The sequence below is a fragment of the Rhea americana genome, unplaced genomic scaffold (assembly GCF_003343005.1).
Source record: "Rhea americana isolate MKP2758 unplaced genomic scaffold, rheAme1 scaffold_57, whole genome shotgun sequence".
NCBI classification, from domain to species: Eukaryota; Metazoa; Chordata; class Aves; order Rheiformes; family Rheidae; genus Rhea; species Rhea americana.
In genome coordinates, this window is record NW_028186723.1 from 2,311,821 (window position 1) to 2,544,228 (window position 232,408).

Consider the following 232,408-nt stretch of genomic DNA (forward strand, 5'->3'; position numbering starts at 1 on the left):
GGTGCCTCCTCTCTGGCTGCTGGTCCCCAGGGAGAACGTCGGGCCTAGGGCCGGTGACACAGGCGGGAGGAGGAGGAGAGCGGGTGTGCGGAGCCCTGGGCTGAGGCCATGGGGTGGCTTTTGAGGCCCTGCCCAGGGAGGGCAGGGTGTGGGCATGGGCTCCCTGCTGCTCCCTGGAGCCGCAGCCGTTGTGGAGGCACCTTGTCTGCTTCCCGTCTTTAGGGTGGAGTGAAGGTGGTTGTTCTGGTTGCAGTGGGCCTTGGGGATCCTGAGAGAAAGGCCTTGGTTATCCCAGGAGAGCTTTATGTGTGGTGTCAGTGGCCCCCTGTGCTAGGACTGCAGACAGGAGCCAGCCAGGGACCCACTGCCTGCACTGCTAGCGGCTGGCAGTCAGGAAAGTTGGGTTCTCCTCCCATCTTCCCTGGGGATTTTCCAGTTGTAACCCTGAGCTCATCAGTTTGCCCTCTCCCTTTGCAGTAGCTTGCTAAGTGCTTCCTGGTAGGAGCTGCTTCTTGGACAGAGCTGATCTCACAGGAAGCTGTCCCTGTCTTTGGATCCCAACAACATTTTTCTTACTTGACTTTCACTGCAGCAGATACAGCTAGCATGGCCAAAGTGTGTCAAATAATAACAAGTGGAGAGGTGGGCACCTGGTCTGCCTGCAGTATAAGGCCCAGGGCAAAATCTATACCTGAGGTCAATGTTTTGGAGATATTACAGGAGGAATTTAATATTTATATCAGTAATAGGAATGTCTAAAGTTGCAATAGTTTATGCAAAGAAAAATTATAGAGGAGAAGAAAACTTAAAACAGATTTTAAAGAAGGTTCTTAGGAATTAACGTTAAGCCTGTGAGGACAGGGAAGCCATACGTACATATGTCCATACAGGATCTTTGTAGCAAGAGGATGCGCTAGGAATCCGATCTAGAAGGGCAGTTTCACTGTTCCTGCGAGAAGAAATACAACTGTTACATCCCCAAGAGCTGAAAAACAAGGAATCAGAAATCAACTCTGCATCATGCACTAGAGCATATTCGCCATCTTCTCTAGCCACTGGCTCTCCCTGGGAGGCTCTAATCCTCCTTCCACTGAAGGATGAGGTTCCACTGAGGTCACGTTGTTTTGAGGTTCTTCCTCATCCCACTGCCTTAATCCTCAAGGGACTAGTAGACTTTGAAGTCTGGGTAAAAGGGAGCTTGGGCCTGGCTTGGGGTTTTAAGAGAGGAGAGGAAGAAGGTAAAGGCTGGGTGGTGTGGCCTGGGTGCGATGGAAATGAGCCTCTTCTTGCAGACAGCTTCTCACACTGTGAGGCAGATGAGTGGATTTTCCAAACTACACAATCCCTTGCACATTGACTTTGCTCTGCAAGTCAAGCTCTTGGCCATCCGCCCACATCTACAGGGCCTGAAGTACTCACAAATGCTAATTTCCACATATCCAGCTGAGTGAGACGGGGGGGGGGAGTATCATCATTTTTGTGCAATAGCTTGGTCATGGAGTCGGGAAGATGAGGAGAGTTAGCTAGACAAAGCCAAACAAGAGCTCCACAGAATCCATATATCCTAATTTCTGGACCTGTCAACACACAGACTGTTCACACCTGTGGTCTAAGGCAGCCATGGGAAATACAAGTGTGTGTAGAAGGAATCAAGCTTGCATCATATGGCCCTCTTCACATTTTCCAAAAATTGCAATAAGCAGGCTCCCTCAGCACAGAGGGGAAGAAAGTGGCATGTTTGTTCAGCTGCAGAGAGCAGCCCAGCTGGAATGGCATTGCTCTGCCGCCCACCAGGTCCCCATGTGCCCCTTCTGCTCACCATCCTCTGAGGCTGTGCTTGACAGGGGGTGACACCTCAGAGAGAATCTGTGTACCAGCTGGAACCAGAAAGTGACTTCCACCTAATGGAAATTTTTGGTATGAGAAGAAGTTTTGATAAAGAGTTGTGCAACTCGTAGCAGCTGAAGTTGGCGCTCACCTAGCCAGTGGTCAATTCATAACTACCACATAAGACAGGCAATCCACATTTCTGAACTATCAGATCCAGCGAGCAGATGTCAGTCTTCAGTGACTAGAGAAGAAACAGGTAAAATAAAATTAGATTTGTCATGTAGCAATACTTTTCTTACAGCCCGAGCTAGTTCTTGGGTCTAGTTTTCAAAATTTAGCAGTGAAGGCCCTGATCTCGCAAACTTTGTCAGTGTGCATGTATCTTGAAGTGGGTAGTCACTCTGAACTCAGAAATGCTAACTAAGGATAATAGCCATTAAACAAACTAGTTAAAGATGATCTGAAAGATCAAGAACTTAGATACCTGAGATTCCTGTCTTCAGACTCCAGAGCCCTTACCTCACCTGCTATGTCCCTTTCCTTCCCTCCTGCTACAATAAGGACTCTCCGGAATCCAGAGACTGTTGGCCAGGCCCATGGCAATTGCTGAGTTAGTGACAATGGGACAAATACTAATGCCAGGGGAATTCAAATTCTCCCTGTTTGTCCTCTTCATTTTACAGAAGGAATTACCTACCCTAAAATACTTTGGAACTTGCTTTTTCAAACAGACTGTTGTTCTCTGGCTTTGATCAAACTAGGAAATATACAGACACTTCTTAGTGCAAGAAGCTAAAATTCCCAATGTTAGTGCTGAAATCTGGAAGCTTACCATTATGCTGAACTAGAATAAATATTTGCTTATTGGTTTTCCTATCTGAGCTTCTCAGGGGCCAATAAATTAACAGGCAACCACATATTTCAATATGTATGTCCACATACTCCATGCTATTTTCTTGCATATGAGTGATGACTCATGATAAACCTTGAGGACCAATCTCATTCTGTTTGAGTCCTTCCTTTTTTTTTGTGACTGACATCATGTCCTTCAGTGCACAGGATCCGAGTGCACAGATTATAATTTTAATGTTTCTTTCATTGCTATATGTTAATGTTGCATTAATAAACAGTCTGATTGCTAATAAGATTATCACCATTTGGCTAACGATCTCAAATATCCTGCTGCAGGTTTCAAACCCCTGTGGTAGGTTGCTTTTGTCTCAAGTTAATCAGATGCCTTAATGAGCCACCTCTTCAGCTCCTCTGGCCTTGGATGCTATCATTTTTGCACTTATGCTTGCTGTGGAGCAGAAAAGGGATCAAATACAATTTTAAAAACCTAAACCAACTTTTTCAACAGTTTACGTGATTTGCTAAATACCTGGTGCAGAAACATGATCCTGGTCCCCTCTTTTGTTCACAGAATGATGCTAAATATCTTTTTTTTCTAAATATTAACCAGGCAGGTGCACACTGCTTCATTAATATTTTTGCCATTACACTTACCTTTGGCACCTGCAAGCTGCCACTTCCTCATAGAAAATATTCCAAATGGAATAATATTCCAAATTTGGAATAATGGAACAAAAGGGAGACATTTCCACCGCACTTCAAGGAAATCTGTTCTTTCACAAGGCTTTCCTTTCCCTCTTCCCCAAGTCCTTATCAAAGCTGTTCAGGAATTTCTTCAGCAAGACCAAGTTCAGCCAGTTGTGAAATTAATTTGTCCTCGTTAAGTTTCTGAAAGATGCAGAGCCATACCAAAATACTGTGGCTGTGTGTGCAGGCACCTGGAGGAGAGATGGAGGAAGACGGTGGTTTGTGATTCTGCGGACGAGGGCTGCCGGTGAGAAGTGCTCGGATCAACAGTGTCTGCACCCCAGTGTTCTTTGAAATGCCAGCTCTGGTACTTATTTAGATAAGAGTGTAACATCCCTGTGGATAGTAGTGTTCAAGCAAGCATAAAACTATTTCAGACCAATTAATGTGAGAGGTATGAGTGGAGGTAGGTTTTGTAGCAGTTCTGAGTGGAGATTTGAGCTGAGGTGTGTTCTGTGAAACACTAAGAAACAGAGAAGCTAACAGCAATGCCCTGATCGTCGCTTTGGCCTCCCTGGCTGCAGTGCCAGGCTGAAATGCTGGCATAATCTGAGCAGGGGGACAATTCCCTTCTAGTACAGGGGCTCTACRCAGGACTTCTGCCAAACAGAGAGATGTTGTACTGTTACTTTCGTCTATATTCAGATCCTTCTGAACAGCAACCAAAACTCTGGATCTACGGAGAGCTGAGCGAACATAACAACGTTGCTATATCTGAAAGGCAGAGATCTCCTTTCCTCTCCTCCCCCCGCTTATGGCTACATGATTCCTTCCTTGTATCATTTTCAAAATTCTTGGATCAGCTTTCATGCTGAAGTGCTGGAAAACTAAAATGGCAGATTCTTCTCTCAGGCTAGAAAACCGAGTTGCCTCACAAACCTGGCGCTAGTACCAGGTAAATGGTAAGCATCTACACCTGAAAGGAAGAAAGAGACTATATGAGCATCACAGCAGGTCCAAGCAAGCAGATGGGACCACACAACCATGACTAAGTAAGAGGGACTGCTGCTTTCAGCAACTGCAAGCTCAGTTGTCTTGTTGATGGTCCTCCTTGATCCCCCATCTAGTCAGGAGCGAAGAGCTGACACAGACAAGACATTCAGTACATTTATGGAGCTCCCATCAATGTCTTTGACCCTGATCCACTGAATCCCGCCTGTGTTCTGGAATTTCTTTTTGGCAGGTTGAGGGGATAGTTGGTGCTGGGGAATTGAACTGAGGCTTCCACTTACTCCTCGGGGAGTTCTGAATAGCTCTGCTGGACTCTGCTAACTTTGTCTTGATTCACACGATTAGAGACTCTACACCTCATTACAAAACCCTTAGCCACCCAGACTCCCGGAACACAGTTTTATGAAACAAGCTGTAACAAATTACATTGCCATGTGACTTACTGCAGAACAGTTCTAAGAATCCCAGGCTACCCATTCAGGAGCATGAACGGTAATGAAACTTTTTCCCCAGAGATAACTAGTGCTTTATAGCAGACCAAACTATTCTCTGATTCCAGGAAGGAACTGGGAGCCTGCCAGGGCTAAGTCAACGAAGAAAGGGTTAGAAGAAGCAAAGAAGCAGATGGGTCACTGTCTATGGTAGCATGGTTGTTGCAGGGAAAGGTAGCCAGCTCTCAGTAGAAGAGGGATGAGAACTTTGTTGGAAAACAGGACATGCATTCTTCATTTCAGAAGATTAGCAAGCATCCTATGCTGTTCTTTTTGAAGTCTTATTGCTTCCTTGTGAAGTGCTTCATGTAAAAGAGAGGGACACATTCTTTTACAGCTTAAACTGGCCTTGTGCTGGTATTGTTCCACTGACTGCTGTCCAGCTACTTCTGACTTTCACCAATGAMAGGCAAGATAATCAGCCCTAACGCAAACAAAACCAGAGCTGTTTAACTGCTCAGCTATACAAAAGCTTCATTGCTGATACATTCCAGCAATATTTTGGATTCTCTCAGACATTAACTAACTGTTTCAAAAGATTGTGGCTGGGAAGAGGGTGGCTAGAGGAAGGGGGGAATTTCCTATTGAGGACAGCAGGACCAGATGTCTTTTTGATGAGCTTCTCTTGGCATCCCATTCTTTGACATTTCTTTTTCAGTTGTCAAATGGAACTGCTTCCAGGACAAATTACTGGGAGCTCTAATAGCATGAATTATTTTCTCTCCCCTGTTGGATAGGGTAGCTATTTCTGGCCAAAGTGTGATACATGCTGGCACAACCGTGCGCTCAACAACCTGAGCATTTGTTCGTCCTGGAGTTGTTCTTTCCTTACACTTGTTTTCAACTTCAGACCTTCTTCCCCCAGCTCCAAGAAGCTCCTTAGCCTTCCCTTGAYAGTGTTCAATGCTAGTTAAAGAAGTAGAAAGCATTTGTTGTTCCACTCCCTTTGAAGCTCAGTGTTGGGGACCCTCAAACCAGAAGAACTCCTTTGGTACCAATACACTATATTTCATCATATAACACCCACAGTAGCCACAGCAGATGGCCATCAGCCTCCTAAAAGTTTTTGATGAAGGTGCATAAATAGCCATGGTCCTAYTTTTTGAGGGGATGGGATAGAAAATCATGGCTGTCAGCTGAGTGTATAATGAAAACTTCATCCACACGGATTCTTCAAGAGAAACAATGTTGAGTAATATTGTTCCTAGGTTGGCACAAAAAAAATCTGTGTGGGCTGTCAAGCTCTCAGTGGAGGACTTGCCTCGGTAGAGCTGAACTCTTGCATCTTTCAGCACCACTAAAACTTACTAGGCAAGAGGAAAAGTTAGTTGTTCCAAAATATGGGAAAACATCAATTTATACATCTTGGGGTTTTTTTAAGCCTGCCTCATCATCACCACAAACTGTGGTTTGATGTCAGCTGTGAGCTCACAGAAGGCTGTTTATTCTGGCTTTTTCCCAAAGAGGAGATTTTTTTAGTCCTCCGTTTTTCTTTAGGCCTAAACTACTTCTACCCAGCCAAAGTCAATAAGCAGAGCACACTTCTGAGGTCAGTACTGCAGAAGTGGAAAAGCAATAATAAAAAAAAAGAACCTGTGGCCCATACAGGAGAGCACCAGTAAAATGGAATTTGTTTCAGTGGAGACTAACTACTGGTTTCTTTCCCAGCCCCCCTGTCTGCTATTAATATTAACTCTCAGGATATTTCAAACTACCTGCCAAAGTAGAAGTAACTCCTGGGTAACAGATCTCATCTGTGTCTGTTGCATCTTTATTTTWTTTTTTTTTTTATTTTCTTGTGAGAGTTCAAGAGTCAAGAAGTCATCTTTGGTAAATACCAAAAGCACAGTTTCCCTTTTCCCTCATAGACCAGTGGAATTCAATTTCTCCTGCCTTCCTGACTGTCATTAAGTATTCTACTTAAATAGGCCAGCTTCATGCCATCTATAATGAAGTTATAGTGTATTGCCCTGTTATGAAGGATGAAGCTGTTGTGTCCTACAGGGAGAAAAATCGCTGTAATCCAACTTTCCTTTTGAAAAGGCCTAATGTATCCACATGAGATCTTCTGGCAGAGACAACTGAGAGAATATAAATAGAAGCTTAAAAGAAGAGGAGGGGAAGGGGAAAATAACTCCAACTGGGCTGAGTAGCTGAAATTCACAAGTTTAATAGGAAGATGGATGACTGGAGAGCCTGTTCTGTCGCACAATTAGGACTTTATGTAGGCCTTTTTCAATTATTTGTAGCTGACAAAATATCACACAAAGGCTGTTTCACTCTGCAGACCAGGTGCCCAGAAATGGGTTTTTCAGGGGGGAGCAACTGGGACAGTGGCCCAGGGGCACAGGCCAGTAGGGTCACCACAGGCTAAATTAGGCAAGGGTGGACATCACCTCAAGCGTAGGTGGCAGGAGTAAAGACTGCCCTGCTCTGCCTGAGGCCCCCATACATCCAAGCCTCGATCTGCCCTTCCCTAGGGAGCACAGGGCTACAGCCAATATGCATAGACCAAAACTGTGACATCCAGCAACAGGCTATCTGTGAGAGGTGACCTTAAGGGTGCATATGTTCATCTTACAGCATAAGTCTCTTATCTTCCCCCAGGATAGCTACAGTAAGGGGACATGTGGATTTGTGCTATAGGAAGAGGGCAGTTCTCAGTACTGAAGTTACACTGAGAGCTCTTATCTAGTAGCCTCTTCTGGGCAGCAGCCTCCTCCCCAGTTTTCACTGTCCACCGTCCAGACACTGTTGTTGTTATGGTACTTCTTTCTCAGTGCAAAGTTAGCTACCTCAGGTCAACCATCAAGGAAGACCACTTGATCTAACCACAGCATTCACACCTTCATTTGCTCCAGCACTGCAACTTAAGCTGGTAACATACAGCTGACAAATGGTGGCAAGCAATGATGCCTTCAGTACCTCCCATGAAACCCACAGAAGGTTTTACCAGACCTTCAGATTTTAAGTAACTTTAATTTCCCTTAGTTTACTTAATCCCACAGTGAGATAATCTGACTAAGACTTTATTTCAAGCTGAAAGTGCCCAGAGGGGAATGGGATTAGTAAATTTAGTTATTTTTTTATGAAGTTTCCTGAGTGTTCCCATGGGGAGAAGGCTAAGTTGAATGCCAGGATCCATACAGGAGTTAATTATATTTTGGTGGAATGGTGGTGGGATAAGGTCAAGCCTGTGAGAGCAGGCACAGACTGCTAGGAGTCTGCCAGGCAGAGACAAAGCAGGGTTATGCTCATGTTCATAGTCCATACATTGTGACTGAAGAGAGACAGAAGACATCAGAGGAGCAGAGTTTGTGGAGACAGGGAAGTCACGGGAATCTCCTTCCTCAGAAGTGATTCCAGCTGCAAGAACAAGATGAGGGCAGGAAAAGGCAGGGATCCTTCAGGCAGCTTTAGCTCTTACCAGGGCAACTTGTCTTCAGGGAAATGTTGTCCTGAAGGCTTATTCTTGACTCCAGTCTTCTATGAATGGTTTACAATTTCCTTTGAAGACCAAGATGGCTCAGTAGTACAGTCACTGGGGGAACGTGGCACAGGGCAGGGCCCTCCCACTGCCTGCAGTCACAGCAACTCAGAGCACTCTCCCACCCCAGTATCCACAGCAGGACCCAGGAACGGCCCAGACCTCCTGGCAGAAGGAAGGGGAGGGCAGGACTGTGACAGCCATGACTTTAGCTTGCATTTCTGTGGACCTGCACCACTAGAGTTGTTTTCAAGTTACTTAAAAACATGTTGCCACTGAAAGGTCTTCCCTCACCTCTATCTTTGTATCAACATGAGTAAAAGGATGGCTGTAGGTGAGTTTGATCAGCTTGCTGATACAGCTGAAAAGTACTCACTTTTATCTTATGGTGTCACTTTTTCAGCTAGATTTTCAGTCAGATCTCAGGGTGGTTCCCTTGGGGTCACTTCATTGTCACTCAAACTGGCAGAACACAGGAAAATTCACTTCCTAAGGGACCTCTGCTGGGATTGCTCCAAAGACAGAAAGAGCACAAATGTACTTCTCTGCAAGCTAAAGAAGTAGTTAGCTGTGGAAAATTCAATCCCTGATGCCAAACTCTCTTGAAGTGGCAGACTCAGGGTTGTCTGAGCACAATGGCAGGTATTCAGATGGTCCAATGTCTATTGGCTTCAGCATAACTTTATTTTCAATTACCCATTATTTTTTAATAACCCTGGGCAGTAAGAGGATTAAATCCAATTCAGTGTGTGTCTTTTCAGGGGAGTGGCAGAGGACAGCAGGGGGGAAACCAGCAAAACCCAAAACATCAAAGCTAGAACATGTGCTCTTAAATGATTCAAAATCTCAAATGCTGACTTTTCTCCTCCCATGGTATCTGTGCTCTTAAATGCATCATTACTAGGGGAATTATTCATGTAGTCACATAAATAATCTTACTTAAGTCCTTTATATTGCAGTCCTCATTTATCCAGCTTGGATTCCTCTGTAAATGATAATTAGGGCTAAGAGCTAACTGAGATACCACAGAGTTTGCTACTGGCAGTCATTTAACATCCAGCACAGCATCAAGGTCATAAAGTAGGCATTTCTCAGCAGTGGTTCATTCACTGTAAAACCTGTTTCAATTATTAGCTTGTCTCCCATTTCACAGCAAACACTTAAGTTTACATAAAGACCTCAAAGCATGTGTCACGCAATGAATTCCTTGAATGGGATCAGCTGCGTTTTGTTTTCTCTGCAGTGGCTAGCCTAAATCCAGAAGAGTCAGCCAAAAGGGAGCACTGTTTTCTTCTGGAAGCTGTACTAGGCTAAAACTGAAAAAGAGCTGGTTCTACATCAACTCTTCTCTCCAATATCTAGTGCTGTGGGGTCTGGGATATCACAAACTTTGGAAAATGGATAATGGATCTACTCCCAAGCACGATGTGGAGACCTCCAACAGCAGAGAGTCAGCCTCCAAGTAAGTCTGCTCCTGCCAGACCTAGCCTTGCTCTTAAATGTTCATTGGGCTGCTCAGGGATGTATTATTAACTGACACCTGCCCCCTTACTCTTGCCAACCACGAAGACTTGGAATCTTGTTGAGAGGGGCTCCACACTGTGGAGATTCCTTCTCCAGATTTATGTCCAAACAATATGGCCCCAGTTTTAGCAAAAATCACATAACTCCAAGAGTGTCTAGCAGAGCCTTCTCATTTTCTTCCCTGAATTCTAACCTACCACAGACTGAGTGGGTTTCAGTCCCCACCTAATATCGTCTTTGTTCCCTGAGCCTGACAGGGTTGGAAACTCCCTGGCTTAACAAAGCTACTTGYAGGAACATTAATGAAAGGATAACGCACAAATTTCAGAGCCTGTACACTTAACTATCCTACCTGAGCCCTAGCCCTCAGGCCTGTGGAGCTTGCCTGCCTTTGACCAAAGAGTCTATCAGGGTAAGCAGCAGAAAGACATGGAAGCTTCCAGCCACCCTTGCTGATGGGTTGTCCAACCAAAACCCTTAGCAGTGATTAAATTGCCTTGCAGACTCGATTGAGCCCACAGGCTGCATGTTGACTATCTCTGGCCAAAATAGACTATAAAAAGTATAAGTGAAACCTGAAGCCTAAAAAATTTAGTGACTTGCCCAAGTTTGGATGCTAAGAGCATTGAACTCAGGGCTCCTGACTTGCAGTCCAGTCATAGGACAGGAGGGAATACCAAAAAGGTAGGGGGAAAGTCATAGAATCATAAAATGGGTAAGGTTGGAAGGGACCTCTGGAGATCATCTAGTCCAACCTCCCTGAGCATGTCACACCTGTCCACCATGTCCTCATGTCCACCTAGAGCATGTCACACAGGGTTGTATCCAGGCAGGCCTTGAATATCTCCAGAGAAGGAGACTCCACAACTTCTCCGGGCAACCTGTTCCAGTGCTTTGTCACCCTCACAGGGAAGAAATTCCTCCTCATGTTCAGGCGGAACTTCCTGTGCTTCAATTTCTGCCCATTGCCTCTTGTCCTGTCACACGGGACAACTGAAAAGAGTTTGTCCCTGTCCCCCTGACGCCCTCCCTTCAGGTACTTGTACACATTGATCAGATCCCCCCTCAGTCTTCTCTTCCCCAGGCTGAAGAGGCCCAGCTCTCGCAGCCATTCCTCATAGGGCAGATGCCCCAGCCCTCTGATCGTCTTCGTAGCCCTACGCTGGGCTCTCTTCAGTAGCTCCATGCCTCTCTTGTACTGGGGAACCCAGAAATGGACACAGTACTCACTGGAGGAGGCCTCACCAGGGCTGAGTAGAGGGGCAGGATCACCTCCCTCGACCTGCTGGCAACAGTCTTCCTGATGCAGCCCAGGACACCATTGGCCTTTTTGGCCACAAGGGCACATTGCTGGCTCATGGTCAGTCTGTCATCCACCAGCACTCCCAGGTCCTTCTCTGCAGACCTGCTCTCCAGAAGGTCAGCCCCTGGCTTGTACTGGTGCCTAGGGTTATTTTTCCCTAGGTGCAGGACTTTGCACTTGCCCTTGTTGAACCTCATGAGGTTTCTCTCCACCCAGCTCTCCAGCCTGCCCAGGTCTCYCTGAATGGCAGCACAGCCCTCTGGTGTGTCAGCCACTCCTCCCAGCTTGGTATCATCAGCAAACTTGGACAGAGGAGGCACTCTGTCCCCTCAACCAGGTCATTGATGAAGAAGTTGAACAGGATGGGACCCACTACTGAGCCCTGGGGGATGCCACTGGCCACAGGCCTCCAACTAGACTCTGCCCCACTGATGACGACCCTCTGAGCTCTGCCTTTCAGCCTCTTCTCGATCCACCTCATTGTCCCCTCGTCTAACCCACACTTGCTGATCTTATCTAGGAGGATGTTATGGGAGACAGTGTCAAAAGGCTTGCTGAAGTCAAGGTACACAATGCCCACTGCTCTGCCCTCATCTACCCAGCCAGTCTTTCCATCCAAAAGGCTATCAGATTGGTTAAGCAGGATTTCCCCTTGGTGAATCCATGCTGGCTACTCCTGATCACCTCCTTTTCCTCCATATGCCTGGGGATGACATCCAGAATGAGCTGTTCCATCACTTTTCCAGGGATGGAGGTGAGGCTGACCAGCCTATAGTTGCCTGGGTCCTCCTTGCCATTTTTGAAGACTGGAGTGACATTGGCTTTCTTCCATCAGAATTAAATCCCTTCAGAATTAAATCCCAGGGGGTTGGAACAAAATTCTGGAGCGGGTGGAATAATCAGGACAAAGGAAAACCTGCCAGTACAATGGCTCTTCAAGCAGCACCAGTCTGCACCTGGCTTATTCTCACAGTAGAACAGACATTTTCTCTTTTGGAGCATTCAAGTTGGAAGGGGTTTTAGTCTAACACTTTTTCCCCCTCATTCAGTCTGAGATGACAACTGAAATGCTCCTGGCTTTGCAAAAGCATCTGACCTCAGCAGTGTGGACCTCAAAGATCTTGGAAACAATTATACTCTTCTTAATTAATTACTTTATGATAGAAGGTGTGAGCATATTGCTGGAACTGAAAGAACTAGAGGAGGCTACCACTTGCCCTCTCTGCCCTGGAATTGAAACTGAAATTTACTGAATTGAAAATGGAATGACACAAAGTATGAACTATTACTGGATTGAAAATGGAATGACACAAAGTATGAACTATTACTGGATTGAAAATGGAATGGCACAAAGTATGAACTATCTATAGCAGTTTAAAGTATTTCTGCTCCACCTTTCTCTTCATACCCCTTTGTGCCACTTGAGCCTTCCCCATTTTTTATGCCAGCACAAATGTTTGTGAGGCTACTGCATAAGTCAAAGCAATCAAATGGACAAAGTCAAATGGAACTGACTCCATTTATACAAAGAAATAAAAAGTAAAAAGTAAAAAATGTGTTTTTTTAAAAGTAGAATCTGTTCCCCAATGCCATTGAGAATGACCCCACAGTCATGCTGATATATCTGATGGCAGGAAAAAGCTGCAGGGAGCGTGGGAATATCTTAAGCTCACTGAACAGCCTAATACTTTGTACTATGAAATCACAGCCTGAGGAGAGGCTGTACTGTGCTGCTTTCCTGTTCCTCCTCTCTTGCTTTCCTTGTCAACTGTTAGGCCCCCATCACTACCATGACTACTTCTACTTACACATTTTATTCTGGAGCGTGTATACAAAGAAGAACTGGACACAGTGGCTGTCTGAGACCCACCTGACCTTTGGACATACAGTAAGCTTCCTGTTTCAATGCTGCTTGTTGTTTAATCTCCAAGTCCTTAAAAAAAAAAAAAAAAAAAAAAAAAAAAAAAGAGTGAGTCTATGTGAAAAAAAGGCTCTGTAACTGGAACTCCCAGAACAATTTCTCTTTCTCGCCCTCCAACTGAGCCATAGAAAGCAGTAAATATCTCTCCCAAGAGTCTTTTTTTACAATAGAAAAATGGCAGGCAAGATTGAATTTTTGTTTCCCAGACTCAATCCCAGCAGCAGACAGGCACAAAAGCTATGGAAAAATAAAACACCAAGGGGAAAAAAACAGTCGTTCATTCAGAGTTCAGGGAGATTTTTGATGAGGAACAAGTTTCCTGTGACAGTGGARCAAATCATACTTGGGAACTGGGTTTCTCTTTTTGCAGGAGGAAGTGGTCTTGGGCTGTATATTTGACAGCAAATTAGCACTGACATTTGACTTGTTTTGATCTAATCTATTTACAGTGGTATTATCTGTGTATTTTTGATATGCTGTGAAGATTCCCATTGCCAAATGCTTGGCTATGCTGTAGGATGTAGTGCATTCCACAATCATTACTCAGGGGTCATAAACCTCACATTATTTATGGGGAGGAGGGGAACAGGGAAAATGGTCTAACAATAAAAAGAAAAGGAAAGGAAACGCAGGACTTAGAATTTACTGGGCTTCTGTATTTAACTTGAGAAAAATTAAAAATGCACTTAGGCTGACTGGCACTGTCACACTATGGAGGTGACAATGAGAACAGATCCTTACATTATCTGCTCTACAGATCAGGAGTACATTCATGGAGATAATATTCCCAACATCTATGGACTGAGGAAGAATCTGCAGGGCAACTGCCCTGTCACTCTTCTAGTGAAGGGGCTCCAGCTGGGGGCCCAGATTGCTCCTTAGGACCATAGAACAGGACATGTCCTAGGCCTCGCACTGGATGGTAACTGTTGCTGCAAGGAGGGGACTGAGAGCCAAGAAGAGGATTCTCAAGAGCAAGTGAGACTGATTCAAAACGGAGATTAAAAAAAATCTTTTCTATGGTTGGTAAATCTTTTCTGTGGTTAAAAAAAAAAAAAAAAAAAAAAAAGGCCAAATCGCAGGCCTGTGCTTTTTGTGTAAGCAGATGCAACATGCAGAAACTTTCATTTCTCCCTCAATGTGTGGAGATGCTGAGAGGCTATCTCCTTCCCTAGTACGTAGCTCTGAACTGTCTGGGGGCTGCAGAGTGGCAGGCAGGGGAATGAGGTGCTGCCCTGCAGAGTAGCAGGGGGAAACCTCTCTGATGCTTGGTTGTCCAAGGAAATGGGAAGTATGCAGTGCAAATCTTCCTGAAGAGAAGCCTCTCTTATATGTGTCTTTACCTTCCAGAGGAACATGCATCCATTTACAAATGTCCCTGTGTCTTCCTAACTCTTCTCTGGCTCAGGTTTGCCCAGCACGTTCAGAGATCTGCACAGCACGATGTGCTACAGGCTGAGGTTTGCCCACAAGAGAGTATAGTTTCCTAATAATCCTGAAGCTTGTGCTTTTCAGTGCTGGCACTAAGAAGGAGAGCAGAGAAAATGAGTTATTAAGTCATAGTTCATTTTTAATGGTCTGACATATTTCTGAGGGTTGTGAAGTGGCCGGAAATGAAATGACTATAAACATGCAGGAGACAGAGAAACAAGGCATACTGGAACATACGCACAAACCTACTGAAAACCGTGGGCCTACATGCCTGCTTAAAGGTAGCTTGTTAAGTGTTTGGGACAGGTCTCATCCTGGGCTCGTGCTTATAAATGGCCCAGTTCTGAATTAGGGCTCTTTCAGCTGGGTACTGCAGCTACATAGATAACAACAACAATCTAGATTTGAATACATTGCTGAAGTGGTGCTTCTGCCTCTCATTGCATCATATTTCCAGCACTTGCAATAAATTAACCTTTTTTTTTGTTGACCCACTTACAACAACAAAAAAAATCTGTGGAATAAGCCATTCAAAAAAGATAGCATTTAACTGCTATCTGGTATCTTCGGTGGATTCATCCATAGAAAAGCTTCTCTTCTGTAAGTTCTAGCACAAATACACTAAAACGTAAGTCTCAGCATTGCCTAAGTTGTGAATGGAATGTTCAACTCTCCCCTTGTTGCTCTCCAAGCGGGAATCTGCATGCTCATCTCATCTGAGACTGACTCCTTAGATATATATGCAGCGTAGCTCATTGAAATAAACCCGAGGGAAGCTCTGCCTTCATTGTGAGAGAGAACCCATGCAGGCAAGAGTATTGATGTGGGGTGAGGGCAAGGATGAGACTCAGAGGGTTGAAGAATGGAAAAGAAGATGAGGAACACATCACCTGCAGAGCGCAGATCTCAGTTCTGCAGGGGGTCTCTGTAGGCTCAAGAACACTTAGCAGAATCTGTGCTCTATCTCTCCTCCTGCCCCTGCATAGAGGGCTGCAATGCCCTGATCAATGGCCTGAATTAGGATTCTTCCCCATCCCTTTGCATGTTTCTAGGACTGATCCCCTGTTTTGGGACTTTACTTCAACTAGTAATCTCCACCCTGTCCCTTGACAAACAAACTCCAAGACCAATCCTAATGAAGCTCCAGTTCTGCTTGCTCTGGGTCCTGAAATTGTAGGAGGCTCAAATCAAGTCAGTGAAGATGTTCAGCAGGTCATCTGCAGAGCTGCATACATGTGTGGCTACTCTTCCAGGGGATATCTGCATGGAAAAATGAGCAACTTCCCTTAACATTTCTGTCTTCTGATGCAGTATCAGGAATTGCTACGGATTCCTCTGATGTGCAGTATGCTTAACCCTGCTGTTACTAAGGTCTGCTGGAATCACAGGTATTCAGCACATTCACAGGTGTTTTATGGCCCTCTCTCCTCGAACGACATCTTCCCCACTATTTTCTATGTGGAGATCAAGGCTGGACAGGTTTAAAGCAACTAAGCAAACACCTAACTTTAAATATTAAGACACACAAATATCTTTTCAAGTCAGGAATGAACTTAAGCTAAACTCAYAGGGATAAAGAAAGGAAGCCATTCAGATGGTGAAGCGGATAGAACTGTGTGACCCAGCTGACATCCGTGACATCTCAGGTGCTTTTTAAACCCACAAAGTAACCCCACAAAATTATCATCACTCCTATATGATTTGTATGAATATATATTTCTGGTGACTTTTATAGGAAACCATGTGCTCTCACTCACACCATTGGTCAGAATTTTACTGAAGGCACATAATTCTGTTAGTCTGTCTTGACCTGGTCACTTGTCTCTCTCTCGCTCTCTCCCTCCCTCTCTCCCCTCTCTTGAGAGCACATCCTGCTTTGTAAGAAGACTTCCATATAAATCTGCAAGATGAAAAACAAATAAATGAGGCAGCATGCATCCAGTCATTAAGAATAAAGCTCCAAACTTTATTCACTGACTTGAGTACAACAGTGATGCAGATTACAGTGGCACAGGAGTGCAATATGTGCTGTTTGCAATATGAGAGTGGAAACACTAATTGTACAGAACTGCAACCCAGGTCAACTTTTCATTTTGCATACAAGAAGACTTACTGTATAGACAAGACATTAATTTACTTTTACAGAGAGACCCAGAAAGAGACCGTCTCACAGAAAAATGAAAAAACAGGGACACCTCCCCAAAATGCCAGTGTCTAACACATGGGGAGAGAGGAGAAAGCAAAAATAAAATAAAAAAATTCTATTGCCAAAATTTACCGATTTAAAAGAAAATGTACCTTTGAAAAATCAGTTTCAATCTCCAAAACTTAAAAAAAGCCCCGAGCTGTAATGCCCCATTATGGGAAAAGTTGTCATCAACTCCTACAAAGTCACACTGCTTGGCTAGGACAGATCCATCAGTGACATGCAGAGCTTGCTGCTGTGGATATATACTGCAGTCAGAGACTTCCCTGGTCCAGCCAGCCAGAAAGAGCCTAGTCCAAAGCATGTGGATGTCAATGACAGGCTCCACTGGTTCCAGCAATTTTACACCTGGCCTAGGGGATGCACTTTCTGAAAGGAGGTCAGTGAAAAAAAGCCCAAACAGGCGTCCACGGGGATCTGTCAAAGTGCCTAAATGAGTTAGAAAGCCAGCCTGTAAAGGCACCACTGGAATCCTTGCAGCTGCTTCTGCATCTTTATGTCTTTAAATATTTCATTTGCTAACACCTAGGAGCAAGGTTCTGTGGGCCTTAGATTCTCAAGCCCTAGGAGCACCACTGTTACTAACTGCAGTGATTCTAACAAAATGGATTGTTGTTTGCCTTCAGAGTTGTCTCTTTTCACCTTGCAAGAGAAAGATCATAATGCATATGGAAGTACTACCTCTTCACATGGACAAGCATTATTTTGGGAAGTAATTAGCAGAAATCCATTTCCCTGTTAACAGCCCTTTGGGCAACAAATAATTTATTTTGCGTACAGGCAAACTAATGGCCAATTACAATCACACTTCCTGCACTGATGCTTACATTAAAATTAATAATACTTATTCCCTTCATGCCAATGTGAGCATCAAATAGCTCCTGCCAGCAGAGTTGTCTAAGAACTCTGTATCTTTGCACTGAGCTAAACTTTTTGTTCCTTATTTTTATTAAGCACAAAGCCTAAGGTGTGTGGGAGAAATCAGCAGGCAAAACTCACCACAGCCTCAGCAGTCCTGCAACCCACAGTGATAAGGGTGTTTCCAAACTTAAAGGAAAAGGCATATTGCTCTACCATCACAGTGTGCAGTAGCTTTGTCTAGCTCTTCATTACATAGCAATGAGGTAAAACATACCATACATTGTCAAAACCACTTCTTACTATGTGTCTACCCTGAAGGCTCTGCTGCAAATGTGCACTTCACTAGGGGTGCTGACAGGACCAAAACGTTTGACAGGGCACAAAGAACCAAACCATGACCTGGAACTAACTGAAGGAGGAAAGAGGCTGTGGGATCAAGCCCTAAGTGTCTCTCTGCCATGGAAAGATGAGTGTCAGCTCAGGACAGGTCAGTTAATTTTCTTGCTTCTTGTATGTTTTTTTATTGCATCATCATCACCATCATCTTTGACTGTTTTGGTGGACATCTTCCTCCACAAATAAACACTGAAGGAAAGTAATGAATCCTGGAGTGGGAGAAAGACTTTACCAGCACTGTATGAGGCTAAGACTCATATGTGCCAAGATATCCTAGACTTTACTAAAGTCAGAAGGAGCCAAGATAAAACACCCCATGCTGGGCTTAGAGGATGTTCATATTCTTACTGTTTGGGGGATTATTTTTTCTGTCACTTCTTCTAACCTCTCCATATTATTTTCAGCACAGACGCTCATGATTTACAGGTACTCCAAACTTGACTTTCCCAGGGTTTGAAACATGGAGCACAGGTTCAGATTGGCATGCTTTTTTCCCCCCCAAGTCAACTAAACTTGACCCTGGGAAATTCAGGTTTTCAACTGGGAAATCAACCCCTCCTCCAGCCCTCCTCTTTCCCATGGGACAGACTTGCCATCTTTCTACCAGAACTTAACATTTCTCCATTCATGAGTATAACCTGCCATGGCATAAATGTATCAGGAAAAGAAGTGGCTTACAGAAAAGGATTTCAGTTCAAAATACATCAGTGTAACAGATTTTTACAAAAGAGACTTCTAGTGACCTTCCTTGAACAGTGGAACTTCGTGTATGTCTGAAAAAGGATTTCCAAATTGCAATAGAGAAAGAACAGTTAGGACTTCAGCACTTCACACAGACTTCACAGAATCACAGAATGGGTAAGGTTGGAAGGGACCTCTGGAGATCATCTAGTCCAACCTCCCTGCTCAAACAGTGTCACCTAGAGCATGTCACACAGGGTTGCATCCAGGCGGGCCTTGAATATCTCCAGAGAAGGAAACTCCATAGCCTCTCCGGGCAACCTGTTCCAGTGCTCTGTCACCCTCACTGGGAAGAAATTCCCCCTCATGTTCAGGCGGAACTTCCTGTGCTTCAATTTTTGCCCATTGCCTCTTGTCCTGTCACACGGGACAACTGAAAAGAGTTTGTCCCTGTCCCCTTGACACCCTCCCTTCAGGTACTTATAGACATTGATAAGATCCTCCCTCAGTCTTCTGTTTTCCAGGCTAAACAGACTTAAGACCATGCAGCCTCACAGGGAGAGATGAAATCTGTCTTGATAGAAGTAAAAACATTATTTGAACAATAGAGCTGTCTTTCCCCACATATGGCCATTAAAAAACTTACTGCTTTCCTAGTCCAACCTTTCACAGCACACTGCAGCTAGCTGGAGTCTACAACTCATCACAAGTTGTATTTAATGAAAGGCTACTAGCTAAACTGAAAACAAGTATGTTTTTGGACACAAGCCACTAAAAACTGTCTTAATGACATCAGCATGAAATGATAACAAACAAAAAAATCACAAAATTCCTTGAGCAAGCTTCAAAAGAACTTASTCTTCCAGTTGTAGGGAAAGTTTAGCAAGTCTGGGATAGGACACTGGCAGACTTGAGATGCTACATTCAGCTTACTTACTTGATTGAGGCCACAATTGTTTCATTGGGAAATAATGGACAGTTAAGTAATTTCCAAATCTACTCTTCAAGTTGACTTAATTCTATTATCGTCAACTAAAATGAAAAGCATACTTATTTCAACACTATTAAAACTTTCAACTTCTGACTCCCAGTATGGTGCAGCCCACACTAAGTGAAAGCAAGGATATGGGGTGTGGCCAGTTGTTCCCACTGTAAGGCAAAACTGTTTTCCAATAGTTCACATGGGAATTTTCATACCAGTATCTGAAGAGGGGACAAAAACTAGTAGTAAAATTACTGGATTCCTCAGTAACATGAAGACTATTGCACAGGATATTGTCCTTTCATCTAAGCAGGGTCAGGAATGGGTGCTGCACCTTTTCACATATGCCAGAAAAGGTCTTGTAAATAATATTGCCTATGGCCAACTTGGCATTTGACAATGTGGGAAACTGACCCTGTCTTTGGTACACTCAATATAGAGTGCACAGAACCAGGTATCCACATGCCCAGTAGACACATGCACACATACAAATGACAGCTATCATCATCTAATGATTCCTATCTATTGAATACCTTGCACTATTTGGAAATTCCAGGCTAAATACTCACATGGTATCTCAACTCCAAACGGGGAATGTGTACTATGTGTATATTTGTCTTTGAAAACCTGCATGTGTACATAATCCAATTTTGTGCACATGCATGTTTATTTTACAGTTCCATCCTGGATGCCTGCTTTGACACCGTATCTTTGCTCTTATATGGCTCTTAAAGCAGAAAGGGGGAAAAAGAGCAAAAGCAATTGGTTTTCAGAGCTTATGGCAGTGACTCTCTGTCAACATCAAGTTCAACGGGCGTTTATCAGAAGCTCAAATGCTTTGTAGGAGACAGGAAATTAAGCGTATACTTAAGGCACTTCTTTACAGGCTTAAGTATTTACTGAATCAGAGCTTACTACCAAGCTCTAAACAAAATCTGCTTCTGTGCCGTATTGCAATAATCAATTCAACTATCAGCAACGTGTCTCAAGGGAATTACAAAGAACTGCCCAAGAGGATAGAGCTGCCCAACAAGCAAAATGCTACTGGATTGCTACTGGTAAAAAGCTTTACTGCTTAGGAAGAAAATTCTCCCTGGGCTTTCATCTCTGTGTTTATTAGGTGGGGCAAGCTGATGAAAGAACAGAAAATGTTGCAGTGAAAATTGCTAATAGCCCACTGCAGAAAACAAACATGCATTCTGTGGCTGGCAGCAGGATGGGTTTCACGGACATGAAATCTCTTGGGCGTATCTACATGCAGATGGTTGAGACAGCTAAGAGGAATCAACTACAGGCATGAAGTTAAAGCTCAGAAAACTCTTTGATTCTCAATTGGAAGCAAAGCAATATTAAGGCTAGTGCACAGAGCTGTGAGCTGCTTGGACTCACCCATTCCCTTACCTAGAGGAACATGGTGGTGCTGATCACTTGTATCAACCTCTCATGTACTGAATCTTTAACCCAGATTTTATCAAAGGAACCACACTGATATGTTGCAACAGGGCTTCCTAAACCAGCAAAGAAAAGGCAGAATTTGGGCTGTCCTGTACATTCATTTTAGTTAGGCTGCCATTGGAAGTGAAATGCCATTTGGTGATGTACAGAAGTCAACACAGCCATACTCACAACTGTGTAAGATCATTCCCCTTCCTGACTTCCGGATTTTAACACCAATGTCTCCCATAACAGAAAATACAAGGGTTCTGATGTCTCCTGTGCCAACAGTTCTGCATTAAAAATGAAAATTTGATATTCTTAGACAGACACAGAACCTAAATGATCCTCTCCCATATCAGGAGATACACTAATTAGTGCATTATGCATTGGCAGTTAAGCACCAAGGTAGAGAAAAAGCTGACTTTGCAGCCACAAAGCATTCACTCAATTGCTTCAATGCTCACCCTCCTTTGTATAGGACCTCCCTATAGGCAGTTAAAGTATGTACAGGCAGTTCTTAAAGCTGCAGCATAGTGGAAGAAGACCAAAAGCAATATAGATGTCAATGCAGCTCAGAAACTATCTTGCATGATTTCTCTCTCTTCACAAACTATGTCAGGCACGAAGGCAAATAAAGATAACCAAGGCTGGAGCTTTGAAACTTCAAGAGAGAAGAAAAAATGTTCATGCCCCTTTTCCAAGCACAATTGGAACTATATTGATTAAAAAGAGGGTGCTTGGCTCCATGCACTATGCCATATTGACATCAGCAACTGCAATTTAATCAAAGAGCCTTTATTGGCAGAATATGGCACCTTGATGGTACCTTTTAACTCATACACATCCCTCCCCAAGAGGGATGAAATTCGGTGTTGGTTTTCAGAGAACCAACTTCCCTGCTGATATAAAATACTGCAATTTCACTGCAGTTTGAAGAGTTGTACTAGTAATTACTAGCAGGGAGTCTGTCCCAAAATCTCTGGGTGGGAACCAGGGCACACTTAGACATGTATTTTCTTACTCTGTCACTCCCAYCCCATCTCCTGGACTAAATAACAAGAAAACTGACTCTTCTCCATCATTCCTATTACTTAAGTGATCTTAAACTACTTAAATGACTGGTTAAGCTCCAGCCTTATTAATTCAAGCAGAAAGTATGGGAGAGGGAAGACTGACAACAGACACTATAATTCACTACCTATATCTTAGCAAATATGTACAAGTATAAGCAAGGAGTCTATTTTCCAACAATTCAATTGGTATGCAGTGTAAGTAAGCAGAGAATCCTGCTTTACAGATTTTTATCAACAAAGAAGATGCCATTTCAAAAGAGTGCCAATTAAGAAACAGCTGTGCAAAAGGATTAATGTAACCATATGGATAAGTTTCAAAGGGCTTCTTCTTAACTACAGAATATCTATCTTTCTTTCCATATATATACACATATATACACATACATACACACACAGATATATATAGATAGTTAGATGGATAGATATAAATACAAACACGCATACACACAAACTCGCATACATATATACATACACATGTTTTTTATATATATATATATATATATATATATGTATGTATGTATGTATGTATGTTTGGGGGGGAGGGGTGTTCTTGGAGTGGTGACAACTACTTTAGTCTACAAGGCATCCTAAGGGCACTTCCTGGCTCTAGCAATTAAGTCCATCATATTATGGAGAAAAGTAAGGGGAACATCATTGAAGAACAGAACAGTTTCCTATCTTGTATAATATGATGTAAAAGGTTGACACTGTGAAAACTATCATCATTGCTTCTGAGCATAGATATTTTCTCCCTATGCTCTAGGAGGGCAAATATTCATCTTGTTTAATTGCTGTGCATAGAGGTGCCACTATGTGATTTTCCCTTTTTGGTGGTTAAGTAGTTGTTTCCAAATAATTTGGACTGTATGATACAACATCCTATGCATCATTCTTTGTTGGTTTGTTTAAAGGGAGTTTAAAAGAGTTTTGCTTTTTTCTTCATGTCGTTGCGTCGCCAGAGAGGTAACTTGTCAAACTCCTGTATTGTCATGCCAAATATTTCTTGAAAAACTTCAGGTGCTAAGTGACGCTGGGAAAAAGGGAGAAAAGGCAAGGGTCAGTCAAAGCCATATAGAAACAACATAAGATAGGAATGCCTTAGGGATTTAATTTCACTGTGTGAGAGTCATTGCAGGACCTATTGATAGGAGCTTGACAAAACAGTAACGCTTTGGTGACACAGCGATCCACATTCTCATTGGCCATTAATGAACCAGTAACATTTTGGTCCCCTCTAGCAATTTGATTAAGTCAGAAAAGTTTACAAAGGAGATCAGGACCACTATTTCAGTTTCAGGATACGTGAAAGACAAGAAAATTTTTGCCTGGAGTCACCAAGCAAGCATTGGGAGAACAGAGCAAAAATAGCTCTTCTTTGTCCCATCCCAGGCTTTAGTTAGTCATCTCCTTTGACATACGGAATTTCAAACAGACACTGGGTTCCAGGAGAGCTCTTCAGAAGGGCTGCAGGTTGGACATACTACAGCCTAAGTTCTGAGACAGAAAATGTCTAGTTAGTTGAACTAAGCAGCACACTGCACTACTGGGGATGAAATATATGTTTGTACTGTTTGGTGCACTGGTTATGTGTCTTGTTCAGCTGCTTTAGAGTGCATTGGATAGAGAAGGTCTCTGCCTGTCGCACTAATTTAACACAAAGTTGAATCCTGCTTAGCGATCATATGCTTGCCTAAAAACATGCATAAATGGTACTTACATGAATTCTTGTGGCCCCTTTCATTCTTCTCAAGATTAATTAACTACAAGTGATTTAAACATCCTTGGCCAAGTACTTCCGCTAGACTGATTAGATCTCTCTAATCCACAAAATTGTAAACATTTTTTATTTGTTGGCAGAGATTTAAATCCTCATTTGGATATCAGCCAGCTTAATGAACTCACAGGACTTATGGATGAGTTAGGGGAAGGCAGACTTCAGCTCCTCAAGAATAACTGGTACTGACTTGACTCCTAGAAATTGCTTGACACATAAGGGACTTCTGAGCAGCTCTGTCCAGGAGCAGGGAGGCATACATACTCCTAGTCTTAAACATGGAGCTCCTGGCCTGGAATTGTTTGTGGGGATGCTGCCCTTTCTTCCTGCTGTCCAACTTCTGCTTCTCTGTCTAATGCTGAGAAATCTTCCCAGTGTAACAAGGACCCACACTTCAATGTTTGAGCTTTCACGTGTACAAAAACAAAAAACTTCAGTAGGAAAGAGCATTTAGGAACTTGCTTTTCTTACCTCAAGCCTGGTTCTGTCTACATCTTTTAGAATTTTATTTCGCCCTCTGTTGGTCACCATGAGCATTTCATATGGAAAAATCTGTTAACAATGTATAAAAGGGGGAAAAAGAGATGTATTTACATTCTAAAGCAGAAAGAGCATATTGTCTTATTTTCATAACCACACAAACATTTGCTTTCTTTTTTTTCAAAGGAAATCAGAACTTTGTTTTCTTTTATGTTGCATGAAAGAGAAGCCAATCTGGATAGCCTAAGAACTTCTTGTTTAATACCAATCCCAAACCACCTTTTTTTGTAGAGCCACTGTGTACTTGCCCATATCACTGGTTATTATAGAGTGTATAATGCATAGGCTGGCTTTGATCAGACAGAGTTCCTCTCTAGTCAATAAACTTTATAAACTTTCTCACCCACTGATGGGTGAATTTAGAGTTTAATAAGGCAAATATAGTGGGTACTCACTGTGGGTCTGACTGATGGTTGTCAAAACATGGAGAACTCTAAGGAAGCATATGCTTAGAGGATTTTTAAAAAGGTACATGAAAGTACCACATCAAAGTACATCAGAAAAAGCAGCAACTCTGAACAAGAAAGATATTCATCAGTGGGGGCCACTGCATTCAATGGAATTAATCAGATTATTTTCCTTGCCATTTTTGATTGTTACGGAACTTGAAAAAGCCCCCACTGTGCTTGCTGGCTGTGACATACACAGACAGATTAAAGGAGAAGCTTTTGTAGACATATTTATCTTACATGTCTTCATCTGCTTCTGCATCCATCCAGCACATCAGCCAGTATTTCCTTTGATTTTCCTTTACATTGCAAAGAATGCCCAGAACTTATACAAAATCAGTTACTGGCTAATAAATAATTTGTGAATGCAAAAAAGAGTCATGTTTCATTTACTCATACAGACAGGTTCTCTGTTTGAAGTAAAATGTTTACTGTCTGCTGGCCTCGGAACAGGCTACCCCAACAGAAACAATACCACCTAGAAAGAAATTCAGAAAATAAAGTGCCTAAAATCAGTTTCCTGGAATCATGATTGGTAAATAAAATTCTCTGTTTTAGCCTTTTACCTCAGGCCCAAACTTCAGTGAATGCCTGGAAAGACTTAGAGAGCTCACATCCCATCTGACAGAACCTCCCTACAGTTCTTCTCATTTCATTTCTCCCTGCAGAGCAGGACAATGGCATTTTCAGTGAGGTTCTCATTTAACCCTCACTGAAGTCAATGAAAGTCTTTCCACAGACTTCAGTGGGAACTGGCTTAGCTTTTACTGGTATTTACAGTCTTTTTTTTACTGATTCAGATACCTGGCCACTGGGAACAACAGCAAGACCACCAAAACTTCTCTGGAGAGGCATCTAAGTGATCATCAAATGCTATTAATTCCACTGTCATTCTAACAGAAGAAATCCCATCTAATTAACTCCTAGGGTGGTACTGGGCAATTAAGTTCATTCCATTGTCACCAATTAACCCAATGATCTTTCCAGAAATACAACAAATAAGATTCAGGCATCAATGAACACACCAATGAGTTTATTGTAAGTAATAATAATTTAAATAATGTGTGTTTACATACCAATTGTAAGATAGGACTCTTAGATTCTGACATTCTCACAGTTGTACAATGGAGTCTATATTTTTAATTACATTGTTAACGTTCTATATTGAAAATGGCTACCATACACAGCATCATAGTAAACTAAAAAGTAACCTTTCATAATATTTAAACAGGCAGAGTTTAAGTCAAGGTCTGAGAGCATAAGTACATTTTATACTTATGTATTCAGAGCAAAACATTTTTCAGTCTGGGCTGTCAGGATGCACAAATTCTGTCCTTTCTGGAATACCATTTTGTAAGCTTTGATCATGTTACGGTTTACTTATTTTCACTTCCCAGGTTTTTCGTACTGACTTTGAGTTGGCCTTTTTCATCTTAGCAGGTTGAAGTTGGTCTTGCACCACTGAAATGAACAAAACTACTGCCAATTCATACAACATAACCTTTTAAGGCATAACCTTTGAAATATGAATGGAAAAGTGACCTATTGTCTCACAAAAAATCCCATAAATTTTACCACTAGTAATAAGACAGAATTTGTCACCCAAAATAACATTCCAAATCACTGGGTGCATCAATAGCAGTGGTGGCTGTAAGAATTTCTATTGCACTGAGAGAGGAATTATTTGAAATAAAAAACAGTATCTCAGGAGCTGGGGATATCCCCAAGGTTATATGTACATAATATATATATGAACACTCATTAATATACATTGCATTGGGGTCTCAAATTATAAAGCTATGATTATTGCCTTGTACAGTTTGTCTGGAGGTGACTTGGAAGCACAAGTAGTAATCTGGTTTGCAAAAAGAGCTGCTCACTTTACTGGCAGAAATATTGATCCTTATAATTTTGGTAAAAATCATGATTTCTCAGACGTTTCACCAGCAGTAGAGAGAGTTACAAGATTTAAAACACAGCCCTAGTTGAATCTCTCTATATATTACTGTTCATTTTTGATTCAGACATCTCTAAAGATAGCTGTGAAAGCATATTAGTTTATATCCTAACTCATATTCAGCTGATATTGCTTCTTTTTTCAACAAATCTCCTAAAGAACTTCTTATATAGGGAATTTGACATTGCTGAAAGATGAGATGAATACCAGATCCAGAAAGATATCTAGATGCCTATCTGGGATAAAGATACGCATTTTTCATTAACTGTTAAAACAAGATAGCCTCAGCAGCATGTTGTGAGCCACAATATCCTGCATTGCTTTTCAAACTTAATGGAATTGACACTCTCCCATTAAGTTTGCCCTGCAATTTTGGTTATCGAAAGTTTAACAGAAGGAGTAGCTATTGAGCATGTTCAGTATCTTCATTTTCTCTATGGGAAGGCCTCCTCTGCACATTTTGGCTACCCTCAGCCTGGCTAAACACTAATACCCACAACAGGAAAGTCCAGAGCAAAGGGAGAGGTTTGGCACATAAGGAGCAGGGACTGGGGTGAGGTAAAGTAAAACGAGGGAATTAGGACTTTTCTCATGTTTCACCTACTTTTCACAGTAAAATCTTCACTGTCTTGAAGTAAAGTGAATAACATCTGCACTTGCCTTTGGCTCCAACATGTTAGGCATAGATACTCCTCTGTCCATTCTCATTCCAGGGACATGACCATCCGGGAGGGACTGCATCAGATACAGGTATACATCAGACATGTGGGTCACACACACAGAGGGTAAAGGCACTCAAACAGTGGTAAAAACAAAGGTGAATTTACACTAAGAGTTCTTTCAGATCTTAAGGTTTAGTCTTATATAGGTCTGCTTATTGCTTCTGAGGCATGCTGTGAAATTCTTTCACCCCCTCCTTTGCCACCACAGTCTTCTGCTCACTGCTAGGGCTGGTTACAGCTCTCTACAGAACCTACCAACAGGATTTCCCAAATGAACCAGAAGATCCCCAGGGAGTGGCAGGTCCCTTCCCACTCCAATGACTAAGTAGAGTTCTTCTCTGGACAAATATGCAGAAGCACTAGTTCAGACCCCACCCAACAGCATATACAAGGCACTCTTATGCCTCTGGTTGTCCTTCCTGTCACTTAGAATTGCCAGGGCCCTCTCTGCCAACCTTCTTTTTGTCTCTAGAATGGGAAATTTTGACTATGAATCCAAACAGGGATAGCTGTCTGGTTAAAAGTTGCTATTTTGACACAGTACTGTTCCAAACAAAATAATATTTTGACCATAACACGTGGACAACCCCCCCCCACACACACACAACCTTATCATTCTCTTCTCAACCATCACTGTTTTGATAGCAAATAAGAAATATGTCCAAGTGTTTAAACCCTTACTTATATTGTCATTTCATACTGTGACTGTTGAGGGACCACCCAGACTCATGACTACTCTAGAAAAAAATCCTGAAACCAGGATTTGGGTGAAAAGAGTTGGAATTTGCAAGGATATCTCTTACTAGCTCATCTGTGATGGCAGCACTACAGAAAGCTACTGATCAGCCTTCTTTTGCTAGAAAGCAAATTCCAAGGCAAAAACAAGGAGTTCAGAGCTCCTGATATGTAAGAAAATTTCCTCTAGRGGAGTGTTTCTATACAACTCAGGGGTTAGTACTAGGGAGGCTAAAAAAAATCCACCCTTAACTGTCCAGATAGAACTATTACGGGTAACTCATATTTCAACAGACAGTGGATTTTACAGAGGAAGTCACAGAACTGGAGTATGAGCCTTTGTACTGCAGCTCTGGGGAGGTACAAGGAGGTATCTGAGGCTATGTTTGTTTTTTTGTTAGTAAGAGTCTACATCATTGCTTATGCTTAAACATGCAGATAAATCAAAACTAGTATCTTAAGAAACCCTTCCCTGTAGCAGAAATTCAGACTTCAGTAAGAAAGTAGATGCTTTTAGTTCTGTTGTCAGTTGATTGATGAAAATCTGTACTCTACCTGGAAATCTGAAAAGCAAAAGAGAAATCTCATCAGGTTTAGTGTGTGGAATGTCAGGAATTGGTCACTGTCAACCAGAAGATAATCCTTGTTTTCTCGTTTATCATTTCAAAATCTCACCTGATTCTCTAAGGTCACTGAGCCTTCCTACTTTTAGTCTTAGTTTGTAAATAGTGAAACACTCCCAACACTGTAGTTCTTTGCCTTTAAAGAAGGCTTCTCATCTAAGAAAATCAAGTCACTTTGGAGATATTAAGACACACAAAACTACCATCAGGTAAATAAATAGCAAATTAATATTTTAATGAGTAGAAGGGATTCACCTCATCTAGCCTATGCAATCAGGCAGTTATCTAGGCTTCCTTCACAGTGTATAAATTGACAGAAGCATGAATAAAAGATGTTTGATCATAGGGTATCTAAGATAGAAGTGTTCAGTCTCATTTTTTAGGTAATTGGTCTCTTTTGTCTCTATAAGCTTGAACAATTTCAAAACACTAACAAAGTTTTATAACTTTGATAAATATTATTTGTCACTTTATTATAGATGGGGAAAATGAGGCAAGGACTGGTATCAAATCAGCTCAAAGTCACAAAGCAAATCATCAGCAGTGCTGGGATTACTATGCATTATGCTCTGTTCTTCACTGTAGCTCATTCTTTCAGATCATGCAGTGGTTCATAATTTTCAGAGAAAGAATACAGCATAACAGAACTTAAAACATATTCTTAATTATCTGCAGGTTACCTGCTCTCCATTTGCACCAGTGCTAAGTAGTCTCTTGGCACAAAAAAGGATCAGCAATACACAGCAGATTTACCAAAATAAACCCAAGCTTTTTAATAAGTATTTTCAGAGTTCAAGTTAACTGTCAAGTTTACCAGATGAAATTCAAATGTACTGAGCAAATATAAAGCAATCATATCCATCACTTTAAAAAGAACAGTTGAAATGATCAGATGTCTTAACATGTTCTATAATAAAGTGACATGTAAAAAAAGCTTCTCAGCCTTACCTCTAACTCCGCCACTCACATCCCCGTAACTGTTGTACTGACCAAAATCTGTAGACACTGGCTGTAATAGGAAAAGGGGACACGCATATAAATTCACAGTTGCTGGCTTCACAAATGGGTTGGTATTTTGGGGAAAACAAATTACTTTAAGCTTTTTTTCCTCCATTTTCATAGGCTTTCTTGCATTTTTAATAAATCTGGTTTGTGGGAAGGTAAACTAGATTTTGTCTGACTTAGACAATTTTATAAGTGAGCTTGATCAAGAAATTCAATACACTTAGCAGGGAAATAAATACTACACATGATTAAAGACAACTTCTTCTTAAAATTGCTATCTTCTTACCCGATGAAGCCCATTTCTTCCATAGCCAGGGAGAGAAGAAGTTTTGGAAGCTGAAGCATGTGCTGTTGAATGAGGAAGAGAAAAATCTTTTATTGGAAAAAATTCCATGGAAACTCAAACCCAAGAACATCTGAGGAATCAACTAGCACTAAAAACAATTTAAAAAGCACTAACCATATACATACATAACCAACTGAGACACATTGACTTTAGGAAACTAACATCTCAGCCCCAAATTCATCACATCCTTCCACACAGTCTGTAAGTTACATGCAGTATTCTCATGTTGTGGTGGCAGGTCATCAAGAAAGGACACTTGTGATTTTGCTGTGATCAAAATCAAAGGTGGTCTTCACTGTGTTGAAAGTAATGCTTAAAGATTAGAGAACAAAGCAGAATAACTTTTTAATCCTCATGAAGATAAAGTATTACAAATGTGTTGTTTAGGTTCACTGTGTAATTTCTTATGATGGGATCAAGGAAAAGGACAAGGGAAATCTAACAAGATTAGCACTGTTTGACTGGATAGATTCCCCGCTAGTGTCCCAGGTTGGTACTGCCCTCTCTTAAGTGGTCTACAAGGTTTATAATACCTCACTGTACCCTCTGAACCTTTTATGAGTTTCCTTCTACCCCACCTACTCCAAGTAGTATAAAATGTAATACTTTATAGCAATTATACTCCCAGCTGCTGCATAACTCAAGTAACCAGAGAGAGATCAGCATTTGCTGTTGTGGTTAGCACACTCCATTCTCTCTGTATTCACATGCTTTGTCACCCATGGCCTGGGAGGAGAGGCTAAGCAGTGATAGGAATCACCAGTTTAAGAAAATATGTTACTGTAGTTTAATAATGCAATCTACTAAAATATGCATGATGTAATAGTTACTGCTATATTTGACTTCCCTCCTTATCTATATTAGAAAATCTCTCTTCCAGAAACTGCCTCAAAATCTTGAGCCTCATATTTCTTCTAATTAAAAAAAGAATTCTAATTAAAAAAAAGAAAAGCATCACCCTCTTCCCCTTCCCCAAACCAGCTAATGAGTTAGGTCACACTTTTCAGGGGAAAACAACACATACACACATTTCAAGTGGTTTCCTAGAACCAGTCATAGTTCATTATTAGGTCTATTGCCTGTATAAATTACCTGGAGAGTCGTAACGACTGGCAGAAAGGGATGACCTATCACGAAGCTCTTTTTCCATCTCTTCTTTCAGTATCAATTGTCCCAGACCAGAGTTGAGCTACAAGTAGCAATTGAAAATATTGCAATAAAATAAAGCTGATCAGGTATTACTTATGGAAAAAAAAGGCACTTTTTGGTTGGTGTTCAGAAACAACCATGTAAGACAAGGTTACAATAACCTTCAAAAGCTGTTCCTCCTGCAGCTGCCGGCGTCTCTGTAGTTCTTCATCTTCCTCCTCTCTTCCACTTGATCTGCGTCTCATGTCAGCTCCTGTTTCCATAAAACCACAACACGGAAAGAACTTTTTACATCAGTTCTACCACATCTTGAAGTCCTCAGTATTAGTTCAAAGTACTAGTCAGTTTGATTTACTGAATAAAGAAAGCAGTATTTTCTTGCAGACTCAAAAGCCTTTTTCAAAACTTACCCTTAATAGAAGCCACTCAGTCTGCCCTATGGCTGGGAGCCTTCTACTAATATTAGCACAAAGTTAAACAGTACATGGGTTCCCACCACGCAACAGTCTGAGATACAAAAGCTCCCCATCAACTTAATAGAGAAAAGGAGGTTAGCTAGTCATGGAAATATGGGGTTTAAGGGCACTGGTGCCTGTTCCAATGATTGAAAACAGGGGGTCTGATTTACATTTATACTTCTACCTAGGCTCACAAAATCTGAATTAACATTTCAAATGAAAATTACATTACTTTCCTAAATACTCATATTTGGAATGAACATGGCCTTATTTCTAGTCTAAAATAGAGTAAGTTGATTTAATGGATCCTTTAGATAAAGCTAAAATGAATTAAGACCACTTAACTTTTGAACAAGTGTTCTAAATTTTGGRTTCTCACTTTTTATTGATTAATCTTTATTTTCTTGAATATTTATGAGAAATGGCCTGATTAAGACACCAAGACATTTCAATGAATACATAGAATATGATATTGCCGAAGGYAGGCAGGCACTATATACATTCTTTCTTCACAGGCTATACCCTAAGGCAGTTATGCAACAATCCTAGAGGAAACAAACTTCCATTTGAACGAAGACTAAATTTTGGAACTAAATTATCAGAAGGTTTGCTAGTAAGGGGAAAGACAAAAAGTTACAAAGAAATTAAGTCTTTGTAGTTAAATTATATATTATTTTGTTTGGTATTTCAGGCTTTTGCAAAACCTTCCAGTGCAATAGTAGGAATACTCCTTTTTTGATAGCTGAGTTGAGTTCAGCTCTGTATGAAAAGTATCAGATTCAGACAACTGGTAACAAACACAAAAACCTGGTGCTCGAAGGTTTGTTTTTTAGTGATTAATAGTGTACAGTGTCTTTCTATTTCCGAATGCAAAATGGCCATGAGCACATTTTCACACATACAGTTTCCAAACAGTCTTGTTTAGTTTCTCAGGTGTAACAAAATCACCTGAAAGCCAATTTACAAAAAAGTTTTACTTGAAACAATCAGAAGTCGTCATCCATTGCCTGGAGACTGAGCTGACAGCCAACACTTTTAACAAACCTTCCACCACGGACAGATGGCATGATAATGCTGCAGTTACCACAATAATGCTGCAGTTACCACTCTCTGTCAGGAGAGTTTTAAGTACCTAAATGTTATCCATGTTATAGTAAGGTTTCTGAGGTTCCAGTGCTACTTAAATGACACTCCCCGAAAGTCCTGGATGTGCCCACTACATGTCAAACCATTGAGCTCTGCCACCCCAGACCTCCTCTCCCAGCCTCTCCATGAAAAACCTGCTCCAAGGAAAGCCATAAAGTCCTACACAGAAATCTAAAATGGGCAAGACCTTCAGTGTTTCTGAGGTGACTTTGTGAGTGACCTAGGGTAGGTAGTTTACTTTATACTATGTTTTACTTGGGGTCAACAAAATCAACAGAGAAGACAAATACAGTATAAAAAATGTTAAGAAATGATCATGTATGCGATTTAAAGAAAATAAAATAAGATACATGTAGTGCAACAACACAGAAGAAAAATATATAGCCTGTAGAAACAGTGATTCTGAAAAACATGAATTTTTTAGCCTACTTACTATTCCACTGCAGTCATTGCTTTTTGCCACAGAAATAGCTATGTGGCCAGAAGTAGTGACATTTTCCATTAAATGTTTACTACTAGTTTAGGATTAAAGGACTATACAAACAATAACTGAAAGAAGTCAAGCTTGCATGACATATCCTGTTTGTAAACTACTTAATGGGAGTTCACTATCTGTCTGTGGGTTATTATCTTCGTGAACAATTCCAATGTACTTCTGCAAAACATCTTCTCCTCAGCCCTATTCAACAGTTATAAATACACGGACACCCAGACGTTTCACCAGAAGGACTACACTTTGCAGTGAAGATAAGGGGTGGACACAGTCCTCGCTGCTGGGTTTTACAGAGTCAATATTAATCTACTTTGGTTACGAGTACCTTTTAATCCGCATCACTTGTACCATCTTTCTTTTGCATACCTATGGCCGCAAGGGAGGGAGGACCTGGCCAGTGGTCCGTCTCAATCTTTGGTATCTCGTTGGGTGCTGGTGCATGGGCTGCTGGGAACTTGGAGGACTTGATGATATCCTCAGAAGACTTGCTCTGTGCTGCCAAAGCAGCTGCATCTAGATGGCAATCAGGGAACTTAGCTATGCAATAATCTGTATCAATGTAAAGGTTTTCCTTATTTTGGCAAAATTTTATGCTTTACAGGAAGTTCATTTTCAAAAGTGAACATGTTCATGTCTTGCCTTTTTAACTGCAATTTGAAGCAAAGAAATGTCTTCCTCCTGCTAGTATCTTGTGACCAAACCCTCCTCCCTTCCCTCATCCCACCCTCAAAATAACCCCAAATCAGCCTTGGATTTTACTATGGTTTTACATTGTTAGAAAGATTAAGCAAGAGTGAGAAAATTCAAGCTAACGGTGTGCCAATATCTCCTGAGAAGATCTGACTATTAATGAAATGCTCTAATATGCTGGCTCGTCTTCCCTCTAGGGCAAGAAAACTGAAACAGTTCAGAGGGACAGCACTAGCTTCGCTAAAGCTTATTATTTACAGCTTCTGTGAAAAGCTGTAAAACAAAAACAAAAAAGAAAAACCTGAAGCAAACAGATACATTTATTTAGCCACTGGATTTTTTCTGCTTATGTATCTTGTAATTAACATGCAGTAATAAAAGTAAATGTGAATTTATTAATAAATACTAAACTCCATTCAGATGACCTCAGCAGGGAAAGGGATTTCCAGTGAAACGAACCTCACCAATAACCCAGCTCAGTAGTGTGACACACATTTAAGATTCTAGTCTGAGCTATCATCTCTTAAAATCATATGGGGATGTGCATTGTGGCTTTCACTTCTTGACATAAAAAAAATCCAACCAAGTTCAGTTTGTAATAAAAATAGCCCTAACTATGTCTTTTCTGCAAACTATTTGACCAAATCACCTTAACTTATACGAGGACATGGTTCTCAATAAAAGATTCATTTTTAACATGTAAAATGTTCACTAGTCAAAGTTGAGATTTCTAAGCAACACAAGGGATTGAGATATCCTTACTGCCATTAATCTATGGGCATTGCTCATCCAATCCATTCAAGGTAGTCTAAAAACAACAGTATTAGATGTCATTGGGAAGTCTGTGAATTTTATGATAGAGAAACTCTTAAGTATAATTACAAGCATGTAAGAATGGTCAGTTTACAAAAGCATGACTTCAAACAGTACTTACATATTAGAATTGGTGATGTCAGTGGTTAAACATTCACATGTTAATGGGATGTGAGGAGACACATTAAAACCATAAAAATAAACAAAAATAATGTTAAGACTTTCTAAAATGAGCATATGGTTTCAAAACTTAAAAAGGAAAAAGGAAAAGAAAACTGATGTAAAACCACAATTTTGTTGTTCTTTGGATGCTCGCTCTTGTCTAGAGAGAGGATTTCCCTGTATTTCTTAATCATTTTAATCAAATGGCTCTCAGCCAATTGTTTATCTAAAATGTATAGTACTACTCATTCACTACTTGATCCTAAATAAATTTCACTTGATAAAGAGTCTGCAAAGGGAGGCAAACTCAAAGCGTTTAAGAAGTAGACATATCTGTCTTTTAGAAAATTACATAAAAATCTCCTATTTAGTTTTCTTTTCACAACAGAAGGGTAAAAGTGGACACATTTACTTATATTTATAATACTTGCTCAGCAGTATTAAAGGCAGTTGGCCTCTACCTTTGTTATTTCAGGCTTGCTAAAACCACGACTAATGTAAGCTTTCCAGACTATAAACGCTAATGTCCAATTCTAATCTAAACACTGGAAAAAAAAATAGAGTATACTACCTGAGCCTTTTTACAGGGTTTGACAGTCAAATTAGCCCTGTCAGTGGTAAGTAACCTATTATCTTCAATAAACTGAAGATTCTTAGTTAAAGCACAGGTACATTTGGAATTCCAGTCTGATGATAAAATGTCCACCTTTGCTGATGAGATAACGAATTGTACTTTTTTTGTCTAAAACAAATATTTTCTGTGAAGTTCCTGTCAGAGAATGGACTGTTGCTAATCCATTTTACCACGACGAATACCTGTACTCTGAAAATATAAACTTAAAGAAGTGAAATGCAGAAAGGCATTACAATGCTAAAGAGACAGTAAAATCCCAGTTAGTGGCAACTTTGCTATTAACATCAACATGGCCAATATTTAAACCATATGATACAAATCAAACAACATGCTTTAAAACATAGTCAATCAGCAGGACATGCAATAAAAGTGGTTTAAAATTTGGATTTCTCATTTTTAATGCTCATACATTAAATTTTATTTGTTTTGCACTAGTCTGTGTATCTTAGTTTAGTTGACACTGATTTTGAAATAAAAATAGATCATTTACCGTGTTGTTTGTAGATTGGTGGTTTTCTGTAAATGTTGATGCCTTGATCTGTGAAATTAAGTAGTAAAAAAAAGTGAATAGGGAAACTACTTTGGCTATAGGAAAAGATAACTCCAACACTGAAACAATAAACAGACCAAATCAAGGATGTAGCACAAGAAAAAGCAGAAAACTAATCCTAGTTTTACACAGAACCAGTTTATTTGACAAAAAGAAAATAAAAGAACAAGTGAAAAGTCAAAGATGTAACATGAAGTCCTTTGGAGCTTATTCTGTAACACATGGATGCATCTAAGTCATGAACAACCCATTTTAAATATTCAGAAGACTGTTACTGGTATAAAAGTTAGAGTGGAAATGCAAACAAACAAGGAATTTCAATGTTGAAGATGCAAGCAATTTGGGGAAAACTACCCCAAGTAATTTCCAGCTGACTAGCTGGACTGAGTTGAGGAGAATGCAACGAGCCTACAGTTCACTTTAAACCCAGAGAACAAAATAGCTGCCTGATACGCTATTTCAATCAGTCAGCAACAGGTAGACTTCACTGAATCAAAGGGATGCTTTACATGATGTTAACTGATACAATGCTAATTCTCAAACCACAAGGAGAGATCTTTTGTATTTTTTTTTTTTTATGTAGAGACCACTATGTTGCCCGCTATCAATGTAAATTAGAATAAAAGCACTTCCCAGAACTCTAATGCAGTAAATCTACTGCTTGTCTAAAAGATCTAATATTTTCCAAAACAATGATGTCTAACAGAGGAAGTTGTTTGTTCAGAAAACTCACAACACTTCATGTATTCTGTACAGCTAAAAATACATAAGTTAATCCAAACTAATGCTGCAGTGCAAAATCAAACTCAGACTCCTATTACAATTTGTGAGTTACCAGAAAGTAGAAAATTCATGTCAGAGAAGAATTTTGCTATTTCCTATTCCCTTAAAATTTTTCAATTACAGTGGCAAAAAGATCAAAAAAAATTTTAGAAAGACGTACTATATATCACAGAGCCAATTAAAGTACAAGAGACAACTTTGCCTTTGGCTTTAAGGCAATGTAAACCTAGAAATCTATGGAAATAGAGGCAAATCTTACTCTACAGAAACCTACATCCTTGACTAAATAGGCAAATTCATTGCATACAAAGATACCACAGTATTTCTTTCTCATCTCTGTTGTGCCTACTTGAATAGCAAATAGGTATAAACACTACAAGGGTAGTCATGCAGTACTTTTGTGCAGGCCTGCATCAGAAAGCTAGAACATAGCTCCTTCTGCAGTTGCACTGTGCCAGCTGAACAGGATCTCTCTCCCACCAACCAATCACTCCCACCAAGACAGAGATTACTACTCAACAGAGCTATTCATGCAAGTGCACCTTCATTTACACAAGTCAACATGAGCCACGTTAGCATAAGCAGCTCAAATAGCCTGCTTTAGCCAAGCCAGCTCGTACTGACTTAACGGGAGAGTTCACACAAACAGTTTATCTGCCAGATTTGAGGGAAGGAGAAGGAAGAATAATCTTGGCAGTGTGAAGAGTACTGACTGAAGATGACTTGAGGAATAACTGGATAGAGTAAAGCTTTCAGCTAGCACTGCTGCAGTCAGAAGATGTATGTCCACAACCCAAGGGACACATACCCTCTTCCCATCAAAATAAAAAACAGAGGATCTTCTCACAGGCTGGAAGAATTGTGCAGCTGACTTCAAGAGACTGCCCTTTGTAGACAGGACGTTTTGATTCACACATATCCTTGCAGATCTGTAGGTCTCTATGGGGCACCAATTTATGAAACAAGTACAGAAAAGTCTTCACTCAGTTAAAAAGAAAACTACATTAAGCTAGAACTGTTTGCTTCAAGACTGAAGCAAGTCATGACAGGACAGACAATGAACTGCATATGTAATTGTTCACTGGTCAGCTCTTTCCTGCATGCCACTGTAAATCAAAACCAATTCCTCCAAAGTTAGCAGAGTTACACTGGTGCTGAGCTAGTGCAGCTGGGAGAAGAATCGGGCCCTATGTAACTCATGTCCACTCATGGCCTGTTAACAGACCCTGAAAAACAAGGCATTCTAACAGTTAAATACCTGATTGACAAAACAAGGCATAAACCATGATGCATCCCAAGAATTTCTTAACACAATACTCCTCTCAGCAAGCTCAGGAGCAGGCAGTCCCCAACATTGTGTGTGCATCCCACGGTAAACAGTGTGAAACAATGGAGACAAGACAAAAGTTACAAAGGCTACATTCTACACTGTGACAGGACACCGAGACACACACTGTGCCAGCTCCTACCTGGAACATGGAAATGTTTAGGGGCCTGAGCGTAAGTTGGAGTGAGAGGGCGGCTGTCTGGCCGATAGGGGACAGGGGAGTTCCGACCGCTGGACGGCTCATTGCCTCCAATGAAAGAATGGAGAAAACAAAATGAGAAGAGGGAGAGCAATAAAATAAACAAATAAAGAAAATAAAAAAGCCCAATCAAACCCAACCAAAAATCAGTGGAATCGAAACTTCCAGGGAGGAAAGCAGTTTGAACCAAAAATATAAATGCAAACAATAACAACATCTGGCAGCCCTGCTGACATTGCTTTCTGATATTCCTGCAGAGACAAAGCTTCATGTTTAGACCGGAGTTGAGTTTTAGCAGCTCCCACTCATTCTGATGGCATGCAGGTAGGAGCTCTGTGCTGGTAGCTGATGGTTAGATGAGCAAGGTGGAAAAGAATAACGGAAGGTCATTTGACAATGATTTAGTATGTAGGCTGACATTTGGGGTTAAAAGTCACAGGCATGGAGCATAGTAGTTTACATGCAAAGTCAAAATAAAACCACCTTCCAAGCAGGTAAAAGCAGGTGTTGGCAGCTACTACAATACCCTAAATCAAAAGATCACAGAAGCTAGAGATAGAAAATAGCTGTTGGGCACCTGGCCCATATCACAAGGCATAACTGTTCCTTACATACTCTTTCACTGGTTTAGCCCTTTGATAGTAAATTTTTGATACCTTAAGGCAAAATAATTTGTAAAGGAAAGCAGCCCACCTGATTGTGGCACCACAATCACTGGTGTCACCCTAATCTCTGTCAATGCCAAATTTTGTTCTAATAACAATACTTCGTGACTGCTGATTCAGTAAACCTAAACCTAATGTCTAAAAAATTAAGCTTTATTTATAAGATTATTCTTATCAGAACCATTTATTTGCCTGCTAACAACCCACCATATTAATCCAACAGTCCTGAAAGATCCTCTGGCTGTCAGGACCAGAAGGCTGCTACACAACTATGCAAATTGATCCCTAAGGATCAAGACTTAAGAGCCAGATTTCTAAAGACTGTGTATATACCATAAAAGAATGATGTTGCCTTTTACTTCATGCATTTCTTCAAACTAGTGCAAACTGTCACAAGCAGAAATAGTCTGCCTGAGTTCTCATTTTGCATGGGTGTGAGTGACCACAAATATGAAGGGTTGGGCAGCATCAACCCCTTCAATTTCTTCCTGCAAAAAGGAATAAAAAATCCAGCAGAACTTATCAACAAACCAAGAAAAAAGTAGGAGACAAGTGTAAAAGAGCTATAAAACACAACAGAAAAGAAATTGCAGGTCTCCTTTCAGCTGCAATTTCCTTGTCGCATTAGAGCATCTGAAACCTCTGACTCAGCACACTTCTTATTTACATATTGTTTGGTGGAAGAGGAGAAATTTTTTTTTTTACACTCCTCTTTTACTAGAGGGGTCACCTGTTAATCTAAACTGCACTAGAAGGGCAACAGAATGTTCTTTACGTATCTTGCTGTGCCACGTATCCTCTGTCAGCGTATGAGTTACATTATCAACACGCATATGCTTTAAAAACTACACACACACACAGTTTGGGGGACCTGACTGTACAATTTGTCCAGATGAATGCATGTGCACAATTCGGTATTTACCAATTTGATACTTTGGCCCTGAATGACTTATTGTACATTATATCTCCCAATATGCTGTTCTGTCACCCGCAGAACATTTTGGGTCCCATGATGTTGAGTTTCTGGTCAGATAACAATCAACACTAGACTTACTAGCTTTGAATAGCAGAATGAATAATTATTTCAAGTAACGTTGTCGTATCTCAATCTATTGTCCTTTAATTGGAAATTACAACTTTGTCTTCTACTAGTCCATCCTTAGATATTTTACTGTCAAGGCATTTCAAACTTGGTTAAACTTATTTTACTCGTCTTTTATTTCTAAGAAGAGATTATGAGTTATTTTTCAGAAAAAACATTATTTAATACWGAAAAACTCCAATATTGAGAAGGTTTGAAGATACAGCTCATTCCAAAATTTATAACCTTTATGCACACAGGTCATTCTGCCTTCCAGATTCTGTTAGCAATGAATAAATTCAATGAAAGAGAAGAATCAAGACAGATTTATTGAACTGTAGACTGTCACAGGAGAGAAGCCACAAGTATGTTTCACCTGCTGGGAGATGATAGTCAAAATGCTTGCTTGTTTTTTTCCTTTTCTTAGAATGTGGACATGTTAATTTTACAAGGCTTCTATCACCAGCACTGCAAATACAGGGAAGAGAGACTTCTTATATCTCCTCTTTATTTCAGCTAGACACAACCAAGTCCATAAAAGTATGACGGCTAATCTTACATCTGGTACTCTGATAATTTGTTTAGAGAGAACTTCTAACATTATATAGTTCATACAGCCACAATAAGACTGGTATGATCCTGCACATGYCGCTTTACGGATGTTTTTGTTGCATCATATTTCCTTGGGTTCCTGTACAGTGTCAGTCTTTCTAATGACTCTAGTACAGAAAAAACTTTCTAGGCTTGACACTTCCTCACACTTTCTGAGATGGTAGGCTCATTAACTGTAACCACTGCAGGAGAGAATGGTACATCTGTTTAGACTCTCATTATATCATCCATGACGATCACCCTCATAACGAGGCTTAGAGTACTCCAGAAGCAGCTGTAAAAACAACCACTGCTTATGAAAGAAGAATTTTGTGTTAAAGTTTATGTTCAGGAACGTGCTTCTGCATAAAATCATGAATATAATTGTTTCAGTTTGCTGTAGTCCTCAAAAATCACTGAGTTACGTAGAAAACCAAAATGTTTTGGTCTTAAACTACCAAATATTTTTCTGAATCTTTTTTTTTCTTTTTGTGTTTATTTTACTGAAACAAATCTGTAAAATCTATGTAGAACTGCTATATTTCAGCTGGAAAAAAACACTAAGTCTCAATTTTGCTAAGAGCAGTTGTACAGCTTTATTTTGAACAGCTTTAAGGTTCCAGTTAAAATAGTTCTAATGAGCATAAAAGTTTAGGAGTATCATTCTGGAGTTTTCTTGGGAATTTTTTGGATTTTGTTGGAAAATGGCAACACCTTGAGCTGAAAATAATCTCTAATAAGCAATGCAGATCTAACAGGCATTTGTTGAACTGTAGGCAGTGCGTAAAGATCCAGAAAAGGCTAGCAGCTGTGAGTCCTTCACCTTAGCACAGTAATACAGTCAAAAAAGATAGTTCAAGGTGTCTCGCACAGGCAGATTGAACTTAGATATATCTCAGATGATATGGGGCTGGTACAACTGAAGACTGGAGGAATTGATAGGCCAGAAGTTGAAGAGTCCTAAACAGTTAGGCCAACTACTGCTGTGATTATTATAGGAATGGAAAAAGTGTGTACAATGACAGCTGCTCCTGAAATTCTAGCAATATTTCCTATCCTATACACTGGATCTCACAGATGACAACATCTAGCTTTCTAGGTTTGACACAAGCAAAGTACATAAATTAGATATGACTGGTTTGCTCCAGCAATCTACTGTCTATGAAAATGTCTAGACTGTCCAGGTTTAGATCTGATCCTGTCTTTCCTCAGGATGAAGGACCCTGGTACAGAACCAATCTGGAATCAAACCCAACATAATGACCTGGAGAGCATCCCCCCTCCTGGGGGTTTTGCTGCTTGAACTCAGGTCTAAGTAAGAGACTGTGCAGCTGAGAGCAACGATCTGCCCTCTGGTGACCTTGGAAGGAGCTCTGCCTGACAATTCTGCTGGGAGGCCTCAACAAGGCTGCCTTGCTCCCGTTCCCCTTTCCCTTTGGAGTTGCTTTTAAGCTAAGGCCATATTGCTGGGCTTTGCCCAAGCTCCAATTTTGTCACAGCCATGCCTCAGACCTCACTGACCTGGACCCTGATCTGTGGATTGACTTCCTGGCTTGACCTCAGACCTGCTTCATCAATATGGACCTGCATGGTGATCACTGGCCTGTGTCTGCCCTGGTTAACATCACTGGACCTGATCCTAACCCTAATTTGCTGATACCTTTCCAGCTTAACCTCAGACCTGCCTTGTTACCAGAGATTTGTCTGGGGATGTGGACTCTTGAGTGAACCTGGCTACTATCCCTGGACCTGCCTTGGTCAGCTTCCTCAAGACTATGGGATGGGCCCTAGCTGGCAAGACTCCTGCCCTGACAGCCATGCCATTACATTTGGCTGCTGGCTCTGTTCCCTCAGGGAGCAGCTGTTAGCTGCATGACACAGAAATTTAAGTGAATGAAATTTGCAACAAACTTCCCATTTTCTTCCACTTCTACTGAAGTCTCTTACAAAGAACAGCTCCAGTAAATACTACAACATACATCACTATAGAGCTAAACCATATATATAAATATACACATATATATTATGATGAAGGAGGGGAAAGGACACAAAAACCTGGAATTTTTCTGGCAAAGAGAAGCACATTGTGGCCAATGTTTTTTATAAGCTGTTTTGAAGAGCAGCCAAAAATGGCATAGCATCTAACAACCATCTTGGTAGTCATACATTCACTCTTCCAGCACTTAAGACACAAGAAAACTCTCAAGAAACTATGCAGTGAAGACAGTGAAAATGAATGCACTGCCTTCTCTTGCTCCTCCTCAGTCATGCACAGATAACACAGTGATGTAGAATGAAGCTGCAAAAAAAGTAAAAGAAGGAAAACATAAAAAGGAAAGGTAAAAAGGAGAAGGAAGAGGTAAAACAGAACTTAGTAACTTAGTGGAGAATGAAAGAATGCTACTACAGGTTATTTTAATTTTTGCAGGATATCACAGGAGATGCACAAAAGAAAGGATTTTGAAGTGAATAAAAATGATTGATCACACTCTGGTCAGTCTTTCAGGAAAATGGCACTGTTTTTCTTTTGACTCCAGGATATAAAACATCTTGTTAGATTTCTTGCTGAAGGGAATAAATACTTTCAAGTTCAAAGAAAAATTGCATTCAACTGAAAACGATGCAGCACATCATGACCTGCAGTGGTCAGGGATATAATTGCTTCACTAACATACAGCACAACATAATGCAGGTTCCTGCTGCTTTCAAGAGTTCACCACTAGGCCAACCTGTGATTCACAAGCTGAATTTAAGGAATCAGGCCAAAAAACCTAGTACACAACCAAAACTGAGCCTTCTGTCAACTTGTGATTTAGTTGCTGTACTTCTGAACCAACCCAGGAAAGTGAGCTCTACAGCACTTGAAAGCCTAAGTCCCTTTTAGATTTTGTCAGACCACCATTCATCAGCTTGCCTAGATGTATAGCCCATATTTTCCACACAGAACAGAAAGTCCTAAAACAGCTAAAGCRTGGCTATGTTCCAGAGCAGAACTCTCAGCTGCTTCTGCAAAACCTTGGAAATAGCTATCACACACAGAGAGTASTGGATTTCAGAGACTGCCTGAGGGAAGATTATATAACCAAAGCAGGAATTCGTGAAAACCAAGCCCAAATTCATTATGAAAGTGGGCAGATTCATTATGGGAAGGTCTGCGCGACTTACGAAGGACTATGGGAAGGGCCTCTCAACTCAGAGCAGTTTTTACTCAGACATCTTACAGAAGCTTTGCARTATTTTGGAGTGCCTCTGAAAAATTTTAGGCACATGACATGAAATCCTGGCTCCAAATGAGAGTTTTGTCTCTGAGTTCATTAGAGTCAGGGTTTCTTTCATTTATAGACTTGTTTTCACTCTTTCATAGCAGAGACAGAGCACTATCAAGACATGCCCAAATTCAATGGAGAGCCCACGCCAATTTTCCTGGCTTGATGAAATAAAATAATATACACTGGTGCAACACGTCATATACTACTTTCTTTATCATTACAATTTTTGGAAATCATGTGTCTCTACCAAAGCAGCTATGGCATGATCCGCACTCTGTGATTCCTAAAGAAATAAAAGATAAAGTTTTCAGAAATATTTACCTTACAAGGTTACACACAATTCACCTCCCTGCTAAAGGCTCAAGTGGCTTTGAAAGAAGATGACCAAGTACAAAGGAGATCACATGATGCCTCTTCTTTGAATCAGCACAAGTGTGTCGCATCAAATTAACCCCAGACAGGGCTATAGTCCTCTTTTTAGAGGTATCCACAAGGGTCTAATTCTCTGGTAGGCATAAAAATGCCACTTCCAAGAGTAAAGACAGTTCTTTAAACTTTGGAAAAGGATAACCAGAATACCCAAGGCATCCCCTTATGGATAAGGAGATCAAGAAGTCATTAGATGCAACCAAATCAATCTTTCTTCTCTGCTGCACAGATGTAAAAAGGAAGTACTTGAATACATGTAGCATACAAGGAAGACAAATAAAGAGCCATGTGGGACACTCAGATCAACCCCATCACTGGATAACAGAATATCTAGTTATAAACATGGAATAGTGAAAGGTACAGTGCAACTGAACTTCACCCAACACTACTTGAATGTCAAAAAGCACCAAACAAAACTGTGAAATCATACGCTGGGCAAGCTATATTATCTCTTCCTATGAAAACATTTATACTTACATGTTGTAAGAATAATACAGTTTATTTAACAAAAATATTACCTCTCCCTATAATCTTGTCTTCCTTTAATTGCATATGCACTGGTGGTGCATAAAYGTGTACACATACTACGTGTGCTTTCTGACTACATTTGATTAAGAACTATCTTCCATCATAATCTTTTTATAGGAAAAGCCAGAGCTTCAGGAACATTATGAATTTTTGTCTCAGGTTTGGGTTTTGTGAGCACTTAGCCGATCATTTACATACTGGCCAAATTACATAGGACTTCAGGCCATTTTATCCTAAGACAATAACCTGCATGCAGAGATCGCTTTACATTTGTATCATACATCATTGCATGTTGGATAATTTATTCTAGCTATACTGCCTTTGTACCAGTGAAACAATTTATACAACTGTCTGAAATGCACTAGTTCAACTACAAACCCTTCCACCCAACATTTTGCCTTTTGTGTGGTATTATAGGTTTTAAGACAGTAGGAACCACTATAATCCTCAAGTTCAGGCAAAAGGACTAGTATCTACTGAGAGTAGGTTAAACATGCATATTTTTAAGAAAAGATTTGATTGATTAAACATTTTTAAGGGATGTGAAGAAACCTTTTCAAAGCAGTTTCAAAAGCTACCTATCTCTACCTTAAACAAGTCAGAGAAATGAGGATGATTTTGCCTAATTCCAATGTCCAATTATAGGACCTTATTACATCTGTCTGTTACAGTGGAAAGCCTTCTGCTACCATGTATTTCTTTTACACAGGTACATAGATGCTGAACAAATCACCACTGAATCTTTTCATTTGATAGTGTTATCAGATTAACAGTCATAATCTTTTCACTAGGAGGACTGGAATTATTTGATGGTTCTTCTATGAAGCTTTAGCAATTTTTCTTATATCACCCATCCTGCTGGGACTGTGTAAYTAGCATTCCACTGTAGGGATGATTCAAGTATCTAACACCTCTACTTGCACCTGCTGTTCTATTATTTATCCATCCAAAAACTACAACAGTTCTTTCAGCTGGAGCATCTCTTTCTGCTCTCCTGATTACCATCCACCAGAACCTTTAAGTCATTTTTAGAGCTACTGTTTTCCATCAGCTTGTATAGATGAACAACATCCTTTAGAAATATACCTTACATCTGGTTACAATGAAAATGGCTGTTATTTTCCTGCACATTGTTCAGTGAGAAAAACAATGTTCTTTGTTGACTGCTATTCTCACAGTCTTTATGTCATCAGGAAACTCTGCAATATTATTGCATGTTTTCTTCCARATCATTAATAAAAATACTCAAAACRTCACTTTATCTATGTACTTTTTTTATATAAATGTCTGCATTTGGCTCAATGCTTTAGGGGAACTCAACTTGCAGCGATGTTGAACGAAGCCAGACTGAAACACAGTCAGCAGTGTATTTTTGTTGAGTAATCTCTTTTCTCCTCAGACAGAAAAAACAGAATGGAATGAAAAYTATGGGTATATTCCCACCACATTAACTTAGGTGCTCCAGGTCACCTAGAGGAGGTGCTGCTTCTTCTCATTCTAATATTAGGAGACCACTCTCCCAATTCAGACGTGTAAATTACAAGATGTGAATACCTGCCACTTGCCCCCACTCCAGTGTACCACATCCTCAGATGGTGAACACGGTCACAGGGACGTGAAACTGAGCTTTGGAGAGGTTTGTTAAGACAAAAACAGCTGAAACTAGATCAAAGAATCCTGTCCAGGCATATGACCTTTATGTAAAATTTTCATGAAGTGGTTGATTCTTATAATGTTTTGTATGCATCTACCCGAAAAGAAACATACCTGTCCCTTTCACTATAGTGGCTGTAATCCTATTTGGCCATTTGTACTGATAACTGAGCCACAAACATAATCTTCACAATAGGTGCTCTTCTGAAATCTGAAAACAATACGCATGGATTTCAAGTTCTTCTGATACATCTGTTGAAGAAGCTATTTTCTCAACAGAAAAAGGATGAAAATGCCACTTGAAAGAATGTGAGCATTAATTTAAATTTACAGCAAAGAAATATTGAAATTGCAAAGTTTATGGATTAATTGCATGCTGAAATGAGCATTGTATCTATTTTTAAGGGTCCCAATCTTTTAAGTTTGAAGGAAGATTTTTTTTTTATAGCAACATAATAGGAAAGTTAAAARTGCATATTAATGAAAATAATCAGGTAAAATACAAGACTAAAATCAGTAATGGTGATTTCAGTGTTTGAAGAGATAAAATGTTGAAATCTATTAGCATTTCTTGAAAGTCCATGACAACAAGCTCTTTACATCTCTTTTTAATGATGTCATCATCTGCATTAATCAATGATGCCAGAATAGAAATTATGCTCAGCTTACTCAATTGKTTTTTTTGAGCTCTTACAGGTAACATAGGCTATGACCTTCTCCCCCAACAGAAGAGAAGACAAAGCCAGAGAGTGCTCCAATAGAAGCAAAGGCAAAACCACCTTCATAGAAAGCATGAAAGAGAATTAAAAGCTTAATGAGCTGAATGAGCTCTTTGAAGAGACACAGCATGAGAACAATAAACCTCTCACCAAAAACCAAACCATGAAAAATAAAAGATTAAAAAAAAAAACAGAAAGGATGAGATCCTCAGCTAGTATAAATCTGTGCAACTCCACTGCCTTCAGCAGTTTGCTGATTCTCACTAGTTGAGGAGAGGYCTACTGATTATCTTTTGTGGGGCGCTAATTATTGCCAATACAACTAATAATGATGAATATTCTTGTTGCCATTGATCTTTGTACAACATGAATTTTTTGTGTGTGTTTTTATCACCTTGATTTCAGGCAATATTTGAAGTCACTTCATGCTTTAAGAATGTGGAAATTTTAATTAAATCTGATATGCCACTTGTTGTATGGATTGTCATRTGCTGTTCTAGAAAGAAGCTAAATTAAGCACATATGGGTTCTAAACAGTAAATGAAAATGCTTTCCTGTGTATTTCTAATACGTAATCGCTTAATGACTCTTCAACTAGGGCCCTTAGAAATGACATATTTCCTCTGAGAAAGGACATTATGTCTACTCTAATATAGCTGTAAGTGTAATGGCACATTTCGAGGCATGCTCAGCTACACAGCCAATGACGACCTTACAGAGATGCACCTTATTAGCTTTGACAGAGTGGTAATAGATCTCCACTCTGAATGGTACTCCCTGGAGAGGCCTGTCTCCTTACCTTTGACATGGGGGATGAAGTGGTGTCGAAAGGGGGAGTTGGGGCGGGAGTCATGGTGAGTGGAGCTGATACTGCTAGTGCGCAGGTATGACAACTGCTGCACACCAGTAGAGAGCAGCTCTGCAGCAGCAGGGAATCAGGGGGCAGGACAAAATGAAAACAAAGAAAAACAATAAGAGAAAAGCAGGGAAGGAGGCTTCAAAGAAAGAAAAAAAAAGCATTGAACAATTAGGATTCTGAAAAGTAGGAAGAAGAAAAGGTTAAAAGATGTACCAAAGGGTTCATAAAAGTTAGACAGTTACAGGAAGTATTTGAAGAGAGGCTCAAACTTGTAATCTTTTGCTACTTTAGCATAACATTCATTGGCTTAATAAGCTTCTCATCTATGCCTTGTTATTAAAAAGTAGCCTGTTACCATCATGCAAACATCACAAACATTGATGCTCAATTAGTTCAGAATGCAGCTGTTTTGAAAAGAGCCTGACCAAAAAACGTCAGCCAAGAGGCACGCAAGTTGCCTTCTATTGTTTTAAGACATTCCAAAAATGCTGCCAACACCAACTAGGGCACCATGGGAGGAAAAAGCTGCAAACTTTTTCAAAACTTGTAACACTCAAATTGTTTAAAGAGCTTTATGCTGACAGCATCAATATAGTGTTTCACTTCTCGCTCAAGGGCTAGGTGGAAGCCAAAGAGAAGTTATCTGGGGCCACTAAGTTTATTCAGAGAGAAACTGTTCTTCCAAATAGCATGACGATAAGAAGTGGTATTAAGAGAAAAATGGTAAATATATATGTCTTATTATTCAACATGAATAACATCATAGGAAAATTACAGAGTAACATTAACAACTACCCCAAGGCAGGGTGGCAAAGATCAAAATAATGAATTCTACAGAATTACTTCTGCGTTCTATATAAGAAACAAAAACAGGTAAGCCAACGCTGAGATCACCTGAAGCGATAAGCTTGAACGAAAGTCTTCCCAGAATATCCCACAGGTTGCAAACTTTGGAATATTTCAGATCTGGATCCGAACTCTGTGGCTTGGATCCATCTGTCCATTACAAGAATTATATAAACTGAGACTGCTTCTGAGGAAGGTCCTTAACTGAACAGAGACAGTAAAGTAATAATCACTGAAGTTTGGAACAAGGTCTGGTTTTGTTCATATCCCTGATATAACTGATATAAATGGAAAAATCCCCACAGAATTGCCAGAATCAAGAGAAAGAAGTTTGCAGCTTTTTCTTACTTTGTCAGTCTCCTTTGGTTTTAGCTGTAGTGTCATCTCAAAACACAACCATGTTGTCAGCACTATGTATCAGACACAATTCACTTCTGTCCTACCTCCCGTGAGTCCTTTATATAAACCATTCACTGACAGACAAGATTAGCTGCTTTCAGCCCACCCCCACGGGAAATCGCTATAGCATTCAAGTTTCACAGTGGTAGCTCTACAATAAATCTTTAATTTTAAAAATGCCGCTCTGATTGTATATGGGTTTTTGGCATCCCAACCATTCATCTGTAATCACCAAGTAAGATGGAACTGCATGGTTGTATTACTTAATTTAAAAACAGATAACAAAGATTTAGTTCATTAATATAAAGAATAAGATCAGTCTTGAACAGTATTCAACGAAGAGTGTTGATACATTTTTAATACAGTTTGTATATGGACAAACAGTCCAAGTTCATGTATTGCTTTCATATATACAGCCAGGAATTCTGAATGCACTAGGAATCTGAACACCTTGTACATTTTCAATATTGTACATGCAACTTTAATACTACTACATAAGTAACTGAAGTCTGTGTTTTTTAAAACTTACTTAGCTATTGCCTATGGTTCTAGTTAAAAAAAAAAAAAAAAAAAAGTAAGTAAAACTATCTTGGCAACCACAAGTCCATGTTTTTAAAAATGATGAGCAATTTGGAATATCTGGGGTTTTGCCTGCTTGAGATTCCATGGCTGCACCAAGCTTTAAAAGGTAGGTATCCAGCATTTTCTGAAAAGATGGCCYATCAAAAGGATTTTTAAGGAGGGAGGAATCCTACAGTAGTTACTTCTGTATAGTCAAGCTACAACTTTTTTTTTCTTCAAGATGTGATACTTTCCCCAAATGCCAGAATGAAGCTTATGATTCACCACTAAAAATTGTTGTTTACTTTCAGAAATATGCAAATGTTTAAAAAAATAATTAAAAACAAACCTAGAAGATCACTATTTATGATATAAGGCACACTCATTAATCTAGTGCACAAGATTGCCTTAATAAAAAGAAAATAGAGCAGGTAAAAAAAAAGAACATTAAAACATGCAACAATTTTTCAATTCTAAATTTTCACTACTAAGAGAAACAACTGCTTTATGCCATTCAATGACATAATAAAGAAACAATACTTTTATGTATACTTCTAATGCAGTTGGTCCTTACCAGGTCTGTGGAAATGCTGAGGGGAACGTGACATGGTGGGTGTGTAGCTGTGGCGACTGTACACTGGAGAATTAATAGAGCCCTGACTAGTAGATCTGTGAATCATGCGATCTCGAACATCCGGATAACCCTGAAGGATAGAAGCATTTCAAAAGAATTCACTAATACATGTAAATGCACCTTATGCAGTTTTTAGCAGCGCTTAACTTTCATGGATCTGAAGACATCAAGAGAAGCTACTGAAATAAAAACATCCCTTAAACTTTCAAGCTACTCCAGTATTACTGTTTTATTTTCTTTTTTTTTTCCTTGTTTTTTCTTTTAATCATCTGTACCAAAGATTCCAATCCACTTTTTACAGTCATTATCAGGGTTCTGTCTTGGAAAGTCCAAATTGCACCTGTTCTTCACAGCAACTTCTATTAAATTCTATGTTATCCTAGATCCCCCCATGCTTGTGATTCCTTAAGGGATGCTGTGTTCATAGTACATCTATCCTGTAGCTTACTGTACAGACGAATGAGCTAGCCTTCAACTAGCTAACTTGGAGGCCAGCAAAAATTCAATAGYTGCAACACAAAGTTCTCTGTAGCTTAATTTACCAGTTTTTAATTTACTAGTTTCTCACCTAGCTATAGCAAAGGGTCTATCCAAATTAGATTCCCCTTGCATCTGAAAACAAGACATCTGCTTGCAGAGTGAAACACAGTTTACTTAGTCTCTTGTAAAAAACAAAATAAAGCAAAGCAAGTAGAACAAATGGGACAGGAGTGATTTGAATGCATGAAAACATAGGACAAATTTTATAATAGCATGTAGCAATCACCAACTTTAAGTCAAACAAAAAAGCAACAGGTCCCACTCCCAAAACAGTAACGCTTATGCAATGGCACTTACACGATTTTGACAAATGACTTTACAAATATTTAATGTTACTATGATGTTCATAAAAGCCTGGGGGGAGGAGGGGAAGGTAAAGAAAAAACGAGGCCACAGTTATGTTCTCTTCAAAACAAAATTGCCGAAGTTTCAGTAGCAACCATGGCATATTATTCAGATGCTTTGAGCAGCATTTTAGGTCATGTAGATCAACTGAATCTTGAGATCTGAGTCCCTGTCTGTGCCACAAGAAAGACGAATACACAAGAAGTGACCGTTTCTGGACAAATGACTCTGCTTTGTAGAAAACAAAACAGTTAAAGCAGTATTTTCATTTTCTTGTACATAATCTGTCAATGAGCACTTAATGCTTTCTTTTTAGATTTAATTTTCCTTAAGTTTTAATTATCAGAAGACATGCCTACATGGCAGAGATRGATTAGACTAGTAACAAAATCAATATCTGTACTTCATCCCTGAAATGAGTAACTAATCATAGCAACAAACTGCGCCCAAAGGTTCCAMAAAACTTACTTCTGCAGAAGGGGTAGGAGATAATGTCCTTGGAGACTGCAAAGACATAAAAAATAAAGTTAAAGAAACATCTTTGCATGTACTGGACAAGAAAACGGCAATCTAAACATTGCTGCAGATACACAGATACATGGCAGTATAAAATGGCAGTGTAGACATAACGTAKGCCATTATAACACTGAAAACTTATTTTTCTATAATGCTCAGGAACTGTTCCTTAAGTCATTGAAGCAACTGGGGGTTTCTGGGAGAAATATAACCGTAAGTGAGATTAATTCAGTCAAATATTATGCAACAACATTTCTGAGTCATCTAATCATTATGGTAATTAAAACATAGCTGTAAAGATCAAAATCCAGAAGTTATTAATTTAATAACCATGCCTGTTATGAAGAAACTTTTAAAGTGCAAATCAAAAGTAAATAGTCTTAACTCAGGGCTTTGCATGGCATCAGGAATATAGAAAAACTTTCAAAATGAAGTGTATTTTTCCTCCAACACACATACTCTGGTAAAAGTCTGCTTCTCCCCAAGGCTTTACATTTCATACACTATCCTTACAAAGCAGTAAGCTGTTGTCATCAACATTTCTTTGATATGATCTCTCTTTAAATTAGCTACAGGCTCTTCCATGGTTACGCAAGGAGAACAGCTGGGAATTACAGCATCTAAATTGGAGGAACTATCCAAAAGGAAATGGACATAATATTTATGAATAGCTTCTACTACAGAGCCAGGCAAACTGAGGCATGAAATACCTTTTAAAAATGAAGCATAAAATCATGCATTAGTTGAATACAAGAAAACAAGAATAAAGGCTATGTATGATTCCCAGTTACGTACTTTTAATTACAAGCCATTTTGAGGTTGGGAGATCAGAATTTAAAATATTTCATTTATGCAGTAAACTTCAATATTAGTATGCTAATAATGCARTTGATTCTGCTCTATTATAAAAAGTACAAGAGTAGATGTGTAAAATGAATGGAGAATTTCTAGTAATAAATGTCCACGTATACACTTAGTAGTGAGAGACCATAAAAGGGGTTGGTAACATTGGGAATGCAYAATATCCAAACAAAGGAGTGACATTTTTAGTCTGGGTACAGAACACCTCCTTTTCAGCAATAAAGCTTTTAAAAGCTTGTCTATCAAAGCCTCCTTCTACATTCTCGTTTTCCTAATCCTTATAATTGCACAAGTTCTCTACAGAAAACCRTCATTTTATTACAGGTTCAATAGCAGCAGCCATAAAAACTTTCCTATTCTCATGCAATATATCATAGACAGGGCTCTGTAGTATCATTCTCCACAAAAGCAATAAATGAAAACCTAAATCTTGCAATATAAATGAACAAAGCACAGTTTATGATGTGCTTTCCCTTGTTTTTCTACAAGTAATTTATATATTTACCATAAATAAACCAATTTCCATAATCTGCCRTGGTTGCTTAGATGCTATGCTAAAGTAATTAACTATTGTAAATGGTAGTCACAGGACTGTAAGACCGAGAAGACATCCCAGACAGCRATTTAATGCCATGACTAACCTTCCATATACTTCTACTTCACCACTGTCTGATATCACCTCTGTGCTTTTTGGAAAAGGGAACCTATGCCGCAGCCAACTTACTGTTTTATTGGGCAYAGGTGAACTACCTTATCTCTAGATGTGCCAGGGAAAGTTGTCAGAGAATGTTCTTTGCTGTTTGTAAGGTCTTTAAAAATTTGTCCTATTACAGAAGTTTTTACACTAGTCAGTTTGAAACACACTGTGCAACTAAAGTGACAAGGGTAAGTTACTTCCAGAATAGCAAGCCAGTAAAAATACAAAGCGATGACTCTTAAAAAAAAAAAAAAAATCTATATGGAAATCCTGCTCTGACCAAATTTATGGTGAAACTCACTGCAACAGGCTCAATGTTCTATTACTTTTAAGACCTAAGGGACTGTTCAGATACTTGAAGTCATATAGATCCTTTCATGTTCTGGGAAATTTTGGCAAATGCTATTTTGGCCACCTTTACAGGTATCATTTTGTAACAGAAGTTCCAGCACTTTCCATTTATTTCATTTTAATATTCTTTTTATTGTAGTATGAGTTGCTTGCTCTATTTTGAAATACCTATCATGTCAGAAGAAATACTTTACAACAGCTTGTTTTCAGGAGGCTGTTACAGACATTCAGTGCTTTCAACTGACAGAATACAAGATGCAGGTAAAATATTGCTTCTCTAAACATGTATGCAGCAAAAGTCAGAGCTGAAAAAATTCCTGTGCTGCTCAGGCTGCTAGCAGGGCAGAAGTAATGGGACCTGCCATTCTGTGACCTAAGTGACAGTTTTTGGAAAATCTATCAGTAAATTAAGTGTCTGCCTCAGTAGGAGAAAGTTTATTTAGTGATCTCAAGAGAGCAGATCTTCTAAAACAACCCTAATGTACTAGAGGACTCCTCACGACCTTCCTTCCACTCCCCTCTCATAACTGCTGGGGTGTCTTCACAGTATCTAGCATGTCAGCTCCCACTAGATGGTGCTGTATGAAAATATTTTTCATCACAGACTTTCAGAAAAACAACATTATGATTTAATTGAACACGAGAGACTGTCAGTGAGAAACTCCTCAAAGCTATTTTTTTTCATTACAATAAAGAAAAACGTCTATTGCTGTCCTTTCTGACTTTAAATGGCTAAAGCRTCCCTGCAATTTGGGTATGTCCTCACCACTGGGTTAACTTTGGCAGCTCTTGCACATTTCCCTTGTATACTTAGGAATTACCTGAATACAGCGATGTTTTTAGTCAAGATGAAGGCATTTCTCAAGGTGTGCAATTCCCTGCCATGCCTAAACATGTCTTCTCCTTTGCTTTTTATGGATGATGGTGACTGATATAAGCTGTACCAACATTAAGGTGTCACTGGGTTTACCACAGTACAAACACAAACTAAGAGATGGGTCTGCCCCAGAAGGGATGGGAGGAGAAACAGGTACAAAGAGGTGAAGTGACTTGCCAAGGACACAGATATCAGTGGTAGCATTTGGTAGAAAATTCAGACCTCCTGAACTGAAGGTGAGAGCCCTTTCATTCCAGATAGTGCTGTCACAGAAGATTAATTGAATGTAATGCTGGTGAAAATATGGGGTAGGAAAACCCCAGAGCCTTTTTGCTTATTTYCCCTAAAAGTGTAACTCCAGGCAGCTTCCAACATACTGATTTATCAGAAAGTGGCATTCCCGTTAGAATTAACAAATTTTCTCTGAGTGAGATTAGTTCCTCCTCTGTGACCAGCCACAGAATTATGTCTGTAGATGGTTTTATGAAATGGCTTAGACCTGTTGGGGCTGGTCAGAGATCACCAAGGTATCTCACAATGGTTTCCAATCAGATGTCAGCTGGGTTGACTACTGGCCTGAATTTGAGGGAGAAAATTCTTTAACATAATGACCCGTTAATGTCTTATCTTTTTCCTGAGCTGAACAGTCTACTGAATTTCCAACTCATAATTTAAAAGACTAATCCTATAAAATACTGAAAAACAAAACATAAAGACTGAGATAACCCTGATTCACAAGCACAAGCTATTGCTCTGTTGGTGGGCAGGACACCAGACTAAGAGAAGAGATTAACAGTCACCAATCTGGGCATCTTTAGACCAGTGGTATCTGAATAATTTATTGTACTTTCCTCTTCCCCAGTTCATCCTCATACTCAATTCTGTTGCTCTTAATAAAATCACAGAGACTACAAGGAAGTAAGTCCATTTCCACATTCATTTATATTTTCATTCTAAAAGTCTGATTTACTGTCAGATGGAATAACATGTCAGCACTTTCAAACCTACTTCAATGTCTGCATTGGAACCATATTAGAAGTCCACTGCAAGTACAGAAGTTCCCTTGAGAAAACTGGAGGAGCCCTACAACCTGAAAGATATCTTTAAATAAAAATTTAAGAAAATATATCAGATGATTTTTTCTATTGTTGCAAGATAAAAGATGATAGTAGTTTATACCAGGAGGTAACTATTTCCATATTGCAAGTAACCAGCTTTTCCAGGTGGAAAAGCAGCTGATGCAGACTTATTGCGTATTTTACCCAGTGTGTCTGACAAAGTGCTCTGGAAATRTATTTCCATATGATATTTGTGAGAGAGCACACCCAGCTCTTGACACATCCTTTTCTTGACACAGAACATCATGATATTCTTCATGTTCAGTTGTGAGTATCAGTGCTTTAAAGCAAGSTGCCTAGTGCACAACACTAGACTGTTTTTTGCCTCATGTTCTGGACTTGGCTGTACCCAAATACCATAATATTTATGTGAGTTACGAGTACACACACAAACAGCCTGCATCCACCATTCCTCTACTAGTGCCTGATGTTAAGGTAGGTAAGAAACGGAGTTGTGTGCTTAATTCTGCTGTTTCCCATATAAGGCATCATCATGGTTTTTCCCTTTAAATCCCCATCAAATAGCCAAAAAGCACTTTGAACACCAGCAGCAGCAGCAACAGGAGTGTCTATTAGAAACTGTTTCAAAAGAGAATAGAAGCATAGCAGGCTTTGCACAAAGCTTATAGCAGAGTGGCTTGCTTGTCATTTCATTACCTCTCCAAGACTCTGTCTCTCCTGTCTGTCCTCGTAGGCAGAAGTGTAGAATGGCTCATAAGTAATTAGGTCTGGACGTTCAATGTCATATATGGCCTTGACTTTGGGAATAGCTGCTAAATCCTTGTAATCAAGGATCTCATTGTCTACTTTTGCCTAAAGGTCAAAGACAGAACATAAATTAACTTACATAAAAGCACTAGTAGTTTCTATTTTATATAATTTATGTTTTTTGGTGTATTTGTTGTAAACCCCTTTATGGCATTTTTTGTTTACATACAAAGGAACTGTTTCTTGTTCTTTACCAGTAGGCCTCCTGTTCAAGAGCATACAGTGTCTTCTGAGTTCAGGAAAGAAAAATCATTGCATTTATAGATCAAACATAAGAATTTATAATCCCCAGTACTGAGCTGGAAATTACAGCTTTGCAAATGACTTATTTTGTGGCCTCAGGCAAGTTTTTTCACCTCTCTGCTTTTGTTTGCCCATCTGCAAAATATGTGATAACATCATCTTGGTTTGCAGATCACAGAGATTATGACAGGACTCCATGCAGAAGTCTACAGACATAAAGCGAACTTACAACTTCGCACATGAGAGGATATACAACTTAATAAAAGGAAACAAAAGGCAAATAGGACCAATTGCCAGGAGGTGTAAAACTCCCAACTAAAATTATTATATTGCCCTCATCACTCAACCTATACCTGGCTTAGTCTCCCAGCAAAAGCACGTAGCTGATTAACAGGATACTATATAGGACTAAAATTTACTAGTTTTTCCACTAAAACTGCAAAGTCTTGACTAATTCAGAACTTGAAGCTCAAAGTAGTAGAAAATTAATTCTAGAAAGAGCTGCATCCATCAGAAGGAGCTGAAAAAAGGTTTTTACATATATTTTATATAGTTAATCCTTACTTTTGTTTATAAGAACATTTGCTTAAAAATCATTATACATTCTTACCTGCATTATAGAAACACCTCTGATTATTAAAAATAAAAGCATTTTATATTATCTTCCACTTCTGCTTTGAATTTTGTGCAGTTATCTGTGAACGTGACTTAGAGGAGGACACAGGTTATATGGACTTTCAAGGAAAAGTGCTTTTAAAGGGATGTGAATTTTTGGTGCTGTAGGTTATATGCACAAAAACACACCAAATCTGAGCTGTTTTGTTATTCACCCAAGTACATTTGATTTAATATTCTTCCTGTTTCAAACTGAGTAATGCAGCCAAAAAGATGACTTCTTTTGTCCACAAGGACTTCTCCGCCAAGAAAAAAAGAAGGCATGGACATTTATAATACGGAAATTCCTGAAGAATATACACAATAAATGGAAAACCTCCCCTAATACTCCTTTAAAAATTCTGGGCCAACCTTATGCTAATGTATTTCCATCTTTAATTTCCAAGATCTCATGGGCTCAAAAAGCACTAATAACAAGGCCAAGAAGTTAAAGAGATCATCTAAACTACTGAAATAGGAAGTTGGTTACTACAGGAATCATACTATCCTTTAAATCTCAAATAGCTACAAATAAAGTAGTATAACAATAGCTTTGTATTTTCAGCACCATTTCCTGCGGTGTTTATGTTAATAACAGAAGGATCCTTGCAATCCTATTTCTTCAAACCAAGCAACCAACCCTCCCCACCACCAAATACCTTTCCTTCCACAGCCAAAACATTTGATCTTTGAAAACGAAGGTGTTTTATCAGCCAAGATTCCTTCAGTGTGGCTGACACTCCTCCTCAAATTATGCAATTGCGGACAGCAGACCTTTCAAGACCTGCGTATTGAGGTGCAAGTATTTCCTCACATAAATTCAAATTCTGTGCAAAGTAAAATGACCTCTTTGAAACTCTTTACAACATCAAAAGTGACTTAAGAAAAATCTACCAAATCTTTCTAAAGACAATGTGGACTGTCCTGCTCTTGAAATGTTGCAGTGATAAAAAGTATATCTGTCAAGGCAATGAAAATTTTGTCAATTTAACCACTAGAATGAAGGCATTAGCATCAGTATAAAAGTGATTTACTTCAGTATGGAGTATTTCATGCCTACAACCAAGGTATCACTTTATTCATCAGAAGGAGTACTTACATAGATAGTATGGCCTGGTGAGCCAGGTATACTGGAACCTGGTCTGGAATAAATACTTTCTGATGATGTTCTTGTAGGCTGAAAAACAAACAGTGTAACTTCTCAGAGATACCTGAAACCATTAATACTGGTGATTTGGATTTTAAAATGAAGAAATCTTAAAGCATTTTGGAATTAATTGTATTTAGGAAAAAATATCAACACAAACGCACATGCTCTGGCAAATTTCATAATCTTGTGAGGCTGGCAGGCTTTTTTTGCAGGGGAAGGAGTATTGTGAGAGGGAAATGAGATTCTTTTAAAGCACACGGTGTAAAATACTAACAACAATAATGAACAAAAGAACACCTGTTAGATACACTGCAGGGAGCCATACAAACTACATTTCAGATACTCCTGCTGGTGATTTTACCAAAATGTTAGTTCACAAACAGTAAGTGATATCAGCCGTAGCCCAGACAAAACTGTCGAGAAGAACACAGTGCACACATTATCACTTTCCAGAAATTCAATCTTAGTGACTGGATTTCTGTTACAAATACAGACCTAAGTTCAGCCCCTCTAACCACAAATCCTGGGCTCAGAACTGTTCCCTATGTCTGTAGCACAATTTAGGTGCAAGACCAACGCTAAAATGTTGGTGGCAATTTCATGATTCCCCACACTTCCCCAAAGTTCTGATGTTTAATAACACTGTCCTGCAAACTGAAATTCCTGAGAACACTCAGTCTCTTAAAGAGTGGCTGCTCTCACACATTTAGCAGATTTTCCAACACATCATCCATAGGTACTAAACAAACAGTACTTCTCTGGGGAAAATTTTGGGAGAGGAAACAAAGTAACATCACTGAGACTGAGACGTGGACATCCTTAAAATTCAATAAACCCGAAAACCTTTAATTCAATCAAAATTATATACTCAGCCTATCAGGGTAATTACTCTTAAATCTAGCATACAAGAGACACAGGTAAACAAAAATGGTAAAGCACGCAATTTTGACTTAAAGATTATCGCCTTAGGAACACGACTCAAGGTAATTGAAAGAAGCTAATCACCAGATCCAGGGGTTTGGGTTCCCAGCTCTTACTGGCAGTTAGATATCTAAATAGGTATTTGAAACTAGCTATTACAGACTTTAAAAGAGGCAATCAGAGATACCACACTTCCACTGGAGAAAAGAAAAGAGTTCTTGCTCCCTAACTGGCTGCAAAGATACAGCTCCTATCATGAAGCAATGTACAGGAGATGACTCTGATGACACAAGTGCAGTGGGATATTTTAATGCCACTGAAAGTTAAATTTTGGTAAATAGTCCTTGCCTCTTGTCAGCCTGAACTAAGGGACCTTTAGTAACAAACTGAAAGGAAAAAAAGCTTTAAAGCCTGAGTCAAAAATTTTGCTTAGAAAATATCTAGAATGGACACAACAAGGCTACTGGGGCTTTCTTAATCTCTCGGTATGTATTTGCAGAAAGGATCCTTCAACAACTGCCAGGGTCTTTCTACTCTTTATTTCAGAGCCAGAAAAGCTACTAGAACTATCCTTATATCCCTTTGCTGGGCCTGTTTAATCCAGAGAAACTAGCCCGGAGGCTGAGAGGGAATCTTATCAACATCTACAAATACCTTCAGGGAGGTGTCAAGAGGGTGGGGCCAGTCTCTTCAGTGGTGCCAAGAGATAGGACAAGAGGCAATGGGCAAAAACTGAAACACAAGAAGTTCTGCCTGAATATAAGGAAAAAATTCTTCACTGTGAGAGTGACAGAGCACTGGAACAGGTTGCCCAGAGAGGCTGTGGAGTCTCCTTCTCTGGAGATATTCAAAACCCACCTGGACACAATCCTGTCTAACATGCTCTAGGTGACCCTGCTTGAACAGGGGGGAGGACTAGGTGATCTACAGAGGTCCCTTCCAAAAATAGTGAAGACTGAATACTGAAGTGTAGTTTGTGGATTACATGTAAAGTTTTCCCTCACTCTATTTGTGGAAAAAGAAAACTACCACACTGTCAGAGGGTCAGGGGAATAAAGGCCTTTGAACATGTCCCACCAAAAATTGAAGATTCAGATCAAACAGAGAACAGATGTGGCCATGGAATGACAGAGTCACAAATCCCCTCCAGGGCACATCTGAGAACATTTCACAGCTGGACTTTTACAAGTTTCTTGTGTTTTCTCTCTGTAGCAGCAAAATCCTACATCCCAAAAGAGAACACAGGAATTTCTCAGCTGCGCTAGCTGCCCTTTAGCTCCTCCTATAATGCAGTTGAAGACAAAACTCCTTGTTTTAGGGAAATGTTAAAAGACTTAGGCCAAGGAAAATCTGGCTATTGTTAATAAACTTCGTTATTCTCTYCTTTATTCTGCTGTTTCACACCACCACTGCTTTGAGTGGAGACATATGTAACGTTGTTGCAGTTGCTATGGAAAAGAACTGTTTTCAGTTGTTTTCATTACAACATCAAGAACAAGGTTAAGTACTTGAGATACTGTTAGGGGTGTGTCAGTTATTTTCTGCTTTTAGCAAACATTCTTCAAGAGTTCTGTCTATCTAATTTTCTCTCTAGTGGGGAAAAAAAGTTTTAGAGGCACTTCTGTCTTCTTCTTAGCTGGCATACTCTCCGAGATGCTCTTCTCTCTGTCCTTTCGTAATAGCTTCAGAAAATCAGAAATTCTCAGCTCTTGGTCCAACTCTTAATCTTAGCTTCACTTACAAGAATTTGTTCAGCAAAGGAAAATTCACTCGTACTAACCATTTCAGTGAATTTATTCAATGAAGTCTTTTACCCTAAGAAGATAACCATATCCTGCTAACTTTCTTGTGTGTTCTTAATCCTGCACTATAGGAATAGTTGCATGGAATTCAGTGGCTGTTGGCAGATGGATAGACAAGTCATAGCGCCTCTTCCCTATTTCCTCAACGTACTCTTTTTCCTGTTTCAAAGTTTCTTATCACCCTCCCATTACTGTGCCCATAAACCAGATATAATCCTCCTTAAATCTAATTTCCTATTTTCTGAAATTCTTCCTGTGTGCATCAATTTTACCTTTGAATTATGGCAAAGCTCCACATTACCTGAGCAAGATGCTATTCTGCTAGCTACTGCCTGAATACACATTGTTTGTGTCCTGAGAAGCTTAATCCATGCAGAGCTGGAGTTCTGTGGCTCCTCTATTCGCTCCCAGCCCCGTTTCTTGCTTAGTTTAACAACTTGCCTCTGAAGACAGAGCGCGTGCGCATGCGCGCGCACACACACACACACACACACACACAAGAAGACTTCTACATGTATTCTCACCCTTCCTGCCTTCCTTTGACCTATTTTTTGTTTAGAATTACACAGGCTGTTTCCATTGCAGATGGTTATTTCCCACTCTGTCACAGAATGTTTCCCATATGGTCTGGAATCCTTCAGAGTTTTGCACCTTCCCCTAAAGACAATTGCTGTACACTTAAAAACATCCGTGCTGTTTGCCATATCAAATCTGCACTGAATATACTTTGATATAAACTGTTCTTCTGGCATACTTTCAGCTCCCATAATTGGCTCATATTAAGATATGATATCTTAGGAGCCMGTAATAGCTCCTGACTGAAAATTTCTGACTGGGGATGGCTTTTACTACATCACACATCACATTTCCATTATCAGTCAAGAATCCTTGAGGCTATGTACCACTGTTGTGACTTCATATGCTAAGCAAGTGGCAAGAGACATACTGGAGGTCAAATTCTCTACTGATATAATTGCAGTGTGATGAATATTACGTACTAGGGGATAGCTAATTAGAGCACAGGTGAAACTGGAAAAATAATAATGGCTCTCCCCAATTTAATCTTTAACATTCAGCAGAGCTATCAAATGAGCATCTCTTGCACACATTGCTGGAAGCAGATGTRTAAAAATTAAAGGAAACTTCCTTTTATATGCATGCATTTATTTAATAGTATTTACTTTTCTGTCAAAATAAGTATATGACACTTGTTCTACCTTCAAGCGACTGAGCAAGTTAAGCTCTCTTACATCTTGTATGGATTTCTCAGATAAGACAAATCTGTAACCTCCTTCAGATGACCATGCTTGTTCTTGAAGGATTTGACCAGAGCCTTTCATTATATCACCTTTGTTCACAGAAATCTAAAGCAAATTTCTTTTTAGTACTACAGTTAATCTGTGTGTGCGTATGCATGCATGCATGCGCCTTGCATCGTCTTTCTCCACATTTTCTCAGAGCACAAGAGTCATCTCTTCTTTCTTTCTGCTTCCACCCAAATGGATGTAACAGTAGTAAGTACATTAATATGGGATGTCTATTAGGTACTGGAACTCTATGAATGTATATGAAGAATCAACAGAAATTCAATCAACAGAAATTCATGCATGTCATTAAAAGAGCCTCCCCCCMAAAAAGAATCAGACGCAAAGTATCTAAAATATCTACAAAATTTCTCAGTATTTTCCAATTTATTACACATCTCTTACTTTTTTGTTCTTCATTTCATGCATGTCCTCAACGCAAAAGTCCTTCATCAACTTCATTTGCAGACTGGAGGATCAACTCCCATGCTCTTGATGGCCATCTTATTGGGATCATTGTGAATTTCARTGCCCAATTGTCATATCACCCATGCATATGCCCCAAATTGACTGTTATTTTAGTATTAGTTTGCAAAGCTCAGGATGTTCATCTGGATTTACCTCAGCTTGTTATTTCATCATGCATGGCACATCTTCTAWACAAGTAACTTCTTTGAAAAATAAAATCCACACTAGAGCCATCCACATCATTCAGATGTTGCTGCAATGTGGTGGCTATGGCTTTTTAAAGTACAGATGTTCAGAATCATGCTCTATAAAAGCTTATAAGGGCAGGCAACCAAACCAAAAGTGATCCTAGGAACATCTGGCCAGTTGGATGCACTACTGTTTAATAAAGGCATCACCAACGTTGTTTACAGTACCTGCCTTAGTTTTTTGATAGAGTTCATTATGCAAGGCGGTGATAACAGCTGCAGAAAAACGAGTATGTTTTCACTTAAAAACATGTAACATTACAATTCAAACAAATCTTCTAAGCCTTACTAGCTACTTTAAGTACATTATATTTATAAATAAGCTACTAAAAAAATTGTGTTTTCTTCCATAATTTATTCTACTTGGCAGAAGCAATTCTGCAACAGCAAGGACTCTGGCTTCCACAGGACAACACATGCTACTCTGACTACCTGCCTAATCAACTGCCAAATTTTACAGAGGGGATAAGTTACTTAGGAATTGGAACAATGGTTCATTAAAGACAGGATCCGCATGAATTTCAGTATTCTTACAGATTTCGGTAATTTTCAGTAGCAGTGACCCACAAAGCACCTTAATTCTACAGCATTCATTGTTCCTGTTACTTAAATAACTGTGCCTTCCTCTTACAAGCATGTTTCCTTCAAATGCATGCAGCCTTTCGTTATTTCTCTTCCTAAAAAATCTACAGTATGTACTTATCAAGACAAAATCAGTGTTCAGGTTTAGTTCAAGCTCACACAGACACCAACAGGTCACAACACATTTTTCTTCCTTTTCTAGGAGGAAACGAAGCCAAGAAGAATCAATTTGCAGCACATAATGATTAAAAGCCAATCACTAAAAGCATAAGCTCTTCTACAAGACTGCTTATGCAAATGTATCCTTCATCCAAGAGTAAGTCAAGATGAAGGCAGAAAAATAAAGTTGTAAGTCCAGAACCTACTGTATTCAATGGCAAAATTCTCACAGAATTCAATTATTCTTGGCTTCCTTTCTCAAATTTTTTCTAAAGAGCACGATTTTCTCAATATATATTGCAAATATATAAAAAGAGAAAAAAGATTTTTAAAAAGATTACAGTGCATCTTTAGACACACTTTCCCTCTAAACTAGTTAGGCCAATTTGCTGGGTTCCTTCTTACATTTAACAAGCAATTGATACCTTTAAATGTAAGTCTCAAAACCCCGGATAGCCACCTATAGCGAAAAAGTAGCAATTATAATGCATCAAGTGTATAGTTCTCTTATGTTATTTTGTTTTCTTTCTTCCATAGCCTTTGCCATCTAACTCGTAGTGAAATGCCTAACTTCCACTGATTTCAGTGGAAGCTGAGTACTCCAGTTTGGTACCTCAGCACTTTGTGGTGCTGATCTTAAATGCTTAGGATGGATCAAACTTATGTTTAAAGTGCCTGAAGTAAAGTTCTACTTGAATCATAAACAGTGAGAATTCACTCTGATACACCATCCAAATAGAATGAGTCTGTTTGCTTTCAGTGGGACTATTCATAGGAGGAAGGGCTGCAGAATAAGCATACGTCCTTTCTGTCTTGCAAGAACAATCTGCCACCATATCAGCAACAAAAAATACATATTCAATAGTGCTCACTGATGGCAGGTGCTACCAAGGTTTGTTCATAGATCTAACAATGTCATGTCTTTCAGTTGCTGGCTAAGATTCTGTGACTTATTTGCCATTAGCAAATTAGTTATTTGACACTCAGTTGAGTCACAAATTAGTCTCAAACCTCTGAATCCAAGATCTAGGCACCAATGGAATTTCTGAACAATACCCTTTTCTAATGTTCCAACAATCTCCAAGGCAGAAATGTGTCCCACGCTGCTGAAAAACAGTTTAGTTCGAAATCAACAAGACTAAACCTCTAAGGTTTGGAGAAAGCTGCAGATAATATTTACAAAGTAAGCTTTATAATCTTGCTTACTATGTGCAAATGGGTTTTGCATCAAGCAGGCTCTGGAAAAAAATAACAACAACAATTTTCCTGTAGATTCAAGACTTTGGCCCATTTTTACACTGCAACAGCAATGATGGTATCTTTCTGTCTACTCAATAGAAGAACTCTTCAAACCAAAGTCTGCTTCGAATTACAGTTTGTGTAATAAGCATGGAAATCCAGACAGAACTGCACACTGATTAAGCTTTCACGAGAAGATACTACCTGACCCTGAACTACCTGTATCCTACACAGTCTACAAAGTAAGAAAGAGAACATGCYTTTATTTTGACAAGGTGCACTCCTGTTTTTCCTTGCATATTTTTCTAATGTATTGGATAGGATTTTTTTTTTATTATTATTATTTAATCCCAAGGCTCTTGTATTTCAACACTGAAAGCTCACAAATTCGGCACCCTAACCTGAAGGACTTTTTGTGTAGCACTTCAAAAGTCATTAAGCTGGCCTAACAGATAAGTGAAAAGGCTTTACGTGTTGCTACTATCTGCCTCCAATATCTGATTCCATAAGGCCTAAGACAGCAGAGACATTTCCCTCCTTAGAAATGGTGAAAATGCTTCTTCATAGCTGTAGTCACTTTATACATAGTTCTGTAGCTAAAAGAGACACTGACATCTAGGAGAGGTTGATGCATTGCAACTTCCAAAGTTAATTTTGAGCAAAATACTGTGCAGGACAAAGGAGACAGGACATGCATTAACTGCCATTGAATCACAGTGTTGGATTCAACCATGTAACACTATCCTGCAGATTGCATCTGTCCTAACTGGTGATATGGCCACGCCTACGCTGCAATTGGAGATTTGAAGGTAGCATGAGCAGGCATAATGAAAATCCAGTGGCATGGGCACTATCAGCCTGTCTGCCTACTGCTAGTCTGCACTGAAGTCCATCCCAGTGTATTTTTGCTTCATTATCAGGTGAAAGCTGCCTCAGGTATGCCTACATGCACTGCAGTCATACATCCCCCCACACAGCAGATATAATCAACAAATAAGCACTGCTGTTAAAGGGGAAGAAAGGGAAGGAGGTGTTGTAGTAGTTGGACACAAAACAGATTTGAGGAAGTAAACAGAGAGATAGTCTAGAGAGAAGCAGATAGGGAGGAGCTCCATACTTTGAAATAGATATATCCTTGACCATAGGGGACAAATGCTTTTGGACAGTACACAGAACATGTCAAAATTCAAAATTCTGCACATATTTCCTCAGCTATAACATTGACTTGTAGTCAATGTTGACTTGGTCAAAATTTTTTTTAAAAAATGATATTTTAAGGGCACAATTTTCTGAAAAACATCAACCACTGTTGATGAAAAACACTTTGTTTTAACCATCTCTTCAAATCCAGGTGCTTTTACCATATTCATTTGCTTCACACTTGCACCTTTTTTTTTGTTGTTGTTTCAGAAGAAAAACTTTCTGTAACACCAGAAGACCAACACTGCAGCCCCAAAAAGCTCATGTAAATAAATAAATAAAAAATCCCAGCATTTCATTAAATAAAATCAAATTGTGAGAGTTAACAAACRACACTGCACTACACAATGTAAAACACAGTGCTTGTGCCCACAGTAGCATGTGGTTGCAGGAAAGCTGTGTGGCAGAAGTAGTAGCAAGAGCAGCAGGTGACAATAATGGAGAATAATATCTTCTCAGGAAAGAAGACTATTAGCAATGCTATGAAAACACAGCAGCAAACCTCTGCAGAGCGTGGCCTGCGCAGAACCAGACTCTTTGGATAAAAGAATTCAGATGAGGAATGCTGTCATGAAATATAAAAGGAAAAAAGAAGAGTGAAAAGGAAAGCAGTTCCCCCAACCCAGAGTTTAAGCTCTTTTTCAACAACTTACTAATACGTACTTGCTAGAAAATAAATTGTGCATTATAATATATATTGTGCATTATAATATGTATGTATATAAAAATATATATAAATATACAAAAAAGGCAAGCAATGTATATTCTCATTACATATTTAGGGTTGCTTAATTTTATGCTCATTTTGGCTTCGCAATACTCCACCAAAATATTCAGTGGGAGAAAGGTCTTAAGCAATCACTGTTTCTATAACTCCACTTCAGATCTTGACCAGCTAGAGTGCTGATTAGTTTATATCACAATGCAGTTACTGTGAGAACACACAGTTTGCTGAAAACTTCTGAAGAAGTTTTAATGATAAAAGGGGGTTTTGTTTTGTTCTGTTCCACAGGGAAAGGAAATCCAGCAAAGAGGCCATATCACTGGCTTTTTACAGAACCACCAGAAAATATAATGGTTCTACATATACCTTCCATGTATCTTCTAACTACTGAGCACTGGTATCTGCCCTTTCCTTGGGTCATGCAATATCCTTGCAGCCATTTTGAAAGCAATTCTGTCTCTCATATAGTAAAGTTAAAGCAGGCTGACACAGTGGTAAGCTGGTCATTGAGAACACTATTTATTCAGATGACACAAAGCTACATGCTGGAAATCAAAGGCCAAGAGATGGACTTCAGAATCCTTGGACCAGTGTACTGAAAGATATGTAAAGGTGATGAGCCGAATAAGCACAGCAATACCTCTGAAGTAGTGCTATTTTTTATTCTGCCAGAGTGGTCACAGGTATGTAATAAAAACCATGATAAATTATTCTCTTAAAAAGTGTTCTGTTACTGCATGTGCAAAAATGTCTAGTGTGTCTTTGCCACAAATTCAGCTTACCCGTAGCTTATCTTCAGTCTTAGTGGATTGCTTACAGTCGGGATGCCACACAGTGGAACCTGGAGGAGGAAAAAAAAAATTATTCAGAGTAAAAAGAGATGACCTCTGGTCATGAAAAGTCAGGGCTTAAAGAGAACCCCTTCATTGCATCAGATGGTGGTCTGTATGAACTTGAGTATTCACATTCCATTCCAGCTCATGAGAAATACAGGTGAAACACAAAAATCCAAATCTTTGACCCACCTAAAACAGCCTTTGTCTGAGACTCTCAAAGCACATATTCTTAATTAAAACTCAAACAGCCTCAAGCAGCATGGAAGCAAGACAGAACCAGCTGCTGGAGCTGAAAGAGGGAAGGTTCTTCTGGCCAGGGTGGAAGGCTAGAGCAAAAGAATTGGGCCACAGTTATTTCATCTATTCTCCCCTCATGCACCTCACCAAAAACGGAAGATATAAAGTTCTGATTTTAAATCCTTTGATTCTGGGAAAGTCCTATAATTTCCTAGCCATATTCAGGTAGTGCATATGACCTCTTCCCTGCAACAATCAAAAATGCAATGAGCTCAATAGGAGAGAAATAGGAAAACTCATAACACAGCAGAGACAGGGCTAAATTTCACCCACTACACTAAGCTAGAGAGGTCAGTATGACATAGGCAGTACAAAAGGGTATATGAAGAATCCCCTCTCCAGACCAGTGTGCCATACTTGCCATTGGTACACGCACCATTTCTAGCCCTTGCTTTGTAAGATCAGTGGCATATGTTGCACTAGGGTTTCTTCATGGCAGCTTGCAGCCATGTACCTGGCTGCAAAAGGCAAGGGGCTCTGCTGTTTGTCTCCTAAAACATGGAATTCTCTCTTACACTGTAAAAAATGTTAACACTCAACTACCCTTGAGAGCAATGTCAGGGGCAAGGGGTATTTCTATCCCACTTCAGTTATCTTTTGGAATAGAGTGCAAATTGCAGTCACCGCTGGCAGATACTAGCCAAACTGAAACTGAGCAGCAGTTAATACTGATTTTTAATACTGACTGCTGCTGCGGTCAAACTCAAACCTCATTCCAACTACCATAAAACCAATACTGAGTCTCGCCTGTCTGCAGGGGGGAACTTCACCACTTCGTTCTGTCTTCAAAGAAATAAATGAAAGTCCAGATCTCCTACTGGGGAATATTAGCTCAAGGACGGCCAGAGGAAACCCCTCCCTCAGACACAGTTGAAAAGCAAGGGTCAGGGGCCCTGGAGATTTTATTCCAATGAGCCCTAGTGTGACTCAGTGCAGAAGGAAAAACCAGCAGGAATGATTTCACTTCCCAGCAGCACATGATATAATCATCATCATGAGGAGACTGGAGAGAATACTGACTCTGGATCAGGGTCTTAGATGTCTGGCTTTCAGTCTAAGCTGAGAAAGAAGAAACTGYGCACTTGGCAGGGGGAAATAACCAGACAACAACCAACAGCCTTCACTGTAAACAAATAGCAGTGTCAGAGCCAAGACCCTACAGAGTCTGCAAAGGTCAGGAGAGAAGCATGCCCTGTGCATCTGATCAGGAGGTCAGACAAATTAAGCTCTCAGGAAGAAGTGAGTTCAGAATGAATTAGGACTCAGGAATTGGAATTGGAATTAGGAATTCCAATGAATTAGGACTCAGAAGGTTTAGGCTCAGTTCTCAAATCCAGTTGCAGACTTTTGCGTTACCCTGATAAAAATTCTCTCAGTTTATCTGTACCTTGGTTTCTTTTCTATCAAAACATCCCCATCATCAAAGCAAAGGCTACCATTTTGGTTTTTGGGCAGCATTTTGTACAAATTGGCCTTATTTTAGAAACACCYCAGGAGAATTCTGGAGCTGTTGAAAGTGAACATGAAATGCAAGAAGGCCTGGATGCCATTTTCATGGTGAAACTGAGCTAACAGTTGTGTGGGGTTTTTTTTTTTGTTTGTTTGTTTTTTTTTTTCCAGAAAATGGCAAGAGGTTTGAAATATGTGAAAACTGAAAACCCAAATAAGACAGAGTGGGCTTCAGAAGTTAAATGTAAATATTTCGTATGAGCCTCAACTCTGAGCCAACCACTACTTGCAGATTTCATCCACCCAAGTTTGTCAGTCTATTCTGAAACACTCAAGGTGTGTCACCTCTCTTTTTCCTATTGGAAATAGTTTAGAAAATTGTGCTTAAACCCATTCTTAATACATGTTTGTTTGCTCACTTAGCAGACCCCAGCCAATATATTAATTTATGTAACTTTTCATTCTGCATTTATCATTGATCCAACACACAGCTCTCTAAAACACAGTAACTCAGTCTATTACTTACACAACAAATAAAGGTGTAAGAAAATCAAATGAAGCATCCCTTTAAAAGCTAAGTAACATCCCAGTGTAGCAACAGTCCTCTGGGGCAGTCCATATTATAATGCACTACTAGKAAGTCCATGGGAAAAAAGAAAATAATGCTGCTTCCTTGTCATTTTCCTGGGATGGAAGGTAGGGGGAACGGGTTGGGGTGATGAGACCAGAGTGCTTGTGCTAGCATTATCCAAACCAATCTTAAAACAGAAAGTTCCAGGACAGAGGTCTTGTTTTTGCATGCCTTTTCCTTTTGCAGGCTGGCTACACATTTCTGATAGAAGTAGCTACCGCAAAAACATGCAGGCTTTCATTCCTCTATTATACAAAGTAATACTAACACAGTGCTTTCATGCCCAGCGAAGACGACAATTGCAACTGAGAAGGAAGATGTCTGTTTTCCTTTATTTTATCAATAATGTGATTTTGGCTCTAGCTCTAGTGTTGTGGTACTGCATTTTTACTTCAGCAAAACACTTGGAAGGCTGTTAACTACTCCTTAGAGGAAACAACTTACATAGAATCAGGATAACTATTTCAGCTGAAGCTGAGTGCTTTGCATGGAGAAGTCCTTTAGGTCTTTTACACTTGTGAATGTGCTAAATTCAGCAGGAAAAGCTCTGGCTGGATAGTCTGGGGTACACTCAACGATAACATTATTTGGTCAGAAAACAGCTAGATATAATACAGTAATATAACTTGTGCTCTTCTGAGACTAAGTGAGCCTGAAGAACACTGCTTTGTGGCCACAGGAAAAGATACAGAAGTAGACGCAGTCAGGAAGAGCAGGATGGCAGACCAAGGAGTCACATCTCTCTCCTTTCTTGTATCACTCTCACAAGTGTATTCTTGGTTAAGTAGGAGCTAATACCTTCTGTCTTATTGAGATCTGCAGACATTTACACCACAGCCTGCCCAATCAACATGAACTTCTATTCTCTACTAGGCTTGTTCAAATTGTACCAGTTCATCCCTTGTTGTTATTAATACTGAATTAATTTGTGCACCTTGAACTTTACCTGCACTTTCTCTTACTATGATGTGAAGAAACTAAGATTATTAATTATCAGATGCTGTCCCCGTTGCTTTCAAATTAGTCTTTTCTAATTTACCAATAGAAAGCAGTATTTCCTTCCTAGACCTCTTTCAGCTTCTATTTGCTCTTGCAAGGAAGTACTGTTAACAAGTCTATATCCAATTCTGTGCACAGCTGGAATGAGATGATGAAAATACAACTCTTTATAAGTAAAGGAGGAGAAAGACGAAGTGCGGAGGACAAACTATAAAATAATACAAGTTATCTTCAAAGGAATTCCTCTTCTTAACAATATTATCTTATTCTGGGATTCCTCCAGAAGGAATCTCTCTTCAGTATTTCACTGCCTCCATACTTTCATCATTTCCTTCCTGTTCTTTTAGGGTCTTTTCAGGTACATCAAGCAAGTTTTCTAGCACAAGTACAACATGCAAAATCATGATAAGTAGCTGAATCTTCTCTTTGATTTTTTGGTTTGCGTAAAAGCATATTAGATGTCTTTCTACCTATATTCATTACAATTACAGCAAGTCAGAGAAATAACTGTAGCCTAACAGTTAAAGTGCTATCTTCCAGGATACAGGTAGAGAATTTTTCAATCAAAGAAGAGAGCACATTCTTTGGGAAATGAAATGGTTGTGAAAAAAACGTGCTTGACAATACCTAGAAGTGAGTGTGAGAACATTACTAAGAAAGTGGAGCTGAAAATGGAGACTGTGGAATGAGATAAAAATAATGTAAACTAAAGATAAATAATAATCAATAAAAATAATGTAAATGGTAATGAAAAGGAAGATGTGACCAAATAAGAGAGAAACAGGCTACGCAACAGATATGAGTAAGAAGCAGAGGAGACAATCTAATAATGTGCATGGGGAATGAAATCTACATCATTCAAAAAGCTCACTACAATCTCTGTCTTCCACTGCCTTTTACTATTTGGAGGCTGGTCCATAAGAGGAAAGAAAGTGATCAAAATAATTAAGGGGAAAATGACACGAAACATGCTGACTAAAAAAGCCACTGATAATGGGCTCTCTCCACACCAGCTGTCTGAACAGCTGCATGCCTAGGCCTACCATTTCTGACACAGCTGGGACCTAGAGACATCCTTACCTTGCAGATACATTTCTTCTCCTTCTGTGAACATCTGGTTGCACCTGCTGCATCGTGCACAACTTGGATGATAATGCTTGTCACCTGCCTAAACAAAAAATAAAAAAGGGTAACGAGGAATCAATACATTGCACTGTTTTGTGAACACTTGTTACTGCTGATAGACCATTATTCTTTTTCCTCATCTGTAATGATAGAATATTGCCCTTAACATGACAGTAGGTATGAAAATGTAAGATCTGACATACTCCTTCAGTCCAAAGATCTGCCTAATCCAGTATCCTGTCCTCAACAGCAGAGACCAGCAGCTAGTTGGGGAAAAAGGTTATAAGCAATAAGACAAGTATAGAACAGCCTTTCCTCTTTCTAATTTCCTAGGCTCAAGTGACCTGTATTCTAAAGATCTCCTGGATCAGAGGTCATGTCTGACTGTATCCATCCTCCGTGATTTTGCTTATCACCTTTCTGAATCTTCATCTATTTAAGAATACAGAGTAATGAAGTTCACAATGCAATCAGGCATTGTTGTAAACTTGTTGTGTCCTCATTTTGTCAGGTGCCTTGTGAAGAGAGCACACCAGAACATGCACTTTCTGCTGTCCCTTTGCTATGGATGAATCCAGATGACGAATAATCTGCCATTTTGTTCCTTGGCCTTCTTCCTGACACTGCTGATACGCGCATTAATGAAGAGAGGGCTGTCTAGCGCAACTTCTGGGACCACTGGCTTAATTCATATATGTCTGACTTCAGAAGGTACACTGGCACAGACAGCTCGAACTGAATTTGAACTATTGACCTAAAGATGCTAAATACTCCAGATCCCATTACCAAATCCAAATCCCCTGAGTCATTCAGTCTCTTAAATACATTGATACTCATAATCAACCAGGCTGATCAGATTTTCGGGCTATAATGAGGATAAGAAAATCAAGGATATAGATATTAATGTGATTTCTTCTCCTTAGAAGAGCAAAGCAATCAATATATTAATGCTCTTGCATCAGAAACTAAACATGCAACGCCCACATCAGGCTTTTGTTAATACAAAAAAATTAACCTTAAGAAAAACCCTAAATAGTAACAAGCACTAAATTCTAAAAGGTTTTAAAAATTGTGGTTTCTTCACAAGTTAACCTCAAATCCTTTTTCAAAAAATATTTCATATCAACTGAAATGTTAAATGCACAAAATATGTTTGTTCTGTAGCTGACTTGTAAAATGTCATCAAATAATCTCCTAATTCTGCCATATTTTTAATTTATTATGAAATTCAATCTTTACTTACGTCAACTGAGGCAAATAAAAATATATTTGTGAGGAAAGGTAAACTATTCACAGAGACTCTGGCGTTTGCAGATACTATTTGTCTGTCATGAGCTCTTTAAAGACAATTCCTTTCTAGGACTTTCTGTCACAAGAGGACTGAAGAGAGGAGTCAGTTTGCTGTCAGTTTAGCTATACAGCTAAATGAATTCTTCATTTGCAAGTAAGCTTGCACTTTTCTTAAACAGATACTATCTTTGCTATTGATTTGGCTCCTTAGAGGGTAGCATTTGCTAAACAGGAAGATTAATTGCCCTTAGTATTTTGYGCACCGCAGATTTTTACCATTACCAGGTCAAAAGGGGTCTGGTAAAAGGGAGAATATGAGAGGCCAATACAAGATACGCCAATTAAAGAGAGATTAGATAAGGAGAGAGAAGACAGTATTATGCCTGATGTGCAGCAACAAAAACAATATTGAACTGAGATGGAAAAACATACTCRTTGTTAATTCCCTTTCTACCATTTTCAGTATTGGCTGTCCCCTCTGGCTCTGATTCCCCGTAGCAATGATTTAACCACTGAGATTTCCCACTGGTTCCATTCAAGACTAGGATTTAGGAAAAGAAAATGAAGAAACTCTGTATGCATCTGAAACAATGCTGGAATCAGGCCACAGCGATTCTGATCTTGAACGGAGACATGCAGAGAAGCACAGTTACTTGTATATTTATGGAACATAGGGCTATGAATACTGAATGGAGTTCAAAGATACATCTCCAATTTGGACAGCTCAACACTCAGCAGAAGCTGAAAATCCTACTTTTCACTTTTTGCTTTTCTTTAAGACATACCACAGAAACAATATTGTATATATTCTGAGGAACAGGAAGTCCTTTGGTATCTGTTAAAAAAACAAAAACATCAAAAAAAGCCTTTGGAGCATTCCTAAGGTTCTTCAACAAAGTGGGGCCCACAGAGCTGGTTTTCACAAGTGATTCCAGGCATATTTGACTTAGAGATGATGCCAAATCTTGTGTCCTGGGAACTGTTCACAGTTAATGAGATACAAAAATTTCTAAGACGACTGAATCACTGCCTGAAAGGATCTTCTCCAAACAGGAAGACAATAACTTAAGAAGTACATTAGAATTAATAAAACAGGAATCTGTCTTGGACTCTGCCTGTCTCATCCAACTAAAGAATAGCTCTGCTACACAACTGTGCTGCTGCTTACCAAAGTTCAAATTTCCAGGAAGCATACGGAGTTTTCTGAAACAAAATTTGTAACTTATAAAAAGACATTCTGTAGGGTAGGTAAGAAGTAGCTAATAGTCTGGACTTGAAAGAATACAGGGCCTGTTATGTGTTGAACGTTATCCAAACTCTCAGGTTGTTCTGAAACAACCCTGTGGTAAAAAGCTTTCTTAATTTCAGTTAATTTCCAAAAATTCTGTACATCAATATTATCTGATGAAACAGGTTTTACAAAAAAAGTAATTCTTACTGAAGATTCTGATGCTAAACTAAGAGAAGTTTTAAGAAGGGTAGTTAGGATCCAGTAGAGAGATTTACATTGTGAGAGCATGACAACATATGATGACGTGTGGATAACGAAAATCACACATTCACACTTGTACAGTTCTAACTGTTGTCCTTCTTCCAGTCTGGCCCTTGAGGTGTGTTTTTTGGAAACAAGAAGGAGGTATTACCCCAAAGCTTTAAACAAAGGTCACATTTCATTGTCACAAGCAAAGGTGTTAATTCTTTGGGTGTTGTGCAGCTGCCCTGTCAGTCCTAACCCAGGCTTCTGACATTCCTGTTCTTTGTTTTGCAGTTTATTTACAACAACTTTCTTCAGATATTTCTACTAGCTTGAACCATCCTTTGTGCTAAAACAATCTCTATCTGGTCTATCTAGTGCTAATATCAATGAGTTTTTCACTTGCTGTGATCATTAGATAAATATTCCACTTAGCTTTCTCCAAATCACAAGGCCATTAAAGCTTCATGCTGCTTTAGAAGCAGGCACATGGATTCAAGTGCTTATCTGCTAATTGCTATAAGCAGTTTACATCATGTAAAAAGTAAGGCTATTTTTAGGAGAAACAAATCCAGGATTCATCACAAGATTGTGTGTAAACCTCTGGCCTCTTCAAGAACTTTTTCTGGAAAAACTTCCAACATGCTACTGTCAAGAGAATACAGTTTAAAAGATGCACCCGTCTCTCTTCAAAACAGCCAAAGTGACCCATTTCAAGAACATTTATACAAACATTTATCCCCAAGGCTGAAATAACTGGCCAAATTTTAATGTAGCATGAGTGATGACGAACAAACATGACACTCCAGAAAATAAGAGCTTGCTAAATGGCAGTGCTGACAGACCCTGCACCAGAGAAGTCCTGAGCTGCAGCTGAAGTTGAATCCTTCAGAATCAGTTTCATGAGTTTTCTACCTCTAGAAYATTGCTAAGGCTCAGTAGTGGAGCCAATGGATATCCACGGGAAAACAACTGGTATCTGAGCCAAATCGGGGCTAATCCTGATAGGCCTAATTTGCTGTCATCATCTGAGAAAACTAGTTGCTAAAAATCAGTCAACTACAATGTATTATGAAAGCTTTTTGGATCTACAAGAGGACCAAATACTCACACTTCTTGGATATCTGGTCTTGCCCCAATTTTGAGGTTACTGAATCCTCACGCAGTATGGTCAAAGTACAGCTTTGTGTAACATGCTATTATACCAGGGACTATAAGGCTATTATCTCAATGCTGTTGGCAGTATGAAGTAGCATTGCTTCTGTGCATATTTGCCCTGAAGATTTTTCAGCCAATGTACATTAGGTTTAAAGTCACTTGCCTTCCCACTATGCTTGCCTCTCCTTACCCCTTCTCTAGTACACATCCAGAAAACCTTTACATTTAGCTTTACTACACAAGGATTTCTCAAGTTGCATCCTGCATCCTGGCAAAAGCAACAAATCACTTTCTTGCTCAAAATACAACTATTCAGTAGCTAGGTTTTGAGCTATCATGTTAAGCTGGTCCCTTCTGAATTATTTCAGCTTTGGCTGAGGTCAGCTCACTGTTGAGGTCTTCAGGACAATTCAAATCATCAAGTGCAAACTATGACTGGAAGACTGTCCTGGCTTTGCTTARCTAGAAGTGGTAAAAATAACTAAAATAATATAGGATGTTATCACTACTATTTTACACATAAATTCTTAAATAGAACTGAAAAATTTGATAAAGAAATTTTCTTGCCAGATGAAACCTATATGCTACTGCTTATAAATCCTGTTTAATCAACAGGCACTTGTATTTACAATAGCAGTAAGGAACGTCAGTTGTCAATCTGTAGCAATATACAATCTCTTCTGATTTTTATTTTCTGACTTTATCTACCTTCTATCCATACTGACAAATCTAAAATAGGTTCTCAGATTAAATCTCATTTCTACACAGTGGACAAAAAAATTTACACACACAAAAAAGTAAGTATTCTTTACTCATTCACCAAATACTTCCAGAGCCTTAGAACTGCAGAATGAAGGAAAAACAGCCAAATGCATATGATTATACGATGCCATTATAAATACAGATATAAACATATACATTAAGTTCAAGTACTTTACCATGGTTCTACAATTCTCCCTGAATCATGGCTGACCAATGATACATGCCTGCTATGTATCTACTATATACTACTATATATATCCACTATACATACTAAATGCTTTTTCTGTATATATATATATGTATATTAAAAGATTTTAATATTATTTTACACAGTATTAAAGTTTTATTTGTTTTGATAATTTCAAGACTTATAGAGGAATCAAATCTTTAGCAACACTGAGCTTCAGTTTTCCTATCTATAGAATGTTAATAACATTTAATGTCCTCTATAAAATGCTTAGAAGAAACACTACCAAGAAAATCTGTTAAAGAAATGCATTCTTAATGACCAGTCATGAGGGGAAAAAAARAGAGAGAGAGAGAAGGAAAAAAAGAAAGAAAAAAAAGGACTTCACAATCATTTCTCCTCCTCTAAGCGTCATGAATGACAGCTGGATTGTTAGCAGTGAAGATTCATGGATTATATGCTAGATAGGGGAGCCAAATGAGTCTGTTCTGCAGAAAGGAGGACATGTCCAGTTACCAAGACAGGAAACATTAATGAAAGTGCAAGCTGTATTATGTATTACAATAATACTAAGACATAAAATAACAGTTAATAACGATAGCCACATTTTCCATAGCTCACCCTTTCAGACTTGGCAGCTATCAATTGTCAGTCTTTTTGCAGCACCTTAGTCTCTTAAGTAACCTCAACACAGACATAAAAATCCTCCTTAGCTGATTAGGTCAGTCTTCAATGCCACTTTAAAAGCTACTCTGTGCTGCTTTCAGAGGGCTTTGAAGGCTCCCTCTAATGAAGAGGTAATAATCATTAACAATCGTCTGGAACAGGGAAGGTCACAGAACAGGCTTCATGTTACACCTGTGTGCATCAAGCTTACAAGACCCGCTGCAGTTTAACAGGCAAACTGCAAGACTAAGATGTAGGGAGTTGTTTGAAACACCAGCTACATGCAAGGCACAGCGTTCCCAACAACCTCTTCTTACACTGCTGGCAGTTAAATCCCTTCACAGTGTACAAAACACTGATTTGTGTTCGCTTTCTTAAGATACTTTTGGGGACCTCCTGAAGCTTAAAGTGCACTGCTACTCACAGGGGTCAAGGAAGGCAATGGTGGATACCATAGGAAACTTTAAACAAGATTGATTCCAACGCAAAAGACACAAGYACAGCTGCATGCAAGCTGATGTAATGTGACTCAGAAACCCAGCATAAGAAGTATCCACTTTGTAAGCACACATACAGTTTTAACTCCACGATCATGGTACTTTAAAAGCCAACAACTGCATTTTCAGACTCCATCCCCTTACTTTGTCCCCATTTCCTTATATGCTGAAGGGAGGGTGTCAAGGGGGTGGGGCCAAATTCTTTTCAGTTGTCCCTTGCAAAAGGACAAGAGGCAACGGGCAAAAACTGAACCACAGGAAGTTCTGCCTGAAGGTGAGGAGGAATTTCTTTACTGTGAGAGTGACAGAGCACTGGAAGAGGTTGCCCAGAGAGGTTGTGGAGTCTCCTTCTCTGGAGATATTCAAAGCCCACCTGGATGCAACCTTCTCTAACATGCTCTAGGTGACCCTGCTTGAGCAGGGGGGTTGAATTAGATGATCTCCAGAGGCCCCTTCCAACCTTTCCCATTCTGTCATTCTGTGATTCTGTGAGTGCTTGCAGAACTCTGATCTGGTTATATAAGTGTTTTTCTCTTCTGTGAATGTAAGAGTTTAAGATTTATTACTCACACTTTCACTTTTGCCCTTCTTTCCAGAGCAACAGTGAATGAGAGCCAGAAAGGACAATAACAAGAATCCCACTAGGAGAGCTATCATGCCAGTAGGTCTGGTAGAAGAACTAATTACCAACAGACATTTTCTGTTGGCCAAGAGACACAGTTAAGTGCATTTTTGTTGCATTACATTTGCACAGCTGCACTCATTCCCAATATTCAAAGATATCTAAGCAATCACCTGAAAAACATCTATTAAGCATGTAGAAAGCTTTACTTTCAAAGCTGTGTTTAAATACAACAAAAACAGCTATGAAGTTTTAAGAACACATAAAAGCCCTTCTTTCTATATAAACATGTATAATGAAGGAGCAGCCCAAAGAATAATTCCAACCTGTATTTTAAGTCCCTTAAGGGAATGTCATGAATTGTAAACATGAACTGTAATAGAAGCCTACATTTTGCAGTGAAGCTTTGTTTTAATTACTTGCAAAGGTCATAGAACTTTTAACCCTTTTGATGTTTCGTACAGTATCAAATTGTTCTCTTCTCTGTAGGCTTCACTGATCTCACACGGGGGTGGAACAGCACAAACTCTGTGAACTGAAATTTGCCTTTAGCAACATCCTAGCTCAAACTGTCACTCATTTTTCCTAGACTCCTATCTGCTTAGCAAGTCACTACAAATGTGTGTGCTCACATACAAAAATAAAAGAGCAGATCCTCACAAAGGACTCTAGAATCAACTTTAGCTTTCTCGTTCCATACCAAAGGAAGGAAAGTGTAACATGATTTAAGCCTTAAAATAATTCTAGTAGGATAAATCCTTGTTCAATACATATACCTTTAAAACTAAGACTTTCTCGTTCTGGTGTTAATACTATCATCATATTAACAGAAACATCTCTTAGCACAGTCTCTCCGACCGTCCAACAGGAGATGGGACTGAACAGGGGGAAGTATAGCTCCTTTTCTGCTCTCTCTGCCTGCTGCTCCATATTGATTTACTCTAGATTCATACAGTATGGTTTCTCCTCCATTCTAATGAATTCTGATAATCAACCTCTAGGGTCAATGGACCCAGGATCCTAAATCAGGAGTCCAGTTTCCCTAACTTTCCTTCCTATTCAAGGGACAAAGCTAAACTCTTTCAGAGGAAAGCCAAGGCAGCAGCCTAACTTGTGTACTGAATCACTTGCTAGTGGAGCTCCCTCTCTGTCCAGTAATAGACACACCRAGTATAGAGACATGAGTGCCATCCCTCAGGGTGGATGATTTGAAGTGACGTCAATATTCTATCACCCAGAATTTTTAGCCCTTTTTTTTTTGCACAGGTAAGGATATCTCATGTGAACTTTAAACAAGAAAGAAATATCAATAAAATTTCAAGTACAAACCCAAACCTACTTGGTGTGATTCCTTCATTACAAATTAGAAAGAAAGGCCAGTGCTTGCACGCTGCTCAAGCTTCATGGCCAAGTTTGCACAAGCCATTTGACAGTTTCAGAAGGGGAAATTCTCTTTTGCAGATTGCTCACCTGCTACTGAAAATGTTCCCTGGGAATCTGGATTTGAGTTTCAAGCACACACTGTCAGTTCCCAGGCTAACAGTGCTCCAAGACACCACACTAGAGGTAAAGTGGAAAACGGAGTATCCAGCCAGGAATCTAAACCTGAATGACAACACRCAAGAGACATGGAAAACCCTCAAAACTTTCCACTGACTGCTGCACTGTCTCAGTAAGCCAGAACTGCAGCTCTCCTGCTGTTATGAACACTTGTACTGTTAATTCATGCATGGTTTCTCACTATTATACAAAAATACTTCCAGCATCTCAACAGTGGCTGCCAAAGTCCTGTTAATGTATTCCTTAACAGATGGGCTATACCGTATTTTGCAACTTACTACTGTTAATTAGGTCAACATACTGTTATAATCCTTAGTTGCTCTCCTAGCAATGCAATTATTAGATGCTTGGAATATCATTTTTCCTTATAGCAAGGACATATTTGAGGCTAAATCCTCGGCTGTATAATTGGTCTGCTGGCATCAAGAATCAGTGCTCACATTAGCTGAAGATACAGCCATCAATTCAACTCACTTTTCAGTAAGGTCCTAGAGGCCACTTGTGTCTGATCAGCTCAAGTCTTGAGTTCTAACTCTCCTGCAACATCCAATTGCAACATCCAAGCAAGTTATACACACAGGTGAAATATGCTTAGCTACAAATTATGTCCTTTATGAGAGGCATCCACCTTGTCTTCATGGGGCAAACCCACCTATTGATATACACAGGACCGAAACTAGGAACTTGTATTATCTACACAGCTAATAAAAAGAGGTTGGCACTACAAGCAAGGTAATTCTGCCCACCCAAGTAAGTGCCCACATCAGCCCAAAGTGGCCAGTTAGAATATTCTGGTCTGTACAGAGGAAAAGAGCAATAGTAGCCATAGCTTTAATGCCTATGGCCAGGATTTCAACATTACCTCTATTAGCATCTGGGGTTACCTTTATGAACAAATAAACCTAATCTCTGAACATCAAGYTTATCAGAGAATTCTGAGGAAATATACGCACTATATTTAAGATTTGTGTATATTCTGCAAAGTGGGAAGACTAGTTGTTGAATACATGCAGTGCTTATTTTAGATGTATATGTTTTGATTTGATGTAGATAGGTAAACACATAGACAGGATTTTCTATCTAGTCTCACTCACCTCACTACTTTATCTTGTTTACACATCAGTATTCTCCCTTTGTCTGCTAATCCTCTGCTCTACTTAAGACTGACTGGACCTAGGATCTAGTGAGACAGAATATTTAGGAAGCCTATTTCCATCAGAGATGTAAGAGCTAAGACAATGATTACAGTCACTATAGCTGATGAAGCTAATTCAGATACATGTTTTCAGGTCAGAAGTAAGAGGCCAGAAATTCAGGAAAAGCCCTAGTTTGTAAACAGAAATTTTCTCCTGTTGATTTGCTGAGAAACAGCCATCAGTGAACCAAGTAATGCCATTCCTGTACTCATTTCTCAGTGCAGAGGTATGCTTTAATAAATAGTTGGAAAGTAATGCACCAGCTCCTTCCCATTCAGCTTCCATCAGCAGGTAAGTAATATTTTGGAAAAGTTTTGCAAGACTCAAAAAAGTTTTTTATACACTTTAAGCTCCTGGAATTATATCCTACCAGCTGTTTGAAGGCTAAAGCAACAAATAAAACATATTCTAATCTAATTACAATACAAATGTGYAAATTCATTGCCTTCATTACAGTTACATTAGGTGCAGATGAGGGCAAAATTCAGCATCTCTAACATCACCATTCAATTCCAATTTATAGTGTGTTTCTTGCACAGATGCTTTTATTTTGAACTTCTCAATAAGAAGTATTGGACAAGGTCTAATACAAATCTCTCCTTTATTTATTAACACTGTTGGAGCAGTTCCAGTTAATAAGTACAGATGGAGACTTTTTCTGTCTTCTGTAACCTTCTGTGTTAGGTTTTACAAAACCTGACACACCTAAATATTCCTTCATCTTGTACACTTTTTGTCCAGCACAGACCTTTAATGTAAAAAGCTAACTCACATAAAGAATCTGACTACAGCCACATTCATATTGCTAAATTGGTTTGGAAGCAATCAAAATCAAAACTACTTAACAGTAACTTCAGCCTAGTGCTAAGACTCTTTTCAAAGCAGCTTGCCTAATTCTGGTATAACTGATTGTTTTCTTCAACCAGCCAGCAAAATACTACTAAGGACTAATAGGGCTGTTGTGTAGGATAGCTGAGCTGTACAGTTCTGCGATCAGTCTCTCTGCAGCAGGGTGAAGGAAATACTTCCAGTAACAGTTTCTATCTTGTTGAAAGCTAAATAAAACCTTTAGTTTGTTTGTTGCTCAGTGCTAGTTATATGGCACAAGTTAAGGCACAGCATGAAATCTTGCAAACAGATTATTTAACAGATGTGTAATGTCCCAGATCTACAATCTTCCGTAACACCAGAAATCTCATACTTTCCAAGCCACCTTCATGTTTTGTTAGGTGATAACAGGACTGCTGAGATACTAAAAATATATGAGTTCAAAAGTAAAACAAAAACACAGTTTTCCTTTTAACAGAATCACAGAATGGATAAGGTTGGAAGGGACCTCTGGAGATCATCTAGTCCAACCCCCCTGCTCAAGCAGGGTCACCTAGAGCATGTTAATCAGGATCCCCTCCAGGTGGGTTTGGAATATCTCCAGAGAAGGAGACTCCACAACCTCTCTGGGCAACCTGTTCCAGTGCTCTGTCACTCTCACWGTAAAGAAATTCCTCCCCATATTCAGGAGGAATATATTAACCCTCTGCACAAGGCAACTGTTACTCCCTCGGCCTCTCCTTTTGGCTGAACTTCTAATAACAAAGCTTGACATGTACGTGTTAAGTGAATGGCTTTAACTGGAGTTCAGGTACAGTATGTGGTGCTCCAAGAATGCCTCCAAAACACTGAGAAATATTCTGGAGCCAGAGATAGTATCTAGTATATTCAATAGAAACACCTTTCTCAGTTAATAGAACTAGAGCTGACTTCAACCTTCTGAAATCTTGCTGGAAAAAGTCAGTAAGAAACCTCCTTTTTATCTAAAAATTCCTAGGTATTTGATAAATCAGATAGCCCCACACCTGACAGCAGGTAAATAAGTATTAGACCTCATTCTAACAAAAAAAGGGTATTTGCTATTCTACAAATTAGCAGTTACCTCCAATCATGATCTGATTGCATTTACAAATAGATAGAAATGGATTGCAGTATGTGCATACATGGGCTACATGTCTGGACTGACCATGGAATGGACATATCTGGAGTGTCCATGTATGGACAGTACATCCATATACAGACATTTGTAAGGAACATATTCTTAGACCTTAAAGTTACCATAAAAGGAGAAATCTAGGAATTTTTAAGACAGTCTAGTATCTCCAAAATCAGTATTCTAAAATACAAACAAAACAGTTATACCAATCCATATATTTATACACAGAAAAAGCATAAAAATTGAGTTGTTATTAACAAGAAAAAAAGAAAAAAATGAATGGCAATTATTATATCAACAAGTCAGGAAGGAAGGTAACTGATAATAAAGCTAAAGTCCTGAAGAAATAACTAAAGACAATGTTTAAGGACAGTAAGAGCCTTTATTAAAGAATAGCAAGGAAAAAAATAAAGAAAAAGAGTTATYGATCAGGCAACTGTGAACTGTATGCAGTAAAATCATGAAAGATGTTATAGAAAAGGCAGAACTATTCAGTAGGTGTACTGTTCTAACATGTATTTAACAAAGCCAAAAGAGGTATTCCTCCTGTTTTGATGCTGTGAATTATATAAGACTTTTAAAAATAGTGTTTGTTATGTGTCAACATTTACAGATTAAGAGACTTSAATAATATGTATTCAAGACTCCAAAGAAAATGACAGATAGGCAGTTCTCTGACAGGTGGACATGTTAGCAGKGGGGACACTAATGAGTCAGGGATCATTTCCTTCTATCAACAGCATGAGGTATCTTTGCTACTAGTAAAGTCTGCCAATGAGACAACGTGTGCTAAAGATGTCAAAAAACAATTATGCTTCAAAAGTCTAATGTAATACACAAGAAGTTTGCAAACCAAGAAAACAGGGCCCTGTAAAATTGAAGGCCATGATGTGGATGACAGCAACTGATAGAAGCAGTCTGAGAGCATCATTAATACTCTCCCAGAAAAATTGTCATACTACCCGAAACGGCTGTCTCTTCGATCATATGATGTATAAGAAGAATATAAAGGAAAAGTGAAAAAAAGGTTTTGCTTCTTACTGTAGATATGACAAAATCACTATTCTAATACCGACCAGTGGATACATGTGGATTTACAACGGAGAGTTCAGTAGGGAGCCATAAAAACAACGTGAGCCTTAGGCTGTGAACCTAGAAGTCCTCAGCCGAATCATTTATTGAGAGAGAGGTTTCAAAGATGAATACATCACAACAGACTGGTAATTAAAGGCAAAGAAAGGAAATAATGGTAGGAAGGAGTGGAGTTCTACTCCACTAAAACTCAAAACAAGATCAGAAAGCTGAGCAAGATAAATATAACCTCAAATAAGATGAACTTTCTAAGTCTAGGTAATTTAAACACAAGCAAGGAAAGCCTTACAATCACTCTGCAGTCTTCATGAAAGAGCTGGATAATTTCCCAAATGATGTGATTTTATTTGGTTTCCAGGGAAAAGCCCTATGGCTTTGAAAAGAGAAGGTCAAGTAAAATGACTTTAGCAGTCCCTCTGACTTTAAAATCCATTCCAATGGGTATTATGGAAAGAGAAGCTTTTACATATGCAACAGGCTGCTCCTATACAGCTCAGTTCTGGATTAAAACAGCAGAAAAATTAGGGCAATTTTCTGGTACAGTTAAATCAGCTCAGAGCGTGAAAGATTAACTCCTAGTTCTGCAACGGTTAAGTAGCAAAATTCATGGTACAGCAGCAGCCTGGCTGCCAGAAATGAGCTTTTGTTGATATGACTTGTGGTACAGTGAGTCAGTTTAACTGTAACACCAGGAGAAATTCTGGGGTTAGCGCATGCTGCATCAGCACTGTAATTTCTAATGACACAGTATAGCAACTGCTACAGCAACAGGGGCTATGTAGCATAGGTAAGGTGCGAGAAAACAGCTCATTGTAGCACTAGGGCAAAACTCTTGTTAACCTGCTCAGTGGGCAAGAACTTTCTATCGATGAAGTAACCAAAAGAATGGGATATTAAGCTGCTCGCCTTGGATCTGTGTTAGTGTTTGCAGCAAAGTCAAGTACAGAACTCTAATCCTCTGACTCCCAGCCCCGCAGGACCTCTGAGTAGTGCACCGTTACATATCAATAACTGTAGCCCAATTTTCTTGTCAATCTGACATAAAATTCTTTCCACTTTTCTGTCAGAAGGCTATTTCAGGAACTGTGCAACCTCCAGCACGCAAACCATGGTCTCTATTCCGATGTCTGCATTCAGTTCAGAGGGAATGTCCCAACAACAACAACAACAAAAAATAAAAGTTGCAAAGGACAAAGGATGCAGGAAAAGAAATTAGGCCTGAAGTCACATGAAGTACATTTCAGTATAAAAGAACAAGAGGACATAAAACAAAGATAGAACACAGTAGAAATAAAGCATTCGGTATATGCTAGTGAATACCTGGTACATCGTAAGACTGCTTGGAGCAGATAGGAAAACATGCTAAAAGTAAATTGAGTAGAGAATGCTTTTTCTTTTGGTGACTACAGTCTGCTCTTGTAGCAAACTAATCCTAAAAGTCATTGTTATTCAAACTATCCTGATCCTATAATGCTTTAAAAAGTATAAAGATTAGGTTTTGTCCTTGATTAATCACAGTGCTACCCGGTACGTCTGGAAATCTCTTCCAGCAGGAGGTCACAATTAGCCACAAGTGACAATCTAAGGAAAGGACAGATTCTTCAGCTGATTTTCTTCCCAAATATATCACTCAACTCCAGAGTCATTGATACATAATTACAAGCCTGGATTTGACTACATCCAATCATTTGTCAGGAATCTCTGGTTTGTAATTCTAGCCAAAGTGTTTATATTACACTAAATTCAAAATGGAAATATCAAAGGACATCAGTTAACCCAGTGAATGGTTAACGCAGAGAAACAGCCAACTCTTTCAGATAGAATAACTTAGAATAATTATCAGACCACCATTATGTACTCGGTTAAAAGCAGGGCCTTATTTTTTGTAGTAATCCTTTTTCTTTTATTTGTCAGTTTTCCCACTGCTAATATGTAGAATTTTCAATTACAGAGGCAAAACTATGCAGGCATACTTTTAAATTTTAGCTGGCTTACTTTCTCACTTGAGATTATTTTTTTCAGATTCTCCACTTTTTTTTCCTACTGTATAAAAATCAAGATTATTCCAACAAAATAACCATKACGCAACAACATACTATTACGGCGATAAACAGAAAAGAGATGATGGCCATGAAGTCGAAAGGATACTTAATATCATTTACTGCCATTCAATTTTCAGTTGACTACAGTCTCTCCACAACTGATGCCTCAGTAGTGGCAGCTGAAGGGTGTTGCTGAAATAAGTCAGCTTAAAATTCTTACTGCCTCAGATATTGCTAGGAAACATTTCCCAGCCAAGATGCATCTACTTCACAGAGTTCAAAGCAACAACAGATCCATCTGTATGCATAACAAATCTGTCCAAATCCTAYGTATAAAAGTCAAATTCTTAACATTTTAGGTCATACACATGACTTATGATACTCATTTCAAAGATTTCTGCAAACCACAAAACATCCCAGACTCAAGAAAACAATTTATACAGATAAGCTGTATTTCTATAAGCACCTGCAAGATTTCACACCCCCCTTTGTGGCAATAATGACACTTTAACTGGCTATTTTTCAATTTACTTGTTTCAGCCTGCTTTTCTTATTTATCATTCCCTTTATCCTCTAAACATTCCTCCTTTACTACTGATGTGCAAACAGAGTGAAGGATGATTTCCAAACCAGTTCTGAGAAGTTAATGCCTTGTTGTGATCATGCTACCATAGCAACAGAACTTCTGTTAGGGCTCTGCTAACTTCAGATATTCTCTTTTGTCATCCTTATAGATCAGGCCTTTCCCAATTAGAGACATCCTTCTTGTCAAGCTCAATCTTTTGAGTTGAGGCAGAAGGAGTCACCAAGAGATCATGTTAGAAAGATTTTTTTTTACATCAAACAAATTCGGTTATTTTTCTGAAAGCATATTTATTCTCGAGTTTTGATCGTGCGGATGTGTGGTGTTCTATGAATTATTCTAGCACATTTTTCATCAGGAAAGGAGAGTTCAAATTAAAATGAAATCTATACTTCTACTCTGCTACATAAACAACAGAACCATTTAGCCATGTCTTTGAGTTATTATTAAACTTTTTATTTCCCTGTTTTTATGCAAAGAAACCTCACTTTCAAGAAAATCAGTCCTCTTTAACTTGTAAAACAAGTTTCTGAGCTCAAAGGCAGGAAAACTGGAAATTAACTCAAACTTAATCGCTATGTAACAAATCTCCAGAAGTAATCAGAGCCAACATACTATACTAAGAATTACTTAAGAGRAGGAGTGCATCGTTTCTCACGTATCAGTGATCAACAGCAAGCAGAAACAGCCCAAACTCTGCCCCATTATCATCTCTTCCTGGCAGCTTCACATAATATGTTGACCTAAAAATTTRCTAGCAACATTATCTGAAGAACAGAATTACCCTCAGCCTTTTTAAAAGTCCTTTTTGTGCTCAAGAACAAAAGTACCACTATCCTACTCTGATATCACTTGCAAGCTACTTAGCCATAACACAGTTTCAGCCTCTCCCTCACAAGAAAGCCACGACCTGCTCCCTGTTCAGATCTGGATTCAGCAGAAAAGGTTTACCTTCTGATAAGAACTCTTCGGGCTAAGTCCGGTCCCTCCTCAGTCTGGTGAGCAGAGTCCCTCCATCTCTTTCAAATGAGGAACTTTACAAGAAGGGATGTGCAGACAGTTTGTGTTCTCACTGAACCTGCTCTCACAGTGAAGTGTCTCTGACTGCACGTAGCCTTTAGCCTCAGTCCTCCTCTGCTCTTACTGATTCTCCAGCATCCACCCACCAAAACAAGCAAATAGTGCTCCCTGTGCATGCAACACAAACCAGCAGTAACCGGGCCAACCCAGTCTGAAAAAAGGAAAGGGGGAAGAACACTGACCGAGGCAAGAACAGGATCATGTCTCAGCACTTGTGTGTCGTAACATGATGATGACATAACTTGGAAGGTATTTTCCTCAGGAAGAGGTGTTTGCTGAATCTGAAATCAGCACTCTGTCCCTGGAAGTCATTAAATATTACTTCTACAGCTTCTGAAGAATTTATGGGTGTTAGTCTAGTTTTGTCAGAAACATTTACTTACACTGAGATTGCATTCTCCTCCAATTCTGGTTAATGCAGGAAGGGTGCTGAAGCTACTTCTCAGGCTGGTCCAATAAATTCCTTTATATTGTCAGTACATTCTGGCTAAGATCATGCCTCAGACAAAGTCTAGGAATATCTGATGAATTTACAGTAGGCCCTGTAAACTGACTCTATTTAATCTCTCTACAGGGATAATGACAAGAGGTACCATAATCAGAAAAAAAGTCTATAATATTTGTAACAGGGTAAACACAGAGCAAATAATCACAGCAACATGCTTCTGCTGTTTTCTTATCTCTCACCTGTATCATTTAGGCTGCCTGTTTATGTTTTCCATTTATTAAAACAGCAGTAAAATTAAATATAAACACAGCAAATCACAGAGTTCACAAGGCAGGCACTAAACTCCACTGCTTCTAATCACTGTGCTATGTAGCAGTTTCCTCCTGCACRTTTACGTTGTGTGATGATATTGCTGACTAGGAGATGCTAGCTGAAAGCAAAGTCTGCTCCCATGCCTGTAAGACATCCAAACTAGYAGATCTCTGCTGCCATGAAAACAGAATGGTAATATATACTTAAAGTTGTTATAAATGAAAACTCTGAACATACCACCAAAAATTAACCCTTTTCGATCCATAGTATCATCTACCTTTCCTCTGATTTTATCAATTTCTACATTTATAAAAGTGTTAATTATTTTAAACCACTGCGATCYGTATTACTAGTAGAGGTTGTATTATGAACATTCAGTAAAGGAGATGCTCTGTGATATCTTCTGGATAACCAGTATGCAAATAGCAAGGATATTAAATATTAAATATTTTTATTATTTTATTAAAAATATCTTTATTAAATATCAATATTAAGATTATTAAGATTAAGAATATTAAGAGAATAAATGTCAGTCTTTCATTTAGCACTTCTGAAAGGAACTAAAATAAATCTGCATTTAAAAGGATTCTCTCCATGGTTCCTCAATCTAGAGRACACATACGGACACAGGACCAGAGGCATGAAAGTATGGAAGTACCTCAGTATCCATATGCATCTCTGCAGAGATGGATGATGTGAGCTATGAGCCTAAGCCTTTTAAAAGAAAGATTTAAATTTCAAATAAAATTATATATATATTTTTATTCTAAAATAAATGACTTATGCACATAGGCTATCGAATATCGCTGAAAATCAATGTACTGATACATCTGAATACCAATATCCACATCAGCAATGTTGCTTGCATGATCAAATTTTGACAGAAGCACACCCTTGGACAACATATCTTAAGTAGGCATTATTCTTTTATATCATTTACATTTGTATGAGAAACAGCAATGTTGTTAGTGCTATTTATTTGTCTCCTTGTTTCCTGATACAACCATAGCAGCCATCTTTGAGGGATTTTAATTATTTTTGTATTTACTTCTAATTTCTGAAGTCTAAGTGTTTCAAAATTGGAGTCTCTCTGACTTAGGTGCAGACTAACTCAAGTCAGTCAGCAGACTGACTCAAGACGAGACATCTTGAAATTCTGTAACATTATAATAACAGTATATTTAATACTTAAACTTCCTCCTCATTAAAGATAACTTCTTAACTATAGTCCTCTTTAAAATGAGGGGAAGCTCAGCATAAATAATACTCTCAAAACCAGCTAAACTTGATCTTACAGGCTGAAGTCAAAGGAGCCATCTGATTCCCTCACCCTCACATCTCTCTTTTCAGGTCCATCTGTTAAAATGGCATTATGCCACTACTCACAAGGTTGTGTGAATATTTCAACAGTGCTCAGGAAACAAATACACAGTAGCCAGCAACCCATCAAAACAGGAACTGGAGCTATACATGGTCAAGGTAAATTACATGATGGTTTTTTATTTGCCAATCAAGCAAACAGTATTTGAGAAGCCAAGTGACTGAGGGATTTGTTAGTAGATATATACATCTTGATCTTTAGATCACTGGATCAACTCACGATCAGACCAGTAGCAGCCAAAAAGCCAGCCTAGCAATGAAGTGAAAACTGTAAGACCTGCAGGGTATTTCCATGACTTTCTGTATTGTTTTATTCAAATGATCCACCTGTTTGTGCCTTGGTGTTTTCCTTCTGCCAAACTGAAAGACTTCTACTTAGGACTTCTGTAAAACACTTTACATAGGCAGGGATGAAATGCATGCATATTCCATTCTCCGAAGTCACTGGAAAGCTTCTCACTGATTGAGCACATTTTAAACTAAGTCCTGGAAGAATAATTATTATTTCATATGATATCCATTTTAGATAAGCATGACTTAGGCCATCACTTTTCAAAAAGCTAAATATACGTTGAACTTTATACATATATGTAGAGGTACCGAGAGCTACAAAGAAATTGCATGGGCATCTTTCAAAAGGCAAGTCTTAAAGCTATGAAAGCAACAGCTTAGGGGAAAGTCTGTTTGTCAGTTCACATTCCCATTGTACCATTATTGTCTGATAAGAAAATGTTTTCACTGGAGTTAACAGGAAATGACTAATTTTTCATAAATAATAGTTCCTTTCTGCTAGAGAAACCCAAGAAAGAACACTGCCCTCTGTTGCCTTGACAACAGTCTGCTGAAATACTCAAGTACTGAAGTATCCTGAACACTCAAGAAAGTTGCAAGATTTATTTCCCACTGGATATTTATCACATTTATTATGTTGTCTTGCAGGCTTATCTATCATCTGTGACCGCTTGTCACAGAAAGCTGTGTATAAAATAATACATGAGAAATATCAAAGCTGACTTAAATGCATGTGGTATTTCTCTTTCATACATTTATGGCTACTGAAAGTTGTCACATCTATAGCCAAGGAAAAAAAATTCTTTAAGTGATTCTATGGTATGAAGATATTAGTAACGTAAGTGCTGTTTGTTCTAGTGAACTATTTCAAAACTAACCAACAGGATCATTTTTACAGGATGTTTGGAGAAATTCCATCTCCTCAAGGTCTGAACCCCAAGGTTTCTCAATTTTTTTCCTCAACTTAAYTTCAGCCTTTCTGCAAAGCTTGCTGGGGATGCTTATTAGGGGCACAGAGTAGCTACCTTCAGAGATGAGAATGGTCAGGCCCAAATGAAACTTCTTCGCAATACTAAAATATACTGGAGTTCAGTTAAGCCAAGCTGGATGTGTTTGTCACCAGCTGCTCAATGTACAGCACTGAAAACCTGACTTTTCATTTGCCAAGCAATACCAATAGACTAAAATCAACAGGAACTGCAAGCCTGTAATATTTCAAAATATTTCAAATTTCCTTTAAAAAATTAATTCCTCAATGAAATAAGAAATACTACCAGCCTCCATGAGCAAAACTAATCTTCATCTTTTCCTTCTCTTTGACTTCCCTGTTTTTTCATGAACTGTCCTAGATATAATAAGAATTAGCAGAAAATCAAGCAACACTACAAAGGCATGCTCCCTATTATTTCTGATCCATTAGAAGGAAATGTTTGTATACTATGAATTACATACTTTCCTCCAATCTCTTGTAATCTATCCAATCTCTTCAGATGTGATGAAATACCGAATGATGTCCTGACATAACAAATTCTTTTATTGACAAACAAAATGAAAGCTATGGATCAGTGAATTTACTAATATTATTTCTATTTAAAAAGACAAAATACAACATGTACTTTTTCACCRGATATTAGGTAGAGCTCTGGCTGGTCAGTGATGACATAACCTCTGCTTAGACTATTCCTGTAATTGTGCTACTTCACACCAAGAATGCAGTTTGTTTTCCCAAGAGAGACAGTGAGACAAGGGACAACTCACATACGAACTGCCAAAAAATATCCAGCTTTCCCAATCAAAAACTGCTTAAGAAAACAAAGGGGGCAAACAGTWACCCTCCTGTGAGAGTCTCAAGATTCACTTAAATTGATACTTCAGTAGTACTGAAAGGTTGTGCATGATTTCCTGTACAGGCTAAAAAAACTGTTAACCGTTCTGCCCCAAAGGGTCTGCAGCATTACATGGACTGCGGCATTTTATTCTGTTAACTCTCTTCTAGGGCTCTGTGGCCACTTCTGATCTCTCATCTCCTCTCTTACCAAAAGATTCATGTCATGCTCTAACTCCATACATTTTTCTGTTCCAAAGGGACAGACATGCTGACACATGGTTTTGTCAATCTAGGTTTCCATTTACTAGCTACTTTATTCTAATACAGAAGCATTAACATTGCCCTTTTGAACTCTGCAACTCTGACAGTGTAAAAGGTTTCTAGGGGAAGCCCAAGGTTCTGATAGCCCTCTAATTATTGAATGTTAGTTGCTCACTTTTATCATTTAAGCATCTTTTCCAAGTGCTACTTAATGACAAACAGTGCTCGAATACCTCTCCTGCATCTGCATTCTGAGACGGTATCGGGAGAATTGATGGACTATTCATTATGCTAAAATATACTGGAATTCAGTTAAACCAAGCTCTGAATGGCCTCCTTGACAACACAATACTAATTTGTAGTGAAGGTCTCTAAGGACTTGACCAGGCAGACAGCATTCTGCCTTCAAATATGATTTAAACAGATCAAGAAAGAGACGCAGTATAGGAGGAATTCAACTCCTACAGGCTTTATAGCTTTCTTAGTTGCATAGGGAGATCTAGTGCTGCCCTCTACTGTATTTTTGTGTATTGTACCTCTGATATTCAGTGAGTATATATTCACAAATATTATTCACAGAATTACAGAATGGTTAAGGTTGGAAGGGACTTCTAGAGACTGTTTAGACCAACCCCTCTGCTCAAACAAGGTCATCTAGAGCAGGCTGCCCAGGACCAAGTCCAGATGGCTTTTGAATGTCTAAATCAATATATTTAAACAAATCAAAATAGAAATAAATTTCAAGGAACAATTTCTACAGTCTTGCCTAGAAATTAGTATGATTAATATTTCCATGTATTTATAAGACCATTCAAAGTGTCTCTTTCTAATTCATTGATATATTCTGATTCTGTAGGAGGTAGGCTAAATGGAAAAATCTTTACCTATTTTCTCTGACTTTTACACTTACAAGATGTATATCCTTGCAAGATGATGTACATGAAGCACCTGTTTCATTTGTATGTTTTAGCAAAATGTTGTCTTTTCTTTTGAAACTAAATACCCATCAGAAGAGGAAAAAAAACATGGAATAAGAAACCAGCCTCAAAGGCCAAAACAACTGTGCATCAAAGTTTTGTCTTGGTCACAAAGACAGACTCTGACAACCTGAACTTTAGTGTAGGTTATGATGGACAGCTGAGCCCTACTTCAATTGAACTAACTTCTTAGTCTCAGATTATGCAGTTATGAAAGGATACAGCTCAAGATAATTCCAAATTAACAAGAGTACAGCCTTTCTCTACTCATGGCTACTACCCCAAAGGCTCCACTTTGAATAGAAATAGCTCATTTCTTATCAGATCTCCATAGTCTCCAGTAACTCTCTTTTTTATTTTCATCTCTATGACTCTGAACAGACTGTATTGCTTGTAAGCTATAGCACCTATCATGTGCATTTAATACAATACAGCACCAGCAGGAATAGCATCTAAAGTCATTTTACTATTATTTTTTGTTTCCTGGTCTCAAAAATCCAATTATTTCTCTCCTGTAGTGCTTCCCATCCCTACTGTGCTTTCACCCACACATGGTACTAAACTGAAAAACTCATCAATAATTGGGAGTAGAGAAGGAGATGGAGCAGACCACTAGATAATAAATAGCCAGGCACGTAGTCTTCCTACTTTAAGGAAAATCCAGACTTTTCTCACCCATTATCTCTGTAGCTCTCTAAAAGAATTACATATACTCCCAAAGGAGGGAGACTAAGAGCATGGCTCATTGAAAATAGTACCTCCTTTCAGTAGAAGTACTTATCAGTAGCTTCCTTTCAGTAGAAGTGCTCTTGGCATCCAAATGTGCATTAGTCACTCATTTGGTGGCTACTATCTTGGCTAATATCCTGGATACTGAACCAGAGGAGCCTCCAGAGCTGAAAAACACAAGCTGTTACCACTTGTCATCAAATATAAAATTTCTCAAGGGGACGGTCTTGTATTTGTATGCGATGGTGCACAGAGAAGAGAACCTGTAATACACATTCTGCAGTGGATTCCAGATGCTTTTACTTCTGTAACACTCTAAGGTCTATTTTCTGTTATTCACTATAATAGGACATCCTGTTTCTTCAAAATATACAACCATAACTGAAGTTCTTCCTGCTTCTCCATTTCTGTCACAAGCTTCATTGGGTAATTTTTTTTGCCAAGCAAGGCGGAATATTAAACACTACTAACGCTGGAGCAAAGCCACACAGTCTGGCTCCAGATCTGAGCCCAAAGCTCACGTTCTTTCCATGGAACTCAATTTTGTATGTGGAAAGGAGACAAACAATTTTGCTTCTCATATCTCAATGACAATAGGACAAGGAGGTCCTCTGCATTTTTGTCCTTCATACATTTCTATGATGGATGATGATCCATGCACAGTTCTATGATGATACCAGCACAAAGATGAACTAGTCACAACCATGGGAGATGGAGATCAGTACTGACAACAAAGATATGCACCTTTAAAAAGATTTGTTTAGCCTTAATAAGAAGGATGATCCAAACTAAGAATCAACAGGACAGTTTAGACATTTTCTGTTTGTGCCTTCTCGTTTCTAAACGCATTATTTCCCTGTCAAGCACGTTTCTCCCTGTCACTTTCTCAGCATCACTCATATCATCTGGCCTTACATGAGAAGAGAAATCTAGAATTACTAACTCCTCTTTATGGCTATATGTCTAAAAGTATTCCAGAGGTGATTCTGACACTCAAATTACTTCTATAATCTGGCACAAAGTCAGAAACGCAACCAACTCCGCATGTCAACATTAAAAGGAAAAATAATAGAAACCACAAATCCATGGAAACTAGTGCAACTGATTCCCTACCACAAACTTTTACCCATCACTCGAGCTAAAACACTGAAAATATTTCTGAAAATTAGCAATTTTGCTCTAAAAGCAACAGCAAAACTCTCCTGTGAGAACTTTTGAATTCTCCCACAATTGCATGAGGACATAATAGGAAACAGCCCAATTCCTAAGCTCCAGTTCACAAAATACCTACCTCTAGGACTTTCCCAGTGATGAATTGGTGACATGCTTCACATTTGACACCAAAAAGAACCTGATAGTCCTTTTCACAATAAGGAGCACCATCTCTGAAAAATAAAATCCACAAAATACAAATCACCTTYTAATAAGCAACAAGACTTGTACTCTTCCTTTGTCTTCTGTCTGGAACCCTACCAACAGCAAGCAGCAAATGAGGAATTCTAGGGAATTTTTGTGTAGAAGAAGAAAGGAAAATGAAAAACAAAACAAAACAAAACATATTCTTATCAGTGCTTCCCAGAATTATTCTTTAAAATACCATCAAGAAAAGGGATCCAGCACAAACCACTGCAGTAAATCTCATTCATTAGAACTGACTCTCTATAGTGAAATACGGTGAAATTCCAGGGAAATCAGTGGAATTATGTCCATGGAATGAGTAGAGATCAGGGTCTTTATAACAGGTATATACTTTCTGTTCACTTCAGTAAAGAAATTTTTTGGTGCTCTTCAAGGAGCAAAACCACTCACTTTTAACTCTAAGGTTATGGAGTTTTTTGGTATGAATGAGAAACATGTAGGCAGAAATACTGCAGCGGGTGAGCTTAGAGAATTTCTCAGGCACCAACACAGAGAGGTTCTTCTGAGAAAATATGGATGCTTAAGTTTTTTGTTTGTATTGTATCTACTACTACACTTAATGATAGGTTTACGACACAGACTCTGTTTCCATAGATCATCTCATTCTTACACATTTGAAATTGAAATTGTAGCTTCATTCCCCCTGTTTTATTGTTAGAACACTCTTCCCCATTCTCTTCCTCCACACCTCCTTAAGCTCAAAACTCTCTTCTCTAGTTTCTCATCTAGAGATGAGAAACAGGTCAGTTACATTGTTATGTTTACTCCATTTCTAGCAGAGGCAAGCAACAAACACATTGCTATTTTTTTCTCAACATCACAACCTGGAAAGCAAAATAATTAGAGAAAATGGCACAAACCTGTATGTGACCAACATGGGAAACATATGCAAGAATTCACCCAACTCTTCGTAGGATCATGGAAATGTACTTGTTTCATACTAGTATCAAATATGGCCTCCTATCGTTAAACTCCACTTTTCATTTAGTCTTTCCATTCACCTCCATTTTCCAACTCAGAGCACAGATGTTGGTGTATAAATAAAGATGGTGAAAACAGGATTTCGAAAGGGGAACTTTGCTGCAAACTCTTCCTCCTTGGCAACTATGCATTCCAGGCCAAGATGGYGGAAGAGATACAGAGGCTACTTACTTGCTGATGTATTCCCCTGTAAGGACCTTCCCACAGGCCTTGCACTTAAAGCATCCCAGGTGCCACTGTCTATCCAGAGCTAGCAATGCTTGTCCGTTTTTTATATCTCTTCCACAGCCAGCACAATCTGCAAAGAACAGACAAACGTATTTGTTGTCAGTTACTTGCTTCATTAATCTTCATTAATCATCTACCAATTAATAACCAGAAGGGAGAATTACACAGCAATATGAAGATATGTCTTGCTTTCCTCAGATGTGTCACTGGTCCTGCAGGAAGATTCAGTCTTCACAACTGCAGAAAAATTCAGCATAGGAGATAAAGTAGTTCTTCTGTTTTTATACTGTTTATGATTGAAAGATTGCCTGGCACTCTGTAGAAACTTCAGATTGTAGCAGGAACAAGCTACATAGGTTCGCTTTTGAGTGATGGTTTAAGTTCAAAAGAAATCAGTGTTTTCCTCTTTCTGCTCTCAGCAAGATCTTAATTGCTTAAGGGAAGTTACACAAGTAGGCCCGGAGGAGCATCATCAGGAGCACCCTGGCTGCCATCCTCTTCAGGCACTGCATTTCCCCATTGGGTGGCAGCAGAGCCCTACCTGTTCACCTAGTTCACGGGCGCTGGCCCATCCCAACCCTGCATTAGGGTTGGGATGAGACTATTTTCCACAGCTAGAACCCAAAGCAAAGGTGGCAGTAGTAAGACAGTAGTAAATGCTGTAGTAGTAGTAGTAAATGACAGGCTATATTCTCTTCCACCTGCCGGTGCGGAAAACAGCAGTTCTCATGGTTTCTAACTGGCACAAAGACTCTCACTCCATTGAGAATAATCAATGCTCACTTTTCCCTCTGATACTGAAAGATCCTTTGATGGCAGAAATCAAACCTAAAGCCAGGAACATTGAATGTCCTCTGTCTCAGAGGATGTCACAGTGTCTTATGTCACATCAGAAACCTCTGGCTCAGCCCCAAGTTCCTGCTCCTCTCCATTCAAACACAAAATACTCAGAGATTTCCTGGTAAAGGGCAATTCAATACAGCACAAGATCTTAAGAGACTGAATTTGGGGCCAGCACTGAACTGCAGGCCTTCTGCTACAACTTTTGTGTCCAGCCTCTGGGGACGGAAGGACTGTGCGAAGCAAAGTCCTGGAAAGCTAGTGAGGCAGAAAGGGCACTCTCACAAACTGAGGAAGGCAGGAAAGCCACAGATCAGACAGCCTGAAACAGTGTTAAATTCTTCCCTATCTTACTATCCCCCAAATCAATGTTCCTTTGGTGAACGTAACATCCTCTGCACATGCCTCCAGCATCAACCAAAGACCAGCAGGAACAGCGCAATCAAATCAGTTCAAGTCTAGGCACCARGAAAAGGAACATCATGGCTTCACTGCTGAAGTTCACTCAACAGGTTCAGCCTGAAATCTCTCTCCCTTCCTCATGGTTTTCTACCCCAGGTAACATCACAGCTTGCAAAAATCTAGTTCAAGTTTATTATCACAAGGACAATGACAGGAGAGTCAAGCCCTCTGATGCAAAGGTAAGCTTTTCATTTTCTTGCTTACAGGCCCAAACAAGCCCCAAGTACATACTGTGCACTCCTGCTACCCAGGTCACCACTTGCAGCATGTGTATCTTCTGGTCAGCACTCTTTTTTCTCTCTAATCCCTTAAAAGGGGGCCCAAAAGTCTGTTTATGTGCTCTGTAGTAAAATGCATGTCACAGCCTGATGATGTGACTTGGAGTTGCAAAGCAACCCTGAGATGTCTTAATACTAGGATGACTTTGTTCTAGAGGACAAATATTACAAATCAAAATCATGAAATGACAAGGACTGATAGCACGTAATGAATCCCCCTGCTCTTCTGTTTCCACTCAAGGCTTCATGCCACCCTCCAAGGACAGCAAACACTGGAACCGATCACCAAAGGAGGCTCTGGAATTTCCAGCATGGGTTTGAGGCAAACATCTGTCAGGATGGCTTGGGTACACTGATCTTGCCTTTGGTTTTGGGAGGATGCTATACCATCTCCTGAGCTCACCTTCCAGCCTGAGCTTTTTAAAGCTCATTTTGAAATCATGTAATTTATCTACTGTGACAACAAATGGAATCTTTCCTCCAATCGCAGTGGGAGTAGCTTTAAACTGCACTCATTTCTCAGCTTCTTAACCATAATGCTTCTCTCTAGTGCCAACTTCCACATTTCCTGACCTGGGTCCTGCTAAACTGTGCCACACTCACTATTACAACAATCACTCCAATGTTCCTACAGTATTTTCCATGTTCCTTTTAGCTTTATCCAGGAAATTTTTGTAAAGCTGAAATTTCTCAGATGTAGAATCATAAAAGAGATTTTTAAAGCATTTTGGTTTCTAATTGAATTTTTGAAGAAAAGAAGGAATAGAAGATTGTCCTTACACCAAGGTCCATCTAGTCCAGTATCTTTGTTTTTGACTGATCTCAAAAGCAGAGGACTCGATGAAGTTTCTCTCTGTTTACTTGTTTCTTAAAAGCCAAAGGTGGTGGTTCTGGACTGACCACTCTTGTATTTGTGTGCTATAGAAGGAGTTGATAACATGCATGGAATTCCTCAATAGCAACAATGACTTTTACTTATTCTTTCTGTGTTTCCTGAAGTGTTTTGCAAGAGTAAACATCATCATTTCCATGCTGTTAATGTAACAGATATGGTAAATGTCTAAAATCAAAGTAAGTTAATAGTCCAGTATTGTCTTATTAGACGAAGAAAGCTTTTAACTAAATCTGACTTTTCCTCTGGCAAAACTGTCAGGTACACACATAAAAAGCCAGTAATTATCATTATATTCCTCCTAAAATAGAAAGCAGAAAAGGCTGGGCTAAGAAAAGAAGATCATTTGTTCACCCAAAATCCACAAATAAAAGCCTTTTATGTTCTCAGGCTTACATGACAAGATATTAAAGCCTTTGACTGAATTTCATCAGCGCACACCATATGCAGGAAGGATCTTAATATCACACTAAACACGATCTGCACCAACCCAGGCTGTAAATAGAACAATAGAACAGCACATGTTGGAAATACAAGAGCTGCAAGGTAAGATTAGCAGTTCACAACCATATGCAAGGGCAAATTTGTGTACTCAAAAATCTTTAGATCCTCCCCCAAAATCTGATGTAATGGTTCCTACCATTCCTACCTCTGGCTACACAGCTGGGTCTAACGCTCTGCACTGCTAGTCACTGGAGCTCTCCTTTACTGTCTTTCTTTCTGTCATATAAACCATTCTTCCCTTCTCCTGTTCTTGCATGGCTATACATTCAGCTGTGCCAGCATAATGGAGAGAAGTGCAGTGCAATGGTACTAGTCAAAGTGCATGACTGGCCAGTGCAGTTCCTATATGCACATATCTTGTGAAGAAATGCATATTACAAAAACATTGACTATGTAGAATTATTTTTGAGCTAAAGGAAGGCTGGAAACCTTAGACTAGACAGGAAGTAATTCTTGTAAGAAATGTAAAGTAATGCCTCTTAACGCGTACTGTGGCCATGCCCCAAATATCAGCTGTATGGCAGCCATTTCTCACGGAAAGCACTGGAGTATAACTTCAGCAAGGACCTAGTCAGAAGTTAATATGTATCTAGATATACCAGGAAAATAACATGCTCCACCAAAATCCATCCTAAGTGGAAAAAATACAAGATAGTATCTGGGAAAACTGGCATATAGTAATCTTACCCAACCCATAGCCCCCCTAGGCAGCTTGTGACACCAGTAGCTGCAGTCCCCTCTCTCAAAGCCTCCACAAACAATGCCCAGTTGCTCAGATGTTTTGCAGAGAAATTGAATTCACCCTCTCTCTGAACTGCATTAGCTGACAGCATCATTTCTAAGCTCAGTAAAAGCTTCTTGCATAGTTCTCTGCCTGATACACTTAATGTATTTGTCGTGTCTTCCATGTACAAAAAGCCTGACTAGGCCTGCTCAATCTGCAGATACGTCCTAACATACGTAAGCTACTGCTCTGGAATAAAATAGTCCAAAAGGCTGTCATCTTGAAGCGTCCAGATAACAAAGGCAAATGCCAATAAAGACAAAAGGCTGTGACCGAATGTGGAGTCAGCCAGCCCAAAAGCTGGAAGGAGTGTGTAACAGGGGGGAAGGGTAGGACAACAGAAAGTAGTTTTATGTATGATTAAGTTCTCCAGTCTCCAAGCACCTCAGGCAGCCTCACTAGAAGATGAAGGCCAGGATGAGCTGCCTCCACAAGACCTGACTCGTAAAGATGCCAAGAGAAAATTCATTTCCATTTTTAGTGCCTGTATCACCCCAGACATCAGGAGTGAAACATCCTGCACAGCAACTCATTCGTCACTGCCTAAATGAAGCGATGGATTTTCCTCCTTTGCCTCCCCCCCCCCTTTTAACCAATAGCAGAGAGCTCTCCCATTGCCTGATCACAGGCRGTGGGCTCTGAGCTGATACAGCTGTATTAACCCTAAGCATGCTGCATATGACTTTACCCTCTCGCATTTGGGTTACTTTTAAAATTTACTAGCAAGTTTGTCTTTATCCTCACATTCTCTACTCACCCCACATAACTATGAGAGAGAAATCATCCCCACCTGCTTTTGTCCTAATGAATACAATTACACAAACCTTTGCAGGGAGTTTTTACATAAATATACCAAACATGTTCTGTGCAAGGGTCTGAACTGAGATAACAACAATCTGGCTTTATGATGCATAATTCAGTCACCAAAAAGTTGCTTTTAATCCTGATGGCCATTGGTAGCACACATCTAGACAGAATCTGAAGCTGCCACAACCCCTGTGCATCACAGTAGTATTTTTTTGTACTCTTTTTGTTATTGTTCCCTTTCTGTACAAATACAAGTATACTAGTTGTATGAAGACACAGTGTAAGCACACTTCTACCCTGAAACAGGTAAAAGAGGGCAAAACATTTTTTATTTTTATTTTTTTTAGAAAATGAAACAAGCAAGTTTTAATTGGACTCGCACGTAAATATATTATCAAAGATATTCAGACCTAAAGAGCAGATTCAGATCTGGTTCAGAAAAATACTCAAGTGTACTTATGACGTCCAGCACATAAATGGCACTAACAAGGCCATGAGGTCAGTCAGGTATAAAATTGCACGTACGTTTTAAAAATTTTGCTGGACTGCAGCTATGATGAACAGGGATTTTGTGGTGAAGACAGGGTCAAACAATACCACTGAATTCAAGGTCAGCAAATCTCTAATTGTAAATGACTCCTAGCACCTGGAAAAAACATTTATAACCCAACAATGCTTCTGTGGCAATTTGAAGKTTGAGCAATTATCCTCTCTCCTAAAGCTAGGAAGATCACAGCTAAATTTTTCTCGATCACCCTTTAACCACAGGACAAAGTCACTTAAAACCTTGTTTTAAAATTAAAAGTTTTGATGTTATCATGCAGGCTTTTCCAGCTCATCAAGGTATTTTTTTCAAAAGCTAAAAATAAAAGCTCATTTAATCTGTTTACAGTACATAAAATGCTTTCAAGGTTTAAACCATAATCATTTGGTTGTTATGGCAGCAATAAGTTCCAGAAGATCAGAGTATATCATACAATATTGGGATTGTTAGATGCAGGATTTAGAACCAAGTACATTTCTCAATTTTACAACCAAATCTGCTGCCACAGACACTTCCTCTTGGCCAATGCAAGGGTAGGCAACACTTGTCAGAACTAAATACACTATTGTCTTTTTGCTAAAGGCAAAACAAACCCATGGTGGCTGCCCTGTACCCCGAATAATTTAACAGTAAGAGGCTGGGCACACACAACAGAGGAAACTAGATTTCTGAAGAAAAGTGGGGTGTAGCTTTGGAAGCTTATTATAAACGGCAATTTGAGAAAAATGATAATTTCAAAATAAGTATTAAAAGACCTCAATAGAATTATTTTAGTTGATTAAATATGGAATAAAATTACAAACAGTACAAACTGGCCTTATTTGTGTGTAACAGAAGTCCACATTAACAAGCATCTCTGAGTGCCCAGCAATGGCTTAACTTTTAAAGAGATTGGTTAATATACATGGAAATATAAAGCAAAGCCGTTGATTTGAAGGAATCAATTTGTAGGAATATCTTGGATGTATCATTGCTGTAAACATCTCTTTACTCATTTGATGTTGTAATTTAACTTGGAAGGATGAATGCTTTTCATTCAAAAAAGGCTTCTCCCCCCAATTTTAGCATCCACGTGTGCTTTCTTTTCTTTTTTTCTTTTTCTAATCAGCGTCGTTTAAGCAATTTCTTAATAATCAGTGCTACAAGTTACTAAGCCAAACCTGCAAGGTCTTATTATAAGAGCAACCTGTGAAATCAGTGGAACACATCCGATTTCACGCAAGATCCCTGTGGCCAGGACCCAGCTACTCTATCACGGAATATCTAGTTCTCCTTGGCCACTGACAAGCAATGTTATAGCCAACAGGCATGGATGAGGTAAGGACACCACAGCACTGCTACAACACATGCACACAATATCATAACGATTAGAAGCTCAATCTATTGTGGCATGTAAAATGCTAATCATGGCTCACTCCGTCCCTCACTGCAGGACCCAGCCAAGCCCCTTTGTGCCTTTGGGCCATCCCCTCATATCCGTTCCCAACCATCTTCTTAAGGGTGGTACTACTAGCAAGGTCTGAGAGCAGGCCACAGCCAGTATCCTTATCTCTTGCTATCCRCACTCATTTCTTAGTCTAGCCAAAATGCCAAAGAAAAGCTACTCTGCATGTAAGGGTTAATGCACTCTGGGAAAGGAGTAGATGAGGACTGGGGCTGTGCTGTGGTAAGGGGTTTCACAACCCTGAGGAATGAGGAAGATAAGGGATCTCCGTGAACCAACATCACCTTTGCAGCTGTTTTCACCAGTGACAAGCTTCAGCCTCCCATAAAGACCAAATTCACTGGAGACAGAGAGGTTACTGTGAGTGAAACAGTATAAAGAATCCACAGCCTACCCACAGCTACCTCAGACTGCACCAAGCCTTGTCTGAAAGGCTCATCAATGTCACAAAAATATCAAAATAGTAGCACCAATTACTACTAACTGAGGCTAGTCTTTATCCTGTTCTCTTTTTTACCACACTTCAGCACTCACATAACTTCAGCTGAATTTAAATTCACAGTTCCAACTCACTGTACCAAAGTGAGCTGCACAGTTTGCAGATGAGCTTCACTGCCTAATGCCCAGCTCATGGATTGCACGTTCTGTGTCTCTTCACTTGCAGGCTAATTTAGGTCATTTTCCATTGTTRCTCTTGGAGAACAAGTAATCCAAACAGCATATAATCTCTAACAATAGGAATGAAACATACAGTAATTTTTAGGAAGGTTTTTATGCCCTGATAATTCAGAGCAAACCAAGGTCTGCCCAAAAACTAATTCACTTTTCACATTCTTCTTAAGTGATCTGTGGTTGCTGACTTATTACATGACAGGTTTCTGAACACAATTCCCCAATCCTCCTGTTTTCTAGGGAGCTCTTCCTAAAACTGCATGTACAACATTGGTGATTTCTCTTAATGCAATACCCCTTTATGGAGTGAATGCTTGCACTTTCCCCAGAACGTTCTTTGGGATGATCTTCTGTTTAGTCCTTCACTGGTAAAATCAAAGGAGATGGAAAATTTTTGATTCAGAGTTTAAGATGGGGTTATGCCTACACAAATAACAGCAGATGTTTACTACATTTACTCAATTCACAATTGTTTCTGCCCTGTTTACATACATCATAAAAGCATACAAAACAGATGGGTAAACTGGACTGAAAACACCCTCCTGCAAAACTGTTGTTTTAATGAAGGAATGTTTTCTGATGAAAAACTGTGAAGTCGGTACTTCCTGCCCTGCTACATCCGTATAGACTTATTCTCAACACAGTTGCCCTCTGCCTTCTGTCACCCAAAGTCAGCCCGTAACACTGCTTTATACACCTCAATAGAAGAACCTAAGACAATTTATAAAGCRGCAGTGAAAACACCAATCCCTATGGAATAAGAAATAGCTGAGTAAAGGGAGAGTACTCAAGCCATTTAGTTATAGTTATGAAGCATAAGTGAAGACTAAAATTAATTCAAGAAAGCTGCTCAAATGACGCAAATGCCTCCAAACTTTCAAAGATTCTTGAAAAAGAATAGATCTTCCTGCATTAATCATAAAAATTGGACATCAAAGTCACTGGAAGAATTTACCAAGGGAAGAGCTGAGTATTCTTTAGCCATAATCAATGCAGCAGATYATACTGGCTCTTGCCAGAAAGCAACTATGCTTAAAATTTGCCTCATTTATCTAAATTTAGTACTGTTTTTGTGCACTTATTTTTAAAAGGGGAGGTGAGTGAGCAGAATTTTAGACCCATTGTATTTTCAATACATGAAGTCATAAATGTGGTTGCACTGCAAGGTTAYAATCAAATTTAAATTAAAATAAGGAGTATTAAATATTGATATTTTAAAACCAAAGATTTAAATTAAAATTTTAAATTTTAATTAAAGTTAAGCATCCAAGTGTAAAAATACAGAAGGTAAACTTGCTCTCTCCTTTTCCAATCTGTGAACAAATCAGSTATAAGAACTACCAGTTCTAACATCCTTAAGGATGTGGTAATCCAAAGTAAGTAGTTTTATAAGCTACAAATCCTTGACAAATAACAAGTTCCAAAATTAAAATACACTTTAATGCATTCACTTTCTTCACAGCAGATCTCAGGTAGCTTCTGAAAAAAAATATTTTAAACCCACAATGCCATTTTTATGCATTTTAATTGAATTTCAATTGCCATTCAAATGGAGCTTGACATAAATCATGAGCAAATCCATTACATAAAAATACAGATGTTATATAGAGCTATATTAGTTTAAGTATGTACTGATACAGAGGACTCTCATACTTATTAAAAACATAGTGCCAAATTATATTATACCAATTAACTAGCCTTTTCTGTAGTAAAATAATGAAAAATATATATGTAAGGCAGGTTACAATTAATTATTTTAATCAATGTTTTCTGGCTTCCTAGTTAAAGCGTAATTAAAACCATTGATTTAAATCACAGGTTTTGAAACCAGTCCACAACAATGTCTGTGAAATGTCTCAACTATAAAAATTAAAATAAATATCTATAGGACTACGTGACTCTGTTCTGTGAAGTCCCAAAGATCCCCAGCTGAATCTCCAGTACCTAAACACAGATATGAAGACCTGGATGCTACAGTAAGATTTGTGAATTTCTGTAACTTTCGCATATAAGCCAGGAATTAAAAAACAAAGAAGTGTGTTATGACATACACACAGAAAAAGATTAATCCCTTAAGTTCCAAAGTTATATACAGAATTTTAAAAATTGATATAATGATTTAAAAAATCATGTTTATAAACAAAGTTTCTGAGCCTTTCTAAGTTTCCCAGTAAATTCACTGAAGTTTCTGAAGTTTCCCAGTACATTCACTGATAATTCTGAGTGCATGTCCCTGGAAGCAGAATTAGGCTCTGTGATTTATACTAAGACCTAATTCACATCTACGCCAAGTATTTGTACAGTACCTATATATATTATTTATCTCTGATACACAGTAAGAAATTGTACGATATTTCCTAACAGTGAGCTCAAAATCTTGTGTTGGATGTTGCTTAATATCTCTTTAAGCCAAAAATCAGTGTGCATAGCTTTCTTACAARTAGTCACACCACTTTTCCCCTCTGTTTCTGTGTTTTCCCTACAGACTTCAGAGAGTTTTCAGACTACTCAGAAAAAGAGGTTAAAGAAGAAAATAATGGAAATTGAATCCAATGTGACTAAATAGTAACAAATCTTGGCTGCAGAATTTTTACAAGAATATTGATGAAAAGGATTTTTTCATCCACTTTATTCACACTGCTAACTTCTTATGAATACGTCTGTCATGCCTATAAATCAACTCAGACATTTTTCTGAATACCAGAGACAATCACCTACATATCTAATGAACGAACAATTACTTCTTGGATATAAAATCGCATTAACAGTTAGAGAGCCTTTAAGAGAAGGCTATGAAACAAATTTGCTTTTTCTTGATTCTGCTGCTTTGTTGATTCAAAAGCAACTCCCTCAAATCTTCTCCCTCCCTCAAAAACAAACAAAACAAAACAAAAACAAAAATAAAAATAAAAACAACACAGCAGTTTTCTGGGCAGTGAGAGAGATACTGATTCTAATTTTTTCCTGCTCACCTTTTTCTTCAACTGATAGTTAGTTCAGCTCTTCTTCAGTTTTACCACAAGCTTCGCTGGAAGTTTCAGATATTTACTGGAAGCTTTACTGTATCTTATTTGAAGAGATAAGGATACTGAGTAATTAACAAAGATATCTTTCTCCCACAAGTTCATTAAGCTTTAAGCTTATTATTTATATCACAATAGAGCTAGGATCCCCAGTTGTGAGCCAGAATGCCATTCTGTTAGACTCTGTACAGATAGGCATGAAAGAAGAAAGCATTTGTCCCAGAGAACTTGCATTCTTTGAAGCAGAACATAATGTACAAGGCAGACAAGGGCAAACATACAAAATAGTATTGTGAAATCTCCACATGGAAGCCGGCTGCTCGGGGAACAGCTGCATCAAAGATTATTTACGCATATGTAGCACTGGGCATTTGGGAAATTCTGGTCCRCGTCTTGTCTGTGCTGTAACCTTCTTAACTCACAGCAGAGACCATCACAAAGGAAGGGACTGAGGTGTCTTTGTTATTCTTTCTGAACAGTTTCACTGGATATTTCAGCATATGCAGGACACAAGTACCTATTTCACTGAAACAGAGGACACTGCAAAGTCTCCATCCTCATGTTAAAAAATGATGTATTTTCCAAAAGAAAACACTTGCTATGTATTTGTAATGCTTCAGTTTCTTCCGGATAGGGATTTCTTTCTTATCCACCTAGAAAATCTGCTTTTCATTTGAAATGCAATTTCTCAGTTCAGGCACTTCACTAAAATGACCCAACCTTTCAGAAGAAAAGGTGATCTGTAGTAATTAAAGCTTCCTTACAAGTAACCACACAACGAATGAAGAGAGAAAGTGGAATCTCAGGTAGAGAAATAACATAACATTTTTCTTACTGAAGTGTTTTATAGTGGAGGCACTGAAGTGGAATACCAAAGAGGAATTTTTTTTGAGAAAAAGAGAAATCTAAAACTGTGTTCAAAAACACACAGTCTCTCCAGGCTTTCAGTGAAGATCTCTGAGCCAGAAGACTGCAGGTTCAAGTTCCATCAGTGCAGACTGATGGCACCACCTCCCATACCTGCCTTCAGGGTGGGAAACCTCTCTACAGCTGCGTTGTTGTCAGACAGATTTTTCACCGAATCTTTTGTGCATTCAAATAGATATTGAAGCAGGCACAGTACTTTTTAAAAATCAAGGTCTAACTAAACTAGGCTTTTTATTTTCGAATATCCACACCAGTTCACTTTTCAGCAGCCCTAGTGAGAATTCACTGACAAGATGTCCCAATGGAGAACCAACAAAGAGGGTAAATGCCTGTCACTGTGGCCCATTTACTTGCCTCTGCTTCACACACTAATACTAATAGAAATGCAAGGACAGTGCCTACCCTCAGTCTCCATCCAACTYGGTCATTTTGTAAATGAAGCAATTTGAGCTGCTGGAGGCTGCAGAGATGTATTATAAAGCCAAATACTACCTTTTTAGATGTACCTATCCCTCTCAGCAGTGACAAATAAGGATCAGGTAGAAATTCAGGTGCTTGAATTTCTCATTACACAAGTTAAAGTCATTCAAATTTTCTAGTTTTTATAACAACTTTATTATCAGTAGGTAAGACTCAGGTAGTAATACAGTGCTCAGGACTGCATTATCTATGCGTGTACCATCTTCAATTTGCTTATAACCACAAATTACTGGTAATCTAGGGCAGTATTACTATTTTAGTTTACTGGTAAAGAACAGATACTTGAGACTGAAGTACCTACACCAATACACAAAACACAAAACAAGAAGCCATACTCAGATTTCCCAGGTCTAAGGGAGAGCAGTAATCACTAAATAATCACTCCTCTGACAGTTTGGAAACAATAAATCATGAGTATCCAAAATGACAGAAAATAATGAAAAATAAAGTTTAAGGCACTCTTTCTGACTCTAAATTATAGCATGCTTTTAGGAAAAAATAGGTACAATTTGCAGATTTTGAAAGATACCTCTTCAAGAAGAGTCCACTGGATATATGCTCAAAAATACTGGGGGAGGGCAAAATGGGGCTGTCATATACCAAACAGAGACGTGATACATGGGATCTTAGTTTAAAAAATGAAACAAAAATCAAGCTACCTGGCTACCAAACAGCCAAGCACACAGTTACAAGCTTGTCTAAAATTTACAAATAATAAATGTCTACACAACTGTTTGTCTGAAAAGACAATATGAACCATAATAAACACAGATGTGTTAGCACCTAGCAAGCGCACAAACAAAGCAAAGACAGCTTAAGAGTCAAAGCAGGCAATCAGGATAATAAACCTGACACTCTTTAAAACTCACACTAATGAATCAAATACATTATTCACMTCACTCTTTTACTCTGACCCGAGAAAAATAACACTTTCCTATCTTTGACAGGATCTTAAAAACTGTGAACAATCCAAGACATTGACATCAGACTTGTCATCTTCCAAAACTATTACTTTTCTCTGATTTGACTTTTAAATACCTCCCACTTGTCCCCTGCACTGGGGCTGCTCTATATCCATCCTGGTTRTTTTGCCTCATAGATCACATCTCATTTATCAAGCTGCCATATGAAACAAAATAAAAACAAGAACATCACCCATTTCACGTCTACAAAGCTATTTACAGGCATTTTAGCCTTAGATTTCCCACTGACTTCAATGAAAATCCTAAAGCTAATGCACTGTGCTCATCTAGCAGTGTCTAAGGCATAGGGATAACTGAATTATGAATTACTACTCTGTAGCCTCTGCATATTGAAAAAGGCTGTCTTAYGAAATTAGAAAAAAAAGGTACTGACGGAAATGTTTGTTTAAAAAATAATCTGTAAACCTATTCCAGGTCATGTATGTGGAGTGAAAGAAATATTTTAATAACATAAATAAGATAAAGGAGTATCATGGATCCAACTAATATTAAATAAAAAAAGGAAATAAATTATTCAGTATTTTTTTCTTCTGAATTTCATGGCCTTGCACAAGGAAAGATTGCAACAATATTCAGGCTCAGGTTATGCAATGTGTGTAACCCCTGTACTAAGAGGCACTTGATTTTCCTTTAAATCATCCAAGAAAAGTTGTCAACAACTATCTTATTTATTTAAAGTAACAGAGATGAGAATACTGTATGTTAATATTAAGGCAGACAACTCTAGCTGGTACAACGTTCATTTTCACACTACATAAATCAACCAAACCTCATACACTTTGGTCTAGCAAACTTCCTCATCTCGAACTTTCCTTGTTTTAAGGACAGCTTTCACCAGTAATCTACCTGAAAGTAATCATGGCAAACTGACAGCAATATATGACATAAAATAGATGCATAGTACGAATGAGATTCCCTCCTAAATGAACTTGCATTAAAAACACCTTTCCAAAGAAGGCCAAAGCCATTAGAAAAGATTGATGCGTCTGATTCAGTCAGCAGAAGAGAAGCAAAACCAATATGGAACAGCTTACATTAATTAAAATGTACTTTTCAGTGACAGCAAGGAAGATTTTGCAGTATTTAAATCAACTTTTGCACAAAGCAAAAGCAGCAGCAGCTTTTTAGCTTTGAAGACTCTATTAAATAGGATGTTTCATTAGCTTCATTTGTCTGAACTTATAAACACATGCTGGTCCCACCTTCATTTTTTTGTTTTGGGGAGTTTTGTTTCAAAATGAGCRGAAACTCCATACTGCATCTACCTAGAAGTAGCTGTCCACAAAAGAACACTATACACAGTGACAATACTTGTAGATTTCTAACTAGTGCACAGTAAACTGTTACGAGCAGGAGCTTTCTTGTTCTGTACATTGGTAAGGTGATTTGCTCAGCAGAACTCAATTCTAATCAAAACATCTTGGTACAAGTAGCAGATTAAATTATGCATAAAAGCCTACATTATCCATGGCTTCAGTCTGGAACCTAAGAGCAATTCTAGCACTGATTACRGCTGATAGGCTAAGGTCGCATGTTAGTCATCAAGCAAAAATGCAACCTTAGCCTATCATTTTCCAGGGGATAATATGCAACCTTGAATCACATATCAGGGAAGAGGCCACGGTGCTGGATGCGCATACCACTCTGAGAACCAGGTCTGCTGTGATCCAGACACTTCCATCATGGAACACCACTATTTCAGGAACAAGCGCTGTCACATGCTTAATAAACAGTATCAATGACCAAGATCAATCTATTGCCCAAGGTCCATATGCCTTGCAGTTCCTCACTGACTATGCCCCCAAAATATTAGTAATTCAAAATAACTGGATTTCTACATCATTCTCTTGTCTCAAAACGATCCTCTGCATGCCTGAAGTACCTCACAGATCTCTCTATTAGTAAGTCTTCAAAGACTTTTTAGAGATCTCAGGTTCTTCCTTAACTGATCTGGCCTGTGCATTTTCAGCTCCAGGTCCACAGTTACAGTAGAATAGTATCATCTAGCAGACATGAAGGCATGATATTAAAAAAAAATGTTTTTCCTTTCCCACTTTGTTATATGTCTGATTACATTTCTCAGCCAATTCAGATAACATGAGCTTCACTTGACTCATCCACAGAGCACAAATGTTAGCCGACTTTGCCTTTATACCGTACTCTTTAATCCTAGTTCTCAAAGCTAAGCATGAGGAGAAACACAAAATTTCTTCTTGAAGAAAACCAACATGTGTGGAAAACTACTTAATGTCACAATCAAATCTGGAGTCATTTTGAGTTTTCAAACTATCCTGGGTATGTCATTATAGATTAGAAGAAGCACAAACTGAAACTGGAGAAGTTTCATCTGAATCTAAGACGAAACACACATGGACAGGGTCCTGGGTAGCCTTCAAAGGTAATCCTGCTTCAGCAGGAGGGTGAGTCCCTTCCAACCTCAACTGTTCTGTAATTCTGTAAGATCAGAGTGCTAAGGATAACCCAGAAAAGTCAGAGAATGATCAGCATTTTCCAAAGATTTTAAAAGAGAAATGAGTACCACTGTGAATCAGTTACCTTTTACGTTACCTTTTAAAAGCACTAAAACTCAACAGCAAAACAAGTTCATTCCCCTCCCTGCTTTTCCTCTTTCTTTCTCTTCCACTTCCATTCTTTTTCTATTTTTTTTTTATAATGTTCTTGTGATCACAGTATCATTGTCGTATCAATCTACTGGAGACATAAGCCTGGTGGTACTCCTTTTAAAAGATAATGTTATTAAATTAAAATGTTAGAGAGCAGCAGAAAGAATTAATTTCCTCTGACATTGATCTCTTTTGAATACTTAAACCTGTGCAATTATAAATGGACAAAATGGTATCTACTAACTCAAATCTCAGATTTTCTCAAGTAGACACTTTTCGAGTGCCTATAAAGGAAAAATCAGCCCTTTTAAAAATGCTGTATTTAGGGAAAAGTCATTCATTCATATTCAAATGTGTAAATGTCTCTTCCCATTTGCAGTACCAGTCACAGACACACACGCACAAAAAAAAAACAAGGATGGTTCACAGAGATTATCCACAGTTTTAAAAGGTACAATTGATTTTAGTTAGTTTCAACCAATTACTCACAAGCCTCGACAAGTGACAGGTTTCAGAAAGAAGACGGCATACTTACTGCTTGAGGCAGACATTTCTTTTGGACTGGAGGACATTGGCTGAGCACACATCTGACAGAGACAATCCCTTCCATTAAAGGTTACCCGGTCACCTGGTGGAAATGGGCGTCTGAAGAGTTAAAGAGAAAAATGTATTTTAGCCAAAGTATGCCAGAAACCTTCTGTTCCCTGTGCCTCGAGTTTGCTGCCTTCCCCTAGTACAATCAATATTTTACAGAAACTCAGGCCAAATAATTTCTGCAATGTGGCCTCGGCAAAGGCAGGCACTGGAAAAAAAAAAAAAAAATCAATCCACAGATTCAAGCAGAGCAGAGGTTAGACTGGCCTACTATTTTGGTTTCAAAAAGTTATCACACATACTTTATCTGAAGAGGAGAAGACAGTGAAATCCACTTAGACACAACAGCTACATTTATCATAGTCTCAACATTGTAGGTAGCAAACAGTAAAATATTCGAAGGAACAGTGCGAATTGGTCTTGGGGCCAGTGAAGGATTGTGGAACTATTCACTGATAAATACACTAACCTCATCTGTATCAAGCAATGAAAGCTATGATCATATTGCAGTAGTTCACATAAAATGAAATGTTATCTATATTCTTTCTCCTCAAGCTTTAAAATAGGTATCTACATTACAGAACCATCTCTGTAATTGCTACCTGTGCAAACRGGGTCAGCAGAAAGGTAAAGGCTGCACAGACTATGGAACGTGAGTTTATCTGCTGAACCCCACAAAATCTTAAGAATGTGTGCCAGGCAGAAGTTGACATTGCTTTTAACTCTTACTTGGTGTATAAAACTGAAGATGAACAACGTTTTGTATGAGCATTTCACTAAAATGAGAAAATTCTCTAACTACAAGTTTTTTGAGTGGTAAGAAGCTTTAGCTTCTAAAAACCTACCTCCTAGATCACACCTCATTCCAAAATTGTGCTTAGCAAATGAACATCCATTTCTTTTCAAAAAATAAAACATTTTAGKCATAATTCTAGCTTCCTTTCCACTGAAATTCCTAAGTGTGTCATGAACAAATCAACAGCAATATTGCCTTACATGAATCTATCCAGATGACTCATCTTTTGTTCATTCAACATAAAAAGGTTGGTGAAAGACAATATACAGAAAATTGATGCCATATTTTGCAACTGTATCATCTATTTTCAAATTGTATTTCAGAATTAAACCTGTAAAATACATAGGATACGAATCCCCAATATATAGTCAATTCACACATAGTATTTAAAAACAAATAGAAAAATGATCAAAAAGCTTTATATCAGTCTTGAAAAATGTACCAGACTTAAGGCCAAAGTACTTAAACTACTGGTCAGAGCCATCTGTGAAAGACTAGAGTAGCACCTGGCAAGTACACCACACTAATACCTGGGAGTATGATATGATGGTCTCCAGCAAGGTGCTACCTCAGAATGTGGATTCTTGCCTTTCTTGTTCAGGTCATCCCTCCTGCATCAGGTTTCAGATAACTCAATTGCTCTTAACTAGCAGGAGAGAGAAGCTCCTTCTAGTCTAAACATTTTGACCTCTGGAGAACTCCACTGTCCTATTCTTCCGCAAGAATACAAAACAACAGGCTCTTGGGTCTTTTGGGTCCTCTCTCTCTATGAAATCTATCTACATCTCTCTTTCTCATGCTTCTTATACACCCTTCATGCAAAACACAAACTTATTTAAAAGATCAGTTTTACTTGAAGGGTTCAAAACTGCAGAAATGAACATCCTGATAGCCTTAATAATTTCAGCTTAGTAAACTGTAAGTACAAATAATACAGCTGGCTTTCTGTAGAATAATGATGGCACCATACTATCACTTTGCTTTCCCTTGATGTTTAGATTATTTTCACTACTATAAAAAAATATGTGCCCCTACTACAAAAATCTACAGAAGCTTTACTACTTCACTAGCATCCAAAATACTATACTGGTCTCCATAGCAATAAGGCACATACTAAGACAGATTCAATTCTATCCTAGCATYTGTGTCCAGAGTCAGCTAATAGAGAACACCATACATAGGGGCTTCAGGCAGAGTTTAGGCTGTAAAGCTCAGCTAAAATTTTCAAGTATGGAACTGCCCAAATGAACAAGCTATGAGATCATGTGGAATATCTGCCCTAGAGTCTCCTAAATTCTGAAATAATATCTTAGTAAGAGTTAAATCAAAAAAAAAAAGTTAAAAATACCTCCTTTTGGCCCATCCATACAGCTAACTTCTTCATATACATTGTAGAACTGAAGATTGATTCTCGTACTGGGAACAGGAAATAGTACTTGGGAGGAGAGGGAAAATGCAGTTGCTTTCAAACCGTGTGTTCTGATGAGTCTTAGTGTGCTTTCAGTTGTTTAACTGTTCTTACAGCCCAACCAACTTCTGAATTGTACTGAACTGTTCAGGATTGTCCTTTGCCTCGTTTTCYCCATCATACGAGAGTGACCACCTCAGTTCAACTCAACACATCCATTATCTCAACAAGTAAGCTCAATATTCAATTTTCTCATATATGAGAGCTACTTTCTGAGAATGGTGAGCTATATTTAACAGAAAAGCTTTGTGTCCTAAATAAATCTGTGGTGTTTTGAAGATTTGTGGCAGAATGTTTCTAACTAAACACATCCTAAAGGGAAATATGCCTTCAGTCTTGTGTCTCTAGGTGATACCATTCTCCTTGTGTTTCTTGTACTGGGTTAATGCAATGCTAGTTGAAAGAGATCACTTACTTGCAAATAGTACAGGCAAAGCAGTTCGGGTGGTAAGTCTTTCCCAGAGCTGTCACCACTTCTCCTTCAACAAACTCCCCACAACCGTTGCAGCGGGTACCATACATGCGCTGGTAATCGAGGGTACAAAGATATTCCCCGTTCTTAATGAAAAAGCCTCCTTGTGCCAAGTCACAGCCACACACTGGAAAAAAAAAATAGATAGATTGGAAAAATATACCTACTAAGGATGTCAGCAATAGTCTATGCTGCCAACAAATGAGATGAACCTGGTGGTCTTGGTCCTTCCATCAGATTTTTGCTTTCTCATCCTGCTACTATGTGCCTTGACAACCCAGTAATTCTCTGGCCACAAGAAAACTTGTAACAAAGAGTTTCTTGGAGAAATCTTCATAACCATAACTTCATGTACTTAGTCACAAACAGTATGGACCTAACTACTCTCTGGTCTAGGCTGCAATATCACAGTACAGCCAACAGGGCAGAATCTAACTTTTTACTTAGCTTCCTGGCTCAAATATTTTAAATACTAGTATCAACTTGAACTGCTAAAGCTTATATTGGATTAAATTATCAAAAAGAAAAACAAGAGTATTATGAATTATTACAAAATATTTCCTCCTCTATCCCATTTTCATGTTGCTGTGAATCTCCAGTGTAAGTTGCCTTATACCTGAAACGCAATAGGTGTACATGTAAGTCAACCAGCGCAGGACAAACTTAGAACCTTTTCGTTTTGAAATTATCCCACTGGTCTTCAATAGAGTGGTGTGTCTGGTTTAGTTTCCTCAAAGGCAAAATATAGTAGCTTGCCTACAGGAGGTTATAAAATAAACATATACATAGCACAGGGGACCCTGCCTCTTTCCCTACCACTTGTCCGTGGAAGAACTAGTTTGTACCAGAGCAATCTTGCTTTCACTTCAAGGACTGGAAATGAGCAGAGGAAAAAAAAATAATTCTATAAATAGAACAGGTATTACAATTTCATACACTTCCCTCATTCTTCCTGCAACTGCATGCTTTCTTTTAAGAAGTTTCATGCTGGTGCTTCACTTTGAAGCAAAGAATATTTGTACGGTTTAGATTAACTCTTCCATTTCCACTCCTTCAGAGAAAGTTGAGCTGCTCCACCACTACTGCATCAATACTTTTCCCATTGCTTTAGAAAGTACATGCTTTCAAAATATTCAGGGTAATTTTACCGTATTAATTTAGACATAAACACTGGGAGAAGGCTCTGGTGAAGAATCAATCATTAAAAATTCATTGAGTTCAGATGACTGTAGTACTGCAGACATGTCCCAACCTTATATACTTTATGATATAGACAACCAAATTACATAACAGCATACTAGATGTTGAATAAGGTAGATGGGAATGAAGAGAAACGTCTGTATTCTGGTTGAGCTAACGTCCCAAGAACTGCTAATGCCTTTCAGTGGATGATCTGCATTTACATTAGTTGTCTGCATTAGTTACTGGGCATATTATACGCACTATACTGCATAAATTAGATAAAATTAGATAAATTAGATAAAAAAAATATATTTGGATATAGGCTTGTGGTCATATACAATGCTAGCCATGTGCAACTTTACTGAGAAAAACAATTGTGCTGTTAAAAGAATGAACAACTGAAAAGAATTTGTTTGGCTAAGTAGTTTTTCACTGTTAAAGCTTTTTCACCCACCAAAACACATCACATCCAAGTGCCTGTTTTGCTTTAAGAAAATGTTCATAGTGCTACACTGGCACTTCTGGTCAACACAAAAGATAGAGCAATCCATCCCAGAGCAGACAGTCCCTATGGAGGGAAAATGCCATGGGAGATGCAAGACTGAATTTCACCTTTCTGCTTTAACTTGGGTTGAACAAAGGACTTGAACCTACCTGTTGAACATCCCACAGTAACATCAAAAATATCGGACTACTTGCTTCATCAACGGCTTTTAAAAAAATCTCTTTGTTCACTTCTCTGAGAAAGCATAAATAACAGTGATTGGATGACTTAAAATATATATATGTGTGTGTGTGTGTGTGTTTGTGTATATATATGCATGCACACACACATACACAAATATATATATACACACACGCATATATAAATACACACACACATATATGGCAGTTCCCAGACTTTCTGGTTTCAGTCACTATATATTGCTGAATCTCTGCAATTCAGTATGAAAAACTACTCTTCACAATGGTGCTAGCTTAAGCTTTACTCCATAAAATACTTCGTCACCTCCTTCCTCATAACATTTGAGTATCTTCAGATCAAATATCAGAAATTCTGATTATTAAGGGATATATAAATAAGCAGCATTTTAGTTCCCTGCAGTTATAAAGTCATTGAAAAATTAAAATAAGAAATAGAGATAAAATTATCAGAGGAACTGGGATCAATTCCCATCACTGCTACAAATTCCAAGCATAATCTTGAGCACAACAATCATTCTCTCCTCTGTTATATTGGGCTAGTAACCTACTAGTTACCTGTGTTGAAAACTAAAATTACAAACTCTTTGGAGCAGAGATTGCAAATTCTCTCTGTTTGCTTAAGGTCATGCCCCAAAGGTCTAATGAGTGTTATTGTAACAATAATTAACAGAATACTAATAAATAGAATGCACTAAAATGCAAGTTAGAAAGTTAGAATTTAACTAGTACTGTGCCACCAATCCTCAGGTTTCACATTTATCCATAAAACAGAGTTTACATTTCATGTGCAAACAAATTACATTTCATGGTCACATTAAATCCTCAAGCAGCCAAAACTCAATCATCAGTGACTTAGGAGAATTACAGAGAACTGTTGTTAATGCTCTGTTATAATGCCACAAAATGCTCTAAGCTGGTTTTCAGCTATACTTTCAGGAAATTAACTCTCTTTCACGCTTCCGTATTTTTCTACACATCYCCTTCTTGTTTAAGATACTCTTTACAAATTAACAGCACAATATTATGTAACTTTTAGGCAGAAAATAATGTGGCTTCTACTCCACATCACCATTTTGCCTTAGACCTTTCCTGAGTCGGGGACCACCTGAATAATTTCCACTGAAGGTCCACATGCAAAGCCTAAGCCTACTGACCACTGACTTGCTTTTCCAGGTTACCTTTGGTGGATCCTTACAATTCAGTCACTGAGAAATCTAGAATAATTACTTTAATGCCTAAAAGCTACTAGCTTAGCATTCAGATTGTCAGAAAGTGTGGTTATAGTGAATGAACTGAAGTATTATTATTGCCTACAGAGCAAACAATATTAGATGTTTCTGAAGGTGCCACATTTCTTAAAGAGCTACAAAGTACTAATGTATCTACAAGAAAGTTTCTTCTTAATCTCCTTTAGTTTGTATTTTAGCTTGTAGCTAATGTTAAAATCCATACATATTTCACCTTCAAGCTGAAGGCACTCAGCATGCTACTACATCTGTCTCATAAACTGTATATATGATCCCTCTGGCTCTTTGCTATGGTTCCCAGTTCTACCATTGAGTTCTGAGTTTTGAAAAACTCACTTAGTCAGCATGGCTCACTCTAGCTGCCTAGCCAATTGCTCTCATAAGGTAGGATGATCCAAAGTGACTTTCAATGGAACCTCTGTTCTAGCTTCTTCTGAAAATTTAGCTTCAGTGTACTATACAGAGGTCTGGGGCAGATAAATTAGTGCTTGCAAAAAAAACACCATAAACATGAAATGAAAGGGCTTACACACTCACAGTTATTAAGCTCTTTTACTTGGCCATAGAGATTCAAGGTCTGGTGAATAAAATGAGAGATAAAATTATTTGGAAAGTCTTTTAAAGGCAATCATCACAGTTACTGAAAATATGTTCCCTCTTTTACCCCTTTCTTTATGAAGGCTCCTTTCAACTTAATCTCTTTTTGTTTAAACAATTGAGAATGAGCTAAATCCTCTCACACTGTTAAGTCATGAATTCAAGCACAAGTAGAACTGCTTATGATGTGAACCACCATCTTACTCATCACTTTTGACATACTCACAAAAGGAAGCAACATCAAACTGCAGGAATTGAGGACAAGTCCTAGCAACCCTATACAACAGATTTGATTAGACAATTTAGCACTAATCTCATTTTTGGGCTACATGGGCCAAATAAGGGTCACTCAGATCATTAACATCCATGGTCAAAAAGGTACTGCTACAGTAGGCTTGCCTTCACTTTCAGTCATAGACAGATGGATCAAAAACAACAAACATGACTGTATCCACAACTGCTGTAAAATTTGCTGTAGAAACAAGGACAGGATTTAAGCAACATTTGGGTTTTTTTTTTTTTTTTTNGGTCTGACCAAGCTTAAAAATAATGTCTTAGCATACTTATTTATGACCATTGTAGAAATACTACAGAGAAGATGGACTGCTTATGATTGTTTTTATTTAAAAGAAAGACCATCTATCCAGTATCATTCATGCCACCAACATCAGCAGAGGTAAGGAAGAGAAAACAGCTATGATCAATACATATGCACAACAAATCCCAACAGCGTGAGCTATATAATTACTGTAATACAAATATCATGCCATCAACAAAAAAAAGAATCCAAAATTAAGGCAGTTAATAGGAATCATCAAGTTATGTTCCTCCCCCTTTTTTTTAATGCTGATGGTAAAAACATCAAAAGAATTAATTAGTGTAACCAATAACGATGCGCAATTCATTCTTGAGAAGGCAAAAAGCAACAGGTATTCCATAGGCATCCATCATTTGGAAATAGTTCTGTGATGAGGAATTTTGTCAGCCAAGTAGTTCTACAGGAGAATAGGTAACACTTCCCTAAGAACCCCTCCTGCTTGATAACATAGAAGAAATTTGATTTTACATGATCAGAACCTGCTTTCTGAAAGAGACGACACTAAGAAGCATTTCTACTAAAATCTATTCCCTGAACATATAGTGACAAAAATAGTATAGCGACAAAAAAATTAGCTAAAAAAAGGCTTCTGGAAGAAAACAGCCTTTGCCTCAGAATTTGTATCTCAAAGGATTACACATTCCAAACACAGGATCCCGCCTCTCTTGTGAATGCAATGAGCTGAAATACAGTCCTGCTTCTCACTGTATGGAGAGCAACGACCTACAACCTTTTTCTCTCTTGAGCTACAATGGAGCTGTTCTTATACATACTTGGAGCACAAAAGGATTGGAAATATTATCAGTCAGTGCTGCTGCCTGCTTTCAAAGTCACAAGGTCTGTATATGCAAGCCTGAACTATTAAGACAAAATGTAGCTGCTCAAGAGCAATCCAATTGTCTGCAGTCTCCAAGAGACCACAATCGTTTTTAAATTGAGTTCAGTGAGTAGCTGAGTTGCTTCCAGGCTTTAACAGAGATGGGGAAAATAAGATCAGAATTTTTAAAAGCGAACMGAAATATAGTTTGATCCTAACTCATCATGATGTGGGATTTCCAAAGGGTTATTATCAGTGAGATTTGAAAAAGTAGGCCCTTAGTGAAATAACTCTGTATTCATGGTAAGTAAAAGTTGCTTAAAAACTAAAGAAACAAAACCACACAAGCAGACTGTATGCACATGAGCTCTCAATCTATAGAAATGAATGCTATTCATTAAGAACTCTAATGATCCTTTGTCATCATGCATTAAACAAAGTGCAAATGCAATTTCCATTTGGGAATTTGTTCCCTTCTTAAATTTCTATGCTTCATAAAATAACATTGCTGTTCTCAGGCAGGGAAAAGTTTATACATGTTTTAATTCTTATGACATAATGGATTTGTTGTTTGAATGCAAAAAGGAACTTGGCATTGTATCAGTTTATCATTTATATCTATACAAATGCACAGAAAAATGTATTTATTTTCCCCTAAGAGAGTGCTTAACAAATTCTGTACTAATGAAATTTTTATTAAAGTTTAAAGTTTCTACTATTTCAGATATTAGTTCAAATGAACTAATTTTTTCCCTGTCTTTCACTCCTCTTATCAGCATTTTTCTTGATGGCGTAACCTCCTCTTCCTTGAGTTATTGAAGGAATGAATGTATATCAAAGTAAGAAGCAACAGGAGACCAGAGGAAGATGGTGAATCTTAAAAGACATGCTGCAGTATTGCAATTATTAGAAGATTGCCAGGCACTATTAAGAAATTGCAAACCACTTTTTAGGAAAAAAAAAAAAAAGAAAAAGAAAAAAAAACAGTATTTCAGAAAAAAAGACTCTCTGTAACAGAGATCACGATTGCTCTGTTTCTCACATTCCTGCATCTGTACATTTTCCTTCATCATATAGAGATGATAGATGGATTTTGATCCAAGCTATTTGAAACCGTGACCAGCATTCCCAATAGTTCTGGAATCTCAGTGTCCCGTACACTGTATGCTCTATGATGCTGTGAAATTTCTCTAATTTTTGTTTATTTTCTTTATAGCTTTCACATTATCTCCTTCCCAGTACTTATTTGTGATTTCTTATAAATTATAACTTCTATTGAACTGAACTGTGCCTTCTTTTGGTTTTCTATTTTGTATATTCTATTTGACATACCATTAATTTCTAACTTACATACTTGCAGTTACTTAAAAATGATTAAAAACTGTAAACAATGAGATCAAGGCCAGAGATGTTTTCCTGCCCGAGTATAACTCAGATATTTGAAAACTTTGACCAGTCTCTTATTTCATTCCATAGCTTATTCTCATTCATTTCTTTTGTGCCAAAAATACAGTCATCTGCTCTTGCAGTACAGCTCAGTTTCTTGTATTTTGTTCTACAAGATATTGTGATTGAGGTCATTGGTTATGCTTTTTTCCCAAAATTAACCCCAACAAGGTGTGTGATAGAATCTAGAACTCGTGACAGTTTCTTCCATCCTTTCCTTCCTTAAAGGACAAACTGAAGGCCCAGAGGTTTGTTTGCTGGAATAGCTTCTTCACACTTCTTGACAGCTGCCGAATGCAGTATACATCATTAATAACCAGAGTTCTTCACACCAGAGATCCAGGTGAGGGTTCAGACAAAAGAGTCAGTTTAGAGGTTTGGGAGTAAAGCAGCAGAGAGATTGCAGCTCCAGTGAGGTAGCTGAGTACTGTCTGAAGAGCCTGGCCACAGATACCTTTCCTTTTCCAAAAAGGGAGGCACAACACGCTGACCTCCCCACACGGCCTAGGAATATCCTCAAGCATGACATAATGTTGTGTAAAGGATAGGGAAGTCTAGTCTCCAGAAACCTTAGTTCTGGGTGATCCCTGCAGAGACTAGCAGTCTCAGGATCAATTAGTACTAAAGACAGTTGCCAGGGGAGTAAGATGAAAGATTCATTATCTAAGATACCTCCTGAGCAAAAGATGAGATTGCATTTCCCTCTTCCCCCCTAACTTGGTCTATGATCCGCTAGACCAGCATCCCTCAGCTTCGATCCAGGCCCTTCTCCTCTTCCCTTGAAAAATCTTGACCCTTCCTTCCAGACATCCTGCCTACACAACTAGTTTGAGCCAACTGCTATTATGACAGAAATAATTCTCTGCTCAGTTACTTACATGAAACCCCCAAACATTTAATGCAAATATTCACTCAACTGAAACCATTAGTGATGACTGAGTTTCAGATGAGCTCCAATTTTTAATTTCATCAGCTGCCCAATCAAAACTGTGATGCTGTCTTTGTTCCTACTCAGGGAGTTTTCTTTGGTTTTCTCCTTAACGCTGAAGATACAGTATTTCAAATGACATAATACACACAGAGGAAACTTTTCTGTCCGAGTCTGACATGCATGTATTTCAGGCTTTCTGGTAATCTAACAGAGAATAGCTGGTACGTGAGCTCAACAGCAAGCGAACAACAGCCATGTATAATATAACAATGTGACACTTTCTCAGATAATGAAATATTAATGTTTTGTGCACTAGGATGGGAACAATGGCGAGAATCACTCAACCATTTAAAACACCTTTCACATTAAACTAAGCACTGGCTGGAGATCAAAGTCATTTATGGGTCTGTGGGAAATGAACCTTGAAGAGAATGCAGTCAGTGGAAAAATGTCAAAGTTTAGCCTGGGATAGCTTGGCTGTAATTATCTAGATGAGAGGTCTCTCTAAACAAGATTATAAATAAGGAAGCCAMGGATGCAAGAAGAATAGAACAAGAAGAAATCTACCTCATTCCTAAACTTATGAAACAAGCCATGAAAATGAAGGAGACACTGACAGAGGCCCTTCAGGCTTGACAAGCAAGTATACTGTTCCATGTACTCAGCATCGTTAGCAGTGATCTGGCATGTTAAAYACAGACACACAAATTAAGAGTACTGAAGTCAATGACATTTAAAATACTCACAGTAGGTGCATGAAGAAAATGGAAAGATTAGATTCATGTCATTTCATGACTCATTACTCTTAAGACCCTAAAGATTTAAGAACCCAAAGATACAGGTAGAGTCAGAAAATCTATTATTTTCTGAAGAAACAACTAACTTTCATTTCAACTAATAATGTAAGTTTAGAAACCTACATAAAATGGCTGGAAAATGCTGTAATTTTCAGTATTTTTCAATTAAAAAAAATAAGGGAAACTTTTAAGACAATACAATGAACTCTATGGCAGAAAGCACTAAAAGGAAAAGATCATTACAGAGAATTTTGGACTTCCACGTTAGACAGACCTAATCTTACTAAATTATACCTGCTTGTGATCAAATGATTACTTAAATCAAGCTGAATGCAAAGCCAAACCTAACTGCAATCCTTTAAAACACAAAGCAAAACATTTTGTTATTTCTTGCCATAAGAAAAGGTGAAATATCTTGGATAAATTCTGCAGTATTTGATTCATAACACAATCTAACATGTCCAATAATACAGACATTTTGCTTACAAGTACAACCTTTTCTTCTTGGAGGGCACACATACTAAATCTAAAGTCACAAGAAAAAAGAAATACCACTGAGTAGCTATCAGAAAACTGAATTTGGATGAGACCCTAATGTCAGAATATGCTTCTTAGTTACTGTGATGCTAAATGCAGATTTATTCACACTGTGTTAACTTTCTAGATAAGTCCCTCTTTAAAAACAGCACATAATGTGCACATGCAGAGTATTTTTTAAATGAAGAAATACGGGGATAAGGTTTAGCTCAGTTGGTTAAGACCATGGTGCTGCTAATGCCAAGGTTGCGGGTTCAGTCCCCATACGGGCTACGCTGAGGGTTGGACTAGATGATCTCCAGAGGTCCCTTTCAACCTCACCATTCTATGATTCTATGAGGTTGTATTTTGCATTTCATTCTGCACAGACTCAGATCTATCCTATTGATATAACATATTCCTATACTTACAATTGCAATTATTTCTAGAGATAATAAATGTGTTTCTATCAAATTCACAAAGACAAAATTCATTACAGAAGTTCATGTTATCACATATAATTATCAATTGGTTTTGCACATTTTACTAGAAAGTAAACTTGGGACAGATAATTTAGAGACCAGTACTACATTTATTTTCTTTTCAATACAGACAAAGGCATGGACAACTGTAGCGATCTCTGTACTGGGTTTCTGCAGTGCACTCTAATAGGAATGCATCTGAAGATCCCAAATGCATTATGCACTTATAGACGTTAACATTCCACGTTCTCAATGTTTTCAAATAGTTTTTTTTACACAGATGTCCCCTAATCTGTTTGAACTTACACACTGATTTATTACTTCAGAGACTGACTCTCTCCCAAACATTTCTTTTCTCACTGCAAGACTGCTGCTCCTTCTCACAGATTTCTACATAACTCATTTAGAGGACTCAAGACACCTGTGGGTAGGGCTGCTAGAAAGTGAGATGAAGTACTTGGCAACAGAAGACAAATATTTTGCCTGTTCTGACCTGTCAAGAATTCTAAAATACATCAAGTAATATTTCTTGCAAAAACCACTGAAAGCCAGGGCAATTTAAACATTGTTCTTTTCCATCTTTTTCATTCTTTGGCACACCCTGAAAGTAAGAAATTTTTAGTTAATATATAATATAAAATWCACAACCTAGAAAAATCTACTCCACTATAAGGATTCTTAACACTTTGTCATTGCTATGGAAGATTCTGTCTCATCAAAAAGCGCTGTCTAAATGACATACTCTGCACACTGTGTTTTTAATAAGAATCTGAACAAAATTGATTGAGAAAACAAACCCAAGTAAATTTCTGTATTCTCATAAGGATACTGTGCCTCACTCATCAAGCACCTGTAGAGCATCCTGTTGGCCTTCTGCTTTCAAAGGGATCAGTAGTTTACTAAAATCTGATATGGCATCTATCAACATTCATTAATATCAGCCACGCAGTGCAATTAATTCCATTTCCTGTCAAATGTTGGTCACTGAAAGAAACATCAGGCCCACCCTAACCAAGATCAGTATCAACCAATTACCATCAACAGCTTTAAATCCCAAAGAGCAACACAAGGATTCCCTTCAGAATGGGATGAAACTCCATGGGATTTTTCTCATGTCTACATCTAAAGAGAGTAAAATTAACAATTTGGTGTTTTCTCCAGAAATATACTGGAAAGAATCACTTGGGAAAAAGGGAAAGGGAAATAACACAACCCAAACAAAATAGACATCACTGTTGAAAACAGCTCAGAGAAGGGCAGGAGATGACAGGAGCTGGAGGACAGGAGAATAATGCGAGGCAGAACTGTGGGTCTGGTTTCAGCTTATGGATCTGGTTTTCAGTCTAATTTCACTGCCAATGTGTTGGATCCTATTTAAGATCTGCTGAACCCCTGAAACAGCCCACTGCCACCCAGAAGCTGCAGCCACTAAGGAGAAAGAGCCCTCCCTTCTATTTCTGGGTTATGATCACAGAATCACAGGTTTGCTAAGCTTGGAAGAGGTTTTGCAGATCATCAGGTCTAACCCTCTGCCCAAGCAGGGTCAGGCTTCCCAGGACTGTGTCCAGTTGGGTTTTGAATATTTCTGAGGATGGAGACTCCATAACCTTTCTGAGCAACCTATTCCAGTCTTCAAATCCCTCTCCCCTCTCTCCAGTGAAGAAGTGTTTTCTTATGTTTAAGTGGAATTTCCTGTGTTTCAGTTGGTACCTATTCTCTCCTGTTCTGTCACTGGGCACCACTGAAAAGAGCCTGGCTCTGTCTTGTATACTCCCTCCCATCAGATATTTATAGACATGGGTAAGAGCCCCAGCAAATCTTCTCTTCTATGGCTGAAGAGAAGTCAGTGCTCTCAGCTTCTCCTCACAGGGGAGATGCTCCAGTCACTTAATTATCTTTGTGACCCTTTGCTGGACTCGCTTCACATCTTTCTTGTATTGTGGAGCCCAAAATTGGACCAAGTGCTCCAGATATGGTCTCACAAGTACTGAGTAAAGGAGAAGGATCACCTCCCTCGACCTGCTGGCAACTCTCCTAAAGCAATCCAGGATGCCACTGGCATTCTATGCTGTAAGGCTACAGTGCTGGTTCATATTCAAAGGACCTTTTCCCCAAAGCTGACTTCCAGATGGTCAACCCCCAACACACACTGGTGCATGGGTTTATTCCTCACTAGCTGCAGGACTTGGCCCTTCCCTTTGCTGCACTTCACAACATTCCTCTCTGACCACTTCTCCAGCCTGCTGAGGTCCCTCTGAATGGTGGTGCAACCATCTGGTGTATCAGCTATTTGTCCTGGTTTTATATCATCTGCAAATTTGCTGAGGGTGTACTCAGTCCCATCATTCAGGTTATTAATGAAGTGGTTCAACAGTATTGGACTCCACATCAACCCTAGGAGTACGCCACTAATGGCTGGCCTCTGACTGGAGGCAAAGAAGGCCTTTTCTTCAGCCTTTTCAGTGTCCTTTGTCACCAGGGCTCCTGCCCTATTCAGCAGTAGGCCCACATTTTCCCAGTCTTTYTTTCACTGCTTACGTACTTGTAAAAGTCTTTCTTGCTGCCCTTCACGTCCGTCACCAGACTGAGCTCGAGATGGTCTTTGGCCCTAGCCCCATCCCTGCATGCTCAGGCAGTGTCTCTGCATTCCTCCTGGATCACCTGTGCCTGCTTTCACCTCTTGTATACTTTCTTCTCATACTTGTATTCTGTCAGGACCAATTCGTTCATCCTTCCAGGTTGCCTGCTGCCTTTGCTGGAATTCCTGCTTGTTGGAATGGACCCTCCCTGAGCTTGGAGGAAACAATACTTGAATATCAACCACATCTCTCGGACTCCTCCCCAGGGCTGTATCCCATGGGATTCTTCAGAACAAATTCTTGAAGACAAAGTCTGCTCTCCTGACATCCAGGGTTACGATCCTGCTTTTTGCCCTGCTTCCTCCTTGTAGAATCTGAAACTCCACCACCTGATGGTCACTGCAGMCAATGCTGCCCCCAACCTTCACATGCTCTGTCAGTCCTTCCTTGTTGGTAAGTATGAGGTCCAGCAGAGCATCTTGTTGGTTCCTTAATCACCTGTTAGAAAGTTGTCATCAATGCACTCCAGAAACCTCCCAATTGCTTGTGCTGCGCAGTCTAGATCCTCCAGTAAATCATCAGTTGAAGACTCCCATGAGGACAGCCTATTAGGGTGGTAAAGCTTCTCCATGAATATTTTGCAAGAAACCAGGCTACCTTAAAGCAAAATTCCCATGCCCTTCCCCGAACCTGAAGTGAAATACCATCAAGAATCACTTCAAGAAAATAAACAGGCTTCAAGAATAGCTGCTAAGATACAAAACATGGAAAGAGCAGCTACTCTTACAGCTGCAACTGAGATTTTCGTATCATGCTACTTGAATACTTGAATTCACATGTGAATGACATTTCCTGCCACAGGAGAACTCTTCACCTCCAATTTACATTGGCTTCCTAGGAATAGCAAAAATATCATTTCTTCACAGATTTTCCCTACTCTTCCCAAAACTGATTTCTTGTCCTTAAACTCGTTTTCTCTGTCCCTCGTTAGTCTCCTAGTGTGTACAGATAGTGCGTACCTTTCACTTCTTCAGATCTTGCTGCTTTATGCACTAATGTTCTCAGCAACAAGTACTTCTCCTCTTTAAACTTCATGCTAAAAGCTTTAAGTTTCTCTTCCTTATTCTCTCCTGTGGGACTTTCTACGCTTGATGAAGGATGTAGAGTTGTCATCCTTCATGATCACAAGTTAGATTCCAAAAGTCATAATCRTCCACACCAGGATATTATAACATTTCTGCCCTTTTAATTTGTATTCTGGTGTTAAAGCATTTCAGGCTTATATCTTCCCATGTTTTGTATTTCAAGGACTAGAAATACACTTTTGTATACAAAAACACAAAAACTTAAGAAAAATCAAGTAACTTAATAATGCTAAAGGTAGGTTTAATAACCTAACTGAAAAGCTGGCAAATGCAACCACCTTATTTTTAAGATAATTACAAACCCGGAGAATTTTTATATACAGAAGATACTTTAATTCAGTCATTCAGGTCATCAGGAGGCCCTATAGGATTTCCTGGCATTCGGGAAGCGACACACTAGATACATTACCTTGTTCACAGGCAAAGTTTCAGAAATATTACTTGAAAAGCAATAATTTTTAAATAGTGCACTGGAAACCTGCTACAAGAGTGTCCTCATATTTAAACTTTTGATCCGATGATACTGAGCTATTAATAACACAAAATACCCAGTAGCTGGTTTGCAGCCTTCCCCTGTYACCACTGAAGGAATCTGAGCAGATCAAAGGTCAAAGAACTAATGATTTAAAACACATTCCAGTCAGCTGATACAGTGTCTGCTTACATGACCTTAACTTCTTCCCAATCCTTGAAGGGAGGAAGATTCATTTCAAAGTCAAAGATTACAATGCATCCCAAGATCTAAATTTAGGAATTCTTCTTCCCACTCAGTCAAGCCCTTTGAAGTACAGATGATGTAGCATTACAAAAGTAATAATATAATTGAAACAGGCATGTGCCTGGAACCTAAACATACCATAAAGGATGTCCACTATTTTAAACGCTGTTATCACACATATTACCTTACCTTGCTAAGATAATGCAGCATATCTCTACAGATACTAGAAACAAGCTATGTAAACTTTTACCTTGTTATGAGCAAAGCTTAAAGCTTGTTCAGTTAAGCAATACTCCATGTACTGAAACCAGCATTCCCCTCTAATCCAACAGGTGAATCACAGGCTGCTTTATTGCTAAGTCTTACTATAGTAATTTACTAGCATCAAAGTTTCCTCTCCTACCACCTGCAATAGGGTAAAATGAATTGTAATCAACTAACAATGATAGAAGATTACCATTGATAACAGATCACTATTAGATCATCATCTAAACTGAGATACTAAAATCTCTGCTACAGCATATCATAATTAAGGGCCTGATCCCACACACATTTACATATGTAACAGACCCAGTGTTAGCCCTTCCAGAAAAGTTATTCACATGCATGAATGTTTACAAGAACAAATCTTTACTTCTTTATAAACCGTTCATTCATTCTTGTTATTGTTAGTGATTATTAAAGACAAAAAGTAAAACAAAGATGTCTCCAGCTCAGTGTCTTCTCCTTCCAGCCACCTCATCTAACCCTCCTTTCACTCAGCCTGCTTCTTCCCTTACCAGGTGACCACCAATAATTTGGTACAGTAAGATCTGCATACTTTTAGTGTAATAGAAACAAAAATCTAAAATCAATTTATTGAAAATGGAGATTAATGAATAATGAGACAAAGCAAAATCCATTTAAACTTGTATATGTAACCCAAGATGGTGTAATGCCTTAGCAAGGCAAGTGATTTTTGTTATAGAACAGAACAAAACAACTGCTTTAAAGAGTGCTACCGGCATTGCACTCCTAAAGGTTTTTAGCTCCCCCTCTTCCACCCTGCTCCCCATCCATCTACCATTCTCTCCTTAACTGCAGCTTGCAATCAGCTGCTGACTGCCTGAGATTCTTTGCCTATCAAGGGAAAGAGCTCACCTTCTGCAGGATAAGCACCACCATTTTCAGCTCTTTGCTCCTTTATTAGTTCTTATCTTGAGCCACAAATAGAACTAGCCAGCCTTGCTAGGCAGATAGGAAAAAAGAGCTGTACAGATTTGGTTCTCAATGGGCATGAAATAACCATTGGCTGGAATATTATCCTGAGGGCATGGGAACACATCAATTGCTAGAGATTTTACTTGTCATCTTTGCCAGGAAGCAGTTACTCTGTTCCAAGATAAATTCCAGAGACAGATGCAACACCAAACTACAGGGAAAGAAAGTTGTCTGATCACAGCATGTGACACAATCATGTACTGAGATGGCTTATGCAGCATGGAGCCCTAAGTCCCTTGTTCCCGCAGTGCAACAACCACCATTTGCATGCATGCCAGACAATCAAAAGAGTGCCTATACATCTCATCAAATATAATCCACAGTATGATGTAAACAAAGTTGACAGCACGCATGACAATCAAAGCAAGGAATCCCACATACAGCAAAATTTCGGAAAACAGATTAATCTCACTGAAACCCTGCTATTACACCACTAGTGTGACAGCTGTATGAGGAAACAGATTTTTCTCACATCTCCACTAGACTATCAAAGTCTCTAAGTAAAAGCTTAAATGTTTTTAGCAGGTATGACAGCCATCAGACAAGTATGAGTTTGTACAGGTCTTTCACACTGTAAATGTATGAGCTAAAGCATCAAAAGCATACTTCAGTATATGGAAAAGATGACGACAACCAAACCTCCTGTAGATGTAGGAGGTTTGATTCCCAATGAAATCTGTTCTCAATATCAGCAGTCTTTTCCCCGGCTAAAAACATACTGCTTAAGCTAAGCGCACCTAACTCCATCTCCTGTTGAGTAGCAGTCACGTCAAATTAAAAATTCATTAGACTACGAGAAAAAAAATGCTTACTTGAACAGCTGTGTCCTTGGACTTCTACGGTCAATATGGTAAATAAAAAAAATGTACAATATTAGTAAATAACTATATGGTATAATAAAAACTGCATTCACTTAAACATGAGGTAAACAACAAACAAGTTCTGCAGCTCTACCTGAAATGAGTTAGAAGTTGCAACCCAGGACTTGGAGCAAACCACAYGCATTCTTCCTTCCTCTCAAAGTCAAATGAATATATACAAGAAGACACTCACTTGCTGGCAAATTCAGTTACTAAGGCATAGACTGAATGAGTAGCAAAGAGAAAAGTCTCCTTAAGATCCAGCAGCGGCCCTTACTTCAAATTGTGGTACACACATTCTACAAACAGGAGGAAGCTGCACTCYGTCACCCTCCTCCCAACCAGCAAGCAAATGACACGCAGTTACCTTCCACAAACTCAACATCTCTGTAACAAGCTAATGCTAAACTCCAGACTAATGTACATCAAGTACATCAAGAGAGACGTATTTTTATAGCTCTCCCTTCTCTGGTGATCTTCATCGAATCAATCATGAGATCAACCATATTACAGAATACTAAACTGTCAGCAGTTTGGAAGTATCTCCATAAACACAAGCCACAATGAGTTTAGATTCTGCCCCCCAAAAATCTGCAACATATTAAAACCAGTCTTGCAACAGAATAGTCAAAGCACAAGGGCAGTTCAGAATTAAATAACCAAAAAAATAAAATAAAATAAAAKAAAAGAAGAAATTAGATCCCAAGGAAATGGGAAGATTGATCTGTTGCATTCAGCAGGAGAATTCCAGAGCTCTCTCCCATCTGCTACCCTTAAACCATTGGTAGGTCCTAGGCATGTGGTTTACAGCCTAGCCTGAATTACTATTCTCCTTCGTGACTCTAAAGGTTTCAGCTGGTCCGCCATCATATTTACTCTAGTTTCTTCTGTAAATTGAGATCACTACCCACTACAGCAGGAACAGTAAAAGAAAACTTGCTGCTGTCTTTGAACTGCTTTGGAATTTTAACACGCTAAGTACGGCTCAAAATACAGTAACTGTAATACAGAAAGACATACACACTAGCCTAAGAGTTTCACCTATAGCACAGGTATTGTTCCTCCATGCCTACTACAATAAGCTTTTACCAGTTCAATTTGACACACCAGTCTCCTGGAGAAAGTTAAGCTTTTAAGCTCATATACCTATTTATCTTAAAGTGCATTATGCAACAGAAACATAGAAGCCACATTATCATAGCATTTCATAAATTTAACTTATATAGTCTTTACTATCAGAGCACGTAACAGCTCTAATCATTGAGGAGGACAAAGGTGTGACAAACAGAAAAACAAAAGACTTTTGTTCAGAAGTGCTTAAAATTTAATATCATATACAACTTGTTGTAATACATCTAGTTGACTTCATACGTTAAGCAGATACAGTATTAACTACTGTTATAGATGCCTGATGATAGAGCCTGACCTTAACTAAAAATTTGAAACCCACAAATTTTAGAATGGGACCCTGAATCATGATCATAATGGAAATTTACCTGCACCCTTAAATGACTGATATACTAAATTTCATAAAAACATGTATATATATTCAGATGGACATAGCAAGTACACCTCTCATTCAAGCCTCGCAGTGGTATAAGTAGTTATGTGTTTAATCCTTTTTCATGCCTTTGCATAGGAAATATTCAATATGGAAAGAAAGGCAAATTACACATCAACACTGCATCCAGTGGGTATTGATAAAGAATGCTGGTGGTTGCTCTCATCTACGTGACACAAAAATGGCTCAAGAAATGATGCTTTCTTGTGGGTTATCACTAATTTTCTGTTGCATTTATTTATTTTGGAAGAGAAAGCACAGAGCAGAAAATCAAGCTGCCATTAACAACATTTGAGAAGCAGATATTTCTACAATATTCTTGCAGCTTCCTGGCTCTATTTATTACGTGAATCACCATCTGTATTGGTAAGGGGTATGCTCTTTTAGCTGATGACCTGCTTTGGGTTATCATAATAAACACTTCAGCCAAGCACAACTCTCCAAAGCACAAAATTCCAAGGAAGTACCTCGCAATAGGCCACTTATGACCATTAAGACCATGACAGAACTCTTTGCCGTAAGGATTTCAAGGAAACCCATGAAGTGGAAGAACAGTTACTATTAAGGCAGCCAAAACCTTTTCAAAAAAGTAGAAGATAAAGAATTTTGGAATTCAAGCAAAATAAAGCATCTTCATTCAAAATATCTAATGTGTAGAAAATTTTAGGAAACAAATTGGAGTTCCAGGGCAAAGATATCCTGATAATTCTCTGCAAGCCTCCTATCATCATGCCGAATGACAAGTTAAAAAACATCATTTAACTATACGGAAGACAGATATGGAAGCACTGAAATGTCAACTTTCATCTTATAATTTATGGTAGGGACTGAGAATAATTATTAAATACTCTTTTCTCCACACTCCTTTTGAACTGCCACAAAATAAAAGATTACTATCGAGTAAGAAATGTGTTCACCTGTGGACATTTCCAAGTAAGTCTCAGAGGAACAACTTTATTCCACAGTGAAAAAGAGTATTATTTATATAGATACGTAAATGTCCAAACATCCATGTGCAAGCTCATGAGTTTTTATGAGACATATCATTGGGGACTTGATTGGTACAACTTTTGTCAGATTCTAGCCATTCGTTTTCTGACATGCATATAATGCGAATAAGTCTTGAAAGATTTTTTTTTGGTAGCACAGAAAAACAGGTATTTCTAATTTCTGCTATGTCTTAATTGTTTAGGAAGCAGCAGCATGCAACAGAGTACGAACTACAAATGGCCAGAAACAACAGTAAAGTAGTAGATATTTCCAGGGTATGTTACTCTTGCAATGCATTGTTATAATATACACTAATTTTACTGGTCCCACATGCATCTGGACCATGAAAAAGAAAACTGAAAAAACAGATTTCATTTGAGGCACTTTTCAAAGTCTGGATCTGCAACGTACTGGATAGATTCAGATTTCCAGAAAACATGATTTACATTTTTCAAGTAAAGGAATGCATGAAGTCTTTTGTACACACTCTGCATGTAAGTGTGAGGCAGCAAAATGCCAGAATTACATATGTGACACCAGCAGATCTGAATCAGTTGTAATATCTAATTATAGCAGATCTAGATACCCACTGAAGATAACATTTCTCAACTCACTATACTATGACACCTCTTTTAACCTAAACAGGGAAAATCTAGGGTCCTGCAAGGCTTTTTTTTTTTTTTTTTTTTTTTTTTTAACACAACAAGAGCAAAGCTCTGGCAGTAATCTTCTGCACCATAAAATTTATTTAGGAGTTATATATATTTATTTTATATATATATATATATATATATGCACACACACGTATGTGTATATGTATTATATATATCATATATATAATACATATACAAGAAACATCGCTGTTTCTTGAACTTGGGCAGAATCGGACTACTGGAACAAGAAAAGAAATTTTTTTCTACCACTCAGCTTAAAAGCTCCCGCTCAGCTTTTTCTCAGGGTCACAGTGTCAGTGTAGCTGGTACAGATGTCCCTTGTCACCTGCTTCTTCTCCTTTTGTAATGATTAACTGCCCTTCTCTCTCAGAGAATGTGTCTCTCCGAACACGTATGGCTAGGTCCTCAGCCTCCCCCCTCAGCTCAAATTCCTCAGCTAGCACGCTAGCGCATTTTTCTTAGATGTCAGTATCCAACAGCTTTTGAATACAGACGCTTACTATTCAGTCACTAATTCAGTTAAAAGGAGCTTAATTTTCATAGCCATCCCTACTGAAGTGTAATGGTTGCACTTACCAATTTCAAAAACATTTATACAAATCCGTAAAAAGTACTTAGAACAAAAACAATGAAAAGACAGAATTTTCTTACAAATTCTTATGCCATATTCTTTTCTACTATATCACACAATACAATCTGAAGACATCTTATTCACATACATGAAAATAATAGAAAATATAAACAACACAATTAATTTGAAGCCCAAGTACATTACCTACACAGGATTTCTGGGTGAATACTAGGGCTATACTTGCTCTTCCCACCTTCTGTAACTCTATATAAAGCAATTCATTTTGGGTGTTCAGTGCTGTTCCATTGCTTCCCCAATAAACAGACTAAATCGTAGAAGCAGTCACATCCTAAATATGGCATAACTGACCACTCAGCAGAAATGTGAAACTTTTTACATAGAACTGTATGAAGCAAAAACAAAAATTAAAATTAAAAGGAATAAAAATAAAAACATTGAAAGAGGCAAGATTTCTTCCTCTCATCTCTTTGAGGTATAATTATCTATTGTTAGCCTGCACTCAGTGAATGGTCGAAAAAAGAATACATATGTAAGCATTCAAAGTAGAATGTGCTATTTTGAGTCTTTCTGTAGTGGCCAATTTATATCAAACAACAAGAATCAAATGTTTCACATAGTTTTTCTTTTCAATATTAAAATATAGACGTTTATACAGAGTTTGTTGTGCATGGCATTGAACAGCGTATAATCTGTACCATCCCCACCCACAAAACCAAAATATATTGAACAATGAGAATATCTTCTAATTGGCAGATTGCAGGAAGCTTGACCTCTCATAAGTGACTCACTGGTTTATTCACACAAATTGACTCACAACAGATGAACGTCAAGGTGTTACCTTTGCAGGTGAAGCATTTGATGTGAAAATGTCTGGCCTGAACACGGAGTACTTCACCTTTACATGGCTCCCCACATTTATGGCAGTGGATGACTGGCTTTTCAGAGGCGTGGTGAGGCTCCTGAGGATGAGCCACTGCAAAACAAAAAATATGACTTAAACTCAAACAAAAAGAGGATCTTCTCCTATGCATAAATCTATTCACAGTCATTTTTAGTTACAATACACATTATTTAGGCTTTAGGCTCATCTAACAAGTCACAAACTTTTTTTAAATACAGTCTTTCAATAAACCAATAGTTTAAGCCATGCACATCAACTACTGTCTCTTTCCACTGAGGTTATCATGCACAGGAACGAAAAGGAAAAATTCCCTCCAAAGTTTCAGTGCCACGAACTGTTATAGACTGTACACATTTCTTTCAAACAATATGACTGTGTGTAAACCATTCAATAAGCACAAAAGGCAGAAAGAACTGAATTATTTTAACCCAAGAACAAATACAACCCAAGCAAAAAGAATAAAGTAATTCCAAATCGTGATTTGGGAAACCAGACTAACCAAGCAGCCTAAATTTACATGCAAATGACAATACCAAAACTACAACCATCTCCTCTCTATTACAGCATGCTTAGCACAGGAAAAGCATGCCTGAAGAGAAAATAAAACCAATTTATTTTTTCTATGCCAATAAACTTCAACAGAAACAACTTTCTAAAAGTAAATTAGAGATTTTATGAACAGACAGAAATGACCAAAGCATCCGCAGAGTAACCAGGGAGACAGGATTCAGGTACTAGTAAACAATCAGCTATCCCATAGTCCTGCATAGACCTTGGGTAGGAACAGGAAAGATGTCTCAGTTTTACTGTATGTTTTATTGTGGTAATAAAAGCTTTATGGCTCCACATGACTTCTGGAAAGAAGCACTGAACAAGCTGTCCTCCTTGTTGTACTTCTTGCAAACTAGAGATACTCATCAGAACATGGTAACATACCTTGCTGCCTGCTCCTGGCCTGTGAAAGACCGACTGCTGATACACCTACCCCATTCTCACTATCACTAGGAATCATCTCCATTTTCATATCTCAGTTTTGCCTGGAGCTCTGTTTTTCCTACCTTTTCTAGTGCCCTTTCCTGATTTCTGGCACTGCCCCGAAAAGAATTATGCTTTCTTTCAGGTTACTGCTTATGTAGCAACAGAACAGATACCTCACTCATATTTGCTGCATCAGTTTCTTCCCTTCCCTCAATAAATTTCTAGGAAAAAAACACATAATGCCATGAAATTCTTCTATCTTACAATCCTCTACATATGCCTTAATGAAGGAATGCTGCAATCATTCTGCATTATATACATTAAATACAAGAATAATAATAAAAAACTAATATGACTTAAGGGGAATAAATGCATCAAACACAGTGTACAGTGAGTATGCCAGTCAGTAATTTCTGCTGTTAAATCAGCCAAACTAATGTGGCAGCTGCTGTTTTTTTCACTCCCTCTCCCTCCTCAAAATCTTCAGAAAAAATTCCTGGATTTATCTACTCAAATATGAAGTTTTGTAGAGCTCCTCCTCCAGTAGTCTCAATTCAGCTATTTCCCTTGAGCAGTAATTCAGTCCATATGAGTAAGCAGAAAGCAGTTGGTAACGCCAACTAATATTTTAATTAGCAGTTCTTTCTAAATACGGTCCCAAGAAATGCATTGCCTTGAGTGAACCCCATCTAATCTGCAATGTAATACTATTTCTGGAGTGAAAGAGCAGGGTATTGATCATTCAAGCAAGACCAGTAACTATTAATTTGYAACCAAGGAAACACACTATTTATGTAGCAAGAAAAAAAAAAAAGGTACAAACATACAAGCAACTGCTGGTAAATTAAATTATTATGAGGAAAATTTCCTCCTAGACCCAGACAGCCTGAAACCAGCCTGATCTCAAGGCCACTGAACAAACATAAGGTAACCGAATAGTTAAAGTTGCTCAAATGCGGAATTGGACAGAGGGTTTGGACAAATGCTCCCTAGAACTTAGATGGCACAGAGCGAAATATGTACCCTGCGACAGTCTGCTTTCTCAAGCTCACCTATAAAGGATGTCCTGAGATACTCTGCATGTCAGCATCCAGATTTTGAAAAAGACAAGTTTTTGCTCTTTACTGGAAGTAAATAAATGGTTTCAAGATGGTCCAATGATGCTAGTTCTTTCAAGTTCTGCCTTTACAGCCATTTAAATGACTATAAATACTGTCTGCTGTTATTTCCAGACTGATCTCTCTAGTGAAGCTAATTACGGTCCTTGACTTACTGGCATCAATTTGGCATTGTAGGTCAAAGCTTAGTAATCAACTTYTGTTCTTCTGCAGTTACTTATAAGCCTTTGGATATATGCATTACACAGTAAGGCTCTTCAGTGACAGAGGTGACTCTTTATAGCCAGCAGTGAAGACAGAACAGGGAATTAAATAGGAAGAGAAATACCTTTACAAGCAACTCTTCTTAAAAGTTTCTGACTGAAGTCTAGTCAGTTTACTGGACGTGTAAATTGTGGGCTGCTTTCAGTCTAAAAACTCTGAGCAAGGATTTTAGCTACGATCTAGGCTTGTCTCCTTACAGGCAATTCACATCTGGACCCAGGCTGTGTATTTCAGGCTCTGCCTGCACCAACCCTACCTACATCAACTGCAAGCTGGAGCGTTTATTCTCAGGCATCACCCACTAGCAGGAATGGTGCAACTCCAAATCAGGACTGACGCAACATTCGATCCAGCCAGTGTAATTAGAGATCACAGACATGACATCAGTTTAGGATCTGAATAACCTAGGTTCCAATCCCTGCTCCACAACAGAAATCCTGGCTCTTTGGATGGCAAACTCTTACCTCTAAAGGACTAAAGTCAAACAGTAAAGTTCAACTGAGTCCCTCAGTCTGTATCCTATATGCTTAAAATTAGGTTATCTGAAAATGTCTTCAGTTTCTCTGTCTTAAGTGTCCCTGGCTGTATATAACAGGTATAACAGCACCTTATTGTGAGAATAAATACAGATTACAAAGTTCCCATGCACTAGGGGGRAAGGACTCACATAAACACCTTAGACAGTAAGCTAGTCATGATGTTTACGTATACTGTGTCCTCCACATTTCTGGAAGGAAATTTATTGGAATGTGAGTGAATGGTAGAACACTTGAAGAGTTGTGTCAGCTTTCATGAAGTCTCAAACCCAAATATATTAACATACCATGACTACCAATGTGCATATTAAAATGACTGAGAAAAGCTACGTCTTAATGATAATCTATTCTCAAGTGAGCTATAGCTCTAAGAGTGGTGCCGGCCAGTTCAAGCTTCCTCAGCCTTGTGTTATGGTGATAGACTCAGATTATCAAAATCTGAATCAAGTTATAGTCTGCTGTTCAGAAGTGTTAATCTACTTTAGTGAATATCTATGTAGAAATTGATGAAAATAATTTTATCTAGAAGGAAAAAAACATTTCCTTTCCATCTACACTAGCTAGAAGCAAACCCGTATGATTAGTCTTTAGGATACAACGCAGTATTAGATTTCTCAAACTATTTCTTTTCCCCTCCAAATTAAAAGAACATAAAATAACTACTTTTGGAGGCAAAGATGCCACGAGAGCAATGCACCCTTGGTTCAGTGCTGGGGCTCACAATTGCCTTCTTATCATAAAGTGCATACTTACTGCCCAGGTAGTGTAATATAAACACAACTGGAAGTATTTACCAATTCCAGCATACTGATACCTACTGAGACTTGTCTACATACAAATCATGCCAGAGTAATTAGAGATGTGATTTTGTATCACTTTAGTCCAATCACTATAACAAGTCACATGGATTCTTTCGTAAAAATTAAACACAATGCATCTGTCTAGCTCATCAGCAGCAGCACATCAGTACAGATACTCACTAACATAACTAGCTTTAAATAAACATCATTTCCTCAAAAGCATCCAGGCCACTCCTACTGAACTGTTTTTTAATCTAGCTCTAGTTAAATTAGTGCGATGTCTATGTTTAAACAAACCTCAAGGGATGCTGGAAGCAGGTATACAGAACAAAGAAAGATATGACAATTTCTTTGAATTTTTCATGTTTATTCCTCCAGCATTTTTCAAGATYGACTATCACAACAATGGTACTTAGAGAAGTCTAAGTTGTTACAGTCTTTACAATTTTGCAGAGACTAACTACAAGAGATCACCAATAAAACTTTTTCATAGTTTCAAGTTGCTTTCTAACAGTTTTAACTTGCAATATTGCTGAGACTTACCCAAGGACTTTTTTTGGTTGTTTAAATGAAGAATAAAATCTGTAGTCATAGATAAATGAAGAGCAACTTTTCAAGAAAGGCTAAGTTAAAACTTCCACTCTTGCTTACAAGACCAGGTTAACTGAGTAATCAACACTTCCTTCAATTCATTTGAGTTTCTAATAAGACAAATACACGGCCCATTAAATATCTCATTTACTCAAAACAGAATGGACAGTCACTGGGACAACTAAGAAGCCTGGATTGCATTGCTTCATTCTGAAAATCAATAGTGCTTTTCTAAGAGGAAGACAAAAGTCCTTGTCACTGGAGTCTTGTTTTGTACTAACCTCACTGCACAGGTATATCATCATAATTCACAGCACTCTTTGCATTTCATTGTGAATCATGCAATACTGATTTCATTACATTTTGAATCTCTACTACACTGATGTAAATTCAAAGCTGCTGCAGGGACTTGAGAGGACTCATTACTGCATTTTATTGAAACATGTCAAAACGGTCCCAGATCTGCAGAGAGAAAAGAAAGCTTTTTTTTTTTTTTTTTTTTAAAAAAAAGACACAGAAGTTCATATTCACATGACGAATCTAAAGCAAAACTAAAGAATTCATTTGCCATGCAAAGTTTAAATCTGTAATGTCAGTGCTGCATTCTGAAGAGCAGATCAACATACAAAGCTTTTACAGTAATTACATGCCTTGTTGTCTCAGTCGAAAGAAGGACCTCAGCACTCACATCAAATCTTTCTGAAATGGGAATTACAGCTGTTACCTCAGGAGTACCAGTTCTTGAATAGAAGAAATGAAATAAAATAAAAACTGCAGCCTCCCTTATTGATTATTTTCTGTCTGAACCTGACCTGAATGCAGATCTGGTGGGAAGCCAAAGACCCAAGCTAAGGGAATGCCGAGTAGACTGCAGTGTCTCTGGCAAGGCTCCATGTCTTTGCTGCAAGCCACAAGATACTTTGCCTCTTACTGCAAGCCAGAAAGAAGCTTCTGGGAAACGCCTTGCTAGGTGGGGTCATAGCAAAATATGTTGTGCTTCTCCCAACTGACGGAAAAAGCAGCTTCCTCTAAATTTAAACAGGAGAAGGATATGGGCTACTGTTCTTTAAAAGGTGAATTTTGTAGTTTTCATATTTGCATGCTCAGCCTCACAAATAAAATTAGAGCTATGCTCAGCTAACTCTAACCATATTGTAGCAAACATAATTTTTAATCTCATGCTAAGATTTACAATTTTTATGACTGCTACCTCCACAACTTCTGGGCTTTTTTGCATAGAACTTCACAGATACACATTTGTATCTTAAGAGGGCAGAGGGCACTCTGAAAGCACTCAGCTCTTCTGAGCACTCTTCTTCAAATGGCTGCTGTGTAAAATAATCACTTTCAGCTGAAAATTGCACTATTAGGAAGGAAAAATAAAGCAAATATTTAAGTGTGCAACTGTTGTGTGAGTTTTTTTGCTACATTATGCTTTCCCACCCTCATTCCTTCTGACTTCCTGGAATTAAGGGAAGAGGACGGTGGTAGGCACTGCCAAAGCACTTAATGCAACCGAATTCTCCTTTAGCCAGCAGTGCGCTCTGCCCTCTCTCTCCATAACATCTGAAATGGCTTTGTAGACCATCATTTTCTCAGATATTTACACATATAAAGGAAATGAATATTCCTTTACAATGGATTTGACAGAATCACAATTGTAACAAGTCTCAAAACAGAAACCTAGCTACTCTTATGCTACAATAACACTCCGTAACCTTAGTGTTAACTCTATCTTAAAGCTGAAACACAGGTCCTTCAGGAAAATTTTGACTATAGTTGTTATTATTCAAGAGAAAACCGTTACTGAATACTGTTTCAATTCAGTCTCTCTGAGCACTGCAGGACTCACTAGTCGTCAGTCCACAAAAACAGCTATTTATCGGTATCTGATAGTGAAAAGAAGGTATTATGGACAGTTAGGAGTGGCACCTAGTTACTGTCTTCCATTCAGGCCTCTTTAGGGAAACAGCAGTGAGAAGAGGGAACAGTCTGTTTAAAATTAATTTACAGGCTTTGAAAACTTTAAATTTTTAAAAACAAAATTCCTCGAGTCTCTGATGTTGTCAAGCAGCTGTCCTAAAACTCCACCTGGGCAGCTGGCTGCTTAGGACAAGACAGAAGTAGGCAGGTAAGCAGTATGCACATGACAACAAGCGGTGAAAAACTGTTCTGGGATGAAACKCACTAGAGAGACTCCAGAGACTGAGGTTCAAGAACCAGGTCTGGAGTACTGCTTAATCTCTACGTCCTCCTTATAAAGGGAAGAGAAAGAGTAACCATCTTCCGTCCTTCGTGTTTCTCACAGAGGTGAGTGTCTGTAAACTCTGGTTTGTAAAGCCTGGCTGGCTACAGCCTGTAAACTCTTTGGGAATATCTCGTTTATAAGTATACTGGAGTCTTGAGGTATTACTGAAATATCTATTAAAAAGAATGGGTGAAAATATAGTGTCATTCTGCTTATCTGCCGATTCAGTTCTAGAATCTTAATCCTGTGAGAATCCTATGGCTAAGGTGTCCAAATATTGATGGAGAGTAAAATCAACCCTTTCCCCTATCAGAAACAGATGGAGAAGCTACTGAAGGCACTAGCCAAAGGTATCAGACAGGGACCCTCAGGAATCCCAGGACACCCTGGGAGGAGGCACTCCCACAAAGAGACACCAGCAAGCTTCATGCCTACAGCTGTATGAAAACCTGAAGGCAAAATCCTAGACAGTAGCTTACTCATGCTATTGCCATTCAACTCATATCTGAAGAGTCACATTTTAAGATGTTCCCTCACTGTAAATAAATYATCTATATTACTTCTACAGACTGCCAATTCGGTTTAAAACTAATATAAGAGACTTTACATATAACTATAGTAGCTGTCTTTAAAAAGCATGTGTTGGGGGGGAAACCCTGAAACTTATTTCTATTTGTCATGATTTTAAAATGTATGTTTTTACTTCCTGATGTTTTCCACAAAATGGTTTGTCTCCCATTACAGTTAGCAAACTGCTGGAAACAGTGGACACTGAGAGGCAGGACAGCAGTAACAACCAGATGACAGTAGGACAGTACGTTTTGCTGCAGTAAAAAGCAGTGTCCTAATCATGGTGATACATGTGCACATATGTACCAGCATACTTCCTGGCCAATGCAYTCCTACTGACAGGGCAAGGTACTCACTTCTCTGCACCTTGGTAATCTTCCCTCTTTTCTGGAGGTCTTATGTAGGGTGACRCTTAGAGCTTAGCGAGCAGGAGAGTCCAAGAAAGAAGGCTGACTACATGAGTTTGCYCAGTGTGTGAGCGTGTGTATTATTTTTAAATAAAAAAGGCATAATTGAAATATTTTCTTAAATATTTGTAAATGTCCATACACATGGATAGAGCAGGTACAAGCAGCAGGACGAAATAAAAGAAAGAGACAAGTGTTAGGTAATTAACAATTATAACTTGAAATAATAAACTGAGAAGAATCCAATGTTATTTACAAACAAAACCAAAAAGGTTTATTTCAAATACTTACATGGAAGTAAAATGGCTAGAGAGAATAATGAGCTTTAAAACATAACAGGGGGAAAAAAAATCACATTTCAGATGCATTCTAAAACTCTGGGGGAAAAAAAGCTCATTTTCTCTGTATTTTGCATGCTGTTTCCTATCCTCACCTCATGTCTCTTCTGTTATCTAAAGCTTTGATACTGCAATCAATTCCAAATAGAACAACCTGCAAGAGCTGGACCTTAGGTCTTGCACATGAACAGTTCAATATTAACAGAAATAGTCAATACTAGCACCTGCTTGATCCTATCTGAAACCTGATTATCTTCTACACTATATRCAAAATGCTGTGTGCTAGCTGTGATTGGAATAAACATGCTTGTGGATCCTGGTTAACAGTATTTTTTATAATGATGAGAGATTAAGAAAATTTGGTTACATTTACTTAAGAGTTACAATCTTATCTGGACTCATTAACAATCACACCACATGTTTTGAGCTTAAGCACATGCTTTTGCTAACTCAGCACTACAGTACATTTAAACTGCAGAAGTATTATCCAGCCCATGGGCCAAATCCTTGGCTATTCTACACACAAGTGGAACAGCTACACTATGCTGTTCCCAATACAAAAGCATAGAGGCAACATTAAAAGAATTTAATGTTCTCTAAAGTTGCAGTAGTACTGTCCTTCATTTTCTGAGCAACAACAAATTTCACCATACCCCTTCACTCATTGTAGGCTGAAAGACAGGGGACTTAGCATTTGCCTTTGGCCACCTGCTATGAGTTCACAGCCAGTGAACCAAAAGTGCATTCCATAACATGGCCTACATTATAGAAACAAAAAGCCCCGACAAAATTACTCTGATTATTTCTATTTGTTACATGATAAACATTGATTGCCAGATAGGATATAAAAAAATTACTATTCTTTCAAAGAAGAGTTAATGAACAACTTGTTAACTAAGTATGATTAGGTGTTGCTTGAAGCAGGAACAGGAAAAGCAATAGGCCATTTGTAAACCATTTTCAGTAACAGAAAGGCACTGATCTTGCAACGAAGCAAGCAGCAAGCAAGACCTGCTGTGAAGCAGACTACATTGGAACAGACGTTGGCTAAGCAAAGATAGTCTGTGAATTAAAAACTACATTCATTACTCAATGTGATTGTTAACTGACCGGTTACTTGGTAAGTACTTAGTAAACCAGAGGGCAAACAAAGTGAATTTAGTCTCCCATATTTCTACAGTAGTACAGTGTAATTTTTCATGAAACAGATCATGATACAAATTGAGTGATAGAAGGCAGTGAACTCAGGCTGTCTAATGTAATACAGTGAGAGCACCCTTATTTATCCTCACCACATCAGGAAGGAGTTCTCTGCATTTACTTACACAACTGATTTACTAAAAAGACAGTATTTCAAGATAATTCACTCTTCAAAACTCCTGACTGGAGGTTTGGAGAATCACAGCAAGTGTGTGTTTCTCACACCTAAAATCCGCGCATCTGTAGCACACACCAATCATACCAGCCTTGTAAGTGGTAAAATCATTTTGTTCAATATACTCCATCAACATATCATGCACACAAAAAACCTACTCATTATCTCAAAAAAGTCCCTTTCACCTAACACAGGACAAGGATAATTAGAAATTCAAGAGCCTTTATTAGCACTCTGAGCAACCATCTCAGATACATCACTTACTGTTTTGAGGAAGATTTAAGTATGGACATAGAATAAAAAGAAGCGTCAGATTATTCGCTCCAGATTCTCAAGGTAGCTGCATAAAAGTAAGTTGCTGAAGTTAGCTGAAAACACAATTGCTTTTTCCACAGAGAATGAAAAATCTGTTTTTGATGAGCAGTGTTTAACCATTAGAAGACTAAAACATCAACCAGGCTTACAGTTACCTCAACAGCAATTTTATCCACCTATGGATTTTAGCCCTCAACAGCAATAAACTTTTATCCAAGTTCTTCTATACTTTCTTTTTTTAAGCTGCCAAAGGAATTTATAGTGTGAAAGGAAATACTTTGACCTACCTCAGAACACAACTTAAGTATGCTGATTTTAAAAAAATGGTTATCACGAAATGAACAATGAACATCACTGACTTCCTTTAATACACTGGTCTCTCAAATAACTTTGGTATTTTTGCAGTGACATGTCATTGCTGTAGTTTGGTGTGTGCATCAAAAATAGGTGAAAGCCTTCATGGAAATATGAAGGACATAGAGAAGGTCCACTGAAACAAAATATGTAGTATAATCTTCCGCAGTTACATCCAGCAACCAAACCAAGGGTCTGCAGCCATAGATTTTTTTTTTTTTTTTAATCATCTTCATCATACTTAGAACTTCTTCTTCAATTAAGGATACTCTATGTCCATCATTCTGCACTTCCCCTACCTCATGCATTGCCAATGATTTAACTCCACAGAGTCAAACTAAACTAAAACTGAAGAGAAGCACACTTTGAGCAATGCAACTCTCCAAGTTGTTTCTGACTCCCTGGATGGCCTTCTATGCACAGAGCTGATAAAGCACACATTTCACAGGTCCTGACCTGTGATTAATTGCCCTTCTTGGCACCCAGATCTTATGAATACTTGCAGCAGAAAACTCAATCCCTTAACATATATTATTTCCACAATGAATAATGRTGAGCTCTGAAAGCCTATCAACTTTTAATGCTATAATGTAAACAGATTACTATAGAGAAAATATTGATGACCAATACGTTAGTCCTGAATATAGTCTGTTCTCCTAGTCAGCACTTCAGGTAGTGGATAGCAAGCAGACTATCTCAAATACATCAATGTCACTTTGAGATGTCCTTGGAGAAAGAAAAAATACAAATGTAATTGCTTTTTTTGTTTGAATAAAAAAGCAACTTATATCAATTCTTGTTCAACACTATAGTAAAAAGAATATAGTTCTCACTGTTCTGTAAAGTTTTCTTTGTATTTGGATCACTTCTTTAATGTGGCATCACTTTAAAATCCTGCTTCTGTACCAGACCCTAAACTAATACATAAATCCAAGTACTGCCATATGAATTACGATAACATCCTCGATATGGCGTTAACAGCACTGGGAACAATGCTGTTAAGGGAGCTAGCCTGTTGACACTGTTTACAGGACAACGTCAAATTAGGTTCCTGCACAGCATACATGCATTAAAACTTCACTTCTAAACAGTTAGCATTACTTAATTTGATCCTTATTCTAGCATTTACTCCTCATTTTGCAGCTTTGAGGAGAYTCCTCAGCTTCCCTGTTTCTGCTTCTTTGTCTATAAATAATGAAATATAATAACAGATAACATACGTCATTGAGGTATACAAGGAATTAAACGTTTCTGGATTGACAGCATTTTATAATAAATTCATATAAAAGTTATTATCATTTCTCTCATTTTTGTCTTACAAGAGGGCAGCTAACATGCAACACAAAGCAACTGACATTAACAAAATGTGTGACTTTGCTACAAAAACATCATACAGCCCCCAAAACTGGAGTCTGAGATAGCACTGGAGCACTTTCTTAAATTTAATCCCAGTAATTCAATTAGACTTAAGGACATCCTCTGCTGAACAGAATAGTCTTAAGACAATGCTTAAGTGTTCTCCTAAAGCCAGGCCCCTAGTGAGCCTGAAAACTATCCAGGCTAACCCAAGGCAAAGATTAGCCACCCTTTAGGGGATATAGACTGTTCTACAGGTGGAGAACCAACTCTACTACAAATAATCCTTTTTAGATTCATTATGGACATGAGGGAAACCAGGCATAAACAAATCCTGTTCTACAGGTTCTCCCACCCAAAAGACATTATTTTGCTTAACCAAACTCAGTCTTTTCCCCTACTATACATTAATTATCCACAAAAAGGACCCCTGACTCTTATAAAGGGGCAGGCCAAAATATTATCCTAAACGCAAATACTTTCCTACCACACTTTCTAGCTCCCCTCAGAAGAATATTTCTTTGCCTCACCTTAACATATTTTAAACAGGTGCAATTTACTATAGAAAGACTCTATTACAGAAAGTGCCAGTATCTTTAAAACTCTTGTCTGCTGAATCCCCTCTCAAGAAATTCACAATGCAATTTGCACTCTACTCATTTTATCTGTTTTGGAAGGAGGAGCAGCTTAAAGGCTCCTACCACTATCTGAACCACAAATTCTGTGGATCCCAAATTTAATGACTAAAATCATTATCCCTTTCATCCAGTGAGATAAATGGCAAAAGCTCTCCATGTTTCTCAGTATAAAACAGCTGCCATCATCTCTTGACAGTACTAGCATTTACATACACTGGGATTCAAGGCAGGCACGGAATTCCACTACTGGGAAACACAGGAAGCCATCAGGCACGGCAGGACTGCAAAGTGTGCTTGCCCAGCTCTTGGGATTGCAATATTCATAGTTCAATGGGAATTAAGTGTGATTTAGAAAAAACCACGATCTTAGCAAACATTCAATGCCTGAGCTGATTATCTTCTTGGTTATTTTTTTTTTCAGAACTAGTGCTGCACACCATAGCTGCAATTTGAAATATAATACTAAAAATAAATTTATAAAGAGAAAGTAGAAAACAAGCAACATCATGTATTTGCCAACAAAAAAGTAATTATTTTACAGGTGTTTTGTCTTGATAAAGTAATAAAATGTTTATAAGATCTCTCTCATACTCTAGCATTTTTTTTTGTCAAGTGGTAGTATTTAAAAGCCAAGACTAAGATTTGTGATAGTTGTGACACAAAGTTAAAGAAACTCTCTGCTCCAAAGACCTTCTAATTCAAATTATCAAGGCAGATAAAAGGAATGTTCTTATCTTCATTTTACATATTAACTAACAAAAGGAGAGATCGGATTACTTCCCCAAGGTCACCTTAAGAGTCTAGCACAGCTATAACTGTTCTCTAGTTTAGTTCTTAACTACAAGACTATCTTTTAACCTCTACTACAATACATATATTTATAAAATGCCTTTTTTGTGGCTTCTACAAGGCAGCACATTGACTCAATCAAAGCAAAACCCAAAAAGCCCAGCCCCCCAAAATAAGCTGTCAAGCAGAAATAAATTTAAAATAAATAAAAGAAAAAAAAAAANAAATTAAAAAAAAAAAAAAAAAAAAAAAAAAAAAAAAAAAAAGATAGAAAACTCCCTAATCCTCCCCTGACAAAATGTGATTGCACAATCTCACCATGTGCTCCAAATGCAACAGACTTGGATACTTTCCCAGGTTACCTGGGGATAAAAGTTCTGAAGTCATGAGTTTAGATTATATTTCATCAATGTCCATGACATCCAGACAGTGTCAAGACCCATATCCCATGTTTCAAAATTTTCTGGATTCACACTGGAAACCAACCTTCGGACTGGAAGTACACCCATCACGAGAGATACGGTTTTCCAGATGAGACACCTTCTCATTAACAGACAGCTAACATCTTGCATGGTTTTCAAGGCTAATCCTATCTAAAGTAATTCTGTTTATTTCAAAGTCTGAACTCTACTGGCTCTTGGGATATGTGAACAAAAGAGAAGGAAAGACTGGAGCTACTGCAAGCGTAAAGAGAGTTTTCTTGGTCATAAGTTTAAGGGATATTGGTATCTTGTCAATAGGTATAAAAGCAGCAACAGAGGACTAAATCTCTCTCTGAAGCAGTTTACTAGACCAGAAGCCAAATAATATAGGAAATGTTGTCAACATTTGAGTGAAATATATTTAACATTTTCTGTGTTGCATATTGGGCAACTGAAACCAACTGAAAATCCATACTGACATTTGTAAGAATATGCAAATGCAACCTAGCTTACTGCAGCTTGATACCCAGTAGGTGCCAGAATCTATCCATCAGGAGAAGCAGTAACTGAAGAACAGAAATTGTAAAGTTTCTGGATCCACTTCCTTATCCCAAAAGCTCCTTCTGAAACTCTCCTCTTTCCTCTTCTTATTCGTCCAAGCATGAAGGAGTCTCACATCAACCAGTATCAGCCCACTTCTGTGAGTTTGCCCATGTGTGACCCCACCCAAGATTTTACCGCATACAGAGATGATTTCCCAATATGCTTTGATAGACTAGCAGGCTTGTCTGATCAACTGATCAAGAAATCAAGAATCAGGACTAAATCCTCAGCTACTGTAAACTAATGGGGATCGAAATAAAGCTACAACAATCTATGCCATTAGACAACGTGATTTTCAACACAGATGCACTAAGCATGAACATGCTACAAAACATGTGTTTTAAATCGCAGAAAATAGATAATGCATACGTAAACTTTTTTTTGTTACAGGATATAGAGGGCAGGCTGTCCTTGGATGCAACACAGTAACAATAATTTAGCTGAGTAACCAGATAATAAGCGCTCATAATTGGAATTAGATATGTATGCAGTCAGAGAGATGAAAATGTGGTATCAGTCAAACAATTTAGGAAGCACTATTTGGTGTCAGCAGAAAACACTCTGGCCTCAGGAGTTTTTTTGTTTGTATGTGAACTGATCAGGCAGACACTGCCATCATTCTACAGTATGAGTATAATGAAGCGTGCTAATTTGCTAAAAACTGTTACCAACCGTTTTGCACTTCACTGAACTGGGACTGCATTTTTCTAGTTGCAACCAGCCACTCCAGTGCCTAGTTAACACGCTTATGAACTGATACTGGACTGAAAATAACTTCAGTATGTTAAAAAGGGATAATTCAGGCAATGCTTGAAAAGGAAGTTACCATCTGTAGTATACTGGCTTGGCATTTTGCAAGTGTGTCACTTCAGAGAATGGCATTTATAGTAGCTCTAAATCTGTAGCAACTCCTGACTTTCTAGCTAAAGTAAAAAATAACAACAAGCAACAACAAAAAAAATACAAAACACAAGAAAACAACTCTGAGAAATTATTTCAAAATAGTAAGGCATAAAAACAAGGTACAGCCCTGAGATATAAAATATCAGTAACTGAATCACAAAATAAAAAACAGCTCTAAGTCTGCAGACTCTAAACTGAAGGCAGAATGTATATCTAACATCAGTTTTAATAACTATTTTAAAATAATGCATTAAACTTAAGGGGAGGGAAGGAGAGGACGTGATTTAAACTCAAGTCTTTTGCGTATTTTCAATTATTCATTTATTGACAACTTTTCCCACTATTCTAGCATGTCTTTCCCCTCCCATTTTCTATAAAATTAAGTCTTACTTAAAATTTTTTACAGGTGTGTGGCACTGCTTATGCTGCAAGATGCCAAAGTTGTAGTTACAGAGCACTCTTACTACCGTAACACATGGGGAGCCCCACCAACTGAACATCAGCTGCATGGGGAGGGGAAATACATCAAACGCATGCAAAATTGAATGCACTGTTAAAACTACTGCATAAATTTAATGTACATTTTAAGAAAATCAGCAGCCTAATTTCAGAATTTAACTTTAAAAAACAACAATTATGATAAGGTGAATGTTAATGCATTTCTTCAGGCAAGATGAGACACAGCTGATAAAAATGATTGAGAGACATGCAGTTTCAAGGAGCTCAAGTGAACATGCTTCCTCAGCCATCTCCGGTATGGCTTACTGATAACAGGCCAACAGCTCTCATCTATAAAATCTGTATTTATCACACCTATAAAAAAGATCCTGCAAATCTGAAGTAATGGAACTCAAATCTGCTAAGTAACTATATGTATGCTTTTCATCTATAAAAGTTATCAGTAGACTGTATGATGGTTATGATCATAACTCTACATATCTGATAGACAGTGTCAGACTACTGAGGCTTCTGTCATGTTCACCTGAATCTAAACCTGATGAGATTAAATTCATTCCATTAATTTCTTTTAGAGTACTAATCAAATATTAATGTGGCTGTTTAGAGGTGAAAATCTACTTACTCTAGCTCAATATGACTACTTTCTGTTTCTATTTCTTCCTTAGTTTTAATTTACTCCACATTAACTTTCACAGAGTCTTCGGAAAAGTAAAGAACACAGATTCTCCTCTTCCGAAAACAGAGACTAATTCTGAATATATCTATGATGATGTCCTATTTCAAAACTAAATCCAAACCACTTCTCAAATACAATTTAGACTGTATTTCACATCTTCATAATGCAATAAAAAGTATAGACCACTATTACTGCAAGGAAAGACTCCACAAGCAGCTCTGAATTCTTGTACTAGCTAATGTTTGGGCAAGAGATCTAAGATGTTATTTAAAGTAACTGAAACGGACATCTAATTTACTGCTGCAAAACTGAAACATTAGACAATATCGTATATAACCCATTTCTTCATAAAAAGGCGAAACAGCAAGATATGTCCCTCTCAAATCCAGAGCTGCTAAATATACCAGTGTTCACATTAAAAATTTTAAGCTAACTGCTTTGGTGGTCAAAGTTTTTGGAACCATATTAAATATAAATAAAAAACAGTCAATGGCAAACTTGAGATGAGTGAGTATATGCTGTGCAAATACTTTCAATGAAGTATGTTCCAGATTCTGTCCTTACTGAAACAGGTACAAGATACTCATTACAATCCACTGCAGTTCTCAGTGCATCACATTTACAGAGAGGGGAATAAAAAAAAAAAGCAACTGGTAGTCAAAACAGGCTAAAATTAAATTTCAAGGTTTAAACCTCAGGTGATTATGGCTGGTATATTAGATCATTTCAGCCCCAGTCTATCAATAAACATAGTTACCTTTTTCTTTCACCATCGCAAACAAATTCTTCTTGTAGGGGAAGCAGCAAGGATTAGCTGAAGTAATTTAAAAACAATCTCTTTTCCAGCAATGCTTGGCCAAGATGAAACTGGACGGGGGAAAGGGAAGCAGCTTATTTCAGAGAATTATCTTCCTCTGTTAGATTTCCCTCAGGATCTGATACGGTCCAATTGTTCGTCACTGTCTCTTTTTGCCTTGTGCTTCTTATCCTTTCTCCCACGCCGATCTTTTTGTATTGCTAATGGCAGCTCATGCCCTGCTCGTGGACTCTGCCCCTTGTGCTGAAACAACCAGCTACAGCTGCTGCTGTGTAACAAATGCAGAATTCCACCGTCCCTAATTTCCAGCCACTGACACCACCTTGCATTCCTCTGCCCTGCCAGTGCAACGTGCTCCTGACTGACTGACAAAAGACTGCAAGGGAGAAGAGGCAAAGCAGAAGAGCTGTTCACACACACACACGCAAAATGGTATTTATGAGTTTCTTATTATTGTATTTACTCAAACTGAGCCAGGACGAAAAGAGGAAATATGCAATGAACACAGGCAAATGTTGAGGCAAGCTGCAGCACACAGGATTTTCTTTGGTGAGCACTGGTTATTCACTCGTGGTTTTATTTTAAAATTGTTATCAAATGTCATTAACTAGACTTCAAAACATGCTAAGGAATAGTATCTCAATGTCTTCTGACCATGGTACAGAACAGAATAACAATCTGGGCAAACTGGGAATACTGACTTTATTCGCTACCTTGAAATAACAAAACAACAACAAAAAAATCAGAACTGTCACTGCTCAGTAATCAAACAGGTTTAGAAGCATGATCAGAGAGTACAAGCAAAATTCTTGGTGCGCAAAGTAATCACTGTATTCTGAGATACCAAGTAAACTCCAGCTCCTCTTACATTATTCCTTTAGAGACGACAGCCACGAGTACTCAGGGAACTGAGAAGAGAGCAGTATCTCACAACAGCAGCACTTCACAGGACTTGCACCCTCCCACACCCCTCTGACAACACACAGCACCCCTGGCACATCTCTTCGAGCCAGGTGAGAATCAACCTTCTAAGAAAACTTCTGTTCAGATATGGAGAAAAGTTTGGAAGTTTCTCAAGACTCTGAATGCCAATTACAAACCACTTGATGTATATTATTTTTAAAATACATATATTGCCAGTATCAAGACTTCAGTGAATCTCTGTCATAGAATTAAGCATTTGTTGTTCACACTGCTGTATTTATATGACATTCATTTCTTCTATAAATGACTTTATTTCTCATTGTAGCTAGCTACAACTGACTTCACAGGTACTGATCAATCCCATTACACCTTTTCTTGGGCAGTAAATTTTAGCATCTGTGTTTTAGAAGTGGAGAAAACAAGAAAGGAAAATGAATCAACTTGCCAAGGAGAGCGCAGTCATCCATAGAAGASAACTGGGTTCAAAACAAAGGTATTCCTGGCAAGATCAAGGGCAGATCTAAAAGACTGCCGCTTCAACCTGACCACAACTCAGTGGTCTGTAACACTGTAGGTTATGTGACAGTGGCACAATTGCATTTAGACAGCACCACACTCTCTATCCCTAAAACAAAAGCTATCTTGAGCCCTGAGTCAGACGATTTTCCGAGAGGCTTTTGAGCGCTGGATTTGAATTGGAACTCACACCATCACAAGGGGCTTCTTTCTCAAATCTACTATATTTAGCAGAGAGAGAAATTAATGTAAACAAACAAGCCACAGGCATCACTCAGAGCAGCAAATGGTTGACATATGATGGAAAAACCAGAGCACACATCCTATATTAAAAATATTTGTAGTAAATAAATTCAAAGTATTTTGTATATTTGTCACCCAGAACAACTAAAAGAAATTAAATAAACCAGTGTGTTTCACCAATAAAAGGATATTCCTTACTCAGTGACATTTTCTTAACAAAAAATAGGAATATCTATATATGTATGTGTGTGTATATATATACACACACACACATATATATATATATATATCTTGTTGTTGTTCAGGCACATGCATGGGAAAAATAGTTATTCCCTAACAAATCTAGGCTGGCTTTCTATTGTTAGCAGTCTAATGTGTAAGAGAAGCACAACCCAGGCAGCCTGACATTCTTGTTGCTATGACTCACTTCGCTGCTAAAAATAGCATTTGAGACTCAATTGGTGGAACTGGGCTAAACCCCACCGACGCTGGGACATCATACATTATGTCACACTTCTGACACGTTAGAAAGTCAGGCTGCAATTCAACCTAGCCGTGTTCTTAAGCACACCGTATTCTGTGAACGGTTAGATGACAGGGTCCTGAAAGAGGCACATTTGTTCTTTTTCATTAGCCTTGYCTCCACAGTAGCAGCAGAATGGGAAGCAGTACCTTCATTCATAAATATTTGCTCTGATGTGCTAGATAGTCTATGCTCTACACGCATGGATACTCTTAACCCTTTCTTGTGATCGCCAGACAGCCTTGAAAGGCTCGCATCAATGATGAGCATTCATTTTTTGCTTCAGCAGCTGCTGAAACAGAAGCTGACTGCTGGTATGGGGACTTTCTGTTCTCTGAGTTCGTTACCTCCAGTTTTCACATGTGCTAGAGATTAGCACTGCTGTATCTCATCTCAGCCTTGGCTGAATGGAAGCCTTCCCTTACATCACTCAGCCTGCAATGTTAGGCTGTAGCATGCACATAAAAATAAATTTTAAAATACAGACTGTAATAAATTTTACTGGAGAGTTTAGGAATCAATTATAATTTACTCCTGAGTAAAAGAATATGAAAAATCAAATCTTAGCATTATAAATAAAGTCTTTTTACACTAGAATGATTTGTGGTTTTAATCTCATTTTTAATCCTGAAGACTACAATTCACCCTGCTGTACAATTCAGAATCTATTCAAATACCCTATCAATAGGAGATGAAAGAATAACTAGGAATTCTGGAAAAAAACTCCTGAGACTTATTATATTCAAAGATGTATATTTTAAAGGAAGGAAGAATAACCTTCTTCAAATAACCTTTTGCACTGTACAACTTTAATCTAATGAAGAGTTTTCCTTGAATACAGTCTGAGTGAGTCACAATGAGTACACAATAGCTAAATAGGATATTCGCAAGAGTAACCAAATTCTGCTACTTTATGGTGAAAAATACTCTTCAGCAAAAGATATGAGAATCATATTGAGATTACTCTGGAAAGAGAAAGAGCTTAACCAGTTTGTTTTGGTTTAAATTATTGTCTGGTAATAWTGTTGAAAAAGTACACATAAGATATTAAGCAGCTTAGCGATGATCTGAGGTTTGTTATTCTCATTTTAAAAGTTGGCTTTCATAGTTTTATCTTGCTCCCATTCTTCACAGATGAGACCATGGTTTATATGAATCAGTGCATGATTTTTACACAAATTTCTTCAAAACTGACTGAGATCTCCTGTTAATTGATCAATGAAGGAAACTGTCTATTAGAAAATACAAAGGGGAAAGGGTGGAAGTTTTTTTAGTAAGTGACATCTAGGAAAATACCCTCTACTTAATGTTCTTCTGCTTCTGGCAAAAACCACRGCACAACAGTTTTGACAACAAAGCCTGCCCCAAGCTTAGCCATTGTACAACCTAAGTTAAGTAAGAGCCAGCACTTCTATTGAGTCTCAGCTCCMGCATTCGGCAAAATCCTTCCTCCTCCTCGAACAAAACCCCTCTTTCTCCTGCTCTTAAAGAGAAGGTGACCTGCTTTAGTTATTATCCTGTCTTAACTGTGCCTGCTTGGAGGAAAAACATTAATGTCAACAAGGGATCTCTTGCAACAAGCCCATCACATCACAGTGGTCCCAGTGCTTTGAAAGGGAAACTCATGGTTTCTAGTTTTAGCATTCTTAAGCTATACTGGTAAGTATTTCCCAGCTTCTGCTCCTCTTGAATGTATCTATTCCTCTGATGTGTCCACAGTCACCTGTCCAAGTGACACATTTTCCATCTTTTGAAACTAGCACAGGCAGCAATGCTTCTTATTGACTCTAGTAGAAAAGAAGGAAGAGAACTGACTTCAGTGGAGTTTTCCAGATTTACCTAGACAGATTGCAGAACAGAATTCAGCCTATACCTGACATAAAACTGTCCGCCATACTAGGTCTGAATAGCTAGGTGTTTATTCCTCAAGAAAGACATAAGGTGTTTAGTAAAACTACTCTTGCATGTGCTGTTGTTGCCTCTGCAGGTTTTTACAGTATCCCTCAGTAAATGCATAAGTCTTCCAAACTTGCAGGCATGCAGCAGGGAAAGTCCCTCTATAGCAGTTATTCCACTGTATAACCTTTCCACATCCTCACTGCAGTTTGAAATCCTCTACATTACCCTATCAAAAATTTTAAACAGTCTAGAGGAGCATGGTACATATTGCGGCCCTGCAACCCTACATCCTGTGATAATCACGTTATCCTTACTGATACTCAGGGAAGTTATGTCTGATGGGCTGGATCCCATCCGTAACTTTTCCAGTGTTCTGCACTTCTCTTTGTAGACTATGTCATGCCACTTGAATTTAAGCATTCTGCGTTGTCAGTATTTACAATCATGTGGCATCAATCTCTTGAAGTAAATTATATTAAAATTTACCAAATATATAATCTGATTAAGCAAAACACAGTCTATTTCATGCTGATCCATCAAGATTTGGGAGCTTACTGTTTTTATAAATAGAACAAATTAATATTCTATAAAATTATATTCCTTGGCAATAAAATCATTTCCCAGATTTTGAGAGGTCTGGATAGTTTAAATAAATTTAATTTTCTAAACATACTTGCAAGCAAGRACAGCAATAGTAGTCTTCAAAAACAGATAAACAGATAAAATAGTAAAATGGTAATGCCTACTTTATTGCAAAACAAAATAATGAAATCAGCACACCTGGCTTTACTCTAAGCATTTATAAGTCTGTAACACACAGCATTATGTAAAGACTAGTGGAACCCTCTAGATCATCTTTTCCTTTACAAACAGATGAGAAAAGATTGTTACATTACATCTCTTTACAGTGGCCCCCAAAATACAAAAAATTCATTGACAGGTATTGTCCTTACTGTAGATACATACAAATGTTTCACTCAGAGCACAGATTTATRTTACTGATACAACAACTTGCTTCCAAACTGCTTATGCTGCTGTTAATCCTTACAAAGGAGATTATGCTTTATTAATACCTGCATGATCTTTTACAGTATACATATTTGATACTATGTTTCTCCTGACGAACTGAGATACAGTACAATAATATGCTGTAGTGATAGCAGTTTACACATTTTTTTTTAAAAAAAAAACCTACTATATGAAATCACTACTATTCATCTGCTAAAATCTGATTTAGTAGACTAGCCAAATCATGATCACAACCAATACTGCTGTAGATAGGAATATGAGCGTACTGTCAGCAACCATCTGATARTTGCTGCTGACTAAGCAAATAACTTGCATGAACACAGAAATCCTTGACAGGAGAACCTATAGCCAAGTGTCATGCTTTCCTGTACATGCCTAAGGTTAAAGAGATTTGTTATTGATAATCCACTTCAGAATTGGATTAACTCTGCAGAATAGCTCCTACAGCCTGTCGTGGGAGTTTTTGGCTTAGTGAAATCAGCAGGAGTGCAGGAGTCTGAATCTCTATGAGAGGTCCATGAAATAACAGATCGAAGCAGCTTCCTGCCCATTAGTTAATTCGTGGAGGATAGAAGCAATCTCTTTGCCTTGCAAGCTCAAGAGACGTGACTAAGTACATCACTATAGCATTAACCTTTAGTATAGGCCTCAATATATAACTGTAATCCTTGAAGATGAGGTAATCAATCATGCTGACAACAGATATATAACGTCCTTATATTTAAACTGGACTAATCAATTTTCACTATGTCAGATGATAGCTTCCTCCTCTGATTCCACATTAAATTATAAATAGGACTCTCTAAAAAAGGCACCTAATGTACTGCAAAGGTATCTCACTCCCAACAGTTATTTCCCCATCCAATGTCCTATAAAAAGAACCACAGAGGCTCTTACAGAGAAAAATATGCTTTCTGAGTACATTCACTGAGTAGTGTATGYACACTACACAGTGTAGTATTAGTCTACTCTGTTACTACATCTTCCAAAGTCAAACTGAGAATTAAGTTGGCTTTATTAAACACAAGTTTACTAGCCCAAGAAGCCAACATGAAATACACCTAAATAGAGAATAGTTCAAGAATGATTATGTAAGACAAAATGAAAATAAATTTAACAGTTTTGACAACTGTCATCATTAATGTCACCATGTCAGGACAAAATATCATATGGAGGCCATGTGTATAAGGAGAAAAGAACTCGCGTAGAGTAGAAATATGCCCCAATAGTCTCACAATAGCCTGTCCCCACACTTGCCCTTCAGGAAAGTTAGTGATGAACATTCCTACTTTTCCTTTCTTACCTCTCTTTCTATTAGCTTTCTGCAATTTTAACAAAAAAAACCCAGAGAGGTCTGTCAAGTTTCTGTCATCTTTCTAAACTAAAAGACACTTTTAAGGTCCTTGTATATGAAAGTCTACTTAGTGATAGCCCCACTTCTCATGCACAAAGGAGAAGGGGCCTACCAGGAATTAGCGTTCTTCCTCTCTTCAACCAGTACACAGGTACATGATGGAGCACAAGAAAGGCTCTGTACTCTGTTCCTCTCCTCTTGCTTCAAGTTAAAAAAAAAAAAAAAAAATCAGAGCAAGTGAGGAGAGCCATTTCGTATTCCCTCCCCTCTGCTCCGAAGTCTGTCCCAGTATTCTGTTTTCTGGAAAAGGAGAGCAGGCCTAAGACACAGCTTTCTGAGCAGAAGAATGAATATTTTCATGAACATTTTCTGTTTCTCTTTTCCYCATCCCGGGGCCGCTAGTACTTTACCTACTGGCAGAAAGGCATCCTCAGCTTGAAACCAGCTTCCATTTTCAGATTAATCTGTCTAGGTTGCCTTTATCTTTCCTGCGCACAAGGAAGGCAGGAGTAGTGGCTCTGAACACCCACAAACCAACAGAAGAGGGGCCGCTCTCTTTCTACCTTAAGCAAGCAACAAGCGAAAACTGCTCTCCTACTTCAACCCTGCCCAGGAAGGAGACAGCATTTCTCTCTCAGTTGCTTGATAAAAATACCTAGATTATACAACTGCAAAAGACAGACACCAGAGAGGAAGCTGCAATCAGACGCAGAACAAAAGCAGGACTCCCTGTACACAAAGTGGGGGATGTGTAGCCACAGTATGCTCTTTCCAGTCAGAGCAGCCTGTACCCATCAGTGTTACGGAGTTACAGAGCAAATGAGCTCCTTGCTTAAGTTCCCCTTAATTATCTTCACGCTGTTGCTATTACCTATGTATACCTAAGCACACACCCACATATTGTGTAAAATTTTTTTTTCATTATTTCCTTCTACTCAAATCTGACTTAACTAAGCTTTCTCATCATTTAGTAACAGCAGAACTGCAACCGTGTTCTTGATTACTGAATAAAACAGCTGACAAAGAATTTAGACARAGAGGGAGTAGAGAAACACACAAAGTGAATGCAGTTGCTCTGAACCATGCTACTTTAAACAGATTAATGCTTAACTACTGAAGTACTAAGCAAGTTAGTCTGCACTGAACTTAAAACACTAGCAACAACCTGTCCCTCAAYGCCTGGAAGGCAGAAACAGGATGCCAAGGGTTAAGACGACATTAAATGTTCAGGTACTCCAAGTAAAAATGTAGCACCATCAGTGATTAAATGGGAGCAGAGACATCACACCTAATAAGGAGGGATGCTTCATTTTCTGCTTGAGAGGCCTATGAATTTCAAAGTGTTTTGGTTTTGTTTTTAATAAATAGAGTTAACTGTGCACATTTACAGAGCAAAGATTTTTTTAGGGCCAAACACAGACAAGGAGTTTCATCTACACTTTTTTGCTCAAACACGAAACCATTACTCAGCTTGTTTCACAGGCAGATTTATTCCTCAGGTGATAATGCTGAAGCAACTGAATCAGGTGAATTCTGCCCACTGCAGCCATTCTCCGTGACTCTTGGAGCAACACAAGCGAAAACATTTGCTTATGTTTAAGTTTTAATGGAACAGGAGTGAAAAAAGCCATCCTAGTAAAGTTGATGAAATAAGTAAATACACCTTCAATACATGCAATCATTGCAGGATCAAAATCACAATAGTACTAACTACTGTTGTGGTAAGGGGCAGAGAAGAAAGCAGTTTTTCTAATAAAACAGATGGAAAAGGCTTTCACCTCAGAGTGTTGTTTGTGTGAAAGTCCTTGCTATTTAACACCAGGGTAATACCTAAGCACTGTACAGAGAAGACAGAAGCAAGGTTTCTTTCTCTGTCATGATGGTGGTTAGAATGGCCCTATGGTGCAGGTGACCCAAGAGACAGCAGCTTGCTATGCTTGGCTGATCCTTACCAGGGACACATGGCTTTCCATGCGGTACCCCAGCCACACACTAGTATTGCAAAGGATTTCCAACCAGTTTGCAGAGAGGCTGGAAGAGACAGGTTCTTTCCAAGATGGAAGTGTAACCTCGAGGATGTGCTCAGTCCATGCAGCTCAGCAGGCCTTGGAATCTTTGCAGTAACACAGCAAAGCCTATCCTTTCTCTCCTGCCCCTCTCACCCCTCTTCCCCTCCTCTTCTTCCCCCGCCCCCTCGCAAAAAACAAGCCTGCAAGGAGGGAGAAATACAGTTCTCCAAATCTGAACTGGGTCAAAACATTAGCACTATGTGTTCCTAAAAAGATAATAATAATAATTCTCCCCCCAAACACAAATAACTAATCTGTAATCATAGAAACAGAAGATTGGAACAAACTCAAAACATCAGAGTCCTACACTGGATCAAGCAGCTAGACCATCGGTGACATTGATAAAAACTTCCAAAAGATGCTTAGGCAATCAATTCATCCACTTCATTGCCTCTGTATCTAAAAACTTTGTCCTTATTCTCCAAGCTGGATCTTCCCTAGACTGAGCAAATCTAATTCTGTTAATCTTTCCTAAGTCTTTTCTTCTAAACTTATTATCCTCACCATCACCTACTAATTTCCTTCTAGTTTTTCAGTAGCTTTCTTAAAAGGCGATAWTCAAAACCAGACACAGTATACAACCAGTGCCTTTTATGAAAAAACAAAATTAAAAAAAGAACACAGCAGAAAATTATCTCCCTTATTATACAAAGAACACTGCTGCTAACATATTCCAGCATAAGAACAACTTTTTTGCAACAGCATCATGTTGTTAATTCACATGTACATTGTGATAAGCACTGTTATTCTCTATATTCTTTTCCAGAGTACTGTTAGTTATTTTCCATTTCTTATCTGTTTAAGTCCAACACTTTACACTTGTCTTCGCTGAATTTCAACTGTATGATTTCAAACTATCYAGCTGACTCGTCAAGATCATTTTGAATTCCGATCTTGTCCTGCAGAAGAATGACACAACACTTCCAAACTTGGGTTACTGCAAATTTTATTAGCATGTTYCCTGTTTCTTCCAGTAAGTCAGCATTAAAAGCATTGTAGGACTGGGGCCAGGAGAGATCACTAGTTGAAGGAATTCATTTGAAGAGCTGTCAAAAAGCAAAACTATCTTAAGTACACAAACAGTCTGTACGGCACCTCTCAGCATCTAAAGAAAGAGTATTACCTACTAAAATACCAACAAAACCCGGATTTTTCGCTCTTCTATATCACCACTTGCCACAATCCAGATTGCTTAATTTAGTAGACTTGACATGCTCATATGGCACCATTAAAATTCTACGGCTGTAGGTCACAGCAATTACACCCTCTGTGGGGAACACCTACTCCAGGTGTCTCTGATAGAAACACCTTTAGCAGGTAAAATCAAAGATTAAAATACAGATTTATTTTACCACAGTGTCTTCTTTCTCTCTGTCCAGGTAACAAGAGGGGAAGCTGTTAAAGAAGCTGCACACTTCAGCGAGATCTTGGGCACTTCTTGGTACAAAGCTTGGAAAACGACARTGAAGCACATGATGCCTCTTCCTTTCCGTAGCCGGGGACTGACAGCAAGGATATCATAACCTCTAGCTTTCCTGCACAGCAAGAAAATCCTRCTGATGACGAAGCTAGAGAATGTGTGGAGTCTTAGATGTAAAATAAGAGGAAGATTCTAATGTTTATGCAGCAGCTAGTATTCTATAGCTAGACCTTCAGTTCCAAATCTGTAACACCAATTCCTCTCAAGAAAAACACCTTACCTCTTCATATTCCCTTGTGTCACCCTGTTCATCTCTCAGACCCTCCTCCCTGCACACATGCATACAGATAAAACAGATCTTTTCCCTGGACCTCATTTGTCAATGTTTCAAGGCTTTGTAAGTTTTTATGCACCAGTACAGTCTGTTCCCTGGCTCCTCATGGAGGTATTTTCATGCTCTCTCTATTGCTACCACACTCTTCTGATCCTGACAGATGCCTTCTGTCTTCCTTTATGTCCAGCTGATCCAACACGTTCTCACAAGCCCTGCTTTAAATTAAGACTGTTACATAAAGCATTACTAAAGTCATACAGCAGGTGGCTTAGGTAATACTGTGTGTATCTTCTCATCAGCTATACATCCCTGTTCCATCTGAGCAGCATTCAGTTTGCAGGAACAGAGAAGGGAAACATGTAGAAGCAACAGATAACACCACATCTATAACTACCGTATACAAGAAACAACACAGCTCACAAGCCTATTTTCTCTTTGAAAATCCATGGCTCTTTTGCAACCAACTTTCAACTTTTGCTAGTCCTGAACATCAAGCATTTTTCCATATCCTTCCCTGTACTAGAGCCTGGCCTTGAGAGGCTTAAAGCCACGTGCCAAACCAGGCCTTTTCGGCTAACACAGATCTTGTTGCAGCAAACCATCTGAATGGCAGTTCGCCTGATGGAAAGCAGTCAGTCCTTTATCACCTCCCCTAGAAATGGGAATGAAGGTTGTTCCATAAGTCTTTGCTGGCCAAACAAATCCAAAGACCAGTCTTCTGTCTTTCCCTTTCACTGATTCAACACTCTCCTGAACTCTCCTTTTGAACTCTTCTTCAATTTTTAGAGTACTTTTACCTGACAGTATCATTCCACCATTTAGCCTGAGACAGGATATTCCAACTTTACCTTAGGGAAACAATGACATTTCATGATAAGAGTGCTAAGTCTGCATGTCAAGGGTTAAAACCATGAGACTCAAAGACTCACTTCCCAAACACCAAACAGCTCTGCACTTGTTGAGAAAATTTCTGACCTTCCAAAATAACTAAAAAATAGGCCTTTCCTGATGATTATCGTTCCACTTGTAAGCAGCAAGTGAAATATTTATTGTGCCTCCAAATGCTTGGACAGGATCATTTCTAATCCCTGTTTGTAAAATCAAATGCAGACAACAAACTCTCTCCCAGCAGGGTATAAGCTGCTGAATCTTGTAGTACTTGAGGCACCATAATCCCCAACCAAGCAGGCACATAGCCTAAAACAGGGATTCATGTGTTTTGTAACTTAAAGGCACATGTACCTTTTACAACCACATCAATAAATAATACACGTTCTCATGTATTTCCAGCAACCATTTCACTATTTTTGTTCTAAGTAGCTGGAGTTCTTATTCTGATTCCGCTGCTGTAACTTAGGTAAAGCTGAGAGGCTAGACACCTTGCAACTTCTCTACTTGTGTTATTCACACTACTGGAAAGCAGGAGCATATCACCCTCTCATAAAATGGTGGCACCCACACAGATGGATGARAGAAAAAATTAGGTCCTAAGGATTTATGCTTGATCTACTGCAGCACGTTGTTAATCAGAATCTGACCCACTACCTCTGCACTTGCTGACAAATTAGTAGAGAACTGCACAGTTGCAAATTTCTAGACTGATTTATAAGCCCCCCTATGAATTAGAAGAAAACTGCACGTGTGCAAAAAGTGACTCTCAAGTCTGCTACACAAACAAAGAATTTCTTTGGAGTTCCTGCATGGATCAATAACATAGCCTGTCACTGTTCATTCAATTTATTTTCTATTCTGAGTTATGATTTATAAAAATGCCTAATTGTCTACATTTTCTCCAGAAAACCAATGAGCAACACTGGAGGGGCTGGTAAAGCAAATAMTACCAGCTTTTTCTGGTTCACGGCTGTATTACGTATTTGCCTCTCATTTTAGCAATGGCTTCACTAAAATTTTCCTTTTAACACAACTGATCACTCATAAGCAGTAACTATCCAAAACAGTATAAGGGTTTTGGTCACTATTACTATTCTACCATGAAGTTAATCAGGCACAGAGCTAACTAGCAAAAAGCTATTTGCACGGAACAAAAAATGTTATCTAGCACTAAGAAATAATGAATCTGAAAGCAGATCTTTGAAAAATACTTCCCTGACATATACAGCCACTTGTTATTAACATTTTTAATAGCTGAACAGAATGATAAGTATATGCAGTCTGCTTGATCTGTCAAGGGACAAGCAAAATTCCAGCGCATAAGCAATTTGGGGATCAAAACTGAGGACCATAATGCAAATCACAAAAGACTGCGTTTTTGAAGTTTATATGCAAGTTCCAGATGAACACATATAACCAACTTCATAGACTGGCATTTTCAGAAAAAAAATTTTTTTTTATAATTCTTAATGGAGCATAACAAATCATCTAAGCAGGAGAATACATCAGCCTCTCCACCAATAAACAGTTTTATTAAGGAATAAACCAAAGTTCAATATTAATAAAGAACACAAACCAAATATTAAGAATTATAGGAAGGAGTAGAGAGGATTGTCACAACTCTGCACACATCCACATCCTGCTATATTTTGAATACTGTATGCAATTCTACAGCTAATGTTTACAAAGGTTATAGGAGAGCTACGGAAATAAAGTGAAAAAAAGATAATCAAAGGCATGGACTTCAGAGGCACAAAAAGCATCTAAATAAACTATGATTGTTTATCCTGGGAAAGAAGTATCTGTGTGAGAGATACAACAGAGATCTAAAACTCACAAGTGACAAGGCAAAGGCGAACAGGAAATGACTGTTAATTGTCTCTTCTGATTCAAAAAATAGGCAGCTTCAAATGAAACTAATAGGCAACAGGTTTAAAACAAACAAAAGAGAATATAGTTTCATAAAACACATACTCGAGCTCTGGAAAATACCATCATGTGATGCTGTACTTTCAGAAGTGTTTTTCCAGCTTGAGTACTTCTGCAGATTAAGACCCTCTTTGTTCCAAGATGGCCACATACACATGCATCTTATCCATCAGCTACTTTTGACTGTTTAGACTGATTTTTTATCCTTTTCCATCCTGTCATTCACTAATCCACACCTGAGCACATCTGTTGTCATAAACATCTTTCTAAGCAAAAAATCTGCTAACTGTAAATCAATCCAATCTATATACTGAGAAAAAAAGAGATCTGATGCCAGTCCTCACTTACCCAGATCCTTAGGACTGTCAAATAACTGCTCACATAAGTAGTAGTCATCTGGATTCAAGTAGGGCAGCTGCTTCAGTACACTCTTCTTGGGAATGAGATATAAGACCTCTGCAATGCCCCCATCCTCAATAATTGACATCCTTTTGACTGAATTTCTGAACTTCACCTTTTCCAAAACCAATTCTTTACTTTTACTTGATCCACACAGCTTCCCAAAGGTGTTTAAAATAGGGAAAGAAGGCATTTTTATTAGAAAGAAGCTGGGGAGAGGAACCTGTAGTGTATGTATTCAGTCTACTACTCACAGCATGCTGTCCTTACAGATCCTTCTCTTTTTTCCTTATCCAGCAAAGGAGATTAAGGAAGATGTATTTTTAGTGATTATCTTCAAGAGATTATGACAGTATGCTTGGTCAGGTGACCACCATCTAAAACTATTGTAATCAGTTACAAGGCATCCCTAGGAATGCATAAACCTGAAGCAGAACCTCTACACGGTATCTGAAAATCGGATTAATGATACAGGGCAAGAGAAAGAATGTATCTGAGATATATAAGAGGATTAGTTAAAAACAAAAATAAAAACCTTGCTATGTTAAAAATCTTATTATGATAGAATCATCATAATGAACTATACATGTACACATGTGCATTTATAATCTACCAGGTCTCTGTTCTATGGCAGGTCTGTATTTGTTATGGAGAAAAGGTTATACAAAAGGCAGGGCATGTTTGTCCTCCTTTTTGAAACACGTACAAAGGCTGACTAACATGGCTTCATAMGCAGATTTCTTTGGCAAAATCTGTTCTGTTGCTTCCACTGTCTATTACAAACAGAAGCATTTAAGCTTTCTCTTAAATACTGAGGACTGGTTTCCTCATGCTCTCTTCCTTTCCACTTTCCTGTATGGCTGACAGGAGAAGCTTCACAGATACTGTGCCAACTCAACTTAATCACTTAAAAGAAGTATTTACATTAATCCAATTCTAGTAACTTGCTAATCTAATCATCTAATGGATATTTCTCCCTGAGTAAAGGCAGAGTTAATCATCAACTGTGCACCAGAAAGCCACAGGAAATTCCAAAGCCAAAGATTAAAAAAAAAGAAAAAAAGAAAAAGAAAAAAGGCAAAAAGAAAACTAAAACAACATTTATCATCTCTAACAGGAAGTTACAGGTAGAAGCCAGAAGGGCCYCTGCTCAAAGACAAATTCAGAATCCTTACTCAGCCAAACTCTCCAGTGTAGCAGCACACACAATGTTCRGCTCAGGCTTTCAGTTTTCCTTAACACACAAGAGTTATATCTAACTGCAAAATGACCAGGGGYAGTAACTGCACTGCTTCCAGTAAGGCCTTCACTAAATTAGAAGGTGAAGAGATMCCAAAATAAAGAGTTTTCTAAGCACAGTGAGAAATCGCTAGGGAAGTTATTGTTTAACCCTTCCCTCGAAACCCAAATAGAGTTCGAGTACTACCTGCTGATAGTGACAGGATTTGAAGAGAAGACTGCTTTATTTAATGCTTTAAAGACAACATATTGTCTCTCCAATCCAGTCTTGGATCACCTATTATTACATACTGTTTGCTTCCTATGAGATCATTTGGGTTTTATTTTTAAGTATTGTTATCTTRAAAACAAGCCTGAAACCGTGGTCCTATTAAATAGCCATTGATTTTGCAACCAATCATACACACCATGGGACAAAGCCAGTATAAATCAGCACCACTGCACTGATTTTGACTGTGTCATGCTAATCTATATTTGAGGAGGGTTTGGCTCAATAAATGTAACAGCTAAGAATTAAGAGTTCTGTCCTAAAGCATCTTCTACCAGATCAGAGGTCACAGATCTCAGAAAGTGCTGTGTTTCACAGCATTCCCCGCAGAAATTAAGCTTTGCAGCTATTTCTCAGTCTCTCTACCAGATTTCACAGCCTACTGACCTGCACACCACAGCCACTCAGTGGAAAAGGCAGAGCTCCTTGAACTCCAGAAGTTTCCACCACTTCAGCTGAAGGTAGATTACCAATCTGTACTTAAAGTAGATAACAGTTCACAGGAGATGGCTGGATACATTCTCTCTAACACGTGTTTCTCAGTTTAGTATAACAGTGTCATTTATTTCCAGATAATCTGTAAAAGATGTTGACAGGCTAGAGAACATGTGATGACAGCAGCGCCTGTTACCCAACTTCACCAGAACTTCACCGGACACCGAACTTTGTTCTTTGAAGTAGGTGAGACAAAAGCACACGATTCAAAAGTCAACTATGCAGAAGTTAATGCTTAGCATGCAGAATGGTAAGCTGTGCCAGTAACTTCTTAAACTACTGCAACAAGGTTTGCTACAACTTGTCTGCCTAAACCCTAGCAGAAGAGCCTGTCATTTATCAGAACTTAAATTCACAGATTTGAGGCTGACTCTGTTTTCTCTTCTAGCCATGCTGATTCTTCTAGCTACATTTATGTAGACAAGTTACACCAGCTAATRCAAAAAGTACTAAACTAGTAAGATCTGTTATGTAGCAGTTACCAGAAGCTGCAGTCTTTTGTCACATAATCACACACCATCATAGCAGGATGAAAGCTCTATCAACTCCCTTAATCCCATACTGCATTGTCCCTGCCTATTTAACTCCTGAATAATTTTAGAAGAGCAATGACAGGATACAGGTGAAGGGGCAGAGCAGAGGCACAAGAGGTTGTACCTACTTTTATCCACGCACAGGGTCTGTTTCTACACTTGCTAGGCAAGACTTCAGCAGACAGAACAGTCCCTGGTGCTAACYTGAAAGAAAGCAAAGATGTCAATGCCCTTTTCCACAAGAGCAGAGTCAGGCTGTGACTGCTGTAGAAGGGTCAAATATTATTTCAAATAGTTAAGTGTAATCCAGTCTCCTCCTACCACRAAGATTCACAGCATTGTTGTGGGGCGGCCCAATTTCAATGTGCATTATGTGATTTCAACATGTCACCATACAAGCATCCTGTTCTATAATTTTTTAAAATAATGCTACCTTGCTCTGAGGGAACCTGATGTGTTGATGCCCCTTTCCAGGCCTGGCTATTGCTATCATTGCCTGATAATGACAATTTCAAGGGCCAGATACTAGATACTACTTGTAATGAAATGGCTTTTTTGTTAGTGTTTTTAAAGTACAAGGTGTATCTTTAAGRGCCTCCATCCTGTCAATATGTAATATAAGGGGACAAGAAGTAGAAGTGAGCAAAACAAGACCAGGAAGCATCACAGGGGGTTTCTTAGTCAGACTAAGGGCTGCTTAGAGCAGTGGGCTCTAATGGTCAGATCCCCATCTCCAATCTAAAGGGCGGTGTAAGGGGGCCTTGTACAACAGTTACCAAGCATTAGGATTGAGCATTAGTCAGAATGAAAAAGACAGTGACAATCTCTGATCACTTAAATTAAGCACTCCATCAAATGGTAAAGGCTGATTTCTGATATGCTTGCTGAAAAGAAAAAATCCTGAAAATGTTCTAAGGAATCCAGCATGCCCAACCCAGAAGTAGCACTGAGGAAATTTTTGCAGTGCCTGACAAGTAACACTGTATGTTTGAATCTGGTGATCTAAGGTATGTCTGATCTGAGTGGTTGGTACAGGGTGCCTAAGTATTTACAGAACACATGGGATCATACGCATTTTCAGATGTGACCTCTTTTGACACTGGTAGATTCACAAGGGACTGGATATGAGATGTAAACGAGGTAGATTAGATACTTTAAATATTTGATCTCATTACTGCTTTTATATGTATTTTAACTACAAATATTTTCATCTGTCTCAAAGCTTTTTCATATTCAGTCTCTTTTGAATTCACCAACCCAGCCAGCTGCCCAGATGATAAAGTACGTATGTTTGTATACAACCAGGAATAAGTCTTCTCTGTACTAGTACTACTAGAACGAGAAGTAACAATAAACCTTTACTGTGCAATCAACAAATTTCAAAAAAAAATAGCATACACTGAATAACAGCAAAGATTAGATCCCAAGGGCTAAACTCACAGCAGAAGAAATTTCTCTCCCTTCTCTCCAGCAACATCAAACTGGTTGTTTAGCTCATGAAAGACAAAAATGTATAGCACACTCATAATACTATCTTTAATTGCTTTTGTCATCAGAATTAAATTCTCTGCAGATGCATTTTAGTATAATTTTATTCTGGCATTGAAAAAGAAAATCAATAAATTGAAGTCAATCACCCCCACTCAGTGAAATCTTACTGTGAAGAAAAAGCAAAATAAAAAACAAACAGAAAATAAATTAAAATCAAACCAAATTTTCCTTTTTCCTCCTCATACCACTTCGGAGAATAGCACATTTACTACACAGTTTGACAGTTCCAAATAATATTTCATGGAGCTATCCAAGATGGCAGGACTATCTTCTCCAATTAAAGAGTTCTCACAGATACTGAGGATAAAAAGAGAAAAACTCTTCACAGAGCTAGAAAACAAGGAAGGATTGCAGCCTTAATACCCCAAAAAATAGAGTTATCCAGATGATTCTAAAAAAATAAATAAAACAGCAAGAGAGCAGAAAGATCATTCTAAATATCAAATTTTCACACTTAAAGAAACAAAAACTTTAAAGTTATGGTAAAATTATTCTATATATGTCTGACACAGCTTTGTTTTTGACTTTGGCCACATACAATTTACTTACTCAAGATTGCTGAGTGAAGTACAGAAGTACTTTGCTATTCATTGTAAACTGGAAGAAACAGCTCATCAGAATAACGGAGATTAAAAAGCACACTTAAATCGTAACTCATAGCTTTTGCACATCAAAATTAATACTGTTTCAAAAACACCTTTTCATTTTGTGCTTCTCATATGCAAATCTTCAAATAACTTTACCTAAATGTCCAAAACAGGCAGTCATCTTCTGGACATACTGACACAGGCCACTCTCACTGCAGGATTCCTCGGCAGGTACCTGTTCACTCATTTCTTCAGAGTGAATTACCTGCCTCTGCAAAGTCAACAGCTACTGGTTGCTTGAGAGATAATAAGACTATGGAGCTTTCTCTTCCAGCTTACCTCCATTAATAATTCAGGCACTACATAAAATCTGCTGAGCTCTAAAAACCGGTAGTGCAAAGCTACTTTGTGGCTTTTTAAGTAATTATGTCTTAGTCCTTAAAAAGTATCTCAGGTTATTATACTTCAATAGTTTACGGGCAGTATTTTCAAATTGCAACAAGATCCAGTCTCTCACTGCACAAAAGAAAATATATTTGGGCCAGTGTTCAGCTCATTTAAACATTTAACATATTCACCCAGCCCAAACTGAGGAGCAAAGCTACCACCATTATGAAAACATGTTACACTCCAAAAAGCAGACATGTCCAGCATACAGGAGTGGTCCTGTATAAGGATTTTCAGCCCCCTCATATATACCATATCCCAATCCTAAATGTTACATATTTTCTAGGGGTTAAAAATAAAAAAGAGCCCAAGTGCTAGCATCATCTTATTTTCTGGTACTTCCTAGCACAAGGTATTTCAAAAGAACTAAGGTACCACAGCCTCGAACAACAGGAGAGAGAACAGTGTGTGTCAGCTTACTCACTGGAGCATGAATCTAACCTAACCTTACGGGTATCCTGGCTTGCCTAACACGAGCAGGCAATGAGAAACTGAAACAGTAACCCACCGTGTAAATTTGCGAACACACTGAGGATCCTTGTTGCTTCTACTAGCAAGCATGGGGAAGTGGGCTGATTTCAACAGTAAGGGGAAAAAAGCCATGGCAGGCCATGGGTATGTTTCGCTTCTCAGAAAGGCACAGCAGTATCAGACTAACATAACCACAAGAAGAAAAGGATGAGAAAATGTTCTATAAATCACACAATCGATGTCTACCTACCTACCTAATTACAGAACAGCTTTGGGTATACATTTGTCTCAGGTGATCATTACAAGCAAAGAACAGGAGGTTCCTCGTAACAAACATGCTTCTTGCACACTGGTGCTTTTTCTCCTGCTCTCAGTGCCTATTGCTTCTTCACCAAGATCACATTAATTCATGAAAATATACTTTATAGTCATATAATGACTGCTGATACCCATATTGAGCACTGTTATTATTCTCAAGCAGCTTTTGGAAAAGATCTGTTAGTATATCAAGATGCAAATTTTATGCACAACAGATCAAAAAGCTTAGCTATTTCTATTTAATGCTATTTCAACAATTTCTTGTCTATAAAAGCAAAAGACCTATGTAAGCACACAGGGGCACTGCTATCTCTTATTGTGCTAAAAGCTCTCAAGAATCCATATAGATGTGAATTTTAAAGCTTCTGACAATGCTGGAGCTGTTTCATGAACATAAACATAGTAAACAGAAAAATGAATTAGCCATTCAGAAAAGTGGCAACAGGAAAAACCTAATTCTCTGTGTTCTTGCTCTCCATGCTCTAGAAGATTTTCTGATCTGAAGGTTTTATTATACTATCTCATTTTCTATTACATTTAGTATTAAGTTGTATGTCACATGTTAGAAACTGCAAAGCTACTTCTGGAACAGTTATTACACTTTTAGGTGGCCAAATTCAGATAACAGTACAAAGAACTACTCAATGGGATATAATGAAACAATCAACAATTTGCAAGTGTCTAGGTGACAAGTAGGAAGTCAAGTAGTAAAAGATCAATATTTTACACTACCTGTGGACATAGCAGAGTCAAGCAGTAGATGATACATGCTTTATGGAATCATACAAAATATCTGGCATGAGGAAGAAAAAAAAAAGCACAGAAGAATGCATGGTATCTTACTGGCATTCAGTTAGGATGTCTAAATTTGCCTTTGTTTTGTACTCGGTTACAACTGTTCCAAACTCTCCCTAAACTGTTAGCAAAGTATAGCAGTATAGTTCCACAACAGACTTGAATGTTATATATTCAGTTTTTTGAACTCTGTAATATGAGTAAACCAAACCCGTATTAACAAGAAGCCAAGTAAAACATTCCAACTTTAACAACCACAGTAAATTATTCTTCATTTTCCCACTATTCACTTGACAGTCATTTTAAGAAGAATCTCTGCTCTGCTAGTGATCTCTCTTTCCTGATTACTGATTGTAGGTAAATTTTCTGAATTTTGTATTTTCCACCTTTGTTTTCAAAACTAGATTAAAGACAAATCTTAAAAGAAAAACATTAACAAAGAGCATCACAAAAATGCTCTCCAGCATAGGGAATTCCTACATTATGGAGACAGAGGAAGCAGTAAACCCAACAGTTCATAGATCTCTAACAAGTCAGTTTAGTGGCTTCAATCCACACAAGAGAAAACAACATAACACTTTTACAGATCCTTCTTGGCTTTTTATGGTAGTGTTGACAGCACTCCTTAGGTAGCAGGACTTTGGTGATAAGTCCAAAATTATGAAAAGTAAACTTTGTGTAAGATAACCTATACTACTGCCTATGATAGAAGAAACATACAGCCCACAGACAAAGGGTGTCTATACTACTAAAAAAGGTGGAGATTGGCTAAGTATGGCTTATCAAAAAGGGCTAATTCAGCTTAAGGTGATATCAAAGGTAAAATAATTTATGCTATAACTCAGCTGAGCAACTCAGTAAAGAACTAGCCACTCCTAAAGGCTTGTTATCAAGCTGTTAAGATTTTGTCACCACTGCCCACTTCCATTAGAAGCATCTTTCTTTGCAGCACATGCAAAACACAGTAGTGAAGACTAAACAAGAAACTGAATTAAGTTCGAAGGTTGAATAGGATGGAGCCATGTTTATATCTTACATTGCATCACACATTTAACTCTTTCAAAAAGCATCTTGGGATCTCCCAAGCTGGCACTGAGCAAATGTAGTATGTTTTTATATATTTACAAACCATGCTGCATTTTGTTAAACTAATTCAGGAATAAGTAAGCGAATTTACTGATTTTTTTTTCTTGGTGTTCCTCCCGAAACACATGCAGCATTGCTTTTCCCTTTATTTCTTCTATAAAATTTGTTATCAAGAGAAAACACAAAAGAAAACGCTATCACGTTTCTATCTCAGGACTTAACTGAAGACCACATAGTGATAATTTCCTTTCCCAACTGATGACATTTGTAAAATCTTTCAGCTGAATTAAAGCATTGTGCTCAGCTTCCTGTTATCAACTATGTATGATAACTTTCACAGCACATGAGCCTTTGACAACAAAAGATCAGCTTTGCAGAGCATTGTAGAGCTGGACAGGCAGTGAAACAAGCTCTTAGGAATGCTTTTCCCTTTGCTGTAGTTTCAGAAACTGAATCTGATTCACTTCTCTAAACCCCAGCATCCAAGTTTATTCTTCAGTGAAGGAGTACATCTTAAGATTAAACATATAAAAATACCAAAACAGTATGTTTGAGATTACAGCTAACCATCTTTTTGTGGGGTACAAGAGAGAGATCAAGAGCCATCTTCCATCATGTACAATTATTAGCTGGGTTCAAACAGTACACAGTATATCAAGTACCCACTGAAATGTTTACACGATGTTAGAAAAAAAAAGGGGGGGGGGGTCAGTACAACAAATCGTACTATTTGTTGCCTTTGCAAGCTTTAAAACACCTTTCTCAAGCATCAAGTTTGGCCGTGGTCAGAGATCAGATACACATTCACTGGATGCAAAAGAATGACTTAAATCAGTTTCATAATCACACTGTCGCTATATTGGATAATCCACTTTCATTAACAATACTACAAATAAATAAACATAAACTGTTTTTAAAAAGCAGTTATTATCGCTTCTTTAAAAGCAACACACAAACCTCTTGTAAAACTGTGATTTCACCAACTGTAACAAAGTATTTGTTCATTCTATATTATAGTTCTATGAAACCTGGAAAAACAAAACAAAACAAAAACTGAGAACTGAAGCTGGGTCTATCAAAGGAACCAAGCTACTAAATGACTTAATTATACTCTTCTTATTATTGCAGTTTTGCATAAGAGTCAAATGAATTCTAGATACAACCATCCTTTAACCATAACAAAGATCACACACTTGCCTTGACCAAATTTTAGGAGTCCACAATGTTTTCTAGCACCTATGCCCATAGAGATTTTTTGYTGAGGTTTCTACTCTATTTACTACAATGCAGCTTCCTCACTATACCTGCTGCCATAACCCGCAAATTAAGTGTTGTTTCTGTGACACTACACCTGCAACGTTGACTTTACCTTTTTTAATTATTAAAGGCCTCAAAAGTAGGGTGTCCATTGAGATAAGTACCACCTTTTTGAAGTGTGACATGCTGTAAGCATGACATCAAAGAAAGCACCACTCCTCTTGTTCTATATTAAAATAACCTGGATATTATTGTACTCTCTCTTCTGAGAAGTCACATGATTAGAGAAATGCACGCAGCAACTTTACTCAAACACTGAAAAAGGAATTTTATTAAAGAGAGTCTCAGTTCACTGTAGAACTTGCTAAACATCTTAGTTTAACATTTGCCATTTTCCCATCACAGTGGATCTTCTGCTGCAGATGTGAAGAACCAGCACACATGATCTTAAATAGTTAAGTATTTCTTTGGCGCATCAAACTCTCATTGTCTCCAACATGGAAGCCATTCTTGGAGCATGGCATAACGCTAAAGGACTAACATTTGCAGTTCTACTGCCCCTCCCAGCTCCAGTGAAGCCCCAAAACAGATTCTTTCTGTGTGCTCCAAGCACTAATTTAGGTACCTAACAGAAGCTGGAACAAACTTTTTGTCAATGCCTGTCAAAAACAAAACTAAGAATAGGAGGCTGCCTTTCAATATAGTGGAAAACATGGCACTGCCACAGGACACCAGAAATGACACCGGATCAGCTCATCACTGCCAACATTCCTACTAAAAGCAGCTTTAAATATGCTGTGTTGGCTAATCTTTGTTTTGTAATCAAATAAATCCTACAACACTGCAGAACCCTTCCTTTCATGGTCAGTACTATCCTCTGGTTAACACATCAGCAGCGCACACGCGTACAAGTGACGGAAAGCTCTATTGTAAACTAAATGACTGTCACTTAAGCAAAATTATGTCTTTATTACTAGCTCATGCTTACACAGGTATTATGTTCTGTACAGGCAGAGATGAGGCTGGACATGTCTGTCTCAAACACACTGATGGAACAGAAGATAGACTTAAGGAACTTAGTTCATTCATGACATACAGCATAAAAAAAATTAGCATTCAGAAAATTGAAGTTTTTGTCCTTTTGAGTGTCCCATGGCTTTACTTTGCAGAGATGACAATTTGTTTTTTCTTGATAGTCAAGAAAAAACAAAAATTGGCACCAATAGAAAAAGCAAAAATCATAGAAACACATAAAATTTCCAGAGCTGACAGGACACTAAAATGGGGAAACATGCCCTTGACTTGAAGGCACAGATACAGCTGGTTTGTTCTTTACCAGCAGCGCTCAACACAAAACAGGCCTTATCTTACCATATTTCCCTAACAGGTAGAACATTGTGCAGCTGTGCCTATCAAATACTGTGAGAGTTATTCCCAGATGGCATTAACTCAAGAGTCTTGATCCAGCAGTGGAAGTGGAGCACATTTAGCCTCTAGTAAGCTTACAATTTTGGAATAAAACATAGGAAACAAGGTCTTGTGTGACCAGGAAAGTCATCCCAGTAAACTATGGGAAGGGAGCATGAGTCAACAGGAATAGCTACAAAGAAACCTAAGATCACTGTGCAGTCTGCTTGTCTGATATTTACCTTATAATGTATGCAATAATGATTTACAGCAGTATTTCTTCAGCAATAAATTCTTGATCTTATCCTGTCACTGCCTGAGCAGATGCCATCTAGCAAGGCTATTTCTTTTTGCTAGTTAAGATCACATGAGTCTACAGTTACTGAACAAGTAGCTGTTCCAGCAGGAGAATATTCAACAAAAGGTTGTTTTATTTTAAGAAGAAATATTCTATGGCTAAAGTATAATTTAAAGTTAAGATAGCCCTTGCCACCTTCGAGAGATAATCTGTTCCGGCTGCATGCTTAATCCTCATCACAGTTTCTATACTTCCTGGTACTTAAGTGCATTTAAATGTCTGCAGTTACTCACTCCACAGTGAGAGCTTCGATTCTGCAGTTTTTTTTAAAGAGACTGCAAACAAGTACAACTAGTGCAGATTACGATTTTTTCTTTCTTTCTTTTTTTTTTTAAGTGTATATACTCCTTTAGTCTAAGACAAAAGTTTAATTTTATTTGGGCTATAACTGTGGTACTTGTTCAATTTACAGATTTACTAATGACATAGATCGATGACAAAAAAATATTTTTCAATTTACAGACTTTCCAAGTTCTGCTCATCATGTCTCTAGTATTTAGATTCTCTAACGGTCTTCATATATTTCAGTAGGAATTTGATTTAGGAACAGTCGTGTAATTGACAATAGCGAAAAAAGAGAGAGAAAGGAAAAAAAAAAAAAGTAGGCAAGCCAGCCTGGCTGCGCTAATTAAAATTGACTGATGAACTTCTAGCAATAGTCAGCAGCATTTTCAGATGAATCAGTTAGAACAGGTGCTGACCACCACAGGATTTGTCAGTAAAATACTTTATGTTTTAAAATGTTATGCATATTTTCTGACTGAACATAGCTGGTAGCTTCAAGTTATTTTCTTTTTAACTATGAATGAGTTACAAGCTAGTCCACTATTCTGTAGCAGTTCTCTGTTTGTTTTGGACTTTTTTCCCATGCTTCCACTTTCTTTGGAATCCAAACCCTCCCAGTACTTCTACTAGAGTCAATTAATTGATTCTGAAGAAGTTAAAAATTTCAGTTCTCCAGCTGCTTATAGGACCATCATCAAAATAAAGTCTGGCCTTTAGATTCAAAACAGCCATGTGACAAAAGGAAGTAGCAAATCATTTTTCTACAGTGTGAAAAACAGCACATGAAACTGAATTAAAAGCAAAAGTAAGAAAAATCTGTTGTCATTACTTTAACGAAATGACAAGCATCACAATATCTGTATATATTACACTTCAAAATGCCTAGACTCTCAACTTCTTGCTAATGCGAGGAAAAAGAAAATTCAAATATCGTCAGTAGAAGGGAAAAGCAATCATGCTCTCCCCTCCCTTATCAGGAGTTTATCTACTAGGATTCAACAGTGAGAATAGATTTCCTTCTTGACACAAGAGTTCATCTGCACTAGCCAAAGCAGGCAGAGGTATAATCAAGGCTTCCCTCATTTTCAGTGTGTGTGTTCAGGAACAGAGAACAAGACATTCAGTCTAATATCCACTGGACTTGGACAAAATGTTCATTTGATCAGTAAGTTCATGTAATAGTATGGCAGGTTCCCACATCGCAACAGTATAGAAATATCTTATTTTAACTGAATACTAACATCTAATACTTCTCTGCAGATATTTTCATATACATTCAAAAATGTATATGAGCTAGTTTTTTTTTTTTTTTGCTATTATAAACAGCTGTTAGAAGGTTGGGTTTCTTTTTTTGATGGTTTTTTTTAAGGTAAAGTGAAACATTTCATAAATAGATGTACAGAGCTCTTTAATATGTACACCTACACATTTTTAAAGTGCCAGACCTATAAAAATAGATCTGAGTAAGATGTTACCTTTAAGTGGCAAGCATTGGATTGGACAACACGAAGAAAAAAAAAATGAAGTTCCACTTCTGCTACTTCTAACCCCTGAAGTCAAATGGGTCCCTGAAGGTCTTATTTGCCTCTGCAAGCAGAACAGAATAAACAAGTGCAGCAACCACCCACACTTGCATTACTAAGAAAGCTAAATACATCTTTTAAATATGTATTTTTAATTACACCTCTTCCCTCTTGCCCCCATGCCTTTTTCCAAAATTCTRATATTAAAAAAGAGAAATAATTATTAAGTGAGGTACGCTTTGCAGGCCTCTTAGATGCAAGGAGTACCCCCTTCGTATCATATTATGTAACTTACGACCAGAACTGTGCTGACTGTTCTTTTGGTGTTTAGAAGCAAGGTGCTTTGAGTCTCATTTCTCAGTAGCTCCTTGCAGGTTGCTACATGCAGGTATTCTGTGCTGTATGTAGTCATACCTGCAGCACCTTTAAACAAGGAAAGCACTGCTTCCCAGCAATAGCTGCTCAACATCCTGCAACCTGCCTCTCTATGCAAAAACACACACAAGTGACAGACAGTCCTACGACAGCCAAGAGCTTGTAGGTGTGCTTAGTCAGTAAGTCACGCGTTGTATAACAATGTCTCCTCAGGATAAATTCTTAAGAAAAGCTGCTCTCAACAGCACCCTACAACAAGATTAGTTACCAGCTTTTCAGTCAAAGCATTAATTAATAATACTTTGAACTTCTATGTTATCTTCCATTACAAAAGAATTCTTTAAGAATGTACAGAAACCAGATCACAGCAATAACGTACTGTCATCCTCTTTAGTCAAAAAACAAACTGCAAAACAAAGCAGTGAAGTAGCTCTCACAAAAACACACATGGAGTCAGAGCTGGATTAAAGAGACTTCAGCTGTTATCCCACTGAGCTATGCTCCCGTTAAAAAATTCAGTTCAGAGGAGAAACACGTGCGTGCAYGCACAGGCTGTTCAGCCACACAAAGTCCACTTTTCACAAAAAAAAACCCAGCAGGCTGGGAAGGTGGTTCACTCTTTCTTCAGCAAAGATAAACAAACTAAACTAAAGAAATTGCTCCATCAACAAACATCCCCAGTTCAATCCAACAATTTCCTCAGCTTGTTTTCCTTCTGTAACTAAGTTCCTTCTAGAACTAATGTCCTGTGGATGGTTTAACCTATATGATTTATTTATAAAGATTTACATAGCAGAACTAGCCCAGGACAAACCTTTGTTGTTTGCGGAGCTCTGATGTATTTGTAGTTCCATTCGTAGTCTCAAGCTGTAAAGTTTCTAGACCTCAGAACTACAGTCTTTCAGAGYAAGGAGATGACAAGCTGGAGGAACAACACAGATCCTTCAGTGATGGCTCACTTTATGGCTTTACTCCTAGTATTTCCTGGGCTGAGCATTACTGAAGGGAGTGGCCCTGGCAAACTGGGTGCGTCTATGTTCCCAAATAGTTTAAAGGAAGAGTGAATATTTTCCTCTAGATATCCCATTAGTCATTTGGATTGTGGTATGTTGTCTTTCAAACAGTGAGATTTTCCAATGTATCAATCATCTCAAAGTAGCTGCTATCGCTGATAACTTTCTTTTTCAGACAAAGAGCTCCTAACCTGCCTCAAAAACTGACTGCAAACAACAAACTTGTGCCCTRTGACTGTTTCACTTCTATTTTAATCTCTCTTCTCACTCCACTGCTTTACTTATACGCATTTATTGTGCCTAAGTAAAGGAGTAAGAGCCAGTGTATCATGAGGATAAAGTTCTTGCTTTCCCAATTCCCCCTTCCCATGGCAGGGAAGCCAAAGCCCCATGTATCTTCTCTAGGYTCCCACAACACTCCTCTCTGAGGGAGAAGATTAGAAAGACCATAAGCATAGACTTCCAGGCACTTCCTTCTACACAAGTGCACATACCACGAGACAAACTATTTCATAAACAATTGAATTAATGGATCTTGGTTTCTGATAGATTTGCGTCCAACATCCTCAACATCCATGAGGTCTACCCTATCTCCTGTGCAATAACATTCCCAGAAATATTTTCAGTTCCTTCCCTTTCATCTGCTTTCCCCAATCCTCTCCAGGCCTTTTACATCCTTCTACAGTATGCTTAACTGTTTCCCTTAAATGCTTCAGTATCTTTGACTTCTTCCCATACCTCCTGAATTGCACACTACTCTCTTGGCTTTCTCCTGCACCTCCGCTACTGGTGAGTGCCCTCTGAGTGTCACCCTTCCCCCTCTGCCAGATCCACGGTTGGAACTGACCCACAGGTCTTTTGCATGGAAGAGGGAGAGAAGGAAGAATGATGGAATTGTTTAAGCCTCACATCCTAGGAAACGAGACCAAAAAACAGCCAAGCACAAGAGACAGAAGCTGACAACTTGCAGCCTGAAGACCTCTTCAGACTATACTTACTGTAGTCTGTACACACTACGGACTGAGAGATTCTGTTGTATCAAGAATCTAATTTTCTCCCTAAGATTTTACTTCATGTAACAAAAAAMCTACTTCTCTTCTAAATACGCATGAAAGGGTGCCTGAAAAAATGCATGACATGCTAGGTTCTTGCGTAGAAACAGCTAGATCCAAATTTTGGCCAATGATCTTCAAGGATTAAATCAGACATTTAATTTCCTGACCTCTTAACTTACTTTTCTCTACATTGAACTGTGACCTTCTGAGACAGCTTGTTAAAAATACAGTCATGCACACACATATATAGATATACAGACACAGAATTTGGTCTCTCTGCCTTTATTCTCAGTCTGGCATTCTCCTCCTCTGGCTTTGTACATTTTATTTGCTGCCAAGTTAAGTTTAGTGCAGGACAGGGCGTTCACTAACTTTAGACTTGTACCGTGCCTGACTGAAAAATGATTAGCTCATCAGAAATAATGCTCTCTCTTTGGCCCCACTGTGTTTTTTAATAATCAAAGCATCCTGCATATTAATTATTGTTGTCACCACTGTTATGTGGTAGACATATAATTATTCTGGTTCTAGAGCCAAAAAAGATTAAAGCATTCCCAGGAGGTGTTGACCATTAGCATTTATATACAGCTACTCTTCTCCTAGGAACAAAGTCTCAGATGCAACTGTAAAGAGGAGTTTCGTAGGTCTAGAAATAAGTTCTTTATCATCATTAAGAAACATTTCTGTAGCATGCCACTGCGATGTATGCAGTTAACCACATTTATATCTTTTTTGCTTAGGGAAGAGATGAGAGAGATGACGACAATGATTCAATATGCATCTACATATTGTACGTGCCTGTATGCTCACACTAGCTGTATTACTAGTTGCCATTGTATTAGAGGCTATATTTGAGCCACGTTTTAACCTAAGTATTCTATATGGCTATGTATGAACATTCATATCCCCTCTCTAATGTAAGCTGACTATAAACTGATTTTCATTTATGCTAAATTAACTGACCATATCTAGTAGTTTAGCACAGCATGTAAAAAATGGTCAATGCTTGCATGTTGCACAAGTTTTAAATTTCATCTCAATAATTTCTGTATACCTTCCTAACATTGAAGGTCTAGCTTCTAGAAACTTTGGAGAAAGAATCTGAAATGTACCTGCATGCTGTCATAAACATGTATGTTGTTCTCACRAAAAAAATATGCAAGTCTCTCCAAGTGACAAGACTTTGAAAGACTAGTGTATTTCACTTAGCAGAGAGATGTTTTTGTTGGCTATTAAAGCTCAGCAGAGACATGCTGGCTATTAGCTTTCCAGTAACTTCATCTGGACGTAGCTTACTCCATCCTACACAGTTCTCATGACTACGATAGTTCCTACAAAGTGCCTGAGCATAATCAGTCCCAGCACTGCAAGAGCTATGCAGACCTACACTGGTATCAGAAGAACAGAAAAATCAGCGATCTTTATGACTACAGCACACAGGCAAACAATATGAYATTTTTTAAATTTAAGACCTTGTTCATGTGATCTCCATTTTCTTTTAATGCTTTTTTTCCCCCCAGACTTCATGTAATCCTAACAGAAGCACCTCTAATCACAAACTACCTGCTATTAGAAAACATACAGATCAAGAGTGTTAACAACAAATCTTCAGAGAGCCACAGCTTCATGAGGCAGCAAAATCCTGTTGCATCTAGGGGGAAACACACAAGAAATCACTCTTGCTTCTTTGAGTTTCCAAAGCAGTTCTTACCAGACGACACTGACCATATTAGCTCAGTGTGCTGAGGTTGAGGGAGCCCTGGAGGATTCTCTCCTTCGGGAGATATTATTCACAGATGAGAAACCAAAACACTGGGCAAAGTGATTTGTCCATGATCACAAAAACCAGTGTCCAATTTAGAAGTTGAGCTTAGTGAGATCCAATCCAGTGGCCTAACTATTCAAACTTCTCTTTAAAGAAGAACATTAAAAAATTGGACTTTGAAGATGACCAATGAGCTCTTTTCATAAGGAAATTAAGTTACTCTATTCTTTCATGGCTTTCCTCCTTATTTTGTCTCACTCCAAGTTTCACATAGTAAAAATTTCACCTATACATTCCTTGCAGGTGATACAGATGTAGTAGTTCCACCAGGGCTGGTTCACAAGTGACAACAACAGAACCAATAGGTCACAGGATGACAATTACAAAGAGAGTCTTCCTTGGTACTTCAGTAAACCATGTCCCTCATCTCCCAGACTCCTGATTGCTAGTAATTCTCCTTTTCATTTACTGCTTCCAGTGATGATCCTTCTAGATTTTTTCCCCATCCTGTGAAATTATTGCATCACTGTCAGTGCCTCTGTCTCGCATCAAAAACAAATTTACAATAGTTACCTTAGAACTTATGCACAGCAATTATTTTCCAGTGTAACTGCTTAGAACAAGTGTTACGCCATGTATTCTGTGCTTCAGAAAAACGGAGCTTTATAGRCATAACAAACAGCCAGGGAAACACTCCTTTCTTGTGCACTGCTAATTACATTCTAATTATAGCATTTTACATGCATTTATACATCTTTCATCCTAATACATCCTACAGCACTTTGTAAACTGTCACAGGGATTTAAAAGGAGGCCTACATTAACACAGAACTGCTAACATCCATCGTTGCACCCCATAAATAAATACGAGAGCTATTTGGGCCAATAGCAGAACTGCAAACCTCTGTAGTTAGAAAAAGACCTTCCCTTCCCTGTTAGACATCATTTGAAATTCCTGCATATCCATTTCATTTGATGATCTCAATGTTTTGAAAACATTAACTAACTTGCACAATATTCTAACTAGGTAAGCCATACACAAAGACATAAAATCTGCAATGCCTCTGCTAGTAGTCAGGACCTAGTGCTTAAGGCAAAAAGAATATGAACCAGGACAATTATTAAGTAATCCTTCTAGATTCTCTCCCACTTTGCAGCAACATGGTGATTTAGCTGGAAACTGCCACCAGATCTGTGTTTAACAACTACTAACACAACTATTATCTACATTTTTTCCTAATTCCTATTGGAATATCTCCCTCCTTTTCATTGCCCTACACACTGCAGTAGTGAACACCGACCTGTAGTCCAGTGCTGTACAAAGAAACACTTCCAAAATAGCTTTGTTTATTTTTAAGCCTGTTATCTGCTGATTTTATCATGTTGAGGCCACAGATCTTACATCCTTGGAGGAGGGGAGAGGATGGGGAGGAAGAAAAAGCAGTATACTCATAGTCCACATACTTTCTCTGAACAGAGATTTTAGAAAAAAATTATCACATTTCTCAACACCAGGCAATTCTATATATAGGTAAACAAACACGGAAGCCAAACTTTTCCAACAAAATAATCTCAAACAAGACTTTTATATCCGTTTTTACCATTTTTTGGTTGGTTGGTTGGTTGGGATTTTTTGAAGTGAAAGGCAAAGACAAGTGAATTGGAGTTGCAGCCATTTGGGTCCTCTGCAAGAATACAAGCTGTTTATATTTAGATGCCTAATCTTAGGCACCTAGCGTTGAAAATTCCACCCAGAGAAGCCAAGTCACTTTCTGAGGTCACCCACTAAGCTTAGTGACAGGCCTAATGAAAGAGTGCAGGCCTCCTGGACCTTAAAATCTTTCGCAGAAGACAAAGAGAAGGAGTAAACTCCCCAACATATCTATGAAAAATGGTGGAGGCCAATTCAATTCTACTGGGATTGCAATGTATACTTTCAAGAAATGCAAATATTGCAATTGTGATACGTGGCATTTTAAATAGTTCCTAAGACTAAAACGTCAGTCTCCTATTACGCTTCATTTAAAGATTTACTTAACAATTTCATCTTTTCTTAACCTAAGCTAAGTGTTTGCAGATCTAGAATAGTGTGCAACCTCCCTCTGTGCTTTTCCACACTCAAATGTAGCCTGGGAACTTACTGATACCAATTGCTTTCCCCTGACTTGGCTCTGAACTCAGGCGCCAAGCAGCGGATTACAAATGGATAACACGCAGATAAAATGTTTGGCAGCCACTTGACTGTCATATGCTTTCTGTTGCCAAGAAACAAAACAGAACGTATTAAAATCATCTCATCAATTAAATTTTCTATAACTGTTTTTTATTGGTATTGTGTTGGTTAAGCAAATGCTTTTTCTTTCAGAAGAGAAGCGTGTTAGTTTAAGGAATGATATTTATTACCATCAGCAGCTGGCATCCAACAGATCTCTACAATAAATAACTCGGGGCCAGAGCCTTAGCTAGTGATGGTTGATTTTGCTCCTTGATATTAACAAATAACCTTTTTGAGAAACATGATGTCAGTGCATCAGTTTACACCATCTGAGAGTATGAATCCTAATTTCTTGTCAGTCTTTTTCCTTCAACTTAATCACTCAGGGGAGTTACTAAATGTTGCAGTATAGTAGTGAAATCTTGGTCTGTTGTTTCAATCTTTGCCTTCCAAAAACTACTATAGAGATCTTTCTGAATGGTCCTAATTTTGATAAAAGCCTGCTTGAAATTTCAATCCACCTTCCAAACAATTCTCAAGGAAGAYCCTCTGCCACTGACAGATTATTTACATTTTTGATTTTTTCAAGGATGACTCTTATTTAACCCTCACATAAGTCAGCTGACGATTAAACGAAAGGAATTGTTGAAGGATTAATTTACAATGAAGAATAGCTACAAAGACATGAAATCAGATTGACAGAAAGCAAAAAAAWTGGTTTCAGTTGCATTCAGTAAAGTCTAGACCTGTAAACACTGTACATGAAAGGAAACTCACTGATACTCATGCATTAATTTTGCACCTATGCATGTTTGCTATGCAATTTTTTTAAAAAAAGAAAAAGATAAGAGTTTAGAGAGTGCTTCTATTTTCCCCATTTGTTTTTTTTTTCTTTTATGTCATGGAAAATTGGTTTCTTTTGTTCTGAGTGCTGTTCAGAATGAGCCATAATTATGTTAATGCAGTCCAAAGAGATATAGAAAAATAGAGAATCAAAAGTTGACTTTCTTTATAAAAAGGGCACGAAAACATAGAGATTACTAACCCCCAGCATAAACAGTGTCAGACAGAAGAAAGTCTTGCAGATGTTCTCCTTTAGCATCAACACATGTGGCATTATCAATGTCAGGATTTTTAATGCAATTCAGAACTCACTGTTAGTCCAGAAATATAACTCCTCAACCTGTGATATGATATACCAGAAAGTGAACAATACTCAGAAGTCTGGGCATCTGAGACTGTTTCCATTCTCAGCATCAGGCTTCACACAACCTGGTGGGAGTCTTTAAAATGGAGGAGTTACTTAACTTACCAATGTCTTTGTGATATTACATCTTTTGCATGAATGTACAGCATATACTATTCAAATTTCTTAAAAAAATAAATAAAAACCCTCTCTCAAAAAACAAACAAACAAACAAAAAACAACAGTGGACTCCACTATTCTTATCTGTAAGAAGTTCAGGTGTAGACCTGAACATAAAAATATCACACCAGAACACCAGAATGGTAGGAATAACTTTCCAGCGTATCAGGTTCAGCCATCAGCAATCTATCACATCATACAGCTCCTTACATAACCTGATTAAGTTCCAACCTAAAACTAGTAACCTCTACAACTCCCACTGGAAAGCTGGGCTAGGGATTCGCTTTCTTCTAGCTCCCGTAATAAATTATTAATGGATTATTTCTGAGCATTCTTCCTTGTGACAGTGCCACCCACTCAATAAAACAGCTCTTCTCCCTTCAYCAGTGCTTATACTTTGGATATATGTACTGATAGGTACCATATTTTCTCTCAGCATCTTTTGTGTTAGTCTGAACCAACACATACTTGTTTAGAGATCTAGACAAGTATATGCCTGCCACCATCCTGCCATCAAACAAGGCATCATCATTTTCCTCCACAGCCACTTCGGCACCGGTAAACTCCTACTGTACAGCAAAAATGGCTCTTCTTAGTCCTCAAGTATACAAAAATCCCTTAGTACAACCAAATTTCATTCCATTTCTATGACTTGCTCTAAACACCTCCGTAGAATACTCTCCACTTACACTGAACATCCATCCCAACTTTGTCACCTGTACACTTCATTAGCAGATGTCTATGTTTTTCTTGCCCACCTCAGTTTCTGTATGAGCCTCAGTTTCTTCCACCTTAATTAGTAATTTCTCAAGAACAAACATTCAAGTTTAGAGATTTTTGTATTTCATCTGCCCTGTTTTATACTAGCACGTCAAAGACAACCCCTCATCAGTCACTCCTGCACTAAACTGTTCTGTTGGTTCAAATGGAGTCAAAAGCATTCTGTATCTACCRTAAAAAAACCAATGGTTAAGTTCTGTCATTAAGAATTTGTTCAAATGAGCGCTGAATTCAGCTGACATCCTCTWCATTTCCAGAATAGCCATAACATTGTTTCATGAGAAAACAAGAAGTGTAGCCATTTTGATCTCTACTTTTATAATATGCACAGGCTTCTACTGAAGTTAAGACATCTTTGACCTAGAGTCAGAAACACTAACATTCCTGTAACAATTGACACTGGTATCAATTTATAATCTGAACAAGATAACAGATGGGGAAAAAAAGCAGAGAGCAGGCAAGAAAGAGCGAAACAGAGCGAGCGAGAAAGCAAGCGCGCGCAAAAGAGCAAAAAAGAGTGAGCAAAAGCGCATGCGCAAGAGGGAGAGGGAGAGAAAGAGAGGGAGAAATTAATTTGTCTAAATTTGCATACCACAGACTAGTAGCAAAGCCAGAAAGAGGATCTAGACATTAGAATATTCCAGGTAGGAACCCATTAGACGGTTTTATTTATTTATTTATTTAAGTACAGTTGCATCTAATGAGACTACTTAACATGACAACAGATGAACAATGTAGGAAAGTTAAAAAATAATTCTGTGTCTCTCCTCACGATACATACTGCTTAGATAAATCACAAGTGTATCTGAAGAACCAAGATTCAAAAACAGGCAAAAAGCGTAAATCTAAAATAGTTAAAAGGCCTTTACATTACTCCATATGCTTTAAGTTTATAGCATAATTGAGAGGGAAAAAATGAATGAAAAAATATTAAATGATGTCTTCCATTATTCTTTGCTGCAAGGCAATCTATCATAGCCCATCTGACTGCATTGAAAGTTTTTCATTAAAATTTTATTACTACTGATAATTCTATGTATGAGCTGTGACTCTAGACCAAAAAAAGCTTTCCTTCTTAATGCAATAATTAAAGCAAAGTAGCATAGACACTTACAAAAGACCATGAAATTTAAGGACAACCTTGACTTCAACAGCAGTCTAGGCAAAAGCCTCTATGAAAATACTATGATGCCAACCACTAGTGAATCTGAGAAAATAAAACATTTTGTTAAAATAAGTAAAAAAAACAGGAAGTGCTACCATAGTAGGCCTCAGGAGTGTCTGCACATAGTTCACCTATGAAATAAATGATGAAGAATCTTAAATAGTCAGAAACATGCAGGATTAAAATCAATAGAGGTTGCTGCGTCAAAAAGGAGGGAGAATTATTMTTTGCTTAACCATGTTCACATGCTTTTTTATCAGTAAGTTTTATTTAGAAGGACAATGACCTTTATTTAGTAGGGCAATGACATTTCCATCTAGTTACTTAAAACACATAAGGGGGTTCCTTGCAGAATCACCTCTTCCGTTCATTATATTTGAAAGGCCTGCTATATGCAATATCTAACCAACAGTCAGCACTACTATTGCTACTGCTTAGCACTCCATGCATTATAAACCACATGCTGGGAGCACAGAGAGCTCACCTAAGCACAATTGCTTTCTCCCTTCTGCCAAAATTTTCTGCTAGAGTAAGCAGAATGCTAGCCAGGACTTACATGTGGGTCAAGAGACTCAGGATATGGTAATTCACATTGTGCATCATTAATTTATCAAGTCATTCACCATCAGAAGAATTTAAAGGGAAGAGCCCTGACAAGCAAGAGCAATGAATGCTTGGGGGATAGAGGAAATAATTGGTTATATGAATTCTGAAACTCTTCCAGGGCTTTATCTTACAAGTAGCCCACTGATATGCTTACTGTACATTAAGATAGGAGTAAAGATGAAAAGATTTGAGCCCAAAAAAAAGAACGACCTATGTCTACCTACTCCAGACTTCAGTGCATGGAATGGGTGTCTGAAGAGCAGGAGCCCCTACATTTTGCAGTCCACCATGATTAAAATTACTGATTCATAAAGAGAATCACAGAGTAATTCAGGCTGAAGGGACTTCTGTAGATCTCATTCAACCTTCTGCTCAAAGCATGGCTTCCTTCAAAATCTGATCAGGTTGTTCAGGGCCTTGTTTTGAAAACTTCTGAAAATCTACAGAAAACCTACTGCATCATTTCATAAACCCAAGATGTTTGTATGCATGTGTCCCAAATGGAAATGATTAAAGTTTGGCTTACCACTTGCCACCTGCCCCCCTTTTCCCAGGAATAACTTTCTCTTTGGTTCATTTTTTCTTATTATACTCACTAAAAGGACACCAGCAACACCTCATTCTCTTGTTATTAATTTATTTGATCTCCTGCAAAGCACAAAAAGCAGCTAAGATGCAGTCGTTTTTTTTCTATTTAAAGAATGAGCTGTTATAGATACCCATCAATCCCAGATGAATTGGAAAACAATTCTMCCTTTTGACATCTGAGAACTCATGAAACAATGTTATGAACAGAAATTAACACAAGCCAATTAAATTTAATTGGCATTTGATCGAATGCTTAGTCAGCAATTTATACACACTGATGACACCCACACACTAATTCCATTAATTTCTGTCATAAGTTTCACATTTGTTCCATGACAAATTAATGTTTTTTTTAAAAAAAATAGTTTGGCCTTTTAGCAGATAGTTTATGTAGGTTAAAGGGCCCAGCTCAGAAGCCTAACTCAAGGTCAACTGTGTTGTCAAAGGAGGCAGTTCAAAACAAATTCCACCTACAGTACGTGTCTCTGATTAGAGAGCTGAAAGGCTGGATAACACATACCTTACAGACACCTACACTGGAAACAAATCCTTCATTCCAGCCTCTTAGAGCATTTGTCCATTTCATGCAGATGCCTTTACATGGATCACATATTCTTGGAAGCTGAGTTTCCAGGTAGCTTTATTATAGTGTCACTGATTTTTCCAGCTTAAAACTATTTTYAGCTTCAGACCTAATGCTATTTTCATCTTAAGCTCTGGCTCATTGCTAGCCTTAACATCACTGCGTACTTAAAGATTCATTTTGGATKGCTCTCACACTTTTACAGAGCCAGGAAAATTCTGGTGATCCCTAGACTAAATTTGTGATGCCTATTCTTTTCTCAGCAATCTAAAATATTCTTCAGCCATTGTATTACCCATCAATCCTAGGGAAAAAAAAAAAAAACAACACTTAATGCCTGCACTGCATCTTAGACTCTAAATTCAAAAGAARTAAATTTGTACCAAAAATAATGGACTTGATTTTCCTCATCTCCAGGCCATCCATCTCCTACTCTTACTCTGAGAGGCACCAGAACACATTCTACAATTGTCATTTAACCTCTACCAGATCTGACCATAACAATTCCCCTCTTCCGTTCCCCAACTCTGTTCCTTCCTAGATATCTGTCTMAGTAAGCTTAAATATATGCTTTATTATTATTATCAATTAATCTGCAAAGAAAACATTCCAGAAACTGCAGAATGAGAGTTCCATTCTTTTTCCAAGTCAGCTTTTGCAAATCTAAGAGTACAAAGCAGCTTCTAAACTAAATGAATGAGCTGTGCTGCCACAGGAAAATAATCTTACTGTTCTTTAATTACAAMCACATGCACAAAAAGAAATAAATTTAATCCTGAGAATAACTAATGGTATCTATGTCCTGATATGCATTTTAATTACACTGCTAGAAATTAAAAAACACTGCTCCTCCATGCCAGTGGTGCTGCCTCTGGGTAAAACCACATTAAAAACAGAATAAAGCCTAAGAGGTTTTTTTGTCATGTGAAACCTGTTTAAAATTCTTTTTTTAAAAAAACCTGCTAGTACATCATGCAGTTGAAGTAGGTGAGAAATCATGGCACCTCTACAAGGCACTACTTCCTACTCAACTCTGCCATACAACAGTACCTGCTCCTTTCAAACATACATAAGAACATACTAAGGCATAAATTTAAATACATGCTGTGAATAAAGCTATCATAAGCCAATCTGAAGTGAGGTAAGAATTGGAAATAACTTATATGGCTCCAGTGCTTTGGAGATGGGATAAACTGTCCCGTGCTATCACTAAAGATGCTTATTTAAAAGCTATTGAAATGCATGTTCCAGACCTGCCTGTAGTAGTAACTCTTGCCTTGCAACTCAAGGAAAATGAATTGCAATTTAAGGAAAAAACTACTCTTGGCTCCAGATCTTTCCTTAAATGAATTCCCACTTTAAGAACTTTTCCCTGTGTAAGCCCCACAACAAATTGAAGCCRTAAGATCTCTGCAAACAAATACTCATTGACTCACGAACTAGGGCTGGACAAACAAGCTCCCATTGTTGTCAATGTAAGTGACCTCCAGGTTATGTCCCTTGTTGCCCCACTAGAGGAACTAGGAAGACAGCACTGTGTTCAGARATGACAGTATCTATTCCAGAAACAAGGATCAATGCCTCCACCTTTGAAGTGTGAGGTAAGATTTGGCAGGCCGCAGAATGGCATGAGAATCACCTACGCAAGCACTGACAAGCTCTGGGAGAACGCTAGGAGACAGAGAGGCATTAACCAGCCTGGACCACTGCTGCTACAGAGCAGCTGCTGACTCCCAGCCAGCATATATCCTGGGTACTGCAGTAACAAAAACAACTTAATTAGGGKGCAGCCACAGTCTACACTGACTTCAGCTCCTGGACCTTTTCTACGTATAACTCTATTCATGGGCTCAGCTTTAGTCCAGTGTAGCTACTGCTTCACAAACAAGGCTTTAAGGTATGAAAGTACTGTAAGACTTGTTAGTACCTACCACCATGGAGAGCTGCTACTCAATGGTGATCTTCATGCACTATCTTATTACAGCACGTCTCATTACTTTCATATTCCATGGCCATATTATTTTGGAAACAACTTATTCAATGGCAAGGGACTGCTACTTTTGAAGAAACAATTTACTTACTATCTGAGAAAACAGATGATTAAAAACAAACTCTCCCAAAACACTCTGTATATCCCTTAGAATTACCCCATAAAAGCAGAGGCCTTTTCCATGCAGTTCTGAGTATAAAGGGGATCTCCTGGGCTGCTGATTTAGTGCCTTTGAATAGTACAATCCATTAATAATAGTAGCGTATGACAGAGCCCTGATTTTGAAGAGAAGTTYGAACAAACATGCTGTTCTAAGCAGCAGACAGTCTGTCAGAATAGTCTCGAACAATCTTTCTATGTGGCTCAGTAGCACAGGCACACCGCAAAAGTGAAATTCCAGCTGTAATTTAGAGGAGGAACATTACAAACARCTCAGAGCAGTTCCCATGTGCCCATCCTTTCCTCCTTTTTCATAACCTTCCTGAATTTAAAAGGGAAATACTGCTTTTTAAAAACAACCTTCTCTGAGTCACTAATAAGAACAGCATCAAAAACAAAAAATTACATGCTGGGACCAACTGGCATGATCTGGCAGTGGAGGAAGCCTTCAAGGCACACAGCCAGACAACTGGAGCTCATTGGCCAGGTGGTACATTCATTCCTTGAGGACCTGGCACTTTTCTCACTGAAGAGCTGACCGTAGAATAATTCTGGCTTAAGTGCTACAGAATGTGTTTAAAGACTTGCTCTCCCACCTGTGGGTGAAGGCATTATACACTAGATCCAGAGCAAAAAAAAMCCCATAAATTACTGAAGGTATGTAAATTTATCAGACTTAGCAAGAGTCTTTAGTCCCTAATGCAGGCTGGAGGCAAAGGTTTGCCACAGAAGAGAGACTCAAGCATTGGAGACCAGGTATTGTGCTATAATATTGTGCCACCTGCAACCCACAGGGATACTACAATGTCACTCTCTCTGTAATAATTACCTGTTACAGCAGTGAGCACATGTAGTCAGGCAGATTTATTTTTGAGTACTAGAGTCTGTGCTTGAAGACTGCAAATGCTTTTTTTGCCTGCAGACATTTTAGAAAATTCTTTCAAATTAACTTCTGAAATGCTTACACAGCTTTAAAGCCTTTTGTGGGCACACTTGCTCATAAATAGGAGTGACCTCAATCATGTTCAGCTAGTTCGTTACAGGAATAAGTTATGATAAATCACTGCCTCTTCAACTCTGAAGTCGTATCTTTACTTAATTTGGATTAATTGTTCCTATGGCTTTCCATCAGACTGTGTCAGAATTTTTTTCTTTCCATTTGCTCTCCAGTCTCAAATACTTCTGTATTTTCTTCCCAGTCATTATACTGTGAGCTCCCTGTAGCACGACATCCTATTGCATAAGGCTATATTCTTGTTTCTAATACCAAAGTAACCATGACTAAAACTCCTTGGGAAAAGGGAAGATCTCCTAGTAATATCTGAAACAGACACGTAGCCGCTTTGTAGATTCAACATTTACTGGGTGGCTTGGACACAATAAATTCATTGTCCCATTCATATACCATAACTTCTTCTACAGAGCTCTGGCATGCACTCAAATTTTTGAGCCCTGATAAACTTCTCAAGAAGGTCTCAGATAAACTACAGGAGCAGCAAATAGCTGAAGAAGCTGTTCTGCTATTCTGCTAGCTAAAATCCTGCTATTATCTAATATCATTAGCATTTCAACCCCGTTACCAGAGCTCATTTTTATACTGGTGACTATATCGATGCATGTGTGGGACTGCCATCTAGGTATCATCTGTGGTTACAGCATTACAGAAAAGCTTTTTAAAAAAATCCCCATGAACACTAGGGAACAAAAACAAAAGCCTTGCCTACTCTGGAAGAGCACTCCAGCAACAGCCTCTCTCGCCCCTACGACCCTGAGAAAGTTACTGCAGGTTATGGCTGGAGGTCAGTGAGTGACAATCAATACAGGATGTCAGAAGCAACAGGTCCTGCATCTACACATCAGACAAAGCAGGAAGAACAAATTAAGCGTCTGCCAGGCCTTGCTCCAAAGGCAATTTTAACTGAATGCTGTGGATAATGCCAACTGTGATTTGAGCTGCATTTGACAGCCCTCAGCTTCTCAAGTGCAGACTAGACAGAAAGACTACAAAAGAAGCTCAAAGYGAGTGACTCAAAACTGCCTACATTTTACTGAAGTTTTCAGAGCTAGAAATAGGCACAAGGATCGAGCAGTAGTCACTGAGTATTGAGACTTTCCCTCATAACCAGGGTTGCCAGCTGTCTCACTTGGGGACAGGAATAACCTGTTTCGACAGATTTACTGCTCAAGCCCTCTTGCTGTTTCCTCCTGAACCTTTAACGAGTTTTTATGACCAATTTCCTTCAAACAACACCCTTTCTCCAGTCAACAATGCAAGGAAGTTACATGTGCTGAGAACAAAGTCAAGCAGACAGATGGGAGGCAAAACAAGCTAAGAAACTCACTCTGCTTGCCAAGCCTCTTCCTAATATTTTYCACAACAAGCTGCAACCAGTGATCCCCACTTTCTAATATCACATCTTTCCTAGGATCACGATTATTAAATCACTTTCTACTTTTATACAGCATTAGTAAAAGATCAGAATTAGTCAGACAACCTTTCTGCCCTTTACTAATTGGAAGAGTAGCTTTTTTGTAAGCAGAAAGATTACAAAGGGTAAGAGTTAATCTGTATTTATATCCTCTATCTCTCTAAAGCAGTGAACACTGAAGAAGCTGAGCAGTGTTTCACTGATCAAATTAGCATGATATTGACCTGCCTAAAGAAAATCTGCAGTGTGTTAACTGAAGGCTTCACCAGGTACTTTGCAATTAAAGTACAAACCTTTTGGACTCCAGAGACTTGAGCTGCACTGTTAGTGGAACCTGAAATGGCATAAACCCAGGAGAATTTGGCCTTGGATCAACACCTGTTTAAGTTACTAATGGTGTGCATGCCTGAGTACATATTTAAGACAGAGGAGATGACTGTGTTTCTTTCTCTGTCTTTATCATTACTTCACTGAGTCCTGCTCTGGAAATGTCAATATCATCTGTATATAATGCTGAAAAGAAAGGCAGCACAAGAAAAGCATGAAAGAGCAAGGAAGTGATAACTAAAATCCTGCAATGGCACCCAAGATATCTCAGATTAAACTCCATCTCTGCCACAGAGATGCTGAGAAATCTTTGACAAAATACTTCTCTCTCACACATGTTAAATGAATGCTCACTGGAAAGCAAAATTGTTTTTATTTATCTTAGATCTAACGCTTAGACTCTGACAAAAACTATAAATTGTTAAGAGTACTTTGTATTCTTTAACTGTAGGTTTCCTGAAAGTTCTTACTGTAACATCCATGCAGGAGATGAAGGAGGAACAGACCAAACTTAATGTCGTACTAAAGAGTATATGCTAACCATTCCCACTGTGCTCTAAATTACACTATGCTACATCTACACATGTAACCATTTGTCCCAAAGATTCAGAGAACTTTGCAACCTTTACTGGAATATAGGACATGGGCTGATACAAGGCCCCATAATATGCAGAACTCCAACAGCAGTGAGCAAYGGGAGCTTCACATTCAGAGAATCTGCTGGATTTGCAAACTGATGCCAACACAGCAGCAGGGAAATACTCCTTGAGGATAAATTTAAACCCCCCAAAACAAAGCAGATTTTTTGGAGCCTGAAAATTCCTTGGTGTGATTGAAAGAACTGCTTTTAACCATGCGCAGGTTTTCCCCTTTGATACTGAACTGTTATACAGTCTTCCTTTCACTAACCATCTACATTTTTTCATTGAATGAAAAGAGGTGAAATCTTGACTCTCGGAAAGTCCATGCTGGTAGTCCAATCTCCTTCAACACAAAAGATACCTGAAGACAGGTCAGGGAGGGAAACAGAGATGAAAAGAAGTGAGAATGAAGGTGATGTTACTTTGTTTAGTGTTCAGCCTGCACACATTCAAATATGCATTGCTTAGTGAAGATGTATTCAGTGAAGATGTATTCAGTGAAGACAATCTTGCGTAGGATGATTTCTAATAGTCAAATGATAACGAAACAACAGGAAAGTAACTGGAGCATGAACCAATTACATAAGCAAACTGTAACATTTATGACTAGAAGGTTTTACATGGAATGCAACAGTTTCATACAGCACTGAGACACAAGAAGTAGGAAGTACCATAACCAAGTAACCAGAGGCTATCCTATCTGTAAATAGAGCTATTCAGTTTTGCATCTGAAAATATATCAAGTAGTTATACATGGATTATAAGATATGAGAGAAAAATAATAATTATCCCATCAGAATTTGATTTGTGTTTAATTTTTGTTTCTTGTTGAAAAGATTTCAGGCACTTTAATAAGGTCAGAATCTTGTTTTCTTAAGATATGAATCGGCACCTTCATGATGAGCTCACATATTGACATGCTGTAATGTCATCTCAGCCCTGGCATGGGATATGAGTGCATCTTCACAAACCTGCAGGCAGCCAGCTCCTTACTCCTTTGCCCAAGCTCACTCAAGGGCAATTCAAGCCTAGGACTGCTTTACATTATAAAAATTGCAGGAGAAGCAACGTGCTGACAAGGGTCACGGTAGTAGAGATATACAGAAAATAAAAGGTAAACATCTTCAAAATTTTTAGGGTATAATTGAAAAATATCCAACATCAATATCACTGATAGGTCAACAACGATCATACTTTTTAATGACAACAGTTTCTTGGTGAGAGTTAAAAATAAAGAGCCAATCTATTTGCTTAGTGGAATGAATTTTATATCTTCTTTCCCCTGTCACATATCTATTTATTATTCTATCATATTTTTAGTCTTGTCAATAGGCAGAAAAACAATTGTTAAAAGTATTGCTTCCAGACTGACTGGCTTTGGTGCACTAACACTTTTTAACAACTTTCTCTTTCTGAAAAGACTAAGAATGGAAAGAAAGCCTGGGAAAACTAAAACGCCTTTTGTCATATAGCCTCAGAAAAAGAAGGTAAGTTTTCTTTTCCTCCACCTTGTTGCATTAGTAATTTGTTAATGACTCTCAAGATTGTAAAAGGTCTTCTAAGCAATGCTCAAATCATCAGTTTCAAATTTAAAGTCATCTGATCTCATCAACTTCATAGGCAAAAATGAAAACTGCATCAGGTCTACCTGCACAATGAAAACTTCATGTGGCTCTTGGGGTAAAGGGATAGTGTAGTGGTTATATCTGCTTTACATGCTGAAGGTTCTGGGCTCAAGCCCCAGTGGAACCAGCACTGGGAAATTTTGGGGAGGTTGGACTAGATGATCTCCAAAGGTCCCTTCCAACCTTACTGATTCTGTGATTCTTTCTCCCTTGTAAGTATTCAACAAATACTCAGGCAGACCTGGCAAGTAAACCTGCTTACCTGAACAGACTCATCTTAGGATGTTTCTGAGAGAAAGTTGCAGTGGAAAAAGAATTATTTATTTAGAAAAAAAGTCTAGCAAACCCAGATACCCAGGCTGTATTTTTTTGGAACATTTGATTTAAACCATTTTCTTTATTTAAATTACTATTTATCTATGACTAGATGAGAAGGCTGTCTGGCAAGAATGCCAAATATAACACAATATTCCTATTTCTTGGGTAGTCCCTGGTACTGCTTGAATCAGGCAGCACAATGTGGTAAAGTAACAGGACAAAGATGTTAAAGAACTGGGAAACAGAATTTCCAGGCTAATTCTTCACACAGAGTATCCTGCTTTGCCTAATTAAAGATCTGTACATCACCTCTCAAAAATTAAGTTCTAAATATCAGAAATAGGGTCTCAAATGTACGGTACCTAAAATTAGCAAGTACTTTAAAAATTTAGCCAGAAGTGTTTTTTCAAAGGTGTTTTTTTGTTTGTTTGTTTGTTTGTTTGTTTGTTTTTTGGGGGGGTGGGGGGTTTAAGGGATGGAAAAGTCTTCTTCCTACATTACATTTCAGTTACATCAAATTTCAAGGCAAAAAAGCTAAAATCCTGACGGAAATATATTTTCAAATATCCATTTAAGCTCCTTCATACCCCAATTTTTCATTTGTGAAATGTCACTTTCCTCTCTACTCCTTTACAGCCTCATATAGCACTGTCACTGCAGTAACCAACTACCATAGAACCCAAATTTGTTCAAAGCAGCATTCAACATTAATCTAAATTCTGCAAAATAATCTAGAATCTTTGGAGAAAACAAACAGGTTTACATATATTCCTCAAACCCCCTATATATAATACTTATACACACACACTAGTGTTAGACATTTGATAGTAGCTGTGTGTTACACAATAGAGCATAAAGCAAGTTCTTTTAATTAAAAAGTCATCTAATATTTAAATTTTTAAAATGAGAGCAAGAAGTCAGCCACCAACAACAGCAAGTCAGTCATTCTCAAATGAAGTAAAGCAATGCTGACAGTGAACTGCCCAGTCCTWCTCCCTGCTACAGGCATTCCGGGAACTCCGCGGGGCAGTAGCGAAGGGAATTCTAACATCACAAAGAAAAGTCTTATAAATCTCGGCATTAAACCTGTACATCTTCACTCATCAGGTGAATTATCCAGACAAGATGAAATAACATTAGTCACTACAGACACAAAGACACATAAGCAATATTGGCCTAATTGAACCAGACAGCCAAGAGTCAGGGGAACAGTTCTGAGCATTCCTGGTTTTCAGTTCCTCAGCTGACCCCATTCATTTGCCTATTTAGTGCACTGTTTTTCCTATATGAATTATAAGGAAGTTTTACCTTGGCTTCTTTTGTGGCTCTTCAAAACTTAACTGCATACTAAAATATTTTTGTTGTCTACTTTTTACTGTTTAATGCAATAAAACCCAAACAACTAGTTTTCAAAACAGAAAGGCAGTTATTAAGCATAGTTTTCACAACTCCCAGACTTTTGAGCTTATAAAATGGAACAATTACTGCAGCTATATTTGAAAAAAGATATTGGCAGGAAGGTTACTGTCCTTAAAAGAGAAGCTATTTTTGTTGTAAGTTTTCTACAGTTACAGAGTCTGTGCTATAAAGAAACTGGACAAGGTTAAAACTCTTTCATTTACAAATCTGATAATTATTCAGAAGCTAAAATGAAGAAATAGGACAAAAGTGAAACAAAGTTATAGCTATATGAAAAAAAAAAACACTGAATATAGTGTATCTCCCCAATATGTCAGTCTCATCTGCCATCTAAACATGCTGCTGGTGACTCTCTGGCTGCTGTCCACTCTGCCTTTCACAAATGGTAAAGGAATTACTATTCATTCTGCATGCAGCTGCAAAAATAAAGCAGCTAATCTCACTATCATTTGAGTGCAAAATAAAACACAATGGTTTAAAAATATAATCTCAATACCATTAAAAATAAGAACAAATTAGATAATACTAATTAATATACTTTAGATAACAATAATTAGACAAAAGATCCAGCTTGATATTGCAGGTTCTTATAATAAAGTATGTCTCCCATGGTCCCAGTTGTCATGAAGCTTCTACTCTGCTTTAAAGACATAAATAAACTGCAATGATAAAGAATATATGTAAATGCAGGATGTAACACTTACACTCTTTCAGTCAAATGAATCCTAGAAAGCATCACAAGCTTCAGTAATTATTTGAACTATGCCTCAGACATACTGGGCTAGCCATTTTCTGGTATAAAAACATAAAATTGTCTGCCACCAAAGGCTTCCTCCATGCTAAGAGGAATGGGTACAGTATGACAATATAACAGAACTTAACATATGCCACATTAAAGTAGAAGTACAAAAATATTCAACTAAAACACTAGACTGAGTTTAGGAAAGAACAAATACAGAAACAATTCTGTATCAGAAATAGCCATGATAAAAGCATTCTTCTCTGCTCCCTTGTATTAATCTAACATCAATAAGAGATTATCAAAAATGTACATGGCTGCTTTACATGGCTGTAATTCTAGACCCCTTGGATTCAAAAGAACTCCTTCCAAAAATCAAAGGTGTATCTACATTTCTATATTTATTTTACCTCTACTATTAGTAACATCAATTATTTGACATATGACGCAATCTACATTATCATAGGGACAGATCAGCAGCTAAAAGAAAAAGAACAAACAAGTCTCACATAAAATTCCAGCAAGATTCATCCTCCAATTGAGTGCATAATTGACTTTAATTTTACTTTGTATTTTCTTTTTCTAGGTTCTGAGTTGATTTTGATTTGACTGCATGTGGAAGTTTAGAATCTCTACCTGAAAAACTCTCAAATGCCACTAACACAATGACGGCTTTGAAAGATACTGATTTTCAGTGAAGCGCCTACTGTTCAGGCAGCACACAACACAAAATCCAATACAGCTTATTTTCTGTAGCGCACGCTAGAAAGACTCACAAAATATTTTAAAGGCAAAATTGTAAGATTAAGGAAGGCTTTAAAGGAAGTACTAAAAACAAATTTGAGGAAGAAAAAGACTGTACATAAAACTAAAAGCACATTACAGCATACCTAGGTAATAAACTTAATTATGACAAATCACAGACAGAATTGGAAAATGGGTCTACATCTGAAAGAATACACTGAACTTATGTCTAAGCAAGAACAGGTATTGGCCTTTTCCACCCACTCAGTCATTGCTAGACATATATTGAGATTACGAACAGTTATATTAATTTTTTCTTTTCAAAAAGTGTTCCTGTCTCCTATACTTTTCAGACTAGTTTGGAATCAGAAGCAATGAAAACCCACGAAAATATTTATTCTTACAGTGTTTCCCCACCTATATTTCAAAGCACAAGCAACTATCTAAGGTGGGATTGCCGAGTTTCCTAATTCTAGGAGATACAAATTAAAGGTTTCATGTAGCTTGGAGCGTATCTTCCCCACTGCAGAGCAAAAGAAAGAAGACATAGGAGTTGACTGAAAAATGCACAGCTGCTAGAACACAGTCCAGACTGTGCAGCTTAAAAGCCTTCAGACGTTCATCTCTAATTCCAATGCATCCTGTTTACACACAGCACCATCATTCTTATAGCTTCTGCCCAAGCAGAAATCATAGGGCAAATGCAGCTGCCTATAGAGTGTCGTACAACAGTCATTTAACGGCACAAGATTCAACCACTTAGATCATGATTTGAAGTATGTCCACACCATGTCTATATTCTGTAACCAGAAGTGTCTTTTTCATAGGCAAAAGATCAAAATGTAACCTGAAGGTGATAACAAAATTAATGCTGCCATTCCTTCAAAAAAGGCTAATAGGAAATGTAATGATCCTAAAGGAAGTATTTTACATCTCAAGTGAAATATAGTCTAATATGACAAACAAGAGAAAGTAAGCAAGCATTTCATTCTTATTTCATGAACCTTTGGGGGGGGGGTTCCTTTCAATGAAATAATTTGAAAATAGCGTATTAAAATTTTATTTTAATAAAATAAAAAATTAAAATAAAATAGTACTATAACAATGAATACATATTTTATTCTACAAATGCCAAGCACTGCATTCATAATTCCTAACAGAAGACACACGCAAAACTGGTTAGGAAATTCAGATCTCATTCACAATGTGAAGAGCCCTGACAAGACCAAAACTATAGATAACCACAGCTCTTTTTTCTGTTATAACATTCAGAATCAAATGATCACCTTAAGCAAAAGAACAACAGATTATTTTTCTTGATACATTAGAACCTGCATGTCTGGTTTTGGCAGTGTTTCCTATGCAACACTCCAAGATTAGACACACTCAGGGAGTGAAGGCACTCRTCATGACTGCTGCATTCTTGAAGCGTGATATAGAGAGTGTCAAAACCAAGGGGTTTTCCTTGTAGGTCTGTTCTTCAAAATACCTCAAAACCACTGACTGATGAGTATGTTCTCTAAAGTGATTAGCACACTTGCCACCATCTGCTTTTGMTGTACATGAAAGGCATCTTCTGCCAAGACTACCACAAAATACAATTTGTTTTGGAATATTTAGAAGGTTGACAAATGAGAAGATTATAGGAAGTCTACTAGCATACTGAATTCGCATTCAGAACACACACACGTGAAGAATATATAGCATTTTAAAAGATATCATACGAGACAAAAATTGTATGGGGTGACATTTGCAAAATATATACAGTAATTTTGTCTTGAGGGACAATTACAAAGAAAGAAACTTCTTTAAAGAAGGCAATAATATATAAACATATAATGTAAAGCTTTTTTGGATTCTAAAGAAAGTTCTTGCAATGAAAAGTGAAGACGTACTTTCAAGGAAGAAGCAAAAGGGCACAGAATTTTTCAGACAAAATAAAATACTATGTAGATGCTGATGTCCTAGAGACAGTTCTTTGTACATTTAGAAGGACACAAAATTTTTCTGCTAAGAAACACACTCCCAGGACTGCACTTTTTTTGACACAGAGAGATGCACAGTTTCAGAGTCTCACCAAGAAAGCTAGTATTAAGATAGCTCAAGGGAAGAATATGGGCTGGTAAATCTGCAGAAAAACTATTGGCTTGGACAGTCTCATCTCTGGAGATTTACTCGGGGTGAAGGGAAGGGAAGCAGCTCAGACTTGGAAGTCCTAGATGTACATTAGCCATGCCCAGTGCTGGTCACTGCAGAGGCATCTAGAAACTGGTTCCCAGCAAATGTTCTTAACTAAAAAAGAAAAAAAAAAATCATTGCTACATTAGTGATAGCACCTTCATCTACCTTCTTCAGTCTCACAATGCTGCTGTGATGCAGTTATGTAGGCAATCCCCTCATCTCACCTATCTTATGACCTCAGAAGCAAAGTTTTCTAATTATGATAAAACTGGACACTTCTCGGGAGCTTGTTCTCTTTCATCATCTTGCTAATTTCTTAATTTCAATAAATGCCTGTTGTAGTGATCTTCAAAGTCTAATCACACACTCATTTCTCCCTCTAAAAGTTGGAATTTCCCATGATTTATATATCACTGAATGCCTTGATATTTTTATTAAAGAGGAAAAATAATAGTTCTGATCTATCTTCTCTGTATCATTTATAGTGTTAGCTACTCATGTGACATAAAAAGGGGATGAAGAAGGGGGTAGATAAATAACCCCAAGATTTTTTAGTCTTTCATCACATAGATTTCCAGCATACATCATGCTAGTCACCCTTTTCTGAACTCCCTTTAGTTTGAGCTGGAGTAATCAGAACTGCAAAATATTCCAGGAGAAGTTTCACCACTTATCTATATAAACGTACAGTATTTTCCATACACTACATTCTCTATCCCCCCTCATTTGCCCCCTTAGTCCTCGTAAGCAGTCTAAGAGCAAGTGCTTAAGATACTAACCTGAACACAGAGTATTTAAGTCACGTTGAACATTAAAGAGGGGGAAAAAAGCTAGTCTTTGTATTTTCTGTTTCTACTCCCCACCCAATAGTAAACTATTTCTAGCAACAGCAGCTAAGAACCTTTAGGATGTAACCAAGCGCAGGATATTTTTAATCTATGATTACACATTGTCTAAGTCAGATGAACATCATTTAGGAGGTCAGCCACACTCTGTTCCTTGTTATCATATTCTCATGTAACTTGAAACTGCTGCAAAAATCTTTACGAAGGGCCATGTAAGAAAGGCTGTAACAAGGAAAACTCAGCAGTCCTACCATTCTCAGGCAGCGAAGATATGCAAGAGATTTTCATCTCTCTACACTCTGCAATAATAGAGCTAACCCAGTAGTAAATGGGGTTAGTCTGGTGCTTTGCTAGGTTTGATGGACTGTGATTTCAGCTGTTCTGGGCAGAGTCATTAGTTTCACTAGGTTACTTCAGATTTTCAGCAATGCATCACAAAATGATAATCTGTCTGGTCTGATAAGAAATATGGTATTCCGCTGCCCTGAAGAGGGGGCGCTGTGTCTTTTTTCATTTAGCTGTTTATTTGCTCACTGTTTCATACTAAGCAGCTGAGATGACAGACTAATGCAACCTCAACCTTTTGCTTGTATTACCAGATTCTGCTAAAGATTAAAAGACAAWTTTCCAATTATTTTCTCTTATCTTTGGGATAGTGAGTGTGAGTCTCAGAAATGAAGAGGTAGGAGGTAACTATCTCTGTCAGAAAGGCAAAACTGGCTTACACTGTGTAGTACGGGTATCTTTTCTGCCTACACCTTAATTACTTTTCAGTTTGCGCAGTATTATATAACATATTACTGTGAAAGTGTCTTGCAGTTTGAGCTTCCCTACCCAAAACAAAGAGGGACCTACTCCCTTACCGCCACTGAAATTACACGCTGGCAGAAAAATAGGACAAATCAGCTGGAGATTTCCAGGCTGCACTGCTGAGACGAATGAAAGAACATGTTAGTGTTAAATGCTTGCAAAACAGGGAAAAGGGAGATTGCCCATTCCAGAACATTTGGCCAAACTGAGGGATAGAAAAAGAAAAAAAAAAGCTATTTATTCCTCTCTCACAACATAGAACTGAGGCTGTGGAAGGAGAAAGGATCCAGTGGCCAATGGCACACATTCCTACAGGAAAAGTACTGCTCTCTGCCACGGGCAGCAGAAGATGGATGCACATAGATCTAAATAGAATCTGTAATTTTTTTCTTCTGCTTGAAGATCAACAACTTTTATCCAAAGAATAGTAAAGGAAAAAGGAAATGTAACAAGGAAAAAAAAATAGCAACAGGGAAGCAGATATCTTGATTCTCTCCCCATCCTTTTGTTTTAGTATGACATTACCTGGCATCTCAGCTCTGCTTCAGAACATGAAAAACAAACTCAGTGGATGAAGAAAAAGGATGACCAGCAAATGGATGGGGGTAGGAGAATAATGAGAGAGTGTGGTAGTGCAGTCAGATGATATAAGGCTTGCTGCTAACCAGGCATACCTGCTCACTGGCATAGGTCCTTCAATGTAAAGGCAATTCAATTCCTATAGCTGCAAATCACCACAGTCTAATTGCTGCTCTGGGACCCCACATACTACATATGACTGGCTGACAAATTGCAGATCAGACTTATCAACTGCATATGATGCATGGTGCCTCAGGGTAAAAACAGGTTGTGGAGTTGCTTTGCTAATAAATAATAGCCAGGCCTCACAAAAGCAGAGAGGAAAGGCAGTTGCATGAGTTTTACTCCTACTACACAAGRGTCACAAAGTTTATGGTACAACAGAACATGCCAAAGCTAATGTAATTCATTGTATGATAAAGTACACAGATTTTCACGTAACATTGCTGCAATATATGAACTCTAGTTCCCTTCAAACTAACTGAAAGTTCTACATGTAAATATAATCAACACTTTGAAATAATGTAAGCAGAGAGAGCTTCAATACTTCCTACCCAGCACTGGTCTGTGAAAGCATTACTGTTCGGGATGATGGAAAGCATTAAAGAGACAGCACACGTGAGACTGGGAAAGCAGAGGACCAACAGTTCCCCCACTCCCAGCTCCTCTCACACACATTTCTGTATCACAGCCTTGAGGGTGGATAGCGTGGATAAAAGAGTGTGTTAGTGTTTGGCTTCATGTTCACTGCAATTCCATCAGTCTCTCCTCTGAGAGCATGTGAAGTCTCACAACTGAGAAAAGAGTTAAGTATACCAGTGCAGCCCAGACAGGCAGGCTATGCACCACTGACACTTAATATTAACTGAGTACAGACAAGAAATGAGATGCTGTAGAAGACAACTACCCTAACACACTGACACGCCTTGCCAGGGGAGATGAAAAGCAGTAAAAAAAGTTGGGAGAGGCAGAGAGGGAGTACGAGACTGAATAAAGTATTTGGGATATGGATTCCTTGCTCTGAGACTGAATTGAACTTGTGAAGACATTAAGCAAAATCTACAGAGCCTAAAATTACTCCTTATATCTACAGTGTGAAATGTAACCAACCCACTGCTGGAAGAACTGACTTGCCTGTCTCCTCTTACAAGTAAAGCCTGGATTCTAGAGCTATCACTTGGAAGGATCAAGGTGCTCTTGGGAAGCCACACAGTATAATTATGGTGCTATGACCTCTGGAGCCAGTATATAATTTCAAAAAAACCCCAAAGCTTACCTGCTCCAGGGGGTAGGCCTGTGGCTGTAGAGCTGCTGATGTGGTTCCAAAAGACTTCGTAAGCAGGATTACAGGCAGCAAGATCCTTAGCACATGAGAATGAGTGACAGCAGCTTTAAGTCATTGCACCTTTGTCTCACTCAAGCCTATTTTATAACTAAGAAAGCAAAACTTTATCTCACAAGAATTCTGGGATGGTTAATGCCAGTCAAATCTACAAACAAACCATGAGCAAAGATGCTCTTTTACCCCCAAGGGGTAAATTGATTACATGGTAGAACAGTGTGAAAGCAAGGTGATTAAATTCAGTGAAAATACAAATATAAGCCTGCAACTATTTAGTTTCAGAAGTGCAAGTCTGATAAATAAGAACTACTTAGTGAAATCAAGAGGTCTCAAAACCTTGCAGATTCACACAGAGGAGGTTGAGACTCAATACAAACATAAGAAAACTATGTGGAATCTGAACTGAAAGCCAGACAAAAAAGAAAATTTAGGTAAGTGTGGAGCATTCCCATAAATGTAAGTACTCAACCCTGAAAGCCTATTCAGAGTAACTAGAGAGAGAGCCAGCAATGAGCGGTCCAGAAGTCTGATCCAACTCTGAGCGCTCAGTAAGTGCAATGTAGTATATACAGCAAGTAAGTGAAGCGCCTCCCACCCTCTGCTTCCTCAGGTGTGGCGGCAGCACACGCACACGCTTGGTTACCAAACAGCATCCCAGCAGAGGATGCCTGACTACCACCGAGACAGGGCCCTGCGCACCTGTGAGCCATCTGAATAACGAACAGCAACAGACACACTGAGCCTGTACAAGCTGCGTAGCACTGTTAGAGAGCCAAAATGGTAATGTCCTGTCATCTACTGCACTGAGTACAGGGAAACGTGACTCTGCTGCGATTCTCTTCTTCAAAGAGCCAGCAGAAGTAAAAAACCAGCCTGCAGCTCACGCTCCTCTGCGGCTCCCTGTCATACGTCCCCCCGGACCACAGACCTCCACCTCCCACCCTGCCGCACCCGCCTGGCGCTCCGCTGCCAAGCCCGGGCTCTCAGGGCGCGCCTGGCACGACGCGCACCGCGAGAGCGCAGGGAGGCGGCACCCTCCCGGCCGCCCCAGCGGCCGCCCCAGCGCGCTCCCAGGCCCGCGGGGCCCACGCAGCGGCACGAAGCCCAGCGGCAGACTTTGCTCGCCTCCCGCCTTCCACGGCCGCCGCCGCAGCCGCCGCGACCGAGCGCGGAGGCGGGTGCAGCACGAGGCGCGCGGCCATCGCCAGCAGCGGCCCAGGCCCACTCGTTTGGCGGCGGGCCGCGGCGACCCAGGGAAAACCCACGCCAGCGCTCTGCGGGCGGTACTTAATCCCTGCCGCAGTTCTCCCCCTGTGCCCACCGCAACACGCAACGAGACACAACACGACACAAGCTGGCCTGCAACACACCTGGTAAAAGCCCCGTAGTATTCTCTGCCCATTCTGCTGACAGCTTAAATAATATTTAAAAGCTTGACAGCCTCAATACTTACCCAAAGGGTGACCTAGATTTGTGGCYGCCCTGCCGGGATTGTAAAAGGCCTCCATTCACCCGTGTCGGCTTTCACGGAAAATATCTTTAAAGGTGATGTTCTTAACCCTGTCGTTCTTACAGCTTTGATAAAGATTCCCTAGATCTCAAAGCTAAAATCATGTGAAGTGTAGCTTTATTTCAGCTTTCTGATAAGAATAAAGTCGGTAAAGAAACACATTTAAAATATCCTTTTTATATAGATTCTCTGTGTATCAGGTGCTAATGGACAAAGTCAAAAATGTGTCAGCCTGATAGTAAAGTCTATTTCACTATCCTCTGAATATAGGATAACGCCAGCACGTACCTCTGATTAAAAGCGCTCCCTGAAACGTGACATGTCTCTGTTTATCTAGAACAAAGAATACATTACTCTGCCATGCAAACTGAGTTTTATTAACTTGATTCTGGGTCTGTCACTCATTTTTCAACATCTTACGTGTACCTGTATATATGTCATGGTTAAATCCATTTGATGGACTGTGTGTGTGTTTCTTTGATGAACTCTCTGCCGTTTGCCTGCCGATCTGGCTCTTTTACAGTAACTTATCACAGTTCAAACTACTAAAAGCTGTACTAAAATCTACACAGATTTTTAAAAGAACAGAAAAAAAGGCTTCAAACTGTTTCTGCCTTCTAGGTATCTTGTCAGTTTGGATCACTAACTCTTGGGCACTATCTTTCAAAGTGTGTAAGAGGGCTTGGCACATTGCTCATCGCTCACCCCAGTCCTGCTGGCCTTCCCAGTGCTAATCTAAATCTAGTAACATAAATGTATTTTTTTCAGAGCAGGATTCTCCTTACCTATCATTAGTTGTCCAAAAGATAAGCATCTTCTCTTCACTAATCATCCAGATTTTCTCTACAATCAACAGAAAAAAAAAATCTATAGGGGGCAATTCATCACCCCTTTCTTAAGCACTTCAAGATAAAGTCCACATTTTATTCCTCAGTAACCGTTCCAACCAGACACATTAAATTATTATAGCCCCCAACCTAAATGCTTACCTTAGGTTATCTCAATACAAGTACTGTTAAAGAGAACCTCTACAGCTTTAACAATGGAAAAAAACAGCTTCTGACAGATTTAAATTAGCTTAAATCATGTTCCCAAAACAAGTTTGCTCTTCCTCAAAACCTGAACCTTGTAACACCAGCAAAATGATGTTATTGCTCCCCAGTTCTCTGCAATGAATTCTTAAATGCACAAGGCAAATTTTTCGTTAATAATAAGCATACTTCTGCTGGTCAAAATCCAGACTTTTTTTTTTTTTTTTTTTTAAAAATTTGATCTAAAGGCTGCAACTATTTCTCCATTCAGCAACTGACATTTTCAGACTGTTTTTTACTGTAAGGAAACACACCAAACCATAAAGCAGCCTACACTAAAAGGCTAAAAGAAAATACATTTTAAAATAGCAGGCTCAGTAGCAAAAGGAAAAGCTTTTCCTGTCCATTCTCACTACTAGGCTACTGTAAGCAGAAAAAAAAGTGTAGGAATAAAGACACGATTGGCAGCAACACTTCTGCCTACAATCAGTGCCTCCAAACACTGCTCAGGCAAAGGACTGCCATGGAGCATATATGGCTGCAGGCTGTCAAGGTGGCCTGACCATGCCAGATAAAGCAATCTGTGCAACATTTTCACATAGTGTAAATCCTCAGCCTTGTCTTTGCTGGACAAGTGCTCTCCCACATACCACAGTCATAACATTCATAACATTCTGATGTTATGAATGCAGACAAGGACTGGCAAGTTTACTTCAGTCTATCACAAAGTACAATTTTACTAGTGATCTAGTAAAATGTGTTCTAGACTGGATGCAAAGAAACAAAAATTATAATGCTCAAGAAACCACTACCTTCATAGATCAGATTAGTGTCAAGAAATAGTGCGGAAATTTGTATTTGTTTATTTTTAATATCTTGACCTTGATTACATCCATCTTAAAACACTGAAATTACACTTACTGCTCCAAGGAAAGGCATATCTAAAGCAACAGGGCTGCAGTGAGAGTATTTCTGAGTTAGCTGCATATTCCAAGGTGCTCCAAAAATGCAGCAGCAGTTACCCACCCCATTCTTTTGGAAGCCTGAACTTAACCTAAATACAAATTTCTTACAAATCTTACCTTTTTTTTTTTTTTTTTTTTTATGAGAGCTGATACCAAGGCCTTTCCAGCAAGTACCTCAGCACCGTACAAAGCAGGATGCCAGGCCATTTTTTATTTAAATTTATCACTACAAAGGCAAGTCATTTGCAGTACGATTAAGTGCACCTTGGGGAATACTCCAAGAGGTCTCCCACGGTAATACTAGCAAGGTCAACTCCAGACCCAGTCTCAAGTTTATTCCTTAAAGACAGGCAGTGTAAACCATTATTTTAGCCACAAACCTATCCTGAAAAATCTCTAAACAGAACCCAAATTCTGCAAAGGCCTACTGATAGCAACCCCMCMCACACACACACAGCACACACAAATTCCATGGGAAGATGTTAATTAACAAATTAGGAACCATACAATTACAGATTGCAGGATTACTTCATCACTGTGAATGGGTATTTGTTGCCACATACAACAAATGTTTTCAGTGCAGTTAGTTTAATAGCTCCAGAATAACCTCTTCTCATCACTATTGACATTTCTTAAAGTTATTTTTACCTTAGAAAAAGCCAACATGAGGGATCCATGAGGTAGGTTACATAAAACAGTTTAAGACTAATCTGCCTAAACAGCAAAATAATGGCATTAGAAGCATTACCTCTGCTCCCAAGTAGGTTCAGAATCGAATTTCACAAAGAGGAAGAGTGACCCCATTAAGCAATATAGTTAAGTCTATKCTTAAGTACATGCCACTTCACTAGCTTCAACATTTACCTGAATGCTATCTTGAGATGCTATAGCTTGGACTTCATAAAATAAATTCCATAAGTATTTCTAATGATTAACAGGAATAGATAAAGCAAAGGTCAGATCATTGGTAGGCATAAATTAGCAGAGGTCCTTTAAAAAGCCAGGATCTTTCAGCTGAGTCTCTGCTACAGAACCTTATGAACTATATATTTAAAATATTGTTTGCATTGTTTAGCAACAGGTCACAGAGCTGCACTAAAGAAAGACTGATAATCCTACACTGAAATCAATATCACCAGAACACATAAATTGTTCCCAAAGCCATCTCAGAAATAATCTCGGTGCATTTGTCTAAGCAAGCCACACCAGGTACMTTCAATTTATTCCTAATGTGATCTATCCCTTGTACTTCTGAAATTTTAAAAAAAAAAGTGATTCCTGCTGCATTAATTTCAAACACAAAGCCTTTTTTATAGCTCTACTGCAAACCAAAGATGAGCTGCTTTTACAAGTTTGGTGCATTTCATGCTTTGTTTTTGAGAAAAAGCACAACCATCCTTTAGAAAACATGAACATATCCAAAACTGCACACTTACATCAGGATACTACAGCCATCACAAACTAACACAGCTGAAAAAGGACCTTTTGCCCTTAAAACCATGCCCTCATTTCTAAACAGCTGTTTCTAGTGAGGGTAAAAAAGCCCTCACTCTCCAATCCAGCCTGGATGATTAATTAAGTGATGCAACAGTAATGCTGCAGCTGTGTTTGCCAAGTTATCATCCTCAGGACCATAATTAACGCAGAGGAACTTCCAGTGGGACTCAGGCTTGAATGACATCAGTGGTAACAATTAAAGCTCTTGCAGCTTTTACAGTGCTGCTGAACAGGCTTCATAGTTCTCTGAGCAATCCTTGTTCTCTCAGGTCTGCTAAAGGCCCCTGGGAGGCAGCTATGGTTCTGTGCTTTCACTGGACTCACAGAACATCCCAGCTGACAGAAACCTCTTAGCTGAGGTTTTGCTTCTGAAGAAACAGTATCTTAAATATACTCCCTCTTTAAAGTCCACAGCTGAAAATCAGATAGAGGGGAAGAGATTTCTTCCCTTGGCCTGCCTTTCAGACCTGTTGGTAAATTCTGTTGTCCAAGGAGGTATGAGATCAGAGTGCTGAATAAACATACTTAGCTATACCTTATGAATATTGTTTGGGCTTTCTTCCCCCAACATCCACACTCTCAATCTTTACAGCTCATACCATGCATTTTTCCACAAAGTACTTTTCTTAACCTTCAGCTTCACATCTAACATTGAATTTATCACATTTGTCTCTTAATTTTTGCAGCATCTCTCAAATGTCTCTCCATTTTTGTRAAGTCTGTCTCATCCAATTTCTGTCTTTGGTACTACATAAATGTTACAAAGGGTAGACTTTTGGTTTAATGTTATATCTAAGCCTAGGTCAACTTTAATAACAACAAAGGTAACCTGAAGGAGAACTAATCTAACACCTTAATCCAAGGTGGAGATGTAAGGATTAGCTGTTATAGAAGAACTTTTTAACAGAGCCAGTTGCTCTTGGAAACTGATCAGCGAAAGCAGGGAGCACACAGGGCCGTTTTCACAGTGCTCTTTTCAGTACAGCACCCTTTTAAGAAGGAAGGGCAGTTGTTAACATAGAATTATTGAATTATTTCCCTTACGTTTCTTCGGCAACAGCTGATAAAAAAATCATGGTACAAAACCCAAACACCGGACTTGAGCAAACTGCTATCATGGTGGATTTTTAAGGTTTATGCTTTACCTGGTAGAGACGTTGCCATCTGCACCCTTGATTAATACATCAACYCAAAGAGCAAGTTTTCCCAATTCCTTCCAGAGACTTCAGTCTAYTTGTGGACAGCAGTTCCTAACGGGGCAACACAATTCTCTCTCCTCTAAAATAAATGCAAAGGGAGGACATCCTTGATCTTTTATTGCTTAAGTGCTTCTGGTGCAATGATCTACTTGCAGCTGACATTTGAAATCTGAAGCTAAAAAGAATTCAGCAGATGGGATTTGAAGGTCATCCAAACACAGCTTTAAACCTGCTCCATTTTGCTCCCTGGTGTAGCCACAATATAAGCCTCTGGCTGTAAGTTATCCTGTATGTTTTTTTCCTCCAAGTTGGTCATCTGGTATTTCAATTTATGATTGGGAAGGTAAGAGTAAAAAAACATATACATAGATTTTCCTAATGATATTTTCTTTTAGGTCAGTAAAGCTGGAAAACTTGATTTTGTCTTTTAACTTGGTCTGTTTGGAGAAAAAAAAAAAAAAAAAAAAAAGACTTCTCTATTTTACCTTGTAATCACATGACACTTAAGTAGAACTAGCTCTGCATCCTGAAATGTGGTGGTAAGTTTCTGCTACATTTTTTCAGGACAGTATGTTAGAGATACTTGGATTTGTAATTCAGAACTGTTAATTTTTGTACCTATCTACATTTGGGCAGAAAGGATCACTACAACTCCATACAAAGGATTAGCCCACATCTGCATAACACTTACATCCTATGTGAGCCTATTCCAAATATCATTAATGTTGTTCTTGCACAAATAAGATACCACCACTCTGGATTAGGTAATGGGAGACATGCTTAGCACGCTGAACTAGATGATGGGGAAGGAATAACATAGTATTATTAGGTTTTGATATCATGTGTGCTGTCTAGCCCTTTTGACCATAAGGATCTGATCTTATACACCTTCTCCCATATCATGACCTGCACCTGCCATCATAGCTCATGCTGACTGCTGGCACTGGGTATGTGGCATCACTGAGAAGGAGTTAAGCTGCAGCACTGAGACAGGAAAAGTCTGAGCCTTTTCTGAGCAGTGAAGAAGTACAAAACTTGGGCTAGATCCGAGAATCTCATGCTCAAAGGCAAGGAATTCCTAATTCCAGTGCTCTGAGTCTTATCAAACACACTAACAACAATGAATTATTATAAAGCCTCAACTATTTAAAATTACATACTTGCTCAGTAAACCACATCTCTAAACTCATCTAGGAAGTGAACAGCACTAAGTTACAAATGCTTCTGAAATAAAGTCCCCAAAATCTAGCAATACATTCTGCTCTCAAGCAAGGCGATTCACACACACACACACACACACACACACAAAAAAAAAAAAAAAAAAAAAAAAAAAAAAAAAAAAAAAAAAAAAAAAAATCAGTGTGAGTTTGGACCACCTGTAAATGTTGCCAAGCTCTCCTCAGTGTCCCAAACAGGGCACTGAGCTGCCTTCACTTGTCGCATGCTCTCAACAAGAAAGTTAGTTCCCTTAATTGGCATGACACTTTGTCTTTGCACTCAAATAAAAAGCCTGAGCTACAGGTGACAACTGATTCCTGGGAAGGTAACAAGTCACACTCAAAATGTGTTCCCTGACTACTGTCTTTATTTTCATTTCAAAATTCATTGATATTAAGGTGTCTACATCCAGTCTGACCTCCTGAAATCAAATTATTACAGTGGCTGTACATTTCAGAAAATACCTGCTAAATAAACATTTTACAATGAACTTCACTAACAGTAACACAAGGGTAAGCACGTTTTCTCTCTTAGTGATTCATTATGTGGATTGTGTGATACTTAAATATCCCATAATTTGTGCTTCTTAACTCTCTCTCTTATACCAGCTCTGAAAATCCTGTGAATACAGGTGAGGTGATTTTGCAGATTGGTTTCCACTATCTGCCTGGCGATTTCCAAGAGCAGCTGAAAGGGAGACTGTTGTGCAGCTCTGGACAACACCCTGCACCAGCTGTCAGGCTCTGCCCTCTGCTCATCTGCATAACAGGAAAAGAAGAGAAGCACTTGTGTCAAGCAGGTCCAGACATCAGGAAAGGCAGAGAACCACTATGGGCACTCACTTAAGGTATTAAAGAACTTGATCACTAAATGTGGGAGCATTAAAGTAGTCCCTCGACTGTATTGTGCATTAAAACTCTTTAATCATTAAAACTTTATCAAATGGACCAACACAGTTGTGAGCAGCTGTCTTCGGCACAGAAATCAAAAGTCCAAAAGGAAATAAAGTCACTAGGTGTTAGCTAGACTACATGTTGACAAAACCTGAAGCTATATACATCTCTAGTCCTGCTGACCTTCATTCTTCCCAGCTGTGCCACATAAGAAGAAAAGCTCAACAAGGGGCTGGGCAACCCAGTGGCAAGAAATTAGCAGTAACACAACAAAATAGCATGGAGGAACTCTAAGATCAGTCTCAGGTGCTTGACTAAAACCACATCAAAAGTATGACCGTGGCAGTAGTAGCCATACCTTAATTTATTTTTAGCTTGGGAACTAGCAACAATTAAATCACAGTGACATGGATTTCTGCTCAGGCTAACCACCCAAAGCATGCAGAGTCCCTCYGCCCTCTCTAGATCTCAAGCCACCATGACTTCCCTTGTACTGGTACTCAAATGATCCCAATTAAAGATGTTGTGTCATGTTATACAGCAAATTGTAATCACACCCCACATCTGCAGATAAAGAAGCAACAGAAGGCTTTGATTTCCACATTACCATACTTCAGCAAACACAACTAGTACAGACTCCTGTATACAGCWTCATTTCCAGACTGCTAACCACGCTCAGCCTTGATATACTACTCTCACCTACTGCACCACCCATATTTTGACAGAGGGTCTTTGAGAAACCATCCTCCAGACACCATTCTTTGTGCCTGCACCTGCAGAGGCACCTCTCATGGCTAGCACTGTTTGACTGACAAAGTTGTTTTCTCCAATGCACAATGCCCAATGTGAAAAAATCAGTAACTGGCCTATTACATACACATCAAAAGCCATTCGATCAAACACTAAAGAAACTTTCATTTCAAAGATGACCTCCATAAAAGGGCTCAGATAAGTTGGAAAAATGAAGTCACCACAATAAGGCTATTATTTTTCTGATTAAGAACAAATATAGCTACACTTAACTGCCCTAAATATCTGTTTTCAAAAAGCCACAACAGTCTCTTTCTGGTCCTAACCAAGCATTCACAACACTAATTGCTAAGTGAGGGGAAATGTCATGAAAGTAATATTCTGCTCCACATAAAGATATACCTGAAACACCAAATTGATATCAAAGGATTCAGGTTCATAACATAAAGGAAGAAAAATACAAGCTTTCTTAAAGTAAGTAGATTGTAGACTTTGATTCATCACTACCTTGTTATGGGAGGTACACAAACCTGTAATGGGCTGCTGCTGGAGCCCCAGAAGGAACTGGACAGCACAGTTATGGAAGAAGGAAACCATCACCGACAATAATGTTTGTGAAATTCACCTTTTTGCCCAGAAATGTGCTGACAGCCTCATTTTCAAGATAGTAGAAATACCGTTATGTAAGGGAGATTGTCCATTTCCTCTAATACTATTCCCTGTACACAACGTACAATTATTTTTTAAAAAAAGAAAGAAAAAAAAAAAGCAGTAGATTATCCCAGAGGCTAGTAAGGCTGTATTTACTCTCTTCTGCATTGGGAGCCATCCCTTCTGGGAAGGCTGGGGCAGAAAGCTACAGCAGTGCAGAGCCTGGGGAGAGATCCAGGGAAATGCACTCTAAATGCAGCCTAAAAGTATAGGCTCTGTAAGCACTAGCTCTCGGGCTGTCAGCAGGTCTCACGTGCCCTACAGAGCATGCTGCACTACCCAGAGAGAATTGTTTATTATTTGTTCTAACTGCAGTTGATTCAGGCTGAACAGAATCTCGGCACTGGAAATTATTTGACTGGTGTCCATTTACTCGTCAGGCAAGTTACCCCAAACATGGCAAGCATGTTCATACCAAGTTGCCTCAGACTGGAGAAAACAAGATGAAATTTCTCAGTAATCTGCCACCTGGAAGACCCAACCCAGTCCTGACATAACTTTGCTAATTCCACTGTGCTTACATGAGGGTTGAATCTTGCTCCTAGTTTCCACACTGCTCTACTTAACACAGCTAACATGTGTGACTAAAGCCCTGCTCAGCACCAGATGGCCAAACATCAAATAAATTAAAATACAACCATTGCCAAATCTCTGCTAAAAAAAAGGGAATACAGAAGAAAGCAGAAAAATGTGAATTTAGCATCAGAAAATATAATCTCCATGCTGCCTTTCCTTTCATAGCTTTCTTTTACAAAAAAATAATGAAAAGATGCAATAAATCTCCGTCCCTGGCCACTGAACAATCTCGTAGCTCACTTCATCCTGCTAAGAGTGTTTATGTCCTCCAAGACAGAAAGCCATCGTGCTCTAAGTTGGAAGTATGCCCACCATATCATTTCAGGCACACAAGCTCTTCCAAAAGGTGTTAAAACTAAGTAACAACAATGTCCAGATATTTCACCTTCTCTAGAGAAGATGAAGCATGACAGTTTGGAAAATAAAGTGTGTACTAGACAATGCCTGCCCCCCTTCCTCTCAAGCAAAAAAACCACCAACAACGAAACCCCCACACAGATACTTGCCTACAGTTCAGCTAATCCAGAAACCATGATCACCAGCAGCTGACCAACCACATCCCCAATAAAATAAAACATTCAGATACATGCATGTAAAATTTTCAGAGTTCTTCATGTTTCCAGCAATTTGCCAATGTAACTGCCAGGATGGCAAGGGAATTCATTAGAGCTACTCGGTTCAGAGCAGGGTTTAGCCCAAAGGGAGGGAAGCAGGTTGAGCAGTATTTCGATTAACGTACAGAACTGGAACTCATAGGAATAGCATCGATTTTCAGTTTTGCACAACTTCTCTTCCCCTCACCAACTTACATGACACCTGACATAACACTGGAAACAGCTACAAGCAATTTTCACACCTTTCTAGAAAAATCATTACCGAAATCCAGGTAATTCATCTCTCAACTGACACAAATCTAGAATTGCTCTGCTAGCCTACACAGTTATTCCAAGTTTACAAAACACAGGAGACTACAGCTTCTGTTCAAAGAGCTCTGTCACAATGGAAAAATTTTCATCTTCAATATATTCTTTGTCCATAAAGTAAGTATTGCAGTTTCTAAATAGCCATTCAGCCCAGAAATAGATCAGAAATAAAACACACGGTAATTATTTTTAAAGCACTTTGAAAGGAAAGATCAAATTGCTGTCTCTGTCTCACCCTGTGATATTGCAGAATACTATGCTCAGGTGTCACCAACCCTATTGACTGACCTTTACRACATTCATGAAGCAGGAAAAAAAACATTCTAGAAAGGCTTTTTATTTCAAAGTCCTACTGAAAAATGAAATTGATTATAAACCTTTGCACTCTCAAGATGAATTATCATTATTAAGAGTAATATGCCTCCAGAACACACCAATATTAGCAGTAAATAATGGACACAATTAACACTTTCCTACCAGGTTATCTTGCATTAGAGAAGTCAAGCAGGGGGCAAAATGAAACTTAATAGATTCTAGCAGCTATGAACTATGTCAGTCCATGATGGATATTGTTTCTGGAATACAGGCTAGGGAAAAATATCAACGAATATACTACTAAGAACTGCACACTTGAAAGAAATGATGAGCAGACAAGCAAACGTGCATTTTAAAGGGACCAAAAATCTCCCACATTGTCCACCAAAATCTTGTCCTGTAGGTTTCAAGACATTATTGTTCCCAGAACCAAGAAAAATCTCAGGCATTCTAATCTCTGTGATGTGCCTGCCACACTTCCAATACAATATTTATTGCTAGAAACAGGAAACTAGAATATACTAGGTAAACTTAGCTATCCTGCAGGAATGAAGGAAAAGAGATTCTGACTAAAAGTGTTAAGTCTGGAAGTGTTAATAGCATTATTAGCATTTAGACAGCAGTGGTGATTCTTGTAGACTTTATTCTCTAAACCAAATATTTTTTCTGTCTTCCCAATTTCATTTACTTACTTACTTACTTWAAGTGTATTTTGCAAACAGAAAAACTACTTGTTTCATTTACAAAAACACAGTATATTCTGGCTGCATCAGTGGGGTTCTGCAGACATGTCAGAAAGCAAAAAGACATCTTAGATGATCTAATGATTTCCACTCTCAGTAAATTAACATTGCACATCTGTTGGCAAACTTTTCAGTTGCTTTGTATGCCCCAGTTGATGGATGGTTCTTAAATGCCCCAGGAAACCTCACTAGGGAAGTCATAGTACTTCTATTTGCAAGTTCAACTTGCAGTGCAAATAAGGCATTAGGAGAAACATGTTCAAGGAAAATCATGGATTCTGCTTTTAAGTAGCAATGCAATCTGTACAACTTAACAGGAAGAATACATACCAGCACTGGAGCTGTTCAGTCACTCTGAAGATTAGCTCTTCGCTATGTAAACCCTGATTCACCAAATTCAGAAGTTTTATATTTTTCCTCTTCAAAAGTCATATGCTTGCACAAACACTCCCTCCTCCCTCCTTTCCTGGCTCTACTCTTGTGTGATAGGGCTAAAGAAGCATCATTTTAGAAAGCGAGGAAGAAAACCTAATTGCTTAAGAACATGATCCAACAGAGCACAGGCACCTACAGGAGTTTGTGAAAAATTTAGTTTTTAAGCAGCTAAGAATTTTTCTCAGATTATTAAAAAACAGTACTTCTCTCCACACTCTCCAGAAAAACACCGAAATATTTGCAGCAATTCAATGGACAGTTACTCTGGAACTCACTCCCTAGACACACTGCTATGCTGTCTGGGGTCATCAAAACAAATGAAAACATAAAACTTTTTGATATCAGAAGAATTACATCTTTCACAAGAGATGTCTCTGTAACTGAATTCTCTAAATGTTCTCTACGTCCATCTCTTTTACTCTAAGGTACTTTTATACTCAAAGCCAGTTCTGATCTTGTGATCTAATCTGAGGATTCCCACACACATGTGCTCTCTCCTCACTCTGCTTTAAAGATTTCCTTTTTGCTCACTGTTGTCAAGCAACCTTTTATTCTGCTTCCACTCTCTCCAGTTCTTACTCAGTCCTTTACCCCACTGCTCTCAGGACTTCCCAGCCTTCAGAAGAAAAGCATAGGAAGCTAATTTAACAACAGCAGAACAAGTTCTTAATCTGCTCCCTTAGAAAACTGAGTCATAACCTGTATTAGCAAGATCAGAAGAAGAATAACGGAAGTCAGATCAACTGGATCTGTATATCTGGTGTCTAGATGGAATCTAAATCCAGTTTCTAGTATGGTATCTAAATATCTCATAAAACCATTCTGTGCAACTCTGATAATCTCTCAGAACATGTATCGGATAGAAAGAGCATGAATTAATACCCTCTCTTCTTTCAAATGGCTGCAGTGAACACCAATGACTATAGCATRTATGTGTGTGTACATATGCATACATATACATACTCACGCACATACTGAAAACCACCACAAGAGTCTTCGCTGTTATCACTTCCCTGCAATTTCAACCACAGCACTTTTTAAATTTCAGCTGGCTGCCTCCTGAATTAATCTACATCGGGAGTACCCTTTGGCGTCATTGCCAACAATGTTTACTAAAAATACCTCCTGAACATCATAAATAGCAAGATGAGAAGAATTCTTAATCCCTCTTGGGGCACAGTCTTTTTGCTTTTGGTAAATACAGAGTCACAACAATGCCAGAGAATAAAGTGTGTCTTATAGCACTGGCCTGTTTAGTCTGTTTGCCTTGCAGAAAGGAAAAATGAGAACTGTCAGTATCTGCAAAAAACGTTACCAGAAGAGAATAGGAGGAGGGGGAAATTGCTAGTGCAAAAAGTCCCCAAATCTCCCAAACCTGTTTAGCTAAACATGTCAAAAATCCAGGAATTACTGTTCAAGACACAGGGTCCATGTACTAAAGAAAAATGTAGATCTGCAGGTTATCTACACCAAGTGGAAAGGCAGATGGGAGGAAGACACAAAGCAAAAGACGGGTAAGGTTGAATCTTGCCCTGCTTTAACCTCTCAACCACAACATATTGTACAAAGCAAACAGAACAAAGTGTAATATGAGCTTGACGGAGTGGAGAGCAATACTAGACCTTTTATAGCACTTTACTTTTGAAACATTATGCAAAATATTATATTAACCTCACAGCATCCCTGCCACACAGATCTACCTACAAATTTTAAAGACCTCTGACAGTACCTAGGGCTTGCAAAGAAACTATATGCAAGTCCAAAACACAATAAGGAGCCTAAAATCAATTACCATTTGACTCCACGTTTTCAGCCATTTTAACTATTGAGTATACTATGGGTAGAATTTCAGAAGTACCAAARAAACTTTACAAGGTTGTGAGCTTTGATGATCCATACGACTCTGGAATTTTCAAAAATCCCAATTTATGATCATTAAAAAGTTAGGTGGCTCTTCTTCACAGTCTTCTTTAAGTTTTACAATATTAACCTAGAAATTAATTGCCACTGTCCAGCTGCAACTCTGAAGGAAGGACATCAAAAGTGTGCCACAAATGTACTTACGAAAATATTCACTGTGTTGCAAGCATGTAGCAAAATACAGTATCACTACAGTAACTATATTCATAGACATTAGCCACTTATTTTAAGCTTTTAAACTATATTTTCAAAATGTTAGAAAGTAAGATAATGGCATCTTGATCATGGCATCAGAACTTCATTATAAATTAATCTTATGTTATATATGAACATAATCAGTTAACTAGGGCCTCTTTCTCTGAAACACTASACTCCAAATGTGCATTACATGTGTGTGTACACAAAACATCTTTGTCATTCATCTCAAATATCAAAACATCTGGCAACAGAGAACAGAAAAATATTTATAGACATAGGTTACATAGGACAGAAGTTACTTCAGGTCAAGTCAGAAAGCATCCCTAAGCTGCAATTCATCAAATTCTTTTACCAGTTATTCTGGGTTTAGCCTGTGCTAGAAAAGTATAACATGTTTTTTTTATAGTAGCTGTTGATCAATGATGATCAAAGTTTTATCATTCTTCTCCAGATCAAAGACTAGCATTTCAGGATTATCGCCAGCTCATAAAGTAGATCAAGCATTAGTTTTGGACAATTACATTATTATATAACTATATTGTCTTCTTGTAGTAAGTTTTTTCCTTTTTTACATATGCTGCATGTTTTTAATGGATTGTCTGATTATCATTAAATTGTTTTATTGTCTTACTACTGCAATAAAAAAAAATTATGCAGCATCAGCAAAAGGTCACAGAAACATTCAAATCCTGTCCCAAGTTTCTRAGTTCTTATGAAGAGAATATTAACAAATACAAGTGAAAATAAAATTGAATAAATGAAATTGGGCAGAATTCCTGTGAAAGCCCAGAGGTCTTAAAATTCTGCTCCTTAAAAACCACTCAAGTACCTGTAGATTTCCTTTCCTGGAACACATTCACACACCCTTTGGCCCTGTACGCTCACGCATGTACACATCCTTCAGACTGGAAGAAAGCAAGTCCTCTGGCAGCAAAATTAGTATACTTACACTACGTTAACTTTCATTAATAGGCATAGAATAGTACTTTGTGGGTGCCAGCACAAATTCTTCTGCAACTAAATCTAATTTTAAAGGTGAAACTTGTACTTAGATTTGTGCTAACCATGCCGAGTCAACATTTCAGTTAAGATGGCAGGAGTCAAACTGAAGACCCACAATGATGGCTTGAAGTATTAGACTCTAGAACATAAGCTAAAGCGCCCCAAATATGCATTTGAGGCAGTAACCAGCTTCTCACTTCTGTGTCTCACAGGCACTTGGGAAGCAGAATACACACTTCAGGAAGTCCAAGTTCTAGACAACCTCTGAAGAAAGAAAATTCCATTGTTTTTACTCTATAGAATCAAGAAAAGAGGGTTTTTTCTTCCTTTGTTTTTCATTCTGAGAAAACCATTGATTTCCACATTGTCTACTGAACACAGTTAAGCTCAACTGTACTCTCATTAAACTGAAAAAGATATTTACCTTCTTCAGTGAGATGTCAAGTCCTAGATCCATCTGTTCTTTTACAAGCTAATTCTATGAGCTACATTCACCTTACATAGTGTTTACTAAAGACAGTGCTTCCACAGATGTTAACAAAAGTGCAAACCTAAGACACCAGAGAAAGACAGTACTTCAGTCTAAGCTGTTTTGCATCTTCTGAGCCTACTCATCCAGAGCAGGAGTAAGCACCTTTTTTTAGGGCTGTATTACATTGTCTCTTAGCTATGTTCCTTTATAGTTAAACTAAATTTCAGTGCTTATCTAACCTGGTTGACTTCCAGACATTTTAATGCTAAAAATAAACCAAAAGCTTTCATCACTAGTTAAAAGAAAACTGTAATTTGCACAGCAGTTTTGCTGACTTCTCTCTTGATCAAAGATGCTTCATAAGAGCCTGATGTGATAGAAACAAAATCAGCTTTATAATAACAGTAATTAAAGCAGAATCCTTTCATTGAGTGAAATTCCACAGTACTTACTCATGTAAGACTTACATTGGAGGAAACAGTACTTAAAATGAAAGCACATTAAAAATTACTAAGTTAAGGGCTCAGATACAGCAAAGGGAATGATAAGTACMAAAAAAAAAGTTACAGAGTAAAAGTACAAAAAACTTTTCTAGTTCAGCTGCTTGCCATCTTGGATTAAAATGTGTCCATTTCTATGATAACACATTACTTGTCTGTGCAGTTCCAGAAACGGAATATATCATCTTTATTGGTAAGAAAGCAGTAAACTAAAACTTCTTATCATTCTGTACACTGAAAGTCTACTGTGATTAGACCACTCACTTTTCTGACATATTTCCAAAAGGACAGCTTTTAAGTGCCACGCCAACAAGAAGCAGTCTAAGAGTATGAAACAGAAAAAAGCCACCAAAGACTTGACCAGTGAAAAACAACATGCACTGCATTTTCAGCATATTCCAAAAACAGTTAAGCATGAGCCTAAGTGCTTCAGTGAATCAGAACTTCATAATTCACTGACTTGTTTGAACAGTTTTTTTTTCCACTCTCCTCTAAATTGGAGATGCAAATATTCCACAGGGGGAAAAAAATACATTTTCCCCTCACCTTTGAGTGCATTGTCTTCTGGATGTTTCACGCTTCCTTCCAAAGCACCCCTCAGCCACAGCTGTACCAAGAAGGTGTGTCTCCAATATATCTCTTACAGCAGTAATACAAATAAAGCAGAAAAACCACATCACCTTCTCTCTGAAAGCAGGAAGCATACCAGTGCCACCAAACACTCTAGTACCTCATACTTCAGTCTTTCCTTTTACAGTCATGACAACAGACTCTCTCTTCAAAGTGCAAAGCTTATGTGAACAGATTCATAGTTTTCAGCAAATGTGAAGTGCAACTAATCTTTTGCAGCCACAGGGAAGTAACCTCTAGGCTATATAATTACATCATAGTCATCAATATATTTGAGTTTGTTTTGGCTGGCTACAATAAACCAACCATAACATCACAGAAGTCTGCACAGACTGCAAAATTCAAATAATGCTGGATAGATACTTGGGCAGACAGCTCCCATTTAGCTCTTACTGAGCTCTACGMAATCAAGGCTACACAAACTTTAAGTCTAACTTAGCCATGTTACACGAAAGCAGCAGTCACTGCAGTGTGGATGTGTTTCATGATTTATGTGAAACAAACTGCAGCCTGGCTCAATGAAAGCAGTAATTCTAGCTTACAAAAGAGAAAAGGAGAATATAAGAATCTTTTATTGAGGGTGTATCTTACTGAAGCCTGTCTGGTCCAACTGTGTTCACAAATTAAGGATTCCTTTACATAATATATGGGACTAGTAAACATAGCGAATGTAATAGTGCTCAATAACGTTTACCAGATTACGACTTTTATTTGGGTTTGATCTTCTAACAAGCAAGTCCTGTCTGAAAACATGCTAAAATAAGGGCTGAATATCTTAAAAAGTCACTTGAGGTTTTTCCTCCATTATTGTATAATGTTTGGTTTTAGTTTGGTTTTAAGAAGAATACCTACTCATAAAGATAGCACAGCCTAAATAGTGTGTGATTAGGAAAAAAAAGGAGCTACTTGCTGGTATCAAAGCTTACAGGAACAGAATACACAATCTGTTTTCTACTATGTGTTTCTGCTTTTACACTGCAAAATATAAGAAATACTATAGAAGTCATGTGAACTAACCACATCTGGTTTTCATTTTCAATTATTTACAGGTTTGATTWAAAATTATTCAGAACATTAAATTCAAATCCATTAAAATAATTCCCCCAAAACTATTTTCAAAGACTGTAAAACACATGAGGTTCTGGTATTTTTCACTGAAAGCAGTTTTGTCTGCTTCTCCATCCATAAGCTGTTGCTTATTTTCCTTCTGTGCAACTCCATTCAAACTTCTGCATCTAAAATAGATTGTGCCTCATTGTCCCAGTTTCCTCTTGTTGTTGCCATTATTAGCCTATGCAACTTTTTCCATGCATTCAGGACTAATTTTCATTAATCCTAGAAGTCAAACAGCACAGACTCTAATCTTGTTTGGTAGGGAAAAGATGGAAGAGGACACAAAACTTACAGAAGAGTAGCTTAAAAGAGATATTATTCTTTAAGTCAGATACCTCAATAAAATATTCTTCTTCCCCATCAAAACAGAAGTTCTATCAGGCCTAAAGATCAGACTGCAGATTCTCATGTACCGACAAGTAAGTACAGCTTAGAGTGACAATCTAGGTCCTGATACACAGCTTTTTAAACCACTAAGTTGAGGTTCAAGCCCTAAAAGGAGTAACATGATTAACAAGCCCTAAAAGGAAAAACATAACTACCTGCCTGAATTTGGAAGAAATAAACAGGAAGGGTAGACAGAATTAAATAACAGGATGAAATCAATACAGAAGAACTTGGTGAAAACTAGGGAGAGAACACAGCCAGTTCTGCACTGTGCACTGCATAGGTATCAAAACCAGCAAGCAGTTGTGTCAGCATGACTCCACAGAGTTTCATCTCCGGTAATGCTGCACAGCACTGAATCCTGCCAGGTATGCTTTTGTTCAAGCTACAGAGCACTACGCCAAGAAGAATGCTGGGAATCACTAGGCCTGGGAGCACCTGAMGCTAGAATAACTACTACTCTAAACATACTAAAATTAAGGAAACGTCTAGTCAGCYTGGAAGACAAACCAAATAATTGACTGGGATTGTGCCATTTAATATTACTGAATGGCATAGGTAGAGCACCAAAATGTAACTTTATAAAGATCATTTMTGTACTTGCCTGATCAGTTAGCATAGACTATATAATTGCAGTCATTCCAAAGTCTGCACAGGTGCATCCAGAACAAAAAAAAAAAAAAAAAAAAAAAAAAAAAGAAAAAAAAAAAAAAAAAAAAAAAAAAACACTGGACATAATACTGAAAACTGAAGTACACTCTTTGAGAACTCAGATGCTTTTCTAGTGGGACCTAAACAAAAAAAAGCAGTTTCACATAAACCAAACAGCATACCAGAACTGACCTGTGCAGAACATATATATGGAATATAAACTTAATGGGTTCTCAACTCCATAAAATAGCCTATTTCTCCATTTTACTAAGAGAGCACAGCAGTAGTGATTTCAGTACAAAGCCTCTAGTGTTACGGATCAGACAGCTGGAGCGGAGGGAATCTGAAGTTAAACAACAAACCTATCACTCTGCATTTGATTCTTTTTTAGATTGGTGAGAGTTTGTAAATCATCAGTGACACCTAGCTTCAGTTCTTCTTCCCTTACAGAACTGGAGAGTTTACGAGAAACAATTTTGATCTGAGGATATAATTAGTATATATTCCACCCTTCTCCCATGAGGTGTTTCTGCCAACCTCAATCACCAGGTCTCTCAGCCTGAGAGTGTTTTATGATAGACACACACTAGTCACATCACAAATAGCTGTTAGGGAGGGCAGCTACATGCTTGAAAGAAATATCTCTGGCAACAAGTAGAAAAACACGACAACAGATTTCAGAAAGGATACAGCAGATAACATTGTCACCTCTTAAATGGCTATTTCCTTTAGATATGAGGAGTGTTACTGTGAAATCACAGACTAGAATAAAACGTTGACTACAAGTTCAGCACCTAGCAAAACCATCACTGCCAGCAACAGCAGTGTCTATTAGAGGGAGACTAGAAGATCTGAAAAATAAAAGTAAACCTTAGTATTTAATTTCTCACTGAAGGACCTGTGATTTCCTCACATAAAAGTTCACAACTCTGGGACAGATCAATCAAGCGATGGGCGCAATGTCTATGAAAAAAGAACCAGTACCAGAGCAAAGCATAACAGGGTAAGTTTTTAATTTTCTATTAGAATTCACTTACTAGCTTGTACAAGTATGAACTAGTAGTCTGAGAACACAACCAGAAGACAGGAATTCCCATGTTCTGACCCTACCTCTAAGACTCAGTGAAAACAAAAATTTTTAATTCTTGTCTCACTTTGTCCTCAGAATGAGCACAAAACTTCCACCTCATTGGTATTATGGTGATTCATTTGTCTGACATGAGAAGTGTTTGACTTACATTTGTGAGAAAATGAAAAAGGTAAAGACACGGATTGTTGTGTAAAATACACTCTTAAACTAATTAAACCTAYCACTTTGACCACTGGCTAGGCTAAAAAATACAGTTATCTTCTGTGTAACACCCATACTCACAGCACCAAAGTAACACAATACAACCTATTAGACAAGAATAATATTTTKTTAATACTGACTTCTGCCAAAATCTAGTGATTTTTGTTGTGGCACAAAAAAAGGCTGAAAAGCCACCACTATTGATAAAACTCCTGTTTCATGTGTCTTTGTTTTCCTGAAAAAGTTGCCCACTGGACTAAAAATAGCTCATGCTAATTTTTTCAGTATTTAGAAAAAACATATTAGCCAAGATCTTACCTGACCACACCAAACAGTACCACCAATCATGCCTGGTTGCTCTAGCATAACTAAAGATTATAAGAATTAAAAATAGCCATTTTCTCATAACTTAGACTTTTGTGAAAACAAGTAGTTTTGACAGTTTTCAAGCAGTTTGAGATAATATGCACAAGTAGGTCACAGTAATACTTGGCTTTAGAAAACTGTCTTTCATCCAGAGATCTTACAGCTCTTTAAAACAAGCCCTTAGGTAAGTAACAACCTATTAGGCCTACTCCAACACCCAAATTCAGTCAGAAATGAGTCCTAACAGGAACTACGTAACAACTCTTAGTACTATGACAGCTGAAAGCAGAACATGAAGACCTTTGTAGTCCACAAAACTAAAAAGAACAACTGAAGTGAGTGGCAACCTTCCACTGACTCCAACAGGACTCCAAAGAGCTCAGGRGACTGTTCTAGGAAGGACTCCAGCTAGACAGGAAAGCGAAAAGTGATTTTCAAGGTTCATTTCAGCTCTCAGTTAGTTAAATCACCCCATTTCCAAAATGATGATTCATCCAAGTTTCTGGAAATACTCAGATACTTATTTGACATTTGGTCAAAACATCAGCTAGAGCCGTATTATGAGGAAAGCAGCAAAGGCCTTACATTTTTGTAACAGCAAAAGGGTAGGACAGGAGTGTCAGACTGCAACAACTGAGTCTGTGATGGGTAGTAGAAAAGAAAGGAAAACTTCAGAAAATCTTAAAATACTGTTGTATTCATTAGTCTTCAGAGCAATCCCTCTGAAAAGTTAGCTACCATTATTTCCATTGTAGAAGTAGGGAAATATAAGAATCTTCATCCAGAGTTCTATTTAAGGCAAAGTTACATTAATTTAAATTATTAGTTATACATATTGTTTTTGCAATTTACCATAATATCATTGACTATATGGGTATTTATGGTCGAATAACAAATGAGGACTGAAACAGAAGAGTTAAAAGGACTTGCCCAAAACTACAGAGCTACTGCTACATTTCAGGAGTTCTGTCATCTGATGCAGTCAGTTCACTAGACCATGCTGCCTCCTGGAGCAAAAGCAATGAATAAAGATTTCTGCATAGATAAAAACACAGTTGATATTGTCATGGTTTTTACTATGTTTTGAATATGTTCAGCAGTTTAGTAATAAAAATGGCACAGGTAAATGCTTAGCTCTTTTGCTATACTTGTTAAGTTTGACATATAATCAGTAGGCAGATGGCTCTATGTCTCTGGCACATTCAGAGTAATAACGGTCATCTTTTGGACAGCCAGCACAACATAAAATATTAACAATAAACATTAGCTGAGCATGCAGACCCCAGTGATACAATATCTTAATGAGACTCCATACGCATGAGGTAATCCACCTTCATGAGGCAAAAGGTCCATATCTGACATTTAAACAAAGTCCTGATCCCATAAAGGTATATTTCTTATCTGAGCTCCATGCTTTTGAGTAACCCCATTAAGACTCATTATACCACCAAAGTATGTAAAGGTAAATACATATTTAAGTTTTTAACAGTAGTAGTGTTTAAAATAGTTATGAATAAAAGTGTTCTATGCTGCTTTACACAAAACCGGCCTTTGATCAGTACTGAGTAACTCTACAATTTACTTGCACAGACATGCTGATTTTCCAACCGAKTCCATCCGTTAAAACTAATTTGTATCGATACAAATTAGTATCTTAATCTCTCTTATGAATCTTACTCAGTACCCATCTATGAACACTCTCTCTCTCTGTCTCTGCAGTTAATTACTCTGAAAAAAACTAGATGGCACTGGAAAGGCTGAGAAAGAATTCACCCTTCATCTCCAGGCAGCTCTCCAACAGAATCAAGCAGGCATCAAACATTACACATGTTGTGCAAATGAAATACAAAACAGGGACAGTGGGGGAAGGAGAACCGGTATGGCCAGTGGAAATGTTCCCTGGGCTCCCATCCTCTACATTTCAGTTTTGGGAGTCACCTGCAGAACTGAAATTGCAAAGGTTTTCCATCACTTCCTCAATCCAGGTGCCCCTTTGAAGGCAACAAAAATAATCTATATTATAAAAGTTTGCTGAGGTCAGGATTTTCCCCATAGGTACTAATGTAGCCTTACAATAGCACTGAATCCTAATATAACTAAAGCTCTTTAAGAAATGGATTCTTTGGAACCCCATGCCTTCCTAAAGCAAGAATTCTTCTGTGTTACGAAGAACTGTGCTATCTAACACCATTTATTATTTATATCTAAAATGTGTGTGATGCTTTAGGAATACGGCCATAACCGCAAAGTACTGACAACCTTTCAGCATAGTTGCACAATGTGTTCAATGTGCATGAAGCTCATTTAGAAATCAACAGAAATCCACAGAAATAAAAGAGCTGGTCCATACTTAGCAATATACCTGAAGAAGCAGAGAAATAAGGGAATGAACAAATAGGATACATTCCTACATTGAGAGGTTCATTCATTTGTAATTTGTATTTTTGACAAAGTATTCTTCAATTCAGAGATAACCAGGGAGTGTTTGACTTGCCATTATTGCACAGATAATTTTCTCCTTTCAGAAAATTTTAAAAAAGGTTATTTTTTTGCTTTGTTATGACGATGTTAAGGATACATTTAACTTCATTTCTCCATTTTTTTAATTGGCAGCAACTGTAACCATACAAMCAGAAAACATCAGTCTCTGGGCCATGCCTGCATCGGTTTATCAAATTGCAAGCAGAAGTTAGGGACAAGGTACACTCTGCATTTAATGACGGTTATTTGTTCACCTGTGCTCCAGATTTACCAAACATAAGAATCAGAGCCTACACACAAATGAATGCAAAGGAGAAAGGCTATTTAAGTTTAGGCCATTATTAAAACAAATGCACATTTGGAACAAAACGTTCATTTCAAGCTAGCTGCAGAAGTCCACAAAAGGTACAGCCTGCTGACTGGACACCACGCCCTGGCAGGAGCGCTTGCTCTACGAGCAAGAGAACACGCTAGACTCCTTACTAGCGTTCAGCAGACACAAAGTACCAATCAGTTAACATTTCCCAAATAATAACAAACGTTGAGTTCTGACCCTAAAACCATCCTCACTGCTGTATTCCCTTCTCCATATACATGTATTCCCACCATAATTTTTTAAAAACCCATCGGGCTGCCACGCCTCATACCTGCTCCTCTGCCCCCGAGGCCGAGCCTCCCGCTTTGGGGGCTCCCCAAAGGGCGAGGCGGGCTCACGCAGCCTCGCCCGCCGGGTGCGGCTCGCTGCCTCTCTCCGAGGGCTGCTCTGCGGCGCTAACCGCTGCTGCAGCCCGCCCTGGAGCACCCCCGCAGCCGAGCTGCAGACGGCACCGGGCGGGAGACGGCGGGGAGGGGGCACTACAAACCGCCTCGCCGCCCGCCGCGCCCGCGCAACCTCCGCCCGCCGCAGCGCGCTGGCCCGAGCAGCGGCCCCGCAGCGCGCACCAAGGTCAGGCGCGGCCCG

The 232,408-nt window shown here is 38.5% G+C and overlaps 1 protein-coding gene and 2 long non-coding RNA genes across 11 annotated transcripts; 1 reads left to right on the forward strand and 2 right to left on the reverse strand.

Annotated features, from left to right (window-relative positions):
- Nucleotides 1–703: 703 nt before the first annotated feature.
- Nucleotides 704–14,805, reverse strand: LOC146587727 (uncharacterized). Its single transcript, XR_014897592.1, has 5 exons — nt 14,450–14,805; nt 12,994–13,118; nt 3,337–3,620; nt 1,979–2,071; nt 704–1,901 (listed from the first exon to the last, which is right to left on the reverse strand). It is a non-coding gene; the product is annotated as an uncharacterized LOC146587727 (long non-coding RNA).
- A 7,878-nt stretch (nt 14,806–22,683) lies between these two features.
- Nucleotides 22,684–181,422, reverse strand: ABLIM1 (actin binding LIM protein 1). 9 transcript variants are annotated; one of them, XM_085319081.1, is made up of 25 exons: nt 167,342–167,585; nt 137,243–137,377; nt 116,651–116,834; nt 113,913–114,022; nt 98,057–98,183; nt 96,777–96,870; nt 73,022–73,109; nt 68,512–68,570; nt 67,508–67,570; nt 63,994–64,041; nt 59,032–59,109; nt 56,925–57,080; nt 52,316–52,351; nt 50,903–51,032; nt 38,672–38,776; nt 36,360–36,407; nt 33,937–34,083; nt 31,635–31,726; nt 31,417–31,513; nt 30,265–30,326; nt 29,922–29,982; nt 28,906–28,913; nt 27,554–27,628; nt 24,419–24,499; nt 22,684–23,203 (listed from the first exon to the last, which is right to left on the reverse strand). In XM_085319081.1, the coding sequence occupies exons 1-25, from the start codon at nt 167,583–167,585 to the stop codon at nt 23,090–23,092; spliced, it is 2,442 nt and encodes an 813-aa protein (XP_085175207.1). In that variant the 3' UTR covers nt 22,684–23,089. The 9 variants fall into 9 exon arrangements, with proteins under 9 accessions (XP_085175207.1, XP_085175199.1, XP_085175200.1 ...); XM_085319073.1 differs by lacking the exons at nt 22,684–23,203; nt 24,419–24,499; nt 27,554–27,628; nt 167,342–167,585 and adding an exon at nt 181,202–181,419 and having other exon boundaries at nt 27,658–28,913; XM_085319074.1 differs by lacking the exons at nt 22,684–23,203; nt 24,419–24,499; nt 27,554–27,628; nt 167,342–167,585 and adding an exon at nt 153,803–154,162 and having other exon boundaries at nt 27,658–28,913.
- On the forward strand, nt 154,202–164,430 carry LOC146587729 (uncharacterized). The gene is made up of 3 exons (XR_014897588.1): nt 154,202–154,411; nt 154,744–154,875; nt 163,799–164,430. It is a non-coding gene; the product is annotated as an uncharacterized LOC146587729 (long non-coding RNA).
- Nucleotides 181,423–232,408: the final 50,986 nt, after the last annotated feature.

Bases quoted from the DNA above. Each gene is read 5' to 3' on its own strand.
- ABLIM1 (XM_085319081.1), bottom strand. From the start codon at position 167,585: ATGCCTTCTTTCCCTATTTTAAACACCTTTGGGAAGCTGTGTGGATCA. The intron at 114,023-116,650 runs GTAAGTGATCTC...TTAACTCTTCAG, and splicing joins TTTGCCTGTACTATTTGCAA to ACGCCCATTTCCACCAGGTG. The intron at 36,408-38,671 runs GTAGGAGCTGGC...TTAATTTCACAG, and splicing joins TAAACATTTCCATGTTCCAG to ATCAAGGCATCAACATTTAC.